This window comes from Leptodactylus fuscus, chromosome 2 (genome assembly GCF_031893055.1).
Source record: "Leptodactylus fuscus isolate aLepFus1 chromosome 2, aLepFus1.hap2, whole genome shotgun sequence".
In the NCBI taxonomy this organism is placed as follows: Eukaryota; Metazoa; Chordata; class Amphibia; order Anura; family Leptodactylidae; genus Leptodactylus; species Leptodactylus fuscus.
The window spans coordinates 112,165,750-112,441,650 of NC_134266.1; the positions used below are offsets into that span (position 1 = coordinate 112,165,750).

The 275,901-nt window shown below is 44.1% G+C and overlaps 7 protein-coding genes across 9 annotated transcripts; 5 read left to right on the forward strand and 2 right to left on the reverse strand.

Annotated features, from left to right (window-relative positions):
* Positions 1–12,881: 12,881 nt before the first annotated feature.
* Positions 12,882–19,489, forward strand: PDIK1L (PDLIM1 interacting kinase 1 like). The gene is made up of 4 exons (XM_075264373.1): positions 12,882–12,939; positions 13,799–13,947; positions 15,893–16,188; positions 17,192–19,489. Exons 2-4 carry the CDS (start codon positions 13,851–13,853, stop codon positions 17,924–17,926), a joined length of 1,128 nt encoding a protein of 375 aa, XP_075120474.1. The 5' UTR covers positions 12,882–12,939; positions 13,799–13,850; the 3' UTR covers positions 17,927–19,489.
* Positions 19,490–58,993: 39,504 nt separating this feature from the next.
* FAM110D (family with sequence similarity 110 member D) lies at positions 58,994–61,727 on the forward strand. 2 transcript variants are annotated; one of them, XM_075262714.1, is made up of 2 exons: positions 58,994–59,026; positions 60,238–61,727. In XM_075262714.1, exon 2 carries the CDS (start codon positions 60,328–60,330, stop codon positions 61,474–61,476), a length of 1,149 nt encoding a protein of 382 aa, XP_075118815.1. In that variant the 5' UTR covers positions 58,994–59,026; positions 60,238–60,327; the 3' UTR covers positions 61,477–61,727. The 2 variants fall into 2 exon arrangements, with proteins under 2 accessions (XP_075118815.1, XP_075118814.1); XM_075262713.1 differs by lacking the exon at positions 58,994–59,026 and adding an exon at positions 59,282–59,599.
* Positions 61,728–62,246: 519 nt separating this feature from the next.
* On the reverse strand, positions 62,247–83,562 carry C2H1orf232 (chromosome 2 C1orf232 homolog). Its single transcript, XM_075264403.1, has 4 exons — positions 83,237–83,562; positions 75,055–75,135; positions 67,377–67,483; positions 62,247–62,487 (listed from the first exon to the last, which is right to left on the reverse strand). Exons 1-4 carry the CDS (start codon positions 83,318–83,320, stop codon positions 62,268–62,270), a joined length of 492 nt encoding a protein of 163 aa, XP_075120504.1. The 5' UTR covers positions 83,321–83,562; the 3' UTR covers positions 62,247–62,267.
* A 22,828-nt stretch (positions 83,563–106,390) lies between these two features.
* Positions 106,391–116,040, forward strand: ZNF593 (zinc finger protein 593). Its single transcript, XM_075262715.1, has 4 exons — positions 106,391–106,540; positions 110,509–110,723; positions 115,410–115,472; positions 115,638–116,040. Exons 2-4 carry the CDS (start codon positions 110,524–110,526, stop codon positions 115,756–115,758), a joined length of 384 nt encoding a protein of 127 aa, XP_075118816.1. The 5' UTR covers positions 106,391–106,540; positions 110,509–110,523; the 3' UTR covers positions 115,759–116,040.
* Positions 116,041–116,557: 517 nt separating this feature from the next.
* Positions 116,558–232,445, reverse strand: ZNF593OS (ZNF593 opposite strand). 2 transcript variants are annotated; one of them, XM_075264407.1, is made up of 4 exons: positions 232,436–232,445; positions 117,782–117,838; positions 117,396–117,506; positions 116,558–117,238 (listed from the first exon to the last, which is right to left on the reverse strand). In XM_075264407.1, exons 3-4 carry the CDS (start codon positions 117,444–117,446, stop codon positions 117,092–117,094), a joined length of 198 nt encoding a protein of 65 aa, XP_075120508.1. In that variant the 5' UTR covers positions 117,447–117,506; positions 117,782–117,838; positions 232,436–232,445; the 3' UTR covers positions 116,558–117,091. The 2 variants fall into 2 exon arrangements, with proteins under 2 accessions (XP_075120508.1, XP_075120509.1); XM_075264408.1 differs by lacking the exon at positions 232,436–232,445 and having other exon boundaries at positions 117,807–117,838.
* On the forward strand, positions 146,483–200,153 carry CNKSR1 (connector enhancer of kinase suppressor of Ras 1). The gene is made up of 21 exons (XM_075264374.1): positions 146,483–146,550; positions 146,768–146,925; positions 148,784–148,986; positions 149,854–149,938; positions 163,743–163,784; positions 164,263–164,379; positions 167,402–167,461; positions 175,190–175,258; positions 176,151–176,717; positions 181,367–181,419; positions 181,666–181,751; positions 183,542–183,645; positions 184,154–184,184; positions 184,942–185,114; positions 192,717–192,796; positions 192,885–192,956; positions 193,857–193,930; positions 195,553–195,608; positions 195,758–195,947; positions 196,623–196,801; positions 197,561–200,153. Exons 1-21 carry the CDS (start codon positions 146,499–146,501, stop codon positions 197,771–197,773), a joined length of 2,664 nt encoding a protein of 887 aa, XP_075120475.1. The 5' UTR covers positions 146,483–146,498; the 3' UTR covers positions 197,774–200,153.
* On the forward strand, positions 211,850–225,427 carry LOC142196179 (uromodulin-like). Its single transcript, XM_075266400.1, has 6 exons — positions 211,850–211,885; positions 212,104–212,200; positions 218,059–218,127; positions 223,362–224,078; positions 224,291–224,327; positions 224,992–225,427. Exons 1-6 carry the CDS (start codon positions 211,850–211,852, stop codon positions 225,425–225,427), a joined length of 1,392 nt encoding a protein of 463 aa, XP_075122501.1.
* Positions 232,446–275,901: the final 43,456 nt, after the last annotated feature.

The window sequence follows — 275,901 nt, forward strand, 5'->3', positions numbered from 1 at the left end:
CCACGAAACGATGACGACGTGATACTCACTATACAATACTGGTAATCAGGGTCGGACTGGCCCGCCGGAGCACCGGGGGATCCCCCGGTGGGCCCCCGGGCCCCGACTATACTACTAATCATTTTAGCATAGGCAGGGGCCCCTAACCACCCCATTGATGATCAGGCCCCTGCCTATGCTAAAATGATTTCAATCGGGCCCCTGCCCATGTCAGAGGAGGATTAGAGGAGGCGCTTAGGGCGCCTCCCCTAATCCTAAGAACCAGCGCAAGGAGAGCTACCGATCTCCTTGCGCTTGTTCAGCCATCTACGTATCAGCGTAGGCGGCGTCATCACGCCGCCTACGCTGATACACAGACGTCTGAGAGAAGATCATGCGGCAGCAGCAGCGCGCGGTCGGTCGGTAAGTATAATAACTTTTTTTTGTTTTATAATAGGCCGCTGCCTGCTGGAGTATCTACCAGCAGGCAGCGGCCTATTTACCAACCCGGACCTGCTCACTGCCGCCCCCGCTTCCCCTTGTACTTTAGGCCGCGGTGGGCGGTAGTGAATAGGCCCGGGCCAGGCCGCGATCCCACTGCCGCTAATATTATACTCAGGGGTCTTTTCAGACCCCCGAGTATAATAATCGGGGCCCCAGGGGAGGTGAGAGAACATAATAAACAGTGTTACTCACCTCTCCGGGATCCGGTGTTACTCCTAGCTGGCTTCGGGGCTATATGGTAATGCCCAGACGTCACGTGGTCTGGAATATTACCATATAGGCCCGAAGCCTGTTCTAGCAGTAACATATAGGCCCGAAGCCTGTGGTAGTAGTAATAACCTGTTACTGCGAGCACAGGCTTTGGGCCTGTATGGTAACAGGCTGTTACTGCTACCACAGGCTTTGGGCCTATATCTTACTGCTAGCACAGGCTTTGGGCCTATATGGTAATATCCCAGACCACGTGACGTCTGACACATTACCATATAGGCCCAAAGCCTGCTAGGAGTAAAATCGGATCCCGGCGAGGTGAGTAACAGTGTTTATTATGTTCTCTCACCTCCCCTGGGGCTCCGATTATTATACTCAGGGTCTGAAAAGACCCCCGAGTATAATAATAGCTCATGGGTGTGCAACTGTGGGGCATAGTAGAGCTTGAAAGGTCCACTGTGGCCCCTGTAACCTCTATTATGCCCTACAGTGGCCCCCCTGCAACCTCTATTATGCCCCACAGTCTATTGTGCCACTGTGGGGCATAATATAGGCTGCAGGGGCTGCTGTGATATATAATATATATATATATATAAAGTGTATATATATATATATATATATATATATATATATATATATATATATATATATATATATATGGGTTGGATGTGTGGAGAAGTGAGGAGTCAAAGATGTCTGTGTTTCAAACTTTACAGAGTCAAGTCACAGCTGGAAGAAGTGGTCATGGCGGTCCAAAGGGAAGAGACGGGAAATGTGGGAAGATGTCTCCTGTGAGTATTACTGCACAAAATATTACTGCATTGTATTTATTGTAATGTTGTGATTTATTGTAATGGTACTGCTAGCACCCCCAATCCCCCCGCTGTCTGAGGTGGACAATCGAAAGATGCCCCCAAATCTTTCAATTACTACAACTCCCAGTAGCTCCAGATGCCCTGGAACTGTTGAGAGTTGTAGTCCACCCACCACATAGATAATGTCCCACTTTATTTTTATGCTGGTGCCCTTTTCTAGAGCTCCAGCATAACAATATCCAAGTTTCAGAAATGCTGAGGACTTAGGATATGTTCACACATCAGTATGCCATCCGTCCGTTTGATTTCAGTTTGACACTTCAAAACGGACTGATGCACATACTGCTCTCTACTCTGTTTACAATTGCTACTTTTAATCCCCTTATCTGTCCTCTAGCGTTTGCTATCAGCATAAAAAGGTGTCAGTATACAATCAGTATGTGCATCAGTCCGTTTTGAAGTGTCAAACTGCATTCAAACGGACGGATGGCATACTGATGTGTGAACATACCCTTATCTGCTTGACAATGCCTGAAAATGGCTGACACCTGGCGGAATTCATTATGTTAATGAGGTCTGCCACTGTCTGTGTGTAACCGCCATTTTGATAGTCCACCTCTCCGTCATTCTGGTCCCATTGTGGACCTGTATGACGGAGAGCTTGCCGCTGTTGTGAACCTAGCATAAGGCTATCTCTACACTATAACTTCTGTCATACAACCAAAGATGTGTCGCCCTGTGATTCTTTCACTCATGTTAGTGAATGGAGTCACATTGCAACCTGAGGGACCCAATGCGGCTCCATTCACTAATGTGAAAGAGTCCCAAAGGGACACTGCGATCTTTGGTTGCATGAAGGAAGTAGTAGTGTATCCATAGCTGTTTTGCACACTGTATTGTGCGTGAAAATGCACTTTAAACGTGTATAAAGGCAAAAACTGGACGGATGATATTACATATGGCAGTAGGGTGGGCCCCTGGAAATAATCCCACTGGTGGGCCCTAGGCACCCCAGTCCGACCCTGCTGGTAATATTACAATACAGGGCAGAGAAGTCAAACTACAGCAGTTAAGCAAACCATTACTGAGCCGACCAGGCTGAGGTGTGAAGCCCTGCAGAAACTAGAATGTGATTTTCATAAACTACGCCAAGAAAACGCAGAATTGTGGAGAGTGATAGCAGACATGAAATCTCAGATACAACACCTCACCCAAGAGAGAGGGTCAAAGAATGAGGGGGGTGAGATACAAAGGACAGACAACAGACAGGACCCCAACAAAGCAGAAGGAAATACAACACAAGAGAGACCAGAGCTGCCCCCCACCCAAAGAACTGAACCAGCGCTACCCCCCAACCCAAGATCAGAACCAGAGCTGCCCCCCACCCAAAAAACAGAACCAGAGCTATCCCCCACCCAAAGAACAGAACCAGAGCTGCCCTCCATCCCAAGATCAGAACCAGAACAAACCCCAACAACCCAGCCGAACAGCAGACAAGTCTTGACTAGGAGATCACCGGGTACAGATATTGTCCTGATCACAGACTCCAATGGCAAATACCTAGACACAAATAGACTGTTCCCAGGGAAAAGAGTCACCAAAATCCACTGTTTAACAATCGAAAAAGCAAACGCTGTCATCAACGACCCTTATTTCACCAAACCCAACCACATCATTATACACACAGGGACAAAAAACCTTGAGGCCCAGGACCAGCACCAACAGATAGCGGGACAGCTGACCCAGCTAGCAGAGAAAGCGCAACAACAGTTCCCAGACTGTAAAATCATCCTGTCATCTCTGCTCCCACAAAAAGACATCTCTGAACACATCATCAGAGATATCAATTCAGAGCTGGCATCCAAAATCGGATCAACATCAGGTATCACCCTGGCACAACACCCCTCCATAGACAAACGTCACCTATATGATGACAAACACCTCAACAAACAGGGAGTCAGCCTCCTGGCCAAAGAATTTAAAGACATAGTGCTCAACAGAGACCCCTGGCCCATACACCATACAAGACAAAAACCTGTGGAGAAGTCACCTTCCAGGAGACACACCCAAACACCATACCCCCCTCAACATACAAGACAAAGACCCATGGGGAGGTTGCCTGGCTGGAAAATATCTCAAACACAACGTCTCCCCCAAAAAACTGGAAATGGGGACTACTATAAGCTAGGGCGGAAGCCACCTGTGCCATACAGAACAAGGCAGAGCACAGACATGGAGGAGATAAGAACCATGTTCAGCACCCTGTGCAACACACTGCTCCAGACTGGGATCCACAACATGGCCACCAGTCAGGAACCCAGCCTGTCCTCTGCAGGACAGCTCATTACAAGGTATACCCACCAAAGATGACACCACTGACTATCAGTAGCTGGAATATCCAAGGGCTGAACGCCTCAGCCTTTGGATGCAAACCAAACGATCCAGACTTTATAGACAGACTAAAAAATATCGACATCCAAATCCTCCTAGAGACATGGACCCGGGCAGAAGATGAATCCCTAACACCCATGGGCTACAAGGAATTCTCTGTCGCTGCCCGGAAAAGCAAGACCACCAAACTAGGCCGCCACTCAGGAGGCATACTAACATGGTTCAAGGAGGAGCTTAAAGAACATGTGAAAGCCATCAAACGCGGTGACAACCACATGTGGATAAAAATAAGCAACTTCATCCTCAACGGCCAACACGACATTTATCTCTGTGCAGTATACATCCCCCCATCAGAGTCCCCCTACCACAACCCAGACATCTATGAGGTCCTACAAAGGGAATCTGCCCAGTTCCAGTCCCAAGGCAGAGTGCTGATCTGCGGCGACCTAAATGCCAGGACTGGCACAGAGAAAGACTTTCTGTCCTCTGATGGAAACCTGCACATCCCGGTAGGTGAGGTCCACCACCTGGAGTCTGCACAGAGAAGAAGAAATAGCTATGACATAGTCGTCAACAAGAGCGGGAGACAGCTGCTGAACCTGTGCCGGAGTCTGGAACTGTACATAATGAACGGGCGTACCAGAGGGGACTCTCAGGGACGCTTCACACTAAACTCCCACGTGGGCAACAGCATGGTGGACTATGTCATCGCAGACCCAGCAGACATAGATGCTCTCATAGTCACCCCTGAGACACACCTGTCAGACCACAACCAGATCCTGCTGTACATGAGATCCACTGACAAGCCACTCACACAGCAGCCCCACCAGATTGGTCTCTACAACCTACCACCATCCTTTAAATGGGCCAGTCCCCGGGCCACCGAATACACCAACGCGGCTAACCAACCTGAAATCAAGGAACTGCTCACAAACTTCTATATGAGTTCCTACCAGCCAAACCAACAAGGGGTCACCCGAGCAGTGAAGGACTTCAGTAACATCCTGTACACCACGGTAGAACTAGCAGGCCTGAAACAGACAAAGCCCAAGAGACCGACTAACAAACAGTCTCACAAATGGTTTGACAGCAACTGCAAGGCTCTACGCCTTTCTCTAAGGGCAGTCTCCAACCAGAAACACAGAGACCCCAACAACAGAGAGGCGAGGGAAGCCTACAACAATCCATGCAAGCAATACAAAGGCATCCTCAGAGAGAAGAAACAGAGGTACCTCTCCCACAAAATAGAGCAACTAGAGCACTCCCTCCAGGACAGCTCATTCTGGGAGACCTGGCACCACATGGGCACAAAGCCCAAGAAAACTCCCTCCACATCCAAAATGGCAATATCTGGCTCAACTACTTCAGAGGTCTCTACAAAAACATACCAGAAGAAGAACTAACCCCAGAACAGCATCAGATAACCACCAAACTGAGGGACATGGAGAAAGTCATCAAAGACTTCCAGAACCCTCTGGACTCGCCAATCACCATAAAAGATATACAGGAAAGAATTGCCCTGCTGAAAGGCAAAAAGGCCAGTGGCCCTGACGGCATCCTACCAACAATACACGCGGCACTGGCAAAGCTATTCACCCTTGTCCTCAACACCGGACACTTCCCTGAAGACTGAAACAAAGGCCTCATAACCCCCATCTACACACAACACGGGGTCCTCAGCAAGAGCCAAGCAGGGTTCATGCCAAACCACCGCACCACAGACCATATCTACACCCTGCACAGCCTCATCAAGACGCACGTCCACAACACCAGAAGAGGCAAGATATTCACCTGCTTCGTGGACTTAAAGGCGTTTGATTCAGTATGGCACCCAGGCCTGCTCCTGAAACTCTTAGAGAGTGGAATAGGAGGAAGAACATATGACGTCATCAAGAGCTCCTACACCGGAAACCAGTGCAGTGTGAAGGTGAATGGGAAAAGGACAGCATACTTCCAACAGGCCCGAGGGGTCAGACAAGGCTGTAGCCTGAGCCCAACGCTCTTCAACATCTACATCAATGAACTGGCTACAGCCCTGGAGGCCTCACCAACCCCAGGCCTCACCCTGAAGAATTGGGAGGTGAAGTTCCTGCTATACGCCGATGACCTCCTACTCCTGGCCCCACCGAGAAAGACCTCCAAGAAAGCCTGCCAGTGCTGGAAAAATTCAGCACCACATGGGCTCTACCCATCAACCACAAGAAGACCAAAGTCATGGTATTTCAGAAGAAAGGCCACAATAAAGCCTCCCCCCACAATTCACACTGAACGGCTCCACACTGGAGAAAACCAACAGCTACACCTACCTGGGGCTGGAGCTCAGCCAATCAGGAAGCTTCAAAGCAGCAATAGAAACCCTGAAAGCAAAAGCCTGCAGAACCTTCGATGCCATCAGAAGATAACTGTACCACCTCAAACCACCGGTGAGGGTCTGGCTGAAGATATTTGACGCAGTCATCTCCCCGATCCTTCTCTATGGCAGTGAGGTTTGGGGCCCAGCCACCTACCCAGATCAGTCAAAGTAGGATTCCAGCCCAACAGAGAACTTCCACCTGGAGTTCTGCAAGTACCTGCTCCATGTCCATCGCAGCACCTCCAACATGGCATGCAGGGCAGAGCTAGGCAGACTCCCCCCTATGGCTCACCATGCAGAAGAGGGCGCTATTATTCTGGACTCACATACAGGACAGCAGTCCTGGCTCTTACCACCACCAAGCCTGGCTGAGCCACAGAGCCCAGAGAAAAACTGATATCCCCCAACCAAGCATCAGCCATCTGCCAAGCCAAAACCCCCAACATGCCCTGAACAAGGCTCAAATAAAAGGAGTCATTGAGAGAGACAAAGAGCGGTACATCGAGGAATGGAGAAGCGCAATAAATAACTCCAAGAAACTCACCGTGTACCAGTCACTGCAAAGAGACTACACCATGGCCACCTACCTGGAGAGAATACGCCACCCCAAACACAGACAGACCCTGAGCCGGTACAGACTGAGCGCTCACAACCTGGAGATGGAGACGGGGCGACACAGGCAGACGTACAAGCCACAGGAGAATAGACTGTGCCAGCACTGTGACCAGTGGGTCCTAGAAGACGAGACCCACTTCCTGCTACACTGCACCAAATACTCAGCTGTGAGGGCCGTCTACTACCAAAGACTCTCTGCCCACATCCCAGACTTCATATCTGCAGACGAGAAGAGGAAACTCTACATCCTACTGGGAGAAGAAGAGACCACTGTGGAGATCGCTGCCCAATACGTGTCCAGCTGTCACCAAACAAGAGGAAAATGAGACTCCACGGACTGTTATACCCCAAACCTCCTGCCCCACCCCACCTCCCCATATAGCGGTCACCAACTAAGAGGAAGTTGAGACTCCATGGACTGTTATACCCCAAATCAGCCACACACACCCCCACCCCCTTACTCCATACTCTCACCCTCGACTCCAACTCCCCCCCCCCCCCCCACTTTACTAGCTTTGACAATGCCAAATATCCATTTGGACGTGCCAATAAAGCCTATTTGATTTGATTTAACAATTCATCAGCCGGATATATAACGTAAAATTATTAAAATGCAATTGCTAGTACATTATAATGCATAAATACAACAATACATCAATACATACCTAAGACAACAATATACACAAGAAGTATCATAATATACAAATCACAAGAAATAGAATATCAAAAATAATTTATAATAAATAAATAAATAACAGAGGAAAGATGTTAGGAGCCGGTTCGGAGCCTCCGTGACCATGCACGGAGGTTGCCGACCCTCTCCTCTGTCGGCACCTGGTCCGGAGCTTCCGGGTCTGTCAGGGAAGAACGGAGCACGGACTTCTGGGATCAGAGGGTCAGACGGCAAGCTGGAGTCTATTTAAGTTTGACTCTGGCTTCGGCTCGCCGCTGGTTATTCAGTTCCCCTGTATATCAGCTCCACTCTGCTTTTGTCCTGTTGTTCTGCTGCCTGACTGTTTGCCCTCTGACCTTGATTCCTGCCTGCTGATTGTGTACCTTCATTTGCCTTCTGTTGTGACCCTGCTTGCCTTCCAGACCACCTCTCCTTGACCTGCAATTTGTACCAGGTGACCTCCTGTGTATGACCCGGATTGTCTGACTACGTTTTGTCTCATCCCTGGATACTGCGTGACCTCCTGGTGCCGATCCAGCTAGTACGACAATTCTTCTGGTGAACCCCTGATACTGCACTCATCTCTGTTGACAAATTTCATCTGCTTTCACACCTGCCTAGGTGATTGGTTTTTGGGCTTCTGCGGTGACTTGTGGTGCACTGAGGGTGTGACACCCGCTGGACAGCTGCAGTTCTGGGTCCCAGAATTTACCCTTTCCATCTTCACCATCAGGAGCTCTGGCAAAGACCTCTGGGGCCTGGTTCTGCTCCAGTATGGAGGGCGTTGGATGCTCAGTGCTGTTTTACCTCAGTGTGCAGGAAGTCTGGTTGCCCAGGACTAACCAATGGTTCTATACTGCATTTGGTTCATAACAGAAGAACCGAGAGACCAAACGCAGCTATGTGTAGAGCTGAACAGAAAAAACAATGTGTTTGATAAATAAATTCTTCTTACCTTATAAAGTTGTACTAGGTACAACTTCTATTTGTGTCTTTAGAGTATATTGTTACTCCTTTATAAAAGCCAGGGAACCCAGCAGGAAGTTGTAGATTTTAGGAAGAGCCGGAACAGCAACACATGGATTTGAGAGAGGGCTTGTGCCAAGCCTGAAACGCGTTATCCATTAAAGAAGCTAGATACAACACCTTGTGATTTGAATTACTGTGGTAGCAAAGACGAACCAAATATGTGATACGTGTACAAAGTATTTAATGCAAAAAATGTGGGATTTAGGTACACTAATAAAATATAACTTTTAATAATACAGCTAAAAGTCGTTCATGTATACATCATTAAAACCACAATTGGTGACCAGTGTGGCATGAGTCACAGATGGGTAACAAATGTAGTTATGTACCCCCTATTCCCAGTGGAAAGAACAACTGGCCCCTATCCCCAAATATAATAGGTGTAGCGACTTTTATCAGGTCAATACCCTAACAGATGATTAGCTGATTAGCACATCTGGGATGTTCATTAAACACCTAGGGTAAATGTGTAAATTGTCCCATGAAACAGACACTTTAGTCTCCCAGAACTATCAGCCAAGTGGATACCCGCAACAACTGTTGCTGAAAGATATTGAACAGCAGAAGGATTTAGTCAGAAGCCACAGGATGAAATCCTCTTAGAGTCAGGAACAAATGCACACCCCACATCCATAGCGTCAGTGCGATTCTATGCTAGAGGGGAAATTCTAACTAGGGCCAATTCCATATTCACATTCCACAACCCATGCACACCATGTCGTTCAGGCTAACACGTTTCTACCGATTGACGCAGCAACTGGATGAAAGAAAATGGCCGCTTATTTACTGTATAAGCGGCCATTTTGCTTGTGGCCGCGGGCATGTGCAGTCGGCTCTGCCCTAGAAGTTTGAAGCTTGCGCTGGAAGAAGACGCGTGAAGAGGACGTTCCTGAAGAAGATGGAGGCGGCGCTGAAGAGTTCTCTGGCAGCATTGGGGACTCCCCTAGTGCTGTGAGAGAACTCTTTTGCATACCGGCGAAAACCGGTATTTCTATGGAATGGCGGTGCGGAGAAGACATCTAAAGGTAGGAGACGAATAGCCTTTCTTAAGCCCATTCCGACGTGTTAGGGACAAAAAAAAAAAAATTCATTCTCAATGATAGAATCCCTTTAATCATCTGTTAGGGTATTGACCTGATACAAGTCGCTACAAGGAGGCCATTGCTCTGCACTGCATTATCCATCAGCAGGCCCTTTGCAGCAAATGCCTGAAGTTTGACAATGTGATGTCTTTGGTTGTGAAATGCATCAACCAAATCAGATCCAGGGGCTTAAAGCACAGAAGGTTTCGTGCTTTTTTAGAGGAAATGGAGTCAGAATATGGGGATGTGCTCTACTTCACCAAGGTACGTTGGCTCAGCGGGGGAAACATATTGAAGACATTTTTGAATTGAGAGCGGAAGTGAAAGCCTTCATAGAGAAAGATGCCACATTTCAAATTTGTGTGGATCCTTCTCCACTGATGTGCAAAATGCCCCTCTTGTGCTTCAAATGGAGCTCATTGACCTGCAGTGCAACTCTGAACTCAAAGCCAAGTTCAGGGAGGTGAGTGGAAAAGCAGATAAGCTCAGGCAATATTTGAGAGAATTGCTCCCCAGCTTCCCTGAGCTTTCACGAATGTTCAAGCGGACCATGTGTCCTTCTTGGGAGCACATACTTGTGCGAAAAGCTCTCCTCTACCTTGAACATCAATAAGTCCAAGTACAAGTCCAGACTTACTGATGAGCATCTTCAAGCCCTGCTAAGGGTGTCAACTGCTTCCTTCCTTAAGCCAAATGTGGCTCGGCTATGCGAGAGTAAGCGCTGCCAGATCTCTAGCAGCAAGAAGTAGGCAGAAGAAGCCATGTTCAAAACAGTTTATGTTCAATGTTCCATTCATGTTCAGAAAGTTAAATGTTAAAGAGGACCTTTCACCATTTTGCCCACAGGCAGTTCTATATACTGCCGGAAAGCTGACAGTGCGCTGAGTTCAGCACACTGTCGGCTTTCCTGATGTGGGCCCAGTGTGAAGAGCTTACGGTCTGGAACCGTAGCTCTTCTATGGCCAGAAGGGCGTTTCTGCCACTCAGTCAGAGACATCCTTCTTCACAGCACAGCCAATCGCGCTGTGCTGTGAGAGCCGGGAGGAACGCCCCCTCCATCTGCTCGCAGTACTCGTCCATAGACGAGCATTATCAGGGAGGGAGGGGGCGTTCCTCCCGGCTCTCACAGTACAGCGCGATTGGCTGTGCTGTGAAGAAGGATGTCTCTGACTGAGTGGCAGAAACGCCCTCCTGACCATAGAAGAGCTACGGTTCCGGACATAAAACGCTCACCGCCGCTCACGGCTGGACCCGGTCTGTGGTTTCCGTCTTCTGGCATGCAGAAGACGGAAACCACAGAATGGACAGCTGAACGCAGGTGTGAACCTAGCATTAGAGGTACCAGGTTACTAGGGCAGCCCTTTGCCACTGTCTTATGTAAAAAACAGAACTTTATCTTCCATTACAAAGGTAAACAAACATGATGGAAGATAGTTCTGTCACATTCTTTACTTTAGTGTCAATGGGAACAGACTGTTCTCTGTGACAGCTAAATGTCCATTGCTGTCATCCTATGACAGCAATGAACAATAGCAACAGTAGTGTGAACTCCCCCTTAGGCCAGGGCCCCACATGACATAAACGCAGTGAACAATAACGCAGCATTTTACAGTCAAAGCAAAGTGGATGGGATTCTAGCAAATCCCATTCACACTTTGTGGGAATAACCATATTGCAGACATGCTGAGATTTCCAAAACTGGCGCGGTTTTGTAAATCACAGCATGTCAATTATACCTCCAGAAACACCGGCAGTTTTCCCATAGGTATAATTGAAACAACCTTACCCCTAGACTGTCTAGTCTAACCTTACACCACTTACTAGTTGGCTTAGTTTCTGACAAAATGTTGCCACATTGTCTTGTGCACAGTTTAGCATATTAAAGGGATTCTATCATTTAAATCCCATTTTTTTTTCTCCCTAACACTTAGAAATAGCCTTAAGAAACCTTTAGGGAGCATTCACACGATGTTACGCTCCGCTCATTCTGAATGTAAAATTCGTTCAGAATGAGCGCGTAACAAGCAGCTCCCATTGATTTGAATGGGTGCCTGCGTGCCGGCATACGCGCACTACCCATTCAAATCAATGGGAGGCTTTTTTCCTATTGCTTTCAATATAATACACGCATATGTCGACACCTATTCGAGTGTAACATCGTGTGAATGCTCCCTTAGAAATCTTCTCTGTGCTGCCGATCCGTAGATATCCCGGTTTTCTTCAGTATGTAAATGAGTTTTTTTGCAGCACTTGGGGCATTCCCAGTGCTGTGAGAAATCGCGCCGGTCTCTGTCTTCTTCTGGCACACCTCCCCGCGATGTCTTCTTCTGGAGTTAAAGTTCACGCATGCACAGTCAGCTCTGTCATTGGGCAGTGCCGACTGCGCATGTCTGTGGCCATTTTCTTGTGGTCACTTACACGAGCATACTGTATATGCGGCCACAAGAAAATGGCCGCAGACATGCGCAGTCGGCTTGTCTGATGGAAGAACTGACTGCTCATGTGTTAATTTTAAATCCAGACAAAGCCAACAGAAGAAGACATTGTGGAGAGGTGTGCCAGAAGAAGACAGAGGTCGGCACCAGAGTTTTCCGGACGCCCCCAGTGCTGCGAGAGAACTCCTTTACATACTGAAGAAAACCAGGATATCTACAGACGGCAGCCCAGAGAAGACTTTTAAAGGTAAGAGAATAATAGCCTTTCTTAAGACTATTCCTACGTGTTAGGGAGAAAAAATGGGATTCAAATGATTGAATCCCTTTAAATCCCACCACCTGTTCAACAAGCACCACCATCCCATGACGCACTGAAACGGTGTCTAAAACACCTAGAGAATAACGTATAAAGCATGCACACGTCTTTTTTGTGCAGAATTCTGCTGCGTTTTTCTCAGTTTATCTATATTCAGACTAAACCTACAGCTACGCAAACAAATGTTAAGCGTTCATCCAGAAGTCCCAGAGAATTGTCCCTCTGACTATCTCGGTAAGAGACCTAGTAGAACTGTGTGCATTCATTGCAATACACCCCTGACTAGAACCGTCTTGTACAATAGTGACTGTAGTCAGCAGGAGCCCTTGAGCCCCGCGGCCGGACCTCCAGGCTTCTTCGTACTACTTTCTGTCTCTCAGTGCACGCGTGACGTCACTGCCTAGGCCTCGCCCCTCCGCGGCTCTCCAGCCCAGGGCCTAATGCGCGGGTTTTCATTGTGTGTCGTCATGACTCGAGCACGCGCTTGTGGGAGCGAGCGAAGCAAAATGGCGGCGGCCACAGGAGAGGAAAGCTGAGGTGAGAGGGAAGGAAATGTCTCGTGTTTCATTGACCTCGGCTTAGTTTGCTGTTATGTGCTCTGGACACTTGGCCACCTGGGCACATTTCCGTTCCAGACGTCCGTACAGGTGCAGTGAAGGAGCTGAGGAGCTCTGTGTGTGGTGATGCTGTAACAATAAGATGTGCTTTGTATGAGCACAACAGCATATATAGAAAGCTTTGTAGAGCAAAGGGTTGTAGTAGTAGGTACAGGCCTTAACGTGTCTGCCTACGTGTGTGTGCGCCCTCAGTGTCTCCTAGCAGCCCTGGATTGCCATATTTGTGTGTATGTACATTTATACAGCAAATGGTAGACGTGCAGTGTATTGTATGCTAATGTCATGTGGAGTCAGGGCCTCACCATGTATAGAAGACAGGGGGGATCTGATGCTGTGCTGTAAAGTGATGGTACCCAATGAATGACATTGGTATGCCCTGTGACTTCCCAATTCAATCTATACATCATTAGCTGTTTTTGGTGGCATATGCCATAGACAGATCACAGTGCTGTACTTGACTTCCAAGTTACTATAATCTCCGAGGACTATAACAAAGTCTTTGAGGTTCATCAGTTTGGCTTGCATTATAAGCAGAATCTTCTTGTGTGAATTGAGTCTGACCCTACATCTCTTCTCAGCCCCATTCATAGAGGCAGGCTATTAGAAATCAGATCTGTAGTGAAAAATATTTTGTCCCTGCTCCATAGAGCTTTTCTTTATGACTTGCATGTATAGCAAAGGAGATGGGGTCCTTCAGTTCTAGCATCAGGGCTTTCACTGGATATGTGTTTTTGGAAAGAATGGTACCATGCTTTACCTGTTGGATCTCTGTATTTTAGGTGTTGCTAGGCTTGCTGAAGGAGAAGCTTATACACGCTTTTTCCCCCCGCAATGCAAACTACAGTTTGGCGCACTGGTATGATACTAAAAATCCATGATGACAATGTATGTGATCTGAAAGCTTATTCAAGAGAAGGCATGAAGAAAGGTATCGTATCAATGTTTTTAACATGTTTCTATTCTGCTTTTACATTTTAATTAAGTTATTCAGTGTTTTAGAAAAAATGTCAATATTCTGAGCCATAGCCATGGAAAGTAATGAGAAATATAGAGAGAGAACATATATTTCTAAGTTCAGACATCCTGAGCTCCGTGTGACAAATGTAGAAGATCTATATCCTATCGTGTACTGTGGGGGTGGAAGTGCTCTTCCATAATCTAGGGATGACTGTGCGTCTGCGATAATTAGAAATTCAATGAGGGATTGGAGGCCTTTATTGAGTTTGTGAGGGAAGATGGAGAAGAATAGAGTGGCCAGTTTTGACTAGAATGGGCAGAGCGTTGACCAGTCCCACCAAGTATGTGTCATTGTGCCTCTCAAGTGGTCACATCTGTAGCATAGGTCAGAGGTAGGAAACGTATGGCATGACTGGAAGGTGTCTGTCACAAATGTGCATACGTTTTTGTCAGAAACTAAGCCAACTAATAATTGGTATAAAGTTAAACTAGACGGTCTAAAAGTATGCCAGATTTTCAAACTATATCATACGCTATGGAAAATCTGGTGTCATTTAAGACTGTCTAAAAGTTAGACAGCTTTAATTTATCTATGTGAAATACCAGGGCAGATAAGGTAATAAGGATCTAATTTGAGAAACTCCTTTTAAAATAAACTAAATTTTAGTCTCCCAGCCCTTGGCCTACTCGGTATAGACAGCAATTGATATCCCAGCTGTTGGAATCTACAGATACCAAGATTGTGGTTTCCAAGTACAAAACCTCTTCTGGTGAGGGTCACATGTGACTGCTCGCCATGGGATCCGCAAGTTACACTAGCAGCTAGAACGGTTTTCAGTCTTGCATTGCAAAGGTTAGAAAGGTTATTGTTTCTCCTTATGGAGACTGCTTTTGCAACGTGTAGAGTCTAATGTATGCTCTACTAGGAGTTCTGGGAAAGGAATATGCAAACAAGTTCTCTCAAGCCATCTTTTGGAAGGTAGCTTTGCATAGATTAATGCCTGGCTTTCTTTGTCTTAAAGGGGTTTTCCTGGATAACTAGAAATCCCCTACACTAATCTAAACACACACACACCCCGTTTCCCCTTCTACTTTCTAAATAGCATAATTTATCAAAAATGGATAGTTACCCAAATTCCTGGGGCGCTCACATGACCACCCCAGGGACATGTTCTGATTGTCTGGTGACTATATATTTCCAAAAACAGATCGTCACTACTACTCCTACCATCCACCCCATTATACTTACCATCAAGGCTTCTTCCGGTGAGACAGCTCCTCCCTCTGTAATGATTTTGCAGGGTGCACGCTCTTCTCCACTGTGCATGCCACTGCTGGTAATTCCTTTACTGTGCATCCACAATATTGTGTGCAGTAGAGGTGGATCGTCGCTGGAGAAGACCTGAGAGCCACAGCGCAAAACAATTTGTGCTGCTGGTTTCTTGAAATCGTCTTTACTAGTACTATAATTTGCTTTGTTTGGTGATTCAGCTGGTTACTGACCTGCTGAGAGCTCGCAACATGTTGCCTTGGTCTTGGGGTACTTTTGTGACAAAAATGTAAAAGTGGATTTGTCCAAAACACGCTGTGTAAAAACTGCTGGAAAAGTTGGTGTTTGGTGGTCTTGCCGTTCTACAATGTTGCAAGCCACAGGGACCATGAACTCCTCTATAAATTGACGTATTCTGTGTAGCTCATTTTGCGCTGCATGGTTTTTGTCACTGTATTTGGATATGACTTGATGATCTTATTCACAACTGTACGTTGCTTTGGTTTAGCCACTGGCGAGTGTGCGACTACTGACTGTGTGGATGTACACTTTGTGTAATCTGCAGTTGTAATTTTAACCTTTGTCGTGTACTGTTAACTGTATAATTGTAGAGCTTCACAGTTTATTGCACTTTGCTCTTTTACAGTGAACCTGAAGATGGTCGCCAGCCAGCCCAAATATGATCTAATAAAAGAAGTGGGCCGAGGCAGCTATGGAGTAGTATATGAGGCATTAGTACGCAGAACTTGTCAACGGGTAGCAGTTAAAAAGATTCGCTGCCAGGCACCAGAAAATGTTGAATTAGCCTTACGGGAATTTTGGGCATTGAGCAGTATCCAGGGTCAGCACCCTAATGTAATCCACCTGGAGGAGTGTGTCTTACAGAGAGATGGCACAGTACAACGCATGTTACATGGATCCAGCTCTGGGCTTTATCTTCCGGTAAGAAGGAGATGGTAGATGTGGCTAATTTACAGCATGATAAAAATGTTGTTTGACTTATGTGTTATCATGGCAAGTTAGAAATGAAATATTTATGTTCATGAAAATCTATATTGTCATGCAAAAGTTAAGTTTTTATGGGATGGAAAAAAAAAAACTGGGGCAGAAATGGTATTGTCGTAGTTTTCAGCAGGACTGTTTTTCCACAGCCTGACTCCACTCCTTCACAAATGACCATTGGTAGACAGATGTAGTTCCTCTAACTCTTGATTAAAAAAAAAAAAAAAAAAAAAAAAGAAGCTAGCGATTGAATTCTTGTGAAAGCACAACAAATGTACATCTAACTATACAATACAGTATGAATGTAGAGAAGCCCAATGTTCTCTGTCAATAACATATCTTATCTCATGAAGAGTTTATATGAAAGACTTGGGTTCTATGCATGTCCCCTCCCCTTTAGTTCTTTATGGGAGGTAAATGTTATTAAAATATCCAGAACCCGTCAAGGAAGATGTCTGCAGTTACTTCCATTACAAATGCTCTGATGTTTCTGCTTTAGTGGATGGAGCCAGGAAGTGTAGAGTGCAGCGCTTACAGATGTCATCATAGAGTTCATGAATTGGGAGGAGAGAATAGAAGAGAGGGAGATCTATATGCTAGAGTGATAAGAGAAAATAAGTATATTCGGAAGGACTCTCTACAAAATTAGAGTTAATATGAGTTAGCAGATAAATCTATTACTTTATTTGTATTGATAACAAGAACAGGATTTTTCTTGTTACCCAGGAAGATGAACTGTACAAATATATGAGAGGTAAAGAGATGTTATAGAATTAGACTGAGAGAGATATGGATGAGACTATAACATCTCTCAGGGTATATTTTCTAGCATTTTACTTCCAAAACCTACCACCTTTCACCACACCCTACCCTAAATCTAGATATTAGTCTTTGTATGGATTTTGAGTCTTCCTCATTCCTCAATTCTATTTTTTTTTCTTAGTTGGTGGAAACGTCATTGAAAGGTGAGATTGCATTTGACCCACGTAGCACTTACTGTCTTTGGTTTGTGATGGACTTCTGTGATGGAGGAGATATGAATGAATACATCTTAACCCGGAGGCCGAGCCGTCGAACCAATACGAGCTTCATGCTTCAGCTAAGTAGTGCACTTGCATTCTTGCACAAGAATCAAATAATACACCGTGATCTAAAACCTGACAACATTCTTGTATGCAAAGCCCGTGATGGTATGGACGAGCCTACTTTGAAAGTAGCTGATTTTGGATTAAGCAAGGTATGCTCTAGTTCAGGACTGAATCCAGAGGAACCTGCAAGTGTCAACAAGAGCTTTTTATCCACAGCATGTGGCACTGATTTCTACATGGCTCCTGAAGTATGGGAGGGCCATTACACAGCTAAAGCAGACATTTTTGCTCTTGGAGTTATTTTATGGGCTATGTTGGAGCATATAACTATTTTGGACACTCACACTAAGAAAAGGCTTCTTGGTGGCTATGTACAGAGGGGTACCCAAGTAGTTCCTGTTGGAGAGGCATTGCTGGAAAACCCTAAAATGGAACTTCCTCTTCCTTTAAAGAAAAAGTCAATGAATCGACGAATGAAACAGCTGCTTCAGCAGATGCTATCGGCTAACCCTCAGGAGCGCCCAGATGCCTTTCAGCTTGAACTTCGCCTCATTCAGATTGCTTTCAGAGACTACACATGGGAAACGTGACCTTTTAGAATATGAAGTTTGCAGGACACTATAAACGGATGCTTTATTGCATTGCTGGCCTGGTACTTACCTGTACTAGTACTAGCAGTAACAATTGTAATGTTATTTGACACACTCTTGTTTTACCTCTTTGTGATATGTCCTGCCTTAAGGAGGAGCACCTGTCAACGGAAACATTACAAAACATTTTTTTTTTTTTTTTAGGAAACCATGTAATGTACAATATTTACAAATCAAAAGAAGACCTTGGTATCTTTTCATAAGAGTCCTCACCAAAAGTCCTTTTCAGCATCATAAATGTTACCACTGATTTATATCAAGGCTATAAAACAAGTTTTTGGCGATCTTTCATTACTTCTAAACCAGTCCTCGGGAAAAGTCAGTCACCGCTTCTATTGGCCTGCTCTGTGCCTAATGTACTGCTCTGGATAGTAGTTACAGAATGGTATCCCTAAATATTGGGCTAGTAGTTTCTTTAATTGGCTGACATTACTGGAATCTCAACCCTTAGGCACATTACTGTAGTAGGAAACTGCAGGATTTTTATTTTTTTTTGTACTTTAAGCCACTTTCACAGTGTTAGTATTTGGGCAGTATTTTGCATCTGTATTTGCCATCCAAACCCAGAAGAGGAACCTACAAAAAGAGAATCTATAATGGGAGGATTTGAAGCACTTTCATGTGTTGGACCTATTTTGTCTTTCAAATACTAATGCAAAATTTTGCGATGTGGGAGTGGCCTCGACACTGAAAACACACAGTTTTTGAGCAACTTTGTGGTGCAGTTTTTTGGGCCAAAGCAAGAAGTGGATCCAGCAGGAAGGATACGTACCTTCCATTGTATTTGCAATTGCTTTTGGCTGTGGCTCAGTAACTGCATTAAAACTTGCATGTATGGTTTCAGCCTTAAGGTTCTCGAACAATATGGGGTATTTGATCTTACCATAAGGAAAAAGGAAGTGATTTAGTTTTACCATTGCACATTCCATTGGGATCACTGAACTTCCCAAAGAATGTATGAGGTTATAGCTGCTGCTGTGTGAGTGGGTGCATGAATCACTCTGAATGTGTATTTATTAATACAGAAGATACTTGTTGTTCATTGTCACAATTGACACTTGGAATTACTTGTCTATTTAAATAATTGTTGCCTGTGTGTCCTTTGTGGCTTGTTTTGTCAACCTGATCTTGTACAGATCTGACAATTGGTTATCATAATCCTTACATGTGATAGGATGGTGGCATTGGTGCTTTGGGGTCCTGTGTTGTAACAGAGGTAGGGACCTTTTAAGGGATTGTTTTGTTTTTTTTTTATTACATGAAAAACTGATAAATTTTAAAGTAGAAAACCTTTTCATACGAATACATGTTTATTAATGCTCTTTTCAGAAAGCTTAAGTCTAGGAGCAAGTATTATTCTATCACAGGTCCTCAAAGTTCATTTCCATAATGGCACCTAGTATGCATGGAAAGAAATGACACCCTACCTCCCAGATTGTGACAAGAAAATTCTCATACTGGGTTTACAATGATATTGCTTTACTCATTGGTTTTATCCATGCTGGATTGTTTTGTTTTTTTTATTTGGACATTGAAAATGACTTTAAAATTTGAAAGAAAGAAAACCATAATTTATTGTGATATTTTTTTCCCATGTTATTAAATTGTGAAACATAATTGTGTTTTGGCTGTGTGATTTCCAGATCTGAACACTCTTCTTTACTAACCGATTTTTTGTTATGCAATTCCTCACTATGTGACTTACATGACAGTTGATTGCAGTTTTTTTTTGAAAGTAAAAAATGCAGTAGTTTGAAAATGGGCGGGGTGACGCCTTATGTTCCTGTACTCAAGCGTGACAACACAGACTTTGTACTGAGATAACAACAGTGTCTCCACATGACAAACACAAGCCATATCTCTCCACCTACATAGAGCTGTATTTCTTTTCAGGAGGGCATGTTGCTGAGGCTGCTTAAAATCATTTTTGCTATAGCAATGGGTCACGGAGCACATCGGCAACACATGAAAGTGTCTGTTTTTTTTCTATACGTTTGAGTAACTGTAATTTTGAGACTCTACAAACAGTCACATGTTCTGGGGAAGAACAAGATGAGACCAATTACAGCTCTCCCTGTATCTGCTCTGTCCTGGGTTCCCGTAGATCACTGTAACTAGGCTGTAAAATACTTTTTAGATATACAATTAAGTTTAGACCTAACTTTTTATTAGGTTTAGTTAATTACGATATGTGAAAAAAAGAAATTTAAAGTTCTAAAATAAAGTTCTTTTGCATGAACAGATGGTGGGATTTTTTTGTGCGGCGTCATTCATACATAGGCTTTTACAGACCACTTAATTAAAAGGGTACCTGAGTTTTCAGGAAAAGTTGATATATGCAGTGTCTTGCTGAGCAGTCTGTTCTATGACTGTATAAGCCTTCTTACAGGGTGTGCTATCAGTTTTCTGCCTCTAATGTCCCCATTTTGGCTGACATACATTTGACATTTTGCTTTGAGGCTGTAGGCTTGTACAATAAGGAATGGTTTGCCCCTCCACTAACAATTTTAACTCATTTGGTTTGTTTACGTGGAATTCTGCCAGGAGTAACTATACAAGAGCAAACGAATAGCTGAGAAGTCCAAATGACCATCATATAAGGGATCCAGGAACACTAAACTGCAAACAGGCACACAAAGGTACCCATTGCTTTCTAGCCTCTACCGTACTGACATGACATAGGAAAAGAGTCCTCTATGAACACAGTAAAGCTGCTTGCTGCCGGTGTATAATATTCCAAGTTCAAGTAGCCAGAAGTAGATACAAATACATGAAATACTTTTTTTTTTAAATTTATTAGAAGCGATCTTGCTTGTAGGTACATGCAGTACTTCTCTGGTAACAAAGCAGCCAATTGTATAGTAGCTAGAAGGGAGACAGTGACCATTATGGTAAATAAAAAGTATTTGTAATGTATTCACTGCAATACATGGGTATTACTTAGCAATATAGATGCTGCATCCCCATGATGATCTTTAAGTGCTGCCTGGAAGACTTCTAGTTCAGCTCTAAGTCATGTGACCGACTCCGCTCTACTCTAAACACCAGCATGTAGGAGCACTAACTTTTATCTGGCAAAGAATACTTCTTGAGGAGTATGTTAAGCAGTTGCTATTTATGCCTGGAAACAATTACTATACCTATCTTCCATGCATAAATAGTGATGGGATGGAGGAACTCAAAAATACTATACCCTCCTCCATCCCTCTCATCATCTCACTAACCAGTGCAAACCATCTCTTAGACCTAAAGCATAAGACTGAGTGTGCAGGCCGATGTTCCAATGAACATAGAGCAGGTCCCATCGGAACAAATCGCATTGAAAACCCCTAAAAAGGTAACAACATGACAGAATGTATTCAGTCGTTACTTGAGTGGATTTCCACTTTCCATGGCACCTGATTTACCATGCATGAACAGTATAGTCAAAATAATACCAGACTAATGTAAAGCTCACTGTATAACACAATGCGTCAGTGTTATATCAGCATAACCCATGGCAGGCAGCTGAGGAGGCACTGGGCGAACTCCAGTGGCATCATACTGGTGATGTAGTCCCGAGCTCCCCCTCCTCCATTACTCTTTTGAACGGTACAGTGGCTGCATATTTATGCTGACACTGCATTCAAACCTGTGGACTTCTGGAGATGATAGGGAAAAATACTTTTTATGCATCAATGTAATCTTGTTGCTGGAAGAAGCAACTTTCATTGTACATGTGAACCTGTGGTATAGGTAAACGATTAACATACCGTGCAGAGTATGAAGCCCTTCGTCTTCCTCAGAGGACGGCAATGAAAGAAGACAGGCAAGGAGACCATCTGGTTGATATTGGCCCCAGTGGGCACTTTAGGGTTAAACCCAGGGAGAAACCTGAGCTGTATATAATATATGCACACACACCAAGCAACACTGATTGACAATCAATTTCACATGCTGTTGTACAAATGGAATAGACAACAGATGGAAATTATTGGCAATTATCGAAACACTCAATAAAGGAGGGTTCTGTAGGTGGGGGACCACAGAACACATCTCACTACCAATGCTTTCTGACTGATGTTTTGGTCACTTTTGAATGTTGATTGTGCTTTCACACTCGTGGTAGCATGAGACGGACTCTACAACCCTCAGGTAGTGCAGCTCATCCATGATGGCACATCAATGCGAGCTGTGGCAAAAAGGTTTGCTGTGTCTATCAGCGAGGTGTCCAGAGGCTGGAGGTACTACCAGGAGACAGGCCAGTACACCAGGGAGAAGTGGAGGGGACCTTAAAAGGGCAACAACCCAGCAGCAGGACCACTAACTCCGCCTTTGTTCAAGGAGAAATCGGAGGAGCTCTGCAAAATGACCTCCAGCAGGCCACAAATGTGCATGTGTCTGCACAAATGGTTAGAAACCGACTCCATGAGAATGGCATGAGGGCTCGATGTCCACAGATGTCCAACACCGTGCGGGCAACTTCACCGCTGGTGCCCTGTGCTCTTCACAGATGAAAGCAGGTTCACACTGAGCACATGCGACAGATGTGACAGAGTCTGGAGACGCTGTGGAGAGCTATCTACTGCCTGCAACATCCTTCAATGTGACCGCTTTGGCAGTAGGTCAGTAATGGTGTGGGGTGGCATTTCTTTGGAGGGCCACACAGCCCTCCATGTGCTGGTGTGGTTGGCCATGGGTTCCTCCTAATGCAGGACAGTGCCAGACTTCATGTGGCTGGAGTGTGTCAGCAGTTCCTGCAAGATGAAGGCAATGAAACTATGGACTGGCCCGCCCGTTCCCCAGACCTGAATCTGATTGAGCACATCTGGGACATCATGTCTCGCTCCATTCACTAACGTAATGTTGCACCACAGACTGTCCAAGAGTTGACAGATGTTTTAGTCCAGGTCTGGAAGGAGATCCCTCAAGAGACGATCCGCAACCTCATCAGGAGCAAGCCCAGGCATTGTAGGGAGGGCACACAGGCACCAGGAGGCCACACACACTACGGAGCCTCATTTTGACATGTTTTAAGGACATTACATCAAAGTTGGATCAGCCTGTAGTGTGTTTTTTCCACTTTAATTTTGGGAGTAACTCCAAATCCAGGCCTCCATTGGTTAATAAATTTGATTTCCATTGATGATTTTTGTGTTACTTTGTTGTCATCACTTTCAACTTTGTGCAGAACAAATTATTCAATGAGAATATTTAAAGGGGTATTCCCAGCTCGCATACTCAGCAGTCTTTACTGCTGTAAAATCTTTTATTCCTGGTTTCTTGCATCATTTGGTGGGCGGGGTTTCACATGCAACCTGCCGTTTAGCTCCGCCCCCAAATTCACATGTAGCTCCGCCCACCCATATTGGACTATGAAGTACAGGCAGCAGCAACTCCAATCTGTGTTACATACAGAGACTGCCTGTCTCTGCCATAATGAACACAATTGAATTAGCTAGCCTGATAACTGGGAGAACAGATGAAAACAGCTCCTCTCCTCTATCTGAGAGCAGGGACCTAGGTCACATGTGGTGTAGACACAGGAATAGCTAGATACACAGGCTCGCTCCGGTGCACTTAGCCCCTCCTCCCTCCCCCCTGAGAGCAACAGATACATCACTTGACTCATGAGCAGCTAAGTCAGGGCTGTGGCCACAAAGAATTGAATAAAGTAAGATAGTGGACAAACAAAGCAGTTTTGCTGAAGCAATGTATTTAGGAAAAATCTTACATTCACATTAACAAGCAGTATAGCTAGGATCCTTGTGATGGGACAACCCCACTAAAGGGGCTCTATCAGCAAAATCATGCTGATAGAGCCCCACATATGCGTGAATAGCCTTTAAAAAGGCTATTCAGGCACCGCTAAAGTTATATTAAACTACCCCTCTAGTTTTAAAATAATACCCTAAAAAAGAGTGTGATCTACTTACCGAACGTGCATGGTGGGCGGGCATTCAGGGTCCGCCGTCTTCTTCATTCCCGCCTCCTCTTCCTGCGATGTCCTCGGGTCCCGTCTTCCTCCGGCGCTCACGAACTGACATTGCTAAAAAAAAAATGGCCTGGGCACATGCGCAGTAGCATGCTGCTTCTACTATGGCTACTGCGCATGCACCCAGGCCATTTTTTTTTTTAGCAATGTCAGTTCGCGAGCGCCGGAGGAAGAGGAGGTGTGGATGAAGAAGACGGCGTCGTGCATCGTGCACAATGCATAAGTAGATCACATTCTTTTTTAGGGTATTATTTTAAAACTGGGGGGTAGTGTAATATAACATTTACGGTGCCTGAATAGCCTTTTTAAAGGCTATTCACGCATATGTGGGGCTCTATCAAGGCTAGATATTTAAGGTCTATGTACTCTAAAGGTTCAAAAGCAGGTCCACAAAGAACTATCACCAGATCCCACTGGGGGATCCGGGGTTGAAACCACTAACCTAAATCTCATAGCTCCCCTAAGAAATCTAACAATTAGGGGATCTTGACACAATTGCCTGCCTAAACAGGCAGATAAGACGTAAACCTGCACCTTAAGTGTGGCCGGAGAAAGGCTCCTATCCAAGCCGCCCTGAAGAAAATCCAAAATCACACCTACAGTAGGTTTTGAACTATCAACCTTGCAGGTGTTTTCCATGTGGTCTGAGTCCAGGAGAATCCCCAGAAACTCTCTCTGTGTAGAGGGAATTACCTCTGACTTTTCCTAATTTATTAGCTACTCCAGGTGTTGAAGAAAGGATACAGCTATCTGCAGATGTTGGAGCAGAACAGATTTTGACTGAGCCTTTATTAGTCGTCCAAGTATGGTACTATAAATAGACTCTGAAGTCTGAGAGCGGCTGTGATTGGAGCCACCACCTTGGTGAAGGTGTCGAGAGCTGAAGAAATGCTAAAAGGCAGCGCTGCAAACTGAAGATGCTTCCTGTGGCCGGAAACTGAGACAGTGATTCTGAGATACCTTCTATGCAGAGGATAAATAGGAATGTGTAAAAATGTCACCTGCTGTAGAAACGATGTGACAGATTTTATAGTCTCCATTCGAAAATGCTTTTCTTATGAAGCGATTCAGATATCTTAAGTCTATAATCTTCCTCCAGTTGCCTGATGGTTTTGGCACCGGAAAACTGGGGCGTAGACACCAAATCCTTCTTCCAAGAGAATGGGGGGGGGGGGGTTCTTCCAGCTCCCCTTTGAGAATGTAGTCACATATAGAGCATCCCAGTATGTCTTGCTAAGCCATAGGAAGGGAGCGGGTCATGATGAAATGATCTTGAGGTGGATGGAGAATCTCAATTGCATAACCTCTCTCTACCACCTGCAAGACTCAGGGATGAAACTTCTCCTGCCAGAAGGTGATAAATTGGGAGAGTCATTCCTCAACAGGAGTCTTGGCCACAGGAAGAAACCAGCTGTCAAAAACTAGGTTTCTTCTTGTCTTCATCTTTGGGAAACCTCCGTCCAGAACCCCTAGACTGATATCTAGGACCCCTCTGGAACAGGTCTAGATTGAGGTTGATAAACTCGACCCCGGTCTTGATCTGCCTCTAAACGATTGGGGTAGACTCTTATCCTTCCTATTGGCAAGACCCTCCATAATTTCAACCAGACCTCTGCTGAACAGCTTAGCTGGCTAAAAGGGCAGAGAGCATAAATTGTACTTGGCGTTATCCATTCTCCAGGGTTTTAACCCTAAAGGCCTCTTAGCTGCCGTAGAGAGGGCCATAGACTTTGCAGAGAGTTTAAACTGATGTTGGGAGGCTTCAGCTAGGCAAGTTGCCGATAAGGAAACAGAGTTCAAAAAGGCCAAAAGATCATCTCTGGAAACTCTGGAGTCTATATCTCTTTCTAATTGGGCTAAATCAGTGCGTAATGCATTTGAGACCTCATTAGAGGCAGTATCCACAGAGGTCTGAGCAGAGGCCCCTCTATGCCCCTATGCATGGCATCTTGGAGGCTGGAGTCATCATCCACCGGGACCACCGTACTACGGGACAACTTGGCTACTCCCAATGGTCCAGCTGAGATTCTGCAATCAGAAACAAGGCATTAAACCTCCTTGTAGAGATAGCAGCTTTTTCAGGATGTTTCCATTCCAAAAGCATAAGCTTGTCCAGTGTCTCATCCACTTGGAAGGCCTTAGGCCCTCTATTGGTAGAACTAGAAGCTTCCCCATCAACATCACAGTCGCTTGACCGGATGGACTTCAGCAGCCTATTTATCTTTTCAAAAGAAAAGAGAGGTCTGCTGGCATTCTCCAAGGTATTTTCATCAGATGAGAATGTCTCATCAAGCATCTGGAAGTCCTTTTCAGAAACCAAAGAGAGAGTCTGCTTCTCAGAGGGCGCCTTTTTTGAAATCTGGGAAATGGAGTCTCAGATTTGTTTCAAGGAGTCCTCCATAAACTCCTTGACCCATACGATGACATCCCATATAGATGTTTCCTCACTAGGGTCCACGGCATTGATGGCAGCGAGTAAACTCGCACCCATTCCGTGGAGGTGTTTTACAGTCCTCACAGGACAGATGTTTACGTTTGGAAGACCTTTTACAGTCACCATCAGCACAAGAAGTGGAAGAAGACATCTATATATATATATAAAAAAGAACCTTTTAGTGTGAATCAGGCACGGAAAAACAAGAAATCACTACCTAAGCAAAGAGTGTCTGCACAGCAAAATACCAGAGGCTTTAGCTTTTTAACATGAAAAAAAAACCATATCTGCCCAGAAATGAGCAATTTTTTAGGGAAAGGGGAGGAGCAACAGGTGTCGCACCCAAAAAATCGTTCCCTACCCCCATACTCAGCTACAGCCCCCCAGACCTGCATGCAGTGTTCCCTAGCAAAGAAGCAAAAGAAGGATGCCGGAGAAACAAAGGGGTGAACCCCCCCACCCCCACCCCCCCAGTAGCGTAAAACCGTGCTACAGGAAGTAGGCCGCAAAGGTCCAGCTCAGAAGTAATTCTCAGGAAACCCGACAACGCAAGAAGGGTTCTGGGGTCTGAAGTGAGATGTCACTTCCAGCCGTGCCGATGCCAGGCTCCATAGAGAGCCGTAAATGCCCGGTACACAACCGTGGAAGTGAGGAGACACAGCAATGGCAGGTAAGAAATAAGCTTGCAGCAAAGAAAAGATGAAGCAAGGAGCATGCCCTAAAAAAAAAAAAAAAAAAAAAAAAGCCTCTCCCTTCCCCACAGATGAACCGGTGGAGAGGAGAGATGCTGACTCAGGAAAAAATCCAAAGTAAGAACAAACTTAAAAAAACAAACTATGGAAGGAGAAAAAAGACCTCCCTCCACCTGTCCCACCACACAGGGCAGAAAAAAACATGGGGGAGGTCTCTTTTGCCCTTTTATGGGGTACCATAGTCATGCATAATTTGTGTTATTTAAAAATTCTGCTTGTCCTACCAGCAGACGGGCAGAAATACTCCATACTGTGCTACTGTAGAATGTAAGGGAATACATAAACTAGTCCCCCCTCTCTTTCTCACTCACTCCCCATCCCTATTTTCCTAGCTAGCCTGCCCACTACTAGCCCTTCCTAACTGACTCAAGCCCCACCCCATCATACTTACCTTTGTTATTTAGGTAAATATAGAGTTTTGGAACAAAAAGTAATTTAGATGTTAGGTGGGGGGGGTTAGTTTAGATTAGAGAGATCAGTTTATCTCGGACAACCCCTTTAATTACCAGGATTCATTTTTCAAATCTATGTGTCACTTTACGTGGTAATAACTTTGAGACACTTTAAGTTATCAAATTGATACTGAGATTGTTTTTTTGTGGCACATTATACTTTGTGTCAGCGGTAAATTTTGGTTGAGAATATTTTGTCTTTGATTATGAAAATATAGGAAATTTTGTGAAAATTCGGGAAAAAAATGCAGTTTTCAAAATTTGTAATTGCATACTTTTCATAAAGTCATACTACCCAAATTACTACAGAAATGTAATTTACATTATCTCTACTTTATGTTGCACTCAAACTTTAATCACCCTTTTATGTTTTTCAGATATCATAAGTAGAGATGAGCGAACAGTGTTCTATCGAACTCATGTTCGATCGGATATTAGGCTGTTCGGCATGTTCGAATCGAATCGCACACCGCGTGGTAAAGTGCGCCATTACTCGATTCCCCTCCCACCTTCCCTGGCGCCTTTTTTGCTCCAATAACAGCGCAGGGTAGGTGGGACAGGAACTACGACACCGGTGACGTTGAAAAAAGTAGGCAAAACCCATTGGCTGCCGAAAACATGTGACCTCTAATTTAAAAGAACAGCGACGCCCAGCTTCGCGTCATTCTGAGCTTGCAATTCACCGAGGACGGAGGTTTCCGTCCAGCTAGCTAGGGCTTAGATTCTGGGTAGGCAGGGACAGGCTAGGATAGGAAGGAGAAGACAACCAACAGCTCTTATAAGAGCTAAATTCCAGGGAGAAGCTTGTCAGTGTAACGTGGCACTGACGGGCTCAATCGCCGCAACCCAGCTTTCCCAGGATCCTGAATGGAATACACTGTCAGTGTATTCCCGTATACCCGATATATACCCCGATACCCGTTTCAACGATGTGCCCCCCCACCTTCACCCCAGAAATACCCTGCAAGTCCCCTAGCAATAGAATTGGGGCTATATACACCCACAATTTTTACTACTGGTATACAGTGCCATTGTCTGACTGGGAATTCAAAGAATATATTGGGAATACAAATACCCTCATTTCTTGCTACTGCCATATAGTGCCAGTGTCTGACTGGGAATTCAAAGAATATATTGGGGTTACGTGCACCCACAATTTTTACTACTGGTATACAGTGCCATTGTCTGACTGGGAATTCAAAGAATATATTGGGAATACAAATACCCTCATTTCTTGCTACTGCCATATAGTGCCAGTGTCTGACTGGGAATTCAAAGAATATATTGGGGTTACGTGCACCCACAATTTTTACTACTGGTATACAGTGCCATTGTCTGACTGGGAATTCAAAGAATATATTGGGGTTATAAATACCCTCATTTCTTGCTACTGCCATATAGTGCCAGTTTCTGACTGGTAATTCAAAGAATATATTGGGGTTACGTGCACCCACAATTTTTACTACTGGTATACAGTGCCATTGTCTGACTGGGAATTCAAAGAATATATTGGGGTTATAAATACCCTCATTTCTTGCTACTGCCATATAGTGCCAGTTTCTGACTGGTAATTCAAAGAATATATTGGGGTTACGTGCACCCACAATTTTTACTACTGGTATACAGTGCCATTGTCTGACTGGGAATTCAAAGAATATATTGGGGTTATAAATACCCTCATTTCTTGCTACTGCCATATAGTGCCATTGTCTGATTGGGAATTCAAAGAATATATTGGGGTTACGTGCACCCACAATTTTTACTACTGGTATACAGTGCCATTGTCTGACTGGGAATTCAAAGAGTATATTGGGAATACAAATACCCTCATTTCTTGCTACTGCCATATAGTGCCAGTGTCTGTCTGGTAATTCAAAGAATATATTGGGGTTACGTGCACCCACAATTTTTACTACTGGTATACAGTGCCATTGTCTGACTGGGAATTCAAAGAGTATATTGGGAATACAAATACCCTCATTTCTTGCTACTGCCATATAGTGCCAGTGTCTGACTGGTAATTCAAAGAATATATTGGGGTTACGTGCACCTACAATTTTTACTACTGGTATACAGTGCCATTGTCTGACTGGGAATTCAAAGAGTATATTGGGAATACAAATACCCTCATTTCTTGCTACTGCCATATAGTGCCAGTTTCTGACTGGTAATTCAAAGAATATATTGGGGTTACGTGCACCCACAATTTTTACTACTGGTATACAGTGCCATTGTCTGACTGGGAATTCAAAGAATATATTGGGGTTACGTGCACCCACAATTTTTACTACTGGTATACAGTGCCATTGTCTGACTGGGAATTCAAAGAATATATTGGGGTTATAAATACCCTCATTTCTTGCTACTGCCATATAGTGCCATTGTCTGACTGGGAATTCAAAGAATATATTGGGGTTACGTGCACCCACAATTTTTACTACTGGTATACAGTGCCATTGTCTGACTGGGAATTCAAAGAGTATATTGGGAATACAAATACCCTCATTTCTTGCTACTGCCATATAGTGCCAGTTTCTGACTGGTAATTCAAAGAATATATTGGGGTTACGTGCACCCACAATTTTTACTACTGGTATACAGTGCCATTGTCTGACTGGGAATTCAAAGAATATATTGGGGTTACGTGCACCCACAATTTTTACTACTGGTATACAGTGCCATTGTCTGACTGGGAATTCAAAGAATATATTGGGGTTATAAATACCCTCATTTCTTGCTACTGCCATATAGTGCCATTGTCTGACTGGGAATTCAAAGAATATATTGGGGTTACGTGCACCCACAATTTTTACTACTGGTATACAGTGCCATTGTCTGACTGGGAATTCAAAGAGTATATTGGGAATACAAATACCCTCATTTCTTGCTACTGCCATATAGTGCCAGTGTCTGACTGGTAATTCAAAGAATATATTGGGGTTACGTGCACCCACAATTTTTACTACTGGTATACAGTGCCATTGTCTGACTGGGAATTCAAAGAGTATATTGGGAATACAAATACCCTCATTTCTTGCTACTGCCATATAGTGCCAGTTTCTGACTGGGAATTCAAAGAATATATTGGGGTTACGTGCACCCACAATTTTTACTACTGGTATACAGTGCCATTGTCTGACTGGGAATTCAAAGAATATATTGGGGTTACGTGCACCCACAATTTTTACTACTGGTATACAGTGCCATTGTCTGACTGGGAATTCAAAGAGTATATTGGGAATACAAATACCCTCATTTCTTGCTACTGCCATATAGTGCCAGTGTCTGACTGGTAATTCAAAGAATATATTGGGGTTACGTGCACCCACAATTTTTACTACTGGTATACAGTGCCATTGTCTGACTGGGAATTCAAAGAATATATTGGGGTTATAAATACCCTCATTTCTTGCTACTGCCATATAGTGCCAGTTTCTGACTGGTAATTCAAAGAATATATTGGGGTTACGTGCACCCACAATTTTTACTACTGGTATACAGTGCCATTGTCTGACTGGGAATTCAAAGAATATATTGGGGTTACGTGCACCCACAATTTTTACTACTGGTATACAGTGCCATTGTCTGACTGGGAATTCAAAGAATATATTGGGGTTATAAATACCCTCATTTCTTGCTACTGCCATATAGTGCCATTGTCTGACTGGGAATTCAAAGAATATATTGGGGTTACGTGCACCCACAATTTTTACTACTGGTATACAGTGCCATTGTCTGACTGGGAATTCAAAGAGTATATTGGGAATACAAATACCCCCATTTCTTGCTACTGCCATATAGTGCCAGTGTCTGACTGGTAATTCAAAGAATATATTGGGGTTACGTGCACCCACAATTTTTACTACTGGTATACAGTGCCATTGTCTGACTGGGAATTCAAAGAGTATATTGGGAATACAAATACCCTCATTTCTTGCTACTGCCATATAGTGCCAGTTTCTGACTGGGAATTCAAAGAATATATTGGGGTTACGTGCACCCACAATTTTTACTACTGGTATACAGTGCCATTGTCTGACTGGGAATTCAAAGAATATATTGGGGTTACGTGCACCCACAATTTTTACTACTGGTATACAGTGCCATTGTCTGACTGGGAATTCAAAGAGTATATTGGGAATACAAATACCCTCATTTCTTGCTACTGCCATATAGTGCCAGTGTCTGACTGGTAATTCAAAGAATATATTGGGGTTACGTGCACCCACAATTTTTACTACTGGTATACAGTGCCATTGTCTGACTGGGAATTCAAAGAATATATTGGGGTTATAAATACCCTCATTTCTTGCTACTGCCATATAGTGCCAGTTTCTGACTGGTAATTCAAAGAATATATTGGGGTTACGTGCACCCACAATTTTTACTACTGGTATACAGTGCCATTGTCTGACTGGGAATTCAAAGAATATATTGGGGTTACGTGCACCCACAATTTTTACTACTGGTATACAGTGCCATTGTCTGACTGGGAATTCAAAGAATATATTGGGGTTATAAATACCCTCATTTCTTGCTACTGCCATATAGTGCCATTGTCTGACTGGGAATTCAAAGAATATATTGGGGTTACGTGCACCCACAATTTTTACTACTGGTATACAGTGCCATTGTCTGACTGGGAATTCAAAGAGTATATTGGGAATACAAATACCCTCATTTCTTGCTACTGCCATATAGTGCCAGTGTCTGTCTGGTAATTCAAAGAATATATTGGGGTTACGTGCACCCACAATTTTTACTACTGGTATACAGTGCCATTGTCTGACTGGGAATTCAAAGAATATATTGGGGTTATAAATACCCTCATTTCTTGCTACTGCCATATAGTGCCATTGTCTGACTGGGAATTCAAAGAATATATTGGGGTTACGTGCACCCACAATTTTTACTACTGGTATACAGTGCCATTGTCTGACTGGGAATTCAAAGAGTATATTGGGAATACAAATACCCTCATTTCTTGCTACTGCCATATAGTGCCAGTTTCTGACTGGTAATTCAAAGAATATATTGGGGTTACGTGCACCCACAATTTTTACTACTGGTATACAGTGCCATTGTCTGACTGGGAATTCAAAGAATATATTGGGGTTACGTGCACCCACAATTTTTACTACTGGTATACAGTGCCATTGTCTGACTGGGAATTCAAAGAATATATTGGGGTTATAAATACCCTCATTTCTTGCTACTGCCATATAGTGCCATTGTCTGACTGGGAATTCAAAGAATATATTGGGGTTACGTGCACCCACAATTTTTACTACTGGTATACAGTGCCATTGTCTGACTGGGAATTCAAAGAGTATATTGGGAATACAAATACCCTCATTTCTTGCTACTGCCATATAGTGCCAGTGTCTGACTGGTAATTCAAAGAATATATTGGGGTTACGTGCACCCACAATTTTTACTACTGGTATACAGTGCCATTGTCTGACTGGGAATTCAAAGAGTATATTGGGAATACAAATACCCTCATTTCTTGCTACTGCCATATAGTGCCAGTGTCTGACTGGTAATTCAAAGAATATATTGGGGTTACGTGCACCCACAATTTTTACTACTGGTATACAGTGCCATTGTCTGACTGGGAATTCAAAGAGTATATTGGGAATACAAATACCCTCATTTCTTGCTACTGCCATATAGTGCCAGTTTCTGACTGGGAATTCAAAGAATATATTGGGGTTACGTGCACCCACAATTTTTACTACTGGTATACAGTGCCATTGTCTGACTGGGAATTCAAAGAATATATTGGGGTTACGTGCACCCACAATTTTTACTACTGGTATACAGTGCCATTGTCTGACTGGGAATTCAAAGAATATATTGGGGTTACGTGCACCCACAATTTTTACTACTGGTATACAGTGCCATTGTCTGACTGGGAATTCAAAGAATATATTGGGGTTATAAATACCCTCATTTCTTGCTACTGCCATATAGTGCCAGTTTCTGACTGGTAATTCAAAGAATATATTGGGGTTACGTGCACCCACAATTTTTACTACTGGTATACAGTGCCAATTTCTAACTAGGAATTCAAAATGCGCAAGGCTCCCGGAAAGGGACGTGGACGAGGCCGTGGGCGAGGTCGGGGGAATGGTTCTGGGGAGCAAGGTAGCAGTGAAGCCACAGGGCGTCCCGTGCCTACTCCTGTGGGGCAGCAAGCATTGCGCCACTCCACAGTGCCAGGGTTGCTTGCCACATTAACTAAACTGCAGGGTACAAACCTTAGTAGGCCCGAGAACCAGGAACAGGTCTTGCAATGGCTGTCAGAGAACGCTTACAGCACATTGTCCAGCAGCCAGTCAGACTCTGCCTCCTCTCCTCCTATTACCCAACAGTCTTGTCCTCCTTCCTCCCAAAATTCCCAAGCTTCACAGAACAATAACCCCAACTGTCCCTGCTCCCCAGAGCTGTTCTCCGCTCCTTTCATTGTCACTCAACCTGCCTCTCCACGTCACGATTCCACGAACCTAACAGAGGAGCATCTGTGTCCAGATGCTCAAACACTAGAGTCTCCTCCATCTCCGTTCGATTTGGTGGTGGATGACCAGCAACCCACCCTCATCGACGATGATGTGACGCAGTTGTCGTCAGGGCATCCAGTTGACCGGCGCATTGTGCGGGAGGAGGAGATGAGACAGGAGTTGGAAGAGGAAGTGGTGGATGATGAGGACACTGACCCGACCTGGACAGGGGGGATGTCAAGCGGGGAAAGTAGTGTGGATGTTGAGGCAGGTGCAGCACCAAAAAGGGTAGCTAGAGGCAGAGGTCAGCAGCTTAGGCGAAGCCAGGCCACACCCGGAATCTCCCAAGATGTTCCAGTTCGTACCCAGCCCCGAAAAACTCCCACCTCGAGGGCACGTTTCTCGAAGGTGTGGAGTTTTTTCAAGGAATGCGCCGAGGACAGATATAGTGTTGTCTGCACAATTTGCCTCTCGAAATTGATTAGGGGCTCTGAGAAGAGCAACCTGTCCACCACTTCAATGCGCCGTCATTTGGAATCCAAGCACTGGAATCAGTGGCAGGCAGCAACGGCAGGACAAAGGCCGCCTGCCGTTCACGCCACTGCCACTGCCTCTGCCACTGCCTCTGCCACTGCCACTGCTGACTGTGCTGGCGATGCACTCCAGAGGACGAGCCAGGACACCACTTCATCTGCCTCCGCCACTTTGTTGACTTCTACCTCATCCTCCCCTGGTCCTGTCTTATCTCCTTCTCCTGCACCATCAAAGGCACCATCAGGCGTTTCTTTACAACAACCCACCATCTCTCAGACATTGGAGCGGCGGCAGAAATACACTGCTAACCACCCACACGCGCAAGCCTTGAACGCCAACATCGCTAAACTGCTGGCCCAGGAGATGTTGGCGTTCCGGCTTGTTGAAACTCCCGCCTTCCTGGACCTGATGGCAACTGCGGCACCTCGCTATGCCGTCCCTAGCCGTCACTACTTCTCCCGGTGTGCCGTCCCCGCCTTGCACCAGCACGTGTCACTCAACATCAGGCGGGCCCTTAGTTCCGCGCTTTGCACAAAGGTCCACTTGACCACCGACGCGTGGACAAGTGCATGCGGACAGGGACGCTACATTTCACTGACGGCACACTGGGTGAATGTAGTTGAGGCTGGGACTGCTTCCCAAACTGGCCCGGTGTACCTCGTCTCCCCGCCTAACATTCCTGGCAGGGACACGAGAAGAACACCCCCCTCCTCCTCCTCCTCTACCGCCTCCTCCTCCGCCACCGCCTCCTCCTCCGCCACCGCCTCCTCCTCCGCTGTTAGATTGACCCCAGCTACGAGTTGGAAACGTTGCAGCACTGGCGTTGGTAGACGTCAGCAGGCTGTGCTGAAGCTGATCAGCTTGGGGGACAGACAGCACACTGCCTCCGAGGTGAGGGATGCCCTCCTCGATGAGACGGCAATATGGTTTGAGCCGCTGCACCTGGGCCCAGGCATGGTCGTTTGTGATAACGGCCGGAACCTGGTAGCAGCTCTGGAGCTTGCCGGACTCCAACATGTTCCATGCCTGGCCCACGTCTTCAACCTAGTGGTGCAACGTTTCCTAAAGAGCTACCCCAATGTTCCAGAGCTACTGGTGAAAGTGCGGCGCATGTGCGCCCACTTTCGCAAGTCGACAGTAGCCGCTGCTAGCTTAAAATCTCTCCAGCAACGCCTGCATGTGCCACAACACCGGCTTTTGTGCGACGTCCCCACACGCTGGAACTCAACGTTTCAGATGTTGAATAGAGTGGTTGAGCAGCAGAGACCTTTGATGGAATACCAGCTACAAAACCCTAGGGTGCCACAAAGTCAGCTGCCTCAGTTTCACATCCATGAGTGGCCATGGATGAGAGACCTTTGTGACATCCTACGGGTCTTTGAGGAGTCCACAAGGAGGGTGAGCTCTGAGGATGCGATGGTGAGCCTTACAATCCCGCTCTTGTGTGTTCTGAGAGAATCCCTGATTGACATCAGGGATAACTCAGATCACACAGAGGAGTTAGGGATAGCATCCGATCCGTCACAGCTGGAGAGTAGGTCCACACATCTGTCCGCTTCACTGCGTTTAATGGAGGAGGAGGAGGAGGAGGAGGAGGAAGAAGAGTTGTCCGATGATGTGATGGTGATACAGGAGGCTTCCGGGCAACTTCGAATCGTCCCATTGTTGCAGCGCGGATGGGTAGACATGGAGGATGAGGAGGAAATGGAGATTGAACTTTCCGGTGGGGCCAGAGGAGTCATGCCAACTAACACTGTGGCAGACATGGCTGAGTTCATGTTGGGGTGCTTTACAACCGACAAGCGTATTGTCAAAATCATGGAGGACAACCAGTACTGGATCTTTGCTATCCTTGACCCCCGGTATAAAAACAACATCTCGTCTTTTATTCCGGTAGAGGGGAGGGCCAATCGCATCAATGCTTGCCACAGGCAATTGGTGCAGAATATGATGGAGATGTTTCCAGCATGTGACGTTGGCGGCAGGGAGGGCAGTTCCTCCAGTAGGCAACCAAGTTCTCACCGGTCCACACAAACGAGGGGCACACTGTCTAAGGTCTGGGACACCTTGATGGCACCCCCTCGCCAAAGTGCCGCCACGGAGGGTCCTAGTGTCACCAGGCGTGAGAAGTATAGGCGCATGTTGCGGGAATACCTTTCCGACCACAGCCCTGTCCTCTCCGACCCCTCTGCGCCCTACACGTATTGGGTGTCGAAGTTGGACCTGTGGCTTGAACTTGCCCTATATGCCTTGGAGGTGCTGTCCTGTCCTGCCGCCAGCGTCCTATCTGAGAGGGTGTTCAGTGCAGCCGGTGGCATCATCACTGACAAGCGCACCCGTCTGTCAGCTGAGAGTGCCGACCGGCTCACTTTGATAAAAATGAACCACCACTGGGTAGAGCCGTCATTTTTGTGCCCACCTGTGTAAAGCACCCCAACATGAAACTCCATGTCTGTACTCAACCTCTCCAATTCCTCCGCATCCTCATACTCATCCACCATAAGCGTTGCACAATTCTGCTAATACTAGGCTCCCTCCACCCTGATTTCCCCCAACTCTGCTGGTTAGAGGCTCCCTCCACCCTGATTTCCACCAACTCTGCTGGTTAGAGGCTCCCTCCACCACGAATTTGCCCAAACTGGGCTGTTTAGAGGCTCCCTCCACCATGAATTGGTCCAAACTGGGTTTTTTAGAGGCTCCCTCCACCATGAATTGGTCCAAACTGGGCTGGTTAGAGGCTCCCTCCACCATTAATTGGTCCAAACTGGGGTGGTTAGAGGCTCCCTCCACCATTAATTGGTCCAAACTGGGCTGGTTAGAGGCTCCCTCCACCATTAATTGGTCCAAACTGGGCTGGTTAGAGGCTCCCTCCACCATTAATTGGTCCAAACTGGGCTGTTTAGAGGCTCCCTCCACCATTAATTGGTCCAAACTGGGCTGTTTAGAGGCTCCCTCCACCATGAATTGGTCCAAACTGGGTTTTTTAGAGGCTCCCTCCACCATGAATTTGCCCAAACTGGGCTGGTTAGAGGCTCCCTCCACCATGAATTGGTCCAAGCTGGGTTTTTTAGAGGCTCCCTCCACCATGAATTTGCCCAAACTGGGCTGGTTAGAGGCTCCCTCCACCATGAATTGGTCCAAACTGGGCTGGTTAGAGGCTCCCTCCACCATGAATTTGCCCAAACTGGGCTGTTTAGAGGCTCCCTCCACCATTAATTGGTCCAAACTGGGCTGGTTAGAGGCTTCCTCCACCATGAATTTGCCCAAACTGGGCTGTTTAGAGGCTCCCTCCACCATGAATTGGTCCAAACTGGGTTTTTTAGAGGCTCCCTCCACCATGAATTTGCCCAAACTGGGCTGTTTAGAGGCTCCCTCCACCATGAATTGGTCCAAACTGGGCTGGTTAGAGGCTCCCTCCACCATGAATTGGTCCAAACTGGGCTGGTTAGAGGCTCCCTCCACCATTAATTGGTCCAAACTGGGCTGGTTAGAGGCTCCCTCCACCATGAATTGGTCCAAACTGGGTTTTTTAGAGGCTCCCTCCACCATGAATTGGTCCAAACTGGGCTGGTTAGAGGCTCCCTCCACCATTAATTGGTCCAAACTGGGCTGGTTAGAGGCTCCCTCCACCATTAATTGGTCCAAACTGGGCTGGTTAGAGGCTCCCTCCACCATGAATTGGTCCAAACTGGGTTTTTTAGAGGCTCCCTCCACCATGAATTGGTCCAAACTTGGCTGTTTAGAGGCTCCCTCCACCATGAATTGGTCCAAACTGGGCTGGTTAGAGGCTCCCTCCACCATTAATTGGTCCAAACTGGGCTGGTTAGAGGCTCCCTCCACCATGAATTTGCCCAAACTGGGCTGTTTAGAGGCTCCCTCCACCATGAATTTGCCCAAACTGGGCTGTTTAGAGGCTCCCTCCACCATGAATTGGTCCAAACTGGGTTTTTTAGAGGCTCCCTCCACCATGAATTGGTCCAAACTGGGCTGGTTAGAGGCTCCCTCCACCATTAATTGGTCCAAACTGGGGTGGTTAGAGGCTCCCTCCACCATTAATTGGTCCAAACTGGGCTGGTTAGAGGCTCCCTCCACCATTAATTGGTCCAAACTGGGCTGGTTAGAGGCTCCCTCCACCATTAATTGGTCCAAACTGGGCTGTTTAGAGGCTCCCTCCACCATTAATTGGTCCAAACTGGGCTGTTTAGAGGCTCCCTCCACCATGAATTGGTCCAAACTGGGTTTTTTAGAGGCTCCCTCCACCATGAATTTGCCCAAACTGGGCTGGTTAGAGGCTCCCTCCACCATGAATTGGTCCAAGCTGGGTTTTTTAGAGGCTCCCTCCACCATGAATTTGCCCAAACTGGGCTGGTTAGAGGCTCCCTCCACCATGAATTGGTCCAAGCTGGGTTTTTTAGAGGCTCCCTCCACCATGAATTTGCCCAAACTGGGCTGGTTAGAGGCTCCCTCCACCATGAATTGGTCCAAACTGGGCTGGTTAGAGGCTCCCTCCACCATGAATTTGCCCAAACTGGGCTGTTTAGAGGCTCCCTCCACCATTAATTGGTCCAAACTGGGCTGGTTAGAGGCTTCCTCCACCATGAATTTGCCCAAACTGGGCTGTTTAGAGGCTCCCTCCACCATTAATTGGTCCAAACTGGGCTGGTTAGAGGCTTCCTCCACCATGAATTTGCCCAAACTGGGCTGTTTAGAGGCTCCCTCCACCATGAATTGGTCCAAACTGGGTTTTTTAGAGGCTCCCTCCACCATGAATTTGCCCAAACTGGGCTGTTTAGAGGCTCCCTCCACCATGAATTGGTCCAAACTGGGCTGGTTAGAGGCTCCCTCCACCATGAATTGGTCCAAACTGGGCTGGTTAGAGGCTCCCTCCACCATTAATTGGTCCAAACTGGGCTGGTTAGAGGCTCCCTCCACCATGAATTGGTCCAAACTGGGTTTTTTAGAGGCTCCCTCCACCATGAATTGGTCCAAACTGGGCTGGTTAGAGGCTCCCTCCACCATTAATTGGTCCAAACTGGGCTGGTTAGAGGCTCCCTCCACCATTAATTGGTCCAAACTGGGCTGGTTAGAGGCTCCCTCCACCCTGAATTGGTCCAAACTGGGTTTTTTAGAGGCTCCCTCCACCACGAATTGGTCCAAACTTGGCTGTTTAGAGGCTCCCTCCACCATGAATTGGTCCAAACTGGGCTGGTTAGAGGCTCCCTCCACCATTAATTGGTCCAAACTGGGCTGGTTAGAGGCTCCCTCCACCATTAATTGGTCCAAACTGGGCTGTTTAGAGGCTCCCTCCACCATTAATTGGTCCAAACTGGGCTGTTTAGAGGCTCCCTCCACCATGAATTGGTCCAAACTGGGTTTTTTAGAGGCTCCCTCCACCATGAATTTGCCCAAACTGGGCTGGTTAGAGGCTCCCTCCACCATGAATTGGTCCAAGCTGGGTTTTTTAGAGGCTCCCTCCACCATGAATTTGCCCAAACTGGGCTGGTTAGAGGCTCCCTCCACCATGAATTGGTCCAAACTGGGCTGGTTAGAGGCTCCCTCCACCATGAATTTGCCCAAACTGGGCTGTTTAGAGGCTCCCTCCACCATTAATTGGTCCAAACTGGGCTGGTTAGAGGCTTCCTCCACCATGAATTTGCCCAAACTGGGCTGTTTAGAGGCTCCCTCCACCATGAATTGGTCCAAACTGGGTTTTTTAGAGGCTCCCTCCACCATGAATTTGCCCAAACTGGGCTGTTTAGAGGCTCCCTCCACCATGAATTGGTCCAAACTGGGCTGGTTAGAGGCTCCCTCCACCATGAATTGGTCCAAACTGGGCTGGTTAGAGGCTCCCTCCACCATTAATTGGTCCAAACTGGGCTGGTTAGAGGCTCCCTCCACCATGAATTGGTCCAAACTGGGTTTTTTAGAGGCTCCCTCCACCATGAATTGGTCCAAACTGGGCTGGTTAGAGGCTCCCTCCACCATTAATTGGTCCAAACTGGGCTGGTTAGAGGCTCCCTCCACCATTAATTGGTCCAAACTGGGCTGGTTAGAGGCTCCCTCCACCATGAATTGGTCCAAACTGGGTTTTTTAGAGGCTCCCTCCACCATGAATTGGTCCAAACTTGGCTGTTTAGAGGCTCCCTCCACCATGAATTGGTCCAAACTGGGCTGGTTAGAGGCTCCCTCCACCATTAATTGGTCCAAACTGGGCTGGTTAGAGGCTCCCTCCACCATGAATTTGCCCAAACTGGGCTGTTTAGAGGCTCCCTCCACCATGAATTTGCCCAAACTGGGCTGTTTAGAGGCTCCCTCCACCATGAATTGGTCCAAACTGGGTTTTTTAGAGGCTCCCTCCACCATGAATTGGTCCAAACTGGGCTGGTTAGAGGCTCCCTCCACCATTAATTGGTCCAAACTGGGGTGGTTAGAGGCTCCCTCCACCATTAATTGGTCCAAACTGGGCTGGTTAGAGGCTCCCTCCACCATTAATTGGTCCAAACTGGGCTGGTTAGAGGCTCCCTCCACCATTAATTGGTCCAAACTGGGCTGTTTAGAGGCTCCCTCCACCATTAATTGGTCCAAACTGGGCTGTTTAGAGGCTCCCTCCACCATGAATTGGTCCAAACTGGGTTTTTTAGAGGCTCCCTCCACCATGAATTTGCCCAAACTGGGCTGGTTAGAGGCTCCCTCCACCATGAATTGGTCCAAGCTGGGTTTTTTAGAGGCTCCCTCCACCATGAATTTGCCCAAACTGGGCTGGTTAGAGGCTCCCTCCACCATGAATTGGTCCAAGCTGGGTTTTTTAGAGGCTCCCTCCACCATGAATTTGCCCAAACTGGGCTGGTTAGAGGCTCCCTCCACCATGAATTGGTCCAAACTGGGCTGGTTAGAGGCTCCCTCCACCATGAATTTGCCCAAACTGGGCTGTTTAGAGGCTCCCTCCACCATTAATTGGTCCAAACTGGGCTGGTTAGAGGCTTCCTCCACCATGAATTTGCCCAAACTGGGCTGTTTAGAGGCTCCCTCCACCATTAATTGGTCCAAACTGGGCTGGTTAGAGGCTTCCTCCACCATGAATTTGCCCAAACTGGGCTGTTTAGAGGCTCCCTCCACCATGAATTGGTCCAAACTGGGTTTTTTAGAGGCTCCCTCCACCATGAATTTGCCCAAACTGGGCTGTTTAGAGGCTCCCTCCACCATGAATTGGTCCAAACTGGGCTGGTTAGAGGCTCCCTCCACCATGAATTGGTCCAAACTGGGCTGGTTAGAGGCTCCCTCCACCATTAATTGGTCCAAACTGGGCTGGTTAGAGGCTCCCTCCACCATGAATTGGTCCAAACTGGGTTTTTTAGAGGCTCCCTCCACCATGAATTGGTCCAAACTGGGCTGGTTAGAGGCTCCCTCCACCATTAATTGGTCCAAACTGGGCTGGTTAGAGGCTCCCTCCACCATTAATTGGTCCAAACTGGGCTGGTTAGAGGCTCCCTCCACCCTGAATTGGTCCAAACTGGGTTTTTTAGAGGCTCCCTCCACCACGAATTGGTCCAAACTTGGCTGTTTAGAGGCTCCCTCCACCATGAATTGGTCCAAACTGGGCTGGTTAGAGGCTCCCTCCACCATTAATTGGTCCAAACTGGGCTGGTTAGAGGCTCCCTCCACCATGAATTTGCCCAAACTGGGCTGTTTAGAGGCTCCCTCCACCATGAATTTGCCCAAACTGGGCTGTTTAGAGGCTCCCTCCACCATGAATTGGTCCAAACTGGGTTTTTTAGAGGCTCCCTCCACCATGAATTGGTCCAAACTGGGCTGGTTAGAGGCTCCCTCCACCATTAATTGGTCCAAACTGGGGTGGTTAGAGGCTCCCTCCACCATTAATTGGTCCAAACTGGGCTGGTTAGAGGCTCCCTCCACCATTAATTGGTCCAAACTGGGCTGGTTAGAGGCTCCCTCCACCATTAATTGGTCCAAACTGGGCTGTTTAGAGGCTCCCTCCACCATTAATTGGTCCAAACTGGGCTGTTTAGAGGCTCCCTCCACCATGAATTGGTCCAAACTGGGTTTTTTAGAGGCTCCCTCCACCATGAATTTGCCCAAACTGGGCTGGTTAGAGGCTCCCTCCACCATGAATTGGTCCAAGCTGGGTTTTTTAGAGGCTCCCTCCACCATGAATTTGCCCAAACTGGGCTGGTTAGAGGCTCCCTCCACCATGAATTGGTCCAAGCTGGGTTTTTTAGAGGCTCCCTCCACCATGAATTTGCCCAAACTGGGCTGGTTAGAGGCTCCCTCCACCATGAATTGGTCCAAACTGGGCTGGTTAGAGGCTCCCTCCACCATGAATTTGCCCAAACTGGGCTGTTTAGAGGCTCCCTCCACCATTAATTGGTCCAAACTGGGCTGGTTAGAGGCTTCCTCCACCATGAATTTGCCCAAACTGGGCTGTTTAGAGGCTCCCTCCACCATGAATTGGTCCAAACTGGGTTTTTTAGAGGCTCCTTCCACCATGAATTTGCCCAAACTGGGCTGTTTAGAGGCTCCCTCCACCATGAATTGGTCCAAACTGGGCTGGTTAGAGGCTCCCTCCACCATGAATTGGTCCAAACTGGGCTGGTTAGAGGCTCCCTCCACCATTAATTGGTCCAAACTGGGCTGGTTAGAGGCTCCCTCCACCATGAATTGGTCCAAACTGGGTTTTTTAGAGGCTCCCTCCACCATGAATTGGTCCAAACTGGGCTGGTTAGAGGCTCCCTCCACCATTAATTGGTCCAAACTGGGGTGGTTAGAGGCTCCCTCCACCATTAATTGGTCCAAACTGGGCTGGTTAGAGGCTCCCTCCACCATTAATTGGTCCAAACTGGGCTGGTTAGAGGCTCCCTCCACCATTAATTGGTCCAAACTGGGCTGTTTAGAGGCTCCCTCCACCATTAATTGGTCCAAACTGGGCTGTTTAGAGGCTCCCTCCACCATGAATTGGTCCAAACTGGGTTTTTTAGAGGCTCCCTCCACCATGAATTTGCCCAAACTGGGCTGGTTAGAGGCTCCCTCCACCATGAATTGGTCCAAGCTGGGTTTTTTAGAGGCTCCCTCCACCATGAATTTGCCCAAACTGGGCTGGTTAGAGGCTCCCTCCACCATGAATTGGTCCAAGCTGGGTTTTTTAGAGGCTCCCTCCACCATGAATTTGCCCAAACTGGGCTGGTTAGAGGCTCCCTCCACCATGAATTGGTCCAAACTGGGCTGGTTAGAGGCTCCCTCCACCATGAATTTGCCCAAACTGGGCTGTTTAGAGGCTCCCTCCACCATTAATTGGTCCAAACTGGGCTGGTTAGAGGCTTCCTCCACCATGAATTTGCCCAAACTGGGCTGTTTAGAGGCTCCCTCCACCATGAATTGGTCCAAACTGGGTTTTTTAGAGGCTCCTTCCACCATGAATTTGCCCAAACTGGGCTGTTTAGAGGCTCCCTCCACCATGAATTGGTCCAAACTGGGCTGGTTAGAGGCTCCCTCCACCATTAATTGGTCCAAACTGGGCTGGTTAGAGGCTCCCTCCACCATGAATTGGTCCAAACTGGGTTTTTTAGAGGCTCCCTCCACCATGAATTTGCCCAAACTGGGCTGTTTAGAGGCTCCCTCCACCATGAATTGGTCCAAACTGGGCTGGTTAGAGGCTCCCTCCACCATTAATTGGTCCAAACTGGGCTGGTTAGAGGCTCCCTCCACCATGAATTGGTCCAAACTGGGCTGGTTAGAGGCTCCCTCCACCATGAATTTGCCCAAACTGGGCTGTTTAGAGGCTCCCTCCACCATTAATTGGTCCAAACTGGGCTGGTTAGAGGCTCCCTCCACCATGAATTTGCCCAAACTGGGCTGTTTAGAGGCTCCCTCCACCATGAATTGGTCCAAACTGGGTTTTTTAGAGGCTCCCTCCACCATTAATTGGTCCAAACTGGGCTGGTTAGAGGCTCCCTCCACCATGAATTGGTCCAAACTGGGCTGGTTAGAGGCTCCCTCCACCATGAATTTGCCCAAACTGGGCTGTTTAGAGGCTCCCTCCACCATTAATTGGTCCAAACTGGGCTGGTTAGAGGCTCCCTCCACCATGAATTTGCCCAAACTGGGCTGTTTAGAGGCTCCCTCCACCATGAATTGGTCCAAACTGGGTTTTTTAGAGGCTCCCTCCACCATGAATTGGTCCAAACTGGGCTGGTTAGAGGCTCCCTCCACCATGAATTTCCCAAAACTTGGCTGTTTAGAGGCTCCCTCCACCATGAATTGGTCCAAACTGGGCTGGTTAGAGGCTCCCTCCACCATGAATTTCCCAAAACTTGGCTGTTTAGAGGCTCCCTCCACCATGAATTGGTCCAAACTGGGCTGGTTAGAGGCTCCCTCCACCATTAATTGGTCCAAACTGGGCTGGTTAGAGGCTCCCTCCACCATGAATTGGTCCAAACTGGGGTTTTTAGAGGCTCCCTCCACCATGAATTTGCCCAAACTGGGGTGTTTAGAGGCTCCCTCCACCATGAATTTGCCCAAACTCTGCTGGTTAGAGGCTCAATCCACCCTGATTTTCAAAACAAATGTTGGTGCCAACCTCAACTTACTACAAGGGCCAAATTCACTGCTGGTGACAAGCTCTCCTCACTGCAAGTGCCAAATACACATGTTTCAAGGTGTTTTCCTACTGTCAGAGAGGTGGTATTGAGTGTGTAAAGTGTGTAGTTGTTAGGCTGTGATGTTGGGGTAATAGAGGGTCTTTGGTGTGTTAGATGCCCCCAGACATGCTTCCCCTGCTGTCCCAGTGTCATTCCAGAGGTGTTGGCATCATTTCCTGGGGTGTCATAGTGGACTTGGTGACCCTCCAGACACGGATTTGGGTTTCCCCCTTAACGAGTATCTGTTCCCCATAGACTATAATGGGGTTCGAAACCCATTCGAACACACGAACATTGAGCGGCTGTTCGAATCGAATTTCGAACCTCGAACATTTTAGTGTTCGCTCATCTCTAATCATAAGGCTTACAAGTCAAGCAGTAATTTTCCAAATATTCAGGAATATTTCCAAAACACATTTTTTAAGGGACAAGTTCAGTTCTGAAGGAGCCTTGAAAGGCCTCTCTGATTGAAACTCCCATAAATCACCCTATTCTCAAAACTGCACTACTGAAATAATTCAAAACAACATTTAGGTTACGGCCCCACATTGTGGAAAGTCAGAAGTAGATTTAAAGGGGCTTTATCATTGGGAAAACTCATTTTTAACTAAGCATATACTTGCATAGCCTTTAGAAAGACTATTCCACATATACCTTTTGTATGTTAATCACCTCAGCATCGAGCAGCGGAAGTGTCATGAGCACTGTCTGCTATGTGTGTGAGAGCAGGGAAGCTGCTGATGATGATGATGACTCATCAGCTGTCCCTACTCTCACATGCACACAGCACACAGTGCTCGAGACTTCCGATGCTCGTTACTGGCTAATTAGCATATGAGTAAAACCAACCCCCACACACCAAAACCAACCCCCACCAACTTGCAGCTAATTGCCATCTGGCTATCTGTCAAATGGCAAATGGAGCCCTGTCCATGTTAGGTATGTCCTCTCTGTAACTTTGCTATCATGGGTCTGTGTAGACTGTGGGATTAATGTGTTAGTACGTTCTACTCTGTACCACTACAGTTATTCTATTGTATGTAGACATCATTTGTGTGTCCACACTCATGTTCACATTTCATTTACATGACACTTAATGGACACTTACATGACACTAAATGGACACTGGTCCCTGTCCCTAACAGGGACAAGGCTCCAGATTCCAGTGGAAACCCTCAACAACCCTCAATTTAGAAATTACACCCATAAAAAATGTATCCAGTGTAGAGGTGTAGCTAGAGGTTTGGCACTGAGGGGGCAAACATATCCAAGTGAGCCCCCAACCTGGGTATTCTAATATTATCACTATACGGTGACCTTATAGTGATACTAGCTGGTACCCGCGACTTCATCTGCGGTGATTGTAGAAGTGGGTAAATACAGGCGCGGGTAAGGTTTTCGTACTGTGTATAAGGTATGGGATATGAAATGTAACTTTGTATTTATTAATGGTCATTGTAAAAGCCAACTTAAGGGGAAATTGTAGTCGTTTGAATTGTAATGGGAAATTATTTGGTATAATTGGAATGCGTGGGATTAACACACTATCACCTTTAGCTGCTCCTGTAAGAATAGTGGCTTCAATGATATTTGTTCCTAGTTGTGTGACACGTAGCCGCGTGCCATTACACAATTGGGGTGCATCGAGATTACGCATGAGTAGAGCAGGAACGCCAATCTTCAGTTCTAGTTTATGTGAAGGGATGCCGGGTAATTCTATGGAGTTGAGGAATTCCACAGGGTGTCGTGGATCGTGAAAGGGGTGGAGGGTCGGCAAACATGGCTGCTCCGGAGCGTTGAAGAGGTAGCCTCCTGAAGTATCGTTAAGGTGAGGGGCAAAGTGGTAAAGTATATGTATATGTGATTGTGTGGGGTTAGGGGCTAGGCTGTAGAGGGCAATAGGAAGTTTTGTGGTTTGCTATGGTTGAAAGTGTGTGAGATTGCAGAGATGGAGATGTGAGTTTGGGTTTTGTGGGGGTTCTGGGAAGAACATATGTGCACTATTGTGACAAAAAGTAGCCTATTGCGCAATCCTGTGTAGTAACTATGTTTGTGGAAACTTTCAGCCAAATCGGTGGAGCGGGTTTTGCGTGATTGAGGAACAAACATCCAAACACACAAACCCACAAACATCCAAACTCACAAACTTTCACCTTTATAATATTAATAGGATACTGGCTGTACACAAGGTTCTGCATATAGTTTAAGTAAATACATTATAGGAAAATGTTGTGACTTATAGGTGGTGTCTGACTAGTCGATCACATTTCTCATCTCCTCAATCTGAACCGCCATAACCACTTCTTCCAGACAAGGCTTGTTCCTGTAATGTTGTAGCACTGTGGCAGTGGCTACCGCTGCTACCTTGATAGTTATGCCACTGTATATACCTGCAGGATCTTACAGAGGATAATGTTGCCACAGGCCCTGAATGCTGCACAAGCTGTTGCTAATAACCCTGAATAAAATAATGGGATCTTGGTGTCCTGACTGTAGGATAGAACGAGGGACTCAGTGAATTTAGCCCTACCCCCTTCCACTTTGACCCTGCGCACTCCCATTCATTTCTCTTTGTACCTCCACAAAGTATATCAACCTAAAGCCATCCAAACACGATATAACCCCCTCCAGTTCCTCTGACAGCATAATGTCCACCACCAGCTGCTTCCACAGTATAATTTCCCCCTCCAGTTGCCCTCCCCAGGGGAGGACGCAGATGATTTGAAGCCGGGGCATACCTCTCGCTGATCGGAACAGTGGGACAGGACCCAGAATCTGGGATGGTTGGGAGGTATGTGGGGGCAGTGTGTGAGAGAGGGGCTATAAGCAGCAGTTAAGAGGCAGCAGAGGAGCAGGGAGGAATTTTCACAGAAGTGATAGGGCACAAGAACACAGGGGTGGGACTTTGGGGAATCTTAGCTCATATAATAGTTCTGAATAGTGACTGCTGGGAGAGGAAAGAGACCTGTGTGCACAGCAATCCATACTAGAAAAAAAGAGGTTAAAGGGGTATTCCCACCTCACATACTCAGCAGTCTTCACTCTTGTAAAATCTTCTTTCTTCCTGGTTTCTTGCATCATTTGGTGGGCGGGGTTTCACAGGCAACCTGCCGTTTAGCTCCGCCCCAAATTAGCGTGTAGCTCCGCCCACCCATATTGGACTATGAAGTACAGGCAGCAGCAACTCCATTCTGTGTTACATACAGAGACTGCCTGTCTCTGCCATAATGAACACAATTGAATTAGCTAGCCTGATAACTGGGAGAAGAGAAGAAATGAAAGCAGCTCCTCTATCTGAGTGCAGGACCTAGGTCACATGGTGTAGACACAGGAATAGCTAGATACACAGGCTCGCTCCCTGCACTTAGCCCCTCCTCCCTCCCCCCTGAGAGCAGCTGATACATCATTTGACTCAGGAGCAGCTAAGTCAGGGCTGTGGCCACAATGAATTGAATAAAGTAAGATAGTGGACAGACAAAGCAGTTTTGCTGAAGCAATGTATTTAGGAAAAGTCTTACATCCACATTAACAAGCAGTATAGATAGGATCCTTGTGATGGGACAACCCCTTTAAACTATGATCATGTGACTTATTACAGTTGGAAGCAGGATAAGAGAGATTCTGTAAGTAGAGATGGTATATAACTACTCTAGATAAAAACACTTTATGGTCGGGGCCCCAAAGTCACTGCCAATGGATGGGATTCTGAAAGATCTTTTCAAATCTGACATAAGTTATAAATGTTTCCCATGGTTGTTACTTTTTGCCTTTAGTCATGGCAGATTATTAAATTTTATGTTTTACAGCACCATGACGTGTTCGCAGTACAAGAACAGTGGAATTCCTCAACATGTGACCACTTTTTGTAAAGTACATCCCTCAAGAAATTTACCAAGGGGTATAGTAAGCATTTTGACCCCACAGCTGTTTCATAAAATTGTTGCTTTAGCAAATTTCTCAATTTCACAAATAGTTGAAGAAAAAAATGCACCCTACAGTTTCTTGAGCAATGTCTTCCTAGTACAGAAATACCCTAGATGTGGATGTAAACTGCTGTTTGAGCACCTATCGGGGCGCAGAAGGGAAGGAACACCGTTGATCTTTAGGAGGGCAGATTTTGTTTGCCATGACAAACTGCAAAGAAAGGAAAGACCCAAAAAAGGTGCAGAATCTGTTCCAAAAGGGGAATAAGGAAAGGCATACCTCCCAACTTTTGAAGAACCGAAAGAGGGACAAAATGTGCGGTGCGCTATGCGCGCCGCGGCAAATTTAGCCCCACCCACTTTTGTCTTGACCCCGCCCACTCATTAATTTTTCATGTGCCCGCACACAGTATAATCCTCCTACAGTCACCCGTAAATTATATGTCCCCCCCCTATCTCTCCCCCAGTTTCATATACACCCTTCATCTGCCCCAGTTTCATGTCCCTCTTCCATCTCTGCCCCCAGATTCATGTCCCTCCATCTCTGCCCCCAGATTCATGTCCCTCCATCTCTGCCCCCAGATTCATGTCCCTCCATCTCTGCCCCCAGATTCATGTCCCTCCATCTCTTCCCCCAGATTCATGTCCCTCCATCTCTGCCCCCAGATTCATGGCCCTCCATCTCTTCCCCCAGATTCATGTCCCCTCCATCTCTGCCCCCAGATTCATGTCTCCCATCTCTGCCCCCAGATTCATGTCCCCCATCTCTGCCCTCAGATTCATGTCTTCTCCATCTCTGCGCCAGGATTCATGTCCCCCATCTCTGCCCCCAGATTCATGTCCCCACATCTCTGCCCCCAGTTTCATGTCCACTCCATATCTGCCCCCAGATTCATGTCCCTTCCATCTCTGCTCCCAGATTCATGTCCCCCATCTCTGCCCCCAGATTCATGTCCCCCATCTCTGCCCCCAGATTCCTGTCCCCACATCTCTGCCCCCAGTTTCATGTCCACTCCATATCTGCCCCCAGATTCATGTCCCTTCCATCTCTGCTCCCAGATTCATGTCCCACATCTCTGCCCCCAGATTCATGTCCCACATCTCTGCCCCCAGATTCCTGTCCCTCCATCTCTGCCCCCAGATTCATGTCCCCCCATCTCTGCCCCCAGATTCATGTCCTCTCCATCTCTGCCCCCAGTGTCATGCCGTCCTCTCCTTCATCTGCCCCCAGATTCACGTTCCACCTCCACATTAAACTTACCTTCTCCTCCGCTCCCTCGCCGCTCTCTGCCCGCCTCTCTCCCTGACACACGCGGCTGAAGCTGCTCGCGTGCTCGCTTCGCCGCTGCGTCTCTCTCTCTCGCTGACACATGCGGCTGAAGCGAGGAGCTGACCTGTGTCAGCTCCTCGCTTCGCTGCTGCCGCCAGCTCCTGGCTTGTACATCGCGTCTACAAGCCAGGAGCCGGCGGCAGCAGCGAAGCGAGGAGCTGACACAGGTCAGCTCCTCGCTTCAGCCGCATGTGTCAGCGAGAGAGAGAGACGCAGCGACGAAGCGAGCACGCGAGCAGCTTCAGCCGCGTGTGTCAGGGAGAGAGGCGGGCAGCGGCGAAGCGAGGAGCTGACCTGTGTCAGCTCCTTGCTTCAGCCGCATATGTGTTCAACTCAGATCTGCGTCCTCTGGACGCAGATCTGAGTTGAAATCGGGACATACCTCCCTCCAACCGGGACCGCGGGACATGTCACCCAAATCGTGACTGTCTCGCGGAAATCGGGACGGTTGGGAGGTATGGGAAAGGCACCACTTATCAGTGTGACACCTGCCCTGAAAACCTGGCCTGTGCATGAAGTATTGCTTCAGACTGTACAACACCACACATGAAGTATTTCTTCAGACTGTACCACACATATCCACAGATCACTCATTTTATAATTTATTTTCCATAGTATATCACCTCCTTATACTGTCATGTACTCTGCACAGATTTACCTTTCATCCTCTGTTATCCATCAGTTTCTGGAAAATACTTAATCTGTTGGGTCCAAATGTTCACTATACCCCTTGGGTCCTGTTTTCAAGCTTAGGTGATTATTTGGAGCTTGTCAATGTTCTGGTTCTTCAGGGACCCTGTAAACAGGATATGGTGCCTGAAAACTATTTCTGGGAATTCTGCCCTACAAATAGCGTTCTGTCCCTTCTGAGTCTCACTGTGTGCCCATACATCAGTTTATATCCATATGTGGGACATTTCCGTAGTTGGGAATAATTACTTAGCAAATTAGGAATGTATTTTCTACTTTAACCCCTTGTAGAAATGAAAATGATGGGGGCGTGGCTTGGCATGCACGCAAGCGGTTGCTTCTTCTAAGAGCTCCGCTCCGTGCTCTGACATCGGGACTTACAGTACCGGCGAAATGGGCAGGAATCGCACGAAAAAGCAGCAGGGGGATCCCTCAACCCCCCTGCCGCATGATGGGACTATCTCCTCCTTCTTCTCCCCGGCCTCAGGGCGTACGGAGCCGGTGACATCTGCGGCCTGCATCACGCTGCCTCCGCCATCTTCAACTGCACGTGGGCGGCTCAGGGAGCAACGCAGCTCTAGCTGCTCCTCTATGCCGGACATCTCCTGCCGGGAAGTGATCGCTTCGGGTCTTTCCACGCTGGCGTCTCGTGCCTCCCAGGTACCTCCTGTTTCTCCCCCGCCTGTGGACCTATCTCCAAAGCCCCTGCAGCCCCCACGGCCCCAGGTACAGCCTTTACAGCCCTCAACTACGGCTGCAGGAACAATGGCTATAGCGGCACCGCTGCTCTCCGGCCCATCCCCCTCCCCATTTGATCCCAGGTCCACTCCAAGGGACCTCCTGCATTTGTCTCCCATCTTCCCCCACCTGAGGAGGCGGCCCATACCTTGCAGAACTTTCCAGAACTACAGGCCCTGCTAGCTTTACACAGGAGAGATATGGACAGTCTTGCTTCCGATCTTAAGTGTGCCTGGCGTCAGGATTTACAAGTGGTCAAGGCGGACATTTCTGACCTTCAACGGCGGGTGCGGGCTTTGGAGGATTTTCAATCATCTGCAACTGCCTCCTCTGATACTATCCACTTCCAGGTGTCCACGCACACGGCACAACTTTACAACCTCGTTTCTCATATGGATGATATTGAGAATCGTAACCGCCGCAACAACATACGCATCCGGGGTCTCCCAGAATCAGTCCCTACTGAGGACTTGGTACCGGTCCTCACTGGCATCTTCAATTCCCTGCTGGGACGTCCTCCCGATTCTCATATTGAAATGGACCGTGCTCACCGTGCTCTCCGCCCTCGGAGCACAGACCCTGGCAAACCGAGAGACGTAATCTGCCGTATTCATTTTTATGCTATAAAGGAGGCGATTCTACACAAGATCAGGGATACCGGTTCTGTGGACTTTGACGGCAGCTCCTCGTCTGTCTTTCCGGACCTCTCTAGGTATACTCTCCGTCAGCGAGCTGCTCTGAAGCCCCTCCTCTCCCTTCTCCAGGATCGAAAAACCCCTATCGGTGGGGCTTCCCGTTTTCTCTTCAGGTTCGCCGTCGTGATCGTGTCTTATCTCTTGCTCACCCGGAGGACCTCCCGAGTTTTCTGCGTGCCTTGGGCCTTCCGCCACTGCAACTCCCTGAGTGGTCCGCTCTTCTGACTGATCCTAACCGCTCTGGTCCGATGCGTCTGAGTTGGGATGCTTCAGACGCCCCAGAGTATTCCGGTCCCTCGTGTACTCAAAGGCCGCAATGCCAACGTCGTCCCCCTTCAACCCGGAGGCCTCAGATATGACTCTTGTACTTCTCCGTCTCCTGCTGCTGAGGGGTATCCGTGAGTTCTTGCCATACTTTGGTTGATCACTGCATTTCCCGTCTTTATTATTGCATTGTGTTTTTGCACCTGTTTTCTTAGTTGTTCCTGTTTAGTTGCCGCTTACATTGGTTTATGTTTCTGTTTTTATGTTCTGTTGTCGGAGCCGGAGCGTCTCTGCTCTTTTTCTGACCTTTGCTCCTTTTTCTCTGGTTCTGCTTTCTGCTTAGTATCCTGTGTCTAGTTACGTGGATTGCCTTCCTCGACCCCACATAGTTTGGTCCCTGCAGTGTAGGGCCGTTTGGAGACTTGTGCTCCGCGCCTGTAGTTTCCCCGCTGAGGGTACTTCCTAAGCCCTCGCTTTTTGTGGGGTTTTTTACTGTTTTTTTTGTTGTGCCACTTTCAATACTTTGTTGTCTTTTGTGTAGTTCTCGTCTTTTCCTTCTCCCTTTGTCTTTGCCCTGTCCTCCCTACTCTGTCCCACCCCTCTACCATTAGTAATGTCTGATATCTCTGTCTCCTCATTTAATGTCAAGGGTCTTAATGTTTAGGAAAAACGCTCCCGAATCTTTTATGATGCTCATAAACGCAAGGTTCAGATTCTCTGTCTGCAGGAAACACACTTCCTGGCTGGTCAGATTCCCCTTATTCAGAACAGATATTTCCCACTGTGGTCACATAGCAGTAGTTCATCTGGTAAAGTCAAAGGTGTAGCCACCTTTTTTCACAAGAATCTTCCAGTGACGGTTTTGGATTCGTGGTCCGACAATGCAGCTAGATACTTATTTTTGCTCTGTGAAATCTCTGGTGTTACATATACGATAGCTAATATCTATGCCCCCAATACGGACCAGGTCCCCTTCCTCCTGGATACTTTGTCTGTGCTCCAGTCCTTTGCTCGAGGCCATTTGATTGTTAGTGGGGATTTTAACCTCCCTCTGAATCCCTTGCTTGACACATCGACGGGTCGATCCCATGTCTCGTATGGGGCGGTAAATAGGTTTAGGAAGCAGCTGAATTCCATGCTCCTGTGCAATGTCTGGCAAATCCTCCACCCCTCTGATCGGGACTATTCGTTCTTCTCCCACCCTCATGGTACTTATAGTAGGTTGGATTATATTCTTCTTTCTCACAGTCTTCTCTCCTCTGTTTCCCTGGCTAGAATTGAGGTTGCCTTCCTCTCTGACCATGCCCCTGTCACATGTGCGTTCCGTCCGCCTGTTGTCAGCCCACGATCTAACACTTGGAGGTTGAACGAGTCGCTCCTCTTGGACCCCCAATGTCTGGAGGATCTGTAACTTTCTGCCTCCCACTTTCTCCAGGATCATTCGTGTGATTCTACATCTCTGCCGATTCAGTGGGAAGCCTTGAAGTGCGTCCTTCGCGGAGTTTTGATGAAGCACGGTGCTCACCTGAAGAGAGAGGCTGGTCGGAAACTTCATTCCCTTCTAACTGACCCTTGAGGCACAGCATAAGCAGACGCTTCAACAGGCCACTCTGGCCTCCATGACTGCCATGCGTCAGGAGATTAGGGCTCTCCTTGAGCGGAAGCAGCAGAGGCTCCGAGAATTGGGGCAGCGCTCGTTTTACAAATGGGGTAACAAGGCAGGTCGCCTGCTGGCACGGGCGGTTCGGGAACGCTGTGCGGCTCAACATGTGATAGCTGTTAGGAAGCCTTCTGGTTCTATCACCCATATCACGTCTGAGATTGCGTCTACCTTCCGTGACTTCTATAGCTCTCTTTACCATTTACCTCCCCCCCCACTCAGTGCACCCTGCGTCTGACCCCGCTCTCTCCCTCTCTCAGTATGTTGCCAATACCGCTCTTCCTCCTCTTCGATCTGATGACATAGCTCTGCTTGAAGCCCCGTTCTCGGATAGGGAATTGGAGCTAGGTATAACCGCTCTTCCTGGCGGGAAGAGCCCTGGTCCTGATGGTTTTACTGCCAGGTTCTTTAAGGTGTTGCGAACTGAGCTCTCGGCTCCACTCTTGAGGGCCTTTAATTCCATCTCTTCCTCTACCCCTTTCCCCCCGGCCTTCCTTCAAGCCCATATTACTGTCATACCCAAGGAGGGTAAGGATCGCCTCCTTTGTGCCAACTATAGACCAATCTCGCTTCTGAATACGGATGCTAAACTGTACGCGAAATTGATTGCCAACCGCCTGAACCCGTTCATGGGAGACCTTGTACATCCTGATCAGGTGGGCTTTATTCCCAGTAGGGAGGCCCGAGACAACACCCTGCGAGCTTTTTCAGCGATACATCACGCGCAATCCACGCAGATTCCCATGATGTTGTTGTCCCTGGACGCAGAAAAAGCTTTCGACAGGGTGGATTGGAAATTTTTGGAGGCTACGCTAACTCAAATTGGCGTTGGCCCCATCATGCTCACGCATATCCAAGCCTTCTACAACTCTCCCCTGGCTCGGGTTCGGGTTAATGGTATGCTTTCTCCTCCCTTTTCGGTTCACAACGGGACCTGACAGGGCTGCCCACTATCCCCACTTTTATACGCTTTAGTCATGGAACACCTGCTAGTGGCCCTTCGGCAGAACCCTGATATCCAGGGTTTGCGTGTCCGTAGTCATCTGAAGTATCGGCCTTTGCGGATGACGTACTTCTTTTTGTCACTAACCCTCTCATTTTGCTTCCTTCCATCCTCAAAGAAATCGGTACCTATAGTTTCTTCAGTAATTACAAATTGAATTTGGCTAAGAGTACGGCCCTAAACGTCTCCCTCCCTCCATCGACCCTCCGCGCCCTGCGAGCCTCTTTCCCCTTTTTGTGGTCTTTGAATTCTATCCGGTATCTGGGGGTGCAGCTCCCCTGCCACCTTGCGGATACGTATGCCCTGGACTTCCTCCCGATTTTGCGCTCCCTGAAGTCGGACCTTGAACGGTGGGATACCAAAGGTCTCTCCTGGCTGGGACGTGTCAATCTCCTAAAAATGAATGTCCTTCCCAGACTGTTGTATCTCTTTCAGATGATCCCTATAGTCTTGCCCTCGTGTTTTTTTGCGACAGTTAATAAGACCTTCGGTAAATTCATCTGGTCCTCGAAACCCCCGCGTGTGGCACGTAATGTTCTGTCTAGGTCAAAGTGTAACGGGGGACTGGCTGTCCCGGACTGCTCAAACTATTTTCTGGCGGTGGTAGCTGCGCGTATCCTAGATTGGCACCACTCGGTGCGTTCTAAACTCTGGGTCGCTCTAGAGGACTCTCTGAGTCCTATCCCTCTCACGGCTCTACCCTGGCTTCGAGAGAAGTTCTGGACTGACGATAGGAATTACTATGTGGCGCGTCAGACTATGGGAGTCTGTCGCAGGTATAGTACCTTGCGGCTACTCTTCACTAACGATGGCCCACTGACTCCTGTCACGGGCAATCCAGATTTCCCTCCGGCGTTTGGCTCCCGTTTCTTACTCGGTCGGGTAGACTTCCCTGTCCTTCGTTTTCAACAGATCACCTCTGCCACCTCGTTCACTCCTCGCTCTGACCTCCTGGCCCATCTGTCCTGCCCGGATACTGCTGCCTTCCATTGGCAATATGCTCAGCTGCTCCACTTTTACCTTTCTTTGAGATCCCTGCCGGACCTTCATAGACCTCTGCGGCCTTTTGAACGCCTCTGAGTTTCCCCCTCGCCCCCTTCTCATACCATTTCCCTTCTCTATGGCCTCTTGTTGGATGGGGTGGGGGGATTTGCCTCCTTCCTTTACTGATAGTTGGGCTAGGGAACTGGGTGTCTCCCTCCCCCCTAAGCTGTGGTTGCAGGCCTTTAGTGCGTGTCACAAGTTTTCCATATCGTGTAGGGCCCAGGAGACCAATTATAAGATTCTTTCTAGGTGGTATAGGGTCCCTGCCCTGCTCCATAGTATCTACCCCTCTGCCTCTGACAGATGTTGGAGGTGCCTTGTGGACAGCGCCGCACCTCCCATGAGGCGACCTGAAGCGAGCTATGTCAGGGCCCCAGCGAGGGCGGCATTTTTTCTTACCTAAGCCAGTCCAGGACAAGCTGTCCTGGACTGGCTTAGCACGGAGCGGTGGATTGGGGAGGCCACTGAAGCAGCGCTGCTCCAGCAGCCTCCCCTCACGCTCAGGCAGAGAGCAGGTCTTCTCTGTGCCTGCAAACGGCGCTAAGCCCCGCCCCCTCGGGGGGCGCGGCTTTCTGTCGTTCGCTTCGGGCGGCGAGAGGGGCAGGTTCACCCCTGCTTGTGGAGTGTGGCATGATGACCCATATTTGGTGGGGCTGCCCTCTCCTATGCCCCTTTTGGACTGGCGTTCCTCCCGGCTCCACAGCACAGCGCGATTGGCGCCGCGAGGCAGAAGGACGTCTCTGGCTAATGGTCAGACACGCCCTTCTGACACTAAAGCGCTACGGTACCGGCACCGTAAGCTCTTTACACCGGGCACAGATCGGGAAAGCCGACAGTGCGCTGAACTCAGCGCATTGTCGGCTTTCTGGCAGTATATGACACTGCATGTGCCCAAAAGTGGTGAAAGGTCCTCTTTAAAGCAACTTTTTATTGTAAAATATGTCATGGTCCAAATTTTCTGCTTAATTCTGTGAATTACCTGTTGGGACCAAATTCTCACTCTACACCTTGATACATTTGAGGGTTTAGTTTACAAAATGCGGTGATATGTTGGGAGTTTTCTTTGTCCTGCACCCTTGGGGGCTCTGCAAATGAGACTTGGTTCCTGAAAAGGATTGCAGCAAATTCTGCCCTCATTAGCTCTGGCTAAAAAGGTCAGAACACACGGTGCAGTTTGCACACCGGTCAGAGTGCACTTGAAGATGTGTCCACCACCTAAAATATACATGTGACCGTCAGAGTCTTGGAGTAATAGAAGAGGGTGGTCTGATCTAAAGTAATATGTTTCCTTCATATCTATTGGGAGGCTGAGTATGTGCATGCCATTTATCTGGGTAGAGGTGGTGCCAGAAGCACTCTAGGAAGAAGACCAAATAACGTCACCATGATCTGCTGTGTGGAGTTGACGTATAATGAGTAAGCAAAGGATGCTTGTTATGTTTGCTATTTAATAAAAGATGGCTGGAACATTGTACCATACAAGCCCTCTTACATCATGCGTCTTCTTATTTCCTCATAGATTGTCAGCTCCTATGTGCAGAGCCCTCACTGCTATTGTTTGATATGTTAAATCTATGTCACATTATAATGTTAAGATATATGGCATATGTTGGCGGTATATCAATAAAGTTATTACTATTTATGTTTAATGGTATTTGATTTAACAAAGTATTGAAGGAAATAAAACAATGGTGACAATGACATTTTTATTGTTACCCAAACAGCTCTCCTTTGCTATGAATTGTCCTTGGCCTCGGGGACTTTGTTTATACAGTTGCTTCTGCAGTACTTGTCTCATATACTGAATATGACAGATGTCTACGTGATTTTCTTAATCCATTTGTAAGAAAATGCATAAATCTAGCATACAAAGTCCATTGCTTACTGTTTGTCAAACAAGAAATTCCGCAATCCAACAGTAAAATGATATTATTTAGATACATATATTTAACATTTTCTGCTTGCAACAAAAAGAAAAAAAAAAACAGAAAAAAACAAAACGTCCATTTGCTTAAATGATGGGTCTCAAGAAAAGAATGTGCTGTTAAACTTCCTAGGTCTATAATAAACTCTACAATCATTCCTTGCAAACAAACACAATTACAGAAACACCCACTCTCCAATGTTTAACTGGCCCTCATGTGTTTATACATCTGCTTGCCCTACCCTGAACAGACTTTGCCATCTGGTATCTGCATTTAGGATGAGATATAATGAATCATCTGTTAGGGCAATCGGTGTTAACTCCTTGTCCAGCTACGATGGCATGACTCAGGAACACTGCCCCTTTATATCCATGCGGATATGATTTGATTTTCATGTGTGTTTTTTAAATTTTTTTAGATTATGAAATACACCAAACACAGAATGTAACAATAGTTGCAAAGAGCAGGTAAGCTAACAGAATATATATATATATATATATATATATATATATATATATATATATATATATATATATATAGTGTATATGTGTGTGTAACAGGCATAGTACAGATAATAATGGCAATAAAGAAATATAAACCCTTTCGTTTAAAGGTAAATATCCATTTAAGTTTGTCGTCTAATTGATAATATGTATGTGAATATTAATAAAACCGTACAAGTACAAGACCCTACAGACTGGGCAAGGCTCACATAGAGGGTGAATGAGGAGTTAATGTCCAGAGCAGTCAACAAACGGATGAGAAAGGAGAGTATGTCTGGAAAGGGTGGAGATTTCCTTGTGTGACAAGCGCACACATTCACACTTTACATTGCACTATGACACAGTCACAACTTATTGCACTCTCTCACGCACCTATACTGTACTTTCTAAGCACTCTTTTCAGACACACTTAACCAGGCTTTGGGAATATCTCAGCAGCTCTGCCACATAGCTGACATGTCCTTTTCTACAATTCTACAAGTTTACCGATGCAATTGATGGAGGGTGCAGGGACACCTTCTGGAACAGCTGTCTGAGGTGAGAAGTATGTCTGAGTGTGTAATATGTCTGGTGTCTATGTTGTAATATACGGGAATGCAGGATGGCTTATAATGGCCGCTCTCAGGTGGGATATAGACTAGTTGTCTGGTGTGCTAGTTTATTCTGACGTTTGGTCATTGTGATCATGTACAGCTTTATTCTTTTATTGTTTGATTTTATCTATTGTGGTTGGTACAAAATTTCGGGTGTTTGGTTTCTTATCACTTATGAGGCAGATCTCTCTTTTGTATGTCTGTATGATGGACTTGCGTTCTTACTTTTGTAATGACATCTTGTAGCTAAATTCATCTGTCTCTCAGCTACCATTTAGCTGGTTGTGGCCTGGCATCTTGTTGAGGTTTCTATCTATTTCTGGCTGTCTCAGATGTCTATATTTTTAGATCTCTGACTTGTTAGTTGGATAAGGATGCAGGGAAACTTCCTTTCATTCTCTTGTAACTAGTAATATCTCTCTTATTATCAGGTCTATTATTCTGTAACATTTCTAATGCGGTTATTTCTAACGTAATCTGTTCTGTTCTCTGTTTTTTATTTTCTTCTATATTTCTAATATTGTTCTATGACTAAAATTCACCATTGATATAAATATACAGCATATCCTTTGTGTTTTGCAGCTTTTGTGTTCATTATCTTATTGCCGGAACCTTTGGTGAATAGCGGTACATGGTATAATATTGCCATCCCATGTTTCATTAGAGGTTACCATGACACCAGTGGTGCATATTGTTCCTCTCAGTGGATCCAATGGAAGAGTGACTCCATCTGCATCTGACCGTCTTGAGGCAGATAAAGCCAAGTATGTGAAATCTCCGCAAGTAATACATCGTAGGCAAAATCCAGCCATTAACACCAACTTCACCCCAGTGTTGTCCAGAAAGTCAAGCCTATCACCTTGTAGCTCATCATTAGAAACTGAACATTCTTTTAACAACCTCTTTTGCTCAACTATTCAGCAGACATCTCAACAGCAAAGTGACCGTAATTTTGACAAGTGTAATGATGTGTTTCAGACGTCTGCCATATCAAGACTTTGCTCACAAGAAGAAAGGTTTAAACCAAAAACTGTCCTGTCCCATTGCAGAAGCCTCTCTCCTACTGTGCTGAGAAAGCAAGCAAGTCTTAATTCAGAGCCTTGGAATGAAATGCCACATAGTTCAAATCGGAAATTGCCTTTATCCCAGAGTTTTTTCACATCCAACCATGGAGGTAATCCACAGACAACTCCAGGGTCTCCGACAGCCAATCCTCACTGCTTAAGGAGATTAAGTGGTAAAAGAATGAATAGACCAGATTCCCTTATTATTTACAGACAGAAGCGTGATGTGGCTTCATCTACTAAAGAAAACAATAATGAGGAGTTAGGCCTGGTCATTCGGCTTCTTCAAGGGACACCACTATTAAAAAGAAGTTCTCGGTTTTCACAAAATGCAGGTCAAACCTGCAACCAGGAGGTACCACTTTCACCACGAGTGCAAAGAGAGAAAGAGAAAAAGCTTGTTTGCCAGACTCCTGATCCTACATCACCCAATGTACAAGACGTCCCTTTAAATGAGCAGCTGACTTTTACAGATTTTGAAGCTCAACATTTTTTTGAGAGCTGTGGACTGGAAGGTAGCTTGCTAAACCTGCTTAATAACTACCCAAAGGGAGAAAACACACCAATGGGTAGCCTGGAATCCATGGACAGAGTGAGTTGTATTCTTGGGGTGGCAGAGGAAGAAAAAGAAGAAAAAACTCCTGTATCTGTAATTGAGCGTAATGCCCGTGTAATAAAATGGATATACAGCTGTCATCATGCACGTAGCATTGGAGGGCAAGGAAATAAGCAGCTGACAAGGGAATCTACAGTCTGACATGATTCACAACATAGCTCAGTGTTCTGACAAGTCATCGAGGACTCATGTAGTCAGGAGCTTTCTATATTGTACCAATTCTATTGAAAAAAAACCCAAAAAACTTTAGAAAAAAATGTTTGTTGGCTGTCTACTTGTACTTTATGGACAACCTGTTTATTTCATATCATGTCATTGTTCCGTGCCACCTACCTCTTAATCTAAACTTTTATTGTGGCTTACGGTTTGTAACATTGCTATTAAATAACTAAACTACAGAATTTTCCATCCTTGGTGAATGTGAATTATTTATTTTCAGTAAATTTGTGCCTACTTTTGTTGGTTTGAAAGTTACATTAAGGCTAAGGTCCCACGTAGCAAGCCACAATCTAAAAGTAAAAAAAGTGACGGAAACGTCCCTATTATACCCATATGGGAAAAGTCAGCATTTCCAGTACAGATATTTTTCTGCAATGTGTGGATGGGATTAGTCAGAAAAACAGTAAAACGCTGCGGCGTTTACATTACGTGGGGCTATGGCCTAAATATAGATAAAAGAACTAGTAAGATTCATCTATTTTTTGTACATTTTTTTTTATCTATATATACATTATTGATTACAGAATGAAATATAATGTTGTCTATAAGAGGAGAAGAGAAAAATTGGTTGTCTTTATTTTAGTAGTCAAAAACAAGGGAGTGTTGGTCATTTCCAACCCTGCTTATGTAACACAATTCCATTATGCAAATTTTTTTTTGTTTTTTTTTAGCTTGTAGATAAATACAGAGTTTACCAAGAAGGACCGTAGTTCTTACTCATTTTTGTTTCTTAACTCTGCTAGTTTGCTAGTGAGGAAACTCCACCTAAAGGGTGTCTCTTCTACATGCTGGGCTTCAATGTGTTCTTCTGGAGGCTCTGCCAGTACTCCTCTTGCTTCAGAACGTTGAACGGTGCTCTGTTGCCACCTACTAGTGAATACATCCCAGAGAGCAGATGAGCTTTTCTGTGGAGTGGTGTCTGAAGAAGGAGTTCTGCAGGAAAGCAATAAATCTTATTAGTTCTCCTTACTATTACCAATGATGACTTACCTAAATCATATCTATTTAAATTGACATTTAGAGTAAGTTCACACAGGGTTTTTTGTTCAGGATTTGGAGGACATATCCGCCTCAAAATCCTGACCAAAAAGACGGCTCCCATCGCCAGGGTCGGACTGGCCCACCGGAGTACCGGGGGATCCCCCGGTGGGCCCCAGCCTGGACTGTTAAGACCTCATTATGGGGCCCTACCGGACCTCCACTGCCTTTTTTTAATAGACAGTGGAGATTCGGTAAGGCGTCTGCCCAGGGCTGCTGCCAGCACCCGGGCAAGTCACTGTGTGAAGATTGAGAGACTCCGTGCTGCAGACTGTGAAGGACCTGTGATGATGTCATATGTGGGCGGGGCTACACGGATCGTATAGAACAGTGTAATGTTACACAGGAAGATGAATCGGCCGGGAACAGACTGATGGAGGAGAGAAGAGACAGCATGTGTAAGTAATAGGGGAGACATGGGGGGGCAGGCTGTGTGAGTAATAGGGGAGACATGGAGGGGCAGGCTGTGTGAGCAAGAAGGGGGGATTGGGGGGGTTCAGGCTCTGGGGGGATGGGCACTGTGATCATATAATACTGTGTGTGTGTGTGGGGGGTCACTGGTAAGCACATAATACTGTATGGGGGTCACTATGGAGCACGTAATACTGTTTGGGGGCCCCTGTGGAGCACATAATAATGTTTGGGGGTCACTATGGAGCATGTAATATTGTTTGGGGGGGTCACTATGGAGCACGTAATACTGTTTGGGGGGTCACTATGGAGCACATAATACTGTTTGGGGGGTCACTATGGAGCACATAATACTGTTTGGGGGGTCACTATGGAGCACGTAATACTGTTTGGGGGGTCACTATGGAGCACTTAATACTGTTTGGGGGGTCACTATGGAGCACATAATACTGTTTGGGGGGTCACTATGGAGCACGTAATACTGTTTGGGGGGCCCCTGTGGAGCACATAATAATGTTTGGGGGTCACTATGGAGCACGTAATATTGTTTGGGGGGTCACTATGGAGCACGTAATACTGTTTGGGGGGTCACTATGGAGCACGTAATACTGTTTGGGGGGTCGCTATGGAGCACGTAATACTGTTTGGGGGGTCACTATGGAGCACGTAATACTGTTTGGGGGGTCACTATGGAGCACATAATACTGTTTGGGGGGTCACTATGGAGCACATAATACTGTTTGGGGGGGTCACTATGGAGCACGTAATACTGTTTGGGGGGTCACTATGGAGCACGTAATACTGTTTGGGGGGTCACTATGGAGCACATAATACTGTTTGGGGGGTCACTATGGAGCACGTAATACTGTTTGGGGGGTCAATATGGAGCACATAATACTGTTTGGGGGGTCACTATGGAGCACGTAATACTGTTTGGGGGTCCCTGTGGAGCACATTATGCTGTCCCAGTATTGCTTACATGTGGGGCGCTGCGCTGCTTGCTCACCGTATTCTTGATAGCTGCAGTTGTGGGTACTAAAGCTGTATCCCTTTCTGGTATCTGAGATATTGCTTTAGCGGCCATAACCGCCACTATCAAGAATTCGCTCTAGTAAGGGGATAGGGGACCATGGACAAAAGTTTGTACCCAGGCCCACAAAACTTTAGTTACACCAATGGCGGCTGCTCTGGGCCCAGGCACCGCCATTAATATACCTTATTTTTAACTAGATGGACTGTGCTGATACACAGACGTCCTGCACTTGGATGTAAAGTGGGTGAATCCGTTCATCAGGATCGCAGGTAGGTGAGTATAACTCTTTTTTTTAGCTTAGGTGTGAGTATTTTAATAGTACAAGGGAGGGGGAAATTATAATTATAAGGAGGGGGCATTATGGACATAAGGGGGGTCACTTATATAAGGGTTATTAGGGGACATTACGAATACAAGGGAAGGTTATATTAGGAGGCATTATGAACATAAGGGGGTGGTCATTGATATTAGGGGTCATTAGGGGTGCAGTATTTGTCAGGGGGAATCAGGAGCATACTATGAGGGGGCAATTAATTGGGCTTTATTAAGACTAAGGCCTCACGTTGCAGACTGCAACAAAATAGCGCTGCAGGAAAAAACGCAGCAGCAAGGCATTGTGTTTTTTTCCCGCAGCGCTTTTCACTTTCTGCTTCCATTACACCTCTAGGGAAACCATCAGTGTTTTCGTAGGTATAATTGATATTCTGGCGATTTCCAAAACCCCAACGGTTTTGGAAATCGCAGCATATTCACTGCACATAATTTTCCACAATGTGTGGATGGGATTTGCTAGAATCCCATTCACATTGCAGGAACTGTCGGGTTTTCCCGTGGTGTTTTCGCCACATGAGGCCCCATCCACACTTTGCGGTAAAATAAGATACATGCTGTAATTTCCAAAGCAGTCTTGGTTTTAGAGTTAGACATTGCAGCATACCTACGGAAATTCTGGCGGTTTCAATATAATTGAAGCAGAAAATACACAGAGGAAAGCTCTGCAAACTTTTCTGTGCAAAGGGCTGCAGGAAGAAATGTGATGCGTCATGGTCGCGTTTTTTACCGTAGTGCTTTTTTGCTGCAGGACACCACGTGGGGCCTTAGGATTAAGGAGTTTTCCAGTTCATTTATATTGATGATCTATCCTCAGAATAAATCATCAATAAGAGATAAGTGACCCCCTGATCAGTTGTATGAAGGGGCCATGGTGCCTCTTTATATCACACGCTGTCTGTTTATAGTGACCGTGTGGTGTAATTACAGCCTTGTCACATAGACGCTTATAGGACGAGGCTGTAGTTACATGACATGGCCACTATGAGATGTATGACACTGTGTAAACAGAGAAGGGGTCACGGTGCTTGCACAGATGCCACGATTCACTCAAACAGCTGATTCATCCCTCATTATTACACCTCAGCCACAGAAAACAAAGAGCAAAAACAAAACAAACAACACACTCGCCTGTCCCCAGCACCCTGTTGTCCTCCGCCTCTGTCTGTTCGGTCTCATGGCAACACCTAATTTCTGGAAATTCTGTACCCAATTCGTCTTAGTGGTCACATGAGGTGCAGGACTCCCAGCAAGAAGGTGCCGGCACGAGACTGAATGGACACTGGCGGAGGACAAGGGGTTGCTGAGGACAGGTGAGTATGCTTTTTTATTTTAAACCTCCCGCCCAGCACATGAGTTGCTCCAATTCCTGGACAATATCTTTAAAGAATTTATCCATGTTTCTAATATTTATGGCCTGTCCTTAGGATAGACCATCAATATTACATCTGTGATGATACAACAGCCAGGACCTCTGCAGATGAGTTTTTTCATTACAGTGCGGCTACAGGTAATGGTGACAATTCTAGGAGCCACGCTGCTCTCTTGCCATACAGGATGTAGCAGTGGGTTTAGGTAGTGCAGTGGTGCACATCGTATGGCAGGCGAGCAGCAGGCTCCTGATATTACCTTTAGCCATCCTGTCTCTGTACAACTCATCTACAGGGGTCCTAGTGGTGGGCCCCTAAAAATAATTCCACTGGTGGGCCCTAGACACCCCAGTCCGACCCTGCCCATCGCAATCAATGGGAGCCAATCAGTCCTTTTTCCAGGAGCCGTTTCTTCCGGCTTATGGAAATAGAAGTGAGATGCTCATTCTTCAGGCCGTTTCACCCCACGATTCTGCCTGAAGAAACTCCCTCCTCCAGACTAGGCCCATTCATTGGGCCTAATCCGGAGCAGAGTGCGGGACTAGATGCCGGTGCAGTGCACCGGCATTGAGTCGCGGCTACTCATTATTTGGCAGCCTCTGTCTCTGGTGTCGGGCCAGAAAACCCTGTATGAACTTACCCTTAGATTGGTTGAACACGTAGTTTACTTGGGTGTGTTGATCACAATGTTTTTTCTTGTGTTTAAAAAGAAAAAGCTGTAACAAGTTATTCAATATTAATTTATGAACAGCCCTACAAACTTTGCTTTTCATGTTTTGCAAGATTTTTTGTTTTTCTTAATTTCCTTTGAGTTTGTTGTTTTTTTTCCTCAAAAACACAGATTTCTCTTGGTCTAGAGACTTTGATCAGAGATTTTCTTATAGACTTCTTCATAAAGAAAAATTAAAAATTATGGCATTTGAAACTTTTTACACACCACTAGTGACAAAAATTGTCGCAAGAGGTGCCAACAGTTTTCAAAAAGGGAGCCTGGGGAGACCCCGGCCTTAATCTGGCGTATATGATGACTGAAATCTATGCCAACTATGAGATAGCTTAGACTTCTGCATCAGCACATGGACTGCTAAAGGATGTGACTAGAGATGTGCGAACACTATTCGAAACAGCTGTTTCGAATAGCACTCTCACATAGAATAAATGAATGGAAGCGGCCCCCGCGTGCCGGCTGCTTCCATTCATTTCTATGTGAGATTAATATTCGAAACGGCTGTTTCGAATAGTGTTCGCTCATCTCTAGATGTGACTAATTTATGACAAGGCCTTGTGATATATTTGACATATTCTCTGCTAGTGCAGGGGTTACCAGCATGGAAGCATTAATATTGATAAATCCCTTTGTTAAAAAAAGCAAAGCAAAATGGTTTCTTTTAAATATGTTTTAAAAAAATGCCAGTGTAAAAACGGGGAAAGGGGGAAATTTAGCATTAAGGGAATTTTTGCTGGAGCCTGGGTAATTGGCACCTAGTTTATCAAATGTCATGCAATGTTTGATAAAGTTGATGCATCAATGTTATACGCACACTATGAGCATATAAAAGTCGCTTTGGAAACTTTTTTATGCCGCTATTCTGGAGGGCAAAGTTTAATGAATTTTCTCTATTGCGCTTCAGAAGGCTTACTGTTCGGTGGACATCTCTGGTCTCTCCTCTTCTCTCTGATCGGCCACTTCTTCATCTTCTTTAGTGAATAATGAGGTTACAGTCCGCCAACCAAATGTTCCTTGAACCTGAAAAGAATATTTATTCTTCAGTACACAAACATACACCAATTTATAATAGATAAACCTGTAATTGCTGGTAATATGTTACACATTCACACCAACATGGCTACTTATTTGTCACCAGAGGTGCAACTTGAAAACTCCTGGGATACCTTCCTTGCCCTACCTCTCCCTACCTACCTTGTGCCATTTAAAATTGGCATATTTTATGTGGCAGAGAGACCTTGAACTTTACCAGGACTCTACAGGTAGCGATTGCTGTCACTACACCACCTATGCCTGCATATTACAATAACTCTGTATTCTTACCAAGACATTTTTTATAATTTTTATCACATACATAAGCTATGTAGTATTTCAAGGATAACCTAAAGAAATAGCACTAAAATTTATTACTGAACTTACAAGACGCACTTGAAAATATACTAAAAATTCACATTCTGAGCTGGATATTTTAGTGAGAAAGATAACATCAGTTAATTTGAAATGCAGTCAATGGCTAGTGGTATTCTGCTATGTCACTGACGCTAGGTTCACACCTGTGTTCTGGTTTACGTTCGGGGGGTCCACTTGGGGACCTTCCAAATGGAAAAATAATCCACTTAAAAGTGCGGTAACCCTCAAAAACCCATGGACCCCATAGACTATAATGGGGCCTGCCAGGTTTCCGCCCAAAAAGGGCAGAACAATGTGGAGAAAGAAGTCCTGCTTGAAAGACTTTTCTCGCTGCATTTTTAAAGCGGAATAGGGAACGGAATCCTCAAGAGACAGGGCGCAGGCGTGAACCTAGACTGAGACAAGTTGGAAATTTACAATAGTATGTCGGGCAGTAAAATCTACCAGATGTGCTTGGAGAAATCTATGACTCTACATTCTGAACAAAAGGCCGTTTTCAGTCATGGTGCTCTGATAAGATTTGTGTTTCAGACATAGCCAGCAAATTAACTCTTTAGGCAGTGCCTAATGATTTCATTCACTCTATGGAGAGCCACAGTACATTTGTCCTCAAAATCAATTGTGGACACAAAATCCACAGAATTGATATTCATTAGAATACTGAGCCATATCAGAAGATACTGTTAGGATGGGCTGGGGCCACCGCTGTGCTACGCAGAGGCGCCCAGTCCACTCTCTGTCCGGTGCAGGGATGGCGCTGATTCTGGTGTAGGGTAGGCCGGAAGCCTCCGCTTGAGTATGCAGAGGTTCCAGTTTCCCCCTAGCTCCGGAATTGGTACTTCCGGGGTCAGGGGGATCGGAGCCTGGCCCGCCACTGGTTATCCGTATTCCTAAGGCATCAGCTCCCCTAGCGACGAGCCTCTCCTGTTACCTGTTCCCTGTCACCCATCACCTGTCTCCTGCCTCCTGTCCCTGGATTCCTTGGATGTGTTTGACCTGGCTTGCTTTACAGATCTCTCCTCCGTGATCCTGATTTGGCACCTTCTTGACCTCCTATGTCTGACCTATTGGCTTTCTCCTGATCTCCCTTTTCGGATCCTGATTTGGCTACTCCGCTAACCTCCTGTGCATGACCCCGCTCTTCCCTCTGCTACCACGTGACCTCCAGTTAACAACACATCTTGCTTGACCACGAATTTGCTCCTTTGGTATCCGCGTGACTTCCCTGGTTTACCTTCCTGCACGCCTGCTTTTTGAATCATCCTGCTCCTCTGGACTTCACTCTAAGGTTAGTGTCTGGGTCTTTCTGGGTCCTCCTACTTGGGGTTCACTGGGTGTGTCTCGCTCTCTGGGCAGTTGAGGACCTGCACTCCAGACTTTTACCAAGTCCAACACCACCATCAGGAGCCCTGGCGAAGGACTCCCGGACTTGGTTCCGCTCCAGTTAGGAGAGCGTAGCACACCCAGGACTGTTTTTGCCTCAGCGCTTGGGGAGTCTAGTTGCCCAGGACTTACAGAGTTATTTGTTGCATCAGGTTCCTACCAGATACATTCTGCATGTCTCATATAAAGTGAAAAGGTAATATGTTCTATTTACTATGGTAAAGGTGAATTTAACATTTTTATAAAACTAAGGCCACACATAGTGAAACATAGCTGAAAAAAGCCACAAAAAATATGTGTTGCATTTTTCATTGAGTTTTTACTGCATTTTTTTCTTTCCCTGTTAAATACAATGTTGGCCTTAATTGTTGGCACCCCTGAAGTATTGAAGTATGAAGTATTTCTCCCAAAAATGATTACACATTTTTAATTCCTTTGTGTGTATTGGAACAACACAATAAAACGGAGAAAAAAAAGTCAAAATGGACTGGACTTAATATTTGGTTGCACACCGTTCAGAAAAAATAACTGAAATAAATCGCTTCCTATAACTATCAGCAAGCTTCTTACACCTCTTAACTGGAGCTTTGGACCCCTCTTCCTTTCCAAACTGGTCCAGGTCTCTCACATTTGAAGGGTGCTTTCTCCCAAAAGCAATGTTAAGATCTCTCCATAGGTGTTCAATGGGATTTATTCCGGACTCATTGCTGGCCACTTCAGAACTCTCCTGCCCTTTGTTTCCTTCCATTTCTGGGAGTATATTTGATATATGTTTGGGGCAGCGCCGCACTTACCATGAGGCGACCTGAAGCAACCGCTTCAGGTGGCGCTATGCCAGGGTCCCGGGGGGGGCCTCATTATTGCTTACCTAAGCCAGTCCAGGCTGGTCCTGGACTGGCTTAGCGTCACCATCTCAGCAGCCTGGCACAGGAAGCGAGCAGTGGAGTGGGGAGGCCCTGTGGATGCAGAGCTGCTCCAGCGGCCTCCCCTCATGCTCAGGCCTCTCCCTGCCTGCTCTCTGCCTGCTAATGCCGCTCCGCCACGCCCCTCGCCCCGCCCCCATTGCTCCGTCACGCCCCTCCGCTCTGCCCCCTCCTCCGGGGAGGCGGGGCGGCTTTCTGTCGTCCGCCTCGGGCGGCAAAAAAGGTAGGTTCACCCCTGGTTTGGGGTCAACGTCCTGCGGAAGGACCCTGCTGGCAGAAGACGGAAAGCTGTCAGACCGAGTCCGGCCATGAGCGCTGGTGAGCGTTGGTTGAGATTTTGCCCTACCCTCTGGTGTGCTATTTAAGTTGGGTTCTGGCAGCATTCCATATCCTGATAGTAAACATTCCCTGATCTGATTACCTATGTTCGTGACCCTTTTGCCTTGACCTTTGACCTTGCCTTTGCCTCCTGATTCCATACTCTACCTGTTCCTGTTAACGACCTCCTCGGCTTGCCTCTACTCCCTGAACTACGCTTTATACTCTGATACCGTTCCTGTTACTGACTCGGCCTGCCTGACGTTCCACTTGGATTTCCCTCTGCACTGCGTCGCCTTTTTGCTGACGAATCGGACCGTACGATTAAGATTTACTCTGCCACCACCAGCTGACAACCTACTTCAGCCTTCTGGATCCCTGGACCAACACCACAACCCGAAACATATGCTGATAAGAGTCTCAGCGTCTGTTTTGTTGTGATTTTGTTAGGGAACCCTGGAACGGGGACACAAGAGACAGTGAGCCCTAAGCTTATGCCCCCCACTCTCCCTTCCTATTGCCAGGCCCTATCCTACGTAATAGGCGGCAACCACGAAGACAGTCCCTCCCTGAGTATGTGACACACAAAACGCAGACAAGACGAACAACAACAATGGGAAGTCAACTTAGCCAAGGGTCAGTAACAGTCGGGCAATACAGTACCAAATCAGAGTCCAAAAAGAGAAGTCAGTGAGGAAAGCCAAAGGTCAAGTATAATAGAGTAATAAGAACAGAAACAGTAAAGAGCAAGTATACGCACGGCAATAACAAGCACTGGTGTGACTGGGAGCCAAGGCTATATAGGGAGGAAGAACCCGCCCATGGAGTTGACAGGACGGCAGGCCGTCAATCACAGGGCAAGGTCAGATTAACCATTAGAGGATCAGAACCAACTGAAGGTGAAGGAGATGGGTGTGGTGGAAAATCAATTACCAAAGAAAAGGCATAGGGCAGTGTTCAGACAGTGCAAAGAGAAACCAACAGAATAAATTACAACCGAACACATCTCCTGCGCCGCAGCGTGCGGCCGGATGATGACGCCAATGCCCGGATGGGCAAAGATGTTACAGATTTGTGGTGCGCTGTGTGTTTGGAGTTTCCTGACCTGTACCGCTCTGCCCAGCAGTGCAGCCAAGTCCATCCCCACCATCTGGGGCTCTGGTGAAAACCATTGTGAGGTTGGAGTTGGTGGGGCCCGGGGGATGCTGAACACATGTCACCATGTTAATCATTTTAATCGGTATAGCTAGTACTGATTCTTACTTTGGCTCTGAAACTGCATCTGCTATCCTAACAAAGGGAATGATGAATTCCCCCCATTGTGTTAGAAAATGAGCATCTTTGTTCTGTTTTTTTGCACTTAAGAAAACAAGAGCTTTCTTAGGATGGTTTCATACATAACGTATTTCTTTTTGAGAAAATTTTGATTCTTTTTTTCTATGTGACTAGATGTTCCATTTAAGTTTACAGTGAAATATTAGGTTGAAGTCTCACGTTGCAAAAAAGCTGCTTTTTCTTGTTGCAGATTTTGCAAATTCTTTAGGCATGGTTCACATCTGCGTTCAATAATCCGTTCGAGGAGTCCACATGGGGACCCCATGAACGGAATACCGAAAGCAAAGGCAACTGGTGAGCTTATGAAAGCACATGGACCCCATAGACTATAATGGGGTCCATGTGCTTTCCAGGCGGTGTCCGCATGGAACATGCAGATAGAAAAGTAGTTCATGATCTACTTTCCTGTCCGCATGACTCATGTGGAAAGCATATGGACCCCATTATAGTCTATGGGGTGTGTTTTCACTGCTCCCCGCTTGCCAATGCATTCGGTATTCCATTTGGGGGGGGGGGGGGGGGTCCATGCAGACTCCCCAAATGGATTACTGAACACAGATGTGAACTGGGCCTTACCTGTAAGTTTTTGGAGTGTGGGAGAAAACTGGAGTACATGGGCAAAACCCACACAAACGTGGGAAGAACATATAAACTCAATGCAGATGTTTTACTTGGTCAGTTTTTCCCCCAAAGCTACACAGATTAAGTTATCTAAGTTTGGGTCAATGCCATTTTTTTCTGAACACAGCATGCTCTGGAATTTTCCTAAAAGGCTTATGAATACAACATGAAAAGTGTCAGATAACCCCTCGTTCACATCTGTGTTTGGATTCCGTTTGGGGGAGTTCGCATGAGGACCCCCCCCCCCCCCCCCGAACAGAATACCGAATGCAACTGCAAGCGGTGTCCCAGTAAAACCACGCGGACCCAATAGACTATAATGGGGTTCGTGTGCTTGCCGCCAGATCTCTGCAGGGATCATGCGGACAAGAAAGTAGTTCACAATCTACTTTCCTGTCCGCATGATTCGTGCGGGCAGTGCGCGGCAAGCACACGAATCCCATTATAGTCTATGGGGTCCGTGTGCTTTTACTGCACAGCTCTTGCAGTTGCGTTCAGTATTCCGTTCTTCGGGTCCCCACGCGGACTCCCCGAACGGAATACCGAACGCAGATGTGAACAAAGGGTAAGAGGTTAGAAATGTGACAAAACAATTGCATTGCAGTATATTGTGCTGAGTGGTCATAAGCCATCAGTGGTAATTATGCAGCGCACCATGCGTCATACTAAAGAGGATAAAGATGGCTTTGAGTCTCAAAAAGGCTTTACAAAAGATGACCAAACAACTGCACATCAATTATTCTACTGTTTAGATCCTATATAATTGGGGAACATTTCAAACCATTGCTCAGTCCAGGCCGCCCAGAAAAATTCTGCCTATGAGCCAAACTAAAGTCCAACAAACACCAGAACTTTTGGAACAATGAGGTCTGGACCGAAGAGGTAAATATGGCATCATTGTTCACCAATAGTATTTCAATAAAAAAAAATTGATACCAGCATATATTATTAAAGGGGTATTCCCACCTCACATACTCAGCAGTCTTCACTCTTGTAAAATCTTCTTTCTTCCTGGTTTCTTGCATCATTTGGTGGGCGGGGTTTCACAGGCAACCTGCCGTTTAGCTCCGCCCCCAAATTCGCGTGTAGCTCTGCCCACCCACATTGGACTATGAAGTACAGGCAGCAGCAACTCCATTCTGTGTTACATACAGACACTGCCTGTCTCTGCCATAATGAACACAATTGAATTAGCTAGCCTGATAACTGGGAGAACAGAAGAAATGAAAGCAGCTCCTCTGAGTGCAGGACCTAGGTCACATGGTGTAGACACAGGAATAGCTAGATACACAGGCTCGCTCCCTGCATTTAGCCCCTCCTCCCTCCCCCCTGAGAGCAGCAGATACATCATTTGACTCAGGAGCAGCTAGGTCAGGGCTGTGGCCACAAAAAATTGAATAAAGTAAGATAGTGGACAGACAAAGCAGTTTTGCTGAAGCAGTGTATTTAGGAAAAGTCTTACATCCACATTAACCAGCAGTATAGATAGGATCCTTGTGATGGGACAACCCCTTTAAAGCATATGGAGTTGTTTTGTTGTATTAAGACCTGAGCAGCATACTGTTATATAATCCTCTAATAATTTATTACTGAACTAGAGATGCTTGAGGATAATATGAGTCCATTCATAGCCATCAAGACTGGAAGTGGACCTTACTACATGACGATGAGTCTAAGCACCTTAACTAGTTCTTGTCTCATGACATATTATTATGTCAGTGGTGGGAACCTGTTTCTGCAAACTGACTAGAGGATGAGGATGTCACAATCAGTCATAACTGCAGAGAGTTCATGTGTTGCCATGGTGAGGTGGGGCCTACTGAAGGCCTCCACATCATCCTCATAAGTATCTCTATAACACTTTAGCAGGTGAAGTCTTATATAGTTATACCTTCACTTTAAATTTGCCAACTTTATTACATTGCAGTGAAGAAGTATTTCAATGTACTAGTGTTTAAGTGTAAATGTAAGGGCTCGTTCACATCTGCGCCTGGTCTCCGTTCATACAGGTTTCCGTTTCCTGCACAATACAGAGCAGGAGAGGGAAACCTGCAGGACTCTTTCATACCCATTCATATGAATTTGAATTCAATAAAGTGAAACAATGATTGATTAATAACCAAAAAGTGAAGTGATTGTGATTTTTGCGATCTTTTCCACTACAAACCAAATGAGCCCGTTCACATGGAGTAAATGCGCTTGTATTTTGGAAAAATACACGTGTGATAAATACACGTGTAAAAAATACACGTGTAAAAATAAGACTCCCATTGACTTCAATGACATTTTTTTACACGCGTAAAAAAACACGTCAAAATACACATCAAAATACACGTGTAAAATGTCTTTCAAGTCAATGGGAGTCTTATTTTTACACGTGTATTTTTTACATGTGTATTTTGCCAAAATACACGAGCGTTTACTCCGTGTGTACGGGCCCTTATTTTATGAGCCCTATATGAGACAGTTTTGACAATATCTGTAAAGTGTTGTGGAATATATTTGCATTATATAAGTCATATAAATAAATATTATTTGTATAAATAGGAATGGATAAATGAAGGCTACTTTCAAATGTAAAATAAATCATATTCCACTTACCTTTTTTGCAAGCTGGGACATATTTATCCCTTCATCTTCAAGTTCTGACTTTTCAGGCTCAATAATCTCGGCTGCGTCACTCTGAAATACATTATTCACATAGCTTTTAGCTTGTCTATTCATATTTTAGTAGAATATTACAATACATAATTTATTAATACTTGAATACGTTCATATTGAAGAGAACCTACTCCAAGGCTGAGGCTCCACGTTGCAGCAAAGCAGCTTCATTTGTTATAGATTTTGTTGCGTTTTTTTTAACCAAAACCAGGAGTGTATTCAGCAAAATGTAGAAGTATAAAGGGGCGTTCACACTGCCATTGGTGTCCATTCAGCAGTGTCTGCGGCTATTGTCCATACAAGATTTTAGCAACGGACACTAGCTGGCCCGTTTGCAATTTTCATTCACTTCGATGGGATTTTATCTTGTCTCCTTTAGTGCCTGTTTACAACCCTGTCCGTTTTTTCAAGCGGACAAAAAAAAAAAAATCGTACATGCAGGACTTTTCTGTCCGTCTGAAAAAACATAAAGTAAGTGTCCTTTTTTTAACATTGAAGTCTATGGGCAACGGACATATAACGGACAAGAACTGATAGCCATCAGTCCGTTATCATAGGTGTCCATTTTTGTTTTTTTTTAAATGGATACCTTCTGAGCGGACACCAACGGTAGTGTGAACCCTACCTAAGAACTTCCTATATATTTCCCATTGCTATGGTAGACAGACTTGGCTTTGGCTCCAAATACCACTGCAAAATCTAACACAAGCTGCTTTTACACAACATAGGCCACAGCCTTAATAAGGTATTCACCTTTTTGGTATGGTTACAACTCTCCCCTCTCAAAATCTGTATTTGCATGACAAAGATGTGTTCAGAGGGAAAACAGCGATCCAAACTACAATACCCTGAATCACTGGAGTCAGGGGAAATGCTTCTACCCTATCTAATGTGCCCTAGACATGCACCCACCCACCTTTAACAGCGCTGCAATCTTCATTATCATTACACACATGACATAATATCATGACCAAGTTTAATAGAATATTTGTAAATGAACCCATTATGATAAGTGATTGTCTCCAAACTGAGCTCCAAAAATGTCTTTTTTTTTGCTAGATGTTTGGGGCCTAATTTTGAGCCAGGTCCTGAGGTCCATTGAGGATCATCTATTTGGTCAGTTGATTAGAGCCACAGAAATCAAACTTGTGCAGCTTTATTTCTGAGTAATATACAAAAGACCAAAAGTTTGGACACACCTTCTCATTCAAAGAGTTTTCTGTATTTTCATGACTATGAAAATTGTAGATTCACACTGAAGGCTTCAAAACTATGAATTAACACATGTGGAATTATATACTTAACAAAAAAGTGTGAAACAACTGAAAATATGTCTTATATTCTAGGTTCTTCAAAGTAGCCACCTTTTGCTTTGATTCCTGCTTTGCACACTCTTGGCATTCTCTTGATGAGCTTCAAGAGGTAGTCACCTGAAATGGTCTTCCAACAGTCTTGAAGGAGTTCCCAGAGATGCTTATCACTTGTTGGCAATTTTGCCTTCACTCTGCGGTCCAGCTCACCCCAAACCATCTCGATTGGGTTCAGGTCTGGTGACTGTGGAGGCCAGGTCATCTGGTGTAGCACCCCATCACTCTTCTTCTTGGTCAAATAGCCCTTACACAGCCTGGAGGTGTGTTTGGTGTCATTGTCCTGTTGAAAAATAAATTATGGTCCGACTAAACGCAAACCGGATGGAATAGCATGCCGCTGCAAGATGCTGTGGTAGCCATGCTGGTTCAATATGTCTTCAATTTTGAATAAATCTCCAACAGTGTCACCAGAAAAGCACCCCCACACCATCACACCTCCTCTTCCATGCCTTCACCAGGCATGTAGAGTCCACCCGTTCACCTTTTCTGCGTCGCACAAAGACACAAAGCACAGATTTCCACTAGTCTAATGTCCATTCCTTGTGTTCTTTAAACCACACAAGTCTCTTCTGCTTGTTGCCTGTCCTTAGCAGTGGTTTTCTAGCAGCTATTTTACCATGAAGGCCTGCTGCACAAAGTCTCTTCTTATCAGTTGTTGTAGAGATGTGTCTGCTGCTAGAACTCTGTGTGGCATTGACCTGGTCTCTAATTTGAGCTGCTGTTAACCTGCAATTTCTGAGGCTGGTGACTCGGATGAACTTATCCTCCGCAGCAGAGGTGACTCTTGGTCTTCCTTTCCTCATGTGAGCCAATTTCTTTGTAGCGCTTGATGGTTTTTGCAACTGCAGTTGGGGACACTTTCAAAGTTTTCCCAATGTTTCGGACTGACTAACCTTAATTTCTTAAAGTAATGATGGCCACTTGTTTTTCTTTACTTAGCTGCTTTTTTCTTGCCATAATACAAATTCTAAAAGTCTATTCATTAGGACTATCAGCCAGTGGCGTAACTAGGAATGGCGGGACCCCGTGGCGAACTTCTGACATGGCCCCCCCCCCCCTTCCTGACCGACACCGAAGACCTTGACCGACTGACCCCCCATCGCATTCCTGCGCACTCTATTATGCCCCATAGTGGCCCCTGCACACAGTATTATGCCCCATAGTGGCCCCAGTACAGTATTATGCCCCATAGTGGCCCCTGCACACACTATTATGCCCATATTGGCCCCAGTACACAATATTATGCCCCATTGTGGCCCCTGCACACACTAATATTGTCTCATAATGAACACCCATGAACTATTATTATACTCTGGGGTCTTTTCAGACCTGGAGTATAACAATTGGAGACCCAGGGGGATACAAACATAAAAAAACACTGTTACCTATCTCCGGCTCCGCTGAAGTCCTTGGTGGTGGTCAGGACGTCACGACACGGGACGCAGGTCCCGGTCAAGTGACGTCAGGGACGTCAGACAACTAGGCTCGATGCCTGTACGGAGCATGGAGAGGTAAGTAACACATTTTTTTTATGTTTGCTTACCTCTCCCGGACCTCCGATCATTATACTCGGGGGTCTGAAAAGAATGTGCCCCAGGGCACCCCAGGGCCTTCTGAGAGACCCAGCTGCTCCACCATCGAGGGCTATCTTGTCTTGCAGCTGGTATCTTCCTCCCAGGTTCCTCCTGGAAATCCTGTTACCTGAGATGTCTGGGAGCCTTCACCGCCGCTCCCACAGGCCTGGCACCAGCAGTACCTGAAGCGTAGATGCCTCTCCTCTCTAATGCCTACACCATGGAGGCCTCACCTGGATAGGCATTCTAAATGAACTGCTTACTTCCACTGTTCACTTCTTTCCCCATGGAAATAGCACTGAACTTGTGGTATTGACTACCCAGGTTTCCCCCTCCATTTCTGTTACCACTAGATCCCCAAGATAACATTTCTGCATATACTCTTTTATACTTTTTTGAGTCCTGAGTAGTTGTTGGGTGCTCCTGCTCTCCACTCACCTCCCCAATATAGGGGTCCCCACCTGTTTTGTTTCCTTCCTGAGAATTCAGTTGGTACTTTTGTTCCTGTTATATGTTACATATAGGTTTGCCCCCAAAGAAAAATTGTAAATAAATGTAATTTAGAATGTTGTAGGGGGGAATGTGGGTCTTATAATTAAAATAGTCATTTATCCTGCACAACCCCTTTAAGAAGGATAGGCAGGCCAGAACCAAGACACCTGTGAACTGCATAAATACTTTTTTCTCCAGCTTAGCAGAACATCTCTCCATCGCGACTCTGTGTCGACTACATTCCAAGTCCAGTGTCTACTACTCTATATACGCCTATGAATATGGTAATAAGACTCATACCTTGCTGGCCAGAATACTTGAAGATCACTATGCTTCTATGACTCCACATAAAGTCCAGTACTCCTCTGGTCATACTCAGCACCACCACGAAGCAAAAGCATCCACCTTTCGGTCTTATTACTCGAAGTTGTACAATTTATCTACCCCACATGACATCTCCTCGACCGGTTACCCAGCCTAGTTACTGTAATATTTGCATGACTGCCATCTGCCCTGACTCCCTAGCTTCACTTAACATCCCTATCACCAATGAAGAGCTATTGGGAGTCTTGAAAGTCCTCTTAAATGGAAAGACACTCAGTCCCAGGCATTCCTAGGCATTTCAAGAAGACTTATCTCCTCATCTCAGAGATCTGTTCAATTGCTTGCTAGAGGGCTCTCTGATCCCACAGCCCATGTTGCATTCCCATATTATTTTAGTTCCCAAGCCTACAAAAGACCCGCAAGATTGCTCTATCTATAGGCCGAACACTTTCCAAAATTCAGGCCTGAAATTGTGCACTAAAATTTTGGCCAACCATAAGAATGCTTGGCTCCCCGTTCTCATTCTCAAGGTTAGGTGGGTTTCTTCCCCTGCCGTCAGGGAGGAGACAACATGAGAATCAATGTGGTCTTGATTGAAGTTGCCAACCACTCCTCCATTCTCACCCTGCTCCTGGATGCAGAAAAGGCCTTTGATTGCCTTGATTGGAAATTTATGCTGGCCACCCTGGTGGAGTATGGAGCCTTTCTTATGGCAATTTGGGCCCTCTACTCAGCCCTCATTCCTCCCTTGCCTCCTTTCCCATTGGCAATGGGACCTGACAGGGATGCCCTCTCTATCCCCTCATATTTGCGCTCTGTATCAAACCTATAGCTATCCCAATTCAGCAGAACCCAGACTTTGCAAGAATTAGTGTACAGAACAGTTTAAGATTTCTCTCTTTGCTGATGGTCTTAACTTTACTTGCCCTCACACCACTTTACCCAACCTACTATGTGCCCTGAGGGCATACCGCTGACTGTACAAAATCAATTCCTTGAATACGGAGGGTCTTCCGAATATATTCTCCACGATACTTTGGCACTCCTTCAGAGCAACTACAAATTTCAATAGAAAACCTGCTTAATCCATTACCTAGAGATCCAAATTATACCTACCTACTCAACTCTATATGCTGAAAGCTTCTGTTGGTTATTTTGTGACCTTAAGGCTCTACTTGAAAAATGGCGTCCTCTCCCAATTTCACATTTAGGCTGAGTGTTGACAATTAAGATGTCTATATTATCAAAACTACTGTATAATTTTGAAATGCTGCCTGACAAACATCATTGTATCCCTAAGTCTGTAATGTTGGTGAGGAGAGGAGATGGGGGCTGGTGGTCCCACATATTCTCCACTATTATTGGGTGACCATTCTGGGTTGCTTCCCCTGCATTTACTAAATGGGTGGAGATCGAAAAATTGTGGCTTGCGCCTATGCTTCCCAGTGTTTTTCTATGGACCTCTTCGCCTCCGCTCCCTCCTTCCCCCTTCTTGCTGGACCCTATTCGGTTCACTAAATCCACCTGGATTACCTGTAGCAAATTGTTTCCTCTTGCCTCTAGATGCTTCACAAAGGTTTCCCTTCTTATATCCCGATCCTCCCAGAGAGTATGACATGCTGCTATGTGCATGGTCAGCCACAGGCCTTTGCAGGCTTGCTGATGTGATTGATCTCGCTATCTTGGAGCCCAAGACTTTTGAATATCTCACCTCCACTTTGGGCTTCTCCAAAGCGGAATGGCTTCACTACCAGCAGGTTACTTATTTTATTCAATAACTCTATGGTGGCATAGGGGACTTGCTCTCAACCCAGTTTGAGAAACATTGCAGGGCAGGCACTTCTACTAAGGGCCTAATCTCAGACATATACCAAATACTTTCCATCCTGATAGGCCGAAATCCTCAGACCCACCGATATATATGTCCTGATGGGGGACAGCTATGAGGACATTGATCTCATCTGACTAACTGCAGATTATCTGGTCTACAGCCTTTTGTGACGTTTTTGGGAATGCTCTGTGATATAGGGATTTTGGGTGGAGGTCTGAGTACTGAAGGATGTTCTCTTTATTCAAGGAGAATTCTTGAGTCCCTGGACCTATCTTTTCCATTTGCCCCCTAGACACCTAGGCAAAAAAAGGCCTCTTCCTTTACCCGTGTACTGCTGCTAAGACCCTTATGGCCAAACACTGGAGAAATTATGCTTCCCCCACAGGTACAGAATTACTATTTCGAAAGAAGAATTTCCATAGCCTGGAGTTCCTGACTGCCTCTTTTAATAATACAGTGGAGAAATTCCAGGCTATCTATACCTGCATAGGTATTGTTGTAAAAAAAAGCGCCAGGAAAGGTGGGAGGGGAATCGAATTTTTACTGCGTTTACCACGTGGTATTTGACCGAGTACACCAATAACTATGCAGGGGAGGTGAAATTTCCAAATATCTTTTTTTTCACATTTTCCGTTTTAAACCATTTTTTCCTGTAACAAAGACAGCAAAACAAACCATAATATTTATTACTCTGATTCTGCCGTTTGTAGAAATTTTGCCATTTCTGGCCATACTGTACAACTTAAAATGCTTGTCCAGAATAAAAAAAAGAAAATTAGGTCAAGGGAGGTGAAAAAAAATCTGTCCTCGATGCCTCCCAGCACAGTCTGGTCCTGTTGCTCGGATGTTTGATTCCAACGGAAGTTCCTGCCACATGTGACTTCTGATGCCAGTTAGTGGCCTTAGCAAAGGACATGCAACGTCACTACCTATGACGTCCCTGGGTCCTTTGCTTAGGCGACTGATTGAAAATACAGGAAGTCACAGCCAGCAAGGACATCGGGGCAGCAGGACTGGACTGTGCTTGGAGGCACCTAGGACAGAAGAGTATGTTCTGTCTTGTTTTTTTTTTCACATCCCCGGCTTAATTTAAAAAATATAAATTATCCTGGACAACCTCTTTAACTCAAAGATGAAAGAGCACTTTATGGATTTTGGTGCACTGATTTCATTAGCATCGTTTTTAGACACCATGTTACATGTGCAGAGCCCTTGATGTACCATAATAGTGGAAACCCATTAATAGTGATCCAATTTTGGAAACAAGACCACTGTAGTAATTCATCTGTGGGTGAAATCACCATTTTGAACCCACAAGCTTTTCACTGAACTTATTTACATTTCTACATCGATTTGAAATTTTTTTATTTTTTTCCAATGATATTTACTTTTTGATATTCTTTTCCCCCTTTTTTACAAGTAATAAAGTACCCCATCTTGTTACATAATTTCGCTCAAGTATGGCAATTTGTGGTTAATAAAATGCTGTTTGGCTGGAGAGGGGTGTTCAAAAGACAAAAAAATTTGTCTTTTGGAGCTCTGATTTTATTCCAATGGTTTTAGGGTGTCATGACAAACATCCAAGAGTGACCCCATTTTAAAAATGTCACCCTTATGGCATTCACCTAGGAGTATAATGATTGATTTGACCACATTGGTGTTTCCAAATAGTACTACACTGCAGATGGTGCAGAGTGGGAATTGAAATTTTCTAAACATATATGCATTTCCCTACATGTGGCTGTTATATGATGCCAGAAGGGAAAGACCACCACTTAGACTACTGGACCATGGACATAGTTGGAATGCTTATCTTGGGCCAGGTCATGTATACATGGCATCTGAGGTACCAGTACAGTTGAGACCCCGATAAGTGACCCCATTTTTAAACTTCACCTTGAGTGCTAAATATCTACTTGCAGCGATGTACTATGATGGAATGGAGTGGGAAGGGGATAAGTATAGTTACGACTAAATACCATATTAGTACAGTGCTGCAGTTTAGAAGGCACCGAAAATGAAATCCTTTCTCATTTCAAGTGTATATAAAGGAGACAACAAAATTACATATTAGGTATTGCCACATGTGTAAAAGTCCAAACTGTCAAAATATAATATTACTGCAAATAGAAATATTTATTGATTATTTGGTCAACACAACTTCCACAAAAAAGGTCATACCTGTCAGAAAATGCTTAAAAAAAACAATAAAAGAAAATGATGTTCCCAAATTCTTTATTTCACAAAAACCTATATCAATATGGTATTGCCATAATCATAATGGATTGCAGAAAAAAAGTTACCAAGTGAATGCAGAGCAAAACAACATATAATTGCAGGGTTTTTTTTTTGGTTTTTTTTTTACTTATAACCCTTCAAGAATTAATAAAAGGTAAAACAAAAATGGACCCTAAAATTACATCTATAAATACAACAACAAATATAACAGTTATGAATTTTGGAATGTGAAGATGGAAATAAGGTATTAAACCACCTTAGCTAGTTCTTGCTTTAATCCTTATAGTGCTTACCTCTTCAAGTGCTTCACCATCTTGCTCTGCATTGAATGTCTGCAGTACTTTAGTTTTATAAACTTTCCAGAAGCTTTGGCTCATGGTAGAAAATAAAGGGAAAGATGTAGGTGAGAAGGACTGTTTGTGATATCTGGTAATAAAGCACACGTGGATACGACCTTTTTGTACTCAGTAAAATCTGCTTCCCAGTGAAGAGCGTTTGCAATATGCAGAACAGATCCTGGTTTGATGTTCATCCAGATTTGCACACTAAATGACCAGTGGTCTTCAATTATGCACTAAGTCTTCCAACTTGTAGTATCTACTGCTAGACTAGCGGAGTATCTAATGGTGTGCAAATTTAATTTGGGTTTGCATAGGATCTCACAATATGCAAAGCATCTCAGGTGCACAGCTCTTTGGCCTCATTGGTTCTGACACTCCAGGGTTTTGTGACCTCATTAAAGTTGCAGGAAGTTCTTCATACAGGGGAAATTTAATAGGTGACATGTGAAAGGCTGAACTAATGCAGTAGCAGACAGAGGGAATATGATTAGCTCTGACATTCTATGTCAAGAAGCCTCACATGCACCCAGTATCTTCCTAAGTGCATAACATACTTGTCAGTAAAGACTATTTCAAGTTGCATTTTGCAGCTTTTGTACCGCTCAGTGTAAGGATCTGATAATGACAAATGTTTCCATCGTTCATAACGTTTGGGTTTTTTGTTTTAAATAAAAGGACCACTTATAGTTGCTCACATTACCAGGGGCAGGGAGGGCTATGCAATTGGCATTTTTTTTTAGTGTTAAACATCCACTTACATTTTCTGTGATTATTAATAGAGATGAGCGAATATACTCGATCGAATACCTCGGCCGCATAGCACCCAGCGGCAGGGAAGGTGGGAGCGGCAGTAAAAATTCGAAGCCCCGGAAGTGTTTTTGCACAGGGAGCTATGCGGCCGAGGTATTCAATCAAGCATATTTGCTCATCTCTAATTATTCATTTAAATTAATAAAACAAAAGTTATATCAATGTTTCGACCTTTAAAGATAACATTTAATCACAATCTGTTATGTGAAAAGGTAAGTGTCAGGATACGGAGTCGCCGCGGTCTCCTTGCTGCACGGCGTTTCCCTGGGAGACGTGTTAGGAGTTCTATTGGGTGTGCTTAGGTCATTAAGGGTTAATCTTTTCCTTGCTCTCAGTCTCCATACCGTTAGCCATCAGGTGTGTTTCTCTGCTGCTATTTAATCCCCACCCAGGCATGGATCCTTGCCAGCCATTCACTTTGGGTTTCCTGGTCCCCCTGCTCAGTCTGATTCCCTGTCTGTTTGTATTCCATATGTTTCTTGGTTTTTAGACCCGGCTTGTATTTTTGACTATCCCTTGTCTTTTGACTTGGTACCTTTTATTATATCTCCTGGCTTGACCTCTTGCTCGTCTGACCTCGCCTTCGCTTCTGTGTCTTGCTGGGACTTGTGGTCCTCCCTGGTTCCATGCTGTTTAGTCTTTTGTTTTGCATTGCATTGACACTGTGCTTTCTGTTTAGGTGTGACCCCTGTGACTCCAGTCCCTAGCACTTTCAGGGCCTCCTCTCCCCTTATCCTAGCCGCCGGATAGAAGGTTAGGAGCCGTGGTAGGCGCACTTCAATTAGGAAGTGCATTGGTCTGCCTCATCTCAGATATTACAGCATAGTTATAGCTGCAGGGCCTGCGACCCCTTTTGTCATTAGTTGCACAGTGTTGCTTTCCCAGCTGTGTCACTTTGCACTGCCTGACCCTGACTCCAATCCTTACAGTAAGGCCCTAATCCTATCTAAAGTTTTTTTTCTTTTTATAACATGTAGACATTAATATTTAATCAAATTGAAATACATTGACTTTGCAACAATTTAGTAAATAAAAAGATAAAAAAAATTCCATTTCATTTTGTGACAAAAATAAAAGAATTTCCCAATCTTACTGCATCCACTTCCTTCCTACAATATTCTTAACTGGCTTTGCACCACTGTATCCCATCAGCAAACATGACAGGGTGCAGCACTGCACAGCCTGATAAATGAGAGGGTGCTTGCAATGAGCAAGTAAGGACTTCATGTTTTGTTTGAAGCACATTCAATAAAACAGAGTAAGAGTGGTCAACCCCTTACTCAGTATGATTTTCATTGGCAGAGACAACCTACATCTGTCTTTTGAAGGCTGACGAAGACTGCATCATTGTGGCTGGCACCATTCCGGGCATGAGGAACTATATTGGTGAAACACGTTCCTTTTTATCATATTATAGAATCTCAGTTTAGCTGCTGTTGCGTTAAGATTACCATGCCAACATTTGAAGCTTCTGCAGTCTTCAGGCCATCCATCTAATGAAAAGCCAAGAGGTGAACTTCCAGGGACAATATCGGCATCAACAAATTGGCAAATCACAAGGTCTATCAGTTTTGGCAATGGAGGTGACTCGTATGCTTATAGTAAGATCACAGATGCCCATGCAATGCATGTTACTCAAGTTTGAAATGTTTGCCCATAAAAAATTAAGAAGACTCAACTTCAATATCATCATAAGAATCATCAGCTTGATTTTGCAAGAAAAAACAAAAAGTGGGCAGTAAAAGATTGGAAACTGGTGATTTGGAGCAATCAGACAGAAGTCAACTAGGCTATGATAGGTGCATATGGGTCTGGAAGAAACAAGGGAAAAGGGGGCTAACAGACTGAGAATTTGAAAGAACTGTCAAGTTTGGTGGAGAAAACCTGATGATATGGGGTTGATTTATAACGAAAGGATACTTGACCAGGATAGTGATGGTAGTTTCAATACTGAGCTATATGTGAGTATCCTACAAGATGAGTTACTTCATACACATAGTACTAAATGACTTTCTATAAAATGATGGTAGTCTCGTATTCAAAGCTGTAGTGGATGATGAAATAAGATAAGATAATCCTTTAATAGTCCCACAATGGGGAAATTTCAGTGATACAGTCTCATAGATGGTACAGTAGTATATAACAAGAGAGAAAACACATACAAGCTCATGGCAGATAGAGACATTCTAGGAATCATAGCAAATAAAAAGAAAGAAACAGACACACTGCAGGATCATTTAGTTTTCTGTGTGGAGTGATGTTAATAATACAGCCCGACCGTGGTTGGAGAACACGAGGAGGGGGTCACAACAGGCAGAAACGTTTTTGCAGAGGTGGGGGACATAGGCAGCTATCATGATAACATGTGGCAGTTCCTTTGGTAGGTAGTGAGATCTCATGCTCACAGCTGATAGTTTGGTATCTTGCATCAGCGCTATTGTCCATTAACCACAAAAAATGCCCCAAATGTCCTTCATCACAAGCCCTCCTCCTCTCTTCTTACCACTGTGTTCTACTGCCCAGAGAAGTCTGAAGCCATCCAGGTAGACAGGCTGCTGCTCTCTTGCCAAGCTTCCATAAACTCGTGGGGAAGGTGGGTGATGGTAGGTTCCCAGGCTGTAACAGAGTCGCACGTGTCCACAGTAATAGACAGAAAAAACAGTCAGCTGTAGCATCTTCACACATCAGCAATAGACGCCAAAAATCATGTCCTTGAAAGAAGAAGTCCACACTTCCATGTAGGTTTCTCCTCCATGCCGCATGGTGAAACATGCTGTCCTTAGCTCCTGGGGGGATGGTGACAGGCACATGTGCAAACAGGAAAACTCCAGCTGATTCAGGTCTTGAGTCTTGTCCATGCTTAACAATAGAAACAAAAGGAAAAAAAATACTCCACAGATGATCCAAATATGGATCATGAAAGTCAAAAGTTGGATAGCTTACTATAATATCTGATGTTATGAGTACATTTGTGATTATATTATTCATTGCCTGGATGTGCTGCACTGGGATTCACTTGGTCATGTTTGCCCCACCTTTGTTGAACCCTAGCTACTCCTCTGGGCCTAGTCTTTGCTAGTTACGCGCCTGGTTCTATTGACAGAAAGCTAAAAAGTTATGAGTATTAGAACATGTATTCTTTAAAAAACTTAAAATTGGTACCATTAAAAATGTAATCTTGCAGCTATGTAAATGAAATATAAAGGTTATAGCTCTTGGAAGGCAGGGGAAAAAACAGGACCGTGAAAATGAAAACTGGTCTGGTCCTTAAGGGGTGAAACAACTTAATCGATTTTTAAATTTTATTTTAGTAATGCTGATGTTTCTGGGCACGTTAGCAAACAAACAATATGGCTGCCGGTTGTATAGAGCAATTTAGAGGACTTAATTATTACAAACTATACATAGACCCTGAGAGTAAACTGCAGTTATGTTACTTTCCTTCCATACCCACTTTACTAGCTAACCTGTAGAACACCTCAGTACTTGATCATGCAGTTTTTGGTAAATCTTGAATTTCACAGTAGGTTATAATTGACATGTGTACTGCTGCAGTTTTGGGATTAGACAGGTTGGCACATCTCATGTATTTCTTTTATAGTGATGCCTTAAACTCCCCATGCTCCTAGGTCTGGATCTTGTTTTCTGGTTATCTCTTTGGTATCTCAGCATGCAACACCCTCTCCCTCTGTCTTCTTGCTTGAGTTCTGGTTTCATGTGTAACTGATACATGTGAATAGGAGCTCACTGTGTGTGGAAATAGTATCAGCAGATAAATAATTTCTCACATCTCTCTAAAGCTAGCTTCTTATACAACAAATATATAGATTTTACAAATATACAGCACACTGATAAATGTGGCAGGGGCTCATTCACTGACCACATACTAAATAAGGGAAAAGGGGAGTAGTCCTAATTTTCAGTGCTCGTTTGGAAAATAAAACGGCAACCTAATTAGTAATTATGGGTAAGTACTCCAATATATCTATGAAATTAGAAAATCGCAGATGAAAAAATATACTACTGCATATACAATAACAGGTTCTTCTAGTCAGAGCAAATTACCCCTATCCAAAAGGAAGAGGGTAATTTGTTAATCAGTGAAGACTAACAACTGAGACCCCCTGCGATCATGAGAAGTGATGTACTACAAGTGTGGCCATTTCAATGGGACCGCCAGAGACAGCCAAGTGCAGTGTTTCGGCTTTCACCAGCTATCTCGCTGAAATTAATGTAGCAGTGCATACTGTGTGTCCTGCTTCTCCGCTTATGTTTTTACTGTAGTACATTTATATACTTGTTTTTTTTCAAACCCAACGCACTGTCTCCATGTGTTTATTCTGTAATAGTAGATCACGGTAGCTACATATAATATAAGATAAGATAATCCTTTAATAGTCCCACAGTGGGGAAATTTCAGTATGTTACAGCTGCAAAGTAATACAGATACATGACAATACACAGTGAATATTACAGAAGTAGTAGACACACATATGCTGAGAAAGATATACTAGGAGTCCATAGCAGCTAAGGAACAGAGAAGAAATAAGGAGGACATTCATAGTCATTTAGTTCTCTGTGCGGAGTGATCTTCGCTTGGTCTGATGTAGATTATACAGCCTGATCGCGGTTGGAAGGAAGGACCTGCGATAGCGCTCCTTCTCACACTTGGGGTGAAGCAGACGGTCATTTACAGTGCTGCCAAGTGCCATCAAGGTCTCATACATGGGGTGGGATTTGTTCTCCCGCATGGAGGTCACCACAGACAGTATCCTTCTGTCACCCACCACCTGTACTGGGTCCAAGGGGCTCCCCAGGACAGAGCTGGCCCTCCTGATCAGCCTGTCAAGTCTATTTCTGTCCCTGGTTGATATACTGCTCCCCCAGCAGGCTACACCGAAAAAGATAGCTGAAGCAACCACCGAGTTGAAAAAGGCCCTAAGAAGTGTCCCCTGGACTCCGAAGGCCCTCAGCCTCCTGAGCAGGTAGAGTCTGCTGTGGCCCTTTCTGTGCAGTGCCTCCAGGTGATCAGCCCAGTCTAGTTTATTATTGAGGAGCACACCCAGATACTTATAGGTCCTGACTATCTCAATGCATGTCCCCTGGATCTCCACCGGGGTCGGAGCACTCCTCCGTTTCCCAAAGTCCACCACCATCTCCTTGGTCTTCCCAGCATTAATCCTGAGATGGTTCTGCTGGCACCATTCAACAAAATCCCGGTTTAAGTCTCTGTATTCCCTATCGTCGCCATCAGTGATAAGGCCGACTATAGCAGAGTCATTGGAGTACTTCTGTAACAGTTGGATGAGTTGTGCCTAAAGTCAGCAGTGTACAGTGTGAAGAGAAATGGGGCAAGAACTGTACCTTGTGGTGCCCCCGTACTACAGATCACAGTGTCAGACACACAGTCCCGGACTCTCACATACTGAGGGCGGTTTGTCAGGTAGTCTAGGATCCAGTTGGACAGGTGATGGTCCACTCCACCAAGGTTCAGCTTCTCCCTCAGTAGCTCTGGCTGAATGGTGTTGAAAGCACTGGAGAAATCAAAGAACATTATTCTCACAGTGTTCCCGGGTTTCTCCAGGTGAGAGAGAGCTTTGTGAAGAAGGTGGATGATGGCGTCTTCTACCCCAATGCCTGGCCGATAGGCAAACTGGAGGGGGTCCAGAGCGGAGCTCACTAGAGGGCGTAGGTGTGTCAGGACCAGTCTCTCTAGTCTCTTCATCAGGTGGGATGTCAGTGCTACAGGTCGGTAGTCATTGTAGTCCATTGGGTTGGGTTTCTTTGGGACTGGTACCACACAAGATGTTTTCCACAGTTGAGGTACCACTCCTAGCTTTAGACTCATATTGTACATGTGCATAATAATACCACACAGCTGGTCACTGCACATTTTTAGAACTCTTGCGCTTATACCACCATCGGGTCCTCCGGCCTTGTCTGCTTTAATCCTCTTGATTTCCCTACACACCAGAGACTCCTTGAGGATCAGACATTCGGATTGCAATTTACTGCCAGTAGGTGGGGGTTGGGTCTTGGTGTGTGAGGAGAGGGCGTTGCTTGTGAGGGGGGAGTTGGTTTGGAGTCGAATCTATTGAAGAATAGATTAAGCTCATTAAGCCACTTCCTGTCACCTTCTATCTGATGAGCTGCCTTTTGTTTGTGTCCAGATATCACCTTCAGACTGTCCCAGACCTTTGAGACTCTACCCTCCCCCATCTGTAGTTCCATCTTCCGCCTGTAGATGGCTTTCCCTTCTCTGATCAGTTGTCTTAGCTGTTTCTGAACCTCCCCCAGGGCATTTCTGTCCCCAGACCTAAAGATTTTTTTTTTTCTGCTTGAGGAGGGTTTTAATTTCAGAGTTGATCCATGGTTTGTTATTGGAGAAACACCTCACCTTTCTAGTTGGTACCGTGCTGTCCACACAGAAATTAATGTAGTCTGTTATGCAGTGTGTGAGCCCCTCAATGTCCTCTGGAAATGAGTCTTGAAACACTCCCCATAGAGTTATATTAAAACAGTCCCTCAGAGTCTCGACACTTCCCTCTGACCAAATCTTCACTGTATGGGTAACCGCCGGTTCTCTGCGCACCAGTGGAATGTATGTGGGTCGCAGATGTACCAGGTTGTGGTCCGATTTGCCTAGGGGTGGTAGGGCAGATGAGTTATATGCATCCCTTACATTGGCAAAGTGCAAGTCCAGTGTTTTGTTGTCTCTTGTATGGCAGGTTACGTACTATGTGAAGCCTGGTAGAGTGGATGCTGAGACATGGTTGAAGTCTCCCGACACTAGGAGCAGGGCATGGGGGTGAGATGATTGCAGCTCGCTCACAGCAGCATGGAGGACTTCACAGGCAGCGTCAGCTTTAGCAGAGGGGGGGACATATGCAGCTAGTACGATAACATGTGATAGTTCCCTTGGCAGGTAATAAGGTCTCATGCTCACAGCTAGTAGTTCAATATCCTTTTCACACGATTGTTTCTTAACTACAACATGTCCTGGATTGCACCATCTCTCATTCACAAATATTGCGAGCCCTCCTCCCTTGCGCTTACCGCTCTCCAGCGTCCTGTCCGCACGAAGAAGTTTGAAGCCCACCAAGTAGGAGAGTGTGTCCGGAGTGATTTCAGTAAGCCAAGTCTCTGTAAAAACCATCATACTGCACTCACGAAACTCCTGTTGATGTCTGGTCAGTGCTGTCAGTTCATCCATCTTATTCACAATTGATCTCACATTCCCCATAATGATAGCCGGAATCACATGCTTGTTGCGATTTTTCCTTGCCTGTTTTGACACACCGGCCCGCCGTCCACGTTTCCTAAATCGCCTGAGTTTCCTTCTTAGCTCATGTGGGATGATGAGAGCATGCTGGCTGTCCTGTAGCATGTCTGCAGCCATAAGCTGTAACAAAGCCTGCTTTGTGTACACAAGTCTCCCCTGTGTGTGTGAAGGCATTGTCCCACACAAACAAAGGCTCAAAAGATTCCTTTGAAAAAGTGTTCTGCCGCAATTTCAGTCCAGCAGATCCAGCATACTAATGTTCCTTATAGTGATAGACAAGGGGTGTAAGATAGGAAAGGAGAGAGAAGATCAGTTTAGTTTGTAGCATCTGTAAACGTAGCATCTGTAAACAAAAGGCAGCCACACATGAGGGTGCCTGGAGAAGACCTATATATATATATATATATATATATATATATATATATATATATATAGTGGGAGAGTAGGCTAAGCGGTAGCAGCAGCGGACCCAGACAGTCAGACACACAAAAAAATCAGGTATTAACAGGTTTTACCCTGTATGTTTATTTGGCAAAACTGGCAAAAATAAACAAGCCTTAACTTCAGTCAAAAAACAATAAAACAAAACCTGTTCGGCTGAGCTGCTAACTAAACACAGGTACTCTGACTATACGTGTGGCTTGCTTCAGTCACATGGGTAAACAAACACAAAACAGAGGCTGTGGTTAACACTGGGCTCTCACCAGAGATCAGGCTGTAGGGACAGAACCCAGCTCCCCCACTCTCCCCCAGGAACTGCTCAGGACTGAAGTCTTTTTTTTTTTTTTTTTTTTACTTTTTTTTTAATGTCTTTATAGAATGGGAGGAAATCCACGCAAACATGGGGAGAACATACAAACTCCTTGCAGATGTTGTTCCTGGAAGGATTCCTTTTTTTTTTTTTTTTTTTATGGTAGAGTTGGAAGGGACCTCAAGGGCCATCGGGTCCAACCCCCTGCGAGTGCAGGTTTTCCTAAATCATCCCAGCTATATGTTTATCCAGATTCCGCTTGAAGATTTCCATTGATGGAGCGCCCACCACCTCCCGTGGCAGCCTATTCCACTCTCTCACTACCCTCACTGTCAGAAAGTTTTTCCTAATGTCTAATCTGTATCTCTTTCCCTTTAGTTTCATCCCATTGCTTCTTGTACTTCCTTGTGCTAATGAGAATAGGGTAGATCCCTCTGCACTGTGACTACCTTTCAGATATTTGTAGACTGCTATTAAATCTCCCCTCAGCCTTCTCTTCTGCAAACTAAACAATCCCAGTTCTTTTAGCCGCTCCTCATAGGACATGGTTTGCAGACCTTCCACCATTTTGGTTGCTCTTCTCTGGACTTGCACCAATATATCGATGTCTTTCTTGAATTGAGGCGCCCAGAACTGTACACAGTATTCCAGGTGTGGTCTGACCAGGGAAGAGTACAGCGGAATAATGACCTCTCTTGATCTAGATTCAATGCTTGTCTTAATACATCCGAGAATTTTATTAGCCTTTTTTGCAGCAGCACCGCACTGTTGGCTCATGTTGAATTTGTGATCTACTATTATGCCCAAGTCCTTTTCCCCTATGCTATCACTTAGTTCTATTCCTCCCATACTATATATGTTTTTTACATTTCTGTTACCCAGATGTAGAACTTTGCATTTGTCCCTGTTAAATACCATTTTGTTCGCCTCAGCCCATTGTTCCAGTGTGTCTACGTCCTTTTGAATACACTCTCTCTCCTCTCTAGTGTTGGCTATTCCTCCTATCTTCGTATCATCTGCAAATTTTATGAGTTCCCCAATAATTTCATTGTCCAGATCATTTATAAAGATATTAAAAAGTACTGGGCCCAGAACAGAGCCCTGCGGCACCCCGCTTTTGACTTTCTTCCAGTTAGATGTGTAGCCATTTAGTATTACTCGTTGTGCACAATCATTAAGCCAGTTGTGAATCCACCTAACTGATTTTTTGCCAAAGCCATATTTAATCATTTTTTCAATAAGAAGGTTATGTGATACTTTATCAAATGCCTTACTGAAGTCAAGATATACTATGTCCATTCAAACCCAGGACTCCAGCACTGCAGTGCTAACCACTGAGCCATCACGTTGCGCCAGGACTGAAGTCTTGTCAGGCTTTATAGGCCTGTAATGAGGCCAAGCTTCCACCTGTGCATGAGAGCTCCTTCCTGCTGTATGATAAGAAGTGGTTAAAATCACAGGTGAGGTTTTACTACAGCCCTGTAATGCCCTCACTCACCACACACACATACCTCGGGGAGATATAGTGTCCTTCCAGGACTTTACCTGTCACTTTCTCACACTGTATATATGGTGACAGGCAGAGAGCTGGAATCACGCTATAGCTCCCCCAGGTTTTTAACTTACGTGTGGTCCAGTGCAGGTCTTGAGTGAGAGACGGCTGGATCTGTCCTGTCATCTTGAGTCCGGTGAGACAAAGTTGTGCTTGTTTTGTTCATGTGGCTGGTAGTAAGCCACATGTATAGTTAGGTTAACATTTCTGTTTAGTTAGTCACTCAGACGAGCAGGAATTTATTTTGTTTTCTCCTTATTTTGTTTTGATAATTTTGTGCCTGATGTAAGGTTTTTCTAAATAAACCTGTTTACTGAATATTGTGTGTCCCTGTCTTTGACTGTTTGGGTCCGCACCACTGCTTCTACTAAAATACCTTCCCCACAATATGTATGTATATATATTATGTAGTGAACCGCTCAGGTAGATACTTGGTAGCAGTGTAGGAAAAAGGGACTGAATCACACTCACATTTAGTATTTATTCACTTGCAAGTGCATAAACAGATGGTCTTTACAAAGGCACAAACAAAAACAAAACCTTCTGGGCTGAGGACTATCTACCTAGTTGCAGGTTCAGATCACACAGGTCAGTTTCCTCAGCGTAGTACCACACCTACTAGGTCTGACACACAGCCTATATCTAACCTTAATTAGTCACCTGACCTCCCTTATGTGGGCTTCTACCACACACCCTTTAACTGTCTGGCTGGAAGATACCTGTTCTCCCAAAACCACATCCTTCACTTTCTTATATATATCTTTCACATATATATATATATATATATATATATATATATATATAGTGCCTTGCAAAAGTATTCCTACCCCTTGAACTCTTCACTTTTTGTCACCTTGTAAAATATATTTTACTAGCTGTTACCCGCGACTTCGTCTGCGGTGATTGTAGAAGTGGGTATATACAGGCGCGGGTAAGGTTTTCGTAGTGTGTATAAGGTATGGGATATGAAATATAACTTTGTATCTTGTTTTTGCTGTAATTCAGAGAATACGTGAGACTTTTGTGTTGAAGTTAATTTGTATTTCAGCTGCTATACGGTGTTGTGAGAAACTTTACATAGTGACTTTGGGACAGAGGTATTTGAAGTTAACCCTTTCCCGCCGATGGCATTTTTTGATTTTCGTTTTTGACTCCCCTCCTTCTAAACCCCATAACGTTTTATTTCTCCGCTCCCAGAGCCATATGAGGTCTTAATTTTTCCTGGGACAAATTTTTCTTCATGATGCCGCCATTATTTCTTCTATATAATGTACTGGGAAGCAGGGAAAAAATTCTGAATGGGGTGGATTTGAAGAAAAAATGCAGTTCTGCGACTTTCTTACGGGCTTTGGTTTTACGGCGTTCACTGCGCAACCAAAATGACATGTCCCCTGTATTCTGTGTTTCGTTACGACTCCGGGGATACCAAATTTATATGGTTTTATTTACATTTTGACCCCTTAAAAAAATCCCAAACTGTGTTAAAAAATTATTTTTTGAAAAGTCTCCATATTCTGACAGCCGTAACTTTTTTATACGTGCGTGTACGGGGATGTATAGGGCGTCTTTGTTTGCGGGCCCGGGTGTACTTTGTAGTTCTACCATTTTCGGGAAATGTTATTGCTTTGATCACTTTTTATTCAATTTTTTATCAGAATCAAAACAGTGAAAAAATGGCGGTTTGGCACTTTTGACCATTTTTCCCGCTACGGCGTTTACCGAACAGGAAAAATATTTGTATAGCTTTGTAGAGCGGGCGATTTCGGACATGGGGATACCTAACGTGTATGTGTTTCACAGTATTTAACTACTTTTATATGTGTTCTAGGGAAAGGGGGGTGATTTGAATTTTTAATCCTTTTTATTTATTTTTTTTAATATTTTTTTTACTTTTTTGTAAACTTTTTTTTTTGCATTTATTAGACCGCCTAGGGGTATTGACCTGGGTGGGCGGTGTCGTGGATTGTCAGAGCGGTGGGGGTCGGCAAACATGGCTGCTCCGGAGCGTTAAAGAGAGCCTCCTGGAGTATTGGTAAGGTGAGGGGCAAAGTGGTAAAGTATATGTATATGTGATTGTGTGGGGTTAGGGGCGAGGCTGAAGAGGGCAATATGAATTTTGTGGCTTGCTATGGTCCAAAGTGTGTGAGATTGCAGAGATGGTGGTGTGAGTTTGGGTTTTGTGGGGGTCCTGGCACAAACGTATGTGTGCTATTGTGACAAAAAGTAGCCTATTGCGCAATCGGGTGTATTAACTATGTTTGTGGAAAATTTCAGCCAAATCGGTGGAGCGGTTTTTCCGTGATTGAGGAACAAACATCCGAACATCCAAACTCACAAACCCACAAACTTTCACATTTATAATATTAATAGGATTGCGATGTTAAGTGATAACCAACACAAAGTAGCAGATAATTGTGAAGTGGAAGTAAAGTGATACATGGTTTTCAAAATTTGATCAAATAAAAAATCAGAAAAGTGTCACGTGTAAAAGTATTCAGCCCCCTTATAGCAATACTTTGTTAGAACCACCTTTTAATGCAATTACAGTTGCAAGGCTTTTAGGATAAGTCTCTACCAGCTTTGTGCAACCAGAGACTGAGATTTTTGCCCATACTTCTTAGCAAAATAGCTCAAGCTCAGCCAGATTGGATGGAGAGCGTCTGTGAACAGCACTTTTCATGTCTTGCTACAAATGCTTATTGGGATTTAGGTATGGACTTTGCCTGGGCCATTCTAGAACATGAATATTCTTTGATTTAAACCAGTCCACTGTAGCTCTGACTATGTTTAGGGTCATTGTCTTGTTGGAAGATGAATCTCCTTCCCAGTCTCAAGTCATTTGCAGCCTCCAACAGGTTTTCTTCCAGGATTGCCCTGTATTTAGCTCCATCCATCTCCCCATCAACTCTAACCAGCTTCCCTGTCCCAGCTTTAGAAAAGCCTCCTCACAGCATGATACTGCCACCACCATGTTTCACAGTGGGGATGGTGTGTTAAGGGTGATGAGCAGTATTACTTTTCCCCTATATGGCTTGTGGCAAACTGCAAACAGCACTTCTTGTGTCTTTCTTGCAACAGTGGTACCTCTGACCAGTGCTCTCCTTGCTTGATCTGTCAGTTTAGGTCATGGTCATGGCCATGTCTTGATAGGTTTGCAGTTGAAGAATACTTTTTTCCATTTTTGGATGATGGATTGAACAGTGCTCCTTCAGATGCTCAAAGCTTGGGATACGTTTTTATAACCTAACCCTAACTTCTCCATAACTTTATCTCTGACCTTTCTGGTGAGTTCCTTGGTCTTCATGATGCTGTTTATTCATTAGTGTTCTCTAACAAACCACTGAGGCCTAATTAAGGGACTTTTGAAGGAAATTGATTGCACTGGATTTTATTTCAGTGTATCAGAGTACAGGGGAACTGAATACTTTTGTACGTCACACTTTTCAGATTTTTATTTGATTAAAATTTTAAAAACAATGTGTCATTTTTGTTCCATTTCACAATTATCTGCTATTTTATGTTGGTCTATCACTTAAAATCCCAATAAAATACCTTTGTTTGCGGTTGTAAGGTGACAAAATGTGAAAAAGTTCAAGGGGTATGGCTACTTTTGCAATTCATCTTAGGAGTTAGTGAGAAAATTGTGTAGGATTTCCTGCACCCACTGCTGGTTTGTGGATAACTTCTATACCAGCATCCCAATTTTTAAGTCTCTATCTTCAAGAGTCACTGTGGCATGCAGCATTGTGGGCAAAAACCAGGGAGGCTTCCCTCAGTCCCTGCTTGGGCAAGCACTCAGAAGGTCAAGAGTAGGGCACTATGTAGTCAGAACATGTTGTTGTTCAGGTATAAGATATAATATCACATTTTAAAAACTGCCAATTTTTCCAATTTCTATAAAATTTCCAGATTTTTATTTTTTTTGATAAATGAAAGCAAAAAATATGGCTCAAAGTTTACCACTAACATGAAAAAAAATGTGTCACAAAAAACATTCTCACAATCACTTGGTAAGTTTAAAGAGTCTCAAAGTTATTGCCATATAAAGTGAACCACATCAGGGGGTTGTGTCCTTATCCCCTTAAAGGGGTATTCCCATGAACATAATCATATCTATACTTTTAGATAATTAAACATTAAACATTTTTGCAAATATAAGTAGTTAAAAATTCTGTAGATTTTTAAAGATTTTCTCTAACCATCTTAGTGGTGACAGTCTGTTGTCCTGAACGGTTGCCAATGGATACGACCACCAATGTAGAAACTTTCTATGGTCTGGGAGTTGACAGGAACCCAGCCATGATTTTCTTATTGTAGCTGGGATATCAGGCAGGGGCACTACATGTATCCGAAGACATCCCGGCCACAATAAGGAAGGACATCATGACTGATTTTCTGAACTTAGAAAGGTCCTGCATTCTTGGTCGTATCCACTGGCAACCAATCAATACAACAACTTGCGACCACAAGATATTTAAAGAAAATCTTTAAAAGTATGCAAAATCTTTAACCCCTTCCCGACATGCGCCGTAATAGTACGGCGCATGTCGGGTCTGTAACTATGGCGACCGCCCGGGAGCTGGGCGGCCGCCATAGTCGCCGGGTGTCTACTGCTTTAAGCAGTAGACAACCGGCTCTAATGCCTCCGATCGGTCCCCTCCGGCGCCGCGTTCAAAGGCATGCTCCAGGGCCGACATCCCGTTGCCATGACAGCCGGGAGCCTGGTCTATGCAGCCTGCAAAAGAAAGGATGATTTTTTGCAATGCATTACAATGCATTAGCATTGTAATGCATTGCATTAGTGATCAGACCCCCTGGGGTTCAACACCCCTAGGGGGTCTAATAAATGCAAAAAAAAAAAAAAAAAAAAGTTAAAAAAATATAAAAAAATATAAAAAGTATTAAAAGTTCAAATCACCCCCCTTTCCCTAGAACACATATAAAAGTAGTTAAAAACTGTGAAACACATACATGTTAGGTATCCCCGCGTCCGAAATCACCCGCTCTACAAATCTATAAAAATATTTTTCCTGTTCGGTAAACACCGTAGCGGGAAAAATAGTCGAAAGTGCCAAACCGTCGTTTTTTCACTGTTTTGATTCTGATAAAAATTTGAATAAAAAGTGATCAAAGCAATAACATTTCCCGAAAATGGTAGAACTAAAAAGTACACCCGGCACCGCAAAAAAAGACGCCCTATGCATCCCCGTACACTTACGTATAAAAAAGTTACGGCCGTCGGAATATGGCGACTTTTAGAAAAAAAATTTAACACAGTTTTGGAATTTTTTTTAGGGGTCAAAATGTAAATAAAACCATATAAATTTGGTATCCCTGGAACCGTACCAAAACACAGAATATAGGGGACATGTCATTTTGGCTGCACAGTGAACGCCGTAAAACCAAAGCCCGTAAGAAAGTCGCAGAAATGCATTTTTTCTTCAAATCCACCCCATTCTGAATTTTTTTCCCTGCTTCCCAGTACATTATATAGAATAATTAATGGTAGCATCATGAAGAAAAATTTGTCCCGCAAAAATTAAGACCTCATATGGCTCTGGGAGCGGAGAAATAAAAAAGTTATTGGGTTTAGAAGGAGGGGAGTCAAAAACGAAAATCAAAAAATGCCATCGGCGGGAAGGGGTTCTATCATTAAGATCACATTATTTTCTCGATCACACTTAGGAATAGCCTTAAGAAAGACTATTCATCTCCTACAATTAGATGTGTTCTCCACGCCGCCATTTGGTAGAAATCCTGGTTTTCGTCTGTATGCAAATTAGTTCTCTCACAGCACTGGGGGTGGTCCCAGCGCTCAAACAGCACTAGGGGAGTCCCCAATGCTGTGAGAGAAATCTCCAGCGCCGCCTCCATCTTCTTCAGGTATGGCCTCTCTGTGCGCCTTCTTTTGGAGCTGGGTTAAAACTTCTAGGCCTCAGGCAGAGACGACTGCGCATGCCCACAGGCCACAAAAAAATGGCCACTTACACAGCTGTGTAAGCGGACATTTTTCTTGTGGCCGCGAGCATGTGCACTCTGCTCTGCCTGAGTCCTAGAAGTTTGAACATGACTAAAAAACACCTTAAGGACACGGACCCGTTTTTAACCTACTGTAACTTACCCATGTGATTTTGGGACTTTTTTGGTGAAACATTGAACTTCCAGTTAGTGATTGATCAATATTTTTTTGCATTTATTTTTATTTTTTTAAATTTGAAATTTCATAGAAATTTGGAAAAATTGGCAACTTTTCAGACAAATAATCATACCACCCAAATCCAGAAATAAATATTTTCTACCAGTCCTTTTCTCCCCCCTCCCCTCTCTTTCTATTGCTTCTGTTGTGCTCATTCCTTATCACGTTGTTTTCATTATGGTTTACACTCTGTCATGCACTTATTTTTTTCTGTTACAAAATTCAATAAAATATTTTTACACCCAAATATTATCTACCATATCTCTGATTTACATTGGCATCATCTTTTAATCGTCCTTGAATTTATTTTGGACAATTGAAGGCTTACCCGTGTAAATTAGATTTTTCAGATTTACAAGAAAGTTTCCCAAACCCATTTTGTAGGGACCATATCAGTTCCATATAAAGGCCTATATTAGAAACCCCCATAAATCATCACTTTATAAAATTTCACCCCTCAAATAATTCAAAATCACATTAAGGAAGCTTGTTAAGCCTTTAAGGGCTAGTTCACACGGGGCACAGAATGGCAGATTTTGGTCCTGATTGTGACGTGGGAAGCTGCGTCAAAATAGAACCAAAATGCGCCTGCTGTGGCTTCTGTCAGTCCCACTCCGGAGTTGGCCCAAATGAATGGGCCTAGTCCGGAGAGTGCTGTCACGAGGCAGACACCGTGGCTGAATCAACCGCGGAATCTGCCTGAAGAAAGGGCAGCTTGCTTCTTTTTTCCGTGAGCGGGAACATACTGCTCACAGCAAAAAGTAAGCTCTAGACCTCTATTGTGAGGGGGCGGATTCTGACGTGGATACAGCACCAAAATCCGCCCCCTCTTGTCCTGTGTGAACGAGCCCTTAAGCATTTCACGGAAATTCAAACAATATAGAGCTGAAAGTTAGACATTACACATTCACAAGGAGTAAGAAGAGAAAATGCATTTATCAATTTGGTATGCAGTTTCTCCCAAGCACGGAAATACGCCACATGTGTATGTAAACTGATGTCTGGGCACACGTTAGCACGCCAAAGGGTAGGAGAGCCACAAGGCATTTCAAAAGAAGATTTCCCATTTGCAGAGCTCCAAAAGTAATGTACAATAGAAACCCCCAACCCCCTAAAAGTGACCCCATTTTGAAAACTATATTCGTCAAGTAATTTATCAAGAGGTATAGTGAGCATTTGGAACCAACAGCTGTTTCACAGATTTCATTAATATTCAACGTGAAAAATGACTTAAATGTCAATTTATCTCCAAATTTTTCATTTTCACGAGGGTTTAAAGGGGCATTTTCAGAGATAATATAAATAATTCAGCCCCAAAATATGAACCTTCTTTTAGAAACTACGCCCCTCACAGAATTTATCAAGGGGCATTATAATTTTGAGCCCAAAAGTGCTTCTCAAAAAATTAGTAATTAGTGTGCAGTGTATAACCTTTGTCAGCCTTCGCATATGGATAGGCTGACCGCCTTCATAATCAATCATGCAGATAGGTTCAGAAGACAAAAGAAGATCACAGTCCTAGACTGGAGAATAAACAACACACCCACCCACTAGAAATAGCGCACGTTGGGGGGGGGGGGGGATAAGGTAAATGGTTGCTAGGGCCGGCTACACAGATGATACATGCAGGTGTCAGCTGGTTTTTACAACTGACACCCACTCTTAACGTCACCTGCTCAGCTTCTGAGTGGGTGACATTGCCATGACGTAATAGTACGCTATGGCGCGGGAAGATACACCTTTCCATGACGTACTGTTATGTCATCTTGCAGGAAAGAGTTAAAGGAGTCTGTTAGCAGGAAAAGTGGTATCAGACTATGAAGGATGGGCTGCTACACTTTCAAATGATAACTTTCTTATTCTGCATTGCAGCTCCATTTTCATTAAAATCGGTGTTGTACTCTTCTGCAGATTAGCTTTAGGGGAGTGTCTGCTCCTGCTGAGGTTTAATTCTCTGGAAATTTCTTTTCCTCTATTTATTAAATTAGGAAGTATAATATTCCACTGCTTCTTTGTAAACACCATTAGCAGAATGCAGCCGCTCTGTTTGGGGCTTCTGCAGGGGCGGATTAAAGGGATTCTATCATTAAAAAATAAGTTTTAGGCTAAGGCCCCATTGGACATCCCGCAGCAAAAAAGTGCTGTGGAAAAAATTGTGGCAACAACGCATCGCGGTTCTTCCTGCAGTGCTTTAGACAGAAAGTTTGCAGAGTTTTCCTCCGTGGACTTTCTGTTACAATTATACCTATGGGGAAACTGCCAGCGTTTCCGTAGGTATAATTGACTTGCTGCGATTTCCAAAATCGGCGCAGTTTTGGAAATGGCACGTCCACACCACAGTCTTTACCGCAAAGTGGGCATGGGATTCGATAGAATCCCATCCACTTTGCTCTTATTGTAAAATGCCGCAAATTTTCCAGCTGCATTTCCGTCACGGCCAAATCACAGTGTTTCCATCTTGTGGGGCCCCAACCTTAAACTAAAACCACGTAGGAATAGCCTTTATGCTTAAACGGGTTTTATTAAAGATTTTTCAATATAATACAAAACGAGCAACAAAAATAAAGTTGAGCAACAATGAAGAAGCATAAAAATCCGCGGGCTGGGAGGCCAAAAAGACCCCCCTCCGCACAAACCAAATATAGCCCAACAAGAAAAGAAAAAAGGGAAAAGGAATAGACAAAAAACAAACAAACACAAGACGCAGACTAAAAGAACCACAACGAAAGCAAAAGAAGGAAAGAAGAAAAGGAGAAGAAAACAGACGGCCATGTCACCCTCATGCGAAGGCAGAAGAGAAGGCAGACGATTCCTGGAACATAACCCAGGGACGCCAACGCAGTTCAAACTTGGAATAGTCAGGGGAATCTTCCGCCACCAAGGTCTCCATCCGCTGAATAAGAAGGAACTTCTGGAGGAACTCAATCAAGGAGGGAGGGGTAGGGCTGCGCCAGTGTCTTGGGATGACGGTCCTGGCGGCCACAAGAAAGTGCCCCAGGAGGTCCCTCTTAATCTCCGACAGCTTACCAGGGATAACCGACAGAAGTGCCAGCTGAGGAGAGACAGTCACCGAGCGCCCACTGACCCTGGAATACAAAGAAAACACTGCGTCCCAAAAGGGGCGCAGAACGTCACAGTCCCACCATATGTGCAACATAGTACCCCTAGCGGAGCCACAGTGCCAACATAAGTCCGGAACAGCGGGAAAAATCCTATGGAGAAGCACTGGACACCTATACCACCGGGACAGAATCTTATAATTCCTCTCCTGAGCGCTACACGGGAGGGCCAGCTTGTGAGAGAGCAAAAAGGACCGGTCCCAATCCGCAGATGACAAACCCACAGGAAGGTCGGCGTTCCAAGCGGCGACGTAGGGAGGGAGTTCCGCAGTGACATCCGAGAGGAGAACATCATACAGCAGCGAAAGGGCGCGAGGGGGGGGGGGTCTGACGCCCAATATAGGATTCTAGGGCCAATGAAGGAGAAGAGAGGCGAGGAGTGAGCGAAAACTGCTTCAGAAAGGACTGGAGTTGGGCGTACTCCAACCACGAGAGGCGCAGGTCAGGATGAGAACTATACAGCTGGGCGAAAGGAAGGAGCGGAGAATCACCCGCCACCTCCTGGAGACAAGTACAATCCACTCGGTCCCAGCAGAGGAACCGGTCAACCGAGCAACCAGGAGGGAACATAGGGTTGTCGAAGTGGGGAGTTAATGGGCCCGGAACACGGGCCAAGCGGCCAGAAGAACACACCAGATCCCATACTTTCAGAAAATGCGAAGGGAGAACGTAGAGGCCAGGGGATTTAGGACGAAAGTGCGGAGGGATCCAAGGCCAAGAGGATAGCGAAGACGAAATCAGATCGAATTCGATGGAAACCCACTGCTTATCATGGCGACGGAACTGCCAATCGAACAGACGAAGCAAAACCAAGGCACGATAGTAAAGGCACACATCCGGGAGACCAACGCCACCCCTATATTTACGCCGGACAAGAGTACTGAACCCAAGTCTGCTCCGAGAGGAACCCCACACAAACTTCCCAAACAATGACTGCACCCTAGCTAAGAAAACGCGTGGGAGAGGGATGGGCAGGGCCTGGAATAGGTACAGGAACCGAGGGAGGACATCCATCTTAAGGGCATGAATGCGGCTAAACCAAGAGGGGAGACGAGCTCCATAAGAACGTAGATCAGAGGTAATAGTATCCAAAAGCGGGAGATAATTAAGTTGGAACAGGGAAGCAGGATCAGGAGAAATGCGGATCCCCGAGTATTTGAAGGAGGAGGGTTAGGAATAGCCTTTATAAAGGATATTCATCTCTTACCTTTATCTTGAAGGTCCGTACCGCCATTTTTGAAATTTTTTTTCATTGTGTTCAGAATGCATGGGGGGCATTAGTCCTGTGTTCTGAGCAAATCGTTGTCATCCATTCCAACGCCACCTTTCTTCTGTTTCATTGGTCATTATCCTCTTCTTACAGGAGACCACCACAAAATGGCTGATAGATATGCGCAGTCGTCAGCCGTTTTGCGATGATCCCCTGTAAGAAGAGGAGTGATGGAGCAGAAGAAAGGCGGCGCTGGAATGGATGACAACACTGTGCTCAGAGCACACAGGGAATGCGCCCCTGTGCTTTCTGAGCACAATGAAGAAAAATTCAAACACGGTGGCGCAGACCTTCAAGATAAAGGTAAAAGATGAATAGCCTTTATACTACGTGCTTTTAGTTTAAAACATATTTTTAATGATAGAATCCCTTTAAGGTTAGCGGAGGTTCCTGAGTAAAAAAGATGGGGGCACCCATAATTTAATGTACAAAATTTGTCGCTGTGCCATATGGTCTGCTAAACGCATACCTGAACCTAAACCGATCTAAAGTGGGTTCTGCCAAGTTTGTGTGAATGGCAAGGTAGGGAGTGTTAAGTTGCTTGTAAACCACAGACGTTGTACATCTAATGCATTTCCATGTGCAATCCGTGTTCCATGCATGTGTCATCCACTCCTTTCTCTAGATGAGTGGCCAGGCTCATCTATCAGTCTAGCCCAGTGGTTCTTAATCTTGTTTGAGGTACCGAACCCTCCAGTTTCATATACACATTCACCGAACCCTTCTTTAGTGATAAATCAAACATGATTTATTTCCAAATTCAAGACATAGGTATATGTTATTTTACTGGTACACAAAATGAACTGTGCATAGGGCCTAGGGTTCGATCGAACCCTGGTTAAGACCCACTGGTCTAGATGCTACAGTGATGCCTCTGGTCTGTGTCAGTCACTACACTGGCTGCCTATTCATTACAGAATACAATATAAACTTATCACCCTCATCCACCAGACTCTCCATAATGCTGCACCTCCCTACATTTCCTCCCTCATCTCTGTCTACCGCCCAACCCATGCACTCCGCTCACTCAATGACCTAACAATAACATCCTCTATTATCAGAACCTCAGGCACCAACCACATGTTAAAGGACATGACAGGTGATGGCTCAGGGCTCGTTCACATTGGCGCCCGGGGTCTCCGTTATGCAGGTTTCCGTTTCCTGCACGAAACGGAAACCTGCAGTCATTTTTCAAACCCATTCAAATGAATGGGTTTGAAAAGCGTCCGGCCTTGAGCGCCAGTGAAAGTTTTATGCTCTCTGCGGCGAAACAGGTTTTTTTTAACCGGACACAAAGTAGGACACGCAGGACTTTGTGTCCGGTTTAAAAAAAAACGGTTTTGCTGCGGAGAACATAAAACGCTCACCGGCGCTCACGGCCGGACACGGTCTGTCAGGTTTCCGTCTTCTCTCTGCAGAAGACGGAACCTGAGAGCGGAGTCCGGGCGCTGGTGTGAACGCCAGAGTAGAGTAATGACAGTAACCTCTATAACAAAATTGTCTGACCACTGTATAAGCAATGCTACCTCTGTTGCCGCCCCTGATAGCTCTTGTGCCCCCCCCCCCCCCTCTACCTCACAATATGTTGGCGCTATATAAATAAAATGTATTATTATACCAGGCTTTGGCAATAACCCCCCCCCCCCCCCCCCAAAAAAAAAAAAAAAAAAAAAAAAAAAAAGTCTAAATATCGTTTTGTCCCCTAGGATTTAGACTCAACTCTCCACATATTTTTCCTTTTTATGATACCTCGGGTGTTGTATAAACGCATGGAGGCAATAATACTGCTCAGAAGCCCACGTACTTTCCTGAATGTCTACTTCAGCTCTATGTGCCAACCTGTGTGTCAGTCATTCAGCTGTAAACGCTTTTATATTCGGCCTGTAGGTCGTCTCCGCCTCCTATGCAGTAATTGTTATATTATATTATATAACATTTTAATACAAGTCGCTTCAGAAACGTTGCTATTGCACACACAGCCTCTCGAGGTCGCTGTAGGAATCCACGACAGCCTTTCTCCAAACTCCAGATAGGCATTACGTGTCCTACATTGCATGACGCAAGTTCCTATACTGTGAGTAGTTCCGTCTTTGACCGAAGACATTTTATTGTAGTGAAACAATGTATTGTGTATGACGCAGACCACGGCAAAATGGACGCTAAGCATTATCGTTATGGGAAATGATGGAGACAATTAGCTATTTGTTCTCTTGTGTGTGTGTGAGCGGTTCTCTTTTTATGGCATGGTGGCGAAGCTGAACCGGACTGTAACATAGGTGAGTTCACGTGTGTAGTAAGTGTGGGCAGCAGGCCGGACAGAATGGCTGCTAATGTAGTGTGACGGTTTATCTTCTACCTGAACACGTGTTCTTGCCATCTTGACTCCGGCAGAATCTTAATGAGTTCTCTGGTGTTAGGACTTGTAGAAAGTAGGTCTAGATCCCAATCTTGGCATTGGTTTTCTAGATTCCCTTCTGAGTCCTTTATTAGGAGCCCTGCCCTGATAGAGAGCTGCCCCTGGCCGCCTATAAAACACTACTTTACCTTGGTGCGTATTCAGACAAGAGGGCTGTCTGACCATGTGCTAGCCATTGCACACAGCAGCCCCATAGATATTAACCAGTCGCTTCACAAGAAGGTGGTTGTACGGCCCGTGTGAACGATCCTTTGTAGCAGAACTAAACTTCTGAATTTCTGGCAGTATTTGTGGTGTTAATATACTTACTAACACATGTTGGCTCCTTTCTATGATCTCCTGTATCTCCTTATTTTTTCCCTTGCATCTTTTTTGAGAACCGTTTCCTCTACAGAGGTGTGAGCTGTGTAAAATATAGTGAAAATGAGGGGAGGGTCACTTCAAACCATTATATCTCGGGCACTATAAAATGTGATAGCTTACTGCAGCTGCTTAGGCCTGGTTCACACCTGCGTTTGGGAACGATGCTTGGGGACCCCCCCGAACAGAATCCTGAATGCATCAAAAAACGGTTAGCTAAGAAACCACAGGGACCCTTAAGGGTCAGTTCACATGTGAACCGTCCACGCGGGTTTTGACACAGAGAGAGACGCGGCGAGCCGCGTCTCTCTCTGGTCAAAACCCGCCTGCCGCGACCGTCGCGGTTTTCCTCTCCTATGTCGGCTCAAATGAATGAGCCAATACAGTAGGGTGCTGCCGCTAGGCGGAAGCCGCGGTCCAGCGCGCTGCGGTTTCCGCCTGAAGATAGGACATGTCGCTTCTTTTCTCCGCTAGCAGCAGCCCGCCGCTAGTGGAAAAAAGAAGCCCAGCGGTCTGCATAGACCATTGTAAAGGGGCAGATTGTGAAGCGAAATCCGCTGTCAAAATCCGTCCCTTTGCCCACGTGTGAACGAGCCCTTAGACCAGCGGTTCTCAACCTGTGGGTCGCGACCCCGGCAGGGGTCGAACGACCAAAACACAGGGGTCACCTAAAGCATACCTCCCAACCGTCCCGGTCAGTGGGAGGTATGTCCCGGTTGAACACACAAGCGATTAAAGCAGGAGCTGTCACAGCTCAGCTTCTGCTTTAACGCTGCGGCTTCAGCATGTGTAGCCGCGATGTGATGACGTCACATCGTGCCTACAACTATATTAGTGAGCGAGACTGCGGAGAGAGCGGTGGGGGAGCGTTGGATGGTGAGTATGTGTTTGGGTTTTTTTTTTGTTTTAAACATTAAGGTGGAATATAATGAAGGGGCCCATGAAACTGGGGGCAGATGAAGGGGGGGGGGCGGCATGACACTGGGGCAGACGAAGGGGGGGGGACGGCATGACACTGGGGCAGACGAAGGGGGGGGGGGGAACGGCATGACACTGGGACAGAGATGGAGGGACTTGAAACTGTGGGCAGATGAAAGGGGGGACAGCATGACACTAGGGGCAGAGATGGAGGGACATGAAACTGTGGGTAGATGAAGTTGGGAGGCATGACACTGGGGGCAGAAATGGAGGGACATAAAACTCTTGGCAGATGAAGGGGGGGACGGAGGGCATGACACTGGGGGCAGAGATGGAGGGACATGAAACTCTGGGCAGAGATGGGGGAACATGAAACTGGGGAACAGATGGGGGACATGAAACTGGGGGAACAGATGGGGGACATGAAACTGGGGGAACAGATGGGGGACATGAAACTGTGAGCAGATGAAGGGGGGGGTACGGCATGACACTGGGGCAGAGATGGAGGGGGGGATATGAAACTGGGGGCAGATGAAGGGTTTATATGAAACTGGGGGAGAGATGGCGGGGGGGGACATATAATGTACGGTTGACTGTAGGAGGATTATACTGTGTGGGAGCACATGAAAAATGAATGAGAATGGGCGGAGGCAACATAAAAGTGGGCGGAGCTAAATTCACTGTGGCACGCACCGCGCATTTTGTCCCTCTTTCTGATCTTCAAAATTTGGGAGGTATGCCTAAAGCCATCAGAAAATACATATTTCCAATGGCTTTAGCCGCTGAGAAGCCGCGCTACTGTCTGCAGCAGCGCTGTTCAGCTGGAACGCACGCCGTTATGGGCGCGCGTTCCAAACTGAATGGGGTCACCGCAACATGAGGAACTATATTGCGGGGTCACGGCATTAGAAAGTTTGAGAACCACTGCTTTAGACTATAATGGGGGCCGTGTAGTTGCCGCTTGGTGTTCGAATGAAACATGCAGAGAGAAAAGTGCTGATTGCAGTACTTTTCTCTCCACGTGATTCATGCGGAAAACACATAGGCCCCATTATAGTCTATGGGGTCCGTGTGGTTTCTTAGTTAACCAGTTTTTAATGCATTTGGTATTACGTTCCGGCTGTGTTGTTCAACCAGTGGTATCTCTGAGAATGCTAATAGTACAGGATATCTGTATAGCAGCTGGGCTGTGGAGGGCGAGTTGGAAAAAAAGCTCCAAATAAAATGACTGTTATAGGCTTAGTTTACATGTAAATTACGTATGACTTATTTTGGCACCGGAAAAAAATGCTTCCTAATTAGGAAGCGTTTTTTGGACCTTGGCCCGCTTTTAGTGGAGCGTTTTTTTGTAAAAACCACTTCCAACAAGGTCAGGGGGTTTTCCCATCCCTTAAAAGAGAATGGGCTGCAAAAAAACACGTCGCGTTTTTTACCGCACGGTTTTCTGTATGCAAAAAACCACGCGATAAAAAACGTGCGTTTTGCGCTTTCCATTCACTTCTGTTGCTTTCTTCAGGCGGAAAACGCCTGAAGAAATGTCATGCCGCTTCTTTTTTCGCCTAGCATAAAAAAACACTAGTGGAAAAAAAACGCTAGCAGTCTACATAGACCACTATTGTAAAGGGGCAGATTTTGAAGTGAAATCCGCTGTCAAAATCCCATGTGAACTAGCCCATATAGGTTCACACTAGCATTCGGATTTCTGTTCTTCAGGTCCACATGGGGACCAAAAAACGGAAACCCAATCTGCTTAAAGAGGACCTTTCATGACTTTGGGCACAGGCAGTTCTATATACTGCTGGAAAGCTGACAGTGCGCTGAATTCAGCGCACTATTGACTTTCCTGATCTGTGCCCCGGGTAAAGAGCTATCTGTACCGGTACCATAGCACTTTACAGTCAGAAGGGCGTTCCTTACAGTCTGTCAGGAACGTCCTTCTCCACAGCAGCGTCTATCGCGCTGAACTGTGTGAGCGGGGAGGAACGCCTCCTCCCTCTGCTCACAGTGCTCGTCCATAGACGAGTATTATCAGGAGGGGAGGGGGCGTTACTCCCCGCTCACATTGTACAGCGCGATAGGCGCTGCTGTGGAGAAGGACGTTCCTGACTGACTGTCAGGAAAGCCTTCTGACTGTAAAGAGCTACGGTACCGGGACCGCTAGCTCATCTCGCTGATTTCCATGGGAGCCGTCATTTTGGTCAGGATTTTGAGGCTGTATCCGTGTGTATACTCTGTGTGAACTTACCCTAATGGATAACAATCTGTCCATGGTCATGTGATGATACACACAGCTTGTTAGTCACAGTAATCAGACTTCGTCCTGGTAACAAGCTGTGCACCTGTGTGCTCATCACATGACCATGGATCGTAAATCACATGACCATGGACTGATTGTTATCCACTTCGAATTAGCAGAGCTTAAAAAAAACAAACCCTTAGTTTGTTTGTTTTTTTATTAGTGACGTGACTTCTATTGTAGTTCTGGTCTACACATAAGTGTTGTAGTATTCTGTCATAGTTTTATTTATTTGTAGTATATTTTCGTTATAGACCAAGATCAGAAATATGACTCGCTCAAAGCAGGTTGGAAATCACAAAAGTGACAAAAAGAAAAATATTTCAAAACTCTGGAAAACCAAAAGGAGAGTTAAAGACATAGATCAGATTCATGAAGATCTTCGTTCTGAAAATGCCCATCGCTTACTGAATCAGGAAATTGACTACAGTCTACCTGGCAATGCCCAACATTACTGTATACATTGCGCGTGAGTACCATTCATCTCTGTTCTGCTTTGTTTATATTACTAGTTTTCTTTTAGGAGCTCTTTCTTCAAATTTTGAAAAATGATAAAATATGGAGGGATGTATTGACATCTCGACTCTGTCCATAATCTGTCCCATTTCATCCTGGTAGATTGATTTACGTGTCATTCAGGTTTTATTTTAATTGTATAAAGTTTAATAAAAACAAAGAACAATGGAAACCTTACAAACTAGAAACACCAGTGTAAATAAAGGTTAAGGGGTTGCCCAATCGAAAACAACTTCCCTTTAGGATAGGCGATAAGTGTCTGATTGCTGTGGATCCCACAGTGGAGACCCCCACCAGTTATGAGAACGGTAGGCCTGTGTCCCCAGTTTCAATAAAGTAGTGACTGAGCCCACTTACTGCCCCTCCTCTCAAGATCTGTGGGACTGATTTAAGATATCTGATCTCTGATTATTCAGTATATACTAAACCTTAGAACACAATCTCTACAATTTTTAATTTTCTTGGATTGGTTACCCATTTTGTGGGTTTATTACTTTAGGTTCAGTACCTAAGTAGTGGTCGGACTCATTGCAGTACTGCAGCCTACCATCTAGGTCGCAGGAATTGCGGTTTTCACCGCAGTCTTTATTATTTTTGTTATCTCCAACTATATACATTACTCTCCTGATGAACCGATAGGTGAAACGCGTTTGAGAGATTATAGATAAAGAGGTACTTGTCTCTCAGAAGTTCATAGGTAGTGTAGCTTACCTCCAGAGAGGAATGTGCCAGCTCGGTGTATATTGAAGGGAGTGAACCTCATTGACTGCGGGGCTTGTGCTCACCGACCCACAGGTGGTCGTATAGGCGCAAACTCCCTAGTCATCCTCACCACAGCAGCTAAGGAATATATTGATACTGTCTTCACTAAATATCGGGAATACTACACTGCCTTAGTATGTTGGAGCTTTGAATATGGGGGAATGGAGTGGGTGACCCTTAGCTATCTGAGGCTGAACCGTGTTACACATTACTCTTTGGTGTATCAGCCCAGATTCTAGTGGGATCTCTCTACCCCCTTCTTCTATCTACTGATTAACATTTGAAAAGGGACTAGGTGTTGATATGGAGTCCTATCTGTTTTTAATGGGGGGGGGGGGGGGCGCAACATAATGCATTATTTTACCCTTTAGAAATAAAAGCTATGTTTTAGCCTTTGTGATATTAGTTTCAGTACCTGCTAACAAAAATGGTAAGAAGCTTTAATAGAGTGAACCTATCACATACGTTTGGTACACTAAACCAAAAAAGGTCCTTTTTTGACTGGAGATTTAGTGTCTCTCTATAGACTGTCTGTCCACCCCTGGGCAGTCTTTATATTTAGAGATGTCCAATGAGTTTTATCACAAGTGTAGTTCTGCAGTGAAGCTGGAGCAGTACACCTTAAATTTTCTGTACATGTGCTGAGTGTTAGTGTTTGCACATACAAAAATGGCTGCTCTGGCAGGCTCTGTCACTCCTTGGGGGCACTATAGCTAATTTGCATGTGGATTAAAAGCTGATTTTCTCTATAGTATTGATGCAAGAAAGATGTTAACTATGTTAATACTCCATCCCTTACAACAACTTAGTGCTTTAGAGGTGTTGGTAAATTCCCTTTAAATGGAATGGTCTCATTCCAGTGCAACATGTCCTTACTAGAGATGAGCGAGTACTATTCGCAGGGGGTTAAGCGGCCGGCCACCAGCAAAGTCTGCGTGCTGGCTGCTTCCATTCATTCCTATGGGAGTGTGCTATTCGAAACGGCCATTTCGAATAGTACTCGCTCATCTCTAGTCCTTACTTCAGAGAGGTAAACGACTTGTTAGCCAGCTGAATAAGGTTGTCAGAGTGAGGTATCTTCGATAAGGGTTTCCTGGCTGTCCTTCTCATTTACCTCAGCTTTCTCTGGGCTGTGCGGAGGCTACAGGCTTTGTACAAGATGTACCTGCTTCTGGAAATGGGGCGACTCTCTCAAGTCTTTGGGAGGTTGTTAGGACCGTATCTGGAAGCCAAATGTCCAGCAAAACGTCTGAATTAATTGTGTCGTTGGATTCAGAGGAATGTATGTCTGTAGAAGATATTTTAGGGGATCAAGTACCATCTACCTCCAAAATGGAAGAAGAAAGGGGGGGGAGGCATTCTACTTCTCTTTAGACATTTCAGATGGAGGCATTTTGGTCTACAATTGATATTGAGGGAAACGAGGAACCACTTACTATGCGAAATGTTTAGTTTGCTGGGCTGGTACTCCAGAAGCGCATAGTCTTCCTAGTACAGGTTTCAAAAGTGATGAAAAGTGCCCTGCCCTTCGAAGACATGTTTCAATTATGGGATCCCATAGATTGTAAAGCCAATGATGTCTTAAGAAAAACCTGAGAGGCTATTAGAGCACTACTGAAACTGAAGATTGAGGCTACCAGTTTAGCAAGTCAGGTCCTTTTTTTTTTTTTTTTTTGTGAATGGAGGGGGTGTACATCTCGCCCAGACTACTTAGGTGGGCAAGATGAGAGAAAGTCCAGGAGTGACTTGTTCTCAGCAGACAGTTTTTGTCTGCTCAGCATTTTGTTACATGCTCATTACTGGGCTGGATTTTTTAGGAATGGCAGGTAGGATGGGCAGTGGGACCTGTCATTCAACACCCCCTCCAGTCCACACATTGTGGATGTTTCTTCAGCTGCTGTGGATTGTCCTCATCAGGGAGGTTTAAAAGGTCAGCTCCAGCAGCAAGACTTTGGACAGAGCTGGGCCTTTTTTAAATAATCAATTTATTCTTATATGCTAACTCTGTGCACAGAGCACAGCACCATCATATCCAGTATTCCGCCTCCTCTTGCTGCTGCACATCCCTTCATGCGAAGGCATCCTCTTCTCCTCATTCTTCACTGCGTTAGCAGCAGCGCTTCTCGCATAGTAAGCTCCCGTAATAATTGAATCACGATGGTGGGCGGAGCACGCACAGTTGGCTCTGCCTGAACTGAAGTGGCAGAGCCGACGGCACATGCAGAGGCAGGAAACAGAAGCAGGTGTGATGAATACCACACATAGGTGGCATGCGGAGGATGATGAGGCTGTGCTCGGAGCTGCCTTATTGCCTATTCATAGAAGGACCGTTGGCCTGACTAGCGAAGTCACTGTTGCTTATTCTCAAGTAGAGCCTTGATCTCATGATGTGTTGCCGTGAGGGCAGTAAGGATAGAGTGTTTGTTGTGCTTTCAGAGTATTTTAAAGTCTGTAGGAGAAATTGAAGCTTCAGGCTAGCTTCTTGCTTAAGTCTAGTGCCATGTTTGATGAGGACTCTTAGGGCACATTTAAGAGCCTCCCATTGAAATGGAGGGACTGTAGTATTGTGAGCATGGTCTTCACCAGCGATGGGCAACCTTTTGAGCTCAGTTTGTCAAAATCTGTATAAAATCCGAGCATAACTCAGATTGCATTTCACTTCTGAAAAAAATCCATAATTTTGTGATATTTGTAGCTCTAATAACAAACAGTTATATTTTTAATATATGTACTATATAATAAAGCATAAACAAATAATTTGTTACCTTATTGCTTAGTGACTATTTTATTGCTGAATATCATTTGCTTAATCTTCAGTTGAAGGTTAGTATTTCGTACACTTCAAGACCAGTAAGGTCTTGGCAGGTTTAACTGTCTCTGATGGGGTGTTCTCTTCCCCCAGTATTGCTGAGCAGTAACTGTGGTGGGTACACTGGCAGCAGGGTGAGATTTTGGTAGTTGCTTTAACATAATGGCATGGGTGTAAGGAGCAGACACGCCTGAGATGGCTCTCTTATGACCCTGCAGTCACTGGAATGGATCTTGGTCCAGCCGTCTGTTGGTGACAGGGCAACTGTGGGGCACAGTTCTAGTGTTCTCAGCTGTCTGGGTGCAAGTCTGCAATAAATTTAGTGTGGGTGCTTAACTTTAACACCAACTTCATTAATGGACGTAAGATGGCCGCTGTTCACGCAGCGCTCTCAGCAGGAAGCAACAGAGTCGCCCTGCCTCCAGATGCTGTCAGCTTGCTGCGTGTAGTAGGTTAGCCATCAGGAGTCTACACCAAAGTTATTGATCGAGTGTTTGAGCTCCATTAGGCACTGAGCATAATGCAAGAGTGATTCATTAAGTCTCCTGGAATAAGAGCATTTGGTATATCATATCAGTAACTTATGTGATGCATACAGGGGGTTAATGTGAGGGACATGATGGGGTTAACTGCTATTACTATGAGGCACATAGAGTTACTAAGCTGTAATGCGCATGACCAGACTTTTTTATTTGCAATGGTGGATTCCCCCCCCCCCCCCCCCTAGGCTTATACTCGAGTCATTAAGTTTTCCCAGTTTTCTTTGGTAAAATTAAGGGCCTTGTCTTATATTCAGGTCAACTTATACTCGAGTATATACGGTATGTGTTTTTATATCTTTATTTTTTCATGCATGCAACTTTTTCTTGCTTAGCGGTAACCATGTTTCAAATCTGACTTGTCACTGTATGTAGTATTAACCTTGGAATGTTAACTCAAAGTGATTTTTTTTATATAGTATTTTCATGGTGATATGTTTTGTATTTAAGACTGTATAATGATATTACAGGAAATGTAATCTATTCACCCAAGCCTATTCTCACTAGAAAATATTTTTAATTTCTTAAGGAGATACTTCACGGACCTGAAGACTTTGAAGGAACATTTTAAAACCAAAGTTCATAAGCGCAGGTAAAGATATTTGACATTTTATGTTATGAAACAACGACAAACTTGTGTAAACCTGTTGAGATGAATTGAGATGTATTTTGATAAGGGAAGTGTACTGTATGACTGTGGGTGTTCTTCACAGGGCTCAGATGTGAGAATTTACACTGGTTGTGATCTCTGTTACAGACTGAAGCAGCTGAAAGATGAACCGTACACCCAGGAAGAAGCAGAAAGAGCAGCAGGAATGGGCTCATACAAAGCCCCCAAGCAAATTGAAGTCAAGACACAGGAGGTGCCAATGGAATAATACTATTTGCCAGACAAACTTTATTTTTTCTAATAAACTGTGCACTTTCAATGGAGACTTCACTCCTGGTGTAACTTCAAGGTGATATCTCGCTGATCAGCAACTCCTTGAGGACTTCGACAGCATTTTTGTGCAGTGCCTTCCATCACAACTGGGAATGTGCGACATTGTGATTCATGGTCTATTGTATCTTGCATGCAATATCCTTGAAATGTTTAAAACGTTTCCTGTGAATTGTCATCTTATATGATGTGATGGTAAAAATCTGTTTCCCAATTCAAAGCTGTGACTCTTTTTTTTTTGTTTTGTTTTGTTTTGTTTGACGCCTGGCTGCATGACTTTTGCTTTTCATGTCCGGTTTTACTTGTGCCTTGCCTGAGAGTCGCTACACTGCTCGTAGCTGTGGATGATATTTATCCTTTTGAGTTACATAACCAGATGACCTAGTTTTTGTATGGGTGGGAATGGATGTGCTGCTTTCATAAGCATCCACAAACTCATCCGCTTGTCTCTTCCAGTCACGTCTGCTCACTCATTTCGCACGGATGCACAATTAGTGCTCTAGCGTTTAACCTTTGCATCGCTAACACGGAATAGGAACACGTAGTTGACTTTTCAAGGAAGGTGGAGGGTGTATCAATTTAACTTTAACCTCACACTTGCATTTGCTATATTAAGGTTTCTCTTTAAGTAAAATTACTCAATTCTTCACAATTTTAGAATTCAACATTTGAATAAAACCATTTGGATAAAAAAAAAATCACTAATGAATGAAGAAAACACAAGAAGATCTTTTGTTACTGAGATTTAATACATTTGTGTGAAGACAATCGACAAGTTCCAGTTCACATAAAGCCTTTGCTCCATTTAAATGAATTCTTGTAGCTGGCTAGTTGTGTTTAGCTATTATACCCGAATGGCGACTACTGATAACACCAAACTGTTAAATATGTGCTGTGTATAGAAAATATTGGAGTCAACCTAGCCAATAAACATAGCATAGCTTCTTGATTTAATGCCGACTGTCAACTATATATATATATAGGACCTATATCTCACAGATTAGAATCTTTCCCAGAACTTCAGCCATTTATACAACTTAAACATAAAGGACACATTCCCGAAGACTTTCACACTTTATCCCCATTTGTACAGTTAAACTATAGCTTGTACAATCTCAGTTCTCACAATACATTCTTTCCAGTACTCCTCCTTCCTGCACTTCACATTTGCCATTTTCAGGTTGTTACAATCAAGAAGACGAACATGTATCTTACATGCGATTTTGCGTAAAACATTATTGTAAAAGCCACTACGCCATTCTACCATTACATTATTGTGGAGGTGGAGGGTTTGACTCTTGCACCATCTGACGGACACTGTAGTATGATAGTCCAATGCCCATGAGGGCAAACAGTAAAGCCAAATGATTTACGAGTCTGTCTTTGGGCTCCGCTGTCAGTTCTCCAGAAACCTGCAACTGACATGGTATAAGTAGTTTTAACTGGGTAAGGTCATAGTACTTACCCTGTAGCTGACAATCCAATACGCACAATCTTAGTGAAAAATACAAAATAATAATATTTTATATCACTGTTAGATAATAAACCACATACATAATGTATACATTAGGATACCTGGAGCAGTCTGAAGTATCCAGGGGTGAGTCGTCCAAGGCGGATTAACATATTGCGTGTTAAGATCTGATGTTTGTGTTTTCAGCTCAAAGAGGTTTGTGATAAGTGATGCTGTGGGAAGAGTATTACGTATTAGTATGTGAATTAAATTCTATAGACTACATTAAAAAGAAAATAGCAAATTCTATATTTACTGTCCAAGCAATGCCTCTAATTCATAAGAATATTGGAGATGATCCTAGCCTAGCCCTGAATATCGCTCCTTTGAGTACTAATATTCTTGTAATGGCTGGCTACTCTGTGTCGCCTCACAATGTGCTTGATCCATCCGGCTGCTTATATAATATTAAACCCGACCCCAATACGTTGTGTGTTGCCCATCATACCTACAAAAGAGAGTTCCCATTTCACCTTGTTCATGCAGATAGCATTGTTGTCTCCTCCTAAATGTTTGCTATATGGCTACAAATGACGGGATTCTGCTCTACAGATTGTCTAGCACTTAGGTCCCCTCCCTCTCATTTAAGCACATCAGCCGAGCCCCTCCCAAAAAGAACAGCTGTCAGAAGAGATCAGACCAATGGCTGAATAATACAGCCGGAGGGGAGCAGGAGGACAGAGAAAAAATGTAGGTTAAACTAACTAGAAGATGAGAAAAATACACTCCGTGCTGCCGCAACATTGTTTGTCTATAAAATATGTTTACAGATCTGATAGTAGCTTCAGACATCGAATCCTAATGTTACTGACGGACATATAAAGTTGTTCACACTGTTGGCATACACGTTGCCTATTACAGTAGTGCAGGTAGCGTTAAGCCTGTGTATGAAAGATTGTCATTGTCTCACCCCATTCCTACAGTTCATTGCAGCTGAGGGTTAAAGCTCCATATTGATAAGCTATGGAAATTGTTAGTGCATCCAATGGAATTAAGATTTTTATCTCCTCTGTACTGTACTGCTGAAACTGAGCAACATATTAGAAATGACAAGCTACTATACATTCCATATCGGTTTGTGTACACCATTAACGGCAATATTAACTATGTCAGTAAATCCAGTGAAAAGATGAAACAATATCTTGTGTGTTATATCTATCATACTAGCATGCTCAGTTGGAATAGCCTTGAATCTTCCAGTTAAGATCAGAAATATAGCATTTCCTCATGAATTGCATTACTAATCTCCAACGTTACTCCTGTACTGGTATACACAACTGGTACATTTATGAGAAAATGCAAGAAAACTTATGTTTAGGAGTAAAATACTGCAAGCTTACTAGGTTTGGAATTTAAGGGTTCCTTACAAAGGTTGATATTTGGTCAAAATTTTTTTTCCATTCCATTGCCCAGTGGAAGCATGCCAGCAAACACTTGTCTTGATCTTTAAGGCTATGTTTACACAGTACTGTATGTAGTTTTAATTGCAGCAATGAGTATCACATTTTACACTGCATTTGAACCAGAGGTTTTCAATTCAGTAGCCATCAGATTATAGCTGAAATACATATTTTAGATGGTTCTTTTATTAAAGTGGACCTTTCGCCACCTCCACCAATTCATGTTCTTTGCATCTGATAATAGGTTCTTCTCCACTGATTCCAGCACAGTTGGAATTTTCTCTGTAGTCCACACCATTCCAGAGCAACAAGCATAGATAGTTTTGGTGTCTGATGTGCTATTTAAGATCTGTAATTGGAGAAGGGCAGTGTCTGGCAGGGGTGTGTGATTCAGAGGTCACAATCACACCCCTTACCTGCTCCTGCCTGACACCACCCTCCTGACAGTACAGAGACTAAATAGCATATTAAGCACCAAAACTAACAGCATAGATTGCTTAGCAAGGTGGAGGCTTGAGAAAAAATTGCAACTGTGCCAGAATCGGTGGAACACAGACTATTAACAGATATAAACAGTTGGACTTGTTTGAGGTGGAAAAAGGTCTTTTTTAAACTCATCCAGTCCATTTTTCTTTTATTAAATTGCAAAATACTGTATATACTTGAGTATAAGCAGAGTTTTTCAGCACAGTTTTTGTGCTGAAAACCCCCCCTCGGCTTATACTCGAGTCAAGGTGGGTGGCCGCCCCATACCTTTAGAGGTGCAGGCCGGCTTCTGCGCGGCAAGGTCGCAGGATCCGACCTGTTCCTTTGACAGCCAGGATCCTAATGAAGGCTGCCAGGCCTGTCATAGCAATATTACCTTTGAGGCTGGGGGGGGCTAATAAAATAGTGGAAAAAAAAAAAAAGCTATAAAAAAAATGAACTAAATAAAAGTTTTAAATCACTCCTTTCTCTACAATACATATAAAAGTAGAAAATTACTGTGAACCACATACACATTAGGGCGGGTTCACACCACCACCCGATTTCCGTTTTGCAGATTTCCGTTTCCTGCCCGAGAAAATGGACAGGAGACGGAAACAGGCAGTCAGTTTTCAAACCCATTCACTTTTTAATCGGCCACAAAGTCGGACACGCAGGACTTTGTGTCCAGTTAAAAAAAAAATGTTTTCGCTGTGGAGAGCAGAAGACGCTCACGGGCGTTCAAGCAGACACTGCATGCCGGGTTTCCGTCTCCTGTCGGCAAAAGACGGAAACCTCAAAACGGAGATTGAGCGCAGGTGTGAACCCGCCCTTAGGTATCCCTGTGTCTGAATGTGCCCAGTCTACTGAATATAGGGTATCTGCAGTGCTCCTGTTCCGTCGGGAAGGGGTTAATAGGAGCACTGCAGATACCCTATATTCAGCCAGGCTAAGTTCCAAGTGGGGGAAAAAAAACCCAGTCCTCAAGCTCAGGGAAGGGGCAGACAGACAACCAAAACACCCCTCCCCTTCCCCAGCAACTACTGCAACCAAAAACTCCGTTCATTTTCATTTTGGAAAATTTTCCAGTAGCTTCTGCATTTCCCTCCCTCGGCTTATACTCGAGTCAATAAGTTTTCCCAGTTTTTTATGGTAAAATTAGGGGCCTCGGCTTATATTCGGGTCGGCTTATACTCGAGTATATACGGTACTTGAAATCGCACTTGCTTGGTTCAATAACTGCTGCTTTTGTGTAACATAGGTATGTATTTTTGAGGTTATGAATTGCACTCTAGAGCAAGGTTTACCAGTATGGCTTCCTCCTATGAGAATGGGACCTGCCATTGTACAGTATATACAGTCTGCTTGACCAATCAAGACTTTCTGGTTATAGTGGAAAGTGTATATTTCTATGCTTGTTAGGAACTCTATTCCTTTAACCTCTTGACTTCTAAATGCTAGCTCAGTTTATTCCTGAGCATTCTTATGTCTAATCCCCTAGCAAGACTTGCCTGTTGCTGATCTGCTATTCTACTATACAATTGTGTTATACTTTGTTCTTACAAGACATTGTTGCTTCAAGGCTTTTTAGGATAGGTTTGCACATGTCAGATTTATTGCAGAAATCTCAGCCATTAAAATCTTTTATACTGCACCCAAGTTGGTTTAATTCTAAAGGATGTGCAAAGATTTATAGAAAACCAAATCATGTGAATTTTATTCAACAAATCTACATGTGAATATAATATTGCATTCCACCAAAGATGTGGACATGGCTGATTATAACTATGGAGTATCCAGGTGCAGCATCTGGAATATAAGCAGGTACAATGAGGCAGATACTTTTCCATTTATGTCAGTGTTCTGGTATACAAGGCATAAAAAGTGTCAGTTTTTTTTTCATGCTTTGACACAACAAAATAACTTTTTTCAATGCAGTGCCACCCTCCCCGAAGTACCAAACTGAGTGAAGCGTAAAATGTTGGAAAATCGGTTTCCAGGTCCTATACGTATGAGTCCCTAATAAAGTAATATAATTTTAGAATAGATCATTATAGAACAGAAATAGGTTTCTTATATGATACAGTATTTGTACAGCACAAAAACATATGTGCTGGTACTATATCTCATATATTTATCTGTTCTACTGTGTCCAAGGCCGGGTTCACACAGGGTTTTTTGTTCCGGAACCTGAGGCGGAGGCCGCCTCAGGTTCCGGACAAAAAAAAATGGGTAGCCGCGATTGAATGCCGGTGCACTGCAACGGCTTCCAGTCACCCACTCTGCTCCGAATTAGGCCTAATGAATGGGCCTAGTCGGGAGGATGGAGTGTCTTCCTTCGCGAATCGGCCTGAAGAATGAGTATGACCGGCTCCCATTGATTGAGCTGTATTCGTCTCAAAATCCTGACCACAAAACCCTGTGTGAATTTACCCTTAAGGCTGCATTCACACAGTTTTTTGGTCAGGAAACTAACTCAAATTCCTCCTCCAAAAATGCCTCACCATACTATTGTGAGGCGTTTTTAGGAGGAGGAATTTGAGTCAATTTCTTGACCAAATTCCTGACCAAAAAAACTCAGTGTGAACGCAGCCTAAGGGTGCATTCACACTGAGTAAACACTAGCTTATTCTGAACGTAAAACACGTTCAGAATAAGCGGCGTCTAAAGCAGCTCCATTCATTTCTATGGGAGCGGGGATACGAGCGCTCCCCATAGAAATGAATGGTCTGCTTCTTTCACTCCGTGCAGTCCCATTGAAGTGAATGGGGAGTGCCGGCGTGTACGCTCCGGCATGAGCAGAGCTTGCCGTATACGCCGGCACTCCCCATTCACTTCAATGGGACTGCACGGAGTGAAAGAAGCAGACCATTTCTATGGGGAGCGCTCGTATCCCCGCTCCCATAGAAATGAATGGAGCTGCTTTAGACGCCGCTTATTCTGAACGTGTTTTACGTTCAGAATAAGCTAGCGTTTACTCAGTGTGAATTCACCCTAAGACTGTCTTGTTTACATAATCAAACTCCAGGAGCACCTCCACCAGCAAGCAGGATTTTTCTCTTCGCATTTTTGGGTGGAAACCCAACAGACCCCATTATAGTCTATAGAGTCCGCGGTTACCACTTTTTCAGCAGTTGATGTGAACTGGGTGTCCCCAATGCTGCCAGTGAACTCTCCAGCGCCGCCTCCATCTTCTTCTGCAACGAGGTCTTCACCGCGTCTTCTTCTGGTGGCGTCTTCTAACTTCTAGGCCTCGGGTCTAGGGCAAAGCCGACTGCGCATGTCCGCGGCCACAAGAAAAATGGCCGCTTCCACAGTATTGTAAGCGGCCATTTTCTCGTGGAAGAAGACGTGGTGAAGACCTTGTTGCAGAAGAAGATGGAGGCGGCGCTGGAGAGTTCTCTGGCAGCATTGGGGACGCCCCCAGTGCTGCTTGAGCGCTGGGGCCCACCCCCAGTGCTGCAAGAGAACTCATTTACATACCAAGAAAAACCGGGATTGCATGCGAACGGCGGCACGGAGAAGAAAAGGAAAAGTAGGAGGCGAATAGCCTTTCTTAAGGCTATTCCGACATGTTAGAGAGAAAAAAAATGTGTTTAAAAGATAGCATCCCTTTAATAGCACCACTGCAAACAAAGGCAATGGTGGCAGGCTCTCAATGGCAGGACACTTAAAGGCACAGTTGCACCAAATTGTCTGATAAATAGTCCATACAGAGACATAGATATGTAATTTAGAAAGCAGATGAGGAAACTGGAAGCTGGTGATTTTTTTTTGTCAGTGGATCAAACAGTGTCCCATATAATCACTGCTCCCATCAACTAGGTCAGAGCAATCTAGATGATGAGCAGTTTGTTGAAACACCCATCTTGTTTTTCTGAGTCCACTGATGTTCCCCCTCTGGACAATATGTCTTATGCATCATAGAGGCATGTTTATGAGCAAGAGGTACTCTACCCAAAAGTAGCCTTTAAAAACCATTTTATGGGACAGAATGGGAAGCACTTTTACACCCTCTTGCAGCAAGATCTAGTGTCTGTATCAGCTATCCAACATTGTGCAATTTATTCATGTAGTTATTTTTCCAATGACAGTATATACACACATTGAAATCAATGGGCTACATAGCCTCCCATTGATTTCAATGTGTAGAGTGCGTATGCCGGCACCCATTGAAATCAATGGGATTTGTTTTGAAGCGCTGTGCTCTGACACTTGTATACGTGTCTAAATGAGTGGCGCATTACTCCGTGAGAACGGAGCCAAAGTCTTTTGCTCTTATTTGTAGCAGTCCTATTATGGGCTGCATCCATACTGATCTCACAGTGTATGGACATGTAACATGTGATCTTTGAAAAATTTGGCCATGAATATGGTATTCGGTTTGATAAGGTGGAGCTTATAGAGAGGAAGTTTCCATAGAGTGTAATGGGAGAAAAACTGGTCTTTGAGGGGTGGTCTTCTGGAGAGGTTTTACTGTACATGTAAGGAGTCTGGAGAGTAACAGACTCTCAGGTGATGGGTGCATGGGAAGAATATGCAAATCTGTCTCCCAAGATGTAAACAGGGAGACAGTGCCTCTGTTATGCTGCCCTCTATTGGGAAGCACCCTGAACATCATGCCCGACTTTCCCAGAAGTGATGGGTGCAGTGATAGAAAAAGGGTTTTTTGCAGAGCTTCTTCTTTAAATTGGCCATATACATTATATTAACCATGGCGGGAATGGTTCACTGTATTTGAGGAGGTCCTGACTTTCCCCTGACAACTGCCGGATTTTAACATGCCAGATCCTTTAATTCTCAGGGAAGATAAGCCACTGCCAGTTGTGTTTGGCAGCTGCTTACTCCCCTTCCCCTATTTATAAACATGCACACTTAGGATTGGGAAGAATAGCTGTCAGTCAACAGGTACGTGCAGTGTTTGACCAACTTATCACCTAAATGACTAGCAAATACCAAATTTTTGCAACAAATGTATGGTATATAATACATTCCTGTATTTAAAACCAGTAGTACAGTGCACCGGATGCAAGTGATATGACTGTGACAGGGCCCCGAGGGGGGAGGGGGGTGAGCAAGTAGATAGCACTATTTTTATAGCCGCATAATGTTACTTTGACAGAAAAAAAAAAAAAAAAAAAAAGCTATAGGGCTTGGTATGTGATAATGGAAAAACACAAAAAAATGTTTTAGTCTTTACGGCCTAAAACAGGCTAGTGACTAAAGGGTTAACAGAAACAAACTAAACTGACAACCCCTTTCACATATTTCAGAGTTTATTGCCCAGGTTGAGTTACCATAATGATGACACTGCCTCAGGCTGCAGGCAACAAGCAGAGGATCCAGCTGGTCATTATGGGAAGAAGTAGGCAATTTTTTTCTTTTTCTTTTCATTGGGAAACAAGGGAACTCTGTTAATGGTGGGAGGCAAAGAAGAAGACTAATACATCATGGGGGGACAAACATCACTTAACAAATTTCAGAGTTTGCTTTTTCCCGTCTCCAAACTTGTGGAGTGTCATGGATTCTAAGGCATGCCTTCATCCCTTATCTACAATTATGTGACATGTTCCAAGCTGAAGGATCTCCCAACCCCCTTACCCAGTCTTACAACCTACTTCACTCTTCTCGTCCTCACTTATATGCTTGGAAGTTAAAAGGATATTCCTCATTTAACTGCTGAGGATTGGAGGAAAGTTACATTATCCTTCCTTGACAATGTGGTGGGCGCTAAAGATTTACTCATTCAATCCTGTTTCCTCCATTGTATTTACTATATCCTGCTCCGATTACATAGGATGGGTGCCTTCACCTCCACTAAATGTTTTTGTCACCAAGCTGAACTGGGCACCTATCTGCATTGTGTTAGGTCATGCCCCAAAGTCTCCCACTCCTGGTCAGCAATAATGTTTTTCCTACACAAATATTGTAATTTCCTTTGTTTATGCCTGTTAGGTATAATATATTATGTGGTAGAATGTTATTATGACAAACTGTTCTTTCTCTTTACCCTTTTCTGTGCAAGTAAGTTCATTATTATGACTTGGAAATCTACTGACACCCCAATTACCCAAGCACATATCAGCTACCGAAAAATTGGACATGCGGGTTGGAAAGTCTAAGAATGCTATTTGGTTTTGTTGCTGGGCGTAACTAGGAATAGCTGGGTTCCAAGGTGAATATTTGACATGCCCCCCACCTACCCACAAACCGCAATAGTGGCCCCTTCACACATTATTATGTCTCATTGTGAACCGCTCATGAACAATTATTATACTCTGGGGGCTTTTCAGACCTCAGAGTATAGTGATCGGAGATCCGGGAAGGTGACAAACATAAAAACCAATGTTACATACCTCTCCGAGGCTCTCGTGCACTCTCCGCTGATTCCAGCCATCTTCAATGTTGGTACAGACGTCACGTGAGCCAGGCCTGCATCATGACGCATAATAACTCCAGCCTGGCCTATGTGATGTCTGGGACATCACCAAACAGGCCCGCAGACTGCCAGAGTGCAGGAGAGGTAAGTAACGCTGTTTTATATGTTCCCTCACATCCCCTGGCACGCCGATCATTATGCTTTGGGGTTGGGAAAACTCCAGAGTATAATGATAGCAGTGTTTGTGGAGTTCACGGGCCCCGTGCCTCACGCCTGACTTATCAATCCCTGTCCCTGAGCACAGCTGCCTCCGCAGAAGGGGAAGCGCAGGCGGCCGTAAACAGGAGCAGGAGCGGGGATCGGTAAGTAAATACCGGTCGTTACCAATGTTCCCTCTAAGCCCTGGAAGCTGCTGAGCGGAACAGCTAGTGAGCTGGGCAAGGCTCCATCAATGATGGGCGACCTGATGGCCAAACCGTACCACCAGTGGTAAACACGAAAACGCTAATCTAGTGTATAGATAGTATAATGATCCTTCCTTAGTCACCCCCTCCCCCACACACAGATTGGTGCTGAGGAAAATGACGGGCCGACCCGGCACTCAGCGCTCAGGAGGACAGACAGCAATATGGCGGGTGCCATATTAAACAACCATTGATTTCTGTCTGTCCTCCTGAGTGCATACCTCCCAACTTTTGAAAAGTCGAAAGAGGGACAAAATGTGCGGAGCGCGCATTGCGCCGCGGCAAATTTAGCTCCGCCTACTTTTATGTTGACTGTACTATTCTCATTCATTTTTCACTTGCTCCCACACAGTATAATCCTCCTACAGTCACCTGGAAATTATATGTCCCCCCTCTATCTCTCTCCCAGTTTCATATACACCCTTCATCTGCCCCCAGTTTCATGTCCCCCCTCCATCTCTGCCCCCAGATTCATGTCCCCCTGTCTCTGCCCCCAGATTCATGTCCCCTCCATCTCTGCCCCCAGATTCATGTCCCTCCATCTCTGCCCCCAGATTCATGTCCCCCCATCTCTGCCCCCAGATTCATGTCCCCTCCATCTCTGCCCCCAGATTCATGTCCCCCCTCCAACTCTGCTCCCAGATTGATGTCCCCCCTCCATCTCTTCCCCCAGATTCATGTCCCCCCTCCATCTCTGCCCCCAGATTCATGTCCCCTCCATCTCTGCCCCCAGATTCATGTCCCCTCCATCTCTGCCCCCAGATTCATGTCCCCCCATCTCTGCCCCCAGATTCATGTCCCCTCCATCTCTGCCCCCAGATTCATGTCCCTCCATCTCTGCCCCCATATTCATGTCCCTCCATCTCTGCCCCCATATTCATGTCCCCCCTCCATCTCTTCCCCCAGATTCATGTCCCCCTCCATCTCTGCCCCCAGATTCATGTCCCCTCCATCTCTGCCCCCAGATTCATGTCCCTCCATCTCTGCCCCCAGATTCATGCCCTCTCCATCTCTGCCCCCAGCGTCATGCCGTCCCCTCCTTCATCTGCCCCCAGTTTCACGTTCCACCTCAGTGTACACATTAAACTTACCTTCTCCTCGCTCCCCCGTCCTCCGGACGCAGATCTGAGTTGAGTGCGCGGGCATTAATTCTGGCTGAGCGGGGCGGCTGCAATAGGTGTGCGGCCGCCCACGTGCGCACGCTATTGGTAACAGTGGCCGTTACCCGCTGGGCCCTGTGGCTGCCGCTACTGCTGCTACCCCGGTATTTACGCCACAGTTCCTGGGACTAGAAGGTGGGATGGGGGTGCAGAGTATTAGGAATGGTATATTGCTATCCAATTCTCTGTTTTTGTGTGTGCTGTAGTGAATGGATTTAAGTCTATCCTTGATATTTCCCATTAATTTTGAATCCACTCCTGGCTTTCACTCAAAAACCGGCATTAAAAAATGCAGTGGCGTTTTTCTAAATTTTTCAATACACTGTTTCAGCGTCATGTACCGCTGTAATATTAAATGAATGTCTATGGAACACTATGCCATTACTGCAGTGCACCTACAATATTTGTTAATCACTATATAATGAAGCACGCATGGTGTGACAAAGGACCCATTTTCTTTTGTGGTTACAATCCAGTGCTGCTGATATGTCCCATGGCGATTTTCAGCAACCACAAAAAGAAAAAGGTGCTACAGTAGGTTTGACCCTCTCCAAAGTAAACAGCTTATTTGTATGTGAAATAAAAGCTGAATTTTTCAGAAACAAAATGGTATGTTCACTACGCCACTAACATGCTCTGCAACAGCATATCAGCCTTGCTAAGTATGTAGTGTATGAGGATCCTGCGCCCTATGCTAGTAACACTGCACAGTACTGACTGTTGTGTTTGGTGGCTGCTAGATTTGTACAGAGACAGAAAACAGTGATATTGAAAAATGTGCTTATGCTTCATTCACACTTTCATCATAGAATAAAAACAAGGTACAGTTTTTGTTAAAATTTTGGTCTATGTGTGCAGGAAAAAAAACAATAAAAGTGTAAAGCCTAATTATGATATTTTGAGAAAAAAGGTCACAATCAAACAAAAAAGCATTAAAGAATTCAGATTTTCACACTGAATAAATAGCAACTACCTGACCTCTACAAAAAAAAGGCATAAAATCTGCCACAAAAAATTAACCTACACGCTGTGTCGGAATCCAGCTTTAGGCTGAGTTCACACGCAGTAAACTGGTGCGCAATCTGGCACGTACACGTGTGTCAGAGTTTGTGCGCTCAAAAAAGATCCCATTGATTTCAATGGGGGGTTACGATTGTATACGGTGCGTAATTTTGTGGTTGCAAAATTACGGGCGCAAAATTACGCGCGTTATACGATCGTATCCCCCATTGATATCAATGGGATCTTTTTAGAGCGTGCAAACTCTGACACTCGTATACGTGCCAGATTGCGCGCCAGTTTACTCCGTGTGAACTCAGCCTTAGGCGACATATTGTGGACATGGATATAGATAACTTCTTAGGTTAGAAAGATGACAAATGAAATTAGACATGCACATATGTTAGTGAATTGTGCACACTCACCACAGTGATCCAGAGGAAGACTCACAACCAGCCACTTGAAGGACAATAAGAATGCTGAATGAAGTATGTGAAAGCTAAGCTATGTGCAAAAGAAGCTTTATGACTTGAGGGTTGTTGAGTCTGGTGCCATTACTGGTCACTATGTAAAGAGCTATGCAAAATTTGTTTATGTCAGTAAGTTTCACAGCTCTTTCCAAATCATACTTTTAGCAGCGTTCCAACCTTGGTATGCAAGGGGAGGAGTGTGAATACATATATAAGTGTATATATAGCCCTATCGCTATACATAAGGCAGACAGGTGTTGTCAGAAGGTCATAATACATCTGATCTGGCATGTATGGCATAGGTCAAAAAGTACCTTATCTGCATTACACGTTTGCTTGAGCCTATAAATGTATCAAAATTAATAATAGCGTATGAAAAATATACAATTAGAAAAGAGAAATCTGCAATATTATTTCACACTTAAAAGAATTGAAGGCCCAATCAGAGTATACAAAAATATATATACTCTATGAAGTAATAAAGCATCAAAAACTAAAACATATATTGGCCATGCATATGCAGTCCCTTGTTTGGTCAAAAGCTATATCTGGTAACTTCACCATAGACATGCATTCTTGGCTCGTGTGAGCCAGTAGGAAAGGGAAATAAGTTGCTATAAGAAAACTGAAGCAGCAGTTTGTCTTGTGCAGTAAAAAAAGGATCAGACGCCATCCAATTTTGATATATTTTGGTAACAGCACTTTTCCTTATTCACATGGTTACTGACCATTTCTGCTGATATTGGTAGGCTTTTCTCTCATATTTATGCCTCCATATCAGACATTAAAGGGGTTGGCCACTTTCAGACCAATATTGAAAAACAAATGTACAATAAAAAGATACACAATTTTCCAATATACTTTCTTTATCAATTCCTCACAGTTTTCTAGTCTCTGCTTGCTGTCATTCATTCTGTTACTTCTAGAGCAGGGGTTGGGAACCTTCGGCTCTCCAGCTGCTGTGAAACTACAACTCCCAGCTGGGAGTTGTAGTTTTGCAACAGCTGGAGAGCCGTACGTTCCCTACCCCTGTTCTAGAGGATAAAGCGCTGACCATGGTCATGTGATTTACGGTCCATGGTCATGTGATGAGCTCACAGGTGCAAAGCTTATTACCAGGCGGATGTCTGATTATTGTGCTGTGACTATAACGAGCGGCACCTGTGTACTCATCACATGACCATGGACCGTAAATCACATGACCATGGTCAGCGTTTTATCCTCTAGAAGTAACAGAATGAATGACAGCAAGCCGAGATCTAGAAAACCGTGAGGAATTGATAAAGAAAGTATATTGGAAAATTGTGTATCTTTTTATTGTACATTTGTTTTTCAATATTGGGCTGAAAGTGGCCAACCCCTTTAAGGCTAAGGCCCCACGTTGCAGAAACGCAGCTTTTTTTGTTGCAGATTTTGTTGCAGCTTTTTGAGCCAAGGCCAAGAATGGCTACAATAGCAATGGGAAATATAGAGGAAGTTCTTATACTTCTCCCTTCTGCTCAATTCACTCCTGACTATGGCTCAAAAAACCTCAACAAAATCTGCAACAAAAAAAGCTGCGTTTCTGCAACGTGGGGCCTAATAGTGATCATCCCTGGAGGCCTTCAATATAAAAGCATCAATTCCAACAATCAAGAAGTCATGTATATTATTTTATGTGAATTACTTCCAGCACATGGAATAATGTACATGTGTCTTGTCTCTCCTCAAAGCTATTACAGCCATTCTAAAAACAGGACAGGACATGTTTTTTTCACAAATTCAGACTGTCTTATAGAGGGCTTATGGGTGAATTGGCTCCTAACAAGGCGAGTTCATCCTGAATATTCCACATTGTTTATTTTTTTTTACAAAATAAAACAAATGGGATTTGCTTTGGACAAACAAAAATGGCCGCAATACAAAATGTCCGACACAACGTGTAGGACCAGGAAATACAGAGCAGGCAATGTCAGTGACTCACATATCACGTGATAGCATCATCTGACAGTCTCAGTCAATAGACAGTGGTAGGTGGAGCTTACAGTGCTAATGTCATACACACTATATAAACATACCTCCTAACCGTCCCCATTTCCGCGGGACATTCACGATTTCGGTGACGTGTCCCGTGGTCCCGGTTGGACGCAGATCTGAGTTGAACACATATGCGGCTAAAGCAAGGAGCTGTCACAGTTCAGCTCCTTGCTTCGCCGCTGCACGCTGCCTACTGGCTGTGTAGACGCGATGTGATGACGTCACATCATGTCTACAACTGTGTGCGAGTGAGAGAGAGAGAGGTGCGCAGAGAGCGGCGGGGGAACGAGGAGAAGGTAAGTGTAATGTGTACACTGAAGTGGAACGTGAAACTGGGGGCAGATGAAGGAGAGGACGGCATAACACTGGGGGCAGAGATGTGGGGACATGAATCTGGGGGCACAGATGGAGAGGACATGAATCTGGGGGCAGAGATGGAGAGGACATGAATCTGGGGGCAGAGATGGAGAGGACATGAATCTGGGGGCAGAGATGGAGGGGACATGAATCTGGGGGCAGCGATGGGGGACATGAATCTGGGGACAGAGATGGAGGGGACATGAATCTGGGGGCAGAGATGTGGGGACATGAATCTGGGGCAGAGATGGAGGGGACATGAATCTGGGGGCAGAGATGTGGAGACATGAATCTGGGGGCAGAGATGGGGGGACATGAATCTGGGGGCAGAGATGGAGGGACATGAATCTGGGGGCAGAGATGGAGAGGACATGAATCTGGTGGGCAGAGATGTGGAGACATGAATCTGGGGGCAGAGATGGAGGGGACATGAATCTGGGGGCAGAGATCGGGGGACATGAATCTGGGGGCAGAGATGTGGGGACATGAATCTGGGGGCAGAGATGGAGGGGACATGAAACTGGGGCAGAGATGGAGGGGGGACATGAAACTGGGGGCAGATGAAGGGTGTATATAAAACTGGGGGAGAGATAGAGGGGGAACATATAATTTATGGGTGACTGTAGGAGGATTATACTGTGTGTGGGCACATGAAAAATTAATGAGAATGGAGTCAACACAAAAGTGGGCAGGGCTAAATTTGCCATTTTGTCCCTCTTTCGGTTCTTCAAAAGTTGGGAGGTATGTATAAAGCTTGTGCATTCATGACAAGCCTTTATTATAGTAGTATTTTGGGAGAATCAAGCAATAATACACAGGCAGTTTAGTAGTTTAGTGAATAGAATAATATAGAATAGAATTGAATAGAATAGAAAGGACAGTTGAGTCAGTGGGTCTGTAGAGCACTTTCATTGCCAGCCAATAATCTATATTCTCTGACAGTACTTGTAATAGAACAATTTCAGCTCTTCCATATATACACATAATACATTACTTCTAGCATTGTTAGGTCGTGTTCACACTTGCGCCCGTGTCTGCCCGCCGGGTCTCCATCCTATTCCTCAGAGACACTGCATAGGGGATGACTTCCCAGTAGTCAGTTTTAAAACCCATTCATTTGAATGTGTTTTAAAAGCAAACCGACGGTGTCCATATGCAGCCTCTTTGTGGGGATACATAGTGTCTGACTCAAAAAAATGGTTCCCCGTGGGGAGGCTGCATATGGACACCAGCGGTTTGCTTTTAAAACCCATTCATTTGAATCTGGGAATCTGTCCCCTCTGCAGTTTCCCTAGGGAATAGTTTCCCCAGCATGCAGACACGGTGTGAACACCCCCTAAATCTAAACAAAATATTTTAAGCATTTCTCAAGTACACTGAGTATATTTAATTCTAGATATATGTCACTCAGGGCTCGTTCACATCTGCGGCCCGGTCTCCGTACTTAGGTTTCCGTTTCCTGCCTAAAACACAGGCAGGATACGGAAACCTGCAGGAGTCTCTCTTACCCATTCATTTGAATGGGTGAGAGAGATGTCCGGCTGTGAGCGGCGGTGAGCGTTTTGCGCTCTCCGCCGCGAAACCGGGTTTTATAATCCGGACACAGAGTCGGATATGCAGTACTCTGTGTCCGGATAAAAAAATCCGGTTTCGCGGCGGAGAGCCTAAAACGCTCACCGCCGCTCACGGCCGGACCCGGTCTATGGTTTCCGTCTTCTGGCATGCAGAAGACGGAAACCATAGAACGGAGACCCCAAACGCAGGTGTGAACCTAGCGTCACAATAGTAAAGCATCCTTACATTAGCATCCTTTGCTAATGTAAGAAAAGAATCTCCATTATTTTAGTGTGTTTTTTGGGTAATAATTAAGCACCGTGTGCATTATTTTCTTCCTGCCAGTGGCATTTGTTGATTTTCAGTTTTGACTGCCCACCTTCCAAATCCTATGTCTTTTTATCTTGTTCTGTTTACAGAGTTGTATGAGTGCTTAATTAATGTTTGCAGGACAAATTACTTTTCAGAATGGTCCCATTTATTATTTATTGTACAATGTACTGGGAATTATACACACAAAGAATCCCTACTCAAAGGCCATTGCTAAATAAAACTTAACATTTATTACTCCCAGTTAAAAGGTAAGTAAAATTGTCAGTAATATCATTCCTTGCAATTTTAAGTCAGCCTCTGATGGTATCTTATTACTCAGAGGTTCCCATAAATCTATTTATGCTACACATACTGTGGTGATTGCGCAAAGCTCAGTTCCAGGATATATTAGAGCTGGTTCACAATCTACACCATTCTAGTTTCAAAGTGTGTGTAGCAAATCAATCAGTGTTGCCCTTATCTAAATTGTACATCATGCCAGAAAAGTGCCTATTTCAAATTTGAGTCAGATAGGTAATGCTATGAGGTTTCCCTACAGTGCTCTATATTCAGCTGTATCAGCTGTCAATCCTAACTCTAGTAGGGCTGCTACTAAGAGCGCTGTATATCCAACCCAGGACTCTGTCAGGCTAATTAAACTGGCATTGCACCGTAAAAGGTTAAATCCTCAACGTGTTTCACTATGTAAGCTCATCAGGAGGACAGTGGTGGAAGCGCTATGATAGCCGACGATGTGCGGTGATAATCGCAGTTCACAGGACCTTTGTGGTAGGTCCCGTTACTTGCAGGGGATTGACACTGATCTTTCACTACCCTGGCTCTATATAGGCCCGGCCGGAGTAGAAATGCCCCTCCAGGCGCCTCCCCCTTTCCAAGGCACCAATCACTGTGCGCCATGAAGACCATCCTTTAGGGGGTGGAGCCAAAGTGGAGAGGCTTGCGATCGTTCCTACATGCGTGAGCTCTTAGAGACTAAAGCTGCCGTCTCTGCAGTTCATATATCTTAAACACTGCTATTTCACACAGCGATGGTGTTCCCACCTATATGTCTGTGCCACCCATGCCATCAGTGGAATAACTACCGCCATAGCAGCAGAGGCAGTTGCCACAGGGCCCGGGACATTAGGGGCCTGGCGACAGCCGCTACCGCTGCGTTTTTTTTTCTTAATAGGCCGTTACACGGCTGGAGCTACTCCAGCTGGTAATGGACCCTATTTACTTACCGATCCTGGCAGGGCCGGGATCGGTAAGTGACACCGCGGGCCCCACAAACACTATCATAATACTCGGGGGTCTTTTCAGACCCCCGAGTATAATGATCGGAGACCTGGGAGAGGTAAGAAACATAAAAAACACTGTTACTTACCTCTCCACGATCCGGGCAGGCTTCAGGCCTAGTCGTCTGACGTCTCATGACCCAGGTCTGCGTCCCGGGTCATGTGACGTCTGACGTCATTGAAGATGGCCAACAGCGTAGGAGTCAGGAGATAGGTAACAGAGTTTATGTTTTGTCCCCCTGGGTCTCCGATTATTATAATCTGGGGTCTGAAAAGACCCCAGAGTATAATAATTGTTTATGGGTGTCCACAGTGGGACATAATACTGTGTGCAGGGGCCACTAAGGGATATAATACTGTGTGCAGGGGCCACTATGGAGCATAATAGAGAGTGCAGGAATGCGTAGGAGGGGATCAGTCGAGGTCTTCAGCGTCGGCCGGGGGGGTGGGGGTGGGGGGGCGGGGGGGGGGGCACCATTCCTAGTTACACCACTGCATGCCATCTCAAATATGCCGTTGCATAGATCTTTCAGGTGAGACCACGGTATAGGTGACTAAAACTCAGGTAGTGTATCCAGTCACGAAAAAAAGAAGCTAAGTCATACAATGTAACTACATTGTCACACTTGAAGGCTGTTCTTGCCGTGCCACCATTTCATCAATGCAATCGGAGGGGGGTCGTCCCGCTGGTCCCTGCTCACCATCAATATATATACACACCAAGAGACCGATACTGAGAATTGTAGATCATATACATGTCACGTCTTATTGGAGTCCCTCCGCACCTAGCAATATAGGAGAGTCTGACAGTAGACATAATTTGTACACCGTGGATAAAGATATCAGCACACGCGTACAACAGTATAGTGTCCCCTCAAACCTCTCCAAAAAGTCCAGGTTGCAGATTACTCCTTTCAAAGGTAAGTATGTCTCAGAACCTGTTTTTATCCATTTTTGACCAGACATTGGACCAAGTCGTTTCCTTCAAACTCTTTATCCCAATGGTCTAAAATGCATGTAATATTGTGCGGACTCCATCTATTATTTCTATCAGCCCTAAAGTGAGACATATTACTAGCATCTAGATCCACTCTCAATCATTACAAAAAATGTTATACCTGTCTGCAAGTGCTTCAGCATCCGTGCAGTTCCATATTGTTAACAGAACACACGTCGCTCGTTGGTTAGCTGTCTGGCACAAACACCTTCCTCTCTTGATCTCCAATCCTTCACAGAAAAGTCAAAAAGGAGATTGGGTCATTGAGAGCCAATGGTTTAACAGATTTAAAACGGATTGTCCATTGAGCCTCTTTTTGGAGAATCAGACCATCCCAGTTGCCTTGTCTAATTGATTTCGGTACCCTTTATATTCATTGAAACTTCAGTGCAAAGGAATCACCACCATGATGATTCCAAATATGATTCGCTACGGGGGTCTCTCTCCAATACACTATGTTCCCTATGTGGTCTAAGATCCGTCTACGAAACTCACGTTTTGTCTTCCCCATATAGTTAATGGGGCATGAATAAGTGGCGACATTAATGATCCCCTCACTGCAACAGTTAATGAATTGTTTGATCTTGTAACATTTTCCCGTGGCATGTGCTACAATCTCAGTTCCTTTCTTAATGTACGTACACTCCCTGCATGATCCACATTTGTGGTTTGAAGTTTGCCCAACCATGTACTGTCAGGGGGGAGAGGGTTTAGATGACTCCGTGTAACCCAGTCCCCCAAATTTTTACCTCTCCTGAATGTAATTGAAGGTCCGGAGGTACACTATGTGATCATAAGTATCCAGACACCACCAAAAACATATGTTTTTCATATTAGGTGCGACCTCAGTAGACATTAGACATCATGAGAGAGCAGAATGGGGCACTCCGCGGAACTCACATATCACACAGGTCAATGCCAAACGATGCCTTGCTTGGTGTGTAAACATTGGATGATTGAACAGTGGAAAAACGTTGTGTGGAGTGACGAATCACGGTACACAATGTGGCGATCCGATGGCAAGGTGTGGGTATGGCGAATGCCCGGTGAACGTCATCACCTGCTTCCTCTAAAACGCGGAATCCCCAAGGGACAATTTTTACGCGTTAGGAGGAACTGTTCCACGTTAGAGGAATTTGAGGCACAAAGTGAGCAACTCCTTGAGAGAAACCGCAGAATCCAGGACAGTTGGGAGGTATTCACCTGTAGTACCGTATTTTACGGACTATAAGGCGCACTGGACTATAAGGCGCATTGCCCATGAGCGCCTTATAGTCCGTCTCGGTTCATATATAAGGCGCACCGGACTATAAGCCGCAGTCCGGTGCGCATTATATGTTATTGAAAGCGGCGGCAGGCAGACTTTGCCAGCGGCCGCTTAACCCCCCACGTGCCAGCCGCTTCTATTGGAAGCGCTCGGCAGGCGAGGAGGGGCTCTATCAGCAAAATTATGCTGATAGAGCCCAACCGTAAAAGTTAGATTAAACTACCCCCCCCCCGTTTTAAAATAAAAGCCTGAAACAGAATGTGAAACTTACCGAGCGGTGCAGGGCGGGCGGGCATTCAGGCCTCCTCTTCCTCCGATGTTCCGTCCTCCTCCTCCGGCGCTCGCTAACTGATAATGGCCTGGGCACATGCGCAGTAGAAGCATTATGATATTGCGCATGCGCCCAGGTCATTATCAGTTAGCGAGCGCCGGAGGAAGTGGTCAGGACATCGGAGGAAGAGGAGGCCTGAATGACCGCCCGCCCTGCACCGCTCGGTAAGTTTCACGTTCTGTTTCAGGCCGCCGTGACAGCAGGGCTGCCGGACACTTCCCATTAATTTCTATGGGGAGCGCTTGCATGCCGGTTCCCATAGAAATGAATGGGAAGTGTCTGTCCATTCATTTCTATGGGGAGCGCTCGCATGCCGGCTCCCATAGAAATGAATAGGAAGTGTCCGGCAGCCCTGCTGTAACGCCGGCGTGTACGGCTGTGATACACGCCGGCGTTCCGTAGTGTGAATGCACCCTTACGGTGCCTTTTATGTATGTATGGAAGCGGCACGCAGACTTTGCCGCCGCTTCCATCCATATATAAGGCGCACCGGACTATAAGCCGCACTTACGATTTCTGAGGAAATCGTAGGTTTTTATGTGCACCTTATAGTCCGGAAGATACGGTATCCTCTCTTTGTGGTCCCGTCCAACTACAATCATTATGGGTAAGCGTTAACCCAATATGGGGTATTTTTTCATCCATGCATACACGGCTATGTCCATTTACATTTACAATACTTTATGATTGTGGTTCTTTTTGCTACAAATGTGCACATACATTGTGTGATATACCTTTTATTGTGCACACATTGTGTAATATACCTTCCATTGCTTTTGGTCAGTTTTACTACATGTATTCACAATGTGAACGGATTATAATATATACTGATCGTGATACTTCTATACTTGTTGGTGGTATATATATATATTTTTTTTCACACAATTATAATTGTGGCCCACTATGTTATTTGTTACCTATACTATACATGATTATATGAAGAGATACAACTGAGATACTACTGTGGTGTTTGCCGTATTCTTGTTTATACTGTTACTACGTCATTCGCATCTTATATTTATATGTTTTAATTGTAATAATTAAATATATATGTTTTATTCAATAATTGTCATGGTTTATTGACATAGACTTTGAGTGTCCATATACCTATGTTTTTTGTGGACATATCTAACTAAACATAGAATAGGTTACCTCACCTAGAATAACAGAAATAAAAAACAAACAAACAGTAGAATCATTCAGGACACAGCTCCAAAAATATGACCTCTCTGTTTGCTCTCCAGCCAAGCTCTGCCAAAGTGTTGCTGCTGGAGCTGGCTTCTTAAGCCTCCTTGACGAGGAGACTCTCTGCAGCTGAGTCGCTGCCGAAACATCCCCAAAGTGTGTATTGGAGGGGGGTGGAATTACAGGTCCCACTACCAATCTTACCTGTCATTCCTGAAAATCCATCCCAGTACTGAGCATTTGAAAGGCTTCCATTTCCCTGGTTGGTGAACCTTATAGTTGACTGGCCCTACTTTTTCCACAATTTCATTTGCCATTTCGCTAAGAACTTGCTCTCCACAGTAGGCACCAAAATAAGGACTCTGTCCCCTGGGTTAAACTCTCGGACTCTGGCAGAATGATTGTAAATTCTGCTTTGGACCTCTTGTGCTCTTTGCAGATGCTCTTTTACAATTGGCATGACTGTTGAAATGCGATCCTGCATCCTGCTACATCCTCTATGGCACTACGGTATGGGGAAGCCTCAGGTATTTCTCTTTGGAGAATCCTCTCCTGTGTTTTTTCCGCCCCTAGGTGTCCCCCAAGCACATGATTTTGGGCCATATCAAGTACCACACAGCGATATGGCTTTGGTACGAGAAGCTGCTCCACAATTTCCCAATTGCTTTTTGCAACTCGATACAACAGGTCATTATTCATAGCAAAATGCGGAAATTGGTGGTCAGCATCAGGTTGCTGAGGCACATTGTTAATAACTGTCACATTATCACAAGCATTAGCAAGAGTGGGATCTCTCAACTGTGCAGTACCAAAATTATCCCGTGAGACTTCTAATTCAGGTATGTTAGGCTCAGGAGCTGGGGAAGAGACATCATCTTCCTCTCCACGAGGACCTGTAACAGAAAGGTGTCGCCCTCCTCATGCACTTTGGGCGTTAGCGGGGTTTCCACCTTTGGCTGTGTGGTTGTACCTTTTCCCCACAAATCCCAGAACAAAGGGAAATCATGACCCAAAATCACATTATGCATAAGGTTTTTTTTTTACAACATCCACTTCATAATAAACAGATCCTACTATAGTCTCTATTGTGACCTTGGACATGGGGTAGTCCTTGACATCCCCATGGATGCAACAAACACTCATACGTTTGTCTGGGATAGAGTCCACCAGCTATCAAGCCCTGGTTTCTCCAGCAGAGAGTCTCTTCTTGGGCTGGTGGACTGCCTAGAAAACACATCTCCAGCTCTTTTCCCTCCACTCTCAAATAACGGAACAGTCTTACCGGGAGGTGCCCTCCACCGGGTGCTCCTGGGGGATGGTTGCGCTGTAGGGTCATCACGGAGTTCAGCCTCAGTCGCCAGGTACCTCTCCAGAAGGCTGACGAGCTGGTTGGCATCTTTGGGTTCTCCATGTCCAACCCAGGGCTGCATCGCAGGAGGAAGAGCTCTGGAGAACTGGTCTAGGACCACCTTCTCCACCATCTTTGCAGGGGTACAGGTGTCTGGTTCCAGCCACTTATTCACCAGGTGAATCAGATCGTACATCTGGGATCTGGCAGGCTTGTCCATCTGGTAGCTCCAGGTATGTACCCACCGGGCACGGACAGCAGTGGTTACCCCCAGCCGAGCAAGAATTTCCACCTTTAATTTGTCATAGCCCTGGACATCTTGCTGGCAGAGGTGATAATAGGCCTTCTGGAGTTCACCGGTCAAATAGGGTGAAATGATGTCTGCCCAGTCAGCAGCTGGCAGTTTCTCCCATTTGGCCACTTTCTCAAATACAGTCAGGAAGGCCTCCACGTCATTATCTGGGGTCATCTTTTGCAAAGCTCTTTGCACAGTCCGCTTCTCATCTCTGTGCTTCACAGGTCTTTGCGGGCTAGTGACAACAGTCTCTTTAAGGAGCGCAGTTTGCTCCATCAGCAAATGATTTGTTTGTTGTTGCATATTGGACTGTACAAGACGCTTCAGTATCTCCTCCATAGCCTGGGTCTGTATAGCGGCAGCAGCCTTCACCCAAGACATAAAAGAAAAAAAATTTCTCCAGCAAGGAGTGGACATGTCATTGCCCCAACAACCGCTGTATGCCCGCGTCCTCCACCAATTGTCAGGGTTTGGGGTTGCTAGGTGGGGTGGCATAGACACACAAGTCCAGTTTCTTTTAGTCCAAAACAAAGGTAGAGTTTATTTTTACTCAAAAATATAGTGCAGCAACAAAAGGAAACAATACAAAAATAAATACCTGCCTGGCTAGGATCTAACTAAACATAGAATAGGTTACCTCACCTAGAATAACAGAAATAAAAAAAAAAAACCCAGTAGAATCATTCAGGACACAGCTCCAAAAATATGACCTCTCCGTTTGCTCTCCAGCCAAGCTCTTCCAAAGTGTTGCTGCTGGAGCTGGCTTCTTAAGCTTCCTTGACTAGGAGACTCTCTGCAGCTAAGTCGCTGCCGGAACATCCCCAAAGTGTGGACTGGAGGGGGGTGGAATGACAGGTCCCACTACCAATCCTACCTGTCTTTCCTAAAAATCCAGCCCAGTACTGAGCATTTACCAAAATGCTCAGCAGACGAACGTTATCTGCTGAGAACAAACATTCCTGGAGTTTTCTCATCTCACCCACCTGAGTAGTCTGGGTGAGATGTACACCCCCTCCATTACCTGACCAGCCATCGGCTTACACCGTACATAAGCAAAAAGTATGTCCAGCACAGAGGAGAAATCCAAATATGATCAAAACGTAGCTTTTAATGAAAAAACAAAGTCCATATAAAAACTATCACAAGATACTGAGTGTAGGACTGGTATAAAAGTCATGAAAACAGACTGAGCAGCAAGATGGTTCAAGAATCTTGGTCTATGCAGAATTTGTATCTAGATATGTTTATGGGAAACCCTTAACAGCAAAGGACAAATCTTTCCAGTTGATACATGAGATGAAGGTCCATCCGGGTGTCCATGTCACATGTTCTCCAATCCTGAAGCAAGCACAAGTCTAGAACAGAAAGTAAGTTCATATCATTTTGCAGAAAAATTGTAAAGCTATAAAAAACTAAATAAATTTGGAGAGCTATAAAATTCGACAACCGAACGACAAAAACGCTAAACTACAAGTCAATGCTAGCTCACCCTCTACTCTCGTCCAAGGTGCACGATTCTCTGCCTTCGGGACTTCTAAGGCCAACGTTGTACTCGTATAACAATCATTTAGAGATGAATCCGCAACACTTGTCCGTTGTATTTAAAAAATTTCTTCTTTGATTCAGTCCATTAAAACCATACAAGACTCCATACAAAAGATTAGAAAAACAAATAGTACAAAAAAGGACAACGTAAAAACCGCTGTCAGTACCGCATGTTAGCAGCTATTATGCGGTACTGACAGCGGTTTTTACGTTGTCCTTTTTTGTACTATTTGTTTTTCTAATCTTTTGTATGGAGTCTTGTATGGTTTTAATGGACTGAATCAAAGAAGAAATTTTTTAAATACAACGGACAAGTGTTGCGGATTCATCTCTAAATGATTGTTATACGAGCTAAACTACATACTTTTGGATTGAGCATTTTACCACCATTGCAAACAAAGAATAACGGTTAGCAAACTAACATACTCCCACACAACACCGACAATCTGCAGCAGAGCTAAGACTGCAGGATGCAGCAAACCAAGCCCGAGCAGCCAGCTTTAGACCAGTTTTCTGGCGACTGCAATCGCTACGCTCCCGCCACAATGCTGTATAATCCAAGCCGTGCAAGTACTAAAATGAAGTTCTCAATTTGATATCTGGTTTGGATTAGGCCTAAAATACTAACTCTTGAAGCTCCCGTAAAAAGAAAGCAAGGATTCCCTTAACGTACAGGACCAAACAGCACATGATCTCCGGCCCCTGCTAATCCCCATAACACTCGCGGTGATATCACAGATGTGGACTAGAATAAGAATACACTCCGGCCGGAAGCAAGGCCACCATGCGTGTAGCATGAGTACAAGCAACAACACCACTTGTAGCATGGTGCCCAACAAGCACTAGAAACCATGTGCTGCCTGTTCCTACTATCACAGAAGTCATAGCCACCTTCCTCAAGAAGCTCCACGAGTTGAGACTCCAGGACATCTGCTTAAAGAGGACCTTTCATGGTCCGGGGCACAGGCAGTTCTATATACTGCTGGAAAGCCTACATCTGTGCCCCGGGTAAAGAGCTATTCGTCCTGGTACCGTAGCTCTTTACAGTCAGAAGGGCATTCCTAACAGTCTGTCAGGTACGTCCTTCTTCAAAGCAGCGCCTATCACACTATATTGTATGAGCAAGGAGGAACGTCCCCTCCCTCTGCTCACAGTGCTCATCCATAGACGAGTATTATCAGGAGGGGAGGGGGCGTTCCTCCCCGCTCATACTGTACAGCGCGATAGGTGCTGCTGTGGAGAAGGACGTTCCTGACTGACTGTCAGCAACACCCTTCTGACTGTAAAGAGCTACGGTACCGGGACTGATGGCTCTTTACCTGAGGCACAGATCGGGAACGCCAACAGTGTGCTGAATTCAGCGCACTGTCAGCTTTCAAGCAGTATATAGAACTGCCTGTGCCGGTGACCATGAAAGGTCCTCTTTAAGGGGTTCACCGAAGCAGCTACACCACACAGACCACACAACATTGCAGAAAAAATGCAGCTACACTGGCCAGCGTCTGATACTGGTTGCCAGAAAGCCAACTGGACCTTAGGCAGTTACCCATGACTCAGTTCACCACAACCCTTAGTGTTCACCCCACAGCAAACTGCCTGTACTGTATGAAGAGTTTTGAGTACCTATAGAGGTTTTGCCTTCATTCCGTTAAATAGACCCATGCTAAAAGTTGATACTAAAAGTAGACTTGCTAAATATAACAGTCTACCCGTACCCTCCACCACCCTCTCCACCACATGAAGGCTCAGATTCATAAAGAGGGGTTTATGAACCCTTACTTCCAATGCAACAATGAAAACTGGAATGCCAACTCCTGAGAATGAAAGCAGCGATTTCCGTAACATGCAGGACCAAACAGCACATGATCTCCGATCCCTTCTAAACCCCATACCACTTGCGGTGATGAAACCAAGATGTGAACTAGCATTGGAATACGCTCCAGCCGGAAGCATGGCCACCATGCGTGTAGCAAGAGTACACGGTGCCCAACAAACGCTAAGAAACCATGTGCTGTTCGTTCCTACATATCACAGAAGTCACCGCCATTGTGTCAGAGAGTTCCCAAGTTAGACTCCAACTCTTACAATCTCCACTTGGTGGTGTTCAGTTCAGCACCTGCACTGCTCAGATCAACAGCATCACAGTGGGGGAATCACAAATCCCACGCAGCTTGTAACATGTCCCCTCAGTGTTAGCCGGATGCAGGACTGGACAAGTCATGACAGCCATCCACACCTGGTCTACATCCACTTGCCCCTTCATCACTCTGCAACACATTATCTTTCTAACAACTAACCATACAATAGTATACAAGCAATATAAAGATATATTAGAGATCAGTTCTCAAGGATATAGGCAAAACCTAAAGAGCAGAGTACATAGTAATCTATCACTAGTGCCCTCCATGACCCTCTCAGTCACTGCACGGAGGCTTGAATTCATAATGAGGAACTTATGATCCATAGGCCTCCGACGTAACAATGAGGAGAACAGCTTTAGGCAACTGCTTTATATTGATCCTTGCTCACAAAAGCTGCAAAATACCCCAAAAAAGGCCAAATGGAACTTACCCACTTGTGGCTGGATGGTAATGATGATAAGCTGAGGGTTATTTGACATTCTTTTAGTAGTAGAATCAGCTTTCACATTTACAAAAGAGGAAAATACGACACTTAAAGGGATCCTATCATTCACACACTATTTTTTTCTAGGTACCACGTCGGAATAGCCTTAAGAAAGGCTATTCTTCACCTACCTTTCGTCGTCGTCTTCTCCGCGCCGCCGTTTGCCTACAATCCCGGTTCTTGTCGGTATGCAAATTAGCTCTCTCACAGCACTGGGGGCGGGCTCAGCACTCTGACAGCACTGAGGGCATCCCCAATGCTGCGAGAGAACTCTCTCCAGCAACGCCTCCATCTTCTTCAGCAGTGTCATCTTCAGCCTCTTCTTCCGGCGGTGGCTTGTAACTTCTAGGCCTCGGGCAGAGCAGACTGTGCACAGGCCACGAGCAGTCTGCTCTGCCCGAGGCCTAGAAGTTACAAGCCACCGCCAGAAGAAGAGGCTGAAGATGACGCTGCTGAAGAAGATCAAGGCGTTGCTGGAGAGAGTTCTCTCGCAGCATTGGGGACGCCCCCAGTGCTGTCTGAGCGCTGGGCCCCGCCCCCAGTGCTGCGAGAGAGCTAATTTGCATATCGACAAGAACCTGGATTGTAGGTGAACGGCGGCGCAGAAAAGACAACGAAAGGTATGAGTATGAATAGCCTTTCTTAAGGATATTCCGACGTGGTACCTAGAAAAAATAATGTGTGAATGATAGGATCCCTTTAAAAAAACATTTTAGGCTAAGGCCCGACAGGCCGTAATTGCAGCGCTAAAACGCTGCGGAATGAACGGCTGTGTGAACGCATTGCGGTTCTTTCTGCAGCGCTTTTAAGAGAAAGTTCACAGAGTTTTCCTCTGCGGATTTTCTCTTAACATTATATTTACAGGAAAGCCGCCGGCGTTTCTGTAGATATAATTGACACGTTGCAATTTCTTCGGCAAAGTGGGCAAGGGATTTGCATGAATCCCATCCACTTTGCCTGCACTGTAAAACGCCGCAATTTTTCCCGCAGTGTCTTCGCTGCGGGTAAATTGTGGCATTTACGTCCCGTGGGGCCCCGGCCTTAGTGTCAATTCAGAAACTGCAGGAGATTGATGTAACATTTAAGAAATTCAACAATCTTCAGACAAAGGGTAGAACTAATGCATCATAAACATATAGTGAGCAGAACATTCAATACAGTAACATTTACCATACTCACCCCAATCCAACAAGACATGAAGGGAACCCTGAAGGGTTCTCTATATAGCAACATGATCACAATAGCGTTGTATGGTGAACAGACTTACTAAAAGATATTAAAGAATATGTGTGTGTGTGTGGGGGGGGGGCACGGTTGGGGGAGTCATTATCATCAATGTATTAGAGTGATAACCCCTCCATTATCACAATAATAGATTGACAAAAATGATTTTTTTTTTAGTGGCCAGTTACCCAAGAGTTGCCAGCCACTGAGGCAGGAATAAGGGCAGTGTGTCTATATTATACACAGTTACATAGAGGAAGGTGGATGAAGACAGGGCCAGCAAATACAGCCTATATCCCCGACAGAGTTGATCCAGAGGAAGGCAAAGAAAACCATGAGGAAGATGCCAATGGCCCCATGTTAAACCATAGGGGTAGCTGGAGGGTGACATTAAACTAGGGGCAACTAGAAGCGGACATGTTGTCCCCAGTTTAACATCCGTTTCCAATTACCCCCAGCTTAATGTCTCTGTCCACTTATCCCCATTTAATGGCCCTCTTTATCTCCCCTTATTTTATGTCCGCACCCCCTCGATTTGCCACCAGTTTCATGTCCCCCCTTCACCTGCCCTGAGTTTCATACCCCTCATTCATCCGCCTCCAGTTTCATGTTCCCCCTCAATTTGCCCTCATAAAAAATACTGATACTCACCTCTCCTCGCTCCCTGGCTGCTGTGTCGGCAGTCTCTTCTCCCGGAACGTTCTAGGAGCTGTAGGAGGGATGTGAGAGATGTCATCATATCGTGCCTACAGCACCCGGGCTGGAGTGCACGGGGAGCACAGTGGAGAAGCAGGATCTGTCCACGGATAGCTATACTTTATTTGCTATTGAAGTCAACTCATCTGCATCCCCTGGACGCAGATGATTTGAATCCGAGACATACCTTCCACCGACCGGGACACAACCTACAATCTGGGACTGTCCCGCAGAATCCGGGACTGTTGGGAGGTATGAGTATACCATATGAGGGCCTGTGTATGGGGGCAGTATACCATATGGGGTCTGTGTATGGGGGCAGTATACCATTTGGGGTCTGTATATAGGCGCAGTATACCATATGGGGTCTGTGTATGGGGGCAGTATACCATATGGGGTCTGTGTATGGGGGCAGTATACCATATGGGGTCTGTGTATGGGGGCAGTATAGTATATACAGTATACCATATAGGGGCTGCGACCTGCAACTAAAGAGAAAATGTTTGGGAATCACCAAGATGTCTGTCATCTTTAGCCTGTTCATTAGAACTATAATCTTCCTGCTGAGGAGACGTATCCTGACAGGCCGCCCTTGTAACGCAAAGTTCCCATTAGAGAATCCCAGCTGTACCGCCGCAGCTCTTGTATCGAAAGTAGATGGATCCCGTCTGCAGCCAGCGCGGAGGGGCGGGGCCACCAAAGCTCCCTCTCACGTCGGGACAGGACAGGACTTACCTGCGTGACGTCATCAGGGTGGTCCGTCAGGAAGTTGTGCAGTATGGAGCTGGTTTCTTCGTGGTCTCCGGAGACTGTGAGGGGTTACTTAGAGGGTGAGTACAGTCAGTGTCGGACCTGCACCTGCAGGAATGTACTATATAAAGTTACGTTGCGGTGGTGTTATACTAGTGGGGCAGTAGGCGGGGATGAGGTATTTTGGCTATTGGGAGCGGTAGTAAAGCCATGATCGATGGGGACAGACAGGAGTGTGCAGAAGTGAGTCATTGCAGTAAGGGGGGCAATGTTCATGAGTTGTGTGTGTATCCACAGGTCTGGACCCCTCAGTACAGCATTACCCCTTCCAGGGCTGGAGTATCACAGGGCAGGATCTGCTGGACTTGTCTTCTCACCATCTTGATGCCTTAGGAGTCAGGAGCATTGGTCATCAGGAGATATTTTTGGAAGCAGTGGAACAGCTGTGTGCTTTGGTAAGGGTGTAGTCATGTTGTCCATGTCATCTATAGGACCTGTAGTCAGATTCAGGGTTTAGCCATAGAGAGTGTACAGTAGTTACACCTGGGACCTAGCGCCAGAGAAGGCCCTTATACCATGAAGAAGGTATTAGTATTAGAAATGTCTCTAAGGCTGGGTTCACATTTGTGTCAGAGTCTCTGGCCGCAGTGTGCGTTAAAAATCACCGGACTTTTTCATCTGGTAGTTCCAGTTTATAAGAACGATGGGGTCCAGCAAGCACCGTTGTTGACCGCTTTACGCTCTACCTGTCCGTTTTTCTGGTTCTCCAATATATGAGAACAACAGACTACACGATGCTAATGGGAACATAGCCTTAGCAAATGGGGATCCTGTTTAAGATTTTTCAGGATCTTTGGGTTACACTGTTGATATATGCAGAATATAGAGCCATGACATTATTACAGCCTTCCCTAAACTCATAGGCTAGCCCACACAGGCTTTTCTGTCCAGAAAATACAATCAATACAGTATCATAGTTGTCCATGATGGTGTGAGCCATATGATGATTTGTGCATGTCCGTAGTCCCACAGTGAAGCAGTGACTATGAGTTTCTGGACAGCGTTCAGTCTAGGAAATATGGCCAGTATTTGGACTGAATTCTCTGGAGGAAAGAAGCCAGTGTGCAGCAGGCTTAACAGTCTTCCTTCTGGGACCTTTATGATGTCCAGAGCAAGTGGCATTTCCTGCAAAATATTTCCTTGATGCCTACTCTCAGCGCAATGTAATAGCATGGCACTATTGTGTAGCAGGCACAGTTGTGACCTCTCTTCAGACCCCAGAGTATAATCAGCAGAAGCCTTCGGGATGTTATCAAACACAAAAAAAACTGTTACTTACCTCTTCTGGGCTCTTGTACTCCTGTTCTTTTTGGCACTGCTGCCTGTTGCCATGTGGCATTTATGCTTCATAACACCATATGACGCTGAGGCCCAATCCCAGCAGTCCCTGGCGTCAGAAGTGCTGAAGACAGCGGGGAGTCATGCCAGAGACCAGGAGAGGTGAGTAACACTGCTTGCTTGATCACCTCCTCTGGACCTCTGCTAATTATGCTCTGGGATCTGAGGAGTCCTCAGAGTATAATACCAGTTTCGGTTTGGCTGTGCTCATTCATATGAAACCTCCAAATCTTGCAAAGTATGCCCAACACTTCGTCATATTGTAAAAGGGACGTGACCTAAACAATCTCCATTAATCGTAATATTGATTAGATCATAATCGCCCAGCTCTACAGGACGTTCATTTTTTTAATGCTGAGTGAATGTCATAAAAACAAAACATAAGGGCAGGATTGTAATTTTTTTCATAAGGACCGCCTAAAATGTAAGTAAAAGCTAAACAAAACTTTATATGTTCTTCAAGTTGGTGACAACTGAACGTGCAACTTGTTCTGCAAAGAATAACTATAACTATATGGCCAGAATATTAATGAAGATATGACTTTTGGAAGATGGAGATGGAAAATACGAAAAAAGTTGTTGAGCTGTAATCAAACTACCCTGAATCCTTAAAGGGTTAAATGGAGTCTGGCTACCAAAATCACTTCTATTACTATTACTATTACTTTTATTTTTATTTTTTTCAGCTGTAATATTGACACAAAACACCTATGTTCCCTATAAGCGTGTATAAGTGGTTTAGAAAACGTTTTGCTAGTGGGAGACACCTTTTTAAGAGAAGTCATATTAAATTGTATGGCGTTTTTATTTTGCGTTCCTTTGTAAAGAACTTGCTGTAGCCTTTTTAGATTTTTTGTGTAGTTCTAATATTTAATTAATGTGACATTTTTTTCTCTTTTTTTTTTTTTTTTTTAGCACTATGAAATACACAGTGAATCCCTGAAGTCTCTCACTCATAAACTGTATCGAGTCTCCCAAATATTATGCACACACATCCTCACCCTCAGGAAGGCCTCCTCAGTTACGCAGTACTTGGCTCTGTCTCCCACTCAGAAACAGCTGGCATGCATCATAGATATTGTATCTGCAGCTCGAGGCCTTTTCTCATGGCTTAACAGGTATTTACCTAATATATCACCATGTATTCACGTTTTTGAGCCAGTTTAATATACCTTTACATTAGGATTTTGTGTTGTTCCCACCGACCACTTGACTACTATGGCTGATGTTTGATGCAGTCACAGGACCTATGCCTGTGCCATTAGTTGTTGGTTCTGGTAGTATTATACAGTTGACATCTCACTTGAGACCTTGCGCCTAATAGATTGCATGTCAGGAAAACTGTAACCAGGAATGTTACACTGCGATATATAAGTATCAATCGCAAGATCACAGATTCACAGGATTTTAAAGGCCTGGATCGGTTTTCATGTTGTTGACCTATATTTAGGAATGGTCATCTATCAGATTGGCGCTGCCTCCAGCGCCTGAACTAAACAGTGACAGAAGCAGAAGGCTCTGTAAACTGTGTAATGGCTCTGCTCCTATTCATGTGTCAGTTGCCTAATCTCTACTGATCGTAGATAACGTATTATAAGTTTAGATCATCTGTGTTCTGTACCACTGGAAAGCTGATGTTGTCTGAATTCATCACACTATCAGCTTTGCTAGTATCTGCTCCAGTTGCAGAGATACCAATACTGTTAAGTTTGCACCAATATCCTTACAAAATCAGAGGGGTGTTAGGATGCTGCAGCAGCTGACCCATACAGGGTCTGTGTCAGAGCCCGACAGGTCAGATAGTGAAGACCTATCCTGTGGATAATAACTCCATTTGGTGCTGGAAACCCCTTTAAAGCTACATTTTAAAGGCTAAACTTCAAAGGATTCACATTGTCAATGTCACAAAGAAACAATGCTTCAATTTGGTTGTTAGATGTTCCTCTATACTCAGTATAATTGCAGGGTGTAAATTGCATCAACAGGTATCTGTTCACACGACTGAATGATTACTCTGCTAGCCGAGATGTTATAGCCCTGTGTGTGGAGCTGGCTGAACTGCTGCATAAGGTATGTTTAGTAAATGTGCAATATTTTATAGAGCTGCTGAACTTTAACCCTTTCCCTGCCATGGAGTGATTCCTATGTCCTTACAGGGAGGCACTTGAGTAGCTAAGGGTGTATGTAATACCCCCTTACTACTAATGCCAATATCTCTGGATTGGAAGGGCTATTAAGATGATCTTGTTTTCATAAACCTGCAGATTTCAATTCCTAACAATGTTTTAACAGCTAATTGCTCTGTATCTTTAAGGGCTATCACCATGATCAAAGAAGGAATAAATGTGTCTAACACTCACAAACAGTTCACTAAAATGTAACTTATAATAATAATATTTTTTTTAAAGTTTTATAGTACCACCTCCATCACCAAATAATAGCAGCTTCAGAAAGAGGTATTGTGGGAATGGGGATAAAAATCACTATTCCTCTAAATATAAATTCTCCATGTCCCTGCATGTATTAAATCCCTTACTAAGCAAATCAGCAGGTTCAGAAAGACCATATCCTACCGATGAATAACTGACCAGTGCAAACAAAGTAAGGCTTCCCAGAATGAGGTTATTGGCCTAATGCTACGCATACATCCCCAGAGAGGCTAGAGAGATGGTCAGTTAAAGTCAAGGATGATGTGGTGAAACCAGGCTAAACTCAACATAACCCTACGTGATCCTCAGGGTTTAAATATATACAGCCATGGCTGTAAGATGCAAATATGGCACCGATTGCACTAAGCACATTGGTAATTTAGAGTGTGACTGCTCCTGATAACGGCGACACACGAACTAAGGCCAGTACCAGCATTAAATTGGATAAATAAGACAAACGTTTGTCTGTTTTTGGGAGTTTTCAAATGGGAGTACTAGTTTTGGGGTTTTTTTTGGGGGGGGGGTTGCACCTGTAACATGGAAGTAACACCCAGACTTCCCAAGGGTCATCAAATCCAGAGATATAACACTGTAATTGTAGTAGTTGTGCACCACAAGAATTTCAGAAATAGCATCCATAATATGTGAGCAAAAAAGCACCCAATTTACACTAATCTGAAACCAGCCCTAGTTATCACATTAGTTAGGTTTAGAAATGTATAATTTATTTGTCAGTTTGTATAGAATATGGAACATTGTATTCTTATGTAAAGACGTATGTTAATAAAACTAAAGTAAAATTAGTTTTAATTACACTATTGTGTTTTTGGTATAAGGAAAATGTTTGTTTTTGTACTGTGTTAGCCAGTGGTTATGAAATATAAAAAAAACAAAAAACTTGCAAGTCTTCAGTAGCCTTTTTTTAATGGCTAACTCCTAATGATGACAGAATATAAAGTTTCGAAGCTTCCTGGCTTCTTCTTCAGATATATCTAAAAACACTTTCTGCAGGCTGCATATTTATGTATAACTGGATAAAGGGATAGGATTACAGGAGGGAGGGGGGAAGAGGCTTATTACTATATACTTATAAAAACAAATAATCAATTCCCAGTTCTATTGTGTTTTTGGTCAGTCTGCTGTTTCATCGCTTTTATGAATAGTATTATTTCTATGGATGAGTTTACTATATATTCAAAATAACGTTCTGGATGATTTTATTGGATGATTCGCATCTATGGAATATATTGACTTTATTTCCTTGCTCTGTGATGTAGGGATTTTGCCCACACTGTACTGGGCATGCGCGGCGATATCATGTGTGACATCACTCACGTTTGCTCAGTGGTATAATTTGTCAGTAGCGCTCTTTTTGCTATTATGAAGCTGGAATGGGCTGTAAAGTCAAGATAGAATCTTATTAATAAAGGGGTTTTCTCAGCAAAAAAAATATTTTTAAAAAAGGTCTGTTAGTGCTATCAATGGGTTAATAAGTGCACCCCAATACGTTTAGCAGTGTTTTGAGTGATTTCTGGCTTTCTCTGGGAGCTCCTGGTGTCTTCTGCATTTGTTTACTTGGGTAGCTTCCTACTGTCTTAGCCAAAAATTACCATGATGCCTTGCAGTTCACTAAGATTACCCCTCTCACTTCCTCCCTCACAACCCCCTTCCTGCGGAATACTATCCCTATCTACCTAGCTAGAAAACTAACTTAGTCCCCCAACGCCATCCCCATTCCATCATACTTACCTGTCTTGGAGATGACTTTGAGGTGCCACTGTCCCCTCTTCTGCCTGCACCTGGGATCCGGAACTGGCACCTGCGGCAGAAGCCACGCATGTGCAATAGAACGCTGCTTCTGCCGACGTTCTATTGCGCAGGTGCCTTCTCCCTTGTGAAGGAAGTACAGTACTGGTGGCCTCCCGTCTCCATAAACAGAGAAACAGGACATCACCAGGAATACAGAAACTGTGCCTGGGGCGGTCACATGACTGCTCTAGGCATATGAGTAAATATACATTTTTGTTTAAAGGGAGTAAATTAGAAGTGACGTGGGGGGGGGGGGGGTAGGGGGGTAGTGGTAAAGTCTCAATATATCCTGGACGACCCCTTTAAAGGGGCTCTATCAGCAAAATCATGCTGATAGAGCCCCACATATGCGTGAATAGCCTTTAAAAAGGCTATTCAGGCACCGCTAAAATTATATTAAACTACCCCCCAGTTTTAAAATAATACCCTAAAAAAGAATGTGATAAAAAAATGGCCTGGGCGCATTGCGCAGTAGCATGCTGTGGCTACTGCGCATGCGCCCAGGCCATTTTTTTTAGCAATGTCAGTTCACAAGTGCCGGAGGAAGACGGGACCCGAGGACATCGCAGGAAGAGGAGGCGTGGATGAAGAAGACGGCGCACCCTGAATGCCCGCCCACCGTGCACGATGGGTAAGTTTATCACATTTTTTTTAGGGTATTATTTTAAAACTGTGGGGTAGTTTAATATAACTTTAGCGGTGCCTGAATAGCCTTTTTAAAGGCTATTCACGCATATGTGGGGCTCTATCAGCATGATTTTGCTGATAGAGCCCCTTTAAGCATTGTGACAGGACCAGGGGCAAAGTCATAGGAGTGTACATTTCTCCCAGGTTCCTGTCATACACAATCTAATACAGCTGGGGAAAATCTGTGTTACTGGCCAGAGGGTTTTACCAAATCCCTGGAAAAGGTCTGGCTGCTGGAGTAGGAGTATTGGGTGTGTCTATACTCCACTCAGCCACTCCAGGTATTGAGATGTGTGGGGTTTATTCCTGTGTTCCTAAAGGTTGTATATAAAAAGGCAGAAAGCCCACAGGTATGGGGCTCTCTCTGCTCCTGGAAAACCTCTTGTGAGTAATACTGCTGTATTTTGTGTTCAGGGAGCTGTATAGAAGGCCCAGCTCTCTTAGTTAGGTAACCTGTGTTGTAGGTAGAAGCCGGACGGCTAGGATTTATTTTGTATTGCATTTATTTTGTTTTCCTGCACAACTTTAAATAAAACTGGTTGCGGCCAGTTGCACCATACTTGGCTGGATTGGACTTTCATTTTGTGCCAAAAAGTGCTCAAGACAGTGATCCCTGAGCTAATCCCGTTACAGCATACAATATAAAGATAGCCAATCTGTGCTTTTGCATTCTGCTGATGAAATAGATTAGCGAGGTGCGTGATGACATCATCATGCACTAGCACAGTCTGTTACTAAGGAAGCTATGGACACATACAAGTGGGTACATGTTGCCTGCCATCTCCTCTATCAACGTATTGACCTACAGATGAGTGGGTAATTGAATGAGGGGATGGTATTTAAGTGTTTCCTCTGCTAGATAACACTGCCTCCTGTATAAGTTTGATTTAGAACAGACAGATTGTGCTACTAACCACTGTGGGATTCCACAGGGGGACCACTATGGGCTCACGCTTCGCGCCCAGCTATGCTAATTTGTACGTGGGACGCTTTGAAGAAGAATTCATCTATGGCCACTGGTACTCCAAAATTCTCTGCTACAAGAGATACATAGATGACTTGTTTATTTGGAAGGGTACTGCTGAAGAATTCCTATTGTTTACAGAACACCTTAATCTAAATGATTGGGGCCTCAGATTCACCGGAAAAACCAGCTGGGAAAGCATAGAATATCTGGATCTGGTCCTCATGTCAAAAAATGATACCATCTGTACCAAAACATACTTTAAGGAGGTGGATTGCAACGGCCTATTGGACTTCAGAAGTTGCCACCTGAGAAGATGGAAAGAAAACGTGACTTTCGGCCAATTTAAAAGAATCCGCCGTAATTGCACAAAGACTTCGGACTACCAGCTACAGAGTAGTGTTCTAGCTGGTAGATTTGGAGAAAAGGGTTATCCCAAATCTATAATTGCTGCAGCAAAATAAAGAGTGTCTAGGTTGTCCCAGCAGGAATGCTTACGGACTAGCCCTAGGAATACCGCGACAGACTTCAAGTGTAACTTCCTTACTACGTACAATGGGACCCATAATAATATTCGTGGGATCATCAAGAAATATTGGCCTATATTGCTGAATGACCCCCACCTAAAGAAATCGTTACCAAGTGCCCCCCGCTTTACATTCAGGAGAGCAAGAACCCTGAAGAGTTTGTTGGCTCCCAGCAGGCTAAAAAGTAACACCACCTCCAGCTCCCTACCTATTGAACCATCTAAGAGAGGAAGCTTTTGCTGCAACAAAAGAAGGTGTAAGTGTTGTTTCTGCATAGCCAACAACGTTAATCAGGTTATCAGCCGCTCAACAGGTGAAATGTTCCAACTCAAGACCTACCTGGATTGCTCCACGGCATTCGTGATTTATCTTTTAGAATGTCCATGTGGGCTTCAATATGTCAGCAGGACCACTATGGCTTTTGATGGTGTGTCAATAAAGGAGTATCCATCATTTATACCGGGCGAGCGCTGTTTCTTTCTTGGCTGAAACCTACTAGGGGGCTGGTCCACTTTCCTCTGCATTTATACGTCTGAGTGATGCCTACAGCAGCTGCCTTGGACCCTTAAATATAGGGTGTTACGAGCTTCTTGAGTGTTGTGTTATTACACAACCTCTCCAGGTGAGGGGGCATTTGTCCCAACCAAAATAGCCCATTATTGAAGTTTAATATACGAGGATCCGCTCAGTGTGGTCTCTTCTCTTGTCTTTCCACATGGTTCTTGTCATCCATTTTTGACATGATTGTGATGAGAGTATCACTATCAACTAGGAGTGTTTTTTGTCTCCTCCATTTTTGGAGTTCTGACATTAACTGTGAGAAATTAGTTCCTAGTGAATAGGTCTCCTGAAGAGTGGTCTTATCAACCACGAAACGTGCGTAGGGGCATTTAGGGGCAAGCTTTTTTAGGGAAAGTTTTGTGGTACTGCCCTGCCAGGAGTCAATTTTCTGGGGTTCAAGGACAGTTTTTAAGATGAGTTAGAGTTTGCCTATTGGACCTACCACCTGCAGTGAAACCCTGACACTACTCCAGAGGATCCAGGAGATCAGACTGGTTTATTTAATTCATTTTGCTGGTTTATGACAAATTGTTTATTCTTAAAGTGGATCTGGCAAATTATCTAATATTGAGGTTGGAGATTATTTTGTATTATTACAACCCTCTTACATTAATTAATTATGCTGGTTTAGGAACTAGTTTTTTTTTGTGTATGTATTAAAAAATGTTTTATTAATGTACATCTTTGCTAGTTCTATACTCATGTTGGACGTTTTTACTGAGGCATCGCTTGCATTAGTATTTTTTTTGTTGTTTGTATTCTTATGTAAGTCTCAGTTTAATTTTCATGCTATATATATATATATATATTATATATATAACACGAATATGCATGCACACACATCCATAGTATAGCATACTCCACATTAGCCCCCTTGCTCGCTATAATATGATGCATAGTGGCCCAGTATAAAGTTGATTACACTTTTGCAGTCAATATTATACAGCACTACATGATTGACTGCTACAGGATGCCCTGCTGATCACCCTTTGGAGGTGCCGACCGTCACAACTCTTTGTGACATGTTCTAGCTGACACCTCTTCTTTAACTGCCCCCCCCAGCTCCATTACACTTAGCTTTGCTTACTTTCCTGTTGCTGGCACCTCCTCTTTGTGCCGTGTGGTGGCTCTCCAGCAATGACGTCATGGTGTCCAGATATCCACAGGAAGAACAGGTACCGTATATACTTGAGTGTAAGTTTTTCAGTACAGTTTTTGTGCTGAAAAAGCCCTCCTTGGCTTATACTCGAGTCAAAGGGGGGGGGGAAGGGGGTGTCTTTGACCAGCCGCAATAGTAATGTATAGAATCTCCCATAAAATAGTGAAAAAAAAAAAAAAAATCTTTAAAAAAAAAAAAAAATTAAATAAATAAAAATTGTAAATCCCTTCTTTCCCTAGAATACATAAGATAAGATATTCCTTTAATAGTCCCACAATGGGGAAATTTCAGTGATACAGTTTCATAGATGGTACAGTAGTATATAACAAGAGAGAGACACATAGAAGCTCATGGCAGATAGAGAAATCCTAGGAATCATAGCAACTAAAAAAGAAAGAAACACAGACACACTGCAGGATCATTTAGTTCTCTGTGCAGATTGATGTTAATAATAATAATTATAATAATAATACAGCCAACTTGGTTGTAGGACACGAGGAGGGGGGTCACAGCATGTGGATATAACAGGCAGAAATTTTTGCAGAGGTGGGGGACATATCATGATAACATGTGGTAGTTCCTTTGGTAGGTAGTGAGATCTCATGCTCACAGCTGATAGTTTGGTATCTTGCATCAGCACTATTGTCCTTTTAACCACAAAAAATGCCCCAAATGTCCTTCATCACAAGCCCTCCTCCTCCTCCTTACCACAGTGTTCTACTGCCCCAAGGAAGTCAGAGACCATCCAGGTATACATGGTGCTGCTCTCTTGCCAAGCTTCCATAACTCCTGGGGTAGGTGGGTGATGGTTCCCAGGCTGTAACAGTGTCCCACGTGTCTACAGTAATAGAAAGAAATACCAGTCCGCTGTAGCATCTTCACACATCAGCAATTGACGCCAGAAATCATCTCCTTGAACGAAGAAGTCCGCATTTCCATGTAGGTTTCTCTTCCATGCCGCATGTTGAGCCATGCTGTCCTAGCTGGGGGGATGGTAACAGGCACATGTGGAAACCAGCTGAACCAGGTCTTGAGTCCATGCTTTACAATGGAAACAAAAGGAACAAAAAAACTCCACAGGGTCTTCCATTCGATTTATAGTTGCTAAATTCATAGTGCTAGATTGCTTGGTTACCGGATTCTATACATATAATACATATAATAGTAGAAAATGACTGTAAAACATATTAGGTATCCTTTGTCTGAAACTTCCCGGCCTACTGAATATATGGTATCTGAGAGCTCATGATCCGCGGGAAGGGGTTAATAGGAGAACTGCAGATATTCAGCCAGGCTGAATTCCAAGTGGGGGAAAAAAAACCCAGTCCTCAAGCTCAGGGAAGGGGCAGACAGACAACCAAAACACCCCCTCCCCTTTCCCAGCACCCAGCAACTACTGCACCCCAAAACTCCGGCCATTTTAACTTTTGAAATTTTCCCCCTTGGCTTATACTCGAGTCAATAAGTTTTCCCAGTTTTTTTGTGATAAAATTAGGGGCCTCGGCTTATATTCGGGTCGGCTTGTACTCGAGTATATAAGGTAAGTATAATGAGGAAGGGTTGGGCTTCAGTGAGGTTCCAGGATGTGGATATCCGTTAACCTGAGACCTGGATCATCAGTGGAAAAAAATGTAATCTATGTAAATACTATATAATGTCACTTTATCCCCAAATGTTTTCATCATCACAAGAGGTTAATGGAGAAAATACACTCATAATTTGTTTAGCATTTTTTTCCTGACTATGGAAAAAAAATAAAAAATATGGGTCTCTTATGTGGATGTAAACTGCTGGATGGGCACATGGTGGGACAGAACACCTTTTGGAGAGCAGAATTTGATGGAATAGTTTTCAGGCACCATATTCCATTTGCAGAGCCCCCAAGGTGCCAAAACAGTGGAAACCTTCCCCAAAATGTGGCCCCCTGTTTTTGTAAACTAGATAGATAAATATATTAAAAAAATCTAATAAATTCTAAAAGTAATAATCCATGGATGTGTGATACAGTTTGAAGCAATCCTTCATGCACAGGCCAGGTTTTTGAGGACAAGTGTCACACTGGTAAAAGGTATTTTTCCTTGTCCCCTGTTTGGAGCACAATCTGCACATTTTTGGGGTCTTTTTTTTCCTCTTTCCAGATTGGAAAGTGTTTCCCTGGTACAATACGGGCAACCTCAGTTCCAGAAGTACTGGGGCCGGTCTTTTGTGGTCCTGATAACTTCCTCCTGAAATTCAAGGAATGTTCTTGCCCTGCCTGCAAATTGTGATATTATTTAAGCATTATACAGTGCCATCTGTACAATGTGCACGGCCAGCTTTTTGTACCACACTTATTTCTTCATGGCACTATACAGCTTTAGGACTTGGTCAGATAGATCAACCCCTTCCATGTACTTATTATAGGCCAGGACGCTGTTTGGCTTTGGGGTAGTGATAATAGTGCAGGGACAGAGGTGCTGCTGTTACCATGCAAATTGGTCAGTACAAGGACATCCCTCTTCTCCTTATACTTGACCAACAGCATATTCTCATTGCAGAGTTTCAGTATTGTTCTCAGGGCCGCCATCAGGAATTTTGGGGCCTCATACAGCCTAAATGTCTGCACCCCCCCTCCCCGCCATTTTAAAACTACTTTATTTTGCGACATACCAATTATGTATTACATATCCCTTTATTTAGCAGCATTACAAGGCTTAATCAGATTCTATTTGCAGGTAAAATCTGCTACGTGTGACAGCACCTATAGAGTGCCAACACCATTTATAGGAGCCCTCCTAATAAATCCTCAGGGCTTTTTCACATTGCGTTTTTGGCCTCCCTTGCCGGGATACGTTGGTAACCAGTCACAATCAGCTGTCAACTTATCCCTGCACGAAGAACTGGCCATTAAAAAAAGGGGGGGCCTGCAGTTCTCCATGCAGGGATAAGTGGGTAGCTGATTGTGACTGGTTACCAACGTATCCCGGCAAGGGAGGCCAAAAACGCAATGTGAACACTCCTTTAAAGTGAAAGTCTCACCCCCAAACAGGCTGCTATGCTAGTAGCATAGCTGCCTACATCATTATTAATACAAAGCACACATACCTTTGGAGGTATTGTGTGCTTTGTAGTTCTCCAGCTAAAAACTTATATATTATATATTATTGCCCCAGTTCCCTCTCCGCAGTGACGCACACACGATGCCCCAACAATCCCCCCCGTCCACCTTCTAACATCTTTCCATTGCCCCCTGTACCCATACCTCCCAACTTTTGAAGAACCGAAAGACGGACAAAATGTGCGGCGCGCTAATTAGCCCCGCCCACTTTTATGTTGACTCCGCCCATTCTCATTAATTTTTCATGTGCCCGCACACAGTATAATCCTCCTAAAGTCACCCGTAAATTATATGTCCCCTCTCTATCTCTCCCCCAGCTTCATATACATATACATATACACCCTTCATCTTGTGATGAAGGACATTTGGGGCATTTTCTTTTGTGGTTAAAAGGACAATAGTGCTGATACAAGATACCGAACTATCAGCTGTGAGCAGGAGATCTCACCACCTACCAAGAACTACCACATGTTATCATGATAGCTGCATATGTCCCCCACCTCTGCAAAAAATTTCTGCTTGTTATATCTACATGCTGTGACCCCCCTCCTCGTGTCCTCCAACCAAGTCGGCTGTATTATTATTATTATTATTATTATTATTATTATTATTATTAACATCACTCCACACAGAGAACTAAATGATCCTGCAGTGTGTCTGTGTTTCTTTCTTTTTTAGTTGCTATGATTCCTAGGATTTCTCTATCTGCCATGAGCTTCTATGTGTTTCTCTCTTGTTATATACTACTGTACCATCTATGAAACTGTATCACTGAAATTTCCCCATTGTGGGACTATTAAAGGAATATCTTATCTCTTATCTGCCCCCAGATTAATGTCTCCCCCCTCCATCTCTGTCCCCAGAGTCATGTCCTCCCTCCATCTCTGCCCCCAGATTCATGTCCCCCATCTCTGCCTCCAGTGTCATGCCGTCCTCTCCTTCATCTGCCCCCAGTTTCACGTTCCACCTCAGTGTACACATTACACTTACCTTCTCCTCGTTCCCCCGCTGCTGTCTGCGCGCCTCTCTCTCTCACTCGCGCACAGTTGTAGACGCGATGTGATGTCATCACATTGCGTCTACACAGCCGGCGTGCAGCGGTGAAGCAAGGAGCTGAACTGTGTCAGCTCCTTGCTGTAGCCGCGTATGTGTTCAACTCAGATCTGCGTCCTCTGGACACAAATCTGAGTTGAAATCGGACATACAATGACTGCTGCAGGCGCCAGGGGGCCGGCACACGGTGGCGGGCCAAAACCGTGCCCCCCCCCCCCCCCCCCATTTTTCAATTTGGCTGGGCCCCTGACGCCAGTAGCAATAATACTGGCCTATCGGCGGCCCTGATTGTTCTGCTACCCACATGGTGTCTGTGCACTAGTTCAATCGTGGAGAAATGTCTTTGAATCCTTTTATGTAGTTCCTTTCTCGCCTATTTCACTGGGGGACACATCACCATAGGTATAGACCTGGCCACTAGACAGACACTAGAGAAAAGAAAAGCTGTTGGCTCCATCTCCAGGCTATACCCTGCCACAGCACTGAAGGAAGTTTACTCACCCATGGCTGCAAAAAGTAATCCATATAGGTACACTTTAGAGCCTACTAATCCCTGCCACAATGTGACGTATTGGAGGTTTTTCTTGATTTTTATGGATTTTAGGCTGCAAATAGTGAGAATTCTAGGGGTATCCAGAGTTAGAAATGTATTTTCTTTTTTAGTGATTATCGTATAATAGAAGACACTGTTAATGTATGCATTTTTTCTTGAAAATTGAAGTAGGATCTTGTGGCAATTTCTGATAGTGTTATTATTCAGTTGTCTTTGTGCTTCGTACAAGTATAGATGGATAGGCCATAAGATTACCTTTCCCTTTTATCTGCTTCTTTGATTAGGAAGTCTGAATTATTCTGGAAGGAGCAAATAGCTCTACATTTAGAAGAACTTTTTCTGGGCCAAAAAAATGAATTTTCAAAAAAGTTCTGTTAGTGCTATTAATAGGATAATAAGCACACCCAAACACCTTTAGTAGTGTTTTGAGTGATTTCTGGGTTCTCTGAGACCTCCTGGCATCCTCTGCATTTGTTTACATCGGCATCTTCCTGTTCCTACAACCCCCACGATTCCTTGGCCTGTTCTCTCTCTCGTGGTCTCGCTCTCTCTCGCTCTCTCTCGCGCACGCTCTCGCTCTCTCTCTCTTGCTCTCTCGCTCTCTCTCTCTCTCTCGCCTGCCCACTACACCCTCAGCAGCATTCTTTAAAGGGGCTCTATCACTGGGAAAAGTAATTTTTAACTAATCACATCCTTGCATAGCCTTTACAAATGCTATTCCACACCTACCTTATGTATGTAGATTACCTCAGTGGTTTCTGAATAAGTCCATTTTTATTCACATGCTAATGAGCTTCCAGCCAGCACAGGAAGTTCCCAGCAGCGCTCGTCTCTTCTATTATCTCCTATGTGTGTGTGCAAACACGAAACTGAGTCATCATCATCAGCAGCCTGTGCTGTATAATCCCATAGGAAACAATAGCAAAGGGGGTGCACGATGCATCGTGCACCAGTCTAATTAGCCTATGAATAAAAATTGACTTTTTCAGAAACCACTGAGGCAATTTACATACATAAGGTAGGTGTGGAATAGCCTTTCTAAAGCCTATGCAAGGATGTGATTAGTTAAAAATTACTTTTCCCAATGATAGAGCCCCTTTAAACTCCTCACTCTCAATAACCTTCTTCTTTGGTAATGCTGTAATTACCTCCGTATATCATCATTACAGTCACACAGAGAAAGATTCAGGACATCAATGAATTCTTCATGCTTTTTTTTGACATTTTGGAAATATATGCACACATACCATATTTCCCCGAAAATAGAACAGCGTCTTATATTAAATTCTGGTCCTAAAGAAATGACTTGAAAATAAGAAAATAAGAAATGTCTTATTTTCATGGGATGTCTTATGTGCTTGCTGTAGCGAGGGACAACGTCCCCTTAGCGGAGCGCCAGCATGACTGCCGGTTGTAGGCAGTGCAGGAGGGGAGGGGGAAGGTATACTTACCTCCCCCATGTTCGTAGCAGTGCTGGTCCTGCTGTTGGTCGTGGCGCCGGAAGTGGTGGGCGGGGCTTAGCGAGGCTTCCGGCGGATTGCGCCAGAGAGCCTCATTTCGCAGGCATTGCCCGCTGTGACACCGTATGTTGTATCCATACGATTGCATTTTAGGCTTGAAGAAGCGTGACTGTGAACGCGAAACGGCTGTTGCCTCTTTTTGCCAATAGTGCTATTACTCCCTCCCTTTTGGATTTCTTTTAATTATGTACCTAATAAAGGATATGTTTTAAGAAAAGAGAAGACAATGTCATCCTTGGGAGATTGATTGGTGAGTGCCCACCCATTTCTACTTTTCTATATTTTATTGTATCCACTGTTCCTGCTGCTGTGGGATGAACTGGGAGAGTGGACTCCCTGGCGCATACGATGCTTAGTGTATGCACAGCGGGAATCTCCCAACTCATCCCACAGCAACAGGAATAGTGGATACAACCTACGGTATCACAGCAGAGGGGTATGTCTTACTTTTGGGGGTGCCTTATATTAGCAAATTAACAAAACCTCCTCTATGCCTTACTTTCGGGGATGACTTATTTTCGGGGAAACACGGTATATACATAAACAGTATAATGGCCCCTGCACAGTGAAATATGTGCCACAGTAGCCCATGCACAGTATAATGCTGCAATGGCCCCTACATGGTATAATATGCTCCATAGTGGCCCTGAAAAATCCTGCAGGTAACCACTTTTTAAGCGGACTGGGTGTCCATTTTTCAGACCCCAAGCAGACCCAAAGAACAGAAACTTGAATGCAGGTGTGAACTTAGCGTAAGCCTGATACACTTTAATTTTTCCTTTTTTTGAAAGTTGCTGTTTTACCTACCACACTGAAAAAACTATTCCACTGTCACTGCCAAATCTAACAAAAATATTCCTCCCTAAGGTGTAAGTGATGGCAATGAATGCAGATTAATGTGCTGTAACATATTGCCTTGGCTTAGTATTCAGTCATGTTGTAAATGAAGACGTTTTACTGTTCATTTTATCATTTCCTCATTAGTGATAGATTTACTTCTCGTACCCATTCTGAGGTTTTTGGTGTGTTCCTTCATGGCTTGCACGCTGTCTGCTGACTCTTATGAGAGGGCAGTTTATATTTATAACTTGGGGTCCAATTTCTCAAAACATCATCAGCAAAAATAAACTTCGAGCTCAGGCAGCCTGCTGGCACTAGAAGTAAAAGACGGATTCCCTGTGCGTTTCATTCAGGTGAGAGAGAACCGTGTTTGATCTCCACTGGGCATTGTGGGTCTTAGTGTATCTGGCCAGATGATACAGGAGCCTATGATGTGTTTCACATAATCTACAAGTGACCATATTCAACGTGTACTTATATGATTGAGACCTTTAAGCACTGTTAAACACTAGCATTTAATATTTCAGCAATTCCAGTAGTGCAGCATTGGGTGACCACAGTTGATCTATCTTAAATGTATTTGTTCATGATCTCAGATTTTAGGAAATTCCTTACAGTACCACTGTGAGCCAAATTGGTGCAACTTTTGAATAGAGTCTTCCGCTTTTCTTTCAGGACTGGTCAGATCCACTTATCGAGAACAGGATTCTAGCCATAGTAAGTTACTAGCATGACCCTCCTGCTATTACATAGCAGTATACAGTACTTTCTGGTGTTTGTTGATATTGCGTGTTAGGTGTTACATACTTTCCTTATGAACTCTATGTGATGAATTTAGAAAACAGAGGTTTGCTGTGAGGTGATGCTTTATTTTTTGCATGTGATATCTCTTACCATTGCGTAATGTACTCGAATCACAAGCTGTGTCTGTCCATTTCAGAGTAATGTTTACCTGTGATCTCATACCCTTTTAATACTCTGCTTTCTAAACTGTCAAGCAGATAAACTTTCATTTGTTCCTGAACAATTGCCTTACCCTTTACCTACTTCCTTCTGCTTGTTTCCTAATGGTCCTTTGCCTTCTATAAACGTTCTGCATCGTCTTTGTAACATTACTCTTCTGCTTTACTCACCCCTTCACGTTCTACCTTTTTGCTCTGTATACTCAATGATAATTGTGCTGTGTTTTTTTTAGTGTGAAAATATCTGTGGAATATGTAGGAGTATTCTGAACTGCAGCCCAGAGAGCCTCCTTAGTCAGACCGCAACACTTGAGCTGGTGCAGATTTATCCAGAGTCTTCAAGTAGTTTGGTGAGAAGGATTTTATATCTTACGTGGGTGCTGAAGTGCAAGTGCATGTTGTCTTTATACAAACTGATACAGAAAGAAAATACAGAAAGTGAAAACTAAAATGTTTATCATTGAATTCCCTGGCTGGATAAACCTACTTACTAGTATCTATATAGGTCCCTCACTGCCCCCATTTCGAGGGTAGCAAAAGGCTGGAAGTGTCATTCCTCTGCTTCTCCTGCTGATCATGCGACGCACCCAACTCTACTCTATATTCAAGCAGCAGGAGTAGAGTGGAGTCGGGTGCGTCGGGAAGCACCCTGCAAGCTTTGAATAGGGCGACAGGGATCCTGCATATATATTGGTAAGTAAGGCACAGGGAACGTACGGGCAAGCTTTTTAGTGAAAACTCCACAGCAATCAATCTATTAACGGTTAACCTTGTTAAAGAGAACCTTTCATGTCCTTGGGCACATGTGGTTTTATATACTGCTACAAAGTCGACAGTGTGCTGTCTGCTTTCCCGTTATGTGCCCAAGGGGAAGAGATATCGGTGCAATTACCGATAGCTCTTCACTGTCAGAAGGGCATTCCTGACAGCGGAGCTGGGAACACCCCTCCTGACAGTACTGTCCATAGTGCTGTACTGACAGAAGGGACGTTCCTTACCTCCCAGTCATAACTCTGAGAGGTGAGGAACGACCCCCCCCCCCACATCAAGTACTGGTCTATGGAGAGTACTGTCAGGAGGGATGTTCCCAGCTAGACTGTCAGGAATGTCCTTCTGACTGTGAACAGCTATCGTCTCTTCCCCCGAGGCGATATATAAAACCGCAGGTGCCCGAGGACATAAAAGGTCCTCTTTATGTTTCAAAGTTACTATATGGGTATAATGCTTCTCCATGTCCTCTTTCCATCCCTGATTGACTACTATTCTGTTACATGAAGGCCACAGGACCAAAGTCATTTATCACTGGCGATATAGTTTGTACAAAATCCTAAATGGATTGCTGTTTGTACTGTCACTAGGTTAGCTGGTCACAGTCTCTGTGGTTGTTGATGATGATTATTGTTAAAATGATTACTATTATTATTGTTGTTAATTTTTATTTGTATTTTATTTTTTTGGGGGGGATAGGCCACAAATATCTGATTCATGGCAGGCCAACAGCTGCCCCCCCCCCCAAGTAGATCAGCGGTTCAGAGGTGTGTCTGATTTGTGCACAACGAACGAGCTGCAGCAAGTACATGGCCGTGGATCACTTGGTGCAGGGCCGGTCCAGTCATTGAGGACCTCTGGCTTCAATGGGAACTGAGCTGAAGTACTAACACTCAGGCTACTATAGCTCCTTGTAGCTCTGCGCACTATATTGTACACAGACCAGTTAATCCACCGAACAGCTGGTTCATGCCAGAGCTAGAGGACTTAAAAAAAAAAAAAAAAATCTAATAAATAAATAACCTGACTGTAACAGCGTGCGCCAATTTTTGTGCTTTCTCTGTATGTTCTGCTTCTGCCTTGGCTCTAGTTCACACAGCAGTTTCTGACTCTCCAGGCTGCTGTGTGTTCCTTTTTGTTGCTGCCCCTGGTTAATCCCATAAGCCTAATGCTGTGAGCTATCCTAAAGCCAATCCACCTCTTAGTCTGCTCTGCAATGTGGCTGATTAATATCTATGTACTTATGTGTATCTGGCTGAGTAATGTGTGTATTGTTCAGTTCCTTGTTCTGTTTGAATGCATACTTCTGTTTTGGTCTGTCTATCTAGCCTGTTTTTAGTTCTAGTCTGTTCCTGTATACCTGTAGCTTTCAGGCTTTCTGTAATATGTATTCTGTGTTGGGGCTTTCTGCAGTATATATACTGGATAACTATAGCCTCCGGGCTTTCTGCAATGTATATCCTGATTCCTGTAGCCTCTGGGCTTTCTGCAGTATAGATACTAGAAATCCCCGAGGCTACAGGTATACAACAGATCTGATTGCTGTATGTTTCTTGTGTTTTATCCTGATCCTGTCTGTGCTGGTTTTAGTCTGTGTGCACAATCTGCCTTTTTATATACTTTAACCTGTTATTGTGTTGCTTTTCACCACACTTCCGAGGTGGTCCTGGTTTGGTAGCAGCTGAACAAGAGTTAGTGGCCTGGGGGACTCCAAAGCCAAACCAGTTTGACAGCACAGTGGGTCCACAATCCGCTGCCCGTAACACTGACATAACAAAACAAATCTGACAAAAGCTTGCAGAAATAGCCATGAATGGTTCATTCATTATTCATTTATTGCTACTGATTAAGTGATTATTTTATTGCCTTATTTTGGAACATAATATGATAAAAGGAGAGAAGCTAAGCTGTATGACTTTAAGGTGTATACACACATACAGGTTGATTGAAAATCTTCCATGTATATACTGTGTGGTTGCTTTTCAACAGCGAACTGGAAGTTGTGGTACGTTATACTCTTGGCGGTTGGCGCTTTGTCCCCAATAATTGGCGGACAAATAAAGACTTTATTAAATGAGTTTTCCAATGGGGAATTATGGTACATTGCCACTGGTTAATTCTTTATAATGATCCTGGGATCCCCTACTGATTATTGAAATTAAGGGGGTACAGTCCACAGTGTTTTCCTTCACAAAACCACTTCTGGCCACAAACTCTGTAGATACACTAACCGCAACACAGCCCCATTCACTTGAAAGGGACTTGCTGTTATTTCTTGCACAGTGGTTACTGAAGAAATACAGAATGGACCTCTGCCCTTCATTCTCTGGTCCAACTAAATAAAATGTTATGTCATACCATTTCATTCTAGGGTGGGAATACCTCTAAATAAAGTTTTCATATAAATATTGAAATCTTTTGTTCACCTTAGGACCTCCCCTGAGTAAAGCAGTGTCCCCTTGTCTTATGCTCATTGTGAGGGTTCATCTATCCAGATTATTATTTCTTCAGTAGGTGACTAGTTGGAATGCACCTTTCAGCAGCTTCCTGTATTCCCTTCCCTTTTCAATTCAGATGAAGCTAATGTATTTGTTTGTTTCCTAGGGTATTGAATTTAAGTCCACGTCTTCTGGACAGCATTTTGTCTGCCAGATAGCACCTGAGGTCAGTATGTTCAACTCTCTCGTATCCTGTGCCGAAGTTTAGTTTTCATGCTCCTTTCATTTGTTTTACATTTAAAGAGGTTTTCTAGTAAGTAGTAGTAGTAAGAGATTGTAAATACCATGGCTGTCTTCAGAACTAGTATTACTTCTCTTTCACTGGTAAAACTGTAGACTTTATTAAGTTTCCTTTGTACATCTGTTATCACAACTCTGTTAATGTTTATTTGCCATCCTCTAACATGCTAATTCAGGTTTGAGGCCCATGGGACAAACGTATGAATGCTGTCTCTAAGGTTGGGTTCATACTAATGCTTGAACTCCATTTGGGATTTCTGTCCCCAACCCCACTTAAAAAATGCGGAGAGATATGCACTTCAAGCAGCGCTTTTCTCTCCACATTTTTTGCCCCTTTTTGGGTAGAATCCCGGCAGACTCCTTATAGTCTATGGGATCTATGGGTTTCTGCAGGTAACCACTTTTTTAAAATAGATTAGGTTTCCTTTTAGAGGGGTCCTGAAGCGGAGGCCCGAGCCCAGGTATGAACCTAGCCTAACAGATAAACAGTACAAAGTTAACTACAGATAGCTTTATATGCACCAGAATTATAGTGTCTGATGTTGGGTGATAAATCTGTATTATTAGACTGTCTAATCTACCTTTTATACCTCAAAAGAAAACATAGGCAGGGGGCCACACAGTGGCTCAGTGGTTAGCACAGCAGCAGCGCTGGGGTCCTGGAGTTCAAATCCCACCGAGGGCAAAAAACCATCTGCAAGGAGCTTGTATGTTCTCCCCGTGTTTGCATGGATTTCCATCCCATATTCCAAAAAGACATATTGAAAGGGAAAAATGTACATTGTGTGCTCTCTGTGGGCTCACAATCTACATTAAAAAAAAAACAAAAACAAAAAAAACCATAGGCAATACCTACTTTCCGCCAAACCGTGACTTTTTATTTGTAGATGTTGTGAAAGTGTCTAAAACATATATAAAACACTTGATAAAAGTAGTCACAAATGACTCTGGAGTTGTGGCACATTTTTCTTAGTAAATCTTCCACACTGTACAGTATAATGTGCAAATGTTTCAAAGTGTGCTTTTACAGTCTAAAGTTGAATTGAAGTGTTATGGAATTCTTGCAATTAAAGAGAAAAATTACAGCTGGTGTGTGTGTGTGTGTGTATATATATATATATATATATATATATATATATATATATATATAATTAATATACATACATATAAATATATATTATTAAGTAAAGTATGTATGAGTGTGTGTATATACATATATATATATATATATATATATATATATGATAAGACATCCAGTGATCAGATTTCAAATTGGGCTAGAGGTTCATGCTTGACTGCAAGTCTGACATATAACAGAAGCACTAATGTGCTGGTTGTCCCTGGTTCTGCTGATCTGAATAAAGCCGGATCACAGATCCTGGAAGAAGAGATGCTCCAACCCAGTTCTCATGCTGGTAGAGTAGAAAGTTATAGGCTTCCTGCCCTACCACTCTTTGACTTGTTGGTCTACAAGCTGCGTGGAAGCATTATACTCTATGGGGGCAGTGATGGGGTCCAGTAGTTTGTGGGGAGGCATTAAACTGTGTGGCACAATGGGGAATAGTAAAGGGGTTATCTACCTTTCTAATATTGATGGGTTATTTTAGGGTATTAAACTCCCACAGATTTAATATTGATGACCTGTCCTAAGGAAAAGCTATCAATGTTAGAAAGATGAATAACCCATGTAATGTACTAGGACATCATTTATATTGTGGTAAAGTGAATACTCTAAGTGGCAGGAATGCCAAAAGAGGGCATGGCTTTGAGGTCAATGGGGTGTGGGCTGAAAATTTTAATTGCATGCTGCACATACTGCCTTCCCTCCCTCCCAGAGCTTAATACACTGCCTGTCAGTTCAGCACTGACATCATGATATATATGCACTACATAAGCTGTGCAAAGTATTGTAAGTGATCAAAAGTCACAAAAAAAAAAATTAAAAAAAAATCACAAGTTCATGTCACCTAGTGGGACTATGAACCACGCTCCTTACTGTGGATCTATGAAGGAGGGAAAGGTGCAGCTCCATTATAAGCCTCATGCACACGAACTTACTTTCGATACACAATTGCAGGTCGTAGTATGGAAGCCCATTTTTGCGCCAAACCCTGAAAATATTTATGACATTGGTTTTGACTCAACTGAGGTCAAACCAATTGTCTTTTCAAACGTCTAATCCTGGGCTTCAAAATTAACATGGACAAATCATAGACTCTTCATTTGATAGCCTCAGCTACAACGACCTAGACTAATACCTTCAGGCTTTCTCGCTAAATTGACTTAGGGTATAAATGTCCGTGAAACTTCACGTAAGAAACCTTCACATCTTTATGAAATCCCTCAAAGTGGAACTGGCCACATGGGATAGTTTCACGTTATCAGTTTTGGGATGGGCTAAACGCCAGAATCTATCATCTTTTCCCCATTCCTATATTTAATGTCTTGCCCCTCCATCTACGGTAACGGGATAAGCCGTCAATTACTGTTCTTTTTCAATCCATTACATGGCAGAGCAATAGGCCCGCATAGGCCTCCATCTTTTAATACAGCCCAGATTTAATGGAGGCATACATTTTCTAGATATTTAGTGTTATAATCTACCAGCCAACTTGAGAACTATGCAAGATTGGTTCAAGCCTATAGCCTATTACACCCCTCCATATTGGAATAATTTCTAAACTTGGGGCAATGTTTGCAGAACTTTTTATATTCCGCATTCTCCTCGGTTACAGAAACTCGAACAGACCCTTTCTTGATGGCCACATGGCGCTTCTGGAACACTCTTCGGCAATTGTCGGTATCAACCCTCTTCTCCCTATATGACTTTCAGTGGCAACCCAGATTTTCAACATGGTAAACCCCATCAGATCTTTGCTAGGTGGGTGGCCTGGCCATAGTAGCTGATATTGTTAATGTCTCATCACGATGAATTCTCACCTTTAATGAAGCTTGCACTTGATATCACTTTATTCATAATTGCCCATTCCATTATATGCCATCGCGGTCCTCGGGGCCCTAGGAGAGTGTGATTGAGATCAAACACAGTTTTCCTCATAATATCAACAATATTGGCTTAAATATACAGCTCAGCATACAACACGGAAAAAGTATAAGCCAATAAACTAAATGACAATCACAACATATCTATAAAAAGTATCAAAATATTTTATTATATCAGGTAAACAAAATACCATAAAAACAAATAGTACAGCAGGGCAGATGAATATAGCCAAAAAACGACACAAATAGTGAAACAAAAGACTAGAAAATATAAGACATATAGCTAGATAGTCAAAAAGTCATATCAATAATATTGACAGCTACAGGTAACTGACATATCACATATTACATATCATGGCTCAATATTCCTAATAGTAAATGAAAAAAGTGCTGTGCTACAGCATATAGCATGCACCTATAAATAGTATAGAGTACACCTTAGATGAGAAAATCCCACAAGTGTGAGCTAGTAATTATGAGTGTTGTATGAGTGTGATTGAGATGACAAATTATGCCAAAAACTATTGACCTTGACTGACACATGGAGGCAGATTTCTAATCACTACTTCTTTCTGCATCCACATCTAAACCTATAATCCAAGACTTTACAAAAAACTAACTGGACACATAACAATTTGGATTTAACGGCCGATATCCTCTTTTTCATGCTACACAGATCCTTAAACTATACACCCGTATACTCCTACTAGGAGATGTGTTTAACCCATTTCCCCCAGAAGAATTTTTCAATTTTTGTTTTTGACTACCCACCTTCCAAAACCCATAATTTTCTATTTTTCCGTCCTCAGAGCTAGAGCCATATGAGAGCTTCGTGTGTGTGTGTGTTTGTTTGTCTTTGGTTACCGTATTTTTCGGACTATAAGACGCACCTAGGTTTTAGAGGAGGAAAATAGGGAAAAAAAATTTTGAAGCAAAAAATGGTAAAATATTTAATATATGGGAGTTGTAGTTTTGCAACAGCTGCAAGGCCACATTGACAGGTGACCCTGCAGCTGTACGGGGATGCATAGAGTGTTTTTTTTTTGCGGGGCCAGAAGTACTTTTTAGTTATACCATTTTGGGGAATATCTATTGCTTAGATCACCTTGTATTGAAAAAAAACCCGGTGGTTTATAATATATGATTTTCTACTTTTATATATATATTCTAGGGACAGGAGGTGATTTAGAACTTTTATTTATTTCATATTTTTATTATATATTTTTAAAGCTTTTTTTTTTTTACTATTTTATTCCCCCCCCCGGGGGCTTGAACCTGCGGTCACTTGATTGCAAGTCCCATAGACGGCAATACAACTGTATTGCCGTCTATGGGACATTCTGTCTATTAGTATTACGGCTGATCATAGACCCAGCCGCAATACTAATATATAGCAGTGACAGGCCTGGGAGCCTCATTAGGCTCCCGGCTGTCACCCGAACAGGTCGGCTCCTGCGATATCGCCGCGCAGGAGCCGGCCTGCAACTTCACAGGTACAGGACCGGTGGGGACCGGCCCCGGGGGAGAAGGGGCCACCGATACTGACCCGGCATCCGCTGTACTAGAGAGGCGGATGCCGGCGAGGGATAGACGCCATCACAGGTGCCGGGGCCTGAGACATCGCTGCGCTCCTCTGCCCTGCATGAAGCCAGCGGCGGGGGGGCGGAGGAGCGGAATAGCATCGCCCCTGCCGCTGCTGGCTTCACGCAGGGCAGAGGAACGTAGCGATGTCTCAGGCCCCGGCGTCTATCCCTTGCCGGCATCCGCCTCTCTAGTACAGCGGATGCCAGGCGCCACATTCGGACTATAAGACGCACCCTTCTTTTCCCCCCAAATTTGGGGGAAAAAAAGTGCGTCTTATAGTCCGAAAAATACGGTCAATATCTCATTGGTATGGTTAGAAGATTGGTCATTTGTGTAATTCTCTGTACTAAGTCTGAGGGTTTACTGTATATAGTAATTCTAATTTGCAATTCATAGTTTAGGCTGTAGATGGGTCTCTTAAGTACCACATGTTAATTAAATAGTATTTAATCAAATTGGCAAAACTTTTTTGGTGGCTTGTAACCAGACAACCTGACCACTTTGTCAGTCTGGAGGCATGGCTGGCCAAAACAAAGGACAATGTAGAAATATTATGTTAAACACATGTATGTCTGAACTCAAGTTTTATGACCATCCAAGCACCCAAAGATGCTGGCGGAACCCTAACCAGTTAGTAATGTCAAAAGTATGAGACACTGAGCATTAATAAGCACCCCAAATTCAGTATCTGGAGATTGAGAATAATTTAACCCCTTAATGCTTTGGTCAGTAATAGTATGTCGCTGCGTGAACATCGTTCACGCTCTGCTCAGCACTATTACTGACCTGTAATGTCGCGGTCACAGACTCTGTGCCCACGACATTACTTCCGGGACTCGGCTGTGTTACACAGCTGAGAGTCGGGACAAATTTCCCCATGAAACCTCTGGTCGGACCTCCGCAGTTCTAACCCCTTGGATGCCTCGGACAGACAGGGGTTGCTTGGTGAGATCGGGGGGTTCCCTGATGCATTTTATGCAGCCCGGGTTCTGACCAGTGAACCCGGGCTTCTAGGACCCCCCGAGTACCTGGTTGATCCTACCGTGATGCAGAAAGTCAGTCTATGCGACTTCATAGACCGGCTTCCTCCTATAGACTGCAGTACAAGTGTATTGCAGGCTATAGTACTGGACCAGCAATCAGACTGTGTACTTTATGTACTTTTTTGTGTATTTTAAATATAAAGTTTAACGTGCTTGCCCTTGGCTCTAAATATCTCCTTAGGCTTCTTACCTTTTTACTTGGGTATATCGGTCTCATCACCATGAAGTGGTGGGTAGTGGCAGATATTTGTAGATGTTTCTGGATGTCATGTTGCTTTACTCTTTTGCAGCCTAATGTCTTAGGTGAGTGTGGAAGCCTACACAGTCCCCACATGTGCTTGTCTGGTGGGTAGGGTGTAGATAAATCTGACAGAATTGGTGGGCAGCAAGTGAGTTATAGTTATCACAGGAATTCTTGAAACATCCCAAATTGGTATCATTAAAAAAATACATGTCTTCCAAAAAACGGCCATCATATGGCTATATCACCAGAAAATGTATTTAAAAATTAGAGCTTGTAAAATACAAACAAAAACTGTAATAATTACATCTACAGAGCAAAACTAGTTCTTTCAAAGCTTGATCTTTTTCTGCTTCCTTGATTTGCAGAACCTTATAGCTTGTAACATTAAATATTTTTTATGCTTATTTTTCTTCTGTATTAAAAGTGGTTTTCTAGGCAAGAATGGAGGACCCTTTTAAAGTTTAAATCAGCTGGGGACACTGAAGAAAAAAAATATGCATATTTACTTGTCCCCATTGTTCCGGTGTCCTCCCACTTCATCTGCTCCAGCGGCGTCTTCTGGCATTGTGCTGAAGCTGATGATTGGCCTCAGTGGTCACGTGACCACAGAGGCCAATCGGTGCCTTAAGCACAACGCCAGAAAAGACCCGGGAGAGCAGACAACCCGGGAGACGTGGGAAGACACCCCTTTTACACTTTAATTTTATTTTACACTATTATTTTAGTCCACTCCATTCACTGCTATGGGGCTGTGAGTACTCCCAGAGACTGGAGCCCCATAGCAGTGAATGGAGCTATGATCATGCAAGTGCACTGGTACGCCATTCATAAATGGACTTTAGGGAGACTTTTGATCCGCTGTTCTCCTGGTTGCTGGGGGGCTGGAGATCGGGCCCTCAATAAACTGACTAGGTAGTGTCGTTAATGTGACAACCTCTTTAATTTTGTTCAACTCCAGCAAAATCACTTATATAGCTTCAGTTATTCTTTACTACATTAAAAAAAAATATTTTTCATTAATATATATATAGCCTTCCATTATAGAGTGGGGAAAAATACTTTAAAATTTTAATAGTACAGAACCTAGCCGTGTTGATTTCTATTTGTTTTTATTATTTAGTAAACTTTCTATGTAAAATAGGGAGAGGAAGTTTTCAATCTGTAATACTACTATTTTATATTTTTAATATACTCATACAGTCTTCATAGCCTTGGAGATGGCCAAGTGGGGGAGAGGGTTACCTGGGGAAAAATGTATGTCAACTCGTAAATGAAGTATATTTCCCTCATCATTTACTAACATAAATTTCATCAGAAATATGTCAATTTGTTGGGGCCAATAGCCTCACCCCCTACAACCCTCATCATGTTTCCTATTCAGCAAAGTGGCAAGGATGGTCTAGAAATGAAAGTTGCAATTTTTGAGGCAAAACCCCCAGAACTATATTTCTCATGCACACATTTTTGAAATGAAGTCTAGAAGAAGGATGGATTATTCTTATGGCAACAGAAGAATTGTGAATTTAGCTTGATCTTGAAAAACTTCGAAATCCGTACAAAATGGGCAATATAATGTCTATACAGTAAATATAACTTGATATGTTGTAATGTGATATGGAGACCATCCACTTGCTTGTTATTCAACAGTTCATATAGTCTTCAGCCTTTCTTGGTTTCCTGCACTATTTTTCTTTTCCTGTATATATTGTACTTATTTTCTCCTCTCATTTTTGCTTTTGACTTTTTGAAATCCTATAAATAATGTTTCTTTTGTGTTTAGTCTCCAGCACAGCGTTGTGGTCAGATCTTTCCAGGAGATGAGATTATTAAAGTGAACGACCAGGTTGTGGTGAGTAATAAACGCTGGCAGATTTGTAATGGAGCAATACTGATATCTGAGACTTTAATGATTTGATTTTGACCTCTAAATATGTGTCCGAGCTACATAGATAGCGAGAGCTTTGTAATCATAAGGGCTCGTTCACACTGGGCAAGAGGGGGCGGATTTTGAGGAGGATTCAGTGCCAAAATAGTCACAATAGTGGTCTATGCAGACCACTAGTGTTCTTTTTTTTTTTTTTCCGCTAGTGGGAAAAAGAAGCGAGCTGCCCTTTCTTCAGGCAGATTCCGCCGCTGATTCAGCCGTGGGGTCTGCCTCGCGGCAGCACCCTCTGGGCTAAGCTAATTTATTTGGGCCTACTCCAGAGCGGGAAGCCGCGACTGTCAGAAGCCACGACAGTCACGGAAGGCGCATTTTGGTCCTATTCTGAGGCGTCTTCCCATGTCAAAATCAGGACCAAAATACGCGGTCCCGTGTGAACTAGCCCTAACTGTGCATTGTGTGCAAGAAATCCAAGCTGAAAAGCTCTTGGGACCGGGATTGCAATTACCCAGGCGATGGACTTTCTGCACTAAATGCTTCCCAGACCCTTCGGTCTAGCTTGAGTGACAGCACTAGACTCCAATAAGGCCCCAGGAGCATTAAAACTTGTATATCTCAGTAAAACATGAAGCCTGACAGTGCAAATTGAAGGGTGAAACCCTCTGACAGACTCCCTTTAAATTAAATGAATGAGCTATGGATTGGAATCTAGCACTCTCCAGCCATCTTGGCAAACTGGTACATTCTGTAGTTTGCATTTACAGTCATCTTATGCTCTATAAAGTATTTCTGACCTTGCAGCATTTGAGAATTGTACAATTTCTTATTAATTTGTAATTATTGATTATTTTGTGCCTAGGTTGGATGGACACAGAAGAACTTGGTACAGAAATTAAAGGAAAGATTAGACTCTGTGGATATTGTGTTAAAGAAAGTTACCATATCACAGTCTAAATCTGCTGTATTTCCTAACCAAAATAAGATTCATGGAACACTCAGGTCTTTCTCTTCACCCAGTACTCAACACCCATCACATATCATTGATTTACCTTCCTCTCCAGCTGAATATCATGGTGATTCCTTGAAGAGTCCCACAAACAGTCTGCCAGCATACAGGGCACCCACTGCTATACTGCATCATCAATGTGTTGAACGAGTGACCACACTTACATCTTCATCTACTAACATCTTACCTGAAGTAAATCCACATCAGACTGTTGAGGTTTCCTCACAGACCCATAATACCTGGCCAAGCTCTGGTACGTCACCTCATTGCAGACCTTCAGCCTCCATTATTTTCAATTCAGATTTCATTCATCCAAGCTCTGAAAAACCGAGTCTCCAAAATACAATGTCTTCAACCATCTATGCCAAAACCCTCACTCCGATTTCACAAATTTCCGAGCTGGAGCCTCAAGATTTAAAGGTTGGTAACTTTTGAATTTCATTTATTTGTTTTATCGTAGGACATCTTCTTAAGGCCCATAAAAATATTGGGAAATTAATTGTCCCGAGTAGTCAATTTTTCACTTTTATTTTTATCCTTGCCACCATATTACAGGTATTATGTTGTGTAGGTATGGCAACTGTTCATTTTGGGTTTCTCAAGGTTTTTGTATGGTGGATCAGTAACTCCTCGGTAAATCCCTGTTCCCTAGTACTGGCAATAATATTATGGCCACAAGTAATATGCCTCTTCTGTGAGCCATGTTTCAGTTTCTAGTTTCTAGTTAGTCTAACTGAATACCTGTTTGCTGTTTCTCAGTAGATTCCCCCATTGAACACAAAGTTTGTGATGTACAAATTGCACTTTTTTAAGGTGTTTTGGGCTGTGTATAGCTTCTTAAGGAGGTGACCTGAAATTGCCGAATAGAGATCAACTTTCGTCCATCAGGATTGTCTTGTTTTGTAGCAAATATATAATAAGGGGTAAGGGATTGTAGACTGGAGACAGTCCGAGAGTGAACGTGGCCATATTTTGAAGCAAAAGAATTTCTACTTTATTGATGGAAATCCCTTGAATTGTAACATAAACAGCCATTCGTTCCTATTGTGAATCCCAAAATGTGCTCTGGTGGCCTCCCTTTTTATATAGCAAATCTACTGCTAAAAATAAAACTTCTTGCAGACTAGTGTGTTTTAAGAGCCTGTAGTCCGGTGTTCTTATGTGCTGTTGCCTCCACCTGTTACTCACAGTAGGCAGCATGAACGCTTCTGCAAAGACATAGATCTGTCACTAGAGGGCGCAGAAGTTTTATGGGAGACATTTGGAGACCTACAGCAATGGTTCAGCTTTTTTTTTTTTTTTTTTTTTTTTTTTTTTTAATCTGGAGTCCTGCTGAATGTGTGAATATGTGCGGTACTTTCCACTTTGGAGTCTTTTGCTTCCATTGGTACAACCTCCCCTCTTCAGTAGGTGCTTCCATATTGTTTTATCCAAACTTGAGGGTTTATCCCTACCCTGATCCTTTTTCTGTCAACCTCCTTTAGTGAACACTACTTCCATTATGTAAAGAACCTGTTTCCCAACCTCCTTTTTTGCACTATTGACAATTCAATAGGAGTTCATGGTTCAAGTACCAGTGTTTAAAGGTGAGACATAAAAAACTATTATTATTTTTTTATTTTTTTTTTGGGGGGGCATTTTCTTGGAAGCATTAACTCCACTCTTTCTACCACCAAGTCACCCCCTTTACGTCACCTGTCACTGCACATAGAATTTGTCTAAGAGGAAGAGGTGCTTCTAGATTCTCATAATAATGAAATATATAAATCTCATAATTGTCTAAAATTAGCAACCGCTTTCAGGCTGAGGTCCCAAGTTGCAGAAAAGCATTTTTTTTCCAGCTGCAGCTAGGAATTAATCCAGCAGAAGGAAGAAGGATGCTTTTGCTTCCTTGTTGTTTTCCAATTCCTGTAGCCAATACTTGGTTTGGCTAAAAAAAAAAAAACCCAGCAAAACCTGCAACAAAAACTGCAACTTTTCTGCAACATGGGGCCTCAGCCTTAAAAACGTCAACAGAATATAATATAACTGAGTCATAGATGTGGTCTCACATCTTCTGGGAACCTACACGTCACCTTCTGTAAATGAAGAGGTGGCAATGCATGTGGTTCCTGATCTCATTCTTAAAATAGATGTGACTCATAACAAAACAATTAATATCCTATCTGAGATGAGTAAAAAATATGCAAATCTATTCTCCAGGAGGTAATTAGGAAAACAGTGCCTCTGTATTCTGCCCTCTAGAGGCAGCCTCCTTAACATAATGCATGACTCAGTTAATACGCCTACTGACATGATGCGGGGTTTATTGCCAAATTAGTATTTCTATTCCAAAAGGAACAGATTCACAGCTATGGACAGCGCTGTTTCGGTCTTTTGGATGAGAAAACCTATGAAGCTGTGCTTACACTGTTTAATAAGGAACCCCTGCAGGGGAAAAGCTGCATTACAATCAAATAAATGGCTGACCATGTGCTACATATGATCCACCGGAGCAGCGCTCTTCATTCTGTCACATAAAGACAGCCTATTTTATGTTTTCTGTCTCCAGCTTATAACAGGTTCACACTAGCGTGTTCTCCATCATTCGGGTCCGCTGTGGGACCCAAATGACTGGGAGCTGGGCCACTGTTTTGAGCATTTACACATGGACTCCATTGGCCGTCAGTTATCTGCCATTTCAAAACTGAAATGTGTGGAGAGACAAGTCCTCCGTGCAGCAAATATACCGTTTGTTCACTATCGGCCTGAGATGACTATTAACACCAGGTTATTTTGGTGGTTGGAGGATAGCACATTATATCTCTACTATTCCTATGACATAGTGTTTTCTCAAATCGATATTACCCAAGGCATATATTTAGCTTGCGGATAAAATTAGCAGGTCAGGTGATGATTGGATATGATCGCTTTGCCCAGTAAGGCTGCCAGTATCACCCACATGCTTTAAATAGGTTTTTTATAATGCACTTTTTATTGCATTAAAACTTTTATTAAATTTCAACAAAATAAAAAACAGTCGTGTATAACCTAAAGATGGGAAACTGGGATAAGGAGGGACAGAGGCAAGGAAGATGGCCTGAGCAAGGAGGATGGGAAGGGAATTACAAGTCCAAATACTAGGGAACGGGTTTGGGTGGATAGAGGAGGAGAAATATTAAAGGGGGGGGGGGGGGTAAACTCTGGCGCAGCAGAGTCAACATTAATATCAATAACAAAATTAAACTGTGCATAAACAATGGAAAAAAATATCAGACATTGTAAGGTTAGAAAAATCACCATGGAAAAGAAAAATTAGAAAAATAACATGAGAGGCACAAAAGAGAAGACTGTTGAGAGCAGGTCAGAAAAAGAAGTAGTAAAAGGTCTTCTATAGGAGCCATACCTTTTGATGGAAACTGTTGTGGGATTGAGCTCAGCAAATGCACTTTTTAAAGCCAGGACCAGGAGTACATACATATAAAGGACAGAATTTACTTTAGTCTCTTGGTTTTGGCTCTAAAAACTACATAAAATTTTTTTTTTTACAAAGTCCTGATCACAACCTGCTGGTGCACGGGCAACCTCATGCAGTTATCAGTCATTGTGATCAGATATTTTCAAGTTGCCTTTTATACTCATATGTAGTCAATTTGCCTACATGTTCTTTAGATGCAAGAGGAAAGATAGAAGCAATTGTCTGCTTGTCACATACACATAGTATGTCATGTGAGTTCCATGGAAAGGTACTGATCTGTAAGAGGCAGAATAGTATGTAGTCGTCTTGGGCACAGTGTTAAGTGTGGTTTTGGGTCTGATTCATAATTGGGCAATTCAGCATGGCAAGTGTGACAATCACAGGACACAGGTGCCTGACTCGTATATCGCATATCTCTCAATCCTAACAAACCACGACTTGTGTGAGCAGCACATGATAAGTACAGGATTTCAGTCTCCCAATATAAACAAGGTTTCTACACCCTCTTAACCCCTTAATGACCAGGCCTGTTTAGGCCTTAATGACCAGTTGAAATTTGACTGCTGATAGCCCTACTTACAATGGTTTGTACATTACAAGCTGCACTCACTCTACTGTTAAAGAAGACCTTTCATCAGATTGGGCACAGGCAGTTCTATATACTGCTGGAAAGCCGACCGTGCACTGAATTTCCCGATCTGTGCCCCGGGTAAAGCACTATCGGTCCCAGTACCTTAGCGCTTTACAGTCAGAATGGCGTTCCTGACAGTCAGTCAGGAACGTCCTTCACCACAGCAGCACCTATCGCTCTGTACAGTGTGAGCGGGGAGGAACGCCCCCTCCCTCTGCTCACAGTGCTCATCCATAGACATGTCAGGAGGGGAGGGGGCGTTCCTCTCCGCTCACACTGTACAGTGCGATAGGCGCTGCTGTGGAGAAGGATGTTCCTGACAGACTGTCAGGAACGCCCTTCTGACTGTAAAGCGCTACGGTACCAGGACCGATAGCTCTTTACCCGGGGCACAGTCTGCTTTCCAGCAGTATATAGAACTGCCTGTGCCCAATCTGATGAAAGGTCCTCTTTAAGGTCTATTGCTTTCATCCATCATTAACTGTAACAGAGTAATGGACATAGAAGGAGCTCATTCCTGTGTCTGTTCCCTTGACTGTAATGTAAACATGTTTGTTTACTTTGGTAACTGAAGAAAAAGTGCTGCATACAAGAAGAAACAAAGAAGCTTTCACCATGTGTGTGTTTTTTTTTGTTTTTTTTGTTTTTTTTTAGCACATTGGGGTAAATGCAGACTTATACCTGACTGACGGCCCTCCATCTGCATCTCTTATTTAATGTCCGATGCTGTGACAATGGACATTAAATAACAGTTAAACAGTAATGTAAACCTACCCTACCCTAAAAAGATGATCTGGAAGTGTTTCAGACTGGTTTCCCTCTATGTTACCCTTTTGTTGTGTGCTTCGTTATTAATTAGGTGCATCCTCCAGCAGCAAAGGGCATATCAATATGACAGTTCTGATGATTCCTCCTCTCCTCCGCTCCCCCCATTCACCACCCAATATCTTTAGTGTTTTGTTCACTTTTGTTTTTTACCAGGACATCTCCCGTCCACGTAGTGGGTCAGACTCTGGATCAAAATCCTCTATCAGGTAGGAGAAATTATTATTATTATTATTGTTAATTTTATTTTATTTTTTTTGGTGGCGTTCACACTACCGCCGCTGTCCGCCCTAGGATTTCCGTCCTAAACCCTGGGGAAACTGGACAGGGGACAGCTTGCTGGCAGTCACCTTTAAAACCCATTCATTTGAATGGCATATTTATGGTCAGTGTGGCATTTATATGTGGAGAAAGAATCTACCTAACCATGTTGGGTTTTTTGTTCTTAATTTCAGCCTTTTATCTGTTCCTTTATCTCCTGGAGTACTAAGATCTTCAGTGTCTGAAAGTAGTCTATCAAATCCAGTGCACCAAAAAGAAGGTGAGACAATTACGTCTGTAATTATTTGTTGCCTAGCACAATCCATTCTTTATTGTTACTAGGATTTTTATCAAGTTTTATCTTAATCATAATTTTAAAGAATTTTTGGTGAGTTTTTTTTTCAATATTCTCTATTTTCTAAATGTTAAAAATATTCCTGCAGTTCTGACTTTTTTCCAAATAATATGCAGATACTTCCTGTTTTCTGTAGTAGATTTCTTTGCAACAGCCACCTCACTTATTAGTAAACTGATGATTACAGCCATTATGTGTATGTAGATAAGACATAGAAGCCAAAAGTCATTGTAGTTGATTTCGCATCTACTCTCCCTTTCTCTAATAGAAATGTTCTGTGACACTGCAGAGGTCATTGCAAAAACGCTCCCAAAGTCAGTAGGGTCTGCTCCTTACTAGAAATGAGCGAGTATTCAATCGAATACCTCCCCGCCATAGGTTTCCGTGTAAGCGGCTGAACACGGAAAACTGCTTACACGGAAACCTATGGCGAGGAGTTATTCGATTCGAGGAGTTATTCAATCGAATACTACTCACTCATCTCTACTTTACTTTGAGGCAAGAAGTTAAGCTATTTTAGCCTTAGTGTGGTAAAATTGCACCATTTGTTTTTTATTATTTTTTTTTAAATCTTAAAAATCTATAATAACATAGAAAAGTTATAAATAAGATCTCTAAAAATTCTTAAAACATATTTTAATATAAAAACATGATTTAACCCCTTCCTGACGTCCACCATAATAGTACAGCGGGTATCGGGTATTTAATTATAGTGGTTGCTCAGCTCCTGTATTATCAGAGACCTGGGGACACTGATCACGGGCATCAAGGCTCCTTGCATGAAAGCTGACTGAGGTGCCATTTTCCTGGTGTCACATGGGTTCCGCCTTTTAGGCAAGGATCGCTGTCCCTTGGAACATGATCCGGGGCCGATGATCCATTGCCATGACAATTGGGAGCTTATTGACGGCTCAAAGGCTTGTCTGCCATTCTTTTGTAGGCTGCTTGTGTTTTGTGTGTTAATGTATGATTGAATATGCATTTTAGGTACAAATATATGTTTGTGACACACACATAGATAGATTTTTTAAATGTGTGTTTGTCACAAAGTTACATGACATGGCTATTGATAACCCATTGAGACACATGTAACCCTCAGACTGTCTACTTTCAAGAAATGTATAGGATTTAGAGGTGCATTTGCTTTACACGGTGTATAATTTCTACATTTTATAGGATGGTGCTATTTAACATTCCTAGCTTCAAAGCAGTATAGACATGTGTATGCTGGTCTAGGCCTTAGTGATATGAAAGGTGCCTGTTCTTCAACAGTACCAATTGGCATTTTCACGATGCTGCAGGTATCTACTTTTAGAAAATAAATAGTGTAATTTTTTTTAATGTTGCAATTTAGGTTTCATTTAACCATCTCAAAACTATGAAAATTGCCCTGGCTACCAGAGGTGCAAAATATCTGAAAAGACCCATGGTAGTGACATGGGTTATATGATGCAAGGGATTGGATCTGGTTAGAAGTTAGCATTAAATATTACAATATGTGTGTTCAAATCAAGATGTCTGTATAAATATTGGCTTTGTAGTTGTTCTTCAGTCTGGCCCAGACAGGAGGAGGATCCTGGCCAGGGAGTTAACTCAGAATTTTTTAACAGCTTATATGAAATGGGGTTTTTAAATTGGGGCAACCCTTAAATGAAAGTAGGAACCTTTTATAACAATGTAATTTAATTTAAATAATTGTTTTGTTTTTCTGAAAGATTCATTCAAGAGTTCAGAGACTTCTATAAGCCCTAAAAGTGACCAAGTAGGTAAGAAGTTGCCCAGATCACCAATCGCTGGTCAGCCAAAGGATGATAAAAAGGTACAAGTATTTTTTATTGTGGCCCCCACATAATTTTAATGCTCCATTAGTTCCCCACACAGTATTTCCCTCCTTTGTGTCATGTGCTTTATTACTGATGATCGCTCTGTCCAGCACCTACAGACTGATGCAATCCATAGCTTGGCAGTGAGTGGAGGACCATGTGACTATACACATGACTCTGCCTCCTCCACCTCTCCCTGCTTTAGTTTGCAGAGTACAGTGGAATGTTATAGAGGAGTCTGAGTCACAAGGTCATACAGTCACATGGTCCTCCACTCACTGAAAAGTTATGGACTGGGTTATTATGTTCACACATGGAATGCAAATTGCGAACATACCCTTAGAGATACAGTCTACGGGGGGGGAGACATGTTGATAAATATTTGATAAGGGGAACCTTTTGGTCAGTACACATAAAGATGGCTTCTAAAAGTTCACATGAAGTAATCTTTTAATACTTGACTGTTGATTCTCTTATGTTCTCATACTTTTATATTCCTTATAGGCTATTGGAAAAGTTCATCAAAGTCATAAAGGTAACTATATTAGTTGGTAATACTGAGTCTTGCTAATATCAGTCAAAGCAAAATGTATGAAGTCCTATTTATTTTTTTGGGGGAAATTAAAATGAACCCCAGATTTAGACAGAAAATAGTTTAAAAAAATGATTAAGTATATTTAAAACTTCGTCAAAGGAATTCTAGCGAGGCAAGGTAGTTAGTAGCTCAAAGTCAACTTGTGTTAAACGTTGCAAATCCTTATCTTTTGACCAGATCTCTCTGATATGAAGCACACATCTCCTCTTACTCGCATTGCCGAGTATATTGTCATGCAGCTCAGCTGCATGTACGTACTTCTACGATAAATCCCTGCTCTTCCTAACTACTCCTTAAAGGGGTATTCCCACGTCGCATACTCACCAGTCTTCGTTGCTGTAAAATCTTCTGTTTTCCTGCTTTGTTGCGTCATTGGTGGGCGGGGTTACATATGCAAAGCCAGCGGCGAGATGCCCTGCGTACACGCTCATAGATAGTGAGGCCCTGCGTGCACGCTCATAGATAGTGAGACCAGTCTATGAGCGTGCACGCTCACAATGCGAATACAGACCTGGCATCTGCTGCAATAGAGAGGCGGATGCCGGGGAGGGTTAGACGCCGGCACAGGTGCCTGCAACATCGCTATGCCCTGCATGAAGCCAGCAGCGGCAGGAGCGGTGCTGTTATTCCGCTCCTCCGATTAATTTTTGAGATCTATCTCTAATTACTTTTTACATTTGTATTTTTTATACCCTAGGTACAGTTACTAAGCTCAGTCGTAGACGAGTGTCCTGCAAGGACTTGGGTAGCCCTGACTGTGATGGATGGCTGTGGCAAAAAAAAGAAAATGTTAGTTTCATGTCCCAAAAGTGGAAACGTTGCTGGTGTGTTCTTAAGAAAGATCGATTGTACTGGTACAGCTCACCACAGGTATACATACTTCCTTATACTCAAAAACATTATAAATATACAGTTATGTCAAAATTCTCTCTTCATGTGGAACCTTGGAAACCCAGTGATGGAATTATGATCTTACCAAACATCCTGTACATATATGTATATATATTGTCAGGGTCTGAGGTTGCTAGGTGGGGTGGCATAGACACATAAGTCCAGATTTTTAGTCCAAAAAGGTAGAGTTTTATTTTTACTCCACAAGAAACAGTGCAGCAACCAAAAAGAAAAGAAAAAAACAAAACAATAAAAAATAAATACCTGCCCGGCTAGGCTCTGACTAAACACATAAATAAGTTACCTCACCTAGAATAGCAGATTCCGTAGCAAAATTGAATGGTACAAAACACAGCTCCCACATTGTGACCTTCCAGCTGGCCCTGCAGCCCAGCTCTGTCCAACGTCTTGCTGCTGGAGCTGACCTTTTAAACCTCACTGTTGAGGACAATCCACAGCAGCTGACACGCTGCAGAAACATCCACAATGTGTGGACTGGAGGGGGTGTGGAATGACAGGTCCCACTACCAACCTACCTGTCATTCCTAAAAATCCAGCCCAATACTGAACATTTACCAAAATGCTTAGCAGACGAAAGTTTTCTGCTGAGAACAAACATTCCTTCTGGAGTTTTCTCATCTCACCCACCTTAGTAGTCTGGGTGAGCTGTATACCCCCTCCTTTACCTGACCAGCCATCATTATTAGGGCATGGGTGCAGGTCTATATATTGTGAGAGAGTGAAGGGTGTAGTCTGGGAAGTAACCTTTAATAAAGCCATTAAAATATTAATAGAATCATATGTTAAAAGGTGTAGCATTTAGCCAAGAGCTAATAAACATCTCCACAATAAAGAAGGTGACCACAAAAACAGTGGACTCAGCGGTCCCAGGTAAGAAAAAGAAACCAGTAATAACTTACCCACTGGATGTGGATGGCCAGGAGACGTGTATTAAATCCAGGGGGTCGGTATCAGGACGTTCTTGTAAAACTAGCAAAGGTGCATAGAGGAAAAGTGAAATGTCCCTAGACTGCTGCGTAACAACAGGGAAGGGACTAGTTAGCCCTAATACCTAACACGGGGTCGCCTCCCTAGTCGGCCGGCGCCCCGTCCGGAACCTTACCCTGATATTGGGATCTGTCCCTAGTTCAACTCTCCTAGAGAAAAATGTGCATAAAAATAGTATAGAGTGTACATGAAAGTTAAACAAATAGGCATACAGTTGCATCAGCATACCCGACATGCATGTTTCGTGGTGCATCAATATCCTAGAGCACCCACTCATCAGGGGTAGTTAGTGCCAATAGAACAACTCACAAGCACATGAGGATACAAATTCATATACACATGCTCACCATAGGGGACCAATATACTCTCCAATATGTGGAGGAAGTAACATACAAACCACACTGGTGTAGAGTGGCTAAATAGAAAAGGACAGAATAGTTAACAGAGGATGCGTTAAGTGCAAACACTCTATCCCCCCCACACTCCGGAGTGCTGGACAGTGTGCGTCCTATGATCCCCTCAGGCTGTCCGGCACTCCGGAGTGTGGGGGGGATAGAGTGTTTGCACTTAACGCATCCTCTGTAGAGATGAGCGAACACTAAAATGTTCGAGGTTCGAAATTCGATTCGAACAGCCGCTCACTGTTCGAGTGTTCGAATGGGTTTCGAACCCCATTATAGTCTATGGGGAACATAAACTCGTTAAGGGGGAAACCCAAATTCGTGTCTGGAGGGTCACCAAGTCCACTATGACACCCCAGGAAATGATACCAACACCCTGGAATGACACTGGGACAGCAGGGGAAGCATGTCTGGGGGCATAAAAGTCACTTTATTTCATGGAAATCCCTGTCAGTTTGCGATTTTCGCAAGCTAACTTTTCCCCATAGAAATGCATTGGCCAGTGCTGATTGGCCAGAGTACGGAATTCGGCCAATCAGCGCTGGCCAATGCATTCTATTAGCCCGATGAAGTAGAGCTGAATGTGTGTGCTAAGCACACACATTCAGCACTGCTTCATCAAGCCAATACAATGCATTAGCCAGTGCTGATTGGCCAGAGTACGGAATTCGGCCAATCAGCGCTGGCTCTGCTGGAGGAGGCGGAGTCTAAGATCGCTCCACACCAGTCTCCATTCAGGTCCGACCTTAGACTCCGCCTCCTCCGGCAGAGCCAGCGCTGATTGGCCGAAGGCTGGCCAATGCATTCCTATGCGAATGCAGACTTAGCAGTGCTGAGTCAGTTTTGCTCAACTACACATCTGATGCACACTCGGCACTGCTACATCAGATGTAGCAATCTGATGTAGCAGAGCCGAGGGTGCACTAGAACCCCTGTGCAAACTCAGTTCACGCTAATAGAATGCATTGGCCAGCGCTGATTGGCCAATGCATTCTATTAGCCCGATGAAGTAGAGCTGAATGTGTGTGCTAAGCACACACATTCAGCACTGCTTCATCAAGCCAATACAATGCATTAGCCAGTGCTGATTGGCCAGAGTACGGAATTCGGCCAATCAGCGCTGGCCAATGCATTCTATTAGCCCGATGAAGTAGAGCTGAATGTGTGTGCTAAGCACACACATTCAGCACTGCTTCATCAAGCCAATACAATGCATTAGCCAGTGCTGATTGGCCAGAGTACGGAATTCGGCCAATCAGCGCTGGCCAATGCATTCTATTAGCCCGATGAAGTAGAGCTGAATGTGTGTGCTAAGCACACACATTCAGCACTGCTTCATCAAGCCAATACAATGCATTAGCCAGTGCTGATTGGCCAGAGTACGGAATTCGGCCAATCAGCGCTGGCTCTGCTGGAGGAGGCGGAGTCTAAGATCGCTCCACACCAGTCTCCATTCAGGTCCGACCTTAGACTCCGCCTCCTCCGGCAGAGCCAGCGCTGATTGGCCGAAGGCTGGCCAATGCATTCCTATGCGAATGCAGACTTAGCAGTGCTGAGTCAGTTTTGCTCAACTACACATCTGATGTACACTCGGCACTGCTACATCAGATGTAGCAATCTGATGTAGCAGAGCCGAGGGTGCACTAGAACCCCTGTGCAAACTCAGTTCACGCTAATAGAATGCATTGGCCAGCGCTGATTGGCCAATGCATTCTATTAGCCCGATGAAGTAGAGCTGAATGTGTGTGCTAAGCACACACATTCAGCACTGCTTCATCAAGCCAATACAATGCATTAGCCAGTGCTGATTGGCCAGAGTACGGAATTCGGCCAATCAGCGCTGGCCAATGCATTCTATTAGCCCGATGAAGTAGAGCTGAATGTGTGTGCTAAGCACACACATTCAGCACTGCTTCATCAAGCCAATACAATGCATTAGCCAGTGCTGATTGGCCAGAGTACGGAATTCGGCCAATCAGCGCTGGCTCTGCTGGAGGAGGCGGAGTCTAAGATCGCTCCACACCAGTCTCCATTCAGGTCCGACCTTAGACTCCGCCTCCTCCGGCAGAGCCAGCGCTGATTGGCCGAAGGCTGGCCAATGCATTCCTATGCGAATGCAGACTTAGCAGTGCTGAGTCAGTTTTGCTCAACTACACATCTGATGTACACTCGGCACTGCTACATCAGATGTAGCAATCTGATGTAGCAGAGCCGAGGGTGCACTAGAACCCCTGTGCAAACTCAGTTCACGCTAATAGAATGCATTGGCCAGCGCTGATTGGCCAATGCATTCTATTAGCCCGATGAAGTAGAGCTGAATGTGTGTGCTAAGCACACACATTCAGCACTGCTTCATCAAGCCAATACAATGCATTAGCCAGTGCTGATTGGCCAGAGTACGGAATTCGGCCAATCAGCGCTGGCCAATGCATTCTATTAGCCCGATGAAGTAGAGCTGAATGTGTGTGCTAAGCACACACATTCAGCACTGCTTCATCAAGCCAATACAATGCATTAGCCAGTGCTGATTGGCCAGAGTACGGAATTCGGCCAATCAGCGCTGGCTCTGCTGGAGGAGGCGGAGTCTAAGATCGCTCCACACCAGTCTCCATTCAGGTCCGACCTTAGACTCCGCCTCCTCCGGCAGAGCCAGCGCTGATTGGCCGAAGGCTGGCCAATGCATTCCTATGCGAATGCAGACTTAGCAGTGCTGAGTCAGTTTTGCTCAACTACACATCTGATGTACACTCGACACTGCTACATCAGATGTAGCAATCTGATGTAGCAGAGCCGAGGGTGCACTAGAACCCCTGTGCAAACTCAGTTCACGCTAATAGAATGCATTGGCCAGCGCTGATTGGCCAATGCATTCTATTAGCCCGATGAAGTAGAGCTGAATGTGTGTGCTAAGCACACACATTCAGCACTGCTTCATCAAGCCAATACAATGCATTAGCCAGTGCTGATTGGCCAGAGTACGGAATTCGGCCAATCAGCGCTGGCCAATGCATTCTATTAGCCCGATGAAGTAGAGCTGAATGTGTGTGCTAAGCACACACATTCAGCACTGCTTCATCAAGCCAATACAATGCATTAGCCAGTGCTGATTGGCCAGAGTACGGAATTCGGCCAATCAGCGCTGGCTCTGCTGGAGGAGGAGGAGTCTAAGGTCGGACCTGAATGGAGACTGGTGTGGAGCGATCTTAGACTCCGCCTCCTCCAGCAGAGCCAGCGCTGATTGGCCGAATTCCGTACTCTGGCCAATCAGCACTGGCTAATGCATTGTATTGGCGTGATGAAGCAGTGCTGAATGTGTGTGCTTAGCACACACATTCAGCTCTACTTCATCGGGCTAATAGAATGCATTGGCCAATCAGCGCTGGCCAATGCATTCTATTAGCTTGATGAAGCAGAGTGTGCACAAGGGTTCAAGCGCACCCTCGGCTCTGATGTAGCAGAGCCGAGGCTGCACAAGGGTTCAAGCGCACCCTCGGCTCTGATGTAGGAGAGCCGAGGGTGCACTTGAACCCTTGTGCACCCTCAGCTCTGCTACATCAGAGCCGAGGGTGCGCTTGAACCCTTGTGCACACTCTGCTTCATCAAGCTAATAGAATGCATTGGCCAGCGCTGATTGGCCAATGTATTCTATTAGCCTGATGAAGTAGAGCTGAATGTGTGTGCTAAGCACACACATTCAGCTCTACTTCATCGGGCTAATAGAATGCATTGGCCAGCGCTGATTGGCCAGAGTACGGAACTCGACCAATCAGCGCTGGCTCTGCTGGAGGAGGCGGAGTCTAAGATCGCTCCACACCAGTCTCCATTCAGGTCCGACCTTAGACTCCGCCTCCTCCAGCAGAGCCAGCGCTGATTGGCCGAATTCCGTACTCTGGCCAATCAGCACTGGCTAATGCATTGTATTGGCGTGATGAAGCAGTGCTGAATGTGTGTGCTTAGCACACACATTCAGCTCTACTTCATCGGGCTAATAGAATGCATTGGCCAATCAGCGCTGGCCAATGCATTCTATTAGCGTGAACTGAGTTTGCACAGGGGTTCTAGTGCACCCTCGGCTCTGCTACATCAGATTGCTACATCTGATGTAGCAGTGCCGAGTGTGCATCAGATGTGTAGTTGAGCAAAACTGACTCAGCACTGCTAAGTCTCTGCATTCGCATAGGAATGCATTGGCCAGCCTTCGGCCAATCAGCGCTGGCTCTGCCGGAGGAGGCGGAGTCTAAGGTCGGACCTGAATGGAGACTGGTGTGGAGCGATCTTAGACTCCGCCTCCTCCAGCAGAGCCAGCGCTGATTGGTCGAGTTCCGTACTCTGGCCAATCAGCGCTGGCCAATGCATTCTATTAGCCCGATGAAGTAGAGCTGAATGTGTGTGCTTAGCACACACATTCAGCTCTACTTCATCAGGCTAATAGAATACATTGGCCAATCAGCGCTGGCCAATGCATTCTATTAGCTTGATGAAGCAGAGTGTGCACAAGGGTTCAAGCGCACCCTCGGCTCTGATGTAGCAGAGCTGAGGGTGCACAAGGGTTCAAGTGCACCCTCGGCTCTCCTACATCAGAGCCGAGGGTGCGCTTGAACCCTTGTGCAGCCTCGGCTCTGCTACATCAGAGCCGAGGGTGCGCTTGAACCCTTGTGCACACTCTGCTTCATCAAGCTAATAGAATACATTGGCCAGCACTGATTGGCCAGAGTACGGAATTCGGCCAATCAGCGCTGGCCAATGCATCCCTATGGGAAAAAGTTTATCTCACAAAAATCACAATTACACACCCGATAGAGCCCCAAAAAGTTATTTTTAATAACATTCCCCCCTAAATAAAGGTTATCCCTAGCTATCCCTGCCTGTACAGCTATCCCTGTCTCATAGTCACAAAGTTCACATTCTCATATGACCCGGATTTGAAATCCACTATTCGTCTAAAATGGAGGTCACCTGATTTCGGCAGCCAATGACTTTTTCCAATTTTTTTCAATGCCCCCAGTGTCGTAGTTCCTGTCCCACCTCCCCTGCGCTGTTATTGGTGCAAAAAAGGCGCCAGGGAAGGTGGGAGGGGAATCGAATTTTGGCGCACTTTACCACGTGGTGTTCGATTCGATTCGAACATGGCGAACACCCTGATATCCGATCGAACATGTGTTCGATAGAACACTGTTCGCTCATCTCTAATCCTCTGTTAACTATTCTGTCCTTTTCTATTTAGCCACTCTACACCAGTGTGGTTTGTATGTTACTTCCTCCACATATTGGAGAGTATATTGGTCCCCTATGGTGAGCATGTGTATATGAATTTGTATCCTCATGTGCTTGTGAGTTGTTTATTAGCTCTTGGCTAAATGCTACACCTTTTAACATATGATTCTATTAATATTTTAATGGCTTTATTAAAGGTTATGTTTTAGGTACTTTTGGTTTTCCTGATTGCTCCTTTTGGATTGATAATATAGTATTGAGCAATTATTGTCTACATTACTAGATTTTCTTGGAACCTTGTAGTCTGGGAAGACAGGTATATTCCAGCCAGGCACCTAAAGGGTGTATGGTGAGACCCACACCAGGGAGGTCAACTGGGTAATCAAGGCCTGATAATAATCTGAGTGTGAAGACCACACTGACAAGAGTTGAACTGTCCAGACCAGACCTCCAAAGCAGGTACTGTGCCACCCGTTGCTGTTGCCAAGGTGGGAGACTGGTAGCCAGTCTCCTGTATAGTCAGGGAAAAAGTTTCCTTACGTTTAAGTTAGTTTCTCAGTTGAAAAGGGTTTTGTTTTGTTAATTCTGTGCCTCTGCAAAAGCAGTGTATGCGCTACAAGTGAATAAAAGCCTGAACTTGTGTGCAATCCAGTGTCTGTGTCCCTGTTTCCTGCACTGCTACAAGCATCTACCTGAGCGATTCCCCACAATATATACAACGGAACGAACCGTGTGAACTTTTAGTGCAGTCTCATTGATAGGAGAGAGTCTATTGGGTGCTAAAACTCCAGCACTGGATGGTGGGACCTAGAGAAAAAATTCCAAGTTTTGTAATGTATTCTCTTGTAGCTCCTCTTCATTCTTTGTGCAGTAATTCTATATCTCACTAGTGACTCTTTAAAATAAATCTGCTCTTGTATATAGACATAAAAGATTTTATTCCTTTTCTCTTTCATAGGATGAGAAGGCTCAGGGACTGCTAAATATCTCCTCCTATAGCCTGGAAAGTCCTTGGGAGGCAAAACACAAAAAGAAATAGTAAGTAGTCAAATCCTTTTAATATATGTACTGGTGAAAAAAAACCTAATGGCAAGTTGAGTAGGTTTTCATTCTTGTTTCTTCCTAGTGAATTTCAACTCTCCCACCCAACATACAAGCCATTTGTGTTTGCTGCAGACAATCTGACTGACATGAAAAAGTGAGTGCATCAGCCATTTTCTGCTAAACTTCTTCCCTGGCAGCTTGGAATGATCTATCACAAGAATAGATGTTTCCTGTAATGGGTGCTGAATAACGTTTTACATGGTGCTGTGAGATGAAGATATAGTCAAGCTGCTGGTAGGAGTTATGGGGATTAAAGTAAAATAGGTAGTCTCTTGCTGCTTGGTGAAGTGACCTCCAAGTATCTGAGAAGGAGTGAGGAAACAAATTTTGATAGTCTGATATGGGCTGCAAAGCTTAGGGATGACGTACCAGTGGAGGAATCCTGAAGGGCTTGTAAGGCAACGTTAAAGTCATTACTTAGAAGTATTAGACCTTCAGCAAAGGTGGAGAGTCTGTGGCCTACATTTAGAACATATATATTGCCTCTTGAAACCTCGGGGTTGGTTATTTGATCTTTGAGGAATAAGAATGTACTTGAACCATCACTTAATTTGGTGATGCAAAAGAAAGGAGTGTCTGATTTAAACGCTATACTATGGAGCCAAAGTACCCCAAATAAATCAAAATAAGTCTCAAAAACCAAAATTAATAATAACCACAAAAAAAAATAAAATAGACATTTCAAAAAATACTATAAAAATACAAAAGTAATTTATTAAATATCAAAAAATACATAAAAAACATACATGACACAGGGAAACAAACAAAAGAAGGTTCACCACATTGTGGCAAGCAAATACCAAAAACCCTCTTACTGACAAATGAACTGGGAATCCCCTCCCAGGCAATATCCACAATGTTTGAAGGGAAGTTCCAAAAATGACCCAAAATAATGATAAATATGATAAATAAATTGAATCACCATGAATCTAAACTACCAGTACATACCCACAGATATGTTGAATGTAAATGGACTTTCTATCTTATTTTGCAGATGGGTAACTTTCCTCTTAAAAACACTACAGAAATATAAAGCTCCACCAAATGCCAGTCAAGCGAAAGAGGAAGGTAAGTCTATATTATTTAAAGGAGGATTCTAGTGAAAACAGTTTTTCACTATTGCTTCCCCTTGATTTATTCTCAAATAATCCTTTCCCACCATGGCCAGTTTAATTTCAGGGCATTACAAATTCACATCCTCCATCACTGGGGCAGACTTCAGGAGTCGCTAGATCAGCAGCTTCTGCTTTCCTCTGGTCGTTGAATCCATCAAATTTATAAAGGGAAGTTCCCTGGAAAAGGAGAGATATATCTTCTCTTGACTAGATGTAATCCCCCTCCTCCCTACTAATCAGATACTTGTGACCTATCCTGTGGATCACCCATTTTTGCTAACTTTTTAAAAAAAACATGCCAAAATGGGGGAAACATCACAATTTTATGGTCTTTCGCCAAAAATTGCTACATTGACATACCTTGTACTAATTAACCACCATATTTTCAATGTATTTACACCAGAAAATGACATAAATACATTGATTATCTTCCCTATACAACTCTAGCTGATAAAACTTGCTGCCCTCAGCAACTGCAAGGGGGAGCTCAGTGCATAGGAATTAATACAACTGCCACTAAAACTAATGGAAGCTCTAAAATCTTTTCAGTATGTTCCCCTAAGCAGCAACTGCATGTTAAATGCAGTGACTCACTGATGAGAAGCAGTACCAGGCCTGAAAAACAGATGTGTGGTCTGTCTGCATGATAGATTTTCTCAAGAATTCTGACTGTGCAGCACTGTGGTCCTAAGGACTCTATATAGTGGCTGGTAGAGGGTCATGTGCCCTGACCCATCCATCAGTGACATTCATTGAATAATACTTGAGTGGCTTACCATCAGCTGCCATGTTGAGAAAGCATGGACAAAATGCATCAGTCAGGATATTGGTGATAGCAGTCTTGCAAATGTGAGATGAATGCAAGGCCTCTAAATCCACTTATGCCCCTTCCCCATTTTACACACACACACACACACACACACACACACACACACACACACACACACACACACTCACTCACTTTGGGAACCACTAAGTTATACCACAGTACTGTCAATTCTGGAGAAATCACTGTGTTTTTATTACATTCTGCTTGAGGCAGGATTTAATGGGAATCTAGTATTGGCGCACATGGCCGGGTTCAGAAGGCTCCTGACAGCTACGCCACCTGAACGGCTCCTTCATTATCACTGAGTTGTTTAGTTAGAAACTGCACTGAAAGTGACCACTCAGATGATGTGGTCACATTGACATGTGAGGGGTTAATCGTCTGCGAGTTCCTGAACAGTTGCCATTTTCAAACACTCGACTTCTGGTGTACATGTTGGATGTTGGAAAGGGCTTAAATGTGACTAGACCCCCTTTTTTTTTTTTTTTTTTTTTTTTTTTTTTTAATTTGTTCTTCTACAATCCATATTGTTTCAGAATATTGTAACTTAAGCCACTTTGTAATGTGAATTTTGTGGAAAGAAATTCACTTTGCAGGCATGTGGACATTGAGAAACCTGCAAATGTAAATTTCATAGGTGTTGAAATGTGAAAGATAAAATGATTGATATTGGTGATAACATAAATCAATACTTTTATTGACATGCTGAAGTAGCATGCAGTGCCTGACTAATATAATTTCTGTAGACTGTTACAGTGAGACAGAAGCTGAAGATGATGATCAAGTTAAATCACATGATACAGTAAGGATTCACCTCATTATTACATTATACAACCTTTTTTTATTTTTGTTAAGACTGCCTTTTACATTTTCTATATTTTTTATGTTGACATTGAACATTTCAAAATTCTACTTTTATTTTTTTTATTTTTTAATAAAAACCGTGTTTAGGCAAAGAATAACTCGATACAACCACTGTCTAATGTGCCTGAATCAAAGCCAGTACCTGCTCTTGAAGAGGGAACTGAAGGTGGACAATCTCCAAAATCGAGAGATGCAGAGTTATCGGTCACATCTACATCTGAAGCGATTCCAGCAGTCACTTGTGAAGGGGCGGAAGGTGGACAATTGCCAAAATCAAGTACAATCTATTTATTTATCTAGTTGGAAAAAACCTTTTGGGCTGGGGACGCACATTACAAGTTTGCAGCAAGTAACACTCTGAGAAATTACCTTTGGCTAATCTGCTGTGAACTAAAGTAGCAATGTAGTGGATCTACAAACTACAGAAAATAGCGTCAATTATTGCTGAATGTTTGTGATTTTCAATTGGAAGCTGGCTTGGGAACCACAGCGAAAACCTTCGTGTTTTGGGGGTTTTTTATGACCATGGGTGGCTTGTGTGACCTTATCCTGAAAAGCTACTTTTTAAAAGATTTAAAGATTTTTGTATATTGGCAGTATAATCATTAGCGTCTTTGTCAACGTCTAGCCTTTACTTTCTTATTCCATATCAATGTATTCTGATATCTGGGTGCTGGGTCTATCACGTGATTATCCCAACAGAGGATTATAATGCAAGACATCACTGATTGATATTAAGGACAATTTACATAATGTGTAACAGCAGAAAGCAGAGCAGCCAGACAAGCCCTCCATGGTTCCCATTGAGTCCCTATATAACTACTCCAGCTTAATAGGTTTTCATTTTTTAAACATGGGTAGAAGTGTTTATATTTCTGTGATTCTGTAAATCTATATTATTCCTTTAAAATTTTTACATTGTGACCAGATTTAGCAATTTTTTTTTTTACAGTAATTGGTGATGATCTAGAAATAATGATGACTTGTCTGAAACAAGGAGGTGTGTCCCTTATTGGTAAGAAGACCGCAATGACCAGGGATGAATATAGGAAATCCTTTAAACACCGCAACAAAAATCCAGACATAAACCATAAAGCACATGATTTACGTGTTCTTCAAAGTACACTGAAGGTGAGTGGGGAATTTATATAACCTGGGATAGGCCAGGCTTAGGCAATACAAATGTTTTCTTTATACTTTTGGGATTGACTATTGGTAAGGGTCAAGAAATGCACTAATCTTCCAACTGACCTAAAATTGTTAATTGAAACTTGCAGAGAAAAGACGCTCCTCAGCTTTGGAATTGCAACACCAAATAGGAAAAGTCCTAGAATTATTGAAATGTTAGGATTGATTGACATGTATGATATGTAAATTCAAAAAAAGGAAACTAAATACTCTGAGACAAATGTGGTACTCATTGATGAAGAGGATAGACCTCCATTCCAGCCTCTGTTGCTGTGTTGTTGTGAAACATGACAGCCTTTGAGAGTGATGGTGTGAGGCCAATAGAACACCTGTAGCTAGAGCTCATGCTCATGGTCCAGCATCATGCAAAAACCTTCTGGTACACTTGCAGACAGTTTTATGGGGGCCATATAATCACTTCCAGGACTCCTCTTCCAAAAGAAGATCACACCAAATATTGTACAGATATGGGCTACTATATGAGACTCCACCCACGAATTGGTAATTGCTAAAATACAAGTGAAAAAGCAAATCTTTCCCTAAACTATAACTTATTCAAGTTAAAAGAAATGTTCTATGAAGTTAGATAGTTCCCCAATATGATATGAGAAACAGATTAGGATGTGCCTGAAGTGACTAACCCTGTAATCCCTACATTTATAAATGAGCTTTACAACTGAAGTAGTATTCTCTTTCCTGCAGGCAAAACTTTTGGAGTTGCAGTCATTGAACCAAATCCTGGAGAATCCAACACTGAACTCTGCTGCATTTCAGAAATGGAAGTCTGAACATGAACATCTCTATGGCAGTCTGGGAATGAGTCCTCAGACACAGAGAGCTGTTGCAAGTAACATCTATCAAGAAAAGAATGACAAAAGTATCCCCGAGAGCAGAGAGAGTGACGAAAGTGACTAAATGTTATCCATGACAGCAGCCATTACTAAAAGATATCTATGACTGTGTTACTTCTGTAACTCTGATTGCTTCATTACTTTGCAGTCCATTGCCAGTTTAATGGGATTAGCCATTATGGGATGTTCATTATTTTTAATAGTATTTTGATCTAGCAGAGCCACAGATTCCTGCTAATTCCATTCAGTGTTTCACATACGTCAGTAATAAGACCACACAGTGATTGAGTCTTATTAATGCCCTTTACATGTGGCGGAATATTTTACCAAAGACCACTACCTAGAAGACCTGCTGTTGGCACGTCATGAACTAATTTATTTATAACATGAGTATGATTTCAGTTTGCTGTACTTACAGTGTGATCAATATAGAGTTTTCATCTACAGGTTTTTAATATGTTTTTGTATACTTCTATAGCCTCAGTTAACATGCCAAAATTGTTCAAAAAACCTTTGAACCTGTATTTACAGATATTTTAAATATATTCCTGATTTATGTGCATTATTAGTTGTCTTTTAATAGACATTGGTGTTTGTTTAATGTCTACGAACACTTGTGCAACACTGGGGCAGACTTACTGATTTTGTCTTAAGATTTATACCGTGCAAACTTAGGTCTGCACAGGTGTGAACCTAGCCTATCTGTCATTTGGAGAGCTGGACCACTAAAACTACGGTTACTCACAGACCCCATAGACTACAATGGCGTCCGCCTGGTGTTTATTGGATTTCCGCTGTTTTTATAGTGAAACCAGCCAGGAGAAAAGTCCTCCGTGCAGGCCTTTTTTTCTCTCTGATTGTCGGTGATAGCCTTAGGCTCCGTTCCCATGGACTAACGCGCTGCTCATTTAGACACGTAAACACGTGTCAGAGCAAGGTGCTTCAAAACAGATCCCATTGACTTCAATGGGAGCTGGCTTACACTCGCTACCCACTGAAATCAATGGGTTATAAAGCCTCCCATTGATTTCAATGTGTAGCGCACGTAAGCCGGCATCCATTGAAGTCAATGGGGTCTGTTTTGAAACGCTTCGCTCTGACACGTGCAAAACGTTACTCCGTGGGAACGGAGCCTTAGACAACCTTAATTCTCTAGATTAATCACATTGGCTGATAAATGTGGTGCATCTATCCACTATCGAGTCTAAATTTATGACACCCTTTAGTTACCTTCCTCCAAACCATGCTACTTTACCGCTTGGCCACACCACCTTGTTGGAGGAGTTGAGAAAAAGCAAAATGCATAATAAATGTGGTAAAAGGCATGTATGCGAGTTTTATCACTAATTAAGTCAGAATTCTGTAAATTGCTGTATTTTGTGCTACATTTATCATTTCAATGTTATTTTTTTTTAACTCACAAATGAATGTATTCAGTGTTTTGTGTTTTTGTTGTTTTTAATGATTAGAATGCTGTCACCACTGTTGGCATGCATATCCAAATCTGTTGCCCTTCCAAAGATGCAAGCCTTTTTAGTATTGATGCATATTAAGGTATACTAGCCAAGTGGTAACCATGCATGATATACAGCACACAGAGATTCCCACATCAGAGACACTACAGTGGCTAGTATACCCTACATAACTACAGTACATAACTAAAAGGGCTTATATTATTGGAATGGCTGAACTGACTTAAAAAATCATCAAAATGCTTTTTCCAAAGATGTATTACTAGATATATTTTATATGACTACTATAGACTTAAAGGTTTTATATCAGCATTTTGTTATGTGCTTACCTCCTGGCTGTATTCTCTTTAGCTGAACCTTGATTTTCCAGGCTGGTACTCATTCTGGGTCACCTGATTTGAACCAATCTGAGTCAATGTACCCTTGCCTTCTTCTTTCTCTACCTGTTGTGTACGACAGGGTTAAATTTGGCTCATAAGGGTTAATGTGGCTCTTTCTCTTTAAGACTCACACCAAGGAGTTGGTACTAGACAGTGATACTCTCAGCCTAATACTGGCATGGCTGACCCCTGATCCTCTACCTAGACTAGCATTCATGAATCATGATGCTCAGGGCATTCTATACTACTTGCTAGGTTTCTTAGGTCACCCAGGGTTAAACTGGATTCCCATGTATTGTATCCTATTCCTATACAGGAATGGGGGGCTATAAAAGCTTGTAACACTAGACCAGGAAAGGCTCATTATATTACAGACAACTGCTTAGAGTGCTGTTATCTGTGTTCTCGGTGGACATCACTGTGGTGTCGGCACTCAACATGGAGCCTGCCCGGGATTTGATATGAAGCTAAGTGGCTTAATATTTTTGTATGATTTTATTATTCTATTTAATCTGCACTTGACCATATGTATATATATTTTTTCGCTATATTTCTTTTGCTATGCTAGTAAAGTCACTTTGTTTTCACTGAATGGTGTTTCTTCGCGGGTGTGTCTTGCGATCCTAGAACTTACCATCACGTTACATTTAGTGGAAGTGGTGGGCTCTGCGTGATTGATGTTTGCCAGGTTGAATTTTTTTTCTGTGGAAAAAAGGGGAAGATAACAGCACCATTGACATGTCCTGTAAATTGACTCTATGGGTGTCCAGTTCTGGAAAAAAAGATCTCCCATGTAACACATATGTGAAGGGGCAGGCTGCTACAACTGTGGGTTGGATCACTATGCAAAGCATGCAGGAGAAATTGGACAATCTGCGAGATGAGCTGCCGGCCACTTTCGAGCAGAGTCAAATTGCAGGCAACCTTGAGAGAGCATTGAAAAGAACAAGATAGTCAATTGAGAAAAGGTAACTCCAAAGTTTTTTTGTAAACTATCAAAAGTTAAACAAGCTGACTCCACCTCTACAAGCAGTGGTTCCTGGTATGGTTTCCTTGGTGGAAAGGATGGTTCAGACTGCTGGTGAATGGAATGTGGTGATCGATTTGGTGTTCTTTACAATTCCAATTGAAAGCTCTCCGGATCAATTTGCTTTTACCTGAGAAGGGCACCAGTATATACCAATTGTGCTGCCACAGAGATATCAATAATTTTCCATAGACTTATAGCACAAGACCTGAAGAATATACTAGCACCTGTAACTTCTAACACCTATCACTGCATTGATGACATCCTGTTGTCAGGTGACGCTAAAAAGACAGAATAACAGGATTTAGAAATGTTAATGAACTGGATGTTGAGTCGAGGTGGTCCATAAATAGAGATGAAATCAACCCGCCTAACAAGTGAAGTTCCTCAGGAGGATGTGTAATGGACCAGAAAAAATAATACCTCAACCAGCCCTTGATCCAATTGCTGATCAGAAGGTGCCTACTACAATGAAAGAGGCTCAATCTTTGCTGGAACTATTTGGATTCTGGAGGAGCTGAAGCTACTTACAACTGGGCACATCACAAAGGGATTCCTTTAACATTGAAAGGAGCAGAGAATATTGTAACTGACCATCCAGTGTGCCAAGAGGTCAAGCAAGGACAATAGAAGCAACCATTGGGACAATTACACATAGGACAGCATGGAGGTCAGGTGTGGCAAATTTACTTTATCGGACCACTTCCAGTGGGTTTAGGCCTTGTACACTATTGTGCCACAGCTGTGGATACACATTCAAGTATTGCTCACTTGCCATACCAAACAAGCAAATCAAGAGACTACCTTGAAGTTGCTAAAGCATTTAAAGATGTGCTATGAACTACTTTAAGAGATTTAGTTATGCAATGGCACCCATTTCACAGTACACAAGATCTCTCAATGGGCTAAAGAACATGATGTGCACTGGATCTACCACATTCCCTATCATCCAAAAAAGCAAACCTACAAGCTCACGCCCATAAATACACTGAGAAGGTGGAGCAGGGTAATTGAGGAAGTAGTTTTTCTCCTGAATAATAGGGTCATTCAAGATCATACTCCATATTACAGATTGAGGGTATGATCTCCAGGCTACACACTACAATTTTCTCTGACACCTGATTGAGGACTGTTTGTTCTGTTTTGGCTCAAACCATGAAAATGACCGCAGTCCTTGCTACCTTGCAGGACATTGAATCAGTTTTGATTTGTACCTACACTAACGTTACTGAGCCCACATGTTTTGGTGAATCGCAATATTTTCTGTGGAACAGTAAGTCTGGTATCCTTGAATTGCCCATGTAACGCTTATCAATTCCTATCTGCAGAGTATAATCTCACTGTGAGGTTATACGTCAACAAGCAGGAAAGCTCTTATAGTGTAACATACATTGTAGTATCAACACCCTATATACATAATTTTGGTGTAAAGGTTCCAAAATACCTGATACCTCCTTAGGTAACAGCCGTGTGTGTCAGTGTGGGCATGGTGATAACCACCTGGGGTTCCGATTACACCACGCAACAAAAAAACACTTTTCGTCTGCTATTGGGCAAAAACCACTTGTCCTATACTAAATCAAGTGTGCGGATTCCAAATCCGAAGTCAGAATTATTGTAACACATCATGTAATTTTGCTATGCAAAAGTATGCTTAAATGAATTAAGCACTTGGAACAATTTTGAACAGAACAAGTTTTACTCCCAACACTTTCCTGATCTACATCAGTTTCCTAGTAAACAGTATAGGAAAATGTAATGGAATAACAAAATTTCAAAAAGTCTCATTTTTTCAGTTTAAAAGTCTTACTTGAGCAAGGCCCAGGACTGATAAAAGTGCTTCAGGCATCTGTTTTTGTGTTTGTGAACGGTCATATTTTCCCATTGAAAGAACCAGCAGTAGTCTCCCATCATGTTGGGATTCCAGTGGCCTTGATATCTCTTCTCTATTGTAGAAATATCTTTATGGAACCGGTCTCCATGTTCGTCACTTACGTGTCCCAAATTGGGTGGGAAAAAGTACAGATGGGAATGTAAGAAATGTATTTTCAATGACATTCGGCAGCCAAGTTCTTCATATGCTGTAAGCATGTTGTCTACTAATTCAGCAGAGTTTTCAGCTCCTCTGTGCCCCCCCAAGCTGCAAGTTCCAGGGAGTTGAGTTTTGTTCTGAATGTGTCATCATGCATTAGTTTGTTGATTTCGGGGCCAATAAAAATTCCGGCCTTTATTTTAGCCTCAGTTTTCAGTGTGCTAAACTTCTTCAAATACTGGAAAGCATTTCCATCATCATCAAGTGCAATTACAACATTTTCATTAAACCAAGTTTAATGTGAAGTGGTAGAAGATAAACGTGAACTGGATCAACCAGTGGTTTGTGTTGTATATTGTACTGACCAACTGTGCGCGCGTCTCTGAGAGGCCATGGTCTCACTTTGTAATGATTGATGTCATCACGACTGTCCCATAGGCACAAGAAACCTAGGCAGCCGACTGCGCATGCGCGGACATGTGCAGTCGGCTCTGCCCGGCCTGACGCCTGAGCAGAGCCGACTGCACATGCGAGGGCATGCCCGCGCATGCGCAGTCGGCTCTGCCTAGGCCGTATGCCTAGGCAGAGTGAATTCCAGCCGGAAGACGCCGTGGGGACGCTGAACGGAGAAGACTTCTAAAGGTAAGAGAAGAACCAGCGTTGATTGGCAGAATGTATAGCATTCTGCCAATCAACGCTGGGCTGGTTCTGCATCGAACCTTAAACTTTGAGCAGCTAGTAGTGTTCGATCGAGTACAAGTATTTCGAATACCGTAGTATTCGATCGAACACTACTCGCTCATCTCTATTCCTTAGTGTTAGTATATTGTTCCCAGATGGTAGGACAAGAAATAGTAGGAAAATAGAGCATTAGGTGGCCAGCCTAATGAGGAAAGAAAGGAATAAGAAGCAGTAATAGAACATTCACACAGAGATTTTACCAGACCACTAAGGTTACAAAGAAGAAATCACATGTAAACATAAAACAAAACATTTTACCTCTTCACAGTATGTCCATTGGAATATTCCCAATATATAATGCATTAATATAACTGAATAATTTTTGCTTCTATAACATAAAATCTAGTCGGGTGAGGCAAATTATGAGTCCATATTTGAAATCGGGGTGCTCATTTTAGTATAAATCACATGTTTTTCTCCTAGTAGAAAAATCATTGTTGTGTAGTGTTATTATACTCTGAGGAGGAGACCCCAGTGTATAATAATAGCACCAAATAGCATATAATTCTGTGTGGGGGCCACTTTTGAGCATATAATACTGTAGGGGAGCCACTGTGCAGCATATAATATTGTGCAGGGGTCACTGAGGCATGTATAATACTATGTAAGGGCCACTATGGAGCGTATAATACTGTTTGGGACCATTATGGAGTGTATTATACTGTGTTGGGGCCACTGCTGGGTATATAATACCGTGTGGGAGCCACTGTGCAGCATATAATATTGTGTGGGGGCCACTGAGGCATGTATAATACTATGTAAGGGCCACTGTGGAACAGTATAATACTGTTTGGGTCCATTAAGGAGTGTATAATACTGTGTGGGTGCCACTCTAGAGCTTATATTGTGTGGGGCCCTTCACTATTCACATCACACGCCATCTGTATTATAAGAGCCGTGCAGTATTATTACAGGCTGTAATAACATTGATGATTATAAAACTGATGCTGTGCAATGTAAATAGGGAAGACGTCGTGGCGCCCACAAAAGCACCACAGTAACTTCAAAGAATTGATCAGCAGGGGCTCCAGGTGTTGGACCCGCACTGATCTTTATATCTCTTAAACTTAGGGTGAGTTCACATGGGGAGCGCAAAGGTGGATTTAGGCACCGAGAGTGACGCCTACCACGACTGTCGCGGCTTCCCCCTCTGGAGTAGGCTCAAATGAATGGGCCATTGCTGCCGCGAGGCAGACGCGGTGGCTCAATGAGCCGTGGAATCCGCCTGAAGAAAGTCGTTTGAGCGGCAACATGCTGCTTATGGAAAAAAGAATCCTGGCGGTCTCCATAGACCACCATTGTGAGGAAGCGGATTATGACGTGGATTACACGCCATAATCCGCCCCCTCTGTGCCCGTGTGAACTAGCCCTTAGGACTCGGGAGATCATCTGTTTCCCAAAGCACACAACTGCCAGTATTGTTTTTATATGTCGGGTGATGTGTTGCTCACTTATCATATTCTTGATAACTAGTTTTGGGTACTACAGCTGTATCCCTTTCAAGTGTCTGAGATACAACTGTAGCAACCGTAACCGTCACTGTCAAAAATTTGCTCTAGGAGTGAGTAGGGGGCCCTGGACAAAAGTTTGCATCGGGCCTACAAGACTTTTGTTATGCCAGTCCTGATCAGCATGCATATGGATGTCTTGTTTCAGTGTCCATTCTGTGTTATCTCTAAAACTTGCAAAATAGCTCTCTAACAATAGGAAGTGAGATCTTCTGGCAGAACTTTTTATTGTATTAAAACACTTCTTGCGTGCTAGATCATCCTTTTGCTTACCTATGGATTTGAGGTGACTATCATGAGAACTGTGTTGTTGCCAGATTACTTTTCAGGTTAAACAAACCAGTGGCATTTACAGACAGACAGTCCTTTATTGCCATCTTATGGACATTCTTTGTATTGCAGTTTTCATGGGCAACATTTCCATGGTATCTAGTAAATTTGGTTGAATCCCCACACAACTGTTTTAAATGTTAATTTTTAACACCATATAACTTATTGGTAAAGATCATGTATTAATACACATACATGCAGAAAAAACGACTCCAAATTTAGTTTTAAAAGTCGGAATATACAAAAAAAAAAGGGGGAAGGGGCATTGCAGGTGATTCAAAAATCCTATACCTACATAAACACTGTTTTAGGCTAAGGCCTCACATTGTGGAAATGCTGCTTTTTTTGTTGTTGCAGATTTTGTTGTGGTTTTTTTTTTTTTTTTTGAGCCAAAGCCAAGAATGTCTACAAAAGGAATGGGAAATATATAAGAAGTTCTTGCACTTCTACCTTCTGCTCAATCCACTCTTGGCTTTGGCTCAAAAAAACGCAACAAAATCTGCAACAATAAAAGCTGTGTTTCCACCACGTGAGACTTTAGCCTTATAAGGTAGATGATATGTGATATATATAATATGAGCCGCATTCTGCTGATTTGCCAGTAAATTAATGGGGCGCCACTAGAAATGTATGCTGAAAGCCAAACATGAATATGGTGACATCTCCGCTAGGTTTTCTTAAATTTTTATAAGGTACATGAATTGCCAGCATAACCTTAATTTGCGCTGACAATGGACATATTGGGGCAAATAGCCACATTTTCATTAGTTAAAGCATTTTTTAGAGAAAGGGTTCTTAATCAGTTAGATACACGTGGCAGAACTGTCATATGAGACAGATGTACTATATATGTGCTGTACGTATAGAAGGCTATGGCCGTCATATTATAAAGGAACATCAAACCACTGTATGTTCTGTTACCAGAACCAGCATATGAACTCAGCTCTACAGATAGGTAACATCACCTGAATCAAACAATGTGTGGACTCTTGTCAGTAAGTATATGAGCTCTTTTGAGTAACAAGGGTGTTGCCATACCTCCCAACTTTTGAAGACCTGAAAGAGGGACAAAATGTGGGGCGCGCGTAGCGCGCTGCGGAAAATTTAGCCCCGCCCACTTGACTTGTTGACTCCGCCCACTCGTTAATTTTTCATGTGCCCGCACACAGTATAATCCTCCTACAGTCACCCGTAAATTATATGTCCCCCCTCTATCTCTCCCCCAGTTTCATATACACCCTTCATCTGCCCCCAGTTTCATGTCCCCTCCATCTCTGCCCCCAGATTCATGTCCCCTCCATCTCTGCCCCCAGATTCATGTCCCCACATCTCTGCCCCCAGATTCATGTCCCCTCCATCTCTGCCCCCAGATTCATGTCCCCTCCATCTCTGCCCCCAGTGTCATGCTGTCCTCTTCATCTCTGCCCCCAGTGTAATGCCGTCCTCTCCATCTCTGTCCCCAGTGTCATGCCGTCCTCTCCTTCATCTGCCCCCAGTTTCACGTTCCACCTCCACATTACACTTACCTTCTCCTCCCTCGCCGCTCTCTGCGCGCCTCTCTCGCTGACACATATGCGGCTGAAGCAAGAAGCTGACCTGTGTCAGCTCCTCGCTTCGCCGCTGCCGCCGGTCTCGCTGACACATATGCGGCTGAAGCGAGGAGCTGACAGTCAGCTCCTCGCTTCGCCGCTGCCGCCGGTCTCGCTGACACATATGCGGCTGAAGCAAGAAGCTGACCTGTGTCAGCTCCTCGCTTCGCCGCTGCCGCCGGTCTCGCTGACACATATGCGGCTGAAGCAAGAAGCTGACCTGTGTCAGCTCCTCGCTTCGCCGCTGCCGCCGGTCTCGCTGACACATATGCGGCTGAAGCGAGGAGCTGACTGTCAGCTCCTCGCTTCAGCCGCATATGTGTCAGCGAGACCGGCGGCAGCGGCGAAGCGAGGAGCTGACTGTCAGCTCCTCGCTTCAGCCGCATATGTGTCAGCGAGAGAGGCGGTAGCGGGGAAGCGAGGAGCTGACCTGTGTCAGCTCCTTGCTTCAGCCGCATATGTGTTCAACTCAGATCTGCGTCCTCTGGATGCACATCTGAGTTGAAATTGGGACATACCTCCCTCCAACCGGGACCGCGGGGCATGTCACCCAAATCGTGACTGTCCCGCGGAAATCGGGATGGTTGGGAGGTATGTGTTGCTGTTTACCTTTTTGGAGTAATGGTAACACCCTTATTGTTCCAAAGAGCTAATATGCATACTGACAAAACAACAGTATCTCAGCAATGGAATCATTGATTCACAGGACAAAACACCATTTGATTTGAGAAACCCATCTATCTGCAGGGCTCCCTTTAAAGCTGTTATCTTTGGAGTAATAAAGCTTTCTAGTGAATTCCCTGCACTGTTTAAGCATTTTTACTCATGGCACCCCGTTCCCCTGCAGCACCATTCCCCATCTCTCTTATTGCTCTTCTCTCCCTGCATCTGCTTCAGTTAATGACATCATCAATTCATGCCGCATCTCCATTCAGTAGAAAGGGGTTGGTCATGTGACTGAGAGTTGGAATGACTACAGGGGTAGTCTCTTTGCTGCTCTCCACAAAAAAGAAATGTACATTAGTAATTAAACTTACTCCCCAGACCACCACTTTGAGCACTACTTGAATATGACAGATTTCTTGCACGAATTTCTGAGACTGTCCTTCTAATCTCTATGAGCCTAGCTCAATAGTAGGGGGCATCTTTTGATCGTCCGCCTCAGGCAGCAGAGAGGATAGATTCACCACTGGGGAAGACAATAAATGGCATATGACCTGCTGGGAATCTAGGATTGCTCATGCTTGTGCTGTCTAGGTCCTCTTCATTCTTGCAGAATGAAAATTCAGATCTACATATTATTTCCAATATAAAATGGAGCAAACACAAAAAAACAATCAACTGAGCCTTCTGTGACAGACTAGCCCTAAGTAGCTGACTTGAGCTAGGTCACCCTTCGTGCTGACATTGATGAAAGGATGATAAAACAATGAAAGATTATATCATGAGCCATATAGCTTGACTCTTATATAGCTTTACAGTTTGCTGTGGATGAATCTGACAGTTTTTTCTTTGGGGCCCAGAAGCTTTATCTCTAACACTGTATGTTATTTATAGCAGTGGTCCTTTCGTATGTGTCAGAGACTTTTGGGCTTCCTTATGGACTATGAGTGTGACTTATATGGTATCCTATAGCTACAACCATGTTAAGGGATGGTGTTATTTGGAGTTCATGGCGTTATCCAAAATAATACCATAACAGCCAGCTGTTAGCAGCAAACAATACATTGTATTCAATCCTTTCAAGTGGATGTGTGATATTTTGCAGCCTTAAAGCAGTTATCCAGTGACTTTTTTTTTATTTAAAATTTCCTTGGGGAGGTGAAAAAAAAAATCATATTCACCTGTCCCCGATGCTTTGGAGACCTCCCAGCATGGTCCATTCCTTCTGCTCCGGTGTCTTCTCAAAGTGAAACTGCTCAGTGGTTGTGACGTCCTGGATCCCTTCTGCTGAACCCACTGACCAGCTCCTCAACAGGCCTCAGAAAGAGACAACTGGATGTTACAAGTATCGACATTGAATGCCCACGTGTGGTGGGGATTTCTGCCGGAAGATAACAACGAACTGAGGGGAACGGACTGTGCAGGAAGGCACCGGAGCACCGTGGTATTTTTTTTATTTGCTTATCAATAAGATGTTCAATTCTGAGGTGGTCTTGTATATACTACGAGAAATATGAATGTAGCAGTATGATAGAAGGCATTTATGGGGAAAGGTGTTATTTTTAGAGATGAGTGAATCGAAGCTGGCGAAGTGGAATTCTATCCGAATCTGGAGTTTCTCACACTTCATAGTAACTAGAGATGAGTGAATAGTAGAGATGAGCAAACACTGTTCGGAACAGCCGTTCTGAACAGCAACGCTCCCATAGAAATGAATGGAAGTGTCCGGCACGCGGGGGGTTAAGTGGCCGGCCGCCGGCAAAGTCTGCGTGCCAGGTGCTTCCATTCATTTCTATGGGAGCGTGCTGTTCGCATCGGCTGATCCAAACAGTGTTCGCTCATCTCTAGTGAATAGTATTCATCGAATACCTCGTTTCCATAGGAATGCGTGTAAGCGGCTGAACACCAAGGGGTTAAGCGCAGTGAATATTTGATGCTCTTAACACCTCGGTCTTCGGCCACTTACACGCATTCCTATGGGAGCGATGTATTCATCGAATACTATTCGCTCAGCACTAATAGTAACAAATCGCACAGCTCCAATCAGATTTTAACCCCTTGGATGCCATGGTCAAACATGACCTCAGAGTAAAATAATAGCACCAGCACTGTTGGAAGGAAAGGGGGATGGGGGAGGGAGATGTGTGTCTGTTTTATTTGTTTTGTTTTTCACATTTTTTGTTTTTGTCCCCATAGGGGATTGAAGCAGTGATATTCTGATCGCTACTTCAATAGGTATATGATGCAATACACGTGTATTTCAGTGTATAGGAGGCTGTCAGCCCATGAAGACATAGGCTGACCGTCTCCATTCAAGTCAGGGTCAATCAGGTATGCTGTGGGACAGTGATGGGGCAGACCCAGGGTCACTGGTCAGACCCCGGCCTGCTGAATAGGAGTAGCAGAACTTTCTGAAAATGTGGCCCACAATATATAAGAAAAGCCCTGAGATGCTGCGGTCATGTTTGACCACGGTATCTCAGGGGTTCACACCCGCAATTGAAGCTCAGCTACGACTAGGGGAGTTAGAGGACAGTGTCAGTCGTTACAAATGACTGACACTCACAAAGCAGGGTGCGCACACAGTTTCTGTGTGCGCACCATTCTTCCACGTGGTTTGCAGAAAGTCCTTCCCAACAGAGCAATACTATTAAGGTGGATGTCAGGAAATTGTTAACGCTATTTGCTGCAAATTAATTTGGATCGAATTGGATAGTATCAGAGAATTCGGTGAAGCTGCCAAATCTCTAGCTATTTTATTTTTTATAATTAGACATTTATGTCTATACCTTCCTTACCTACATATTGTTTAGGAGAAAACAACTTTAATGTTGAAAGTTCAATAAGTAGCAGTCAATAGAATTGATATTTTCTAGAAGTCACAACCTTTCGTTTAGCAAATCTTCTGCTAAATATACACAAGGTGGGACAGTGAGGGCTGTCAGCTGGGTAGGGCCTTGAAGAAAGAAACACGCTCTTGCGGTTTTAGGTAGTTTGAGACCAGCATACTTAGTCAAGGGCAGCTTTAGGCAAAGTTCGTACTAACGTCACAATTTGAGGTGTGTTATTCTTCAAAGCATGTTTATAGCCATCAGTACTTGCTATTTGCTTACATCAAGTAATGGCTCCAGGAACTTCTACTATTAAGAAGAGAAGAGAACAAAAGAGATAGGGTAGGCATTTTGTGTTGAGTCTAAACATTTCTCAAATGTTTTGAGTGCATAGGAAGGGAGCAGCAAATATAAAGTATTAGATGCACATACTGCACTCAAAAGAAGCCTTTCCTAGAAATGTTCGTCATACACAAGTGTTTCAATAAAGCTGTGTTAGGGACAGTCATAAATTATTTTACATAGCTGTGTATAATGCAAAATGTATGAATGTCACCTTTTCATTTAACATATCTGAAGACAAAGAAAAGATTGGTGTCAGACATGCAAGGTTGTGTGGTCAACATGACAAGAGCTTTTTCAAGACTTCACCCTTCTATAGTATTTATTTTCAGTATATTAAATGCTATACATGTTTGCAGATATAAAGAGAAGTGTTCTATAAAATTCAGGTGAATTTAAATATATTATATCATATCTGTATTATATTGACTACAATAATGTGAAAACGGGATTCTATCTAATGTGTCTACAAACCTGTCCATAGGTTGGTGGATATCCTGTGCAGAACCTTCTATTGATGTTCTTTTCATGGTGCCATCAAATGCCATCCACCCATTGACTATACAGTGACTTGTAAAAATATTCCTACCCCTTGAACTTTTTCACATTTTGTCACCTTACAACCACAAACTTATATGTATTGTATTGGGATTTTAAATGATAACCAACACAAAGTAGTAGATAATTGTGAAGTGGAAGGAAAATGATAAATGGTTTTCTAAATTTTAACAAATAAAAATCTGAAAAGTGTGATGTGTAAAAGTATCCTGCCCCCCTATATCAATACTTTGTAGAGCCACCTTTCACTGCAATTACAGCTGCAAGTCTTTTGGAGTTTGTCTCCACCAGTTCTGCACATCTAGAGACTGAGATTTTTACCCATTCTTCTTTGTATAACAGTTCAAGCCCAGCCAGATTGGATGGAGAGCGTCTGTGAACAGCAATTTTCATGTCTTGGAACAGACGCTCAATGGGATTTAGGTCTGGGCTTTGACTGGGTCATTCTAACATATGAATTTTCTTTGATCCACACCATTCCACTGTAGCTCTGGCTGTCTGTTTAGGGTCAATGTTTTTGCTGGAAGGTGAATCTCCTTTCTAGTTTCAAGTGCTTTGCATCCCCCACAGGTTTCCTTACAGGATTGCAATGTATTTAGCTCCATCCATCTTCCCATCAAATCTGATCAGCTTCCCTGTCCCTGCTGAAGAAAAGCATCCTCACAACATGATGCTGACACCACCATATTTGACAGTGGGGATGGTGTGTTTTCTACCACACATAGCGCTTTGCATTTAGGCCAAAAAGTTCAACTTTGGTCTTGTCTAACCAGAGCACCTTCTTCATATGTTTTCTATGTCCCCATATATGGCTTGTGGCAAACTGAAAATGCCACTTCTTATGTCTTATGGTTTTCTCCTTGCCACTCTTTCATAAAGGCCATATTTGTGGAGTACGTGACTTAGTTTTCTTGTGGACAGATTCTCCCACCTAATTTCTACAGCTCGTCTAGAATGACCATTGACCTCTTGGCTGCTGCCCTGACCAGTGCTCTCCTTGCTAGATCTGTTAGTTTAGGTGGGTGGCCATATCTTGGTGTGTTTGCAGTTGTAGAATATTTTTTCCGTTTTTGAATGATAGATTGGATGGACGAATGAACAGTGTTCCTAGGGATGCTCAAAGCTTGGGCTATGTTTTTATTACCTAACCCTGCTTTACACTTCTTCACAACTTTATCTGTGACCTGTCTGGTGAGTTCCTTGGTCTTCATGATGCTGTTTGTTCACTAGTGTTCTCTATCAAACCACTGAGACCTTCACAGAACAGGTGTATTTATACTGAGACTAAATTACACACAGCTGGACTCTATTAACTAATTAAGTGACTTCTGAAGGCAATTGATTGCATTGGATTTTATTTAGGGGTATCAGAGTACAGGGGAATAAATACTTGATTACTAATGTGGTGATTAGGGGTGCTAATGCATTGTTATGGTCAGTGGCATAACTAACAATGACTGGGCCCCATAGCAAACTATTGACTTGGGGGTCCCCTTCCCTTATACAGCATAGCGCTCCCGTTCCTGGTCCCCCACATGAAAAAAATGCCCCATTTACACACACTATAATGTCCCAAAGTGGACTCCAGACAGTATAACATCCCATAGAGGTCCCTCTACACAGTATAATGTTCCATAGTGGCCCCTGCACACCGTATAATGTTCCATAGTGGCTCCTGTACACAGTATAATGTCCCATAGAGATGCTTCCACACAGTATAATGTCTCATAGCGGCCTCCATACAGTATAATGTCCCACAGCAACCCCTCTACAGAGTATAATGTTCCATAGTGGCCTCTGTACACAGAATAATGTTCCATAGTGGCCCCTGTACGCAGTATAATGTCCCAAAGCGGACCCTCCACACAGTATAATGTCCCATAGTGGCTCCTGTACACAGTATAATGTGCCATAGTGGTGCTTACACAGTATAATGGCCCACATTGGATCCTATGTAACAAATTGTAACAAATTTTGTGGTTCACTGCCCACAAACTATTATTATACTTTGGGGTTTTTTCAGCTCCCATAGTATAATGATCAAAGGCCCAGGTGAGGTGAGGGAACATAAAAAAACAATGTTACTTACCTCTCCTGGACTCTGGCACGTCATTATGCATCAAAGCCAGAAGACATCAGGGAGGTGGGCTGGAGCCCAGGAGAGGTTACACTGGTTTTTATGTTTGCTCACCTCTCCTAGGCCCAGGGCCACCGATAGGCCAGTACTACTGCTACTGGCGTCAGGGGCCCGTCCAAATTTAAAAATTGGGGGGGCCCGGGCCCCCTGGCACCGGCAGCAGTCATTGTATGTCCTGTTTGTTTCAACTCAGGTCTTTCACCCGTCTGGCTCGTCCCTCCTTCACTGCCTCTCAGATCTTACTCCTGCAATGAAGCCACACAGGCAGGGAAGTAGGGGCGGGCCAGACGGGTGAAGGAGGCATGGTTTTCTCGGCAAGCTTGAAACCACGCTTCCTTCACCTGTCTGGCCCGCCCCTACTTCCCTGCCTCTCAGATCTCGCTCCTGGTATGACGCGACACAGGAGGGAAGGAGGGGCAGAGCAGGCAGGGTTTCAAGCTTGCCGAGAAAACCACGCCTCCTCCCGTTTGGCCCGCCCCTCCTTCCCTGTCTGTGTGGCTTCATTGCAGGAGCCAGATCTGAGAGGCAGTGAAGGAGGGGTGGGCCTGACGGGAGAAGGAGGCGTGGTTTTCTCGGCAAGCTTGAAACCACGCTTCCTTCACCTGTCTGGCCCGCCCCTACTTCCCTGCCTCTCAGATCTCGCTCCTGGTATGACGCGACACAGGAGGGAAGGAGGGGCAGAGCAGGCAGGCACCGTGCTGCTCTCCTTTTGATTCACACAGACGGGACACAGACGCTACACACGCTGCATTCGGACTATAAGACGCACACACATTTTCCTCCCATATTGGGAGGAAAAAAAGTGCGTCTTATAGTCCGAAAAATACGGTAATTTTTTAGCTGGAGAATAATAATGATGTAGGCTGTTTGGGGGTGGGACTTTCACTTTAAAGGAGTGTTCACATTGCGTTTTTTGGCCTCCCTTGCCGGGATATGTTGGTAACCAGTCACAATCAGCTACCCACTTATCCCTGCACGGAGAACTGCAGGCCCCCCTTTTTTTTTTAATGGCCAGTTCTTCGCGCAGGGATAAGTTGACAGCTGATTCTGACTGGTTACCAACGTATCCCGGCAAGGGAGGCCAAAAACGCAACGTGAAAAAGCCCTGAGGATTTATTAGGAGGGCTCTTATAAATGGTGTTGGCTCTCTATAGGCGCTTTCACACGTAGCAGATTTTACCTGCAAATAGAATCTGATTAAGCCTTGTAATGCTGCTAAATAAAGGGAAATGTAATACAGAATTGGTATGTCGCAAAATAAGGTAATTTTAAAATGGTGTGTGGGGGGGGGGGGCAGACACTTAGGCTGTATGGGGCCCCAAAATTCCTGATGGCGGCCCTGCCTGGGCCTCTGAACATTATACTTTTCAATGCATTCAGTGTGAATGGAACTGGCAGGTGAACCTCCTTAGATGAATCTCATGGGGCTTGCCCAACAAATACTCTTGCCACGTGCTCACAGCTCTACTAACCGATCACCGCTATTGCTCATATTTGACTCTGCTTCAGCCTCTATCCTCCATGGATCTCTGTGCGACATCCTGATGCGCTTCAGCATCAGTGATGTGATATGGGAAATGTGGCCTCCTGAAGGGCAGAAGGGGAAGCGGAGGTGGCTGTGAACAGAAACTGGAATGAGTAAGTAAACAGGACCCATTATCTCCTGGTAAATCATAAATCCATCCTGGGGTTATAAATCTTGAGTATCCATCTAGCTCTCCTGCCATGCCTCTAATTCAAACAGCATCTTTATTAATTACATGCTGGATATGGACATGAATGGACATGAAATGCCAAATAACCTGTGATCACCTGCATCACCTCCATGCTACTGGATTTATTTTGTGATTCATAAATTCGTTCTTAGATCAGACACTTTGTGAAAGTACTGGATGGATACTTGTAAAAAATAATACATATTTTCTATCGCTGTCAGTGTAATGACCAGTTCTATAAATTGAACACAGTATTTATTGCACAAATTGAACATTGTTAAAAAAAAGCTTAACGCCAAGGTCAGAAATGTTGTGCTTTGATCAACAATACAATAAAAAGGATCAGATTATATAGATCATATATACTCAGCAAAGTACAGCTTGCCCTTAAAACATCTCCCTCACTAAAAGGCATTGAAAATGTAAAAAGTTTTGGCTCTTAGAAGATGGCAACACAAAAACATGATTTTGTCTAATGATATTGCTAAGTAATGTACAGAACATAAAGGAACAACATAAATGAGATATAATCATAAGAAACCAAGAGTAAAAGTAAAATGTTATCTTATGCCATTGCCATATACATCATAACTGTAAAATAATGATATGACATAGTATCCTTTAATGAGATTAACCTCTTGCCAACATCTGCTATACTATTACAGTAGTATCAGCTGCTCAGAGGGCACAATAGCCACCAGGTCTCTGCTATATTACACAAATCCTATAAAAAAGAAAAAACTTTTTTTCTGTTTTGACTTGCTCAAATACATTGAATAAAATGCTAAGAAAACATCAGGCATTCCACAAAATGGTATGGATAGAAAATATATCTCGTCTTCTTCAACTCTGTATAAAGAAATATAGAAAAGTTACAGGTGTCAGAACAGGGGCATAACTACCAAAGAGGCAGCGGAGGCGGCTGCCACAGGGCCCGGGCCATTAGGGGGCCCGGTGACAGCCGCTACCGCTGCGTTTTTTTGTTTTTTTTTAAATAGGCCACGGGCCCCACAAATACTATCATTATACTCGGGGGTCTTTGCAGACCCCCGAATATAATGATCGGCGGATTGGGAGAGGTAAGGAAACTTAAACAGTGTTACTTGCCTCTCCACGATCCTGCTAGGCCTCCTTTCTGACGTCTCTGACGTCACATGAACCCGGCCTGCGTCCCGGGTCATGTGACATCTGACGTCATTTCATAAGGACGCCAGCGGAGTAGACAGCGTAGGAGCCGGGGGACAGGTAAGAAACAGTAATTTTGTATGTTTTTATTCCCCCAGGACTCCAATTATTATACTTTGGGTTCTGAAAAGACCCCAGAGTATAATAATTGTTTATGGGTGTCCACTATGGGGTATAATACTGTCTGCAGGGACCACTATGGGGCATAATACTGTGTGCAGGGGCCAGTAAGGGACATAATACTGTGTGCAGGGGCCACTATGGGGGATAATACTGTGTGCAGGGCTTACTAAGGGACATAATAGAGTGCAGAGGAGGGGGTCGGTCGAGGTCTTCGACGTCGGTGTCGGTTGGGGGGAGGGCCCCATGTCAAAAGTTCGCCATGGGGCCCCGCCATTCCTAGTTACGCCACTGTGTCAGAATATAGCGACTCTAAGAAATTTTTAGATTCTTGTTCAGGAATTGAATAAAATAAACTATATAAATTTTGTACCACTGTAATGATAATGACCTGCAGAATATAAGTAACATGTCATTTTTACTGCAATAAGTATCATGTTTGGTTTTCAGGTGAATTCTGCCTTATAACTTCCATTGAAGCGAATGAAAGGGGGAAAAAAACACTGCCTGCCCGGTGAGGAATTTGGTCAGGTGGAAAAATTCAGCTTCAAATTCCTGAAACTCAATTCTTCAACTAGGAAAAATTCCTGAACCTGAATTTTTCATCTAGCAAAAGTTCTGCCATGTGTATATTCCCGTATATTTGCATAACATATGAAAAAATAGGACACATATTAGCATTTTGTGACCTCTTCGGAGGCGTTCTCTGGAAGTGATAATATGACCCCCACAGACCCTGATCTCTGGAATTACAGACCGAAGGATTTAAGCAAACCTACATTCACAGAAGATATGGGCTTAGTTCTCCAAGATGTTTCTGGCGAGTTCCTTAAAAACTGTGTGCAAGTGTACCTAGAAGAACTAATGCTGCTTTGAAGACAAAAGGTGACCAAATACTGATATTTCTTTTTCCTTCATTTCTTAATTGATAAAAATCAACTATTAATACTTCTACTTTTGACAGCAATCTTACTTTTCACCATATTTTTGCCACCCACCTACAACTGTTTCATAGTACTGTCATTCTATAAATAACTTCTTTATATAATAGTATTAACAAATCTAATGTAATCCCTATATAGATGGTTACTGACAGACGTAAAGCTGTAAAGGCCATTTCCGACATCAGTCTATTGAGAGGACAAAGGTGGTGATGATATTAGACCAGTTTGAAACAAGGGCGTGATGTCACATTTCATGGTCCTTAGAGGTAAAAGACGAAACTATGTGCAAACAAAAACAATATGGATTTCTGTATTGTTCAAGCTAAATACAAATTGTATGTCTACCTTTCACCAATCTGCCATCGCTTTACATGATCTGCTCTTTGTGCGTAGTCCAGCCCCGATGTTGTGATTGGCTGAATTGGCGAGACTGTTGTAAACATAAAGGTTTCATTCCCAACACTGGGAGCAGGGACAGAGAAGTTACATAGAAACATAGAAAGCATAGAAAAAGAAGGTAAGAGACAGAGGGCAAATACTATATTGATAAACAGATTAGCCATTTCTTGAATTTATTGGTAAGGTACGGGTTTCTACAGAGTCATTGTGTCTTATGATAATGCATTTTGATTAATCCACCCAAATGGTATCCTAAGTCCTGATTCTTCTACCACTATATTGTAGTAACAGTGAATCTGTTTCGTTATTATTTTATGCTTGAGAAACTGCGTATGAAAAATTTCATATTTTTTTATTCAAAATCTCTCTCCCATAGGACAGAACATGAAGTCACTACTCTGGCTGTCTCTATTGGCCTTCTGTATAGGAGCTGCCAACTCCCAAAGTAAGTTTCTAAGTATTAAAATAAACAATATAGCAGACGGCTTAATAATTTAATTTCACATATTTAAAGGCTTTCAATGGTTTTTGTTATGAACTAGCATACTGCTATCAGAAACAAGTTAAAGGGGATTTGTCACCACGTGAAATTTAGAGAATTTGGTAATTGTCAATAATGATAAACTTTATCTACATCTCTATTCATTTCAACTTGATACAACAAGATCCTCCAGTTATTTGGAGAGATTGCATAATGTCATGAAAGATTTGTACGCACTGCAATAGACTTTATGAAACCAGCGGAATGAGATTAAAAGCCTGTACCATCAAAGCAAGTTATTGCCCATCTACAGGATACGGAATAATTTACAGATCAGTGAGGGTCCCATTGCTGAGATCCCCACTGATCAGAAAAGGGATCTTTTATCCCTTTATTTCAATGAGATTTTCTGAGATGGCCGAGCACTGTACTCCAGCTATCTCGGGAACTCCCATTGAATTTAATGGAGTGGTGCATGTGCTGCCTGACCAGTGCTCCATTCAGAAAGGACAACAAAACATCTCCATTCTCTTTCTTGCTGGGGTCACAGTGGTCAGACCTTAAATAGTCTGGAAGTTATCCACTACACTCTGGAGAGGGCAAAATCTGCTCAAATGGAGATATCCTTTTAAGACTCCTATTAATATTGCAGATCTGAATTGTGTGTTTTTTTCTATATTATGCTGGATTCATATCTGTGCCAGAGTCTCCGTTTTGGAGATTCTGTAGGAGTGATTGCCGAAAATTGCTGGACGAAAAAGTGCTAGACTTTTTTGTCTAGCAGATTTTGCTTAAAAGAATGAACTCCAGATGGATCCCGCTATAGTCAAAGGGGTTGTCGGGCACCATTGGTGTCCACTGTTTTAGCAGTCTGTGTATCCTTTGTTCTTGTCTTTCATCGGACCAGAACAACGGACACCCTGACGTAAATGTGAACATGACTTTATACTGTATTGTACAGCCATTCTTTACCTTTGTCCATCTCTGATGTCATACAGACCATAAAGATTTTTTTTCTAGTGGGTTTCGTAGCATTACAGGTACCCTATCTAGATGTATTGCCTTATACAGGGAAGCACAAGGAGTGCCCACTTTTCCCACTGTCTTAAAAGCAAAACTGCCTGTTGCCCAAAGCAACCAATCACACAGCAGATTTCATGTATTCTGTTCCTAAGAAATGAAAGCTGTATTGTGATTGGTTGCTATGGGCAACTAAAACAGTTTGGCTCTGAGCATAAAAATTTAGGCAACAGTCCTTCTGTAGAATAGAAGAATTATTGAAAGTCACAATACAATGCCAATGTTTCCTAAAAGAAAATAATCCTGCCTGTAACAATCACAAGAAAAGAATGGCTGCCGAGATACTTATTTTCCCTAATGACAAACACTAAATTAAGCGTCATCTGCCATGGTGGTCTATCTATATAATCTCTGTGAACTTTGAGAAGAACAGTGAGATGCTGCTGCGGTTTTTCACACAACGCTTTTTTGCAGTGAGACGCCACGTGGGGCCTTAGCATGTTTATAAAAAACAACTAATTCATAATGCCAGGCTGTGAGGAACCCCCTTCTGACCGTGGGGAGATATTGGTGTCAAAATTAACGGCACTGATATCTCCAGCACCGGGACCCATACCAGGAAATGTGTTCAGTAGTCCGTCCCCATGCAGACTCCCCTGAACAGATTACCGATGCAGATGTGAACGAGCCCTTAGCCTTAGGGCTCACTCACACGGGGCAAGAGGGGGTGGGTTTTGGTGCTGAATCCACCTCAGAATGCGCCCCCTCACAGTAGAGGTCTATGTAGATCTTCCTTTTTTCCATGAGTGGAAAAAAGAAGCGAGCTGCCCTTTCTTCAGGCGGATTCCGCGGCTGATTTAGCCATGGCGTCCGCCTTGCAGCAGCACCCTCCAGACTGGGCCATTCATTTGTGCCTACTCTGGAGCGGGAAGCCGCGACTGTCGGAAGCCATGACAGTCGCAGCAGGTGCATTTTGGTCCTATTCTGACGCGGCCTCCCACATCAAAATGACGACCAAAATGCATGGCGCTTATCCCGTATGAACTACCCTTAAATGGTTTTAAAGAGGACCTTTCACCACTTTTGGGCACAGGCAGTGTTATATACTGCCAGAAAGCTGACAGTGCGCTGAATTCAGCGCACTGTCGGCTTTCCCGATCTGTGCCCGGTGTGAAGAGCTTACGGCCCGGTACCGTAGCTCTTCTATGGTCAGAAGGGCGTTTCTGACCATTAGCCAGGAACGTCCTTCTGCCTCGCGGCGCCAATCGCGCTGTGCTGTGGAGCCGGGAGGAACTCCCCCCTCCCTCTGCTCACACAGCTTGTCCGTAGACGAGCATTATCAGGAGAGGGAGGGGGCGTTCCTCCCCGCTCCACAGCACAGCGCGATTGGCGCCGCGAGGCAGAAGGACGTTCCTGGCTAATGGTCAGAAACGCCCTTCTGACTGTAAAGCGCTACGGTACCGGGACCGATAGCGCTTTACACCGGGCACGGATCGGAAAAGCCGACAGTGCGCTGAATTCAGCGCACTGTCAGCTTTCTGGCAGTATATAACACTGCATGTGCCCAGATATGGTGAAAGGTCCTCTTTAACTCAATTTGCCTGAACTGAGAGCATGTTTTCAAAAATAGTAAAGCCGAAAACATTCTTTTTAACTAGTTCAAACTCTGCCGCACTATGTAGTCTTTAGTATTTACACACATCCCAATGTTAGAGAAAAAAGAATAGTAGAAAGGCCGGATCAATCTGCTAGGAGTTCCTTGTATTTTTCCTGGATTCCCTGCTGTGTCTTGAGCACGATTATTGTTCCCATCTCTAGTAGAGAACAGAAATAGTATTGTTTTTAGGTTACTCTCTCATTTAAAGAGGACCTTTCACCATTTTGCCCACAGGCAGTTCTATATACTGCCGGAAAGCTGACAGTGCGCTGAGTTCAGCACACTTTCGGCTTTCCCGATGTGGGCCCGGTGTGAAGAGCTTACGGTCCGGTACTGTAGCTCTTCTATGGTCAGAAGGGCATTTCTGACAGTTAGCCAGAGACGTCCTTCTTCACAGCACAGCCAATCGCGCTGTGCTTTGAGAGCCAGGAGGAACTCCTCCTCCTCCCGGCTCTCACAGCACAGCGCTATTGGCTGTGCTGTGAAGAAGGACGTCTCTGGCTAACTGTCCATAGAAGAGCTACGGTACCGGGACCATAAGCTCTTCACACCGGGCCCACATCGGGAAAGCCGAAAGTGTGCTGAACTCAGCGCACTGTCAGCTTTCCGGCAGTATATAGAACTGCCTGTGGGCAAAATGGTGAAAGGTCCTCTTTAAATGAGAGAGTAACCTAAAAACAATACTATTTCTGTGCTCTACTAGAGATGGGAACAATAATCGTGCTCAAGACACAGCAGGGAATCCAGGAAAAATACAAGGAACTCCTAGCAGATTGATCCGGCCTTTCTACTATTCCGGCTTTCCGGCAGTAAATAGAACTGCCTATGGGCAAAATGGTGAAAGGTCCTCTTTAAAGAAAAAAAAAAAAAAAAAGACTCAGGCAATTGAAGCACTTTAGGTTTAGTCCAAATTTATTTGGTCTGAACAAGATCTAACACCCAAGTTGAGCAGATCTGACCTAAAGCAAAGCTATGGAGGTTCACTCGTCTGTACATATAGTAGACAGCAGTGGCGTAACTAGGAATGGCGGGGCCCCGTGGCGAACTTTTGACATGGGGCCTCCCTGACCGACACCGAAGACCTCGACCGACCCCCTCCTACGCATTCCTGCATGCTCTATTATGCCCCATAGTGGCCCCTTCACACAGTATTATGTCCCATAGTGGACCCTGCACACAGTATTATGCCCCATAGTGGCCCCTTCACACAGTATTATACCCCATAGTGGACCCTGCACACAGTATTATGTCCCATAGTGGACCCTGCACACAGTATTATGTCCCATAGTGGACCCTGCACACAGTATTATGTCCCATAGTGGCCCCTGCACACAGTATTATCCCCCATAGTGGCCCCTGCACACAGTATTATCCCCAATAGTGGCCCCTGCACACAGTATTTATCCCCCATAGTCGCCACTGCACACAGTATTATCCCCAATACTGGCCCCTGCACACAGTATTATCCCCCATAGTGGCTCCTGCACACAGTATTATGTCCCACTGTGGACACCCATAAACAATTATTATACTCTGGGGTCTTTTCAGACCCCAGAGTATAATAATCAGAAACCGGGGGAATAAAAACATAAAAAACTACTGTTTCTTTCCTATCCCCCGGCTCCTACGCTGTCGGCCTCCGCTGCCGTCCTTCTTCAATGACGTCGAACATCAAATGACCCGGGACGCAGGCCGGGTTCATGTGACGTCAGAGACGTCAGACAACTAGGAAGGAGGCCTGGCCAGGATCGTGGAGAGGTAAGTAACAGGTTTTTTTTATGTTTCTTACCTCTCCCGGTTCGCCAATGATTATACTCGGGGGTCCGAAAAGACCCCCCAAGCATAATGATAGCAGCGGTAGCGGCTATCGCCGGGCCCCTAATGTCCCGGGCCCTGTGGCAGCTGCCTCTGCTGCTATGGCGGTAGTTACGCCACTAGAAAGCAGAACTGTTATAAACTATAGATTGGCAGAACTGTTCCAACTCTCTTTATAGGAAATCTGTTATGTTCTAAAGTTAATTACTACTATATGTACTATTAATAAAGAATCTCCAACAGAAGTTTTTTTAACAGCTTATACTAAATAATAGGCAGTATAGAGGCTTGTAATATATAGACTATGAAAACTCGGTCAATCGCACGAGGGCGCTATACCTGGTCCTGCTGGAAATGTTTACTTATTACACAATGTTCTTTTATTTTTCAGTATTAGCTATTTTAGTGCACAAGTTACAAATGCTTTCACCACACGGACTCCATTATAGTCTATCGGGCCGCGGGTTTCCTGAAATTAACCGCTTTTTAATGCGTATAAGTTTCCGTTCAGGGGGGCCCCAAGTGGACTCCCAAAACAGACTCCCAAACGCAGATGTGAACTGGACCTAAGATCTATTACTTGACGCATTACTTGAAGCATGTGGACACCCAACGTAACATCTATAGCTAACATCTATCTATATCTAACATCTTGTTGTATATCTTATTGTAACCATTGTATTCTTTATGTCCCTGTTTTATACAGATGCAAAGACATGTGCTTCTTGTGATGCTACTGCTGGTATATGCAGTCAGAAAACAGGCTATGTGACTTGTAGCTGTACATCTGGCTATCTTGGGAATGGAGTGACCTGTACACCTCTTGCCTCTTGCACTACAGCTACCTGCTGTTCCCCAGGTTATTACTGGGATAACAGGGTAGGTTATAAAGTCTGCACAGATATCAACGAATGTGCAGATGCAACACTGAACAAGTGTTTCCCCTCATCAACATGTGTAAACAAGGCTGGCATCTATCTTTGTAGCAGCAACAGAAATATTGCATGCAACAATGGAACTTGTGCTTTTGACCAAGATTGTCTAAATGTTGGAAGTAGTGTACAATGTGCAGACCCTTGCTCAAATTACCAGCTGTTGGATGGAACCAGTAGATTGTCTACAATCAACTCTACTGGCGTATTCACCACTGATCGATATAACTTTGGGTGGTTCCGCTACAATGGAACCAGTGGTTTAAAGATGCAAGAAGGCTGTGTTGGTGCCGTGAAATGTGGATCAGCTGAACCCTTTACTCTTAACAGCAGCCATCCAGCTATCGGAGAAGGAATTGTCATGGTGAACCTGATAGCTAACACTGTGAGTGGATGTACAGCTGCAGGAACCCTTCCTGTAAAAGCCTGCCCTGGAGGATACTACGTCTATAAATTCACTGGAAGTTTGAAGTCTGAGGTTTATTGCACAGGTAAGTGAGAATCAATAAGATTTCTTTTCATGAACAAGAGCAGACTATAATATATTGAGAATCAATCTCTATGGAAGACTTGGCCTGACCAGACATCATATGGATAGTTGGTAGCTTGTAGTACGCCCTACATAAAATTATGGGCACTTCAGAGAAACTGCGCATTTGTAGGCAGGTTTCCCCATGGATGACAACTAATCTCTGTCTACTAGCAATGAAACATGGCATGATTATTTTAACCAAAAGGATGTATGAAATGGGCAACTAAACCTACTACCAGAGATATGGTTATTAAACAACCATCATGATGCCATAATGCTTTCTACACGCCTCTGTTGAAATCCATTTTTTTAACTATGAGAAAAAAAGTGAAGTTATGAGACAAGTGCACTGCACAGTAATAGCCATGTGGGTGGGGATGGAACCAGTAATAGATAGAGTGTTTTCTCTGCTAGCATAGCCAGTTTGCAGTTATTGATGTCCTGCTCGGCACGAATAGTGCTGACTTCACGCACTGACAAAGAATTCAAGCAAGGCTGAATGGGTGTGCTAGCATTGAGTACACTATGACTATCTAGCATTGCCCAGATGAATTAATAGAATTAATAAAAAATAATAAATAATGAATTAATACAATTTCACTGTCTCCTCATAGTAAAACAAGCTATTTAAACAATAATGTCTAGAAAGGCATTTACAACCGACACAGCATTATGGTGTGACTCAATAACTAACTCTGATGACAGCTTCCCTTTAAGAGTTTTCATACCATGAAGTAAATTACTATTATTTGCAGTCCTCAATTATTCATTTATTTTTCTAACAGTTTACCCATTTCATGATGTAATGGTGTATGCTATAATTTTGTTCTGTGTTGTTGCTGATTATTTAATGAATTATGTCTTCCTTTCAGATCCAAATCCATTTGTGGTTCCAACTCTGCCTCCAACTACAACTCCAACTACAACTACTACTCCAACTACTACAACTCCAACCACTACCACCCCTACTACTACAACTCCAACCACTACCACCCCTACTACTACAACTCCAACCACTACCATCCGCACTACTACAACTCCAACCACTACCCCCCCAACTACTACAACTCCAACCACTACCACCCCTACTACTACAACTCCAACCACTACCCCCCCTACTACTACAACTCCAACCACTACCATCCGCACTACTACAACTCCTACCACTACACCCCCAACTACGACCAAACCAATTACCACAACACCAGCTACTACACCACAACCAACTACCACACCAGTTCCCACTACCCCAATGCAAACTACCATTCAGCCAGGACAAAATATCACTGTGACCAGACTGAGAAGTAGCAATGTGATCAATGTCACATGCACAACTCAAATGGTAAATGGCATAGAAATGATAAGTCTGGAATTGAATGAGACTAAAACTACCTATATTGAAGTGCAGACCATTAGTCCCACCACTGTTATCAAAAATATCAACAGCTCAGTCACACCATTTTACTCTAGAACAACTACTGGGTCTGGTCTGCCTGTGACATTTAGTAATTGCCCGGCACCCCAAAACTCAGGAAGTGTAGTTGTTACTCCAAATCAGCAACCTTTCCAGCCTAGTTTGTACACCAGTATCCCAGCTCAAACTAAAATCTCAACGGACACATTTACATTTGATAATCAGAATTTTACCAGCACATCTACAACAACAACTATTATAATAGAAGAGGTCGTTGTGGCAGGTTTGCCTTAAAGCCTTCTCATAGGTCAATTATTAAAATATATGTCAGATTATATTGCATTCTGAGACATATGTTCAGATGCAATGTTCAACCTCACATTACCTGGTCAGGAATGACACAATTCTAATATCTACCCTGTCTGTCCCATACGTACCACCTTACCTATCTTATTAGTCGCTTAAATTATTAGTCAGTGTGTGACATGGTGTTTATGACTAGATACCTGTAGTGCTTTCTAACCAATGGGAAGATTGATCTTGAAACTAGCCATGTGAATCTGGATAAACTACTCTATGTAACCGAATGCAATAAAGACTCTTATATGAACGCTTTAACTTTATATGTTGTAAATAAAATAAATCTATGTAAACTGCATATCCCCGATGTCATGAAGTTTCTTTTCACATTTGTAATGCTCTGGAATAATCTAAAAATATAAGGTTTAAATTGAGATACACTCCCCTTCCCCCCACATACCACAGGCAAAAATATTATGAGGGCAAGAAACTTATTGTTGACTACCTAGCCCATGAAACCCATGCAATCCATTCAATACAATATTACAACATGGTATTAAAACCATTGGAGGACTGCAATTCACAACACTACCACTTGGCGGCCATACGTAGACGCACATAGAATACACATAAATCACTATTTAGACCATGATTTTAGGCATATGTGTATAAGAAGGACATAGCTGAACTAGAGTGGGTGTACTAGAAGAGGGTGACCATGGTTATTAAAGTGGTTTTGTGGGTCTTTCAGATTGATGACCTAATCTTAGGCCACGACTCTCAGGACCCCTATCGACTAGCTGTTTGAAGAGACCGCAGCATTTGGGTGAACAATGCTGCCTTTTAAAATACCAAGTGCTGTGCTGTACATTGCATAGGGGTTACGCTTGCAGCTCAACCCCATTCACTTGAATGGAACAGAACTGCAAACCGACCACATGACAAATGAACATGAAGCTATTGGCCTGGCAAGTGTAAGCCGATTGCTGATGCCAATGATGTTGTAATTAACTGGGACCCACAATGATTAGATGTGGATAATGTATCCTAAGAACTGGCATATCTAGACAAGTTACTAAATGTTGGGTTATTCAATTTGGTAAAAAGACATACAGTATACAGGTTGATTTAATTCTATAGCAGAAATATGTGGCTGGACAATTCAGAGATCTTTAACCTGGTCTCTTTACATTATAACTTGCAACCATGACAAAGAAGTACCATCTATACCTGTATTGGCAAACCTAAAGCACACTTGCCAAAGGGGGCACTTAGAGCCCTCTCTGTTGGTTCACACACCATTGTCCTGATCACTCACTAACAGGGCTGTTGTCCTGATCGCTGCACATACAGCTGAAAACTGTCAGTGTAGGCCTCAGGACTGCGGCTTACACTAACAGCAGAGTGTAAATTCTGCCCTGACACAGGCATGATAACATCATTCATCAGCGCCTGCAGTCAGAAGGAGTACACCCGGCTGTTCTTCGTGGCAGTTAAGGTGAGCAGCATATAATACTGTGTGGGGGTTCACTGTGGATCATACAATACTGTGTGGGGGCCCACTGTGGAGAAAATCAGACTGTGAGAGAGGGCCCATTGTGGAGCATATAATACTGTGTCGGGTCCCACTGTGGAGCATATAATACTGTGTGGGGGCCACTATGGAGCGTATTGTACTGTCTGCGGGCCCTTCACTATTTATATCACACAATATCTGTTTTATAGCAGACATATGATATTAGTACAGGCTGTGATAACATTGCTCGGTCACTATAAAACAGATCCTGTGCAATGTAAATAGTGAACATTAAAGGGATTCTATCATTAAATACAATTTTTAAACTAAATACACATAGGAATAAGAAAGGCTATTCTTCTGTTACCTTTACTATTCTGATCCGCTCCACCGTTCCTGAGAAATATCTTCTTTCTTCCTTATGGAAATGAGTTTTCTTGCAACACTGGGGGTGTCCCCAGTGTTGCTTGAAAACTCTCCAATGATGCCTCTGTCTTCTTCTCTGCCTCTTCTCTCGCGCTCCTCTTCTCTTCGTCCAAAAGCGCCGACTGCGCATGTCCGTCGGAAAATGCAAACTTTTTACCTAGGGTATAATTCACCTAGGGTAGAACCCATATATAAGTGGTTCAAGCACTATTATAAGTAGTTGTGAATTCCTCACAACTCCTGAAGGTGAGAGTCTTTCTACCTCTTGTATATACCATCTTTACCTAATGGCACCTCACTATGTACAGTTCGGTGCTGCTGTTTGTATTATCTTTTCACCGAGAACACCCTCCTTGGAATCTCCTAAAGTGTCCACTAGATTCAAGTCCCCAAAGAGCCAAGGGACCACTGATTCTAACGCCACAAGTTTTGGGTAGCTGTCTGTGGTACATCCCATATCTTCTTGTTACTAGACCTCAGTGCCTAGCACAGTTGGACATTATAGACTTATGTTGTTATAGTTAGTAACCATGCTTTATAAACTTATCTAAAAAGATGGGGCCTCAACCCTTACTTTCCTTTCTAAACCACTGTTTGCCTCATGGTGGTGGGTGAATGTGTTCCTTATGGGGTCCCTGGGGCTGGTCCTGGCTTTGGATGCCGGAGCATTCAGCTGGTGAGGACTTGGGCAGATCAGGGGGCACCCGTGGGGAATGATGCCCACCGCAGTTTTTCTTTATCCTGTATTTTAAAACCTCATCCATGATTATTATTATTTATTGTTTTTATTGGTATTGTAGATTTCAATGCATTTTATAGTGTTCTGACAACATGTTATTTCAATATATGCCTTCTATGCTCCATTCCAATAGGACTCACTCAGCTAACTTTATTTGGTCTTCACTGTCAGTTCACATGCATCCGACATGATAGTTTACACCTTCTGTACTGCTTAACTAGGTTTTCTGAGACACTGGCTAAGCAGCAGATCATTGTTTGAAAAGAAGTATTTGAAGAACAGGGGTCCGCGCTCACTGGTAAAACTTAAATAACAGCCAGGAAAAATGAATAAAGTAGTAAATGGTGGATTTATTGAAGATAAAAGGCACGACGCGTTTCGGACCGCTACTGGTCCTTTCTCAAGTGCAGATTCTGTTAAAAAACATACATACAAAAAATAATAAAATATAATTGTAAAAAGTACATTTGGTTAAAAAGCGAAAAATAGAGCCGCACAGGCCCAAGAGAGACCCTTTACAAGCATTGCTTGCAGCTACAGAGAAAGTGATGATAGTAAAAAATGTACAAATACACATAAATCCTGTACTTCAGTTTTTCCTTTTACTATATACCTTAAAGGGAAAATGGTTATTACTCCTTTAAAGAGTAAATACAAATACAAATACAAATGCAAATACGTGTGGCAACCAAATACCAATAAAGCAGTAGATGTCAATGTTACTGCTAGAAAATAGTACCTCAGTCAGTAGTGTGTTGTAAGATACAATTCAAATCATTAAACTGACACATTTTGTTTTCACATAACCTCAGTTCCGTATGTGTGTTATTTACTCGTAATAATCTCACAATGGAGGATGAAAAACAAAGTAAATCTAATGTTGATCATATTAGTTTATCAGATATCTCTTATAAGGGTAACATATTGCGATAGGTATCGATTGTCTGCCTCCCTGGGGACCCCCAGAGACACAAACAGGTATATGGACGTTCTCTCACATAGAGAGCAAGGCACCCGTATTAAGGCAATAGAATTGAGGTTTAAGAGACAAAGAAACAAAGTATCTTACCTGAGTCAGCCGGGCTGAGTACATGTTTCCCCGGCTGAAGCTCAGCTTATTTAAACTCTTCCCCGTGTGCGTGATTGCGTGTGGGCAGTGTACTGCGCCTGCGCCGGTTACGGCGTCCATACGCGCTAGCACGTAGCTGCCCCGGGAAGAGAATGAAACATGTGCGCATGCGCCACCTATACAAAGGCTGCGCATGCGCAATTGATTCGGAAAGCAAGTGTTCTGTATGCGTGTGCGTGCCTGAACAGACGAGCGTGCATGCAAGCGCTGAATTCATACAGAGCGCATGTATATATACCACCTTGGAACCAATCAAGGTTTGTATATGAACAGCACATAGGCTGTTTGGCTATGGTTATTGCTTTGATATGGTGATATTGATGGTCTAGATGTTTAATTCTTATTTTTATTATTTGAGGGGGATCAAACTAATTGGGGTTTGAGTTTAAGCTGCAGGTGATGAAAAGAGTATATGTATGAATATGGTACCAGGAGGGAGGGAGGGTGGGAGGAGAAGGGGAGGGGAGAGGGGGGGGAGGGGGGGGGGAAGGGGGGAAGAGAAAAAGGGGGGAGGGGGGAGGGGGGGGGGGTAGAGGAAGGGAGTTGGACCTTGAGTTGGTTAAGGATGAGGGTATGTATACTCTGGTAGAGGAATGAGGGGGGGGGGACCTACAAATACTGGAAGAACTGAGGAACAAGAGGGGGGATTGATATGGGAATGCTACTTGAACACTAAAGATTCTTAGTGACATCTTCTGATGCTATATTGAGACCAGCTAGCTGGAGTGTGTTTAACCTGAACATCCAGAACATCTCTTTCCTAGAAGAACCAACCAGCCCAGAGAGGAAAAAAACCAAAAACAAACAGGGGCAAATTGTGTCTACAATCTATCCCGGTACAAACTAAGTGCGGAACAGATTAGTGTTCTTGCAAGAGGATTGTCCTTTTGCCCAGCACAAAAACCAAATCAAATCGATTTATTTGTGGATCTAAACACCTTTATACGGCGTCTCACGCTAAAAAGACACTTTACAATTGTGGGAGAACAATCCTCAAATATAAACACACAGGGTAATAGAGGGCCCGCGGAACCTATTACATTACCCACTTCTGTTTCTAATACTGATTCACCAAGCTTTACCAATGTCAATCAAGCCGAAATCTCCACTGCTATCCCTATTCCTCACCTTAAGGAGCCCATCCCTATCAACTCTACACTCAAACCTAAATCTAATTTCTATCCTACTCACCATAGGGGGAGCAATTTAGAGACTTTTTATTCTCTGGTTGCTTCCGACCTTAGACAATTAGATTCAGCTCCAATGAAATTTCCCAATAATCTCACTAATAAAGAAAAGAACACCCTCAAAAGTCTCAAAGAAAATAGGGATATCGTGATCAGGAATGCTGACAAGGGGTGGGGTGGGGTGGTAATCCAAGACCGTGAGGTTTACCTTAATGAAGCTTTACACATCCTAGCCGATAAGCAGTACTATTCCACTCTAGATACTGATCCCTCAGTGGAACATCTGGCAGGATATAAAGAATTGATAACCAACGCCCGGGTAGATGGTATCATTTCCGATAAAGAATATGCATTTCTCAACATAAAAAATCCAACTTTAGCACTGTTTTATCATTTACCAAAACTGCATAAAGATCCTGTTAATCCTCCAGGAAGACCCATCATTTCCGGAGTAAACTCAATTACTAGAAACTTGTCCCAATATGTGGATGTGATGTTACAGAGATATGTCATCAATTTACCTTCATACCTCCGGGATTCCGCCAGTTTAATACGAGATCTTTTACCATTCACCTGGAAACCCAATTACAGGTGGGCAACACTTGATGTTAGTGCTTTATATAGCAACATCTCTCATGATCTTGGTATCTCTGCAGTAGACTTTTATCTCAAACAAGATTTAGAATTACCCACCAAACAACGTCAATTTATATTGGAAGCCATTACATTCATTCTACAACACAACACATTTGAATTCAATTCACAAATCTATCTGCAGACAAAGGGGACGGCTATGGGGACCCGTATGGCCCCCAGTTATGCCAACCTCTTCATGGGAATTTTTGAAAGTTCATTGATCTACTCTACACACCCCTGGATCAATCACATTAAATACTACCGTAGGTATATTGACGATCTCATATTCATTTGGGAGGGAACGGGGGAGTCTTTCGACTCCTACTGTGCCTTCCTTAATGATAACCAGTTTGGGATCAAACTATCAGGTAAATCAAACGCAGAATCTATAGAGTATCTGGATCTTCTTCTGACTAGTACAGACAATCGGATACTTACAAAGACATATTTTAAAACAGTCGATCGCAACAGTCTACTGCATTATGATAGCCTACATCACAAAAAATGGAAGCAGAATATCCCTTTTGGACAGTTCCGTCGAATCAGACGAAACTGTTCAAATGATGCTGACTACAAGAATCAAAGTACTATTTTAACCAATAGATTTAAAGAAAAGAAATATCCATCTGCAATTATACAGGCAGCAGAGATAAGGGCAGGGGCACTCTCTCAGTTTGATTGCCTTGTCCCTAAACAAAAACCGGTGAACAATGACTATCACTGTAACTTCATAACCACTTTCAGCTCCGTACACAATAACGTTCGGAACATTTTAAACAAACATTGGCATGTGGTTCGAAACGACCCCTTCCTAGGAGGGATTCTGCCCGTACGACCGGGAATCACCTATAGGAGGGCTAGGTCGTTAAAAAACCTACTAGCTCCCAGTCGCCTTAAATCCTGTAACGACAATATTACCATAGTTACCAATACCCCAATGGGGAGTTTCTCATGTAAAAGTGCACGTTGTAAATGTTGTCTTACTATTCAGCACGAACGTACACATATCCACAGTTTCACAACGGGAGACACTTTTGAAATTCAATTTCACCTAGATTGTTCATCATCTTGGGTCATCTACGTACTGGAGTGCCCATGTGGCCTCCAGTACGTGGGTCGTACAACTAGGCCTCTTAGACAGCGTATTAGCCAACATAGATGTAACGTAAACAATGGCTTTTTGAAACATAGTGTATCACGTCACGCTACACAATATCATCCTAAAGACTTCTCGGGATTTAAAGTCACACCAATTGATACAGTTCCCCCGTCAATGCCAGATAGACTCCACAACCTTAATAGGAAAGAGATGTTCTGGATGTTCAGGTTAAACACACTCCAGCCAGCTGGTCTCAATATAGCATCAGAAGATGTCACTAAGAATCTTTAGTTTTCAAGTAGCATTCCCATATCAATCCCCCCTCTTGTTCCTCAGTTCTTCCAGTATTTGTAGGTCCCCCCCCCCCTCATTCCTCTACCAGAGTATACATACCCTCATCCTTAACCAACTCAAGGTCCAACTCCCTTCCTCTACCCCCCCTCCCCCCTTTTTCTCTTCCCCCCTTCCCCCCCTCCCCCCCCTCTCCCCTCCCCTTCTCCTCCCACCCTCCCTCCCTCCTGGTACCATATTCATACATATACTCTTTTCATCACCTGCAGCTTAAACTCAAACCCCAATTAGTTTGATCCCCCTCAAATAATAAAAATAAGAATTAAACATCTAGACCATCAATATCACCATATCAAAGCAATAACCATAGCCAAACAGCCTATGTGCTGTTCATATACAAACCTTGATTGGTTCCAAGGTGGTATATATACATGCGCTCTGTATGAATTCAGCGCTTGCATGCACGCTCGTCTGTTCAGGCACGCACACGCATACAGAACACTTGCTTTCCGAATCAATTGCGCATGCGCAGCCTTTGTATAGGTGGCGCATGCGCACATGTTTCATTCTCTTCCCGGGGCAGCTACGTGCTAGCGCGTATGGACGCCGTAACCGGCGCAGGCGCAGTACACTGCCCACACGCAATCACGCACACGGGGAAGAGTTTAAATAAGCTGAGCTTCAGCCGGGGAAACATGTACTCAGCCCGGCTGACTCAGGTAAGATACTTTGTTTCTTTGTCTCTTAAACCTCAATTCTATTGCCTTAATACGGGTGCCTTGCTCTCTATGTGAGAGAACGTCCATATACCTGTTTGTGTCTCTGGGGGTCCCCAGGGAGGCAGACAATCGATACCTATCGCAATATGTTACCCTTATAAGAGATATCTGATAAACTAATATGATCAACATTAGATTTACTTTGTTTTTCATCCTCCATTGTGAGATTATTACGAGTAAATAACACACATACGGAACTGAGGTTATGTGAAAACAAAATGTGTCAGTTTAATGATTTGAATTGTATCTTACAACACACTACTGACTGAGGTACTATTTTCTAGCAGTAACATTGACATCTACTGCTTTATTGGTATTTGGTTGCCACACGTATTTGCATTTGTATTTGTATTTGTATTTACTCTTTAAAGGAGTAATAACCATTTTCCCTTTAAGGTATATAGTAAAAGGAAAAACTGAAGTACAGGATTTATGTGTATTTGTACATTTTTTACTATCATCACTTTCTCTGTAGCTGCAAGCAATGCTTGTAAAGGGTCTCTCTTGGGCCTGTGCGGCTCTATTTTTCGCTTTTTAACCAAATGTACTTTTTACAATTATATTTTATTATTTTTTGTATGTATGTTTTTTAACAGAATCTGCACTTGAGAAAGGACCAGTAGCGGTCCGAAACGCGTCGTGCCTTTTATCTTCAATAAATCCACCATTTACTACTTTATTCATTTTTCCTGGCTGTTATTTAAGTTTTACCAGTGAGCGCGGACCCCTGTTCTTCAAATACTCCATTTCTTCTCCGGTTTCCCGGTGTTTCTGCCGGTTCCGCTGCCACTCTCACCTGGACCCTTCACTTCATATGTGATAACAAAGACTTATTTCTCAGGTGAGAGGTTACTGGTATTTGGTATTTTAATTTTAAACTATCAATAATACTACACTCAGAGCGCTCGGCGTCTCTCCCCCTTTTGTTTTCTATTGTTTGAAAAGAAGAATCTTTATTTAAACTGTTTCTTCCTCTTGAGAGTGACTGTGCCACCCTCACCATGTGTACCATGCCATCCTCCCTACCCCCTCCTCTTTCTTCATCTATAGTGCAGCTTTCAGGACCTAGATCAGCAGTGAACCTTTTCCGCTAGAATTACCTTTGCTTCCCCTTGGTGTCTTAATTGATAAGTTTCACGCTATGCTATTGTTTGCCACGAAACAATGACTCGTTAACCTGTCTCTTTGGCAATTTTGGTTCTTGATTTCCTCTATGTCTCTCCTCACTGCCATGCTTGACATATAACTATGTTGGTTTTGGAGGATTCCTCACTTTCTAACGCCGGCCTAAATATATCCATTTTTGTATCCTGCCTCCCTCCCCAACCACATATTTTATCCCAACACCACCCCCTTTATCCAAATCTCTTGAGCAGAAATACTGCAATCTTGATCTCTCTGATTTGTGCCAGTTTAGAGGATTAATATAGCGTGCTTCACCATTCTTAGTGTAGTCACTGGAGCAACAGCAGACACTCGGTATCATAAACCTGGGAATTACCTTTCCTTATTGATTTAAATTATTCTTACCTATAACATAATTTGTATTATATATTACTTATGTGTTGGGAGTGCTATTTATTGTTTATTTACTACCAACTGAGTGTTCTAAATGTTTCTTTCTGACTGGGACCAACTCCTCACCGCCATTCCTGTTATTCTTAGTGAACTAACGGATCTGTTTCACTAAGGCTGTCTATTAAAGAGGTTTTCCGAGCAAAAAAATGTTTTTTTTTTTTTTTTTTTTTTTAAAAAAAGGTCTGTTAGTGCTATTAATGGGTTAAAAAGTGCACCCAAATAACTTTAGCAGTGTTATGAGTGATTTCTGGGTTTCTATGGAAGTTCCCCAACATCCTCTGCATTTGTTTACTTGTTGAAGCTTCCTGCTATGTAGTTTCTTGTCTAGCTTTCACGTTACCTCCATCTCACCCCCCCCTTCCTCTGTCACTCCCTATTCCACACACTACAAGCCCATTCCAACTAACTCAGACAGCCCCCCCCCACTCCTTTTCTTTCTGCTCTCCTGGCTATGCTCAGGTTAGAGATGCCTGCGAAGTAGAGATAGTACCTCTGACAGTGCGCACACAATCTCTACTGCATAGGCTGCTAAAATGGTAGAGCACATTCTTTTTTATTACTACTACTCTGTTATTGCGCTGTTGTACCTTTTTCAGTCGATACTTGTCAGTTTGCCCATTCTTGACTGTTATATCAACTCTGCAATATGTTCTGGTTTTTGTACTCTGTATCCTTATCTTTCAAAACACTAAAAAATCTTGATTAAAAAAAAAAAAAAATCAACCCATCCAGAGCAGATTTCTGGTATAGATGGGCACATCTTTGGCATACATTTTCTTATGCCATAGGTGCACCACACCCATAATTCTACATCTTGCTTGCCACTGACTGTGAATGCGGTGGAGCTGGACAGAGAGCTGGATGGACGAGGGACAATTAAAAAAAAAATGGCATGAGTTATATAGGAAATCTACAGGAGGTGCCCACAATATCGTATTATAACAAACCTGGAATTAAAATTATTCTATGTTTAAAAAATTATTTTATTGCATTTTTGTGCAAGCCAAAACTGCAAGTTGTACTATATGTTTTTGACCTCCAGGTATAAGAAGCAATAAACTATTGGTTCAATTCTCAGAGTAAATAGCTGTAGTTACGTCAAAGTCTACTCCGAAAGCAAATTCATTTCAGGGAAAGTATGTATGTTTCTTCTAAAAGTTTTGAGATGACAAGAAATACTTTGCTAACAGCTTAGCCTCTCTGACCTAGTAAGCAAGCAATTTTGCTTACGGTATTTTTTCATTTAGGCATTCGTAGAGCCATCCTTTTAAAAAATTTTTATTCCGATCAATGGATCACTGTTAGAGCAGATTTCATGTGTGAAAAGTTCCATTTTGTCAATAACATAATTTTGGGATACATAAAATGTCTTGGTCATCATTTAAATATATCTTATTTCAGATAAGAACATAAGAAAAATGTAATTCTGACTTTTATTTTAATGATTACATTGCAGTGACAAAAACTTTGGAACACTAGAAACATGTTTATAGGCCAACAGCTTTTAACTTTATCCTTCTGTCAACGTGGCTGTGTAAGGACTTGTGTTTTGCAGGAAAAGTTATAAGTTTTATCTTTTATTTTTCCAAAATGTTTTTGGGATACATAGAATTTATTGAATAATTAAGTGGCAGACCTAGGGGTCATTGCTATACAAGGTAGGTTACAGGTCTAGGTTTAGGGGACCAAAGAGCTGGTGGAGTAGCACTAGCTATTGAGATTGTTGAGCCAGGGATAAGGTTGAGCGATTGGGATTGGAAAAGATCGGATCCCGATTGGCGATCGAGTAAATTTTGCGATCGGGTTCCGATCCCGCCTAAAAAAGATCGGGAGCGGAATTCCGATCCCAATCGCTCAACTTACCTGCACAAATCGCTACCACTCCCGTTCTTTTTGCTCCTCTTCTCTCTCATTGACATGCCTTCAGAGCACCCTGTGCGCCCCCGCCTCACTAGACTAGTGTTAGAGATGCTGGAAGAAGGCGGGGCTTGTGGCTTAGGAGAGTGTGGGTGGGTACTGGGAGGGGAGATGTGAGTGATGCACTCATGTCTCCCCGCAGACACTCTCCTAAGCCACAGCAAGCCCCGTCTACTCCCATCATCTCTAACATTAGCCTAAGGAGGTGGGGGCGCACACAACACTCTGAAGGCATGTCAATGAGACACTAGGGGGGCTAAGAAGCCGGGGGATTTTTTTAAATCACTACACAGCGTGGAGTCCAAAAATTGAAAAATTTTTGGACTCCATGCTGTGTAGTGAGTAGCATCATTTTTAAAATCCGATCTTCGATAATTGAAAAAAATCCCATTGACTTGCATTAGGATGGGGATCGGGTTCAGATGGAAAATGATCGGAAATCTGATTTTAAAAACGATCGTGAAATTTCAAGATCAACCCTAGCCAGAGACATGGCTCATGCTGGATTTACATTGGTAAATGTGCTGTGAGAAGACAGAACACTTTTCTGATATATAGCAGTCAACCAGGGTGATGAGGAGGTGAGTATAGCTAGAGTGTAACTGTTACCATATGGAAGAGGAAGAAGGTGAGGAATTGGAGCAGGATTTCTAAGATGACTAGGGACTGTTCCTGGAGAGGGCTTGAGAGAACTTTCCCTGTGTCCACAGTTGAACTTCTTGCTATAATATTCCTGCCATGCTTTGTTTTGTTTTCTTAGCTCGTGTCTTTTCGCAGGAAAGTTGCTGGAGTTGAAAGACATCTCGTATCCCAGAATCGAAAACAAAAATGGATGTCTGGAAGTTAGGGGGCATTCACACTAGCGTCGGTGTCCAATAGCTAGTGTCCGATGCTAATGTCTGCTTGAAAAATCGGATATCTTTGTGAACGGACACTTAAGGACAGGCACTGACAGTAAAGGACATTACATGGTGTCCCATTTAAAATAACGCAAAATGTAACGGACACAGGGGCCACACAGTGGCTCAGTGGTTAGCACTGAAGCCTTGCAGCACTGGAGTCCTGGTGTTCAAATCCCGCCAAGGGCAAAAAACCATCTGCAAGGAGTTTGTATGTTCTCCCTGTGTTTGCATGGATTTTCATCCCATATTCCAAAGACATACTGATAGGGGGAAAAAAAAGTACATTGTGAGCTCTATGTGGGGTTCACAATCTACATTTAAAAAAAAAAAAAAAAATGTAACAGACACAGCTAGTGTCCAATGCTAATGTCGGACACTGACACTAGTGTGAACCCTTCTTTAGATGACCATAATAAGGTGACAAATAATTACGTCAGAGTCACAGATTTTGGTTGGTGGCATCTGAAGAGTAAAGTATTTATAATGCTAGATTATGTAAATTCATTATACAGTACATAATTTTATAGCAATACAATACATTGCTTGAGAAATGCTGCCTCATTTGCCTGCTATGTGAAATTATTCCTCCCATTATTTACACATTGTTTACCTAGTCGCCATCTTCTACATGATAGCACAGTTTGGTTGGAGGATGGGCTGAGTTCTCTCGCTGCTCTGCAGTCAGGACAATCAGTTCAGATAATTGCAGTTTGATGATAAATGCTCCGACAGAGTTGTTCATCTTTCCATGTAAACACGAAGATAAAATTGAGTTTATTGCAAGTCTAGTCTCCCCTCTGCAGCATCTAAGTTTCTTTTCTCTCTCCAAACTTGTGTTATAATGTTTCTGGATATTAAAGTCTAGTGATTGTGCCGCAGCACCCCTTTCCAATAGAAGCTTGCCCAGGGGAGGTCTGTAAAAATAACAAACATTTTTACTCACTTTTACTGGGAGTACGGTAACAGGTGGTAACATTCAGAACGTGTGACATCAGCCGCAGGCCCAGCTGGACTGGGAGCAAATCGAGGATGCCCAGGAGAGATAAAGCAACCATTTATTTTCCCTCACTTCCAATGGGCCTCTGATTATTAGAATCTGTGGTCTGAACAGTATTGCTGTGGTGCAGTCCAGTCCTGCTGCTCCGGTGTTTTCTTCAGAGCAGAAGAAGTGGACCACTCTGGGGGACACTGGAAAACCGGGGACTAATGATGGGTTATGTAGATAACCTGTTTTCCCTAAGTCCCAACAGCGGCACAATATGGGGTATTTTCTGCCCCTGTGTGCTGGTAGGACAGGCGGAATTTTTAATTAGCCAGACTTAACACCTGGCTGGACCCTATATGAGGGCACCACACCCCTCCCCCTGCGTGTTAATATTAAGTAACCTATAATAGGCTCTGTACAATACAATATGTTTACAGCAAAGATATTGGTATTTTCCACATACATACAATCTTTACAAGTGCATACAAGCAACTTTTACACATTTTAGTCTGTTTTCCTCTACCAAATTATAGGGAGGGAGACTTGTGCCGCTGTTGGGACTTAGGGAAAACAGGTTATCTACATAACCCATCATTCCCTTGCGTCCCACCAGCGGCACAATATGGGGAGATAGCAAGCATAGTCCCTTTATTAGGGTGGGCGTTCTACAGAACTCAATACTGTACGACCGAAAGCCGAAGCTTCCGCAGACTGGGTAGCCAGTCTATAATGCTTTACAAATGTGGAGTCTGAGCTCCACGACACCGCCGCACAGATCTGGTCAAGCGGCAAGGCGCACCTTTCTGCCCATGAGGTAGAGACTGCCCTCGTGGAGTGCACTGTTAAGAAGGCCGGAGGAGATAAGTCCTGTATCTCAAAAGCAATTTTAATAGTCTCCTTCACCCACCTGGAAATGGTGGGTTTCGAGGCCGCCAGGCCCTTTAACTTCCCGAAAAAGTTTACAAAGAGGTTTTCTGATCTTCTGAAAGAGCGCGTGCGCTCTAGATAAATCCTTAAACACCTTGACAAATCAAGAGAATGAAGTTTAACCTCCTCCGGAGTGGAGGGTGTTGGATAGAATACTGGAAGTGTGACCAGCTGGCATCTGTTGGTCACAGAGGGAACCTTGGGGGTAAATCCCGGTAGATATCTTAACTGGACTCTGTCCTCATAGAAGCTGATGTACGGTTCTTCACAGGAGAACGCCTGTAATTCTCCTACCCTCTTGGCTGATGTTATTGCCAAGAGGAATGCTACCTTGTAGGAGAGGAACTTCAGCTCTACCGACTCCAGAGGTTCAAAGGGTTTACCACATAGCGCCGAAAGGACCGTGCTGAGATCCCACTTGTGGACTGGAGCAGATACTGCTGGTCTCAACCTCCCCGCCCCTTTAAGGAAGGAACTTACTAGGGGGTCTTGAGATAACCGCCTCCCCAGACAGGCGGACAGGGCGGCCATATGCACCTTCAAGGTGGCAACCGAGAGGCCCCTGTCAAGGCCGTCCTGAAGAAAGTCCAAGATCACACCTACTGGAGGATCCACGGAGTCCACTTCGTGCTCCTGGCACCAAGTTTTAAAGATGTTACCAATCCTCTGGTAACTTCTATTTGTAGCTTCTGAACGGGCACAGGAAATCGTCTTTAGGACGGCCTTTGAAAGTCCTCTATTCCTTAATAGGGACTGGTTAACTTCCAGGCTGTCAAGTTGAACCTCCTCAGATCCTGGCAGAGTAGCTCTCCTTGAGTTACCAGGTCTGGGAGGGGGGGGAAGCCTCCAATAGATGCCTTGACTCATCCTCATGAGCTGGGCAAACCAAGTCCTTTTTGGCCAGAATGGGATTATGGCGATGCCCGAGACGTGGTCCTGTCTTATCTTCATCAATACCCTGGGTATGATGGGAACTGGAGGGAAGATGTAAATCAGCCTGAACCTCCATGGGATGGACAGGGCATCCACTGGCAAGGGGTTGTCCTCCTGATACAGGGAACAGAAGGTCTGTACCTTGGCGTTGAGTCGGGTTGCCATAAGATCGACCTCTGGGAGACCCCATCTTTGGACGATCTGCTGGAATATTCCTGGATGAAGCGACCATTCTCCGGATACGGAAATACCCCGACTCAACTGATCCGCTACTATGTTCAGGGAGCCTCTGATGTGAACAGCGGATAGATGGGACAGGTTCTTTTCTGCCCATGAGAAGATTAGATTCGTGGTTCTTTGAAGGGCCCGGGATCTGGTACCGCCTTGTTTGTTTATTTAGATGACCGTCGTCATATTGTCCGACCTGACTTTGACCGCCTTCCCCTTGAGGAGGGGGGCGAAGTGACACAAGGCAAGGTACACTGCCTGAAGTTCCTTCAGGTTGGATGACCCCTGTTCCGGATGTGCCCAAACGCCGTGTATAGTTTTGTCGTCCAAGTGGGCTCCCCATCCCTGATGGGATGCATCCGTTGTCAGCAGGACCCACTGTGGAGGGACCGTAGACCTTCCGTCTTTCAGGTGTATCCACCATCTGAGGGAAAGACGGGTAGCGGGAGAAAGGCAGATCTTCTTTTGCAGTCCCCGTGGCGACCTGTTCCAGGCGCTCAGCACTTCCCTCTGAAGGGGACGCAAATGCCATAAGGCCCAAGGAACCGCCCTGACTGAAGAGGACATCAGGCCTAGAACTCTCATGGCGGTCCGGATGGTTATTCGCCGAGTTCCAACCAGAAAGCGGGCAGCTGCCTCTATCTTGAGTTTCCTTGGGCCGGAAAGGTAGATCTGCATCTTCTGGGAATCCAGAATAAATCCGAGAAACTTCCTCCGGGTGGACGGCACCGTCTCGGATTTCTCCCAGTTGATCACCCATCCTAGTTTCTGAAGGAGGGATACAGCGATCTGAAGATGTTGGCGGAGTAGAGAAGTAGACTGAGCTTTTATGAGCCAGTCGTCTAAATATGGAACCACGAAGAGCCCCTCTAATCTTAGAGCGGCGGCGATGGGGGCGACCGTCTTGGTGAAGACGTACGGGGCTGACGATATGCCAAAGGGGAGGGCGGTAAACTGAAAATGCTCTCTGCGGCCAGCTATTTGAATAGCTATTCTTAGATATTTCCTGTGTGGGCAAAAAATAGGGACATGCAGGTAGGCATCCCTGAGATCTAGGGTCACCATTACTTCGTCCTGCTGGAGGAAGGATGTTACAGAATCTACGGTTTCCATGCGGAATGGTTTTCCCTTTAGAAACCGATTGAGATACCTTAAATCTACTATCATCCTCCAGTCCCCAGATGGTTTGGGGACGAGGAAAACTGGAGAGTAGATACCGAGGCCTTCCTCCCGAGGGGGGACCCTCTCCAGGGCCCCCTTTGTCCTGTATTTCAAGACAGCTGCCTCTAGGATAGACTGCTGGGCAGCAGGCAGGATACGAGTGCTGGTGAAATGATCGCGGGGAGGCTGCTTGAATTCCAAGGCGTAGCCCTGGGCCACCACCCGCAAAGCCCAAGGATCTCTGATGATCTGATCCCACACACCGGCAAAGTGAGCCAGACGCCCGCCTACCGCAAGATTGGCCGCAGAGAGCTGCGCACCCTCAAAAGATAGGTTTACCTTTTGAATCATCCCTGGCGCGCCCCCTGCCCATACCTCTAGGTCGTATTCTGGACCTCCTCTGAGGTTGCCTGGATTGAGCTCCTCGCCCCCTACCTGGGGGAGGCCTTCTGCTTCTGGAGGCCTGCGGCAAGGTTCTGCCCTTGTCTTCGGCCAGACCCTCCATTAGATCGTCGAGGCTGCGCCCGAACACCTTGCCCGGCTGGAAGGGTAGACCGCACAGGGCGTATTTGGATGGTAAGTCCGCCCTCCAGGGAAGGAGCCACAGTGGTCTTCTTGCGGCTGTGGTCTGAGCCATGGTTTTTGCTGACAGACGTAACTGTTGTCTGGATGACTCTCCCAGGTAATCTGCTGCTAGCTGAATAGAGGACATGGACGATAAGATCTCGTCTCTATCGACGCCGGTATCTATGTCCCGCTCCAGTTGCGTCAGCCGGGCACGTAGAAAATCCACCACTTCGGTGGAGGCAATGGCCACAGAGGTCTGCGCTGAAGCAGAAGAATACGCTTTTTTAAGTGTGGAGTCTATTCTTCTATCCAAGAGGTCCTGTAAGTTAGAGCCGTCTTCAAGAGGCACAATGGTACGTTTGGACATCCTGGCTACCGCCAGGTCTACTTTTGGGGGTGGCCCCCAGGAGGACAGCTGGACAGGATCCACCGGATACAAATTCTTAAATACCCTGGAGGCCACATGAGTCTTCTCAGGAAATTTCCACTCCTGCTCCATAATGGCCATTAATGCCGCATCTACCAGAAAGGCCCTCTGCCCTTCAGCGGTAGAAGCGGAGGCTTCCCCCAAGTCATCCAGGCCCCTTGACCGGATGGCCTTCAGCAAACTGGTTGTTTTGTCCCATGAAAATATGGGTTTGCTGGCCACGCTCGACTGCACCACGGATGGGCAGGAGTCATCCTCCATCTGCAGTCTTTCCAGGGAGGGGGGAGAAGCAGAGCGCCCTTCTGTCCGCTGCTTCTTGGAGAGCTGGGTGATGGACACGCGGATGTCCTTTAGCGACTCCTCCTACAAAAAAAGTGAGGAGGAGCTTACCAGAAGTGGGGAAACCATCTTTCCTCTTGTTCTCTGCACTGTACTCACCATATACTCCTTCATCCATATTACCATGTCCCTGGGGGAGGGCTCATCAGCAGGAGGCCCTCTGCAGGACCGACAACTTGACCAATCGTATCCTGGAATATAGAGGTTAATTAGCAACCTCCTACTGCAGAGAGCCCCTACCCCAGATCACACTTACCATCAGGTAAGGGAATATCGCAATCCCGGCAGGAAAAATGCTTTCTTTTGGCCGAGGATTTCCTCCTCTCCTGGTCCCCAGGAGGAGTGGTGGAAGAGGACATGGTAGCGGAATATATCGACCGCTATGTTCACCTAAATAGATTTAGTGTATGAGAGGAGTACATACATGAAACACAATAATGGTTTCTTACCAGGCGTTGGAAGAACGGCTTAGACCAGGATTTGTCAAAAGCTCAGCTGCCACCAGCGAAGTGCAAACCAACTGCAAACTGCACCAACATAAGCCCCACTAGTGGGAAACTAGGAAGGCAAGGACTGAGTGTCCTGCCCTCCTTTTTGAGCTGGCCGCCGAAAAAAGGGGGCGGGTCCACCCAAAACCCCGCCCCCTTCCCGCTTCCCACCCCCCAAGGCCCCTGAACAAGAATTGTTCTATCTGGGGGGGGGGGGGTATTGGGGCCAGGGGACTGCCTTACCCTGCCCCAGACTAGCTCCTTTCCGGAGCTATAGTAAAAATTTTCGGCCGCCGCGAACCGGAAGTGCGGCGCCGGAAGTGTTTTTATGGACCATTTCAGTTCAGAAGGGTTTATAAAGTACTATTTTACAGATTTTATTAATATTGGGACATAAATGAAAAAATTACTTTTTTCAATAAACCGTCAATTTAGCCCCAAATTTTTCATTTTCACAAGAACATAAAGGAGAAAAAGCACTTCACAGTTTGTTACACAATTTCTCCTGAACATGGCAACACCCCATATGTGGATGTAAAATGTTGTATGGGTACATGGGGGGCTTAAAAAAGAAAGGACTATATATTGCTGGAATAGTTTTTGAGTTCTATGTCATATTTGCAGAGCCCCTAAAGTATCAATACAATTGAAACCCCCCAAAAGTAACTCTAATTTAGAAACTAAACCCCTCCAGGAATTTCTCAAGGGATATTATCATTTTTTGCTCGATTGCTTCCAAAAAATTAATGTACGTGATGTAAGTGAAAATTAAAATTTTTAAAGAACTATACCATTGCAGTGCCCAATATGTTGTGCCCAGTTTGTGTTATCAGAAACATACACTCGTAAAACTATTAAATGGGTTATCCCGTGTACAAAAAAGTTGTATATGTGGGTGTAAACTGCTGCTTGGGCACACAGTAGGGTTGACAAGGAAAGGAGCACTGCGCTTTTTAGTATTTGGAGTACAGATTTAGAGGGACTTTCTGGACGCCACATTGTGTTTGCAGAACCCTGTAGTTGTAAATTGGGATTCCCCAAAAAGTGAACCCATTTTGTAGGGGTAATTTTAGGGTCTCTGCAGATGTGACATGGCTTCCAGTAGCGTAACTACCACCATAACAGCAGAGGCACAGGGCCCGAGACATTAGGGGCCCGGAGACTACCGCTGCATTTTATTTTTTTTCTTAATAGACCGTTACCGGCTGGAGTTACTCCAGTCGGTAACGGGCCCTATTTACTTACCGATCCTGGCAGGGCTTGGATCGGTAAGTGACACCGCGGGCCCCACAAACACTATCATTATACTCGGGGGTCTTTTCAGACCCCCGAGTATAATGATCGGAGGCACGATAGGGCTAAGAAACATAAAAAACACTGTTACTTACCTCTCCACGATCCGGGCAGGCTTCAGGCCTAGTCGTCTGACGTCTCATGACCCTGGCCTGCGTTCTGGGTCATGTGACGTCTGACGTCATTGAAGATGGACTACAGCAGAGCCGGGAGATAGGTGAGTAACAGTGTTTTTTTTATGTTTCTCTACCCCTGGGTCTCTGATTATTATACTCTGGGGTCTGAAAAGACCCCAGAGTATAATAATTGTTTATGTGGGTCCACAGTGTGTGTGTGTGTGGGGGGTGGGGGTGGCATAATACTGTATGCAGGGGCCACTATACGGGATAATACTGTGTGTAGGGGCCACTGAGGAACATAATAGTGTGTGCAGGGGCCACTAAGGGACATAATACTGTGTGCAGGGGCCACTACGGGACATAATACTGTGTGCAGGGTCCACTATGGGGCATAATAGATCACACAGGAATGCGTAGGAGGGGGTCGGTCAAAATCTTCAGCATCGGTGTTGGTCGGGGGGGCCTATGTCAAACGTTCGCCACGGGGACCCACCATTTCTAGTTACGCCACTGATGGCATCTGAAAACCAATCATCTAAATCTGTGCTCCAAAAGCACATCTGCGCTCTGCTGTTTGCCCAAATTACAGTTTATGCCCACATGTATGACACTGTTGTACCATATGTGGGTATAAACTGCTGTTTGAGCACACCTGCGCACAGAAGGAAAGGAGTGCTATTTTGGTTTTTGGTGCACAGTTTGATTTTTGGAAGTCATGTCACTTTTACAGAGCAGAGTGTTAGATGACAGTTACAACTAACATGGCTTCCGATGCTCCCTGCTCAGAGTGTTGTTATTTTAAAAAAAAATGTACTTAATCTCGCATCTGCTCCTATCATGGGATCATTTTTTGTGACTTTTTTTTTGGTAAAGCCAATTATTCATCACTTTTCAAGTGGCTCACAGCCTCAGATTTCTCACCCAAATAACAATAAGGGTGCATTCACACTGAGTAAACGCTAGCTTATTCTGAACGTAAAACACGTTCAGAATAAGCGGCGTCTAAAGCAGCTCCATTCATTTCTATGGGAGCGGGGATACGAGCGCTCCCCATAGAAATGAATGGGCTGCTTCTTTCACTCCGTGCAGTCCCATTGAAGTGAATGGGGAGTGCCGGCGTGTACGCTCCGGCATGAGCAGAGCTTGCCGTATACGCCTGCACTCCCCATTCACTTCAATGGGACTGCACGGAGTGAAAGAAGCAGCCCATTCATTTCTATGGGGAGCGCTCGTATCCCCGCTCCCATAGAAATGAATGGAGCTGCTTTAGACGCCGCTTATTCTGAACGTGTTTTAAGTTCAGAATAAGCTAGCGTTTACTCAGTGTGAATGCACCCTAAGCCTGTGTATTACAAGCCATCAAAGCAGGCTAATTTTTCTACAAAACCATTGCTTTTTGCAATAAAACCAGCATGTGTGCCTTAAAACCCCCCTCAAGCAAGCACATTTGCCTAATAAATGGTTCATTTTTTTATTGGAGTGTTTTAAATGTTTAATGCATAAAAGTGAGTGTCAGTGCAATGTATGGTTAAACTCGGAGTTTGTATCCTCTGCTTACTTGTTTTCCCATAGACAGGCATGTCAGAGAGCTAGAAATTGGATAGATAGGTTCCTAGGAGCCCTAGAAGTGGTCTATACTGTTTTAAGCTAATTTAAGGTGTGGTTTGTACTCAACTATCTACTCAAAACAAATCTTGGTCCCTAGCCACCCAAAATAAATCTTGAGAGGTCGCCCATCTCTACTGCTGACAAATTTGGTGGTCTCTTCACAGGGAGTCCAATGACAGATCTTGAAATAAGACATTGCTCCTGTGGTCTGCTACATGCAGTAATCATTCACCACCTTCTGTTCATAGAGACACTCCAGCATGTTTAAGGTGGAGTTCCACTGTGTTAGATAAGGCGCTGCAAAGGCAGACCATTTTGTTGTTGCAAATTGAGCAGGGTATGTTGTAGACTATGTTTTACGCCAATTTAAAGTGTGGCTTATGCCAAAATTTTTTGTCCCAAAATGAACCGAGGACTCGAGCCATCAAACAATTTTGAGAGATTCATCCATCTCTACTCCAGATATTCCCCAACCAAAATGTCACTACTCCACCACCAACAATCCTTATGTCTTTTCCCTCTGTTTACACACATTGCTGACTGTTCTCATCCAGCAACTCAAAAAGTTAGAGGAAGACTGCTCTGACTAGGAGAAATAGATTACTCAGCAGGATCTACATCACTACCAGGGACCTGTGTCAGTGAAGAATGTGGAGAGTCCAAAAAGGCCTTACAGTAAATTACGTGTGATGTTGTAGGAACACATCTAAGATCACATTACTCTTGGATGCAATATGTTCCTATGACTGAGATGAGCTAGCCAAATAATAAAACACTTCATCTTAATTCTCAAGAATAGAGATGAGCGAACAGTGTTCTATCGAACTCATGTTCGATCGGATATTAGGCTGTTCGGCATGTTCGAATCGAATCGAACACCGCGTGGTAAAGTGCGCCATTACTCGATTCCCCTCCCACCTTCCCTGGCGCCTTTTTTGCTCCAATAACAGCGCAGGGTAGGTGGGACAGGAACTACGACACCGGTGACGTTGAGAAAAGTAGGCAAAACCCATTGGCTGCCGAAAACATGTGACCTCTAATTTAAAAGAACAGCGCCGCCCAGGTTCGCGTCATTCTGAGCTTGCAATTCACCGAGGACGGAGGTTTCCGTCCAGTTAGCTAGGGCTTAGATTCTGGGTAGGCAGGGACAGGCTAGGATAGGAAGGAGAAGACAACCAACAGCTCTTATAAGAGCTAAATTCCAGGGAGAAGCTTGTCAGTGTAACGTGGCACTGACGGGCTCAATCGCCGCAACCCAGCTTTCCCAGGATCCTGAATGGAATACACTGTCAGTGTATTCCCGTATACCCGATATATACCCCCGATACCTGTTCCAACGGTGTGCCCCCCCACCTTCACCCCAGAAATACCCTGCAAGTCCCCTAGCAATAGAATTGGGGCTATATACACCCACTATTTTTGCTACTGCCATATAGTGCCATTGTCTGACTGGGAATTCAAAGAATATATTGGGGTTACGTGCACCCACAATTTTTACTACTGGTATACAGTGCCAGTTTCTGACTGGGAATTCAAAGAATATATTGGGGTTACAAATACCCTCATTTCTTGCTACTGCCATATAGTGCCAGTTTCTGACTGGTAATTCAAAGAATATATTGGGGTTACGTGCACCCACAATTTTTACTACTGGTATACAGTGCCATTGTCTGACTGGGAATTCAAAGAATATATTGGGGTTATAAATACCCTCATTTCTTGCTACTGCCATATAGTGCCAGTTTCTGACTGGGAATTCAAAGAATATATTGGGGTTACGTGCACCCACAATTTTTACTACTGGTATACAGTGCCATTGTCTGACTGGGAATTCAAAGAATATATTGGGGTTATAAATACCCTCATTTCTTGCTACTGGTATATAGTGCCATTGTCTGACTGGGAATTCAAAGAATATATTGGGGTTACGTGCACCCACAATTTTTACTACTGGTATACAGTGCCAGTTTCTGACTGGGAATTCAAAGAATATATTGGGGTTATAAATACCCTCATTTCTTGCTACTGGTATATAGTGCCATTGTCTGACTGGGAATTCAAAGAATATATTGGGGTTACGTGCACCCACAATTTTTACTACTGGTATACAGTGCCAGTTTCTGACTGGGAATTCAAAGAATATATTGGGGTTACAAATACCCTCATTTCTTGCTACTGCCATATAGTGCCAGTTTCTGACTGGTAATTCAAAGAATATATTGGGGTTACGTGCACCCACAATTTTTACTACTGGTATACAGTGCCAGTTTCTGACTGGGAATTCAAAGAATATATTGGGGTTACAAATACCCTCATTTCTTGCTACTGCCATATAGTGCCAGTTTCTGACTGGTAATTCAAAGAATATATTGGGGTTACGTGCACCCACAATTTTTACTACTGGTATACAGTGCCATTGTCTGACTGGGAATTCAAAGAATATATTGGGGTTATAAATACCCTCATTTCTTGCTACTGCCATATAGTGCCAGTTTCTGACTGGGAATTCAAAGAATATATTGGGGTTACGTGCACCCACAATTTTTACTACTGGTATACAGTGCCAGTTTCTGACTGGGAATTCAAAGAATATATTGGGGTTACAAATACCCTCATTTCTTGCTACTGCCATATAGTGCCAGTTTCTGACTGGTAATTCAAAGAATATATTGGGGTTACGTGCACCCACAATTTTTACTACTGGTATACAGTGCCAGTTTCTGACTGGTAATTCAAAGAATATATTGGGGTTACGTGCACCCACAATTTTTACTACTGGTATACAGTGCCAGTTTCTGACTGGGAATTCAAAGAATATATTGGGGTTACAAATACCCTCATTTCTTGCTACTGCCATATAGTGCCAGTTTCTGACTGGTAATTCAAAGAATATATTGGGGTTACATGCACCCACAATTTTTACTACTGGTATACAGTGCCATTGTCTGACTGGGAATTCAAAGAATATATTGGGGTTATAAATACCCTCATTTCTTGCTACTGCCATATAGTGCCAGTTTCTGACTGGTAATTCAAAGAATATATTGGGGTTATAAATACCCTCATTTCTTGCTACTGGTATATAGTGCCATTGTCTGACTGGGAATTCAAAGAATATATTGGGGTTACGTGCACCCACAATTTTTGCTACTGGTATATAGTGCCAATTTCTAACTGGGAATTCAAAATGCGCAAGGCTCCCGGAAAGGGACGTGGACGAGGCCGTGGGCGAGGTCGGGGGAATGGTTCTGGGGAGCAAGGTAGCAGTGAAGCCACAGGGCGTCCCGTGCCTACTCCTGTGGGGCAGCAAGCATTGCGCCACTCCACAGTGCCAGGGTTGCTTGCCACATTAACTAAACTGCAGGGTACAAACCTTAGTAGGCCCGAGAACCAGGAACAGGTCTTGCAATGGCTGTCAGAGAACGCTTACAGCACATTGTCCAGCAGCCAGTCAGACTCTGCCTCCTCTCCTCCTATTACCCAACAGTCTTGTCCTCCTTCCTCCCAAAATTCCCAAGCTTCACAGAACAATAACCCCAACTGTTCCTGCTCCCCAGAGCTGTTCTCCGCTCCTTTCATTGTCCCTCAACCTGCCTCTCCACGTCACGATTCCACGAACCTAACAGAGGAGCATCTGTGTCCAGATGCTCAAACACTAGAGTCTCCTCCATCTCCGTTCGATTTGGTGGTGGATGACCAGCAACCCACCCTCATCGACGATGATGTGACGCAGTTGCCGTCAGGGCATCCAGTTGACCGGCGCATTGTGCGGGAGGAGGAGATGAGACAGGAGTTGGAAGAGGAAGTGGTGGATGATGAGGACACTGACCCGACCTGGACAGGGGGGATGTCAAGCGGGGAAAGTAGTGTGGATGTTGAGGCAAGTGCAGCACCAAAAAGGGTAGCTAGAGGCAGAGGCAGAGGTCAGCAGCTTAGGCGAAGCCAGGCCACACCCGGAATCTCCCAAGATGTTCCAGTTCGTACCCAGCCCCGAAAAACTCCCACCTCGAGGGCACGTTTCTCGAAGGTGTGGAGTTTTTTCAAGGAATGCGCCGAGGACAGATATAGTGTTGTCTGCACAATTTGCCTCTCGAAATTGATTAGGGGCTCTGAGAAGAGCAACCTGTCCACCACTTCAATGCGCCGTCATTTGAAATCCAAGCACTGGAATCAGTGGCAGGCAGCAACGGCAGGACAAAGGCCGCCTGCCGTTCACGCCACTGCCACTGCCTCTGCCACTGCCTCTGCCTCTGCCACTGCCACTGCTGACTGTGCTGGCGATGCACTCCAGAGGACGAGCCAGGACACCACTTCATCTGCCTCCGCCACTTTGTTGACTTCTCCCTCATCCTCCCCTGTTCCTGTCTTATCTCCTTCTCCTGCACCATCAAAGGCACCATCAGGCGCTTCTTTACAACAACCCACCATCTCTCAGACATTGGAGCGGCAGCAGAAATACACTGCTAACCACCCACACGCGCAAGCCTTGAACGCCAACATCGCTAAACTGCTGGCCCAGGAGATGTTGGCGTTCCGGCTTGTTGAAACTCCCGCCTTCCTGGACCTGATGGCAACTGCGGCACCTCGCTATGCCGTCCCTAGCCGTCACTACTTCTCCCGGTGTGCCGTCCCCGCCTTGCACCAGCACGTGTCACTCAACATCAGGCGGGCCCTTAGTTCCGCGCTTTGCACAAAGGTCCACTTGACCACCGACGCGTGGACAAGTGCATGCGGACAGGGACGCTACATTTCACTGACGGCACACTGGGTGAATGTAGTTGAGGCTGGGACTGCTTCCCAAACTGGCCCGGTGTACCTCGTCTCCCCGCCTAACATTCCTGGCAGGGACACGAGAAGAACACCCCCCTCCTCCTCCTCCTCTACCGCCTCCTCCTCCGCCACCGCCTCCTCCTCCGCCACCGCCTCCTCCTCCGCTGTTAGATTGACCCCAGCTACGAGTTGGAAACGTTGCAGCACTGGCGTTGGTAGACGTCAGCAGGCTGTGCTGAAGCTGATCAGCTTGGGGGACAGACAGCACACTGCCTCCGAGGTGAGGGATGCCCTCCTCGATGAGACGGCAATATGGTTTGAGCCGCTGCACCTGGGCCCAGGCATGGTCGTTTGTGATAACGGCCGGAACCTGGTAGCAGCTCTGGAGCTTGCCGGACTCCAACATGTTCCATGCCTGGCCCACGTCTTCAACCTAGTGGTGCAATGTTTCCTAAAGAGCTACCCCAATGTTCCAGAGCTACTGGTGAAAGTGCGGCGCATGTGCGCCCACTTTCGCAAGTCGACAGTAGCCGCTGCTAGCTTAAAATCTCTCCAGCAACGCCTGCATGTGCCACAACACCGGCTTTTGTGCGACGTCCCCACACGCTGGAACTCAACGTTTCAGATGTTGAATAGAGTGGTTGAGCAGCAGAGACCTTTGATGGAATACCAGCTACAAAACCCTAGGGTGCCACAAAGTCAGCTGCCTCAGTTTCTCATCCATGAGTGGCCATGGATGAGAGACCTTTGTGACATCCTACGGGTGTTTGAGGAGTCCACAAGGAGGGTGAGCTCTGAGGATGCGATGGTGAGCCTTACAATCCCGCTCTTGTGTGTTCTGAGAGAATCCCTGATTGACATCAGGGATAACTCAGATCACACAGAGGAGTCAGGGATAGCATCCGATCCGTCACAGCTGGAGAGTAGGTCCACACATCTGTCCGCTTCATCGCGTTTAATGGAGGAGGAGGAGGAGGAGGAGGAGGAGGAGGAGGAGGAAGAAGAGTTGTCCGATGATGTGATGGTGATACAGGAGGCTTCCGGGCAACTTCGAATCGTCCCATTGTTGCAGCGCGGATGGGTAGACATGGAGGATGAGGAGGAAATGGAGATTGAACTTTCCGGTGGGGCCAGAGGAGTCATGCCAACTAACACTGTGGCAGACATGGCTGAGTTCATGTTGGGGTGCTTTACAACCGACAAGCGTATTGTCAAAATCATGGAGGACAACCAGTACTGGATCTTTGCTATCCTTGACCCCCGGTATAAAAACAACATCTCGTCTTTTATTCCGGTAGAGGGGAGGGCCAATCGCATCAATGCTTGCCACAGGCAATTGGTGCAGAATATGATGGAGATGTTTCCAGCATGTGACGTTGGCGGCAGGGAGGACAGTTCCTCCAGTAGGCGACCAAGTTCTCACCGGTCCACACAAACGAGGGGCACACTGTCTAAGGTCTGGGACACCTTGATGGCACCCCCTCGCCAAAGTGCCGCCACAGAGGGTCCTAGTGTCACCAGGTGTGAGAAGTATAGGCGCATGTTGCGGGAATACCTTTCCGACCACAGCCCTGTCCTCTCCGACCCCTCTGCGCCCTACACGTATTGGGTGTCGAAGTTGGACCTGTGGCTTGAACTTGCCCTATATGCCTTGGAGGTGCTGTCCTGTCCTGCCGCCAGCGTCCTATCTGAGAGGGTGTTCAGTGCAGCCGGTGGCATCATCACTGACAAGCGCACCCGTCTGTCAGCTGAGAGTGCCGACCGGCTCACTTTGATAAAAATGAACCACCACTGGATAGAGCCTTCATTTTTGTGCCCACCTGTGTAAAGCACCCCAACATGAAACTCCATGTCTGTACTCAACCTCTCCAATTCCTCCGCATCCTCATACTCATCCACCATAAGTGTTGCACAATTCTGCTAATACTAGGCTCCCTCCAACATGATTTCCCCCAACTCTGCTGGTTAGAGGCTCCCTCCACCCTGATTTCCACCAACTCTGCTGGTTAGAGGCTCCCTCCACCCTGCTTTCCCACAACTCTGCTGGTTAGAGGCTCCCTCCACCATGAATTTGCCCAAACTGGGCTGGTTAGAGGCTCCCTCCACCATGAATTGGTCCAAACTGGGGTTTTTAGAGGCTCCCTCCACCATGAATTTGCCAAAACTGGGCTGTTTAGAGGCTCCCTCCACCATGAATTGGTCCAAATTGGGGTTTTTAGAGGCTCCCTCCACCATGAATTTGCCCAAACTGGGCTGGTTAGAGGCTCCCTCCACCATGAATTGGTCCAAACTGGGCTGGTTAGAGGCTCCCTCCACCATGAATTGGTCCAAATTGGGGTTTTTAGAGGCTCCCTCCACCATGAATTGGTCCAAACTGGGCTGTTTAGAGGCTCCCTCCACCATGAATTGGTCCAAACTGGGGTTTTTAGAGGCTCCCTCCACCATGAATTGGTCCAAACTGGGCTGGTTAGAGGCTCCCTCCACCATGAATTGGTCCAAACTGGGTTTTTTAGAGGCTCCCTCCACCATGAATTGGTCCAAACTGGGGTTTTTAGAGGCTCCCTCCACCATGAATTTGCCCAAACTGGGCTGTTTAGAGGCTCCCTCCACCATGAATTGGTCCAAATTGGGGTTTTTAGAGGCTCCCTCCACCATGAATTTGCCCAAACTGGGCTGGTTAGAGGCTCCCTCCACCATGAATTGGTCCAAACTGGGCTGGTTAGAGGCTCCCTCCACCATGAATTGGTCCAAATTGGGGTTTTTAGAGGCTCCCTCCACCATGAATTGGTCCAAACTGGGCTGTTTAGAGGCTCCCTCCACCATGAATTGGTCCAAACTGGGGTTTTTAGAGGCTCCCTCCACCATGAATTGGTCCAAACTGGGCTGGTTAGAGGCTCCCTCCACCATGAATTGGTCCAAACTGGGGTTTTTAGAGGCTCCCTCCACCATGAATTGGTCCAAACTGGGGTTTTTAGAGGCTCCCTCCACCATGAATTGGTCCAAACTGGGCTGGTTAGAGGCTCCCTCCACCATGAATTGGTCCAAACTGGGGTTTTTAGAGGCTCCCTCCACCATGAATTTGCCCAAACTGGGCTGTTTAGAGGCTCCCTCCACCATGAATTGGTCCAAATTGGGGTTTTTAGAGGCTCCCTCCACCATGAATTGGTCCAAACTGGGCTGTTTAGAGGCTCCCTCCACCATGAATTGGTCCAAACTGGGGTTTTTAGAGGCTCCCTCCACCATGAATTGGTCCAAACTGGGCTGGTTAGAGGCTCCCTCCACCATGAATTGGTCCAAACTGGGTTTTTTAGAGGCTCCCTCCACCATGAATTGGTCCAAACTGGGGTTTTTAGAGGCTCCCTCCACCATGAATTGGTCCAAATTGGGGTTTTTAGAGGCTCCCTCCACCATGAATTTGCCCAAAATGGGCTGGTTAGAGGCTCCCTCCACCATGAATTGGTCCAAACTGGGCTGGTTAGAGGCTCCCTCCACCATGAATTGGTCCAAATTGGGGTTTTTAGAGGCTCCCTCCACCATGAATTGGTCCAAACTGGGGTTTTTAGAGGCTCCCTCCACCATGAATTGGTCCAAACTGGGTTTTTTAGAGGCTCCCTCCACCATGAATTGGTCCAAACTGGGGTTTTTAGAGGCTCCCTCCACCATGAATTGGTCCAAACTGGGGTTTTTAGAGGCTCCCTCCACCATGAATTTGCCCAAACTCTGCTGGTTAGAGGCTCAATCCACCCTGATTTTCAAAACAAATGTTGGTGCCAACCTCAACTTACTACAAGGGCCAAATTCACTGCTGGTGACAAGCTCTCCTCACTGCAAGTGCCAAATACACATGTTTCAAGGTGTTTTCCTACTGTCAGAGAGGTGGTATTGAGTGTGTAAAGTGTGTAGTTGTTAGGCTGTGATGTTGGGGTAATAGAGGGTCTTTGGTGTGTTAGATGCCCCCAGGCATGCTTCCCCTGCTGTCCCAGTGTCATTCCAGAGGTGTTGGCATCATTTCCTGTGGTGTCATAGTGGACTTGGTGACCCTCCAGACACGGATTTGGGTTTCCCTCTTAACGAGTATATGTTCCCCATAGACTATAATGGGGTTCGAAACCCGTTCGAACACACGAACAGTGAGCGGCTGTTCGATTCGAATTTCGAACCTCGAACATTTTAGTGTTCGCTCATCTCTACTCAAGAACTAAAACAATCCTGCCGCTACTCGTAGTGCCACCAAGACCAAAAGCAATGTTGCTCTTGCCACTCACATTCTTATCGTTAGTAGTAAAACTTGCATGGGTGTTTTCTCCTTCCCCACCTTTTGTGTGTCTGTTTTTTTCCAGTAATTATTTTAATGAAAAATGTGGTGTCCATTTTTTTGTAGAGTGGCTATTTTTATTTGTCTGAAGCAAAATGCTATTTGTTTGGATTTGTTAAAAACCGTACAATTTGGAATATCTGGGACTGTCCCGGCTCTTTACAAATCGATTTGCCTATTTCTATTGAACACCCTTCATTCAAATTGTGATATTTTAGCTCATAAATTTACATTTGGAGGGACTTTTATTTCATCTTCCAACTTTCATTTAGTCTTAGATTTTTGTAGAACTTTACCAAATTTGATTTCTTCTTGCTTAACAGATACTTTCTCTTAAAGGGAACCTATGTTTCAATTGTTTTGAACAGCAGTTTGCTCTAGGGCTTGAAAACAACATTCATGCCATGACAATGTTAAATATCCTCAGTTACACAGTTTGAAAGGACTATAAAGTTTAATACCACGGCATAATGGTGTCCTCAATGTCAGTCTTCACACCTCCAGCGCTAGCAGAGGATTTGGCCTCAAGCATGTCCTCCGGGTGTCTGTGCACAATACATAGCTGCTTTAGATTTCAGACATCAGAAAACCAGCATAAATGATATTGATGATAAAGAACCAGATTAGGTTGATGACTGTGCCCCTAGCATACCCTCACCATGCTCTTTTCTAGAAGATAAGGGTGCCATAAAAATACCAGTTGCCAGTGATAGTGATTGGAGATCCAGCACAGGTATGAACCTAACTTTACTGAGGATTTTTCACATTGACATTGCATAAATGCCATTTTGAAGCCCTACAGATCCATAATGGAAAATGTAAACAACATTACTGAACCATAATCTCCACCCTGCATTCAGAAAGGATGCAAAAGTAAGTGCCCCCCTCATAGGTTCAGCACCAACAAATTAAGTAAATTGTAGGCTATTTTATGATCCCAGCACTGCCCATGCAAATATGTCTAGTGCTATGCAGCAATTTTGCCTATGATACCTATTGCATGATCAAAGGTCACCACATTCCCCTGCAACTCATGTAAGTGAATGGAGTTGCATTTTGACCCATAGCTTGCTGAGACTGATGCTGAGTTGCAAAATAAATAAAAAAAATGTTCTGTAACGCTAGGTTCACACCTGCGACTCCGTTCTGTGGTTTCCGTCTTCTGCATGCAAGAAGACGGAAACCACAGACCGGGTCCGGCTGTGAGCGGCGGTGAGCGTTTTATGCTCTCCGCCGCGAAACCGTTTTTTTTTAAATCCGGACACAGAGTACTGCATGTCCGACTCTGTGTCCGGAGTAAAAAAACCCGGTTTCACGGCAGAGAGCATGAAATGCTCACCGCCACTCACGGCCGGACAGCTTTCTCACCCATTCAAATAAATGGGTGAGAAAGAGTTCTGCAGGTTTCCGTCTCCTGCCTCTGTTTTGTGCAGGAAACGGAAACCTGCAGAACGGAGACCGGGCGCAGATGTGAACGAGCCCTAACTCAAACTCTCAGACAGAGCAACCTCAGAATCCCAATGCACCCTCCATTCACTTGTATTAGTTCAAGAAGGATGCAGGACGGCATGGTGATCTTTGGTAATGCCGCTATGGCCAAAATCTTAAGAAGAAATTGTTACCAGGTCTGGGACCCATAAACCAGCAGCATGTCGTTATACAGTGGAGGTTCAGAGCCCTTAGGGTGCATTCACATGGAGGAAAATGGTGAGGAATTTGGTTTGGAATTTCAGGGCTGAAAAAAAGACTCCCATTGAAGTCAATGGGAGGCTTTTTTTTTCAGCGCTGAAATTCCACACCAAATTCCTCACCATTTTCCTCCATGTGAATGAACCCTCATAGCGCCTCATTATAAATAATAATCCCTGCTTATAAACAGTGCATCAAATCAGTAATAGTTTCCCCTTATCAGTAATAGCCCCCCTCATAAATACACAGTCCAGTCACATTAATGTGACCACCTGTCAAAATCCAGAATAACCACCTTTCGCAGAGCATACTGCTGTGATATGTGCAAGAAGAGAGGGGATGTTGTGATGATGTTCAATGGGATGTTGAGCCATGCCGACTCCAGTGCCGTGGCCAGCTGCGCTAGGTTACGCGGTTGAGCATCCATGGTTCAAACAACCCGATTGAGGTGGTCCCACAGATTCTTGATTAGGTTGAAGTCCAGGGAATTTGCTTGCCAAAGGAGTACGCTAAACTCATCCTGGTGTTCCTCGAACCACACACGAACACTGTGAGCTTTATGACACATCGCATTGTCCTGCTGGTAGATGCCATCATCCTGAGGAAAAACAATTCGCATGTAGGGGTGAATATAGTCTGCAAGGATAGATGCATACTTGTGTTTATCCATTGTGCCTTCCACAATGATGAGTGCACCCAGATGGCTGATGACACGTGACTTCTGCGATTGGTTATTTAACGTTGACGTCAAAAGTAGGCGGTGGTCACATTAATATGACTGGACTGTGTAATCGTGCTCCAATATAAATAGCCCCTAATAATAATAATAATTATAATAGCCTTCTCATAAATAATAGTTCACCTTATAAATAATAGTCCACATTATCAATGTTAGCCCTCTTATAAATAATAGTCTTTTTGACAATAATACCCCCTTATAAATAAGAACCCTCTTATAAATACTAGCCCCTTTAACAATACCCTCCTTATGAAGTTTCCCTCCTATAAATAAAAGCGACCACATTATAATAGTTGCCTCCATATATCTACATATACTGTATATGCCCCCCCCTTATTATAGGCCTATTAGAAATAGTTCTTCCCTTATAAATAATAGCCCACCTTATATGTTTCCCCCTTATAATAGCCCCCTTATATAATTTCATCATATAATAGCCCACTTATATTTAATAGTTTCCTCCCTTATAAATAATAGCCCCCTTATAAATAGTTCCTCCTTTATATATAATAGTCCTCTTATATATGTCCCCCCTTATAACAATCCACCTTATATATAATAGTTCCTGTCCTATAATGGCCCCCTTATATATAATAGTCTCCCCCTTATAAATAACAGTTCCCACTTTATATATAACAGACTCATAGTTACATAGTAGATGAGGTTGGATGAAGACATCAGTCCATCAAGTCCAACCTATAACCCTACAGTCCCCTGCAGTGTTGATCCAGGAGAAGGCAAAAAAAAACCCCATGAGGCTCATAAAAATTCCTTCCCGACTCCAATCTGGCAGTCAGTATAAAAACCTGGATCAATGTGACCTTAAAATATAGAATCCATCACCCATAATATTGTTTTCTTTAAGAAAGACATCCAGGCCCTCTTTGAACTTGTTTAATGAATCCACCATCACCACTTCCTGGGGCAGAGAGTTCCATAGCCTTGCTGTTCTTACTGTGAAGAATCCCCTTCTATGTTACTGGTGAAACTTCCTCTCCTCCAGACGTAGAGGATGTCCTCTTGTCACTGTCACTGGCCTAGGAGTAAAAATATCCTTAGAAAGTTCTTTGTATTGCCCCTTCATGTATTTGTACATTGTTATTAGATCTCCCCGTAGACGTCTTTTCTCTAAACTGAACAATCGAAGAATTATGAAGATAATCTTGTTTTCCTTAGTCCTAACAGCGGCACAATATGAGGTATTTTCTGCCCCTGTGTGCTGGTAGGACAGGTGGATTTTTAATTAACCAGTATTAAATTCACATGGTTTGACCCTTTAAGAGGGCACAGATGCCTCCCCCTTGCGTGTAAATACCAGAGTAATAAATAGCAATAATAATACAATAATAACACACTAATGCAGTATTTGTGTTTGGGGGGAAGTCTTTTGCTGCTGTTAGTACTAAGGGAAACAAGATTATCTTCATAATCCTTCATTCCCCCCCCCCCCCTACCAGCAGCACAATATGGGGAGATAACAAGTAATCCCCTAGGGTGGGACCTCTCTGCAAACTGAGTTTAGCACAGCTCTCCCAAAAGCGGTAGATTCTGCGGAACGTGAGTTTAGGCAGTAATGAGAAAAAAACAGGGGATAAAGTGAGTATCCAAAAAATATAGGGTAGCAAATTAAAACTCAAAAGCTTTTATTAATACCCGCTAAAACATTTAATGTAAAATTGCTCCCCCACAAGTGAATCACCATCACCTATCACAATGTAGGATAGCTAGACTACAGATAGTCACATAGGTCTGATTGGGGGTATAGTAGCCAACAAGGGTATTCAAGCTGCTAGGAGATCAAGGGGAAAAAAATAAATAAACAAGGATCCTCCCCCTCCTTTCCTCAGATCCCTTCAACACCCCATATCAGATACAACGTGTAAGTTGCATTTGGGAGATACACAGGAAGCTCTTATATACTATTGTTATCTCAGCTCCTGTGTCAGTATAAATAGCAACTAAACTAGCTGTTTACAATGTTTCTAACTATTTAAAACAGCAATGTAAGATAGCAGAGTGCTTCCTCATATTCCACTTGCTACACTCAGTTTGCCTTTAGCTGCCTGGACTCTCACACTAATGGCTCCAGGCACTGATAACTGCCTAAATTCACAGCACTATTAGCCTTGAGTTCCTGGCCCTCAGCTCTTGACAATGCTAACTGCTTAATTTTTCAGCAATCTTAGCTTCACTGGTAATAGCCTGACATGTTTCCTTACTGCTCACTGCAAGTAATTCATCAGAGGCTTCTCTAAGATAGCTTGCCACTTCCTAAAATAAGGGATGGTTTCAAAGCAAGGAGAGCCTAATCACTGCCCCGCTCCCCCCTTGGCATTTTTTTGCAGGCAGTAATGACTTACAAAAGTCAGGGGGAGGCCTCTGTGCCCTCTTAAAGGGTCAAACTATGTGAATTTAATACTGGTTAATTAAAATTCCGCCTGTCCTACCAGCACACAGGGGCAGAAAATACCACATATTGTGCCGCTGGTAGGACGATAGGGAACCCAAGTTTGTTAATCCACCCATTCCCCTAATAATTTTTGCCCGCCCTTCTTTTCACTCTTTCTAGTTTGATTATGTCTTTTTGGTATACTGGCACCCAAAATTGCGCACAATGTTCTAAGTGTGGCCGTACCAGTGATTTGTATAGAGGCATAACTATGTCCTTGTCATGAGAATCTAGACCTCTTTTGATGCATCCCATAATTTTATTTGCCTTGACAGCAAATGCCTGGCACTGGTCAGTAAAGGTAAGCTTACTGCCCACCAAAATCCCCAAGTCTTTTTCATTGGCAGTCTTACCCAGTAACTTACCATTAAGTACATAATCAGACATTTTATTTCATCAACCAAAATACATAACCTTATATTTGTCAACATAAAACTTCATTTGCCAAGTCTCTGCCCATGCTTCCAGTTTCCTTAGATGCCCTTGTAATATTCTACTATCCTCCTCATTATTGATTACCTTACAGAGTTTAGTATCATCTGCTAATATGGACACCCTGCTTTGTAAACCCTCTACCAGGTCATTAATAAAGATATTAAACAAAGAGGACCTAATTCCTCTGAATATTATATCCCAGTCTGAATATTTACCATTAACAAGTACCCTCTGTTTCCTATCAGTGAGCCAGTTGCTAGCCCAAATGCATATGTTTCCCCCAGTCCCAACATTCTCATTTTGCATACCAACCTTTTATGTGGAACAGTATCAAAAGCCTTTGAAAAGTCCAGATACACCATGTCCACTGCATTACCCATGTCCAGATACACCACGCCAAACAATTGTTCCAAAAAACAACAGATATAGTAAAAAAAAAAAATACATATATACATACCTACAAAAAATATATAAGTCCCAGTCTGTAGCATGTGTATGTATGTATGTATGTGTATGTATGTATATATATATATATATATATATATATATATATATATATGTGTGTGTTTATATGTATATATATATTTTTTTTTTTTTACTATATCTGTTGTTTTTTGGAACAATTGTTTTCATTATGAGTTGCTCCAATTCATTTGTAATATTAGGGAGAAATTCGAAAAAACATCAATACCTTTTATTTACCATATGAGCGCTTAGTCATGTGTCCCGCGATGTTAAATACACCACGCATGCGCGAATTATGTATGAACACTCAGTCACGTGCTCCGTAATGGTAATCATACCACGCATATGCATATCACGTATGAGCACTTAGCTATGCGCTTCGTAATGCTAAATATACCACGCACGCGTGAGTCACGTGTGCGCTACAACTTAGAGCACATTGTTGTGTAGTTTTAATACTTTGCGCGGACATATATGCGCTTCCAACCTGGATCGCACCATCTGGAAACACTCCAAGGAATGTAGGGAACCAAACGAGCTCCACTATATTTAAATCTAGGAGCACACGGCATACAATTTGTATACATCTTCCAGACTGACCGAGCTTTGTGTGAAGGTAAGACTCTCTATGCTCCCCCTTTTTTGCTGTAGTTGTAAACTGGGGATTATTGGTAGCCACATTGATATAAATAACAACACAATGATGCATGCTAACGATCAGCGTCTGATATGCAATGGCTTTCTATCATGAGATTGAGATGATTTGGCACATACAGTCCTATGAAAAAGTTTGGGCACCCCTATTAATCTTAATCATTTTTAGTTCTAAATATTTTGGTGTTTGCAACAGCCATTTCAGTTTGATATATCTAATAACTGATGGACACAGTAATATTTCAGGATTGAAATGAGGTTTATTGTACTAACAGAAAATGCGCAATATGCATTAAACCAAAATTTGACCGGTGCAAAAATATGGGCACCTCAACAGAAAAGTGACACTAATATTTAGTACATCCTCCTTTTGCAAAGATAACAGCCTCTAGTCGCTTCCTGTAGCTTTTAATCAGTTCCTGGATCCTGGATGAAGGTATTTTGGACCATTTCTTTCTACAAAACAATTCAAGTTCAGTTAAGTTTGATGGTCGCCGAACATGGACAGCCCGCTCTCAAATGATCTGAAAACAAAGATTGTTCAACATAGTTGTTCAGGGGAAGGATACAAAACGTTTTCTCAGAGATTTAACCTGTCAGTTTCCACTGTGAGGAACATAGTAAGGAAATGGAAGACCACAGGGACAGTTCTTGTTAAGCCCAGAAGTGGCAGGCCAAGAAATATATCAGAAAGGCAGAGAAGAAGAATGGTGAGAACAGTCAAGGACAATCCACAGACCACCTCCAAAGAGCTGCAGCATCATCTTGCTGCAGATGGTGTCACTGTGCATCGGTCAACTATACAGCGCACTTTGCACAAATAGAAGCTGTATGGGAGAGTGATGAGAAAGAAGCCGTTTCTGCACGTACGCCACAAATAGAGTTGCCTGAGGTATGAAAAAGCACATTTGGACAAGGCAGCTTCATTTTGGAAACAAAAATTGAGTTGTTTGGTTATAAAAAAAGGCGTTATGCATGGCGTCCAAAAAGAAACAGCATTCCAAGAAAAACACATGCTACCCACTGTAAAATTTGGTGGAGGTTCCATCATGCTTTGGGGCTGTGTGGCCAATGCCGGCATCGGGAATCTTGTTAAAGTTGAGAGTCGCATGGATTCCACTCAGTATCAGCAGATTCTTGAGAATAATGTTCAAGAATCAGTGACGAAGTTGAAGTTACGCCGGGGATGGATATTTCAGGAAGACAATGATCCAAAACACCGCTCCAAATCCTCAGGCATTCATGCAGAGGAACAATTACAATGTTCTGGAATGGCCATCCCAGTCCCCAGACCTGAATATCATTGAACATCTGTGGGATGATTTGAAGCGGGCTGTCCATGCTCGGCGACCATCTAACTTAACTGAACTTGAATTGTTTGTCCAAAATACCTTTATCCAGGATCCAGGAACTGATTAAAAGCTACAGGAAGCGACTAGAGGCTGTTATCTTTGCAAAAGGAGGATCTACTAAATATTAATGTCACTTTTCTGTTGAGGTGCCCATACTTTTGCACCGGTCAAATTTTGGTTTAATGCATATTGCACATTTTCTGTTAGTACAATAAACCTCATTTCAATCCTGAAATATTACTGTGTCCATCAGTTATTAGATATATCAAACTGAAATGGCTGTTGCAAATACCAAAATATTTAGAACTAAAAATGATTAAGATTAATAGGGGTGCCCAAACTTTTTCATAGGACTGTACACTTGTTATTATGTTTATATAGATTTGTGACTATTTATATTTTTAATGACTGATGAGATTTATTACAGTAATTTTTAAAGGAAATTTGAGGTTTTATTTATTGATTGCACTGTAGAATGTATCAAAATAATATAATATGTATTTTAAATGATAAGGTTGGTATATGAGATTTGTTTTACTATTGTTTTATAAATTATGTATTATTATTTTTTGAATTCATTGTATATTTTAACTTAGGCCTAAGTGCTTCTCTGGCCAAAAAAACGTTGAAGTGAATACTTGTTTTATCTATTTTCTAATTAGTCACGCACTTGAGAAAGGGCAGGTGTGCCCGAAACGCGGCAATTTTTTAGCGCTGTGCATCATTGTCTTATTGAATAAAATCCTGTTGTGACCTGAGAGCACCGTCTTTCCATTTCATTGAAAACTCTATCTTCCCCGGCCTTGGCCGGTGTCCATCAGACGTGCTGCCTCCTCCACCTGACGGTAAACCCCAAACGTAGTTGTGAGCGATTGTCACAACCTCATCTGGTGAGAGGCCAATTGGTCCTTTTAAATCTTCTGGTTATTTCCACCAAAATTTATCAGACATTCTACACTATATAGTGTGCTTGGTGTCTCTTTTGTTTTTTATTCTCCTCTTGTTGGGTCCTGCACTAGTTGCGATAGGTAATTGTCTTTTATTACTGACAAGAACCTGTTCCCTTTGTTGGATCTGCAGGTTTCTGCCTCCCAGTTGATATCAGGGTAGTTGAAATCCCCCATAATAATGACTTTATTATGCTTTGCGGCCTCATCTATTTGTTTTATTAGTATATTTTCAGCTTCTTCCATTATATTTGGAGATTTATAATAGAGATGAGCGAACACTAAAATGTTCGAGGTTCGAAATTCGATTCGAACAGCCGCTCACTGTTCGAGTGTTCGAATGGGTTTCGAACCCCATTATAGTCTATGGGGAACATAAACTCGTTAAGGGGGAAACCCAAATTCGTGTCTGGAGGGTCACCAAGTCCACTATGACACCCCAGGAAATGATACCAACACCCTGGAATGACACTGGGACAGCAGGGGAAGCATGTCTGGGGGCATAAAAGTCACTTTATTTCATGGAAATCCCTGTCAGTTTGCGATTTTCGCAAGCTAACTTTTCCCCATAGAAATGCATTGGCCAGTGCTGATTGGCCAGAGTATGGAACTCGACCAATCAGCGCTGGCTCTGCTGGAGGAGGCGGAGTCTAAGATCGCTCCACACCAGTCTCCATTCAGGTCCGACCTTAGACTCCGCCTCCTCCGGCAGAGCCAGCGCTGATTGGCCGAAGGCTGGCCAATGCATTCCTATGCGAATGCAGACTTAGCAGTGCTGAGTCAGTTTTGCTCAACTACACATCTGATGCACACTCGGCACTGCTACATCAGATGTAGCAATCTGATGTAGCAGAGCCGAGGGTGCACTAGAACCCCTGTGCAAACTCAGTTCACGCTAATAGAATGCATTGGCCAGCGCTGATTGGCCAATGCATTCTATTAGCCCGATGAAGTAGAGCTGAATGTGTGTGCTAAGCACACTCATTCAGCACTGCTTCATCACGCCAATACAATGCATTAGCCAGTGCTGATTGGCCAGAGTACGGAATTCGGCCAATCAGCGCTGGCTCTGCTGGAGGAGGCGGAGTCTAAGGTTGGACCTGAATGGAGACTGGTGTGGAGCGATCTTAGACTCCGCCTCCTCCAGCAGAGCCAGCGCTGATTGGCCGAATTCCGTACTCTGGCCAATCAGCACTGGCTAATGCATTGTATTGGCGTGATGAAGCAGTGCTGAATGTGTGTGCTTAGCACACACATTCAGCTCTACTTCATCGGGCTAATAGAATGCATTGGCCAATCAGCGCTGGCCAATGCATTCTATTAGCGTGAACTGAGTTTGCACAGGGGTTCTAGTGCACCCTCGGCTCTGCTACATCAGATTGCTACATCTGATGTAGCAGTGCCGAGTGTGCATCAGATGTGTAGTTGAGCAAAACTGACTCAGCACTGCTAAGTCTCTGCATTCGCATAGGAATGCATTGGCCAGCCTTCGGCCAATCAGCGCTGGCTCTGCCGGAGGAGGCGGAGTCTAAGGTCGGACCTGAATGGAGACTGGTGTGGAGCGATCTTAGACTCCGCCTCCTCCAGCAGAGCCAGCGCTGATTGGTCGAGTTCCGTACTCTGGCCAATCAGCGCTGGCCAATGCATTCTATTAGCCCGATGAAGTAGAGCTGAATGTGTGTGCTTAGCACACACATTCAGCTCTACTTCATCAGGCTAATAGAATACATTGGCCAATCAGCGCTGGCCAATGCATTCTATTAGCTTGATGAAGCAGAGTGTGCACAAGGGTTCAAGCGCACCCTCGGCTCTGATGTAGCAGAGCCGAGGCTGCACAAGGGTTCAAGCGCACCCTCGGCTCTGATGTAGGAGAGCCGAGGGTGCGCTTGAACCCTTGTGCACACTCTGCTTCATCAAGCTAATAGAATGCATTGGCCAGCACTGATTGGCCAGAGTACGGAATTCGGCCAATCAGCGCTGGCCAATGCATCCCTATGGGAAAAAGTTTATCTCACAAAAATCACAATTACACACCCGATAGAGCCCCAAAAAGTTATTTTTAATAACATTCCCCCCTAAATAATGGTTATCCCTAGCTATCCCTGCCTGTACAGCTATCCCTGTCTCATAGTCACAAAGTTCACATTCTCATATGACCCGGATTTGAAATCCACTATTCGTCTAAAATGGAGGTCACCTGATTTCGGCAGCCAATGACTTTTTCCAATTTTTTTCAATGCCCCCGGTGTCGTAGTTCCTGTCCCACCTCCCCTGCGCTGTTATTGGTGCAAAAAAGGCGCCAGGGAAGGTGGGAGGGGAATTGAATTTTGGCGCACTTTACCACGTGGTGTTCGATTCGATTCGAACATGGCGAACACCCTGATATCCGATCGAACATGTGTTCGATAGAACACTGTTCGCTCATCTCTAATTTATAACAAACCCCTATCAGTATTTTATTATTTTTTTGTTCTTCCCATAATTTACACCCATAAGGACTCCACATATTCATTTTCCTCCTAGATGTCCTCACACAGGACTGGCTTAAGGCAGGATTTTATGTATAAGCAAACCCCTTACCTTTATTGTACCACTGTATATTTACAGCCCAGTCATAGCTAGAGTCCAGCCATATCTCACTTATCACACCATGTCATAATTTTCTTCCAACATCATCGCTTCTAGCTCCTCCATCTTGTTAGTGAGTAGAGTTGAGCGAGTACTGTTCGGATCAGCCGATCCGAACAGCACGCACGCATTGAAATCAATGCACGCAGCCGGCACGCGGCGGGTTAAGCGGCCGGCTGCCATCAAACCGGAAGCACCAGGTGCTTCCATTCATTTCAATGCGTGCGTGCTGTTCGGATCGGCTGATCCGAACAGTACTCGCTCAACTCTATTAGTGAGGCTTCAGGCATTCATATCCAGTTACAGTATCTAGCGCTCTTTCCATTTCTACACTATCTTGCCCTCTACATCTGTTACCCTCCCCCCAGTACCTAGTTTAAACACTCCTCCAACTGTCTAGCCATCTTCTCCCCAGCACAGCTGCACCCTCCCCATTGAGAAGCAGCCCATCCCTACCATTGAACCTGTACCCCACAGCAAAATCGGCCCAGTTCTCCAGGAACCCAAACTCCTCCTTTTTACTCCAGCTCTTGAGCCATTTATTTACCTCCCTAATCTCCCGCCGCCTTTCCTGTGTGGATCTCGGTATAGGTAGTATTTCTGAAAATACTACCTTGGTCTTTGCCTTCAACTTGCTCCCTAGATCCCTGAAATAATTTTTTTTATTTTATAATTTTTAAGGACCTTCCACCTACCGCTAGCATTGTCATTTGTGCCAACGTGCATCATGACAGCTGGATCCACACCAGCCCCCCTAGTAATCTATCAACCAGAGTTTTTCGTGTTTTTCATTGTACCTCACCACTTTGAGGTTACTATGAGCTCTCTTGCCCTAAGGGCTTCAAGTTCTCCATATTGGATCATCAGATCCTTCTTCTAAATATCCCCTGATGAGCAATTATGCGAAACGCGTTGGAAGGAGACATAAATAGGGCTTTTAGGGTCAGTTCTGGGACTGCCCTTGTTAGGCTGGGAGTTATTTTTGGGGTGACAGGGTGTTTCAGTATTGTTCTCCTGCACTCAATGTGTTTCCCTTGCTGCTGATAAGCTGCGTGACCCTAGTGTGTGATGCTACTGGAACTGGTAAGAATGTTCCATTATTTTTGATACACCTTTTTTGTTGATTATGGGGTTGTTTTTTATTGACACTCAATTAATGTTTAGTTTTATCTATTGCATATCATATTGGAGGATCTGTGCTTACTAGTTAATGATTCTGAGATCTGTGAGGAAGTTAATACTTCTTTGGTTTTTGCGCTTTTTGATAAATATAACTGGGGTCAATAATATAAGAGGGGGGGCATTGGAGGCAATATTTATCTCAGGGGATGTAATATAAGAGAGCAATTGGGCAGTATTAAATTGAGGAGCGCTTGGTCTTTATTGCAGGGTTTTTTTCAGCTAATTTTTATTGGTGATCTGTCCTCAGGGGTTATAACACTTGGGCCCACGATTATCAGATGTTTGAATAACCTGAGAAAATATGTAACAATTCTTACTTCAGGTCCATGTCGGATCCATGACATCTGATTGCACTTGGGTGTGCACTTCCCTATGAAAAGTACTTTTTCATGGTCAAATGTAGGGCCCTATAAAAATATGACCCAAATCTAAGAGTAGATGGGTGATAATGTGGCGCATCTTTGGTGCACTGCCCTTCTTTGTACTATGAATGCACCACACCCACATTCTGCGCCTTGCTTGCCAATGTCTGTGAATGTGGTTGAAACTGAGCAGAGAGCTGGAAGGGTCAGGGATAATTCAATAAAATGGTATGAGTTATGTAGGAAATCTATACTACTTACTGTAGTCTTACCTACAGGCGGGTCCCACAATATAATATTATAGCAAATATCTTATTGCATTTTTGTGTAAGCCATAACTGAAAGTTGTTCTGTATGTTTTTGACTTCCAGGTATAAGAAGCAATAAACTATTTTTTCAATTCTCAGAGTAAATAGCTTTGGTTACATCAAAAGCAAATCCATTTCAGTGAAAGTATGTGCGTTTCTTAAAAGTTTTGTAGTGGCAAGAAATACTTTGTTAATAGCTTAGCCTGTCTGTCAACTAGTAAGCAATTTTGCTACTTTCATCTAGACATTTTCATCAATGGAGCAGTGTTAGAATATAATTGATATCTGAAAAATGCTGTTTTGTCAATAGCACCATTTTGGGGTACATAAAGGTTCATGGTCATCTTTAAAAAATTTTTTTTTTTTTTTTTCAGATTATAATGCAAGAAGAATTACATTCTGCTATTGTTTTTTCCAGTTTGCAGATTACTGTGCAGTGAAAATTACCTCCACACTAGAAACATGTTTCATAGGAAAAAGTTTGTTGGTTCTGCATTTCAAGGCCGTAACTTAAAAATAAAAAAAAAGTTTTAGGCAGCCGGGGAAAAATGCTGCAAAGTAAAAATGCTTTCAATCACAGGTTTTAACCCCTTAGCGACCCTTGACGTAACTGTACGTCATGGGTCGCATGGGGATGTATGGAGCGAGCTCACACGCTGAGCTCGCTCCATACACGGCAGATGCCGGCTGTATCATACAGCCAGGACCTGCCAATAACAGCAGCGGTCGGTGCCCGAGCCGATCGCTGCTGTTAACCCTTTACACACTGCGGTCAAACGCGACCGCAGCGTGTAAACAGCGCAGGCGGCATGGGCGCCGCCATGTTTCGCCGATCGCCGCCCTCCTGAACGTCACATGAGGGCGGTGATCGGTTGCTATGACAGCCGGAAGCCTATTGAAGGCTTCCAGGCTTGTCTCTGCATGAGATCTATTAGACGATGCCAGAGGCATCGTCTAATAGAAGTGCTGGGATTCTGCTATTCACTGCAGTACTGTAGTATTGCAGTGAATAGTATGAGCGATCAGACTCCCTAGGTTTCAAGGTACCTAAGGGGTCTGATCATAAATGTAACAGAAGAAAAAAAAAAGTTTTTAAAAGTATTAAAAAAATAAAAAAAAAATATAAAAGTTCAAATCACCCCCCTTTCCCTAGATTAGCTATAAAAGTAATTAAAGAACATTAAACATAAACATATTAGATATCCCTGCGCTCCAAAATGTCCGAACTATTAGAATATTAAAACATTTATCCCGTACTGCGAACGGCGTAGCGGCAAAAAAAATAAAAACCGCCAAAAAGCGTTTTTTTCAACACTTTGCCTCCTATAAAAAATTGAATAAAAAGTGATCAAACCATCAGATCTTTCCCCAAATAGTATCAATAGAAACGTCATCTTGTCCCGCATAAAAAGACACCACAACCAGCTCCATACATGGAAATATGAAAAAGTTACAGGTGTTAGAACATGATGACACAAAAATTTTTTTCTATTTTGCAAAGTTTATCATTTTTTTAAAAGTATCAAAACATTTCAAATACTATATATATTTGGTATCACCGCGTTCGTACTGACACGTAGAACACAGGTAACATGTCATTTGTACCAAACAGTGAACGCTGTAAAAATTAAACCCATAAGAAAATGGCGCAAATGCATTTTTTCTCCAATTGCACCTCATTCTGAATTTTTTTCCAGCTTCCCAGTACATTGCACAGCATATTGAATGATGCCATTACAAAGTACAATTTGTCCCGCAAACAATAAGCCATCATGTGACTCTGTGAACTGAAAAATGAAAAAGTTATGGCTCTTGAAATGTGAGGAGGGAAAAACGAAAATGCGAAACCAAAAAATGGCCGGGTCCTTAAGGGGTTAATAGTTTATGTTGTCAACTAACAATATGCAAAAAGAAATCTAAATCAAATGAATATTTTTGAAGGAACTCAAAAGGAAGGTTTTTCCAAACATTTTTGAGAACTAACCTCTGATCTTCTGTGGATGTAGGCTTACTCAGATCCTTCATGTAATCCTGGACAGTATTGATGATATTGAGATCAGGACTCTGTAGGAGCCATATCATCACTACGAGGATTCCTTGTTCTTCTAAGATAGTTCACAACATTAGTTGTATGTTTGGGATTGTTCTCCGGCTGCTGAATAAATTTAGAGCCGATCAGATACCTCCCTGAATGGTATCACATTATTAAACATACAGTAAATGCTTGTATTTGTCAGCACCGAGGTACTTGGCATGGCTTTTATGAAGACCAGTTATGGCCAGATTTCTCTGTACAGTTTATCGTTGTACCTGGGTCTCACCGGTCTCTAATAGCTCTGACCTGGTGGTACTGCTGGAAGTAAGCAAGATGTGCATTTGATCTGATGCTCTACGATTCCTTGGCTGACCTTGCTTCTTCAAAAGATCTTGAACAGAGTATCTTGAAACCCTTTTGCTTTGAAATATTTGTATACAAGACACACTGCTGACCTTATTCTGCGGCACAGCAACAAACTTAAACATAAAGTCAAAGACTTTAAGACCTACAGGATCCTCAGTGTAAATAAGAACAAGGAGTCCTGAAAGTGATGATATGGCTCCCACAGAGCCTAGAGCTTCAACATCATCAAGTCTGTCTAAAACTTCAGGAAGGTAAAAAAGGATTTAAACAAGCCTACATCCTCAGAAGATCTGTGGTTAGTTCTCCAAAATGTTTGAAACAACGTCCCTGTTGAGTTCCTTCAAAAACTGTGTACAAGTGTACCTAGAAGAATTTATGCTGTTTTGAAGACAAAGGGTGATCATACCATTGAGGGATAAGTGCTTGTATGGCATCCACTAACTCCACAAGACTCCCAGGGCTTTGAGTCTGTATGAGAAATGACACTGTATCCTTCAATTTTCAGCAGCCAAATACAAAATGAATTGGGGCATAACTACCAGCGCAGCAGTGGTAGAGGCTGCCACAGGGCCCAGCAGGCTTAGGCTGCATTCACACTGAGTTTTTAGGTTAGGAATTTGGTCAAGAAACTGACTCAAATTCCTCCTCCTAAAAACGCCTCACCATAGGACTGTATGGTGAGGCGTTTTTTGGAGGAGGAATTTGAATCAGGTTCCTGACCAAAAATCTCCGTGTGAACGCAGCCTTATGATGTTTGTTTTTTTAAATAGGCCGTTACCTTCTGGAGTAACTATAGCAGGTAATGGGCCCTATTTACTTATCGATCCTCACTCCTGCTCACGGCCACCCGCACTTCCCCTTCTGCAGAGGTGGCCGTTATTAGGAGAGGGGATCAGTAAGTATGGCTGAGGGCCCGTGAACGCCACAGACACCACCATAATTATACTGGGGGGGGGTCTTTGTAGACCCCCTGAGTATAATGATTGGATGGCATTGAGAGGTGAGGGAACATAAAAAAAACCCCACTGTTACTTACCTCTCCTGAGGATTTAGGCCTATTTAGTGACGTCCCAGAGATCACATGGGTCTGACTCAAGTGACATCTCTTCCATCATTGAAGATGGCTGACATCAGTGAGGAGTGCGTTGGATTCCAGAAGAGATAAGCAACATTATTTTTTATGTTTGTATCCTCCCCTGGGTCTCTCATCATTATACTCTGGGTGGTCCACAATGGGGCATTATACTGTGTGCAGGTGGCACTATGGGGCATAATAATGTGTCTAGGGGCACTATGAGACATAATACTGTGTGCAGGGACCACTATGGGGGATAATACTTTGTTCAGGGGCTACTATGAGACATAATACTGTGTGCAGGGGCTACTATGAGACATAATACTGTGTGCAGGGGCCACTATGGGGCATAATACTGTGTGAAGGGGCCACTATGGAGCACTATAGTGTGTGTAGGGGCTACTATGGGGCATAATACTGTGTGCAGGGACCACTATGGGGCATAATACTGTGAGCAGGAATGCGGTCTATGTGTGTGCGCCGCGGGAGGGAGGGTCGGGTCTGTTGGAGTTGGAGGGGGAGCTCCATGTCAAATGTTCGCCTTGGGGCCCTGGCATTCCTAGTTATGCCACTAAAATGAATGCTTCACAGATTCACTTTTAGATCATTTACCCATGTCAACTCACAGAGACCTTGAAGTTGGACAAACTGATTGTTTTCACTGCCTATATAATAACCAAGAAATTCTACAATGGACAACACAAGGATGAAAACATTTTCATTATTATTATAAATATAAATATCATATTTGATCCCTTGCTGATTTTGTAAGTTTGCCCACTGACAAAGACATGACGAGTCTATAATTTTAAAGGTAGGTTAATTTTAGCAGTGAGAGATAGAATATCAAAAATAAAATCCAGAAAAAAAACATTGTATGAATTTGCATTTTGCATAGAGAAATAAGTATTTGATCTTCTACCAACCATTAATAATTCAGGCTCCTACAGACCAGTTAGATTCTCCTATCCAACTTGTTACCTGCATTAAATATGGATGTCTTAGGATCTCTCATTTGAGCAGTCCCAAAATTGTCACGGGACACCTCGAGCGTCAGCATCTCGGGAAGTCCCTCCTGACCTTCAGCATAACCAGCTAACAGAGACAGGGGAAAATTATTATGTTCTTGGGTCACCCCTTCACCTGCTGTTTCCCCGTTACTATCAAGGGTTCAGGGTTAACCTTAGGTAAGATTTCATCAACATTCACATTTTTTGGGACATGGTAAACTCTGCTTTTTCCACATATCCCAAAATAGAGGAAAATCCCGGGGCACTTCCAGTTGGAGAGGAGACATCTCTACTTTGAGCTAGTGTGATGGAATTGGGTAGGGTCCTGATGGTAAAGCAGGAATGACTCAGGCGGCCAGTTGTGCAGCCGAAGCAGGGTAATGCTTTACTCAGCAACTGAACAGGTGACAGCAAGCAGCTTCCACAATAGAGGTTGTAGTTTTCCAGTGTCCAACTCCCCATCCTTGGTCTTAAGAGAGTGCCTAAACAAAAGTCTCCTCAGACTCTGCCCAGCCAGTAGTAGGCCAGGGCTGTACCACGGAAAGGCATAACAGTATATATACAAGACACAGAACAAACAAGTAGAACATAGAAGTCAGTACATACCAACATAACCAAACATAACAGAACAATAAACAACACCTTTCTTTACCTCTCCGGGACTTCACCATGGAGTCCAATGTGCTTTCCTAATGTTTTTCAGCCTCCTGGGTGACATCAGTGGCCTTGGGAGATTTCTAATAGGGCTTCAGCAGTAATGCTGGGTACATAAACTGTCATGAAGTTTACGCCTTGAAATCGATGTTCCCCAAGTCACAAGACTCAGCTGCACACTGGGGTCATCCGAGACCTGGATACATGAGAAAAGAAGAGTTTGAGCTTTTTATATTTCTGCATCTCCCTGGGCCTTCGATTACACTGGACAACACAGATTCTGCTTCCTGAACACTTTTGAGTGTTTCTTAGGTAATTTGAGCTGCTGATCATGAAAATCACCTTGAAATTTTCCTGTAACAGAAATCTTCTGGTTTAGCTTTTTTTTTTTTTTTTTTTTTTTTTTTTCATATTTTCAGGCTGTTCAAAGTATTATCCACAATATATGTTCTGTACTGTTGTTTAATTTTTAGGCAAGCAAAAGCATGAATTCCTTTCATTTCATTGAAGTTGAAAAGCTTCATTTGAATTGTTGCAGACTAGGCACACCTACACATGTCTAGACACGTCTGTTCGCTGCCTGCAGAGGCTGTAATATCTGCTTGCAAAGATTCTGCAAGTTATTTCAAATCTAAGCAGCTATAAACTACTCCAGTATGATCTGATATAGCTAAAATGTTTCATCAGTGTCGGAACAGTCACAATACCTTCTGCTACATTTGTGGTGAGTACCGGATATGCTGTTGATCTTAGAAGTTGGCTGAGAGGTTCTTGCAAGTCAATGCCGTTTGCTGTCCCAATGATATGGTGGAAACCAAAGGATCATGTAACCAACTCTTATTTCTGTCAAACCAATGTCTTTGGTTTCTTTGCTAAGAATAAAAAATGCATTGAATATCCCAGTCTGCCTTCAGCTATGAGACAAGTGCCACATAATAATAATAATACATTTTATTTATATAGCGCCAACATATTCCGGAGCACTATACAATTTGTAGAGTTCAAGTACAGACATAAAGATACATTATAAAGAAAAAGTCGCTTCACACAATGGGACTGAGGGCCCTGTTCGCAAGAGCTTACAATCTATGGGGTAGAGGTGGTGACACAAGAGGTAGCAGGGGCAGCATCAGAGGTAGCATTGCTTATACAGTGGTCACACAATTTTGTAATAGAGGGTACTGTCATTACAGAATCATAAAACTGTATGAGTCATACGGTCACCAGTTATATCCTGTCATGTCACATGATGACATTCTTCCACTACCAAAGCCACCAGAGACATGTAGCCTATAACAGGCAACCTATGAAGATGTTCCAGTCCGTAGGTCAGAGATGGAGAGCGACACTGATTCAGAC

Excerpts from the sequence above, each read along its gene's own strand:
- FAM110D (XM_075262714.1), top strand. The coding sequence starts at position 60,328 with ATGACACCAGTGGTGCATATTGTTCCTCTCAGTGGATCCAATGGAAGA.
- PDIK1L (XM_075264373.1), top strand. The coding sequence starts at position 13,851 with ATGCAAACTACAGTTTGGCGCACTGGTATGATACTAAAAATCCATGAT. Across the intron at positions 13,948-15,892 it reads AAGAGAAGGCATGAAGAAAG|TGAACCTGAAGATGGTCGCC; the intron begins GTATCGTATCAA and ends GCTCTTTTACAG. Across the intron at positions 16,189-17,191 it reads GCTCTGGGCTTTATCTTCCG|TTGGTGGAAACGTCATTGAA; the intron begins GTAAGAAGGAGA and ends TTTTTTTCTTAG.
- ZNF593OS (XM_075264407.1), bottom strand. The coding sequence starts at position 117,446 with ATGTTAATCCGCCTTGGACGACTCACCCCTGGATACTTCAGACTGCTC. Across the intron at positions 117,239-117,395 it reads GATACTTCAGACTGCTCCAG|TTGCAGGTTTCTGGAGAACT; the intron begins GTATCCTAATGT and ends ATACCATGTCAG.
- ZNF593 (XM_075262715.1), top strand. The coding sequence starts at position 110,524 with ATGACTCGCTCAAAGCAGGTTGGAAATCACAAAAGTGACAAAAAGAAA. Across the intron at positions 110,724-115,409 it reads CATTACTGTATACATTGCGC|GAGATACTTCACGGACCTGA; the intron begins GTGAGTACCATT and ends TAATTTCTTAAG. Across the intron at positions 115,473-115,637 it reads ACCAAAGTTCATAAGCGCAG|ACTGAAGCAGCTGAAAGATG; the intron begins GTAAAGATATTT and ends TCTCTGTTACAG.
- LOC142196179 (XM_075266400.1), top strand. The coding sequence starts at position 211,850 with ATGATGCTGACACCACCATATTTGACAGTGGGGATG. Across the intron at positions 211,886-212,103 it reads CATATTTGACAGTGGGGATG|ATTCTCCCACCTAATTTCTA; the intron begins GTGTGTTTTCTA and ends TCTTGTGGACAG. Across the intron at positions 224,079-224,290 it reads GTCTGAGGTTTATTGCACAG|CAATGAAACATGGCATGATT; the intron begins GTAAGTGAGAAT and ends TCTGTCTACTAG.
- CNKSR1 (XM_075264374.1), top strand. The coding sequence starts at position 146,499 with ATGGAGCTGGTTTCTTCGTGGTCTCCGGAGACTGTGAGGGGTTACTTA. Across the intron at positions 176,718-181,366 it reads TGGAGCCTCAAGATTTAAAG|GACATCTCCCGTCCACGTAG; the intron begins GTTGGTAACTTT and ends GTTTTTTACCAG. Across the intron at positions 183,646-184,153 it reads AGCCAAAGGATGATAAAAAG|GCTATTGGAAAAGTTCATCA; the intron begins GTACAAGTATTT and ends TATTCCTTATAG.
- C2H1orf232 (XM_075264403.1), bottom strand. The coding sequence starts at position 83,320 with ATGAGCCAAAGCTTCTGGAAAGTTTATAAAACTAAAGTACTGCAGACA. Across the intron at positions 75,136-83,236 it reads ATGGTGAAGCACTTGAAGAG|AGTGACGCAGCCGAGATTAT; the intron begins GTAAGCACTATA and ends AATGTATTTCAG. Across the intron at positions 62,488-67,376 it reads CCAGAGATGTCCACCGAACA|AACTCCTTCTTCAGACACCA; the intron begins GTAAGCCTTCTG and ends GCTTTCCTGCAG.